Source organism: Mustela lutreola, chromosome 3, assembly GCF_030435805.1.
Source record: "Mustela lutreola isolate mMusLut2 chromosome 3, mMusLut2.pri, whole genome shotgun sequence".
Taxonomy (NCBI): Eukaryota; Metazoa; Chordata; class Mammalia; order Carnivora; family Mustelidae; genus Mustela; species Mustela lutreola.
Window position 1 is genome coordinate 163,342,209 of NC_081292.1, and position 288,358 is coordinate 163,630,566.

General features: G+C 39.3%; 1 protein-coding gene, 1 long non-coding RNA gene and 2 pseudogenes across 5 annotated transcripts; 1 reads left to right on the top strand and 3 right to left on the bottom strand.

Moving 5' to 3' along the window:
- Window positions 1-1,496: 1,496 nt before the first annotated feature.
- LOC131827229 (uncharacterized) lies at window positions 1,497-158,390 on the bottom strand. Of its 2 annotated transcripts, none has more exons than XR_009351951.1 (4): window positions 158,331-158,389; window positions 155,815-156,028; window positions 86,148-86,249; window positions 1,497-8,787 (listed from the first exon to the last, which is right to left on the bottom strand). It is a non-coding gene; the product is annotated as an uncharacterized LOC131827229 (long non-coding RNA). The 2 variants fall into 2 exon arrangements; XR_009351952.1 differs by lacking the exon at window positions 1,497-8,787 and adding an exon at window positions 24,555-27,271 and having other exon boundaries at window positions 158,331-158,390.
- Window positions 158,391-158,476: 86 nt separating this feature from the next.
- MMADHC (metabolism of cobalamin associated D) lies at window positions 158,477-188,045 on the top strand. 3 transcript variants are annotated; one of them, XM_059167382.1, is made up of 8 exons: window positions 158,477-158,565; window positions 159,096-159,156; window positions 163,842-163,986; window positions 178,551-178,768; window positions 182,174-182,279; window positions 182,830-182,960; window positions 186,685-186,771; window positions 187,527-188,045. In XM_059167382.1, exons 2-8 carry the CDS (start codon window positions 159,148-159,150, stop codon window positions 187,719-187,721), a joined length of 891 nt encoding a protein of 296 aa, XP_059023365.1. In that variant the 5' UTR covers window positions 158,477-158,565; window positions 159,096-159,147; the 3' UTR covers window positions 187,722-188,045. The 3 variants fall into 3 exon arrangements, with proteins under 3 accessions (XP_059023365.1, XP_059023363.1, XP_059023364.1); XM_059167380.1 differs by having other exon boundaries at window positions 158,491-158,632; window positions 159,097-159,156; XM_059167381.1 differs by having other exon boundaries at window positions 158,493-158,632; window positions 158,976-159,156.
- A 76,274-nt stretch (window positions 188,046-264,319) lies between these two features.
- Window positions 264,320-266,162, bottom strand: LOC131827952 (small ribosomal subunit protein eS12-like; annotated as a pseudogene).
- A 17,935-nt stretch (window positions 266,163-284,097) lies between these two features.
- Window positions 284,098-284,996, bottom strand: LOC131827953 (histo-blood group ABO system transferase-like; annotated as a pseudogene).
- Window positions 284,997-288,358: the final 3,362 nt, after the last annotated feature.

Below are 288,358 nucleotides of genomic sequence, written 5' to 3' on the forward strand. Positions count from 1 at the left end.
CTTCAGCAAAACTAAAAAATTTGCTGTGGAAAGACCCTGTTAAGAGTGTGAAATAGCAAACTAAACACTAGGAAAAAACACATGCAAACCACGTATCTCATAACAAACTATATCAAGAACATTTAAAGAACTATTAAAAACTTGGTGACAAACTACAACAAAAGAGCAAATAATCAAATTAGAAAATGGGCAAAAGATGATGAAGCATTTCACCAAAGAAGATGTACAGATGGCAAATAAGCATATGAAAAGATGTTCAGTATCACTAGCTGTCAGGGAAATAGAAATAAGACCACAGTGAACTTTCACCACACATCTATGAGAACAGCTGAAGGTTTTCTTTAAGTGAGAATACTATATTTTGTGGAGATACTGGATCTCTCACACATTGCTGCTGGGAATGTAAAATGTAAACTACTCTGGAAAACAGTTTAATTATTTCTTTAAAACTATACATTCGGGACGCCTGGGTGGCTCAGTTGGTTAAGCAGCTGCCTTCGGCTCAGGTCATGATCCCAGCGTCCTGGGATCGAGTCCCGCATCGGGCTCCTTGCTCAGCAGGGAGCCTGCTTCTCCCTCTGCCTACCATTCTGTCCGCCTGTACTCGCTCTCTCTCCCTCTCTCTCTCTCTCTGACAAATAAATAAATAAAATCTTTAAAAAAAAAAAAAAAAAAAACTATACATTCATTGATTTACCAGCTGACCTAGCATTTGCACTATTGGACATTTATCCCAGAGAAATAAAAACTTACATCCACACAAAAACCTGTACGCAAATATTGGTAGCCCAAACCGGGAACATCCAAAATATCCTTTGATAGGTGAATGGGTAAACAAACTGTGGTATATCTATACCATGGAGTGCTACTCAGCAATAAAAAGAAGACTACTTACAACATGGAGAGACCTTGAGGACATCATGTGGAGATAAGCCAGTCACAAAAAGGCAAATAGTGCACAATTCCACTTATATGAGGTTCTCAGAGTAATGAGATTCATGGAAACAGAAAGTAGAAGGGTAGTTACCAGGGGCTGCGGGGAGAAGAAAAGGGAACTGCTGCTTAACTGGTATAGAGTTTCAAATTTGCAAGTTGAAAAGTTTAATAGATCTATTTCACAAGAATGAGAATACATTTAACACTATTGAACTCTATACTTAAAAATAGTTATGATAATTACAGTTGGGTCTATGTTGTGTGTTTTATACCACAGGAAAAAGAGGAAAAAGAAAAGGGAAAGGGAAAGGGAAAAAAAAGAGTAAAAATTTGACACATGCAGCAACTTAGATGGATCTCAAGATGATGGTGAGTGAAAACAAAAACAAAACAAAACAAAAACCCAACTCATCCCCAGTCACATACCCTGTGATTTTATTTAACATTTTAAAAATTTTAACAATTATAGAGCAGAAGAGGAAATTAGTAGTTCCCAGGGATTAGGAATGGATGGGGGAAAGAAAGTGTGACTGACTATAAAAAGGTAACATGAGTTTTTTGTAATGATATCTTTATTGCATTGGTGGTTCCGTAAACTTACATATGCTAAATGTCATAGAACATACACATACACTGTGCCAATATCAGGTTCCTAGATTTGATATTGTAAAGTCGATATTGTATTCATTTTTTACTGTTTCAGTAACAAATTCCCTAAATTATGTGGCCTTGAACAATGCAAATTTATTATCTCACAGTTCTGTAGGTCAGAAGTCTGGGCACCATACGATTCAGCTAATTTCTCTGTTCCTGGCTTCATGGAGCCAAAATCAAGGTGTTGGCAGGGCTGAACTCTTTTCTAGAAGTTCTGGGTTAAATCCACTTTCAAGCTCCTTCAGGTTATTGGCAGAATTCAGTTCTATGTTGTTGTAGGATGCAGATCTATCTCTGCTTCCATGCTGGCTATTGGCTACAGTCATTGTTAGATTCCAGAGGTTGCCTGTATTTCCTGGCTAATGGGCTCCTTTGTCATCTTCAGAGAAGCAGTGGCAGGTAAAGTCCTTCTCATTCTGAATCTTCTGACCTCTCCTTTTGCTTCATTCCTCTTTTGCTTCCTTGATTTCAGTTGGAGAAATTTCTCTGCTTTCACAGGCTCAAATGATTAGATTATATCCACCTAGACAATCCAGGATACTGTCCCTATTTTAAGATCCATAAATTTTATGACATCTGCATAGGTCTTTCACAGCAGTATCTAATTGATAATTAAGTTATGGGAATATGGGGGAGACAACTTTAAAATTCTATCTATCATAATTATGCAAAACACAACCATTACAGGAAACTGGTTAAAGGTTACATGGGAACTCTCTATACCAGTTTTGCAACTCCTTGTAAATTTATAATTATGGCAAAATAAAAAAAAACTTTAAATGCAAAGAAAAAATAAAGGCAATATAAATATATTTCCCATTGAAAAACTACTACCAGAAGACCCAGACTAAAAGAAATACTAAGAAGTTTCAAGTAGAAGAAAAATTATTTCAGTTGGAGATACGGAATTGCAGGAAACAAAAAATGCAGAAAGAGGTAAATACGCAAGAAAAATCTAAGTTGTTATTGACTTTATAATACAATTAAAATGGCATGTTAGATTTAAAATATAGATAGAATTGAAATGCACAACAAGAATAGCATAAAAAGATGGAAAAACTTAAATGGAGTTCAAGTGTTTTAACATTCTTGCACTGTCAGGAAGTTTAAAAGTACTAAATTACAGATGACACTAACAAAGTTAAGGACACACATTATTATCTCTAGTGTAACCACTAAATGAATAGAATATTCATGAAATTAGTGAATATGAAATGAAAGAATATGTGTTAACAAGCCAATAGAAAGAAGTGGAAAAATAAAATACAAGGACCCAAAAGATGACTAGAAAAGAGAAACTAGGAATGAATATCAGGCGGGACAAAGAGAAAACTCAAACATATCAACAAATGTATTAAAGGTAAGCAAACCAAATATTCTAATTAAAAGACAAAGACTATAAGAATAAGTAGAGGGGGTGCATGGGTGGCTCAGTGGGTTAAGCGTCTGCCTTTGGCTCAGGTCAGAATCCTGAGATCATGGTCCTGGGATCCAGCCCTGCACTGGGCTCTCTGCTCACAAGGAGCCTGCTTCCCTCCCTTCCCCCCTCTGCCTCTCTGCCTACTCGTGACCTCGGTCAAATAAATAAATAAAATCTTTTTTAAAAGTACAGATTAAAAAAAAAAACCCATATGCTGTTTGGAACTCACACTTTAATGTAAAGAGACAAGCTGAAAATAAAAGAATAGAATTATAAAATCCATGTAAAATGCCCTTCCCACCAAATAAGAAACCTTAATATAGCTATGTTGAAATCACAAGAAAGAGCTTAAAGAAAAATGGTAAGAAGAGACATTCTGTGATGAAAGTGCCAACCTTCTCAGAAGATACAATAATTCTTAACCTGCATGCACTAATAGCATAACATCAAAATAGAGTTAAGTAAAAACTGGCAGAATAAATCGGAGAAGTTGACAAATGCAAAAGTATAGTTGGAGATTTTAGTAAGCACTTCTCAGTAATTGATAACACAGACTAAAATAAACGGGAAGGGTATAAAAGATTCGAATAACACAACAAACTTGATCTAGTTGACATATGTGTAATACTACACACATTGAAGAATATGTATTTAAATGCCTACAAAACATTTACAAAAATTATAAATTTTTGCATATAGACCATGTAGCTAGTCTTAAATTGCAAAGAACTGAAATCACATAGAGAATGTTCTCTTACCACAGTGGAATTAAAGCTGAAATTAATAGTAAATTTTTAAAAAATATAACTAGAAAGTGGTCACATGCTTGAAAACGAAACAATACATTTGTTAAGAACACATGGTCAAATAAAGAAATTCTAAGAGAAATCAGAAAATGTGTTTAAGTGAAAATTACTAAAATATGGCAAAACAAAATCCACAGGGGACAAAAAAAAATTGTGCTTGATGGAAAGTAGATAGTTTTAGATGTATACATTAGGAAAAAATGTAAAGCTGAAGATTCAATTATATTTCTCAAGAAGTCAGCAACAGAGTAATGTTATCCGACCCTTTTCTCTTTGCAAATATTTCAAATCCTTTAGTTTTCCAAACTAGAGCTTCCTAAATCCACATATTATTTGAACAGATATCGTTGTTGTTGGATTTAGAGTGACAGATGCCTCTTGGAGGAATTCACCATTAGTCAATTTAGTGGATTTAATGAAAACCTCCATCTGTATTTGAAACTGTTCCTACTGTATTGGGAATCCATTAATAGCATCTATATCTAAAAGGAGCTTAATGTGGATATATTTTGGTAGTTTGGAATGCTAGTGTAAGTATCAATACATGTTTTTAAAGCTCTTAGAAATCTGTCAATGAAAACAGCAATATAAATGCAAAAGTTTGGCTTTTCAAACCATTTAGATGCTCAGAATAAGAGAGAAAATGAAATGTGAACTGAACCACAAAATTGGAGTATTTACTTTCCTCACCTCATTTTTTAAAACAAGCAAGACTCAAAGGAAAGAAAGATAAGGGTGGGTGTAGAATTGGCTTCACAACTCATAAACAGCAGTTCTAAAATAACTAACTGGATGAAGATAGACATAGGAAGCTTAAATAAAACAAGCAACTAATATTCTTCAAATAAACTTGATAGTAGTGAGGAAGTAGATATCAAATCCGATCTAAACTCCTGTGTGTCCATTTATTAATCATTCACTAATCCATGCATTCAACCATCCATTAATCTAGGAGATCTTTGTTAACTCTTTGCCAGGCAATGTGCTACATGCGAGAAAAACAATGGAGAGCAAACTGCTGTGTTTTCTTTCTTCTTGGTGTTTACAGTCCAGTAGGGTGGCATTAAAACAAGAAAATAAATAAACTGGTAAGTACAAATTGAGATGGTCTTATGAGACAGAGGTTCAGGGTGTTTTAGGAGCATACAATATGGGATATAGTCTGAGGAGTTAAGGAAAGCATCCCCCAGAAATTTTTATGTGAGCTTCGGTATGTAAGATAGAGATTGGCTAATAGGTCAAAGAGATAGTGGGGGGAAAGAGCCTTCTGGGCAGAAGCAGCAGCACAGGCAAAGCTTCTAGTGGGGTGGAAGGGTGCACTGGGGAACTGAATCAGGGCCAGGGTGACTGAAAAAGAGCCTGAGGGAAGAGTGTGAAAGGGGGAGAGCTGAAGACAGTGTGAAGGAGGTGGGATGACGCTGGGAGGTCAGCAGAAACAAGAGCCATGCAGGCCAGATTAAAGGTCTTGTCTTTCTCCCAATAGCAAAGGGAAGCTGAGAAAGGGTTATCAGCAGGAAGATGACAAGATTAGTTCAGTATTTTTTTTTTTAAAGATTTTATTTATTTATTTGTCAGAGAGAGAGAGAGAGAGAGAGGGAGAGCACAGGCAGACAGAGTGGCAGGCAGAGGCAGAGGGAGAAGCAGGCTCCCTGCGGAGCAAGGAGCCCGACGTGGGACTCGATCCCAGGACGCTGGGATCATGACCTGAGCCGAAGGCAGCTGCTTAACCAACTGAGCCACCCAGGCGTCCCAAGATTAGTTCAGTATTTTAAATATTACTTCACTAGATGTAAGCAGTACAGGTTGGATTCCAGGACACCAGCTAGGATCCTGTGGCATCAATAGAGGGGAAAAGATGGTAGCTTGGAACAATGTTTGGAGGGTACTACTGCCTTCCCTGGGCAAAAAAAAGCCCCACCCAGTAAGAGTCCACTTCCCTTTCCCAAATCTACCTTCCATGATTCCCACCCCTGCCAGGCCAATAGGCTCACTGTCTTCTACACAAATCTTTCCTATTCTTTCTCCCACCTTTGTCCATGTTACTCCTTGCTTCATGAATTTCACCTGAGGCTTTCACCCAAGTCACAACCATCTTAAACACCCAAGTTCACATTGCATTCCCTTTTCCTTAGAACATTCCCACTCCACCATTTCCTTCCTTCTCTGCATTAAACATGTGCTAGTTCCTCCTCTTCCTTCCCCTGCTGAAATTATAGGCTTCTTAGGGAAGGAAATGTGGCTTGCATTTCTCTGGAATCTTCCATAAGATCAAGCATAAGGCTGGTATTAAGTGCAAAACACCCTTCATACCTAATCAACTTGCACTGCAATGAAAAATATCCCCAAGTATATGGATGATAATTTGTGGAAATACATGTTCCAAATTCCACTTAAGATTTTTTAAAAAGTGGTATTTTATTAATATAAAGGGTATTATCGAAGAACGTTTTATAATAGGTTAAAATCCAAGCCATCTGGAGTCAGCACCAAACTTGTGGATTATTCTACCAGTTTGCCTTTTAGTAGCTAAGCATGTGTCTTCTGATTTCTGTGTATTCCCATACATGCCAAACGCAGTGGCATGAACTTGAACTTGGCCTTCAGAAGGATTCCCACTAGAGCTTCTTCTAGGGCAATAGAAAAGTGGGTCTTATCACACACATGCCAGGGTACATTCCCAGCAGGACCTACTGCCTCTGTGCTCCCCACCTGGAAGTCTTACAAGACTCTAACAGCTAAGTAAGAAAGGATCAGAGAAACGGGTCTTATGAGGACAACTTGCCAAGAATTCATTTCTTTATTCATTCTGTATATTAGTTCCACAAATCTTCAATAAAACAATGTCATGCTTTGTGCACCTGAATTTTGTGAAGAGGCTAAATTTTGTGAAATGTGAAAAGGGTCAGCCCATGTGCATAAGACATGGTTTGCATAAATAACAGCTAATATATGTTGAATGTGCCAAGCAAAAGGCAAAGTTCTTTAAATGAATTAGTCACACAACAGCTTCATGAAATAACTCGTATTGTTCAAATAATAAGCCCGAGATTCCAAGATGGAGGTAACTCACCTCACTCAAAATCTCAGGAACAGTAATGATGGGGCCAAGACTCTGATTGAGGTTTGTCTCTCTATGGAATCAGAACATAAACTTCCAATTTTACTTCCCGAACAGTGGCCACACATGGACTACAGATGCACTGGGGGTGTCTGGGTAGGGTTCTGGATGGCTGGAGTTCCTCTGATGTTTCCAGACCACAGCTTTGCTCACACTGTTAACATTCCTTTCTTGTTAGAATACCAAGCAACCTGAGGGATCCCCTCTGATGTTCCTCAGTTGTCTCATGAACTTCTAAGGCGACTCAGGACCTAGTGCCTCCGTGCTCCCCACCTGGGGAGCTCTGCAAATTGGGATTCAATAACCATACAACATCAGGGAGGCAGAAGAGTACTGGATTTTGAAATAGTTTCTGCATCTCAAAGAAATACAATTGAATTCTCCTTTCCCCAACTGGACATATGTGTGATCTTAAGCATCTTAACCTCTCTGTACCTCTGAGTTATAAGAGTACCTACCTTTTTTTATTTTTTAGATATTATTTATTTGTCTGACAGAGACACAGAGAGAGAGAGGAAACACAAGCAGGGGCAGTGGGAGAGGGAGAAGCAGGCTCCCCACTGAGCAGGGAGGCTGATGCGGGGCTCGATCCCAGGACCCTGGGATCATGACCTGAGCCGAAGGCAGAGGCTTAACCACTGAGCCATCCAGGCACCCTAGGGGTTTTCTAATTATTAAATGCAGTAGAATGTGTAAAAGTGCTTTGCATAATTTCTAGCACAGAGTAAAGTAAGAGTAAAGCCCAAAACTTTACTGCTTCTACTATTATTTCTCTTATACACTCTGTTCTTACTTTAAACAGCTAGATGGTTTGCTGGTTATTTCACTTGCCTTGTGCTTGTCTGCTCTCTTGGGGTGAATTCCTCAGAAGCACAATCTGTTACAAGGATTTGGGTGCAGGTAGTTAATTTGGAAAGTGATCCCAGGAAGCACCCATCAGGAGAGTGGAGGAGTGAGGCAGGCAAGGGAAGAAAGCCAGTGTAGGGTAAGTTAATCAGCATCAAGCACTCTGGGTTACTGAGAGAGTTCTACTGGGTATCTCTAAGAGATGGTGCAGCATACACCCAAGAATTGTCCCACCTGAGGGCCAAGAAAGCCCCTATTTGTCACTGGCTGGGGCTGCTCCCAGGGCATCAACCCCCTGATTCTTCCAGCCTGCTTTGCATGCTCACTGAGCAAGTCCCACGGCCAAAGAAAGTTCTCAGAAGAGTTGCAGACCTGGCATCGAGAAGCCACCAGTGTGCACTGGAAGGTACGTGCCCACAAGACATCTTTTTATTCACAGGGCCCAGCATAGTCTTTTACCCAGAGTCAATGCTTACATAAATGTTTTTTGGTTTAAATTGTGTTTCATATTGAAAATGATGAAGCACAAAATGTACTTATCTACTCTACTATGCAAGTGTTACACTTTAACCTCTTGGGAAATGTTTGCTGGAACATCTCTTGGCCTTCTTTAATGAATTTTGATCTTACATCACATTTAAACGCCTTGGAGTTCTGAAAGACAAATATATCCTCATGTAATTTAAATGACAATCAGCAGGCTATTTTTTTCCTTATTAATATACAGAAAACTGGTGGTCACAGCAGGTAACTGATGAGGCTAATCTGTCAATGTCCTGATAATTCGCTGCCTGATTGCTCTCAGTCCGGGAGGATGCATAATCACAGTAACACCAAGCAATTTGATCAGGTCCAGAATAGATCATCGATTGTCCTCAAGTGAGCTGGGTGTCGTCACTGAATGAGGTTGGCACGATATCTCAAGGGAGCTCCTCCGAAAGAAATCAATATTGAGATTTCAAAATATTGTAGAAGAGATCAACAGGAAGCTTCTGTGAGATGCAAACCTAGGGGTAATGTTGTGGCGGAAAGAGAATTGACGTGATTAGTCATCATACTCTGTTAATTCGGACTCAGCCAAAGGTATTCAAAAAGAGGATCCTAATGGATGACTCAGGCATTTGACTGTTTTAGTTTCCACACTTCTCTACAGTTTTCCAAACAGTCTGAGGTATTTCTTAACCAGATGTTAACAAAAATATTCTCCAAACAAAAGGCAAATCATTGTTTCCACTGTGATACGGAGAAATGAATAAGTGGCAAGGCCTTACCAGTGATTAAAGAACACCCAATATTTTTAACCATGACCTGTAATAAATAAAAATGCAACCTACATATTGAAACTTTATCCTTCATTTTGATGGCACTTTTAGATAAATAATTAACAAGATTAGGTAATTTTACTTTGTGGCTGGAATATTTCCGAAGTCAGGTATACATGCCTTTCTTCCTCTAAGCTGTTCCCTTCCTTGTTTGGTTATTTGGAACCATTACTGCTTTTAATTTAAAGCTTCGGAGAAGCCAGTTTCAACAGCCATGTTTTCCTTCCTTACACGTTTTGTTAACCAATTTATGACTTCTAGGAAGGAGAAGGGGAGTACAAGGAAAGCAAAGAGGCACAGGAAGGTTCATGTGTGTGACTGGTACCACTGTGTTGACCTAGCAACAGAGCTTTTCAAGCCTGGTAAGAAATGCAAACTCATTCATTCTCTGATGAAGTTCATTTATGAGTTCTTTGTATACCTGAATCTCAGAATCTCTTACCTGCTCTTCCTTTGCTAAAGAGAAACAGATCTTTATCCTTCTCACTCAGCCTCTGATAACCTAGTAGCACCATCAGCTTCTCTGCCAAAGTCCATTCATTCTTTCAGATGGTCCTGTTAGCTAAGATCTCTTTCATAAGAAGGCCAGATAAACATTCTCTACCTTAACTAACTCTAAGTGCAATTATTTTCTTTAAATAGTAGCTCCCTTCTTTTATTTTATTTTAATTTAATTTATTTTTATATTTTATTTTATTTGCTACCATAGGCCACTTTAAGCTAGCCTCTCAGTTTACGTACATCCCACACAGAAAGCAGATCCTGGTCCACTATGTCTCTTCTAAAAGACAGTAAGCTCTTCTGGTAATTCCCTTTGACCAAGGACTTAAAACTGTTCATTACCCAGTAAACCGGTTTGACCACACTTTAGTCAGGCTTCTCTACTCCCTACACATCCCTAAACTTGGGCTTGTCCCCAAGTCTGAGCAAGCACTAGAGCAGTCAGGTGCAAAACATCCCCTTTCTTGGTTCATTCCAAGAATCAGCTAACCCCCTAGAGAAACATTCCCTGTTAAATTTCCCTGATCATGCTGTCTGCTTACATACACCCCCCACTTGCCCTGCTTCCCACAGAGTTCTTGCTAGTCCTATTCACTCCTCCCTATAAAAGAAAATCTTTTTTCTATTTAATTTTCAGACCCAAAGCTCACAAACACCTTTACCTCTCTGAAAACCCCAGTAGTTATACCCTCAATGTGGGTGAAAGGTTAAGTTTTTGTGACACCACTTTGTTAATTCTAACTATAGTCTAGCACTTCCTTTCAAGTGCTACGGTATTTAATATCTTCTGGTTCCATTTAAAAACCATTTAAAAACCCTACTACAAGTAGGGGCACCTGGGTGGCTCATGGGTTAAAAACCCTACTACAAGTATAAATGTATTTGTCAGGGAAGAAAAACTTTTCCTCTACCCTCAAAGTTTAAGGTTGGTGGCCTACAAATTACATGACAATAGACAGTTTAACAGGAAAAAGGTATATATATTTTATTAATATTCACATGCAGAGAAATTTACAGAAAAAAGTGAAACTCAAAGAAGCAGTTAGATTCAGAGGTTTATATACCCTTTTAACAAAGAAATGAAGGTCTGGCCTTCAAGGGATGATACATTTGGGGGCAGTTACTAGGAAATAATAATAAATAATATAATAATAATAGAGGGCCTATTTTAGTAAGGTCTGTTTATACAAACTCATCTTGGTGTGGACTCCCCATTTTTGAAGATAAGCATTGTTCTTCTCTCTTGATATGTGGGTGGGAAAATGGAGGGGAGTTCCTTTCTCAAAGGGAAATTTAGGCCTTGCTTTCAGGCAGATAAGAGGAAGGCAAGAACTCTTTCTGCATCTGTTGATTCTCAATTGCCTTCAGCTCAGACTCTTCTATAGAAGTGGCATATTCTGAGCTCCTGCCCAGTCGACATATAATTTGTTCAGAAGCTACTCTAAAAGATATTTCCAATGCAATGTGTGCATTACTGCTTTTCAAGAAAGGATTTGCTATGTACTTTTGGCTTAGTATCCTGAAACCAAGCTGTGATTTTACAACCATGAACTTTACAGCTGTGGGGCACTGCACAGGGGCAAACATTAGAATTAAATAATTATCTGAGGGGAAAAAAAAAAAAAACAAACCTGAGTGATTTTTCAATTAAATTTCCAAAAACTATTGAGCAGGTAAATGTAAATTTCCCCACCACGTGTGGTAGTGAAGAATATTATATTACAGAAGATATTTTCAGCTAAGTAATGTATATCCATGGGGTAATATCCTTCTCAAGACTAAACTGTTCCACCTAGTTGGGCAAAGGGCAGGTCACTCAGGGCTCTGAACAGCAGGGTGGGAAGTCTGCATTTTATTCTAAGGAAGATGAAAGGCTTTGGATGATTCCCAACAGGGGAGCCTCATAATCTGATTTATATTTTTTTTTATTTTATTTTATTTTTTTTTTAATTTTTTATTTTTTATAAACATATATTTTTATCCCCAGGGGTACAGGTCTGTGAATCACCAGGTTTACACACTTCACAGCACTCACCAAATCACATACCCTCCCCAATGTCCATAATCCCACCCCCTTCTCCCAAACCCCCTCCCCCCGGCAACCCTCAGTTTGTTTCGTGAGATTAAGAGTCACTTATGGTTTGTCTCCCTCCCAATCCCATCTTGTTTCATTTATTCTTCTTCTACCCACTTAAGCCTCCATGTTGCATCACCACTTCCTCATATCAGGGAGATCATATGATAGTTGTCTTTCTCTGCTTGACTTATTTCGCTAAGCATGATACGCTCTAGTTCCATCCATGTTGTTGCAAATGGCAAGATTTCATTTCTTTTGATGGCTGCATAGTATTCCATTGTGTATATATACCACATCTTCTTGATCCATTCATCTGTTGATGGACATCTAGGTTCTTTCCATAGTTTGGCTATTGTGGACATTGCTCCTATAAACATTCGGGTGCATGTGTCCCTTTGGATCACTACATTTGTATCTTTAGGGTAAATACCCAATAGTGCAATTGCTGGGTCATAGGGCAGTTCTATTTTCAACATTTGGAGGAACCTCCATGCTGTTTTCCAGAGTGGCTGCACCAGCTTGCATTCCCACCAACAGTGTAGGAGGGTTCCCCTTTCTCCGCATCCTCGCCAGCATCTGTCATTTCCTGACTTGTTGATTTTAGCCATTCTGACTGGTGTGAGGTGATATCTCATTGTGGTTTTGATTTGTATTTCCCTGATGCCGAGTGATATGGAGCACTTTTTTATGTGTCTGTTCGCCATCTGGATGTCTTCTTTGCAGAAATGTCTGTTCATGTCTTCTGCCCATTTCTTGATTGGATTATTTGTTCTTTGGGTGTTGAGTTTGCTAAGTTCTTTATAGATTCTGGACACTAGTCCTTTATCTGATATGTCGTTCGCAAATATCTTCTCCCATTCTGTCAGTTGTCTTTTGATTTTGTTAACTGTTTCCTTTGCTGTGCAAAAGCTTTTGATCTTGATGAAATCCCAGTAGTTCATTTTTTCCCTTGCTTCCCTTGCCTTTTGCGTTGTTCCTAGGAAGATGTTGCTGCGGCAGAGGTCGAAGAGGTTGCTGCCCGTGTTCTCCTCAAGGATTTTGATGGATTCCTTTCGTACATTGAGGTCCTTCATCCATTTTGAGTCTATTTTTGTGTGTGGTGTAAGGAAATGGTCCAATTTCATTTTTCTGCATGTGGCTGTCCAATTTTCCCAGCACCATTTATTGAAAAGGCTGTCTTTTTTCCATTGGACATTCTTTCCTGCTTTGTCGAAGATTAGTTGACCATAGAGTTGAGGGTCTATTTCTGGGCTCTCTATTCTGTTCCATTGATCTATGTGTCTGTTTTTGTGCCAGTACCATGCTGTCTTGATGATGACAGCTTTGTAATAGAGCTTGAAGTCCGGAATTGTGATGCCACCAACGTTGGCTTTCTTTTTCAATATCCCTTTGGCTATTCGAGGTCTTTTCTGGTTCCATATAAATTTTAGAATTATTTGTTCCATTTCTTTGAAAAAGATGGATGGTACTTTGATAGGAATTGCATTAAATGTGTAGATTGCTTTAGGTAGCATAGACATTTTCACAATATTTATTCTTCCAATCCAGGAGCATGGAACATTTTTCCATTTCTTTGTGTCTTCCTCAATTTCTTTCATGAGTACTTTATAGTTTTCTGAGTATAGATTCTGTGTCTCTTTGGTTAGGTTTATTCCTAGGTATCTTATGGTTTTGGATGCAATTGTAAATGGGATTGACTCCTTAATATCTCTTTCTTCTGTCTTGCTGTTGGTGTAGAGAAATGCAACTGATTTCTGTGCATTGATTTTATATCCTGACACTTTACTGAATTCCTGTATAAGTTCTAGCAGTTTTGGAGTGGAGTCTTTTGGGTTTTCCACATATAGTATCATATCATCTGCGAAGAGTGATAATTTGACTTCTTCTTTGCCGATTTGGATGCCTTTAATTTCCTTTTGTTGTCTGATTGCTGAGGCTAGGACCTCTAGTACGATGTTGAATAGCAGTGGTGATAATGGACATCCCTGCCGTGTTCCTGACCTTAGCGGAAAAGCTTTCAGTTTTTCTCCATTGAGAATGATATTTGCGGTGGGTTTTTCATAGATGGCTTTGATGATATTGAGGTATGTGCCCTCTATCCCTACACTTTGAAGAGTTTTGATCAGGAAGGGATGTTGTACTTTGTCAAATGCTTTTTCAGCATCTATTGAGAGTATCATATGGTTCTTGTTCTTACTTTTATTGATGTGTTGTATCACATTGACTGATTTGCGGATGTTGAACCAACCTTGCAGCCCTGGAATAAATCCCACTTGGTCGTGGTGAATAATCTTTTTAATGTACTGTTGAATCCGATTGGCTAGTATTTTGTTGAGTATTTTCGCATCTGTGTTCATCAAGGATATCGGTCTATAGCTCTCTTTTTTGGTGGGATCCTTGTCTGGTTTTGGGATCAAGGTGATGCTGGCCTCATAAAATGAGTTTGGAAGTTTTCCTTCCATTTCTATTTTTTGGAACAGTTTCAGGAGAATAGGAATTAGTTCTTCTTTAAATGTTTGGTAGAATTCCCCCGGGAAGCCGTCTGGCCCTGGGCTTTTGTTTGTTTGGAGATTTTTAATGACTGTTTCAATCTCCTTACTGGTTATGGGTCTGTTCAGGCTTTCTATTTCTTCATGGTTCAGTTGTGGTAGTTTATATGTTTCTAGGAATGCATCCATTTCTTCCAGATTGTCAAATTTGTTGGAGTAGAGTTGCTCATAGTATGTTCTTATAATAGTTTGTATTTCCTTGGTGTTAGTTGTGATCTCTCCTCTTTCATTCATGATTTTATTTATTTGGGTCCTTTCTCTTTTCTTTTTGATAAGTCGGGCCAGGGGTTTATCAATTTTATTAATTCTTTCAAAGAACCAGCTCCTAGTTTCGTTGATTTGTTCTATTGTTTTTTTGGTTTCTATTTCATTGATTTCTGCTCTGATCTTTATGATTTCTCTTCTCCTGCTGGGCTTAGGGTTTCTTTCTTGTTCTTTCTCCAGCTCCTTTAGGTGTAGGGTTAGGTTGTGTACCTGAGACCTTTCTTGTTTCTTGAGAAAGGCTTGTACCGCTATATATTTTCCTCTCAGGACTGCCTTTGTTGTGTCCCACAGATTTTGAACCGTTGTATTTTCATTATCATTTGTTTCCATGATTTTTTTCAATTCTTCTTTAATTTCCCGGTTGACCCATTCATTCTTTAGAAGGATACTGTTTAGTCTCCATGTATTTGGGTTCTTTCCAAACTTCCTTTTGTGGTTGAGTTCTAGCTTTAGAGCATTGTGGTCTGAAAATATGCAGGGAATGATCCCAATCTTTTGATACCGGTTGAGTCCTGATTTAGGACCGAGGACGTGATCTATTCTGGAGAATGTTCCATGTGCACTAGAGAAGAATGTGTATTCTGTTGCTTTGGGATGAAATATTCTGAATATATCTGTGATGTCCATCTGGTCCAGTGTGTCATTTAAGGCCTTTATTTCCTTGCTGATCTTTTGCTTGGATGACCTGTCCATTTCAGTGAGGGGAATGTTAAAGTCCCCTACTATTATTGTATTGTTGTTTATGTGTTTCTTTGATTTTGTTATTAATTGGTTTATATAGTTGGCTGCTCCCACGTTGGGGGCATAGATATTTAAAATTGTTAAATCTTCTTGTTGGACAGACCCTTTGAGTATGATATAGTGTCCTTCCTCATCTCTTATTACAGTCTTTGGCTTAAAATCTAATTGATCTGATATAAGGATTGCCACTCCTGCTTTCTTCTGATGTCCATTAGCATGGTAAATTCTTTTCCACCCCCTCACTTTAAATCTGGAGGTGTCTTCGGGCTTAAAATGTGTTTCTTGGAGGCAACATATAGATGGGTTTTGTTTTTTTATCCATTCTGATACCCTGTGTCTTTTGACAGGGGCATTTAGCCCATTCACATTCAGGGTAACTATTGAGAGATATGAATTTAGTGCCATTGTATTGCCTGTAAGGTGACTGTTACTGTATAGGTCTCTGTTCCTTTCTGATCTACCACTTGTAGGCTCTCTCTTTGCTTAGAGGACCCCTTTCAATATTTCCTGTAGAGCTGGTTTGGTATTTGCAAATTCTTTCAGTTGTTGTTTGTCCTGGAAGCTTTTAATCTCTCCTTCTATTTTCAATGATAGCCTAGCTGGATATAGTATTCTTGGCTGCATGTTTTTCTCGTTTAGTGCTCTGAAAATATCATGCCAGCTCTTTCTGGCCTGCCAGGTCTCTGTGGATAAGTCAGCTGCCAATCTAATATTTTTACCATTGTATGTTACAGACTTCTTTTCCCGGGCTGCTTTCAGGATTTTCTCTTTGTCATTGAGACTTGTAAATTTTACTATTAGGTGACGGGGTGTGGGCCTATTCTTATTGATTTTGAGGGGCATTCTCTGAACCTCCTGAATTTTGATGCTCGTTCCCTTTGCCATATTGGGGAAATTCTCCCCAATAATTCTCTCCAGTATACCTTCTGCTCCCCTCTCACTTTCTTCTTCTTCTGGAATCCCAATTATTCTAATGTTGTTTCGTCTTATGGTGTCACTTATCTCTCGAATTCTCCCCTCGTGGTCCAGTAGCTGTTTGTCCCTCTTTTGCTCAGCTTCTTTATTCTCTGTCATTTGGTCTTCTATATCACTAATTCTTTCTTCTGCCTCATTTATCCTAGCAGTTAGAGCCTCCATTTTTGATTGCACCTCATTAATAGCTTTTTTGATTTCACCTTGGTTAGATTTTAGTTCTTTTATTTCTCCAGAAAGGGCTTTTATATCTCTCGAGAGGGTTTCTCTCATATCTTCCATGCCTTTTTCGAGCCCGGCTAGAACCTTGAGAATTGTCATTCTGAACTCTAGATCTGACATATTACCGATGTCTGTATTGATTAGGTCCCTAGCCTTCGGTACTGCCTCTTGTTCTTTTTTTTGTGGTGAATTTTTCCGTCTTGTCATTTTGTCCATATAAGAGTAAATGAAGGGGCAAGTAAAATACTAAAAGGGTGGCAACAACCCCAGGAAAATATGCTTTAACCAAATTAGAAGAGATCCAAAATCGTGAGTGGGGAGAAAGGGGATAAAAAGAGGTTCAAAAAGGAAGAAAGAAAAAAGAAAAAGGAAAAAAAAAAAGAAAAGAAAAGAATATTTTTAAAGAAAGAAAACACCTAAGAAAAATGTAAAAAAAAATATATATATATATATTAGATAAACTAGTAAAAAATCGTTAAAAAAGAAAAAGGTAACAGTTAAAAAATAAATTTTACCCGAAGGCGAGAAAAAAAAAAAAATGAAAAAGAAAAAATTAAATTAACTGCAAGACTAAAAAAAATCACAGGAAAAAAGCCATGAGTTCCGTGCTTGGCTTTCTCCTCCTCTGGAATTCTGCTGCTCTCCTTGGTATTGAAACCGCACTCCTTGGTAGGTGAACTTGGTCTCGGCTGGATTTCTTGTTGATCTTCTGGGGGAGGGGCCTGTTGTAGTGATTCTCAAGTGTCTTTGCCCCAGGCGGAATTACACCGCCCTTACCCGGGGCCGGGGTGAGTAATCCGCTCGGGTTTGCTTTCAGGAGCTTTTGTTCCCTGAGCGCTTTCCGTAGAGTTCCGGAGGATGGGAATACAAATGGCGGCCTCCTGGTCTCCGGCCCGGAGGAGCCGAGAGCCCAGGGCCCCACTCCTCAGTGCGCCCTCAGAGAACAGCGCCCAGTTACTCCCGTCTGCCTGACCTCCGGCCGCGCTCCGAGCTCACCGAGCCTGCGACCGGTTCAAGGTAACACGGAGCTGCGAGCTTACTGTCGGCTCTGTCTCTGTAGCCGGCTTTCCCGTTCCAATACCCGCAAGCTCTGCGACACTCAGACACCCCCGATCCTTCTGTGACCCTGCGGGACCTGAGGCCACGCTGACCCCGCGTGGGCTTCGCCCCGGTTTAGCCTCTGGAGCGATGTCCCTCAGCGGAACAGACTTTTAAAAGTCCTGATTTTGTGCGCGGTTGCTCCGCCGCTTGCCGGGAGCCGGCCCCTCCCCCCGGGGTCTATCTTCCCGTCGCTTTGGATTCACTTCTCCGCCGGTCCTACCTTTCAGAAAGTGGTTGTTTTTCTGTTTCCAGAATTGCTGTTCTTCTTCTCTTCGATCTGCCGATGGATTTTCAGGTGTTTGCAATCTTTAGATAAGCTATCTAGCTGATCTACGGCTAGCTGAAGCAGTCTCAGCTTGCTACTTCTCCGCCATCTTGACTGCTCCCTCCTGATTTATATTTTTTTTTCTTTGTCATTGAAATAATGTTTATTTTTACATGGTTATAAAAATAACAAATGCTTATTGTATTAGAGACTTGAAAATACAGCATAAAGAAGGAAATAATCACCCATATTCCCACTGTCTAGAAGTCACCCGTTATTTTTAGGTATTCTTTTCCAGTGTCTTTCTATATACAAATATTTTATATAATTTATTATTATTATTAGATTAATATATTACTTTATTATATTATTTTTTTTTAATTTTTTATTTTTTATAAACATATATTTTTTATATACATATATTTTTATCCCCAGGTCTGTGAATCACCAGGTTTACACACTTCACAGCACTCACCAAATCACATACCCTCCCCAGTGTCCATAATCCCACCCCCTTCTCCCCAACCCCCTCCCCCCAGCAACCCTCAGTTTGTTTTGTGAGATTAAGAGTCACTTATGGTTTGTCTCCCTCCCAATCCCATCTTGTTTCATTTATTCTTCTACCCACTTAAGCCTCCATGTTGCATCACCACTTCCTCATATCAGGGAGATCATATGATAGTTGTCTTTCTCTGCTTGACTTATTTCGCTAAGCATGATACGCTCTAGTTCCATCCATGTTGTTGCAAATGGCAAGATTTCATTTCTTTTGATGGCTGCATAGTATTCCATTGTGTATATATACCACATCTTCTTGATCCATTCATCTGTTGATGGACATCTAGGTTCTTTCCATAGTTTGGCTATTGTGGACATTGCTGCTATAAACATTCGGGTGCATGTGTCCCTTTGGATCACTACATTTGTATCTTTAGGGTAAATACCCAATAGTGCAATTGCTGGGTCATAGGGCAGTTCTATTTTCAACATTTGGAGGAACCTCCATGCTGTTTTCCAGAGTGGCTGCACCAGCTTGCATTCCCACCAACAGTGTAGGAGGGTTCCCCTTTCTCCGCATCCTCGCCAGCATCTGTCATTTCCTGACTTGTTGATTTTAGCCATTCTGACTGGTGTGAGGTGATATCTCATTGTGGTTTTGATTTGTATTTCCCTGATGCCGAGTGATATGGAGCACTTTTTTATGTGTCTGTTCGCCATCTGGATGTCTTCTTTGCAGAAATGTCTGTTCATGTCTTCTGCCCATTTCTTGATTGGATTATTTGTTCTTTGGGTGTTGAGTTTGCTAAGTTCTTTATAGATTCTGGACACTAGTCCTTTATCTGATATGTCGTTCGCAAATATCTTCTCCCATTCTGTCAGTTGTCTTTTGATTTTGTTAACTGTTTCCTTTGCTGTGCAAAAGCTTTTGATCTTGATGAAATCCCAGTAGTTCATTTTTTCCCTTGCTTCCCTTGCCTTTTGCGTTGTTCCTAGGAAGATGTTGCTGCGGCAGAGGTCGAAGAGGTTGCTGCCCGTGTTCTCCTCAAGGATTTTGATGGATTCCTTTCGTACATTGAGGTCCTTCATCCATTTTGAGTCTATTTTTGTGTGTGGTGTAAGGAAATGGTCCAATTTCATTTTTCTGCATGTGGCTGTCCAATTTTCCCAGCACCATTTATTGAAAAGGCTGTCTTTTTTCCATTGGACATTCTTTCCTGCTTTGTCGAAGATTAGTTGACCATAGAGTTGAGGGTCTATTTCTGGGCTCTCTATTCTGTTCCATTGATCTATGTGTCTGTTTTTGTGCCAGTACCATGCTGTCTTGATGATGACAGCTTTGTAATAGAGCTTGAAGTCCGGAATTGTGATGCCACCAACGTTGGCTTTCTTTTTCAATATCCCTTTGGCTATTCGAGGTCTTTTCTGGTTCCATATAAATTTTAGAATTATTTGTTCCATTTCTTTGAAAAAGATGGATGGTACTTTGATAGGAATTGCATTAAATGTGTAGATTGCTTTAGGTAGCATAGACATTTTCACAATATTTATTCTTCCAATCCAGGAGCATGGAACATTTTTCCATTTCTTTGTGTCTTCCTCAATTTCTTTCATGAGTACTTTATAGTTTTCTGAGTATAGATTCTGTGTCTCTTTGGTTAGGTTTATTCCTAGGTATCTTATGGTTTTGGATGCAATTGTAAATGGGATTGACTCCTTAATATCTCTTTCTTCTGTCTTGCTGTTGGTGTAGAGAAATGCAACTGATTTCTGTGCATTGATTTTATATCCTGACACTTTACTGAATTCCTGTATAAGTTCTAGCAGTTTTGGAGTGGAGTCTTTTGGGTTTTCCACATATAGTATCATATCATCTGCGAAGAGTGATAATTTGACTTCTTCTTTGCCGATTTGGATGCCTTTAATTTCCTTTTGTTGTCTGATTGCTGAGGCTAGGACCTCTAGTACGATGTTGAATAGCAGTGGTGATAATGGACATCCCTGCCGTGTTCCTGACCTTAGCGGAAAAGCTTTCAGTTTTTCTCCATTGAGAATGATATTTGCGGTGGGTTTTTCATAGATGGCTTTGATGATATTGAGGTATGTGCCCTCTATCCCTACACTTTGAAGAGTTTTGATCAGGAAGGGATGTTGTACTTTGTCAAATGCTTTTTCAGCATCTATTGAGAGTATCATATGGTTCTTGTTCTTACTTTTATTGATGTGTTGTATCACATTGACTGATTTGCGGATGTTGAACCAACCTTGCAGCCCTGGAATAAATCCCACTTGGTCGTGGTGAATAATCTTTTTAATGTACTGTTGAATCCGATTGGCTAGTATTTTGTTGAGTATTTTCGCATCTGTGTTCATCAAGGATATCGGTCTATAGCTCTCTTTTTTGGTGGGATCCTTGTCTGGTTTTGGGATCAAGGTGATGCTGGCCTCATAAAATGAGTTTGGAAGTTTTCCTTCCATTTCTATTTTTTGGAACAGTTTCAGGAGAATAGGAATTAGTTCTTCTTTAAATGTTTGGTAGAATTCCCCCGGGAAGCCGTCTGGCCCTGGGCTTTTGTTTGTTTGGAGATTTTTAATGACTGTTTCAATCTCCTTACTGGTTATGGGTCTGTTCAGGCTTTCTATTTCTTCATGGTTCAGTTGTGGTAGTTTATATGTTTCTAGGAATGCATCCATTTCTTCCAGATTGTCAAATTTGTTGGAGTAGAGTTGCTCATAGTATGTTCTTATAATAGTTTGTATTTCCTTGGTGTTAGTTGTGATCTCTCCTCTTTCATTCATGATTTTATTTATTTGGGTCCTTTCTCTTTTCTTTTTGATAAGTCGGGCCAGGGGTTTATCAATTTTATTAATTCTTTCAAAGAACCAGCTCCTAGTTTCGTTGATTTGTTCTATTGTTTTTTTGGTTTCTATTTCATTGATTTCTGCTCTGATCTTTATGATTTCTCTTCTCCTGCTGGGCTTAGGGTTTCTTTCTTGTTCTTTCTCCAGCTCCTTTAGGTGTAGGGTTAGGTTGTGTACCTGAGACCTTTCTTGTTTCTTGAGAAAGGCTTGTACCGCTATATATTTTCCTCTCAGGACTGCCTTTGTTGTGTCCCACAGATTTTGAACCGTTGTATTTTCATTATCATTTGTTTCCATGATTTTTTTCAATTCTTCTTTAATTTCCCGGTTGACCCATTCATTCTTTAGAAGGATACTGTTTAGTCTCCATGTATTTGGGTTCTTTCCAAACTTCCTTTTGTGGTTGAGTTCTAGCTTTAGAGCATTGTGGTCTGAAAATATGCAGGGAATGATCCCAATCTTTTGATACCGGTTGAGTCCTGATTTAGGACCGAGGATGTGATCTATTCTGGAGAATGTTCCATGTGCACTAGAGAAGAATGTGTATTCTGTTGCTTTGGGATGAAATATTCTGAATATATCTGTGATGTCCATCTGGTCCAGTGTGTCATTTAAGGCCTTTATTTCCTTGCTGATCTTTTGCTTGGATGACCTGTCCATTTCAGTGAGGGGAATGTTAAAGTCCCCTACTATTATTGTATTGTTGTTTATGTGTTTCTTTGATTTTGTTATTAATTGGTTTATATAGTTGGCTGCTCCCACGTTGGGGGCATAGATATTTAAAATTGTTAAATCTTCTTGTTGGACAGACCCTTTGAGTATGATATAGTGTCCTTCCTCATCTCTTATTACAGTCTTTGGCTTAAAATCTAATTGATCTGATATAAGGATTGCCACTCCTGCTTTCTTCTGATGTCCATTAGCATGGTAAATTCTTTTCCACCCCCTCACTTTAAATCTGGAGGTGTCTTCGGGCTTAAAATGTGTTTCTTGGAGGCAACATATAGATGGGTTTTGTTTTTTTATCCATTCTGATACCCTGTGTCTTTTGACAGGGGCATTTAGCCCATTCACATTCAGGGTAACTATTGAGAGATATGAATTTAGTGCCATTGTATTGCCTGTAAGGTGACTGTTACTGTATATGGTCTCTGTTCCTTTCTGATCTACCACTTGTAGGCTCTCTCTTTGCTTAGAGGACCCCTTTCAATATTTCCTGTAGAGCTGGTTTGGTATTTGCAAATTCTTTCAGTTGTTGTTTGTCCTGGAAGCTTTTAATCTCTCCTTCTATTTTCAATGATAGCCTAGCTGGATATAGTATTCTTGGCTGCATGTTTTTCTCGTTTAGTGCTCTGAAAATATCATGCCAGCTCTTTCTGGCCTGCCAGGTCTCTGTGGATAAGTCAGCTGCCAATCTAATATTTTTACCATTGTATGTTACAGACTTCTTTTCCCGGGCTGCTTTCAGGATTTTCTCTTTGTCATTGAGACTTGTAAATTTTACTATTAGGTGACGGGGTGTGGGCCTATTCTTATTGATTTTGAGGGGCATTCTCTGAACCTCCTGAATTTTGATGCTTGTTCCCTTTGCCATATTGGGGAAATTCTCCCCAATAATTCTCTCCAGTATACCTTCTGCTCCCCTCTCACTTTCTTCTTCTTCTGGAATCCCAATTATTCTAATGTTGTTTCGTCTTATGGTGTCACTTATTTCTCGAATTCTCCCCTCGTGGTCCAGTAGCTGTTTGTCCCTCTTTTGATCAGCTTCTTTATTCTCTGTCATTTGGTCTTCTATATCACTAATTCTTTCTTCTGCCTCATTTATCCTAGCAGTGAGAGCCTCCATTTTTGATTGCACCTCATTAATAGCTTTTTTGATTTCAACTTGGTTAGATTTTAGTTCTTTTATTTCTCCAGAAAGGGCTTTTATATCTCTCGAGAGGGTTTCTCTCATATCTTCCATGCCTTTTTCGAGCCCGGCTAGAACCTTGAGAATTGTCATTCTGAACTCTAGATCTGACATATTACCGATGTCTGTATTGATTAGGTCCCTAGCCTTCGGTACTGCCTCTTGTTCTTTTTTTTGTGGTGAATTTTTACGTCTTGTCATTTTGTCCAGAGAAGAGTAAATGAAGGGGCAAGTAAAATACTAAAAGGGTGGCAACAACCCCAGGAAAATATGCTTTAGCCAAATTAGAAGAGATCCAAAATCGTGAGTGGGGAGAAAGGGGATAAAAAGAGGTTCAAAAAGGAAGAAAGAAAAAAGAAAAAAAAAAAAAAAAAAAAAGAAAAGTATTTTTTTTAAAAAAGAAAACACCTAAGAAAAATGTAAAAAAATATATATATATATATTAGATAAACTAGTAAAAAATCGTTAAAAAAGAAAAAGGTAACAGTTAAAAAAAAAAAAAATTTTACCCGAAGGCGAGAAAAAAAAAAAAAATGAAAAAGAAAAAATTAAATTAACTGCAAGACTAAAAAAAATCACAGGAAAAAAGCCATGAGTTCCGTGCTTGGCTTTCTCCTCCTCTGGAATTCTGCTGCTCTCCTTGGTATTGAAACCGCACTCCTTGGTAGGTGAACTTGGTCCTGGCTGGATTTCTTGTTGATCTTCTGGGGGAGGGGCCTGTTGTAGTGATTCTCAAGTGTCTTTGCCCCAGGCGGAATTACACCGCCCTTACCCGGGGCCGGGGTGAGTAATCCGCTCGGGTTTGCTTTCAGGAGCTTTTGTTCCCTGAGCGCTTTCCGTAGAGTTCCAGAGGACGGGAATACAAATGGCGGCCTCCTGGTCTCCGGCCCGGAGGAGCCGAGAGCCCAGAGCCCCACTCCTCAGTGCGCCCTCAGAGAACAGCGCCCAGTTACTCCCGTCTGCCTGACCTCCGGCCGCGCTCCGAGCTCACCGAGCCTGCGACCGGTTCAAGGTAACACGGAGCTGCGAGCTTACTGTCGGCTCTGTCTCTGTAGCCGGCTTTCCCGTTCCAATACCCGCAAGCTCTGCGACACTCAGACACCCCCGATCCTTCTGTGACCCTGCGGGACCTGAGGCCACGCTGACCCCGCATGGGCTTCGCCCCGGTTTAGCCTCTGGAGCGATGTCCCTCAGCGGAACAGACTTTTAAAAGTCCTGATTTTGTGCGCGGTTGCTCCGCCGCTTGCCGGGAGCCGGCCCCTCCCCCCGGGGTCTATCTTCCCGTCGCTTTGGATTCACTTCTCCGCCGGTCCTACCTTTCAGAAAGTGGTTGTTTTTCTGTTTCCAGAATTGCTGTTCTTCTTCTCTTCGATCTGCCGATGGATTTTCAGGTGTTTGCAATCTTTAGATAAGCTATCTAGCTGATCTCCGGCTAGCTGAAGCAGTCTCAGCTTGCTACTTCTCCGCCATCTTGACTCCTCCCTCCTGATTTATATTTTTAAATGCTCCCACTCTTGGCTGTTAGGTGAGGGAAAGAATGATAGAAGAACATGAACGGCAGTTAGGAATCCAGTCTAGATAAAAGACGGCTGTTCGCACACAGTTGCTGCCAGTAAGCAACTCGGGAATTCATCCCTCAGGAATCAAGGCTGAAGACACTGTAAAGGCATGGAGTGTTTTCCCACCTAAAATACACCACGTGCACTTCCAGTTAGGTGCCTGTTCACTGGTTTCCCCTCACCTTCCTTTTTTTTTTTGCCTCTGTGTGTGTGTGCACACGCACGTGCCCTTCAAAAGGGCACATCCTTATCCATCTTCTCCATATATCACTCTTCATTCCCTCCCTAACTGGGGTCACTCTAGTCTCTCTTCTCAGCAATATTAATCTTGGCAATCTAGAAGACATTGGGTATAAATTAACCCAGGAGAAATTTAGGCTAATAACACTATTGCTTGGTGGTTACTGCACTATTTGGTACCAACTCTCTCTGGGTTCACATTCTAGGTCCACTATTTCCTATGATCTTTGCCGAATTGCTGAAATTCCCTGTGCCTCAATTTCCTTATATGTAAAACAGGAATGCTAGTAGTATTTGTTCCACATGATTGTTACTAAGACTGAATGAGCTGATATTTACAAAGTACCGATATCTTTCCCTAACACATAATACATGCTACTTGGATGTTTGCTATTATCATCACTGCATACCTACCTTTTAGAGCTGTATGAGGAACAGATAAATAACACCTGTAAAGCACTCAGCACTGGGACTCAACACAGATATAGTAAGTATCCAGTTCATGCTCAGCTATGATTATTTTGCTCAAATATGATACAAATCTCAGCAATGATCCAGTGTTTATTTTCGCCTCTTTTGCTGTTTCTAATTCCTTTTTCAGTCCCTAAGAGGTCACCCATGTCTGTGCCTGTGTCTGTGATGAGTATATTTAACCTCGGGGCCAGGAGAGAAAATATTGCAAGAGAGGCAGAAGCCATTGGCTCATTTCCCAGTTTTCTCTGCTTCTATTAAAAAAAAATAAAAGTGCTTCTCCTAAGAACTAGGTACCACATTTTTGAGACTCCAGCTGAGGTAAATTAATTAAATAGTTCATTAATTTTGGCACTCTTACATGAAATGAAAGCAGTTTTGGAAAGTGCACCTTTGTCTGGGTTAATTAGTAAGTGAGAACATTGGGACTTTGCTACATTTTTTGCTTCAGCGATTCTTGTAATTATTTTTTTAGGTTCATGTTCTATGTAAACTTATAAAGACATGTTTTAATATCCATTCTGTGATACGGGGAATATTAGTAGTGATCTAAGGGACATCGAGTGAGGAGAGTACAGGGGCTGTGTTGCGACAAGATGAGGAAGAAACTAGAACTGGGGGTTAGGGGAAAGAGGTGGAACTTTCTGAATAATAAAGGCTGTGTGCAAGAAAAAGCACCTTTAACAGCCTGTTCCATTTTTATGTCTGATTACATGGATCCCAAATTCATTTTTATCATCTTAATGTTTATATGGTTACCGGTATTTCTGACTTGCGTAACTTTTGCATGCCTCTTAAGAAATCTCTCTAATTGTTTGCGTTTCTCACAGATAATTCAGAAGTCTTTGGCAACAATGTTACCTTATATGAGAGCAAACACGTTCTCAGTCACGCAGTGAGGATATAAATGCTGGAGCTGCTTGAAGCACAAATCAGTTTAGTGGAATTTTTTCCCCTTCCTCTTTGTTTCCACCCACTGGTTGGAACAAAATTGGCATCTGACGCCCAGATTGAAATGCATACTGTGACCTTCCTTTGGCTCTATAAATATTATGGGACCTGCTTACACACCCCCATATGTGTGATGTTTCAGCTTAAATTGTAGTGTGATGTGATGTGTAATCAACCAGATGAGGGTAAGATTCATTATTCTAACTTGTCTAATGCTGGCTGTGCAAAATCATGAGTAGGTCAAGAGGAAGGCTGGAAAGTACCTGAAGAACACAGACTTATAAAACTCTATAATGTCTTTAGCCCAAAGGAATTTCCTTACGCCAGGTAATTATCTTGACTATCTGGCCAATTACGGAATTAATGTTTATTGAGTCACAAAATGTGTATCAGATACTTTACATAATAATTTTATCCCTTCTTTGCTACAACACTGCAGAGTAAGTGTCAATGGCCCTGTTTAACAGATAGGAAAACAGATAGGTTCAGAGAAGTAAAATGACCAGCCCAAAGGGATGCTACATGATGGTGTATTTATAAGATTAAATACTCTAAGGAGATTTGAGTCTAAGCTGTCTAAGATTCTCCTCTACATATCTTTCTATATAAGTGTCATCAGCAAAGTGATTCCTGGCCCCAAGCACAGGCTGTAGGAAGCTAGAGCATATGTTTTTAGGCAGTATTACTCAGGCCAGTGGAATGTTACCACAACGAAAATGACATCACAGATGTTCATATGTATCACACACTCTAGTTATTTAAGGGTTTTTAAGAGAATCCTACTCAAACAGCATTTTAGATACATATGGCAAAATAAATCTAATCTTGGCTGGGCCTCAGAAATTGCTGTCAGCTGAGGTTGAAGGCATTCTCCCATAGGACCCTGGCAATGGACACTCTGCCCTGTGTTAGAAATCCTTGAGGATCCTGAAGTAGGCGTTGCTCTTGATCCAATAAGTCTCCACATCTTCCTCCGTCTGACCACCCCTGATGGTAAAAGAGCATTTTCTTAGCCACCAATCTCTCTCTCACACAAGCACATACACACATACATCATTGCTTCAAATCTCTCTTAAGTGTTCTCTCCTTCCTAATAGATTCCAAGAACCCCAAGGAAGTTGGGGCTGCTTCATATTCATAGAATTGTAGACACTTTTTATTTATCCCAATGACTGATAGGCACTTTGGCATTTACTAGCATTTACTTCTGGCATTCAGGGTCAGACACGCTAAATATCTTCCAGTGTGCAATGAAGTCTGCACCAAGACAAACCATCCTTCCCAAAGGTCAACAGCCCCATGGAGAAGCTCTGAACCAGAGTATCCTTACCTTCCTTTCCTTCCACTCCTTTTCCATTTCCCTCCCCCAACTCCCTTCCAACAGCTCACTCCAGCAAGTGCCTTATGGAAGAAGAAGGGAAATGGATTAACATATCACCCCAAAAGATAACCTACTGTTCTCAGTTCTGATCCTCTGACCCAAGTTCCCCTAATTTCTTGGGTTGATGGGACGTCTGATTTTTGTCCAACCTGGTGAACATTCTTCATTGGCAGCTACTCAAAAGACCACTGCTTGAACATTTCAGCACTTGGGGTTCATTTTTGCTGCCAAAACAGCAATTATTGAAGTCTGCTACATATTGCTGGGACATCCATAAGGGTTTTTCCTTTTTTCCAATATGGAAAACATTTGTTCTGCCAAAGCCATGCCTACCCCCAGCACAGGAGTTGACAGGACCATTTGCTTCTAGCATAGGGAGAACTGACCCCTATAAATTATAATTATATATATATATATATATTATAAATTTATAAATTATAGAAATTCTTTAATAATGACTTGGCCCAGGCAAATCTGCATTACCCCAAATCTTTCTCCCTCCAGACTCACAGATGCTAGATGAGGGAAAGAGAGGAAGGAAAAAGAGCAACCAAGAACAACTTCTCAGGTTTTGATTTGAGCATCTGGATGGATGTGATGCTCCACATTAAGAGTAAAAAAGTCTGAAGAAAGGAACATCAGGGGTTCACTTCGGTTTTCAACTTGAGAGGTCTCTTGGACATCTAAATTGAGATATTAAAATGGTAGTTAAGATTCCAGGGAGTGGCCAGGGTTAGAGATACACCTTTGGGAGAGATGTAGTTCGAAGTCTGGGGACTGGTAAAAATATCCTAAAGAGAGTATCAGTATGGTGAGGGGCAGGAAAGGAAGAAAGGCGTCTCAGAACAGAAGAGCTCCAACCTTAAAAACCTCTGAATGTGAAGTTAGTAACAGGTTCTGTGTATGATAAATATTACCAATAGGCAAACTGTCTAATTATAATGCTGACATTAGTGTCAATTATACTTATCCCATTGTTTTTTCCATCAACCCCATGAAATAGAAAGTAAGATACACATGGTGGTGAGATAATAGATCATTTTAAATTTCTTTCTCATCCTTTTCCATATTGTTCAAATTCTTTACAATGAACACGTGATGATTCCATAATGATAAAAATGCAATAAATACCTTAAATAGTAATATCTTATATGTTGTTCACAGTACACTTTAACCAGTGATCCTATACCTATGCACATTCCACCACATTAAGATGCAAACATACAGCGTAAGGTTGGACACTTGTCCTATAATATTCGAAGAATCATACCTATACATATTTAAATTTTTTTAAAACTTAGAATAATGATGCTTTGGTTAAAGTGATAAGACCAAGATATCTTCATGATACTTTGGATATAACAGAAGCATATTTATTGAATAAACAGAAGATCACAGCTAAAAGTCACTGTACAAAAGCTTATTAGTAAGCTTGAGATGCAGTTTACAAGCATGTTCCTTATGTCTCTGTACATTTTCCAACTCTCCAAATGTAGAGGGATAGCAAAAATGTAATCAGGGAAATAATTCTTGGCCACAACTCACATTCCAGGGGAAGAAAAATAACAACAACAAAATACCCAAGCAAAACCATCAAACCACATCCTGGTAAAAACCTTTAATGTGCTGCTGGGCCATCATCTGGTCCCCATCATTACCAGCTGTGCCTTGCATACGCGGGAAAGGCCAGACTTCAGTAATAGGAACTAAAATACAAGGCCCATGACAAGGCTTTGAAGTTGAATTTGTTTAGCAGCATTTGTGACTAAGGTGGTGACTAGAGAATTTTAAAAAGCGACAGACAAGGTCATAGAGGACAGACTTGCTAGGTCCTGTTTATAAAAATAGGAGGAATCTTTCAAATCTAGATAGGAATGACAACTTCTAGGTCTGCCACAGTAACTTTCCATTTTTCATTTGGGAGATGTGAATAAAAGCCTGCTTTGAGCAGAGTACATGTGGATGTTTGGCCAGATAGGACAACAAAACTGAAGAACTTTGCATCAAATGGGGAAAGAATGATTAAAAACCCTGAAAATGATGCCTGCTTTGAGCAGAGTACATGTGGATATTTGGCCAGATGGGACAACAAAACTGAAGAACTTTGTATCAAATGGGGAAAGAATGATTAAAAACCCTGAAAATGATAGCTGCAAACTTATCCAAATATCACAGCTATAGTAGTTGGTTCCTAGAGACATTCCACAAAACCATTCCTAGGGTTGTAAATGTGCGAGCAAATAAGTTAATCAAGATAAGCTTCTTAACAGCAAAACTTTTAAGTCATGTTGTTAGTCTCTCAGAGGGATATCATAAAAGCAACATTCCCCTCCATTCTTTATTTATGAAACTTTTTTTTAAGATTTTTATTTATTTATTTGACAGACAGAGATCACAAGTAGGCAAAGAGGCAGGCAGAGAGACGGGAGGAAGCAGGCTCCCCGCTGAGCAGAGAGCCCAATGCCAGGCTCCATCCCAGGACCCTGAGATCATGACCTGAGCCGAAGGCAGAGGCTTTACCCACTGAGCCACCCTGCTGCCCCGAAACTCTTTTACCCAAAGTATCACAGAAGAGTTGCGCTCCAAAAAACACTTGCTAAGTCCTTCCTAGTAGAGATAAGGGTCACATAGGACAAATCGGAAGAATGTTATGAAAGTTGGGTTTCTAAAGAGAGAGGTAAATAACTTGGTGGAGAAGGAAGAGGAAGAACTATGCAATGGCTCAGAGGCTGAACTTGTTTGCCAAGGGAAAGAACAATCTGCACTCATGGAAGAAACATGGATTCTGAACTCGGTTTGGTTGAGTGACCTTTCCCCAAGAATACTATAGAAGTCCTTGCAAATCAGGTAACTGGAAAAATTGACCAACACTTTGAATTACAACTACTATGAGGTCAATGAGAGGACAGCTGGTAAATCTTGAAGAATCTGCTAATCTTATAGATAACATACACAGATGAAAATCCCTACATTGGTTTTTAAAATTATTATTCTGAATAATTTGAGGGTTGTCACAAAATTTCAATGACCTGAATATTTAAAAGCTAGTACATATTTAATTAGTTTTTATTAATTTGTCTCCTCTATAAGTTTTACTCATCCCTTGTAAGGATATATGCTTTATAAAACAAATTAACAGTAATATTTCATGCATTTGTTCCTTCTAGAATCCAGAATTATCAACCTTAAGGCAGAAATCCTGCCAATTATAATCCTACCCTTGCAAAACATCATCAAAATGCTGATTCATACTGACTAAACAGGCTGCATATTAATTACTCATTTCAGTGTCAGTGTGTTCATTATACATGGCTCTTTCTAAAGGAGGAAAAGATAAGGAGATGCTGATGCTTCCAGGGCATTTCATTAAAATGCACAATGTGGAAAAAATAAGTTACTTTTGCCCTTTAAATGAATTACATAGAACAAACTTGTGAAAATTACATCATTTGGAGCCAGAAGAACATTTTCAGTCTTCTTTCTTAAATGCTTTTGGTAGCTCAGATCTACACAAGTTATGATACGATTTCTCCAGTGTGTATCTCTAAGGTCTTTGCCTCCAGTTCCTGACTGCACACCTCCTCTCATTAGTATGTCAGGTTTTAGTAATGTTTGGGGTGACAAAAAAGACCCTGACATAGTAGAAATTCACCTTGGACTTGAGCTATGTTCTCCTGGTACAGCTATGCTCTCCTGGTACAGCTATCTTCAGTCATGCCTGAGCAAGTCTTATGTAAAAAGTTACATCATGTACTATTTAATGAAATGCATCCAGTTGATAAGAAGCACCTTAATGGTAGCTGTTATGATGATGATGATTATTATTATAATTATTACACGGATGAAGATCAGAACGAAGATGAAGTTGATGCTGTTGCTTTCTAGTGAACTAGAGAGAAGGTAATCACCAGAGTTTCTCAGATTGATCCCAAGTCCCTTGGAACCAGAACTCAAGCCACACTTCCTTCTGGGGGTTAGGCATATCTGGGTATATAGCTAGATAACTTGCCCAAAGGTCTTTTGGACAGAGGCTGGAAGTCTATGCTAAGGGAATAAAGATGATGAGCTGAGCCCGTGACAAATGTTTAGTTAGCAGAATGGAATAGGGATCCTGGGTACATCTTTCCAGAACTGCCCCTGTCCAGGTCTCCTGGACACATGTAGAAGCCCAGGAGAGGGAGAGGGAGCTGCAACTGTTAATTAAAATAATTATTTCTATTACGTCATATACTATATCTATTGTGACCCTATCCTTCCAGAAGATTAGGCATGGGGAAGAGAATCTACTTCCTTCCTCACCTCCTATTCCTTCTCACTCCCCTGACACAGACCCCAGGTGGATTTGGCAGAAGGGAGCTCAGGTCTTCTTTGGAGAGTCAGTCCAGGTGCTAACTACGCTGAGTAGAGCCACAGGAGGGACTGAAATGTCCAGTGAAGGAGCAAGAGAGTATATAGAGCTGTGTCAGGGAAACACTGTCACGGGGGCATGGCAAACTACCCAGTGTTGCTGGATGTGTATAGGCTGAAAATGCTTGTGAGCACATTTAAGGCCCCCCTAAGAGAGTTCCAGAAATACCAGTGGGTGGGCTGGCAGGGTGATTCAAAGTTCTTTGCCAGCAAGTGGGGAGAGCCAGCAACACTAGTGGACTTTGAGCTACTATTATTAATGTGACCTCATGTGTTATTCTGGATGATGAGTCATAGGAGAAATGTACGGCATATATGAATATAGGGAGAGGTGCCCTTGCCCATTTTCTGTTAGAGATGTGTGGAAACTGCCATTCTAGAAAAATAAATCTGAGGTCTCAGAGTAGCTGGTGAAATATACCAAGTTTCTCTTTCTCCTTCACTTTTCAAACACAGGAACAAAGCATGAAAGGTGGAGTGATCATGTTAGGCCAGAAAGAAGATAGGAGAAGAAAAGCAGAGAAGGGGAGAGGAAGACTATGGGTGAATAAGCTCCTGCCATGCATTATGCATTAGGTGCATAATGGCTATTGTTCATGGCTATTGTTGTACCTGACTCTCAATTAAAAAGAGAAAGAGAGAACCCGAGTCAAGTATTATTATCACCATTTTAAGGCAAATAGACAGCTAAATTTCAGAGAAACAAAGTAACTTGTCCAATATCACAAAAATTCTAACCATCAGAACAAATTTTGAATCAAAATCTATATTACATCAAAATCCATGCCTGCACCCCCCAAGTCAACCTGCCAGAGTACAGGAAGAAGACTTTAAGATTCTTACTACTATTTCTCTATGCTTGGCAGTAAGATTGGTTTAGTCCAGATCAGGTAATGACATACCACACATGGTTCACAGAGTATCATGAAGGAAGAGGGGTTAACACAGGGGATGACAGTGGCCTCTCCACTTACTTATTCGTATTTTTTTAGTATATTATGGTGCTGTAGAGTATGGGACCTATATAAGTCACTTATATTACCCGCTTTTTAACTAATAAGTCCCAGAGATAGATGAAAGCCTTCAAAATGTTCCTCTAAAGAAGTGGGAGATCGATGAGAATGCCAGTGATACAAACGCATGTGAATGGCACAGGCATGAGCTCTTCGTCAACCATCAACCAGAGAGATACAGAGATGACACATGAGGTTCTGACTCAAAATCAAACCAAAAAATAAATTAATAAATAAATAAATATGAAACCTATTTAAGGTATGAGTTGATATCCAACATTGTAAATATTGTCTTAGTATATTTTACATAGTTGCATTTACTGTGCTTTGGGGAGTGTTTTTTCCAGTTACTCATAAGTATATCCACTTAGAAGCCAATCCTGAATCACTGTGTTTCAAATTTTAAATAAATAATTTCAGATATAATAAAATATTTGTGATAGGTTTAGTACTAGTAAAATTCAGTACTAATAAGTTTAGTGCTTCATGTAGAATTAAAGGATTTTGTAGTCAATGAATACATAGTTATTAAATATTATACATTGCAACTTCATCTCATCTTTAAGCTTTCCTCTTTTACAATAAAATGGACATGGCACATTAATTCTGTGGTAGATATATGTAATTTATGAATAAATGAATTTATTTTTATTGAGGGCTCATGTTCAAAAAAGTGTAATAGGGTACATTATCAAAACCATTTTGCTGGCTGATGCACCATATATCAGAGTATAGTGAATACTGTGTGGTACATAAAAAGTTCTTGAAAAAAAATTTTAATGAATAAATACCACATGGGTATGAATTACACTTCATAGAGTAAGGAATGTTTGGGCGAACAAAAAGAGAGAGGGGATGGCTTTAATTTTAGAAAGAAGATGGAAGGCATCACCTTTAGCTAGAGCTTGTGTTTATAATCTCAGCATCTCTTCCAGAAGGAGCCCCTTTCAATCTCAAAGTGATGTAGTTTAGATGATAAATTTTATGATCACATTAATTATACAGAAGATTATCAACTTCTCTATCTTCCTCTATTTCTCTCATTTTTTCTCCTTTTACCCCTGACTCAAAATGTGTTTATTTATTTTCATGAGCAGCCCTGTTGTCTGTCTTGATATGTTCTAGGTTATGAAACAGTTATGTCATGGTCTTCCTTCCTTGCAAAATTAATCTCTGTCCCTCTCCTTACATGCCTTCTTTCCCTGCTTATAAACGTATCTAGGTCTTGAGAAACCTAAAATTTAAAAAAAAAAAAAAAAGCTGAGATCAACTTCTCTTTGAACTTGTTTCCCCATTTATTTTACTATGGACAGTCTTTAAAAAGATGCTGCTTCTGTTTCCTTCTCCACCCATCACACTATTGAAATTGCTCTTAAAAATTCCTAGTGACAGCACCATGTTATATATGCTCTTCTCTACATTCCCCTACAAAACGTTAGTGAGAGCTTAGAGACTTGCACAGGGATCAAAGCCCTTTGACCAAAAATGGTCCTCCTCTACCTACGAAAATAAGAGAAGGTGAAGGCAAGAAGTTGCACCTCCCTGCTCAGCCAGGTGGAATGAACTGGTGACCTTCATATGGTCCTCCCACCCAAAGGCATTTTCCTAGCCCCCCTCACTCCACATCTTTTCCTGAATATCTGAAATTACTGACCACATTTCACTAACTTAAAAGTTTCTACTATTTTGGTATATTCCAGGATACTACAAGGTATTGTATAAACACTACAGAATTTGGAGTCAGAAAGATATGAATGTGAATTCTGGTTTTGTCCCACTATATTGCTTGGTGACCTCACCCAAATCATTAGCCTTGTTGAACCTGATTTCATTGTCTGTCAAGTGGAATTGATGACACCTCACTCACAGGCTGATTCTCACTAAGAGTTAAGAAAGACTATGTTCATGTGAACACTGGTTTATGTCTTCTTTTTATTATAAAGTTTTCAACTGCCTTTAAAGGCACAACTCATTAAGCTGACTGTGCCTTAATCTACATTCACTTGCAATAGAATCGAAAGTGCTGAAGAGTCACTTTTGACGCATTGTTTACTCTCCACATACTTGAGTCTAGAGTCTTCAGGACAATGACACCATCTCTTTCTATGAAACACATAGTACATTCATTTCTAATAGTACATTTATTACTAGCACATTTATTTCTGAAGTACATTTATTTATTTCTAGAAATAAATGCACTAACAAATAATGTCATAATGTACTATGGGTTTCTAAAGCACTAAGGACTATGCTCAAGATTTGACTTATTTTCCTATAGTTCATGGTGAGTATTTTTCTTTCTAATTCCATTTTATAATAAGAGGATTAAAGGATGTAATGGAAAAGTATATAGAAAATATCTGGAGCTACCCCTAAATGCCTAGGAAGGAACAAGAGTCCAGCCTAAGGAGAGGTACATTCACTCTTACCCTTCTTCAGAGAATTACAAACAAAAGATGTTCAGTGGCTGGCAGAGGTGGGAGGCAGGGCACTCTAAAGCACCTTCAGGGGACACTTACCAACCAGAGTTCACTTTAAACACCTTCCAAGTCCATGGCACATGGACAACCTTCATGGAAGTATGCTCTACTAAAAACAATGCTCCCTCCTCCTTCTCACCTTCCCCACATTCCAGGCCCCAAAGGAATATGGAGGGGGGACATCAGAACCACTAGTTTAGAAAAGCAACGAACACACCATCCTTCCTCAGTCAGGGACTTCCCACCTGCAATGTGTAACAATCCCAAACTGGAGAGAGAAGAGATGCTTCAACTTAAAATCAAGTCGGGAAGGGACGCCTGGGTGGCTCAGTCAGTTAAGTGTCTGCCTTCGGTTCAGGTCATGATCCCAGGGTCCTGGGATGGAGTCTTGCAATGGACTCCCTGCTCAGCTGGGAGCCTGCTTCTCCCTCTACCTGCTGCTCCCCCTGCTTGTGCTTACTCACTTTCTCACTCTTGCTCTCTGACAAATAAATATATAAAATATTTTTTTAAAAAATCAAGTTTGGAGCTTTGTTAATTATAAGAGACTAGACATTACACTTATTTGTCTGAGTATGCGTTTATATCTAGTCACTAAAAGTGACCAGAAAAGTCAAAGGACTGCCTTAGTTTTCACCCAGGGGCAGGGCTAGTTCAGGAAGAAAAAATTCAAGTCAACAGGTGGCAGAAATACAATTGTATAACTGGTTCAGTAACCTCAGTTACATCCCAGCCCAGCCCTTTGCTCTGCTGCCCCAAGTCCTTGCAGGTTACTGAGACACTAGTTCTGGACTATTCCCCAAGCTGCAGGTGCATATTAAAATCCAAAGATGACACAACATAGTTTTAGGTTTAAGAAGTCCACTATGAGAGACACATGAAATAGGTAAGATGCATTGTGTGGGGACTCCAAGAACAGGATGCTGAATTTTCATTTTGATGTCAACACTGTAGGCCTAGGCATTAAAAAGGAAGTACTATGTCCACTATGTTGACTGCAATTTAAGGTGTAACAGAAGGAAGAATTGTGAGAAGTGGGGTTAGGACAGGGATCCCAGGAGAAGAACCAAAAACAAGGGATGTTACAGCTGGTTTAAAGACTTCTACTACCATGGTCCCCACTCTTCTATTGCCTTCCAACACCTTTCAGTGCATAAACCACACCTCTGCCCTGCCATTGTCATGCACACATTTATTGATAAGCAGCACTGAAATTAGCCAGAGAGAGAAAAGAACACTTTCTTTAGTTACCCGCTGAGAAGTTAAAATTTTATCTCAGCTTGGTTCTTCGGAGAGCAGAGGAAATGTTACTGGAAAATTGCCATCCTCCAGTAAAAGGGCAGGCAACTACAGACATAAAGTTAGCCTTCATCTCAAAAAGTAACCAGACACAGTGATTTATGGGCAGAATTCCTCAGGTTGGGGGAAGGTAAGAGCCCCAGCGCTGCAGACCAAAGGAAACAATGCTTTATAATCTGCTGAACAAATGATAAGTCAAATTACAGAAAACACAGAACTGCAGAGATAAAAGCACATTCCCTGGGGCCAGGAAATTGTAGAGCGTTTACCCAGGAAGTTTAAAATGAGAGAATTTCCCTGAGCCCACTCCCTATATTTATCTTTCTCATTCTCATTTTTCAGTCTTCATTTTTCATTTCCTGTATCATACTGACATTTTCTAACAAATAATTTATATGTATGAAGGTAAGATATATATACATACATATACATATATGTATATATACATATATGACTATATATTCACATTTATGTTTATTTACATTAGTTTAAATATTTAAAAATTGTATTTGTCTCTAAATGATGATACAGATTCAACACTTTCCATCTGAAACAAAATGAAAAAATCCCTTAATCCATAAAGCTGTAATTAACCAAAATACAGACAGCCTATCACGACAAGAATTCTAATGTTGTACCTAAGAATAAATCATTCTGATTTTAACATTTCTTTCTGAGAAGTTTTCACTTTCCACACTTTTTTTTCACACTTTTTTTAATAAAATGGGAAGCACTATTTTCCTCCTCATTAAATTTATTGTAGTTAATGAAATGAATAATGGTCACTTTCAGTTTTAAAATTCAATGTATATCAATCAATACCTGCTTTCTTAAATCACCGACCTACATTCATTTTGAAAGTTTTCATGCTTACAACACAATGATTTCTAATTTTTAAAAGATTAGAATCTACTTGGGATATGAGACCACGTAACCTACCCTAGTTATCCTTAAACACCAAAAAAACAATTTTTTTACTAAAAAAAAAATCCTTTGATTTTTAAAATTTAGTTTAGTTTAGTTATTTTCATTGCTGATTATATTTTAAAACTCACCCAAATTATTTTTGAGCCTATCTGCTAGATGGTGTACTAATGACTTTACAGGCAATATCAGTACGATTGGTCCACCTGCATACAAAATGATCCTGAGAACCACCCCCAGAACAACCTTAGCATCCACCGTCCACACATGGAAAGGACTAAAATGTGAAATAGTGGGTGGTCCTGGAGTAGAGTCTGGGAAAGACTGGCTGACCCCACAGAGATGCCCAGCAGCTCCTCCCAGTCTGATTCTAAAGGGCAGGCTGTGTGGTCAGAGCAGCTGTGACAGCCCCCAGATGGTCCCCTTGTTCAGGCAGTGAAGCCCCAAGAAAGGCTAACTTACTTTCTACAAATACCCTTCTTATGCTCCCTGCTGTTAAGGCAAACACTGGTTGTTTCTATGCTGAGGACTTCTTTCCTTCATATCGTAGTAGCCTAGAGTTCCAGCTGACTTCTTTTACAGGTGGTCATTCTACAACACTTAATGAGAGAGAAAAATTCCTCAGCTTAAATAAAATATGCTTAATGCAGTAAGCATGCCCCTTAGAAATATGTAAAGACTTAGCTTTGTTTTATTAACAAAGCTGTTGTGGACTAAACTATGTCCCCCAAAAAAAGCAATATGTTGAAGTCCTAAACCCCAGTACTTCAGAATGTGACTTTATTTAGAAAGAGGCTCTTTATGGAGGTAACAAAGTTAATACTAGGTGATTAGGATGGGTCTTGATCCAATATGGCTGGGGTCCTCTTAAAAAGAATCAATTTGGTCCCAGAGACAAACACAGAGGAAAGATGGTGTGAAGACATGCAGAGAGGGCCACATAAAGTTGGAGGACTGAAGTGGTGCATGCATAAGCCAACAAATGCCAAAGACTGCAGGCAAACCACCAGAGGCTAAGAAGAAGCAAGGAATGATTCTGCTATAGGTTTCAGAGGGAGCATGGCCCTGGGACACCCCGATTTCAGGCTTCTAGCCTCCAGAACCACAAGACAGTTACGTTTCCGTAGTTTTAAGTCCACCAGTCTGTGTTACTTTGTTACAGCAGCCTTAAAAACTAATACACTAACCGAACTCTTTTCAGTTTCTCTTTTTGTCCCCCATTATTATTTTGTGAGTTTGACTAGCAGAAGCTGAATGGCTGTTCAGATTTTCTGATTTTTCTGATTTTAGTAAATTATCTTTTCTTGGCTTCAGAGATGAAATTTAATCTTAATTCCATTGCTCCTGCAAATTAAGCTGTAAAATGAGTTCCACTATTAAGAGATCCTCACTTCATGTTGTAGAACCTAAGGAAGTTTAGTGATAAGATCCACAGACTCTCGCTCCTACAAGGCCTTGGTATTACAGCCTTAGCACAAAAGGCAAGTCTTCCCCCACCCTCCAAATGAACCAGAGTTTAAATGATAAAAGACGTATGGTTATTTGCTTGACAGATCAGCCTCTGCCAGTACCATCTTGGATCTGCAAATCTGCTTGTCACTATATCCAGAGGAGAGCTGGGGATAACTCTAGGCTTCAGGGATGCTTCCAGCAGCAGTAAGATTCATCTCCACATTATAAGCCATATGCCTGTAGGCATGTCAGCGTTCCCAGTTACACACAAATCTAAGTGAATTCAAGACACAGAGCTCTGTTTCCATCCTTTTTAGTAATACTAGTGAAAATGGAATAGAAAATGAAGCCAATCTTATAGCCTCTAATTATAGTGAGGTTCTTTTTTAAATTTCTGATTATTTTAATATCTTTGTCAAGGTCAAAATATTTATTGTAAGACTTCTCTCTCATAAAATGCTATCAACCACTCATTTATTTATCTATTTCTCCTAGAAGCAGATATTAATACATAAATAAACAGCAAACATTTATTAGGAGCTTACCATGTACCAGGCACTCTGCTGAATGCTTCACCTTATCACTTTGACTCTTCAGAACAACCACATAGGGTATATACCATTATTACCCCTTAGAAGAAGAATCAGTGACATCACCTGCCCAAGGGTCCATACCCAAGTTTACACTGTCCATACGTGACGCCAATCTCTGACTTCAGAGCCCACATTCTTAACTATTCAGCTATTCTGCCTCTATTTAGTGGTCATTAGGTGTCAGCTATTGTGCTAAGAACAAGGGAAAACATTTCTTTTTTCCCCAACAGCTATATGCCTTGTGGTCAAGGAACTGACAATTTAGGGGAGGGAAAATGATAAATAAGCATTGTATTAATATAGTTTGATAAGCCCAGAAATGAAGTTGTTTAGGCTGCTATAGCTCGTATCAAAATCTCTTAATACACAAAGCCAAAGACTCTCCCTTCTATAGTATTCATTTGAAACAAGACTCTTCAAAAAAAATTCTGAATGAATGACAGGTAATAAGAAAAGTAAAATATGTACACATGCTGACTTGGAACTCAAACTGAAATAATCCAGAAGGCCAGCATACTTAACCTGTCTTGGCAAAATTAGGAAGCAGTTAGGAAGTCATAAAGATAGTGTGGTAAGAACAGCCATCCCCTTTCGCTCCTGGCCAAAGGCTCCTGGAAGAGGACATAGGGTCTTTCCTCTCTTGCCTCCCTCTCTTTCAGGCAGATTCCAAATCCCCATCAGGAGTCCCCTTGCTGCTGTCAGAGAATAAAGCATCTGTTGTAACCCAGAATAGCATGCAATCCCAATGTTCAAGCTTTGTTCAAATCTTTGCTTGTCTTTGGCCTGATTTGTTCAAGCTCCCTAAGGCTGAGGGTTCCTGCTAAATGCTGCCTTATCCAATTATCAACCATATGCAATTCTCTGGCACTTTGCAGCTGAAACAGACCTTAGAGAGCATTCCCCTGAACCCGCTCATTACTCTGTCACCCCTTGGCATTTATGCAATTAGTTTGCTCTGTTTAATTTGTATTTATACAGTGGGTGCTTTGGTAGTATACTTAAGAATTTTTCCTCAATGCATTTTCTCTCTCAACTAAATTACAAGATCGTCAAGTATAGGGAGTGTATGAGAATGAAGTACCTTTGTATTTATAGCTCTCTCCAGTGGTTTTCATACAGTGGGTGCTCAATAAAAGATGTAGACTAATAGACAATCCAAAATATAAAAAGTAGAGTAGTCAGAAGGTACATTTAGAAGACCCCTTCTTCATTTAGTTGAGCATCCCACCTATTCCCTAATGTTTTTCTAAACTAATTAGACAGAATTCAAAACTGAGATTGGCCTTGGGTTACTTTATCTTACAGTCCTATGAGATCAGTTCACATTAAACATTTATCTCTGTTACTCTGGACTTTTTGGTTGCCAGTAACAAAAACCCACTCATGGTTATGTAAGAAAAATAAAATAAAATAAAAGAAAGGAGGCTACAAGGACAGGAAATAAACTGAGTTTTATGACGGCCTCCGACACCATCAGAAAGACCTGCCAACTTTCAACTCTGCTCCTCTTTACATATACCCTTTATCCATCTCCCGCTTCATATTTCTATCTTTCTTTCAGGTCAACTATAAGAGGGATAGCAAGGTGGCCAGCAAATGCAGAGTCGACAGCTACAGGTGCACCCAGTGAATTTTTTTGGCCCACTTCCAAATTTCCTAAGGAAAGCTTTCTGGTAGACCCAATTTGTCTTTTGTCAGCCCCTGGACTATGACCACAAACACAGGATCGTGCAAAATCTTGATTATTTCCATTCTAATGAGGAGAGAAGTTGATAAGAGAGATTTCCCAGAAAAAAAGAAAAAAAAAGTCAGACCTAAAAAAAAAAAATCAGTGGAAATCTATGTTAATTATTATCTCTATATAACCAGTTACTCAGGTCCTCTAAATTCTCAGTCATAGAATAAAATCCCAACAACTTATCTCTTGCACATAGATGTGCTCAAATGTTATATGATTATTTAGAAGAAGTAATTACTTAGTAAATGTGTGCAGGTGATGACAGCCATATGAATGATCATAAGTTTTCTTTGATTCATGTCTCAATATTTTATTCATTTATTTTATATCTCAACATTTTATTTAATTAATTAAGTGTCTCTAAATCCCATTTCTAATTCTATTTCCTTCTTTTCCTTCTAAAATTAGTTGGCTACTTAAGGGATAATTTGATTCTCTTGTAGAATCATAAAGTCTAATCCTAGAAGAATTACTAAATTCTCTAAGAGAATTAGAGAATTTAAGTGATGTAAATGCAGCTAGAGAGCAAGATTCATAGATTGCTATCATGGTGTAACATATAGGAACCATCACTGTGTTATTTTTAAGGCTCCATGAGCTGAGAGTTATATAAGAGCCCCATGAAAATACCCCAGCAACTTAATGACTAAGTCCAGGCAAATTCTAGGAATTTTTCTTCAACCACATATTTAACAAAATAAATTCCACAAAGTAGCCTAGAGAGAAAACAAGTACCCAAGACCAAATGTTCTTTGAATGTAGAAAATTCTAGCATGAGGAACCATTTTTTTTCCTTGTGAGACCAGATTTCATATATATATATATATATGAACCAGTTACATGTAACTGAATGAGTGTTGAAGCAAGACACACACTGAATAGTGTGACCAAAACCTCAGGGTTCCAAATCCTCCTTCCCTACAGAGACTCGTATTTGCCCATTCATTATTTGGAGCAGAGATGACTGGCTGTGGGACCCTCAAATCATGCATAATATAAAGAGACTTCTTTCCCTCAGGCTTCCAGATTGTCAGGTGAGGCCATCCAGGGCATGATGGCATTAAAATCCTAATAGTCACTGAACAACAAAATGCATTACAATTTGTTCCAGTCCAGGCCAGTCAAGGTCTCATTATACAGGCCCTCAGGGCTGAGAAGAGGCAGGAGAACAATGATGGAAATGTACGGTGCCATGGTGTCCTTGCTGCATCCCCTGGTTTCACAGGGATAGAACTGAGTCCCTTTGAACTAATTTGGTGACAAGCATCTTCCACTTACCTTTCACAGAACTCAGATCAACAATGAATGATTCTGCATCCCACACTGTTCATCATAAATTCTTCACCCCAAAGTGATCTTTTCCCAATCCCAAAATGGACTTACGTATTGTAGCTGAGAGAGAAAAGCAATTTTACCATGAAGTATAAGCAGTTTTTGACATGTGGGACTCTTTAGAGGGAGAAGAGAACATAATCAGGAGCAGAATGACACATTGGGAATAAGATCAGGGTTCTTAACCTAGCTCTGTTACCAAATTCTAGGGTCACTTTCAGAAAAAGCCTAAATTCGCTGAACCCTCCCTTTCTTCATCTTATCTAAGATGAATTTAAAGAAGTAGAACTACTGGGGCACCTGGGTGGCTCAGTCAGTTGAGCATCTGACTCAGTTTCAGCTCAGATCATAATCTCAGGGTTCTGAGATCAAGCCCCTCATAGAGCTCTGAGCTCAGTAGGGAGTCTGCTTGAGATTCTTCCTCTCTCTTTGCACCTCCCCTCCCCACTCTCTCTCTCTCTCAAATAAATAAATAAAATATTTTTAAAAAGAAAGTACAACTATTTACTTATGACCAAGAAAGAAAAAAAAAACACAACCATTTATAACTGCAATATGCCATGGATTAAAAAATGCATCCTGACTGCAGAGATGTTAAAATATGAGAAGCATTTTAGAATCAGTGACAAATGTATAATTGAATGGTGGAGGTTTAGCAAAATAGTTACTTCTTAAAGTGGTCTTCTCTGGTGGCTTACTCTTTTCAAGAAATGACTATGTGAACTGTTGATTTCCCTTCTCTCTGCAGCTGCACTTAAGCAATCGAAAATAGCTGCAGAAAAGAGAGGAGCAGGGCTTTTAGGGAAAATGCACTTCTGTCTGGTAGTTGTAGAGTGTCTCTGAATCAATTAGGCACTGGAAAGTTAAATTCCTTGCCTGTCTTAAACAAAGCCAAGGTCAGGGATTTGCCAAAGGTCAACTCTTGCTCCCTGCTGACCACCCAGCTTTCAAAGCACCTGTCTTCCTCACACCGGAATCACCTCCCTTCCAACTTCTGCACTAGTTACCTCTTCCTTCCCCCTCACCCTCTCTCTCTTCCCTTTTCCTTTCTTTTTCCTTCCTTTTCCCCAGCCATCAATATTTATTAAGCACATACTCTGCGTCTAATAAATCACATTTAAATAAATAATAGGCACCGCCTGAACTGTCTTCAAGCAACACACTCATGTTGAGTGAAAGGCAGCACACTTGAAATGCAATGTAACAGGAGCACACACATGACCCAGGCTTGGAAGATCAGGTAAGGCTTTCCCAGGAGGTGACATGAAAACTGAGACCAGAAGCATTATTGAGAGAGCATCAATTCATACAGTAAATCCCTTCAGAGCAGAGAACTGAATTCTGGTTCAGTTCTGAATTCTGGTTAACTGAATCCTGGTTAGCTAAAACAACTCAAGAACATTTGAGCTGCATGTTTTCTATTTTCTCCCATAATCTAAGCTGATTTTATCCGCTGTCCAGATCACCTTTTGCACTAGCCAATCAGTACACTCTCTGCCACCCTATTAATCCTGCTCCCTTGTGGTCTACACCTTTGCTTAGCTCTTCCAGATGCCCAAAGTGTCTTCTCTCCACACTCTTCCACCCAATTCAACCTATGACTTGAAAAGCAACTATTATGTATCTCAGCACAGTTTTCTCAGAAGAAAACTGAGATGCAGAGTGGTTTAGCAACTAGCCTGAGGTCACACCGCCTTTAAGTAGCCATGCAGAATTCAGACCAGGAAAAATTCTTCCCAAAGTCCCTTCTTCTCCCACTGCACCACACTGGCCAATGTAGCCAGAGCCCTTCATATTTCAAGGCCAACCTGAGGGTCATACCATCTCCCTGAGTTTCCCTCTAATAGTGGTAGCCTGTACAGATCTTACTTTCCCTAGTCTTTCTGTATGTATTCCCTTAAGCTTCTTACAGACTGACATTGTTTTTAAATGAGCACACATATTTTTCAACAAAACTGTAGACCACTTGGGGCAGGAATCATACTTTTATATCTCTCTGGGATTTGGGATTATCAATGCAGGACAGATAACAGGCTTTTCTTTTTGTATATGCAGGTTAGAAGATAGGGATATTAACAATTTGAAGGAAGTCTCAGCTGGGTTCCAGGTAAGGGGCACTTTTGGTAATGCTGAGCTATAGAAGCTCTCAGGCATCAGCCAGACCAGTATTGCTCTTAATTCAGTTCCCCTTTCAGGCAGTGCCATGAACTTATTGTAAGCATTCACTGGCAATGGGAAATGAACAAAAATTAAGGATATAAAATGTTTCCTGAGTTTTGAACTTCCTCCTAGAGCAACCGGACCAGAAAAATATCACTCTTTGAATGCAAATAAAATGCCATTTGGGATGAGAAATTACATTTTTCCATTGAAATTCTTCAGGACATGAATTCTCAAGTAGATCAGAGCTGACACGTATTATTGGTTTTTATTCTTTCCCATACCTAAGTCACTCCCAGGGTGTTCACAAGGCACTTAGAGAAGTGCATTCACCCCACCGGGCTACCAATTGATCATTTAGTACATTATTACATAACTTATTACCAGTAAGTGGCAAAAGCACAGAGTAGAATTTAATTCCTTATCATTATTTGCATGACATATATAGCACTTTTCTCCAGGCTCTGTGCAGAGAATATTTAACAAGCCACATTAACTTCCAAGCATCTAGAATTATACAGCTGAAAACAAAGGAAGCAGAAGAAAGAGCAGAAAAGCTAAAGTGTGAGATAAGGGAATTTCTGACAGAGAAAGAAAAAAGGCAGATAAAAACAAAATCAAATCCTAAAGGGGATGAAACAGTGCATTCTAGCTATGCTGGAGTGATATTATCCAAAAGACCACAAAACAAAACTACCTAAAGAGTTCCACTTACCCCATATTCTTTAGGGCTGAGGTCAATTTGTTAATTTGGATAAGGGACTATCTGGCCTAAGAAATCAGAGCAAAAAGTATTGCCACTTTGTCATGAGTGTGTTAAAAGTTGAAGAGCATAAGGAAAATTGTTATGTGGACCCCAAGTACAGAGTCTGTGATGTAGTTGTGTGGATAGAAACCACCCAGAGTACTGCATAAATCCCTGAAACTCTCTCCTTTCTTATTCTAAGAGTAAGAATCATCCAGAGTGATTGTCTAGATCCTCAGTCATCCTGGATTTTTACTTTAAATCTATCAGCCTTCATCAGTTTTTACCAGGATAGGCTTTTCTCTAGAATGTTTCCTTATTTTCAGCATCTTAATTGCCCTTTCTCACATGCATACGCGCACGTGCACACACCACACACACACACACACACACACACACTACCCAGTGATCGAGTGAATGAAAAGCAGAGGATTAGGATATCATACAGTGATATCATACAGAGTTATCATTTCCAGGTGACTGGCTACACACACATACACACATATACACACCACATGACTTTGCATGGGATGTGTAGACCTACTTGAGAGGTTGGACATTTTTCACTGATCACATTTAATATATATTCTGGATGTGTCTCAAAGATTATGTCAATTTTCAGTATCCCGCAAACCCCTAACTGAGGCCGCACAGGGCCTGCATCAGTTCATAAAGGTCTCTTTAATCACATGTGATTCTCATTACCAGGACATAATCTTTCCAAGAAAATGCCAAGAGAGAAGAGCTGACTTGAAGAGATTTGGCAAAACTTCTCGGATCATTTGCAAGAGATAAACATTTCCTCTACCTCATTAATTCACATTTTTTGGCATACAGAATGTGCATTATCCTTGTAGTTATCACCATCCTCAAAAACCCTGGAAATTTTGTGAAAAAGCTTAATGGCTCATGCTATAAATGGCAAAATTCCCCCAGCTGGTATCTGTTGCTTGCTAGAGCCATTTGTGGGATACTGCTTTCTAGATGAAAATTAAGCTGGAAGATAAAATGGGAAAAGCATCGCAAAGTGCCTTGTAATCACCAGATATATTTGGGACCAGCTTAATTTCCATTTGTCTGGGCTTTCCAACATTCACCACAGAGTTTTCATTTGGGAATGGGAAACCAGGTTTGCATGATAAAGATAGATATGTTTGTGCAAAGGATGGTATGTATGTACAGTATCCATTCTTTAACCACCCACATATCCTTTCAACAGATACTTGTGGACTATATATTGTATGTTCTTCATATTTTGGAAGACATAAAGAAGAGTAAGTCATATACTGTCCCCAAGGAGCTTACAGTCTTCATTGGGGGAAAAGACATACAGAAAAAAATCTGATTATGATCAAAGGCAAAAAAACTTACAAATCAGAGATATACCTCCCCACTCCACCTTTTCTCATAACTATGTTGAGATACAGTTCAGAGATAGATAGCTCCAAATTCATGATTTCAAATAATAAGGGTGAATCTACTGGTATCCATTTTAAAAATAAATGATTATTTATCATTTTTGTATGTCAGTTTGTTGAAATGGAGACAAGAATGCACAAAGCATATTCATGGAAACTTGTGTTGTCAGTTTTATGTGCAGCATAGGGAATCTGTTTAGAAGAATATGCTTGAAAAGATATGGTATACCCACATTGTAGAATTAAAGCGAAGTTCTGGCTGGCTTTACTTCAGTGAGCAATAGCTGCTACTGAAAGTTTTTAAACAGGGCCAAAGTTCAAAAAATAATCTCATTAAAAATGTATTCACATATGCATGAATTACGAGCAGGGGTCTTGGAGTTAGGCCACCAGTTAGGAAGGTATTATATTCTTGATAACTAGTGATAAAAGAATGAACTCAAGTAGTAATGGGTGGAGTTTAGTTTTCATCACACTGAGTCTGAGTCAATGGGTCGTGCTGTAGGAGAAAATATACAGCAAACAACTGGAAATGCAGACCTGAGAAAGGTCATTGCTGTGATAGAAAGTTTGGAGGCATGTTTTAAGTATGTTTTCATTCTTAGAGAGGAAAAGACTGCAGATAGCTACAGAGAGAAACAAGAAGGATCAAGAAGGAGCACCTCATTTAGGAAGAAGGAAGAGCACCAAAGGGTGGGTCTTAGTAGCAATAATGGGAAGTCAAAGGAGCACAGAAACATGCAGTATCACAAAATCCAACTGAAATTTTAAGATGTGTGTCTTAGTCTGTTTGGGCCGCTGTAACTGAATGCCATAGAAACAAGGATTTATGCTCATAGATCCAGAGTCCTGAAGTCTAAGATCGAGGTGTAGTATGGCTGGGTTCTTGGTGAGAACTCTTCCTGGTTTGCAGATGGCTGCCTTCTTGCTATATTCTCCCATGGGACAAGGAGCCACCACCTCTCTGCTATCCCTTCTCTTACAGGCACTAACCCCATTCATGAGGGTTCCATCGTCATATTCTAAGTACCTCTCAAAGACCCCTCTTCCAAATACCATCACACTGGGGATTAGAAGGACTTCAACATCTGAATTTGTGAGGGGACACAGACATTTAGTTTACATCAATGTGGACGGCCAAGGCATCTCACAGTGCAAAGAGAGTACAGAAGTTAAGAAGTCAGAGGAAGTAATTTGAGTTACAGACTATAATATATCAGTGATCACAAAGAGACCAGTCTGATTGGAATATGGAGGTTGGAACCTAGATCCCAAGCAGTTTGTGAATGTCAAAGTGGTGAAGATGGCAGGTGCAAACTGAGATATTTGTTGGCAAAAGCAAAATGAAGAGATGATATCAGAGTCAAGGGATCCAGAGGAGTTTGCTTTTTCACTACTTGTTTCTTCAGTTTGTGTGTTTGCTTTTAGTTGATGGCAACTTGAACATGTTTGTCAAATGGAGGGAAATGTTCATTAACTCTAGAGAACATACAGGGCTAAACTTTAAAGGGAATAACCAGCAGACCCAGATCCCAGCAGAATCAGAAAGCAATAAGATTGAGACCAGTGATGAAGCAGATGGATGCCTCTTTCCCTGGGATTGGAGGACAAGAGTGGAAAATGATTGAAAATACTGAGAATGCTGGAAGAGAAGCTTCTCTCATTCACAACAGCAAAGTCAGCCCCAGATAACTCTAGAACCAGAGGAGGATGAAGATGATCACTCAGATGACCAGGCTCAGAGTGCATGCAGCAGGCAAGACAGTTTAGGATTCAGGATTCCAGGATTCAGCTGAATGTGAGAGGGAACCAGAAAGAGAACGCAAAAGCACTACCAAGCAGCATGGAAGGTCCCACTGCAGTAGCCAAATACATCTCATTTAAAGCTCTGGGATTCGTTTTGTCACTTACTCTGTGGATTGCCAGCAGCCCTTGGGCAAAAGAAAAAAAAAAAAAAAAAAACCCCACAAAGTGACAAAGTAGAACAATTAGCTGTGTGTGTCACTGTTTCCCAGTGCCCTTTGTAGCTGGTGAGAATAGCAGAAGGTCTGGAGGTCAGGGAAATCAATTGTGAAGGCAAGAGTGTTACTGAGATGTTTAGCATTGAGGTAGGTCTATTCTGGATAGGAAGATCACCAAGGCCAGATAATGTTCTGAATGGTAATGGGAGAGGTGGGTGTATATAAGGTCAAGTCTGCACTTCATCCTTCTTAAAAATATGGATTACAGGTAATGGGAAAATTTCTCATTCCTTTTGTGGTAGATCAGCCCTCAGTATCCAAATTAATCCAAGGAATCCTCCCTCATCCTCCTATACAGCCAGGAGGCTATACCTCGATGGATGCTAAGTTGTCCTGTCAGAAACTTCCACACTAAACACTGATCTTTGCCTCACTGAGACAGCTCAGGCATAAATGATAATTCTGGTTACTTAAGAGGCAAAGCTCCCTAGTCACTGGGAACAGTAGAAAACAGTAGTCAGTAAGTCTTTGCGAAACAAAGTGAACAGGAGTTCTGACTCTTCAAGAAACTTGCCATGCTCTCTCTCATGTGCTTGACAGCATTTTCTACAATATTCCTTTAAGTATGAGGGTCAGAGCACATACTCTAATTAGATAAAATTTCCACCAATAAAGACGTATCTCATTTTGGGGCACCTGGGTGGCTCAATGGGTTAAGCCTCTACCTTCGGCTCATGGTCCCAGGGTCCTGAGTCCGAGGGTCCAGTGATCAAGCCCCAAGTCAGACTCTCTGCATGGTTGGGAGCCTGCTTCCCCCTCTCTCTCTGCCTGCCTCTCTGTCTACTTGTGATATCTGTCAAATAAATAAATAAAATCTTTAAAGAAAAAAAAAAGAAGTATCTTATTTCACTATGTTTGAGTTCATTCAGTTGCCAATAACATTTTGATTTTCAGCTGAATAAACAATAAATCCAGGAGGCTATTTGAATGTATAGTACTCTTGAAAGAAGCTTTTAGGACACAAAACCCAAAGCTGTTAACTCTAACATTAAGAAGACAATGTAGCTGAGCTGAAGTAACCCATTTCGGGATGCATTTCTTTCCAAGGGAAACTAAAAAGTTATTCTTCACAAGGAGACATTGCTGTCCCCACACAATTAGACATTGGGGATCAGATAAAGTGTTACTATACTTATCACTCTGAACTACAAAGCCTGCAAATAAATCCAATTACCCACTTAGATAATCAAGGAAATGTGCTTTTTAGGGCAAATAACCTATTTCATAGAAAAAGTTATTTCACATAAAGAATGCCCTGGGTATGGTGCATAAATAATGAATCTTGGAACACTAAAAAAAATAATTTAAATTAAATTAAATTAATAATTAAATTAAATTAAAATTTAAAAAAATTTAAAAAATTAAATTAAAAAAAGAATGCTATATGAAAAAAGAGAATGCTATATATATACGTGTGTGTGTGTGTGTGTGTGTGTGTATTAAAAGGATGCTATATATATATGAAAGAATGAAATTAGAACAAGTCTCTCTCCCTGCCTCACTCCATCCCTTCTCTCCTTCTTCCCTTCTTACCATATGGAATATGGGACTAGTTGCTGGTGGGGCGTTCTCTCAGGAAGCAAAGGGATGGCTGCCTTCCAAAGGTAGCCCTAAGGCCATGGCATGGTTCAGAGGCTAGAGCAGAATTTGCGTAAATAACACAAGAGTCAGAGGGTTCCATTCTTCTGCTTTGCAGGCATGATTGTTGACTGATTCTGGGGTCTGAGGAGATAGTTATGAGTCAGAACCTGCTGATGGCACTTTCCTAGTTATAAAACTTTTGGAAAAGGAAAACTGTTTGAAAATACTTCAAAAAAATAAACCAACTGTATCTCACTGTGTCTGAAGGGGAACTGACTATATCACAGAGTTCTAATGAAAAAAAAAATTTTTTTTTCTACGAGAAAAAAAGAAAAAAAAAGACTTCTGTGGTCTTCGTGGTTAGTCATGGTCCCCAGTAATCACTGTTCAGTTCAACCTCCCAACTTGGTCCATGCTATTTTGTCCAGCGGCTCCTTCCTTCTCTTATCCTCTCCTCCTACCTCCCTTCCCTCCCCACACTGCCCTCACTGCAATCCTCAGCTCAGACCTCAGCAGTTCCAAAGTGCCTCCCTCAACAACTCCACTTCTCGGCCCTCTCTTCCCCTCTGACACCTTCATAACATGTATTGTATGGCACTCACATGTCCCATATTTATTCCACAAGGCACCATAATGTCAGTTTTTATATGTATATCTTGACTGCTCAACTGCACTGCGGTTGTTCAGTATCACAGACTTTGGCTCCACCCCCAGAGGTTCTACATTTAAAGTCACTGAGAACTGAAACACTTTTAGGTTCAAAGACACACTTAGATAAATGTCCACAGTCCACTAAGTGCCCTTTTTGGTTCTTGGGTGAATCAATCCAATCTCCAATTCAGTGTGATACAAAAAAGGACAGAAGAAGAACACTGCTATTTTGTCAATGTTTGAATTCGTTTGCCCTAGATAAACAATCACACTCAGCTCTGAACACAGTAGGACTTAGAAGACAGGTGTTTGCTGGAGGCCTCCACGAAGTCAGATATAGAGACCTGAGGACACTTGGGGTTATCTCTGAATAAAATTCACACTTTCCAAAGGTCCACTTTGTTTGTCTCACCTTTACCACTATGTCACTACCATGACAAAAAAGAAGAGGTGTCGTGACCAGACCTGTTGCTGGACTGATGACTCTGTGATAAACAGAATACAGAAGTGTAGCCCAGCAACTTTCCTTACTAGAAACTGGGTAGACTCTTGAGAGCCAATGTATAAACTTTAGCTAACCCCCAGTTCTGAGCTTTTCCCCCATGCACTGACCACTGAATCCTGAGTAACTCTTCATGAGTAAACTAAAAGGACTGTCTACTTATATCCTTACTCACACACATACTGCTCATGTGCTCATTCCACAGTAAACAGATCCAAAAGTAACCTCAGTCATGGTCATCATCTACTACAATCTATGAAACAACTCATGGTTTTCATTCACCTAAAGGGGATGTGCCCACTCTTTAGACCAGGAAAGTTCATTTGTTCTGACCCTCTGAGACCTTCAGCCTTGATCCTGGAAATTTATTGGTCTTACTTTCAATTGCTAAGTGCTGCCCAATAACCAAAAACTCAAGCCTAGAGAAGATGGGACATCAGTCTGGATAGCACCATACTTTATCTTAAGTCTTAAGTCTTTCACATGTGACCCTCCTGTAAGCCACCTGACCTAGTATTTGAAGAGTACCTAAAAATTCCCAACATAGTGAAACCACCAGAACCCTTATAAAACAGAAATCTCTTTAAAACTGGGTGAAACATTTCTTTTATCTCAGTTTGCTAATATATATATATATATATATATATATATATATATATATATATATTTGAGATATATATGTATCTCAAACACAAGTAAGCACCATTCTCTTAGATATTCTTTCTTAGATTTTATTTTTAATGAGACATTTGGTATCAAAACATACTTAAGAAGTGTTATACCAATATCAGTAATTTTAAGAGGCAATGTTTTTCCCCTCAAAGAACTAAAAGCTTCAGATTCACATGGCATTACCCAGCTCTTCAAAGTTTACTAAAATAAATCTCAAGAGCTTTGTATGTACTATTTAGAACTTTTGGTTGACTTGGAAACAGCAGAGCATTTTTGCCCTTCTCATATCTCCTGAGGACTGCTTCTCAAGGCCAGGGAACTCTATCAACAAAGATGGAAAACTGGGAAACAGCTCTCATGCCTCAAATGCTTTACTAGTGAATCTATTTCTTATACCCAGTGGGACTTCTTAGGTTGTCTTCCTCATTCAGCCCCTAAAATGTAGCCTTGCCTACTGTCATACAATGATACCTTTGACCTATGCTCCAGAAGGCCCCATTCTGGCCCTCCTCCAGCCCCACCCCTCCTCGTAGAGCAAGAGAAGTGTCATGATTCCACTCACACCAACTCCATACTTTTAGAAGATGTCCCAGGCATTTAGGATTCCACAATCCCCTGCCCAAATAGCCCAAACCTGTTTTTTTGGCCATAAGACAAAGCCCTGTCTTGAGAGTCTCCCCATGAAACAGGCACAATCAGAAGAATCAAAGTATATTAGTAATTTTGAGATTTTAAGATTTATTTAAAAATCATCTCTGCTCATTGTCATAAAGTCAGTGAGATTTTAAGCATGTATGGACCTTTGCAAATTCTCATTCTCTTATTTTATGGTCCAGAACTCTGGGCAAGAGTAGGGAGGGACCTAGCCTTGACTGAAATCTTACCTCCAACTATTAGAGGTCTACAACCTTTTTTCTGAAACGCTTGTGTCAAGATGTGTTTTGAGGTTCAGAATTCAGGGCGTGTTAGAGAGGTGACATAAAACTTCACACCCCCAGTGGAGTCTTAAGGTAGCAGCTCACAACCAAACACAGTAATACTTTGCAAGAAACACACTGATATTCACAAGGTAGTGGATTGAATTGTGTCTCCATACCCCCATTCAAATGTTGAAGTCCTAATACCCAGTAACTCAGAATATAATTATAGTTTGAGACAGAGTTTTTAAAGAGGTAACTGAGTTAAAATGAGATCACTAGTGTGGGCCTAATCCAATATGATGGTGTCCTTATAAGAAGAGGACATTAGGACACAGGCACAAAGGGAAGACCATCTACAAACCAAGAAGAGAGGCCTCTGAAGAAACCAACCTTTCTGACACCTTGATCTCAGACTTCCAGCCTCCAGAATTGTAAGGCAAACAATTTCTGTTGTTAAAGCCTGTGGTATTTTGTTATGGCAGCCCTATCAAACTAATACACACACCAAGTAAAGAATGAATAACCTTATGTGAGAACAATCAGGTTCTACTCCCAAATGAGTTACAGAAAAATCTCCTGTTTTCAGAATTTTCTTTGCTTTCAGAAGAACAGAGTGTGGGCCTGTCCTATCCACAGGTCCATGGACAAGTTGCCTAACCCAGCCCAGAGCCTGGAGTCCCAAACCTTTCCAAGAGCACACAGAGCAATCTGTGAGTCTCTTCCATGCTATGGAAATACCCTTACAGCCTGGCTGTGCATGCTTCCAGGCTTGCCTAAAAACTGGTTTCAGATGAACATGAACCCAGCCAATGAAACAAGTTCTACTACACAAGGACCCTTTGCAAGGAAATTCTGTATTAGTCTCTCACCAGGTCCTCCTAAATTGGCTAAATGCTTCAGATTCTTTTAATTCTGTAGCCTTATTACTCCTTCCATTTTGGCATCATTTGGGAAACTTACATTCTTTCTCTCTCTCTCTCTGCTATCCGTACATTTTGGATTGGTTTCTACATTGAATTAAAAGAAGAGGGACCACCTCAGAGCTTCTGCAAGGTAATAAGCACATATATGTGTATGTAAAAGAAAAAGTATTTCCCAATAGTTTTATTTAACAACCAACCAGCTGTCCTTTCCCTACTTTTCCAAATCCTTGATTAGGGAAAGGAGCCAGTTAAAAATTTTGAGAATTTATTATTTAGCAGTGGAAAACAAGCTCAGTTACTAAACTCTTTAAAGAAACAGTGAGTATCATTTTTATTCTGAGTTCTATGTATAGCGCCTGCTGGCTTTGATTCTGAGTTTCTTGTTTTTTCCTAAACTGAATCATTATCCATTAAAAATCTTCCCTGCATGTTCCTCACCAAGTCACAGATACCCTTACTTTCAAAGACTAGCCTACTGCCTATTACATATTTACACAGCAATGTGAACACTTGCAGTAATGATAATGATAATGCTTCCCAGTGACAGACATTACTCTAAGCACTTTTGCATATAACTCATTGAATGATCATAAGTCTGTTACTGTTATTATTAAGTGTATTTTATTTATGAGGAAATGGAGACATGGAGAGGGAAAATAATTTAGGTTATTTATTTCCAGGTCACATCCTAATAATAAGTGAGAGAACAGAGACTTGAACTCAAGCCACCTGTCTATGAAGTTGAGGCTTTTAGCCAATAACCCTGCACACATCCAGCTGCAAACCATTTCCACAGGCAAACATGTAGAGCCACACAATCCCAATGAGAAATATTCCTCTCAGCGTATACATGCAGACCTTAGAAATATCCCTTTTTTTAAGAGACTTTTTTTGAGAGCAGTTTAGGTTCACAACAAAATTGAGAGTAAAATACAGGGATTTCCCACAGACCCCTTGTCTCCATACACACATGGCCTCCCTCATTATCAACATCACTTATGACAAGGGTATGTTTGTTACAAAGGATGAACCTATACTGACACCTCATAATCATCCAGAGTCCATAGTTTGTCTTAGAGTTCATGCTTGGTGTTATATATTCTATGACTTTGGACAAACATATAATGACATATATTGATCACTGCAATATCATACAAAGTATTGTCACTGCCCTAAAGATGACCTGTTCTCTGACTTTTCATCTCCCCTCCCATCCCCCCCTGGCAACCACTGATATTTTATTGTCTCCATAGTTTTGCTTTTCCAGAATGTCATACAGTTGGAATCATACAGAATGTAGCCTTTCAGATTGGCTTCTAATTTACAACATGCACTAAGTTTCTTCAATCTCTTTCTGTGGCCTGGTGGCTCATTCCATGGTCTGGATATACCACAGTGCATTTATCCATTCACTTGCTGTAGGACATCCTGGTTACTTCTGAGTTTAAGAAATTATGAATATATTGGGGCACCTGGGTGGCTCAGTGGGTTAAGCCTCTGCCTTTGGCTCAGGTCATGATCTCAGGATCCTGGGATCGAGTACCGCATCTGGCTCTCTTCTCAGCAGGGAGTCTACTTCCCCTTCTCTCTGCCTACTTGTGATCTCTCTCTCTCTCTGTCAAATAAATAAAATCTTTAAAACAAAAAAATTATGAATATAAATGTTATAAACATCTCAGGGTGTGGCAAATGATGGGTGATTTCCTCTTCCGCTATTTCCTTTACTAATGGGAACACTTCCACTTGCACATTGGTAAGAATGTTTCTATGGTGATTTAGATCTCCTTCAATATTCTCACTCGAATCAAGACTGACACAATGAAATGAATCTATAGTCTTCTCTTTGCACATATTCTTTACAATATTCATTTAAGTTGTCTTTCCTTCCTTATGCTGACATTTGAACAACAAAAAAAGTAAGCATGTAAATAAAATATTTCAATGGACTTGTTCAGGAAAGCTTTCCAGTGAAATTTCAAGAGAAGAGGGAAGAAAAAGTTCAGATAAAAATGGTAAAACTATTTGTCAAAACTCATCAAATTGTGTACCTGAGAGGGGTCAATTTTATGTTATGTAAATTACATGTCAATAAACCTGACAAAAACGAAGAAAAACAAAAAAAATAAAACCTCTGTTCACCTTTAAAAGAAAAAATGATAAAACTAAACACTATAAGAGAAGGTTGGTCACAAAAAGAAAAACTGATCATGGAGAAGGAAGCTAATGATTCTCTGGAGGAAACAACCAGAAAAAGAACGAGGAATAATGCATGTGACATTCAATACTCAGAAATCTATCACACAGTCTGAGGTATAAAAAAAAGAGAATGAATATGTTAACACAAATACTGTGTTTTTTTTTTTTAAATAGGGGTAGAGCATGATGTCGAGAATCAAATGGAAATTCCTTCCCCGTAGATTCAGAGAAATGAAGTTTCCATGTTAGTTGAAATAGAAGGGTACAGCTTATTTAAGAAAACACACAAGCTGAGAAGGATAAAGATCACTGTGGTGTTACAGCATTCACTATAAGAATTATTTACTAAATGGAAAATTAAATAGGCATTAATATATTATCCTTACTTATGAGAAAGTCTTATTCTGACAAAGTCTCAAAGCCTTCTTACGAGTCCTTGAAAGCACCAACACACTATCTTTGCAGGATCTTCACACAAAAGATGCTTCCAGGAGGAGTTCAGATGGCTGGCTCCTTATCTCATTCACATCTTTACTTAAAAGAAGTTTTCCCTGGGGTGCCTGGGTGGCTCAAGAGGCTAAGTGTCAGCCTTTGGTTCAGGTCATGATCTCAGGGTGCTGTGATTGAGTCCAGCATCAGGATCCCTGCTCAGTGGGGAGTCTCCTTCTCCCTCTGCCTCTCCCCACTTCCCCCATTCATTTTCTTTCTCTCAAATAAATTCTTAAAAACAAAAAGTTTTCCCTGATTGCCCTATATAAAAGAGCACTCACTCACCTCTCCTTACTTAATTTTTCTCATTTAATAAAACACATTAATTTTTTTTTGCTCCTAGAATATAAACCACAAAAGCAATGACTTGATTTTGTTCCTTGCGATTGCAGTAAGGCCTAGAATAGTGCCTGGTACATTAGTTGTAGATGCTTAATAAATGGTTATTGAATGAATAAATAAAATAATGAATGAAATCCTTACAAATAAAACTGTAAATGTGAATGAGGAGATAGTACAGTAAGGTGGACTCAAAGAGTATTTGTTCATCAATGTATCCACCCCAATATAAGGAAAGGTCATCAATAGCAAATAACTGGCCTCTATCCATTCCTGACACTGTACTTATTGTTACTTCTATAAAAACAGCTTATAGAAAGTCAAGGTATTCTTTTTCAATTTGCTAATATCATAACTGGAAGAATAATGACAGAATATATTTTTTAAAAGCCTGAATGATTTTTAAAAAGTAGAGTAAATATAAATTTTTTACATTTAGAGTCCATAAATGTATGAGAGCCAACTCAATAGTAGTATGTGAAAAAGGTATGAAAACTTCCAAAGCCGAATATTTTCATTGCTTATTAGATCCAACCTGGCTGCAAAATACCATACTAGACAGACACAGATAAATAAGATATGATCTGTACTTTCAAGAAACTTGCAGTCTATCTATAAATAGATTAGTAGATCAATTTTACATAATATAGAAATTTCTGGACTTTTAGTGCAATAAAACTAATACAGGAGATGAAGAAAGAACAGTTATTTCAATTTAAGAGTTAGAGGTAGAGTTCCTGGGATGCCTGAGTGGTTCAGTCACTTAAGTGTCTTCAGCTCAGGTCATGATCCCAGGGTCCTGGGAGGAAGTCCCACATTGGGTTCCCTGCTCAGAGGGGAGCCTGCTTCTTCTTCTACCTGCCACTCCCCCTGCTTGTGTTCTATCTCTCTGAAAAATAAATTAAATCTTTAAAATAAATTTTAAAAATTAAAAAAAAAGGGGGAGGGGGGAGAGTTCCTGATGAAGAGGGCACCTGGATTTGGTCTTAAAGGACATGCCCATATTGGGCAAATAAAGAAAGATTAGGAGTGCATTCCAGGCAGAGGGAGTAGAACGGGCAAGGACAGGGCATGACACAACTCAGACATATTACCAGTCACACAGTATTTCCAGAGCATGGAATTTCTGAGGTAGAGATAATGGGAGGCAGCAAATATAGTTGGGAACTCATGAAAGAATCTGAACTCTTCTTGATAAGCACTGGGAGGTTAATGATGGACTCTGAGCAAAGCAACGGCCCATGGAGGATATATTTAAAGGGGGCAAACTGGACACAGCATTTAGGAGACTATGGCAACGGTCTAGAAAGGCTAAGATGGAGGCCTAAATTAACGCCATGGGAATAAAGACTGAGAAGAGAGCACATAAAGGACTATCAAAAGAACTTCTATGCACAGAGAATGTTGATCATGGGTAAGAAAGAATCACGTAATTCCAGGTTTTCAATAAATAATGAGTTGCTAATATGTCCAATACCACCCTTGATAGTGCACTGTTTATAAAAAAAATAGAAGTTAGATAAGTAGTATTTAACATTTTTCTAATCATTCATGCCATAGAATATTCTCAAATACATCCCTAAATATGTACATTTCTTCACTTAGAAATGTATGTATGAACTAAGCTGATATATTTAGATCATAGTAAGAATATAAAAATTAGAAATTAGAAATGTGAGATAAAAATATAAAGAATAAAATAAATAGAAATAGAAATTTTAATAATTCTCTTTCCACTAGTTCTAGAATAAGGTATGGATTAGTTTCATTTCATGTGCACAGGTTTTTTTATTCTCACATCAATCTGGGAACACTGACAAAGAAAGCACATTGCAGAAAGAATGGCCAGGATGAGGAAAGATGTGGAGATCACATCAGGTAACTGCAGGTATTTAGGCCAGGAAAGCAAAACATAAGCAAAGAAAATAATGGCCACCTTCCAAATGAAGGCAGAGGTTATTCTCAATTCCTCTACCATGTCTCTCTGCCCTCATAAAAGGTAATTCCCCCGGAGTGGATGCAAAAAAAAAAAAAAACAACCAGCCTGCACCCCCTTCTTTGCACTCTATGATGGTCTTTCAGTGGCAAGAGTGGTAAAAACAACCAGGGCCATCCTGACGCCCCAAAATTCCCCACTCAAATTCTTCCTTGCTCATGCTCTGGCACTTTCATCTCTTTTAACTCTTGTTCACTAGTTAAGATTTGGATTTGGGGCACGGGAGACAGTAGGTGCTCCTTATGCCTTTGGACCAAACTATTTGGGCTTTTCAATTGTGTTTTGGGAAGAAGCCAAGCTTAGAACAAAGTTGTTCTGTGTTCTCATTTCCTGTATTTCTCCTCAGAAATTCCACAGGCAGGAGAGCTGACTGGTCCAGGGATGGATTTGAGTATTCCTGAGTCCTCAAGCCAAAGTCTAACTAGTGATACTTCGACTGTGACATTACTTTCCACACAAACGAATGAGTGCCAATTGTGTAAAAGAGGGAGAAAATAGACTATAATGATTTAACAGGCAGAAAGAGAATTTTGAGTTCTTACAGGCAGGAGAAATTTACTAGCAACAAGGCAGAACCAAAGATCACTGTTCTGAAATGGCTCCCTTTAGAGAGGCTAAAATGGATGCTGGAGAGCAAGGACCAACAGAACACTGGGTTAGTAGTAAGAATGGATAAATATTAGACTCAGCTTTGCCAATAATGAGCTTTTATATTGTATCTTTGGACTTTGGTACTTGTAGTTGATGACCACTAAGAACCCTTTGGCTCTGTACTATATTGTTATGCATCTAAAATATGCCTGACACACAGTTCAGAGACTTTTAACTGACTGGAGCATGTTTCTATTTGTGTTTTTTTAATTAGCCTCTTAAATAATTCTACCCATAAGCCACTGTCCCCTCCTTCACTTATTCTTTTTAATTTCTTTTTTCAATTTTTGTTTGCTTGTCTATTTCTGGGAGTTAAGGCCCTAGATCTGCCCTCAGCCCTCCCATATCTGCATCCTAACAAGTATAAAAATAAACAGTTTTTAAAAAGTATTTCCTCTAGTTTCTTCTGATTATGAGTAGCAGACCTGGTTTCAGTGGTTTTAATTTTGCCTTTAACATTCAAATATGTTCTAATCTAGGAAGAAATATCAACTAGTAAACATTTTATTTTCCCTTTGTAGAGACCAAACTACATGCTTTTTATATGTTGCTAATGTTATGCATAGGATATATTTACAATATCCTTTTCGCTGAATGCTAGACTCTCATTTCCAGAATTTTTTTAATGCCATGTGTTTCTTCAGAAGACAAGTATAAACAATCTTGTAATACATGATGGTTCAACAGAGTTAAAAGAACTGTAGGCTATTTATAGCAATTAGACCGTAAAGAGAGAAACAAGCCATATGTACATTTATTATGTCCATAAAATATAACATATGGAAATAAATTCTGACAGTGATGTTGGGACTATTTGCATGTCACATGTCAGCATGTACCACTGGAATTAATGAATAGGATTTGTCACAGTGCTTTCTTTTTGGATCTGGAAGGGTCAAATTATCTTAATAAATATTAGCCATGGCTAATATTGGATGACATCTTAGGGACAGAGATGAATATGTCATCTCACTTCCCTTAGTTTCCAGTTCTTCCCTAATAATTCCAAGAGATGCAAAGTGTCACTTCCCACTCAAACCTTGTTCCACACTCTGATGCCAGAAGAAGCTTCTGCTTCCAACACTCTAAGTCCAAAGCAAACCCCATTCCGGGGAAACTCAGCCCCAGTTACTAAGTCAATGGCAGAAATACCACTTAGTCGCAGCTGCTCCTACACCTGCCAGAGTGGTGCTGAGCATCATGGCCCTGCATGGTGAAGTCAGAAGCTTCGCTTCTCCTTCCACACAGCCTACTCTGTGGAGTGCACCATGACAGGTGCCAGGAAAGAAGAAAATGGGGCAACCAAAGAATCAGAATATGTGGTTCACTCCCTGAGGGAGTCAAAATGCAAATAAGAGATAAAACATTCACACATAAAATAATTATGATAACCAAAAATTCCGTTGTTTACAAATCCTTCATTGAATTAGAAGGAGGATGGATGCCAGTAATAGATGAGTGCAGTAAAACCAACTCTCATAATAATGGCCTTTGGCAAATTTAGCATTAAGTAGTGGGTGGGATCAGTGGTGCTTCATGAGAAGAGAGATGGGGAAAAGCAGCAGGGAAAAGCACCCACCAGATACAAGGGTGGGAAGCTAACTACTACTAGGTGTTTGTAATTTCTCCTAAGCTGTGCATTTCTTGAGGATATGATGTGTCTGAGGCATCTTTGCAACTTCACATTACCTAGCAGAGGATTTTTAATGCAGTAAATATTTGTTGAATGAATAAATAGATTTATTACTGTTGAAATAATATAGTATACATGATATACATAAATCCCGAAGGAGCTTTGTGTACGTGGGTAATCAGACTGAATTGGAATTGGTCAGGCAAGGCAATTAGGCAGAAGTAACTGTTGAGCTGTTTCATAAATAAAATGGTGGACTTGGATCAAGGTGGATCATGAATAGCATTCTAACAGAAAAGAAGAGCATCACTGGAAAAAGCACTGACTACCATGATGCATGGATATAGCTTTTTGTATTTATAACAATCTCCACCCTTTTCCAATGGAGAGGCAAAACTAGGCTCTAGTCCTCTCAGGTTGAAGAAGAATACTGTGGAATGAGATAAGGAATAATAAAAGTTACTAATCTTCCCTGGGCATTTAAAAAAAGCCATCCACAAACACACATATATAATCCTTTTAGAAAAGGAGTGAAATATACACTGAAAATATAAGGCACAGCTATTAGTAAGCAATTCCAAGAATACTATATGATATTCTCTCAAACGCACAGCAACCTATTTCCCATATCAATTTAGTCCATTAATAGCTGGCATAATCCTAGGACATTTACAGTAGCAAAACCAGAAGCTGCTCAGGTGTAAACAAATGATCTGCTAGACTAAACCAGTTTGTTAGAAGCCTGTCCATTTTATTCAGTGTTCAATTACTCAAATATTCATTGAATCCCAGATGCATATAAAGCACTGTACTGAGCAATTTGGGAAACACATAAAAGTTTAAGACAAATCCTTGTCCTCAGAGAAATTACAGTCTGAAAGATAAGAATTGTGTGAGGTAGGAGTAAAAGATTTACATAGTATCTGTTACATGTGAATGTAAACAAACCATTTAGGAAGAACTTTCAAAGAAGGGGCCAATCATTGAGGTAAAATGATGCTTGGAAAAGGTGACCTCTGATCTAGGACTTGAAGGTGGGTATGGCTACATGGAGTTTTAGAAAGAGCATTCCAAATCTACAGTAAGGTATTAATAAAAATACATGGGAGTATAGTTTATTCCTGGAGCACTAACCATATGAAATTCTAGACTCACTGAAATGGAAGGTAAATACTGAGAACAGAAAACAAAACAAAACAAAACAAAAAAATGGATTGGGCCCAGATTATATATGGGATTTTTCTGCTAGTCCCAAGGCTTGTTCCATGCACAAGACTTTTCCAACATCTTGGGCAGTCACAGAGATTTTCCCATGACTGGAATCTACCTGCATTATTGAAAACAGCTGTTTGGTTTCTCTTGGGTAACTTTCTAATTTATTACTTTGAAATAGGGATGGTTTTCATTTTCAAGAAAAATTAAAAACCATACAATATTATATATCATGATATATTTCTTGAAGATTCCTATGTTATCTTCTAGATACTTAAAAGCAAGGAAATTCCATTTGACCACACCAAATTAATTTATTCCATAAACAGCATAATCCTATAGCATTTACAGCAGCAAAAAATAAATAAATAAATAAATAAAAAATAAATGAAGGCTATTGTATCAGCCATAATTTACATTTCCAGATTATAGCCAGAGTAATGAAACCCTTTAGGATTATTAAAATGTATTTTGTACAGTGTATTTATTACCTGGCACTTCTTATTTATGACTTACACAAAGATGAAGCTAAATGAAATAAAATGTGAACTTTCACTAGAATAATGAGATCCCATTCACTCTCTTAGCCAAATACACTTTTATTGGGTTTTAAATGGTTGTGTTAACTTGATTCTTAGCAGCAATGCTTTTCGCTTTACCTGTCTTGGAGATCTTTCTTAAGCAAACTAATTTAGCATAAAGTAAACATTGTATGTAGGTCCTGGAGCTAAACTGTATTATTTAAAACACCTGGTGGGTAAAGGTTTATTTGATGTGAAATCACAAAGAGCAAATGATTTCAAGTTTTTCTGATAGAATTATTAATGGCCATACTAGGGCTGGCTGACTTATTGGTCTGACATTATCTTAATAATTAAGTAGTGCCCTCACTCAGTCAGAATGAAGTCCTGAGAAAAGAACATGCTCTTCCAGCCCATGATGGAATTATTACCATTTTCCACTTACAAAGGATAGCAGAAATTCTGTTATGGCTTTTCTACCCTCAGAAAATTGTACTCACTCAAATTAGAACAAATTACAGAAAATGCATTCCCCAGAGTGCTTCATTTACTGATGCCATGGCCTCCTCAGCCACTCAGAGAAACAAGTGTGTGACCCATCCACTCAGAGATTCTGACTCCATCATTTCTTCTTTGGGACAGAAGAGGAATAATGAAATTACTGTATCTATCCAGTTTCTCCTCTCACCAATAAAACCTCAGAGTGTGCAAAACTTCCCCACTTCCAGGTCAAGTCCTGGCTCTTCAGAAAATTCCCTGGGCTGCTGCTTAAAAAAGCAGCATCCCTTCGACATGTGGCTGCTGCAGGGCCAGCTGCCATGGTCTGTGTAGCTTCACTGGACCGAGATCACATCCAGAGAAGTGGAGTCAGCCCTAGAGTGAATGTGGTGAGGTTTACACCTTCACTTCATTATTACTAGCTCTGCGATGGTAACAAGCACATATTTTCTCTGTGCTTCAGACTTCTCATCATAAACATAATACCTACTTAAACATAATACCTACTTAAAATAACTGTCATAAATAATTAATATGGAACCATAATAAATGATAATTATTGTTTTTTATGGCTCCTACTTCCCAATTAGGCATTAGCTCTGAAACTAGGTCAGAGAGTACTCTGGTTACCTGACCCTTGTACAACTGTATTCAAAATTGTCCTTCCCTGATGGTCATCAACTTTGGAGCAAACCATGTTTGCTCCATGAATTTTCCATGAATTCCCCAACATTCCTTTCAAGAGGAGGATGAATTCTTTCTGTTTGATGAGAAGACCCTGGCACACCCTCCCCACCAGCTTTGCTTATTTGGCTTAGATTCTCACACTGGAACCTTCACTATACTGGATTGAAGCCAAAAATACTTAGGAGAAGCTTCCAAAAAATAAAGAGTCAGAACACAGAATGGGAAGAACTTTCAGAGAAGGGGTACACAGTAAGTGATAGCACTTCATAGAGACTAAGAACCCACAGACAGTGGGTTCACTATTATCACCAGGCATCTTAACCTCTCTGGCCCTCAGTTTCTCTATCTTCAAATATGGAAGATGGTAATAATAGCACGGGTAGGATTGACACGACTATAAGAGAAGTTAATATGGGACACTCAGGGCTCCAAGATGGCATCATCCTTACCAGGCAAAAGAAGCAGCTCCTGGATGTCAAAGTAGGAGAATTGCCAAGATGGATACCGATGCAGGATTTCACCCCTAAAGGCACTGCTGAACTGTTTCAGAGAGGTTACTACCTGTGTTACAACAATTATGTCAATGTGAAGAAAGGGGACATTGCTGGGACTTCTATGGTGCTAGCAGCTACAGCTAGTTATAGGGAACTCAGACATGAGGGGCTACACAAGTACCACTGAAGTGGGTCCACTTTGGAGGCACATTCTGTGTTTCTGACCATGGCCTTTTCCTGGCGCCCTTGAATCCTTTCATATCCTAATTGAGAATTAACACCCAATAAAGGATGACTTCTACACGGGGCAGCGGGGGGAGAGGAGAGAGGCAGTTAATATGTAAGTGCTTAGAACAGTACCCAACAAATATTTTTAGAACTCAATATAAATGTGAGCCCTAATTATCTGTTATCTTTGTTTTAAAACATAATTATTCATAAACTTTAAAATTAAGTCTAGTTTTGAATCCCAGGTGCTCTGCTTTCAAATTCTATAATCTTGGATGATGAGAAGGATAACTAATATTTATTAAATTACTCACCAGACATTCATATATATATTCTCTCATCTGTATTTCACAACCATCCTCTAAGTATTGCTATTGTACTCATTTTGCAAGTGAGGCAACTAAGATCTAGAAGGGGTTTGTAATTACCAAAAAGTACAGAGTTGGCTAGTGGCCAAATCATTTATCTCCCTATACCCTTACCACTAGACAATACAACCTCTCCATGTTATGTACTATCCACCTTGCAGGATTAAGAGGATCAAAAATAACCTAAGTGGTCAAAAAAGGTAGTGATCATAATTAAAATGCAAACTGTAATGCACTGTATGAGAAGTCCTGAAAACTTACCGAGAACAGTGTGCATGTGAAGCATGAAAGCTGAAGTGTTAAAGCATACCACAGGAGTCACAGAGGGAGCATTTCAAGCTCTCGGTCAGCTCTTTATAGACCAGCACTAGGGCAGGCCTAACGTGGCATGGCCTCTGTGTGCTAATCAAAAGATTTTAACAATAGTTAAGCTCAGACCTCTAAAACAGTAAGTGCATCCAAGGGCCCTGTAAAGATGACCCAAAATGTCTTTTTCACACTTGGTATTGTTTGCTGACATCACTCTAAAGGAAATGAAATGCAGACTCAAATATGCTCTGGGAAACACTTCCTCTCCCTGGAACTCACCCCTGCGGTACAGAAGTAAAAGGTCTTAGTCTATTTCAACACTGCTAAAAGGCTTTAGTTGCTCAGAGATGTGTAGAGGCAGCATAAGTGAGCATTGTGGTGGGCCAAGCAGCCACAAAGCAGAATTCTAGGGAAAACACACCCTGGGTAAAGAATGCACCAAAAAACAAACAAACAAACAAACAAAAAAAACCCCCACCATCTTGAGTTTATAAAAGAAACGGATCCAACTTCTCCCTTTATAACAAGAAAAGTTCTATAGTGGGAAGGGACATATATGAGTAACAATTTTGTTGTGCTGCAAGGGTGTGGACTATAAATAAATGGGACTTTAAAAGCCTTATAAAAGTGGGAAAATTGAAAGAAAAGAAAGAGTAAATGGAAAATCCGAGGGGGGTTAGGATGAGACTGAGGAGAGAGAGAACAAAGAGGCGTAAAGTTCTATAATCTTTGATAAACACTTTTAACTTACATAGAAAAGTTAATAATTCAGAAGATTTAGTTATCTACCTGGCACATATTAAACATTAATAAATAAAAGTTAAATTTTCCACTTCTAGGTTTTAACCCCTGAAAATTACCCACACATGAAATACACACACATATACATACACTACATAGAATACATAGGAATACACATAGAATACATAGAATACACAGAATATATCAGAATTCTTTCTCTATGAATTATCTTCTAAAGAGGCACAGAAAATACTCATCTAATAAGAATAATTAAAACAAAAAACCTCCTAAAAGTTATCTAAGTAAAAAAAATTTGTAAATAAGCTTAAAATAATATGAGTGCCTCCAAAAATGAGAAACCATTCAAGAAGCCAAAGAGGAGTCAATTTTCCTAAAGAAAACATTAAGAACACAAAAAATAACAAGCCCTTCTTTATTTTTTTCTCTTTTATTGGCCAGTTGATGATGATGATGGTCTATACTGTCTAGGTAAAACTCACAATTTCAGGAGTCCAGAATTATTGGGCAAATATACGTTTTAATATTTAATGTTTGAATAAGAGTTCAAACAAGTTTTAACAACTATATTTATCCCAAATAGCATTTAGTCTGTTCACTCTCAGAAGGGCTTTACTCTGAATTTATCTTTAGATTTCAAAAAGAGCTCTCTTCACAAATAGAAAATGGGAAATCCCTTGTGGCAACAGAAAAATTCCAATGGAAAAGTTTTATCATTTAATTTCTGACAGAAGTAGTTTCAAGTTGACAACCATTATACTATTACAGGATGAAACACTTTATCACGTGATTGATTTTCCCTAAAATACCTAAGAAATATCTAAGGCATTTAAATTTTTCACTAGAAACATCTTTCAAATACCCCAGGTACTGAGTTTTCAATTTCCACCACTTAAATAAATATAGTGTGTGTGTATGTGTATGTATCCATAAGTATTATAAAAGTGAGCTGCAGCTCTAGAAGCAACAGAAAGAAATTATTTCTCTTGCGATGAGATGTATCTCAAAAAGATACATCATCTCAAAAAGATACATTAATATCAGACATAGTCTTACCACCTTTAATATTTCGCAGTCTATTCATTTCTTAGAGACTGGTATCTTTTCATAAATGATATTTCCCATGTCAGGGAAGACAAAGATCATGATGAAATGTTAATAGTTTGACAATAGTTTCAATCACTTCTGGTTTCTCTTCTGGAAAAAAGGGAAATCAGCAACCATTCTGAGGTCATTTGTGCAGAGGCCTTTATTCCCCTTAAGGTTTGGTTATTTTGCTTAAACTCGGTGTTAGCTATGAACATCAGCTAAATTTGGGGTTACTGAATTCTCAATATTCAAGAAATAATCAAGATTTTTAAATTTCAAGGTGGTTACAATTGTACAGGGAGGAAGGGAGAGAGAGAGAGAGAGAGAGAGAGAAGACACCAAAGTCCCTTGGAATTATTTTCTACCTTAAAGGATTCTATAGATTTTCACCAGTCTTGGGGAGAATATCCTCTAGCAATCTCCATAGATTTCAGTTTTGCCCCCAAGGCTGCTAAGACCTCTAGGGAGATCAAGTAGCATCAAATGAGACCTGTAGGTCTTGGATTAATTTTGAACTCAAGATGACAGTTGCCTCCACCCTCACCTTCCATTCCCAGCTCCATGGAGCCAGAGTCTATGAGAAATGGCGATCTTTTCCTTATGACATAATTCCATAGAGATGTCTTCTCATAGCTGTGTGTCTCCAAAAACCAAAGTAACCAGATAACTTGAATCACTAGGATACTCCCAAACTTGTGTATGTAACTGGCCTGATATATAGTCTTTCATGTGCTGACAGTAAAATCATATACCACAGTTACAGGCTGTGGGGAAAAAAATGCCCTTGAATCCCTTCTCATGCTGGGGCATTCCCTGAGAAGAACTAACCTAAAGAGTTTGTGGCTAGGTGTATCCAGGGAAGATCCGGCCACATGAGGTTTATGAGAGCTGTCTGTGTGAGAGGCCAACCTGTCCATTCCCAGATGGCTTTATTCTCACCATGTCTCTGCCAGAAGATCTATTAGGCTTCCCCAGTGGTGTAAGTTATTCACCATGAAGGTACTTTTGTAAGAGGAGAGACCCAAATTGCTAGCTAGGAACATTTTTTTACATCTTCCTGGTAGGAGTATAAAAGGAATGGAATAAAAGAACTTTCATTTAAAAACATGTAAAAGGTGGGTGCCTGGGTGGCTCAGTGGGTTAAAGCCTCTGCCTTCAGCTCGGGTCATGATCCCAGGGTCATGGGGTCAAGCCCCACATCGGGCTCTCTGCTCAGCAGGGAGTATGTTTCCCCTTCTCTCTCTCTGCCTGCCTCTCTGCCTACTTGCAATCTCTGTCAAATAAATAAATAAAATCTTAAAAAAAAAAAAAAAACAGGTACAAGAGTATAAACACATAAAAAGAGTATAAAATGATGAAATTTGCTAAAACCCAACTCTGAAAAAAACAATACCCCATGCCCTTAGGGAATGGCAATCATCCACTAATACATCATGATTAATTAGTATGTCTTTACCACTGAACTGTTAACTTGATGAATGCAGGAACTATGGTTATCTGGCTCACCACTGTAAACCAATAACTAGCAAAATGGCACACAGTGGGCATTCCATAAATATCTGTTGAATAAATAAATGAAAGAATCTATGGTATAAACAGACTTGGTGCTCATAACAATAAGAACTCTAAGAATCCAAATATTAAATATATTTTATATTGTTTTCAGCATTAAATCCATTTTATTTCTTCACATTCATTTGAAAATTATTGCACATTGTGGCACAGAGATCTCTTATTTTGACCCCACTGCCAGACTAAATTTTCCAGCCACCTTTGTGGTTAGACAGAATCAATGAACTGAGATCTAGCCAATGAAATAGAAGTAAAAGTGATACTCATCACCTCTGGGGCAATGTAGTTAGAGATAGAGATGTGCCTCCTCCATGTTCTCTCACTTTGCCATATGTACAACTGAAAGAAGAAAAGAACAAGATAGTAGAACCATATAAGGGAATGAGCCTGGGTCCCCAAGTGATGATGTGGAGCAAAGCCTTATGTTGACCTACACTGACTATGAAACAAAAGAAATATGAGCCTCTACTATATTAAATCATTTAAACACTGGGGCTATTTGTTACAGCCATTAGCCTATATTAACTAACACACATGGATATAAGAAGGGAAAGCTCTTATTTATTTGGATGCTGTATTTACTCTAAAACCTTTCTTAAAATTTCCTTAAAGCTGTTCATGAAATAAAATCTCCATGGGTTAAGTGAGCTAAGAAATAAAAATTATACAGTTATATAATTTTGGAAACAAAATAAAGATTACTCTAACACTGAACAAATTATTCCTTACCTCGTTTCCCATTGTTATAAGTCATTGATGAAAGAAAATTAATATAAACCTAGGTTTTGAAAACCTTTAGACCAGAAAAAGATGGAGTTTGGCTCAGGCACAGACAAATTCATGTTCCCTTAACTTCTTGGCACTGTTCTCCTCTTGAGGCAATCACCCTTCTCCCTTTCCTTACAGAAAACTATATATATGTGTATATTTTTATATTTATATTTGTTTACATTTTTATTTTAAATGCCTGCATTTAATAAATTATCTCCTACATACAATACCCTGAAGAAATAAAAAAGAGAAATAAAATTATCACCTTCCGTTTTATTTTGAACCTATAGCTTGATATAATTAAATATAATCACCTAATTTCATTTTATTCTGGTCATGTAGCCAAGTATATATCATCACAGGAGATACATACTACTATTTAGAAGAGATTCTTAAATATATTAAACAAAATATTGACCAGTAACGGGCCTGTTCTATTCAGGAAGTGATTATTATGGTCTAAAGCTATACTCAGAATAAGGAAAATCTAAAAGATAAAATAAACTTAAAGCTGGAAAGGATGTAGAGTCAGCATAAATGTCTAAATAATTGAAGAGTAAACTTAAGAATGTAACTCACATTGAGAATATTCTTAGATATACTCCTATTTTGCTGATAATTCAATAGAACCAAATTCCTACCATTTTGGGGCAAAACAAAACATTACCTGATAGACTAGCAAAATAACCATACTGTTTCCTCCCTAAATAAACCTTCCTATTTCAATCTTCACACACAGTGTACTGTGCTTTGCACCAGTGACCTTAAAAGGAAGCAGTATCTGCCTAGTTTTCCATTGCTGCTTCGTTCCACGGATAAATCACTCCAAGAATGGCGTGAATATGTAGAGAATTCCTGGCATGTAACTTGTTGTATGAACCCTTAAAAGTTCTGGGAGGCTGGACCTAGAATGCATATAAATGCACAGTATATAGTGTTCTACATACTGTGGCTTAGATTTCATTCAAAATTTGATCATTATTTAGACACCATGGAAATTATGGTTAGTAGAAACTATACACAGATATTACCACTGCCCCTGGGAGTACACCATAGCCCCCATCTCTAATCCCTGCACACTCACATCTACCCTGAAAATATTCATAAGTATAAATGCCTCAGCCACTTGGATCAGGTTTTAGTACCCCCAAGTCACAAATCTCTCTGCTGAAGAGACTGTTTATTGCACCTTCTCCTTCTGGCCATTGCATTCTCACCATCATGGGCTGGGTTTACTTGAAGTAGTCAAAAGTCAGGGGAATTCCTAGAATATCAAAGCTACTAAAGTCTTCACATGTGTTTAGTTATTTGTTTGATTTTGTTTTTCCTTAAAAATATAATAGGGACCTACCAGCTCAGCCAGTGCTTATGTTCTGTTATAACACATACACATGCTGTGTAAAGGTTTTTGTTTTGTTTTTCCTCATTAAGTGATAAATTCTGTTCTGTGCTCGTGCATGAAGAGACTGCATGCACAAAACTCTAAGGGGCTACTCTGAGTTCCTGCCGGCCATGCCAGCAGCCACGTTGGTCCATTCCTTATAACTGGGGCTATTATGTGACTTCTACCATTTCCCAGACCCAGTCCTGACTGGAAGAAAGGGGCCTTGAGCAGCTCCAGTTTTACACTCCACATGCTGTCCACAGCATGAAAATACTCTTGTCTAAAATACACTACCTAGAGAGATGTTCTTGACATGTTAAGCAGAAAATGCATGTCATAAGATAATCTGTACAATATGATCCTACATTTGTGAAGCAGATGTTTTAGTCCACTAGGGTTCTTGTAACAAAATATCACAAACTGAGTGACTTAAACAACAGAAATTTATTGTCTCCTAGTTCTAGAGACTGGAAGTCTAGGACCAAGGTAGTGGCAGGTTTGATGCCTTCTGAGAGCTGTGAGAGAATCTGTTCCATGACTCTTGCCTAGCTTCTGGGTATTTGCTGCCATCTTTGGTATTTCTTGGCTTATTAAAACATCATCCTAATCTCTGCCTTCCTCTTCATACAGCATTCTCCCTGTGTACATGTCTCTGTGCCCCAATTTCTGCTTTTTATAAAGACGCCAGCCTATTAGACACCACCCTACTGATCTCCTCTTAACTAATTACATCTGCAATGACTCTATTTCCAAATAGGTCACATTCTGAGTTATTGAGGTTAGGACTTCAACATAAGAATTTTGGAGGTAACCATTCAACCCTCGATAGCAAATGAAAATGAAAAGGCTCGGTGTATTTGCATAGAGAAAGGAATAAAAAGTTACACAGGATACATAAATTGTGAACTTTCCTTAACTAGGTATGCAATTAGCTGGGGAAGTAGCCATTATTTTTCACTTAATATTACATCAATTGTTAGAATGAGTATGCACTAATTTTGTAATTTAAAATCTAATAAAAATTATAATGAAAATAAAATAAGAAAATATACTGCTAGAAAGCATAAAGTTTCTCAAATTATTGCATTCTCTTCTTTCTCTTAATCCAGTTCTCTAAAGTCTTAAAATAACAATTCTAAGAACCCAGGATGCAGAAGCTGTACACTGATAAAAAGAGAAAATTCACAGAAAAGTAGGGACAAAAGCTAAATATAACAGATTGGAGAATGATAGCTGTAGTAACAGACTGGGTACATGCAAAAATCATTGGTTTGAAGGGAGAAGAGAGGAAAAATTGAAATAGAGAAGGAAAGGTATTCATACATGAAGACAGAGGATGTTTTGAAGATTGTCGCATGGTAACAAACTTCCATGGAAATATTGGGTGTGTTGGGGATAGAAAATCAAGAAGAGAATGGGAACTCCAAGATAAAAAATTAAAAGATGTGTTCATAACATGCTTTCCTGAATGTGAAAAGATGAGTGCGAAAGGCAGAATAATGTCTCCCCCCCAAATATCTACTCCCTAATCACACAGAACCCATGAATATGTGGCAAAGAGGCATTGTGCATGTCATTAAGGGCACAGACCTTGAAGTAGGGGGATTACCAAGGATTACCTTGTGGTCCCCGTCCAGTCCTATCAGCCCTCCAATGGAAGCAATAGCAAACTAGTAGAATAAAAATTACAGGAGCTGTGATTATAAATGTTTAAATGATGCTTTTGAGTGTCCCCTCTGTTCAAAGCACTGTGCTGAGTATGTATGTCCTATAGCCCATCTAGCCCTTGCCATATGATCTCCCCCATTTATTGCATAACCCAACGTCTCTTTTTAAATATCAGTGAATTAACATCTGGGAAACAAAAATGTCTGTTCAATGTCACAAGCCTCTTCTAAATTACAGGATTTTTGATCTCCTATCAGCACAGCAATCTATGTGAAGAATATGTGACATTTTTCTAGCAGTAGGGATAGACTGCCCTATCTCATTCTCATCTCTGCTCAGTGATCGAGCCTGCTTTCAAGGAGTTGACTGCTTGGATCAGTGGTGCTTTCAGGGGATAAAGGAAAGCTACCAGCCCTCATCAAGATGGAGTCTACCTCTGAAAAGAGAGTACTGGCGCTAACTGATGGTTAACTAAAACAGAAAAAGAAGCCAAGTTTCAAGTCAAAGCTGAGAAAACTCGGGTCAAATGGCACCTCCCCTTTAAGTGGCTCCCAATCATCTTCCCAGAGATTCCTTCCTCTAAATTCATGCAGCTTTCTTCCTCTAGCTCTTCTGGGCTTACTGCTCTCTAGCTTGTGTCATAGCTGCTAATGCACATGCCTGATCTCTGAGGGTGGTTTACCATTTACTGAGCAATACCATGTGCCAGACACTTAGCTTTACCTGCATTATCTCATTTAATCCCCATAAATGCTTATGTCACAAGTACTATAATTATTGACTATTTTGTTTACAGAGTCTGAAGTCAAACACATCTCTCAACTTCCTCAAGGCCTCACAATTAATAAGTGACATAGCCAAAATTCAAGACCTGCTGTCTGCCTCCCAAAGCCTGGATTCTTCACTCATAATAGATCTCTTCAAGAATTAAATGGAGGCCCTTGTGTTTGCACCCTGGTTTATTCATTGTTTCCCTGGGGCATAGCAAGGACTCAAAAATATTTGCAGAGTGAAAGAAAAGAGGCCATGAGTGGGAAAATTTCAGAAAGAAAACTTGACTAATGAAAGATCCTACCTCCTCAAAATCTGGCTCAGTCTATCCTAAATGCACTAAGAATAACTAGAGGTAAATATCCTTGTATTTATATATTGCTTGCTAGAAACTGCATTTATGTGTTTTTATTAATAAATTCTAATTTTAATTTTCCTACTACCAATGAACAAATCCAAAAGGCAAAAGCAGAACATGAGGGGAAGTACAGTAACTCATTAAAATGGCCAGGAGAAAATGTAGAGACCTGAGTGCCTGTGGGCCAGTCTCTTCTTATTACCCTTTGTTCAAAGTCCAGCAACCACAGCAATCTGATCACAGTGAGACCAGACTGTCATGGCCTCCAGCTGTGCTGTTAGCACCTTGACTAAGCACATTCTGAAAAGATAGATGCTGATGCTGCAGGTAAAATCATCATCAAATCCAAGGGTATTTTACTCCAACTACATATGTTCAGCATATCTGCTTCCTGCTAGATTATAAATTACATGAAAGGAGGAACAATACTGATTTGGTTCATGGTGCCATCTTCAGTGTTTGGCTCATAGTAAAGGCCCAACAGCCATTTACTGAAGGAATCCACAACTAGATTCTAGACCACTGGACATCTAGACCACTGTCCAATGGGTTAAACAGCAAGAAAACGGACGAGTAATTCCATATGTAGGTTTCTGATTTGATTCTAGGAATGGAATAAATACTTTATCTACAATAATGCGGTATTATTTTTACCTAAAAGATAAAAAGACCCCAGCTAAAAGCCGTTTTGAAAATCAGGGAATTTATAATCTGATATTTCAAGAAGCTGGGAAGAAGAACAGCTAAGGACCTGTTTAATTTGGCTCTTCAGTGATACCTCAAGGTATCAGCTTCTTTCTCTTTGTCTACTCCGTTATCTTCAACATGCTGTCTAGTCCTTTAACTAGCCTCTCTTGTAATTATAGGACAGATGCAGAAGATCCAGCATCATCTCCTCACCCAGATTTAAAGAGAAAGAAAAGCAACTGAACTTTTTCCTGTATCTTTTCTAAAGATCAAAACATCTTTCTCTCCAGCCCCTTCCAATGGAGGTATACCAATCGGCCACAATTATATCACATATTCCCCTCCTAAACTAATCACTGTCAGACTCATCATGGCAGAAACAGACTTAACAAGATTCACTCCCTGGGATTTGGATGGGGCTCAGACTTTCCTGGTAGCCAAGACTATCAGACTGCTAAACCAAATGAACTTAATGTGGCAAGGAAGAAGTAAAGAAAAGAGCTATTGAACAAACTGCTGCCAAGAGTTCCAGGTTAAGGCAAGGACAAGTCTATACAGTACCTTTCTGTATAGACAGCTAATTGCCAGGCTGATGCCACACCTCCCCTCACCATTCTGAAGGTCAGCAGCTGTGTTTGTGATACCCAATAGCATACCCAACAGAACTCTAATTTCATCAGCCAAGTTGAATTTCAAGGTGTGTTTTCTACTTTGATGAGCCATGATCAGTTATAACATAAGAGAAGAAAAATGACTTCCATGCCACTCTTCAGATCACTAATCCAGAGTGGCTTATAGCAAAAATAAAATAATAATAATGAAAGTTTGAGAAATCAACTGGGAGAAAGCAGAAAGTGTCATGCCCGGGTTCTCTCAGGATATATTGAATTTGGTTGCCTATTGCAGAGAAGTCTGTGGGATAAGCAAACATTCTTTCAGTCTTAATTACCTCACTGAGCCTTGTATTAGTTACTTTGGGCCTCTGCTGTCTAGTATTGGCACCCTGCAACAACCAAGAACCTAGCCAGCCAAAGAAGACTGAGAGGTAAGCCTTGCCCTGGAGCTTGGGAACTGCTACTCTGTGCCTCTTTAGACTTATGACAGTGTATGTCTTTCCAATGGGCTGTCAGTTTGATTTCTGACTTGCCAAAGAAGCTGTATGCACAAAGAACTTTAAAAAAATTAAAGTTAAAAAAAATCAAAGTGAAGGACCTGATCTAGTCCAGCAACTGATGACAAAAATCAGACATTGCTTTAGGAAGAAAAGAGAGAGAGCGAGAAGTATAGTAACAATTAAGTGACAAAATTTATTAACTCACTTTGTGACCAGTAACTGCGATGCAAAAGAAACAAAACAAAAACAAACAAACAAAAAAAAACAGTCACCATGCAAACACAAAAATTTACACTGTAAATGATCCATGCAGAAATGAACTTGAAATTAAGTCTACTGGATAACTGAATGTGTTGAAATAGCATATTGAGTTGGTAAGTTTCTGGCTTTCGCTACATTGAATGCTATTGGGGGGGGGGAGCCATAATTGGTACCAACTCACTTGTGATCTACAAAGCCAAGAATGTTTTGTTACCCATGACATGTTCCCCAGGATTAATATCCTTCTTACTTCAATTAGAGAGACATTTAAAAGATCAACCCCAGGATTAGCACCTGAGTATATTTTTACTATTTTAATGTCAGGGATATGGAGCGAAGAGTTTACTTCTCTGTGACTATAAAGCTTTCTCAGACTCTGAGAGCAAAGGGGGAAAATCTGTAGACAGAACAGCAGTGAAGGTGGGGGCACAAACTCAACATCATTCAATGTTACTACAGCTTTGGTTTTGTTTTGTTTGTTTGTTTGTTTTTGGTTTTTTTTTTTTTTTTTTTTTTTTTTTTTTTTTTTTGACTCACACATCAAAGGAGCTATTACTTCGGTCTTCTCTCCCAAAATGGCTATAAGGACTCCCACTCCTCAGCCCAAAGTCTTTCCCCACCCACAACACAGGGCAGCCTGAAAATGAACACAGAAACATGCCCTCCCACAGAACAAGATTCTGTGCTGTGTGCCTGGGATGTCAACTCCAAATTATCAGGAAAAGAAGAGAGTAAAGTCTGCAGACCATGACTGCCAACCAAATTTGTTGTCTGTTTTTCGTTTCTTGTAATGGCTACCATTGTAACTATTTGTATCCTTGTTCTGTGACTTTGGGCTAGTTACATTTAACCTTTGTCTGATTCAGTTTCCTCATCTATTAAACAGGATAAGTAATAATACCTACATCAAAGGATCACTGTGAAGATTAAACCACTTACAGCAGAACCAGGTAAGCACTACACGAGTATTAGCTTTTAATTTTAATCTAATAACATATAACTAACTTAATATAGTTCTCTAATAATAGATGCTTACTACTACAAATGATGAAGAAATCCCTATCATTCTACTAATTGGTAACTGTCCCCTCTTCTCTTTGATCTTGGTTATATTATTATATTCTTTATACCTTCAAGTAATACATTTTTATAGCATTATATACTTACATCTATTATTTGGCTTACAAACTTTAAATAATACATCATTGACCTCTATACAAAAGAAACTCAAGAAAATATCTATGGAGTAATTTCAGACTCACTGGGCCCACTGTTAAGCGGACTTGAGCCAGCCCCCCATTTATCACCCAATGTCCACGTGACCCCACTTTGAGTGGGCTACACAGTGGCATTCTGGGTATTTTAGAAAATAGTGTCATTTCAGAGCTGGCATCCAATAATCTCTTAATGATTTGGGCATCTCTGTTTAACTTATGTATATTTATCCTGTTAAAGACAATTTTCATTGTAAGAAGGCTGAGGGGGAGGATTTTTCATAACAGTTACTTGTTCTAGGTATCTATGGCTACAAACCAAACAACTCTAAATTTAGGAGCTTAAAAGAACAAATAATTATTATGGCTCAAATTTCTGTAGTTTTTTTTATTATTATTACTATGCTCAATTAGCCAGCATATAGTACATCATTAGTTTTTGATGGAGTGTTCAATGATTCATTAGTTGTGTATAACACTCAGTGCTCATCACAATATGTGCCCTCCTTAATACCCATCACCCAGTTACCCCATCCCTCCACCCCCATCCCTTCTGTAACCCTCAGTTTGTTTCCCAGAGTCTAGAGTCTCTCATGGTTTGACTTCCTCTCTGATTTCTTCGCACTCAGTTTTCCCTCCCCTCCCTATGGTTCTCTGCACTATTCCTTATATTCCACATATGAGTGAAAACATATGATAACTGTCTTTATCTGCTTGATTTATTTCACTTAGCATAATCCTCTCCAGTTCCATCCATGTCCATGCAAATTGTAGGTGTTTCTGTAGTTTGAATGGGCTCCAGTGAGTAGCTTTTACTTAGAGCTACTCCCATCCACTACAGTTAGATAGGACCAGAGTTGGAAGACATCTAAAAGCTTGACTTGGTTGGCCATCCACAGTGGCTTTCCCATTCACAGGCCTGGCACCTGGGTGCCTGTTGACAACTTTTTTCTCTCTCTCTTTGTGTTGTTTGCTTTTTGTATCATAGCAGCCTCAGGGTTGTCACATTTAGTCACATTTCTTACATGGTGGCTAGCTTCCATGAGGCAAAAAACAATCTTGTAGGCCAGTTAAGAGTTATACCTGGAACTGGCACTGGGACACTGCTACCATATGCTATTGGTCAAAGCAGTCACAGAGCTCACCCAGATTCAAGGGAATCATGAAATAAATTCCGTTTCCTTATGAAGGAGCATTCCCTTGATGGGGGAGGTCATACTGCAAGAGAACGTGGGTTAGGAGATCTGCCACACTCCTTGTGACTTTACACTATCTAGCTTCTCCTTCATCCCAGGCCTCTGGGTTTGTGAACTTCCTAAAAACTGAATGGGCAAAAAGTTTATGATTCTTTTAGAATCACCATATCTAAGAAGGTTCTTAATCATATGAATAGGTTCTATGGGGGTTGCCATATCCAAGAATAATAAAATAGATAAATCTTTTGGCAAGATTAATTAAGAATAAAAGATAAAAGTTACAGTGTTAAAAATAAAAGAGGAAGGATAATAACAAAGATTTTTCAAATCACAAAGGGAAGGCTATGAAAAATTTTCTGCTAAAAAATTTGAAAATTCAGACAAACTAGAAAATTACCTGGAAAACTAAAATTTAATATTGCTAACTCAGTAATAAATAAATAAATAAAACTAACAGACTTATAACCATTTAACAAATAGAATCAGTAATTAAAAAAATCTTCACCACTATCTCCCCCCAAACGGTGCCCTAATAGTTTTTTTTAAATTTTATTTGTTTTTATTTAAATGCAATTAATTAATATATAACGTATTATTGGTTTTCAGAGGTAGAGTTCAGTGATTCATCATTCTTATATAATATCCAGTGTTCATTACATCACATGCCCTCCTTAATGTCTAGCACCCAATTACCCCATTCCCCCATCCCTCCCCTCCAGCAACCCTGTTTGTTTCCTATGATTATGAGTTTCTTATGGTTTGTCTCCCTCTCTGATTTTGTCTTGTTTTATTTTTCCCTCTATTTCCCTATGATCCTCTGTTTTGTTTCTTAAATTCCACATACAAGTGAGAACATATGATAATTGTCTTTCTATGATTGACTTATTTTGTTAGCATAATACCCACTGGTTCCATCCACGTTGTTGCAAATGGCAAGATTTCACTTTTTGATGGGTAGGTAGTATTCCATTGTATATACATACCACATCTTCTTTATCCATTCATCTGTCAATGGACATCTGGACTCTTTCCATAGTTTGGTTCTTGTGGACATTGCTGCTATGAATATTGGGGTGCAGATGCCCCTTCGGATCACCACATTTATATCTTTGGGATAAATACCCAGTAGTGCAATTGCTGGGTCGTATGTTAGCTCTATTTTTAACTTTTTGAGGAATTGTCATACTATTTTCTAGAGTGGCTGTACCAGCTTCCATTCCCCACCACAGTATAAGAGGGTTCCTCTTTCTCTGCATCCTCACCAACATCTGTCATTTTCTAACTTGTTAGTTTTAGCCATTCTGATTAGTGTGAGGTGGTATTTCATTATGGTTTTGATTTGTATTTTACTGATGCCAAGTGATGTTGAACATTTTTTTCATGCATCTGTTGGCCATTTGGATGTCTTCCTTGGAGAAATGTCTGTTCATGTCTTCTGCCCATCTCTTTGGGTGCTGAGCCCGCTAAGTTCTTTACAGATTTTGGATACTGATCCTTTATCTGATAAGACATTGGCAAATATCTTCTCCCATTCTGTCGGTTGTTTTTTGGTTTTGTCAAATGTTTCCTTTGCTGTGCAAAAGCTCTGTATCCTGATTAAGTCCCAGTAGTTCATTTTTGGCTTTGTTTCCCTTGCCTTTGGAGATATGCTTAACAAGAAGTTGCTGTGGCCAAGGTCACAGAGGTTGCTGGCTGTGTTATCCTCTAGGATTTTGATGGATCCCTGACTCACATTTAGGTCTTTTATCCATTTTGAGTTTATTTTTGTGTATTGTGTAAGAAAATCATCCAGTTTCATTCTTCTGCATGTGGCTGTCCAGTTTTCTCAATGCCATTTGTTGAAGAGACTGTCTTTTTTCCATTGAATATTTTTTCCTGCTTTGCTCAAGATTAGTTGACCACAGAGTTGAGGGTCCATTTCTGGGTTAAATATTCTATTTTTTTTTTTTGAAAGTGCTTGAAACTATTTACCCATGACATTTAATTAATTAATTATTTAATTATTTAAAAACCCCACAGCAATCTCAGCACCAGTTTTATTAACCCTCCTTTTTTTAAAATTTTTTTATTTTTTATAAACATATATTTTTATCCCCAGGGGTACAGGTCTGTGAATCACCAGGTTTACACACTTCACAGCACTCACCAAACCACATGCCCTCCCCAATGTCCATAATCCCACCCCCCTTCTCTTAACCCCCCTCCCCGCCAGCAACCCTCAGTACAGCATCCCTTCCTGATCAAAACTCTTCAAAGTGTAGGGATAGAGGGCACATACCTCAATATCATCAAAGCCATCTATGAAAAACCCACTGCAAATATCATTCTCAATGGAGAAAAACTGAAAGCTTTTCCACTAAGGTCAGGAACATGGCAGGGATGTCCATTATCACCACTGCTATTCAACATAGTACTAGAAGTCCTAGCCTCAGCAGACAACAAAAGGAAATTAAAGGCATCCAAATCGACAAAGAAGAAGTCAAATTATCACTCTTCGCAGATGATATGATACTATATGTGGGAAAACCAAAAGACTCCACTCCAAAACTGCTAGAACTTGTACAGGAATTCAGTAAAGTGCCAGGATATAAAATCAATGCACAGAAATCAGTTGCATTTCTCTACATCAACAACAAGACAGAAGAAAGAGAAATTAAGGAGTCAATCCCATTTACAATTGCACCCAAAACCATAAGATACCTAGGAATAAACCTAACCAAAGAGGCACAGAATCTATACTCAGAAAACTATAAAGTACTCATGAAAGAAATTGAGGAAGACACAGAGAAATGGAAAAATGTTCCATGCTCCTGGATTGGAAGAATAAATATTGTGAAAATGTCTATGCTACCTAAAGCAATCTACACATTTAATGCAATTCCTATCAAAGTACCATCCATCTTTTTCAAAGAAATGGAACGAATAATTCTAAAATTTATATGGAACCAGAAAAGACATCGAATAGCCAAAGGGATATTGAAAAAGAAAGCCAAAGTTGGTGGCATCACAATTCCGGACTTCAAGCTCTATTACAAAGCTGTCATCATCAAGACAGTATGGTACTGGCACAAAAACAAACACATAGATCAACGGAACAGAATAGAGAGCCCAGAAATAGATCCTCAACTCTATGGTCAACTAATCTTCGACAAAGCAGGAAAGAATGTCCAATGGAAAAAAGACAGCCTCTTCAATAAATGGTGTTGGGAAAATTGGACAGCCACATGCAGAAAAATGAAATTGGACCATTTCCTTACACCACACACGAAAATAGACTCAAAATGAATGAAGGACCTCAATGTGTGAATTAATCCATCAAAATCCTTGAGGAGAACACAGGCAGCAGCCTCTTCGACCTCAGCCCCAGCAACATCTTCCTAGGAACATAGCCAAAGGCAAGAGAAGCAAGGGCAAAAATGAACTATTGGGATTTCATCAAGATCAAAAGCTTTTGCACAGCAAAGGAAACAGTTAAATTTTCTAATTTTTTTTAAATGAGAATGTATTTCTTTTATAGACCCAAAGAAAAGAATTTTGTTTTTTAAGAGAGAGAGAAAGAGAGAGTACACATGTGCAAGAGCAGTTGGGGAGGGGCAGAGGGCTAGGGATACAGAGAATCCCAAGCAGGCTCCACACTCATCACAAAGCCCAACACGGGGCTTGATTTCATGATCTGAGCCTAAATTGAGAGTTGGACTCTTAATGAACTGAGCCATCCAGGTGCCCTGAAAAAGAGCTTTTTTAAGGCAAAGATAAAAATCCTTTTAATATTGAAGTCACCATAGGTTTGTTTCATCCAAATTAATCTTCACTGAGATGTCCTCTAGTACAGACAAAATTGCTATATATTAAAAACTTTATAACTTTAATAGTAGAGTATTTGATTTACTACAGCAAAATGTGTATTTACAAAATAAACATTTTTTTGGCCTTTAGTCCTTAGACTTGTAATTCACAAATAATTTATGGATGTTTGTCACTATCTTTACTGTAATAATATGTCGTTCCCTATAAATTTCACATTCACGATGCAATGGTAGTAAGGGTACAGAAGATCTCTGGATGTGTTTCTTAGAAAACTCACATTAATAACAATACTACAGATCTTCCCTAACCTCCCCTATTTGGTGTTTCCTGTATAAGAGCACATCTAATCTGAAAACAAAACTGATCTGCAGAGACCTTGTAATTTATCTTTTTCCATGATTACAATTTCTGATTTAACCAGCAGCAGTTCAAATTGCACTGTGATCCAAATGATCAATAGCCGTGCATGACCCATTAGATGCGCGAATATTAAATTGTTTTTGGATAAGGGCTGTCCAAATGAAAAGCATATAATTACCATCTATTAACATATATTGAAGCCAATAAAACAAAAATGCAAAATGTGTAACATACGACCTATCAGAATTCCAGTGACTATGATGTTAAGGTTAGATCTTATATTTTAGATACGGATTAGTGTCAAATTATGATTTATGTCTTCACGTATTCATTATTAATAAGATTGACCTTAGGCTACACAATGGATAAATTTGTAAATAAAATATATTTAATTTCAGATTCCATCCTTTTTTGTATGTGTGTGCTTAACATAAAAGTTTTACTACCTATTATAGGAAGTAGCCATAGTTAGTGAGTAAAAGGATAATTAAATTAATTTGATAAGAAAATAATGCCAAAGACCTAGTTTACTTTTCATGTTTTCCCTGCAAATAAAAAGCGTATACAGTTGTAGAAGCATAAAATTACATAAAGAGTAGATCTTATAGAAAAATGAGTCCAATCTTCTATCCTGTGTCAGAGAGAATAGCAATAAAGTTCTCCAAATATTCCATTGTAACTCCTTCCAATATTTAACAATGCAGTCTTTGGAAATTTTTCTTCATGAAGACCTTAAATACCTAATGTTCTAAGTTAAACCTAGAGAAGTAATATTTTAAGTCATATTTCTCAGTTCTCTCTTGTGGCTTTGTGATTGCATCCAGGATAGTGGTATATAAGATAATGTAATCTACTTCCAGATCTGTCCTTCAAAACATCTAATGGATCCTCGAGGATCCTCGAGGCATTCCATTGCTGTGGTGAGAGCACATGGTCCAAAGGCTGTAGCTGTAGGATGCAAGACCCAGCTACACGGACTTTACATGAGCCAAAAATAAATTTTTATTACAGTAACCTCTGAAGTTTCTGGGTGTGCCTATGACTGTATCAGAGCCTGGCCTATTCAGGTTCATTTCAGGTATGAGCATAATGAGAAAATTTTTCCAACAGTCACTCCCATGTCCATCCTCTCCTGACCCAGGCTCTTCTTTTCACTCAACAGTGCTGTAATCAGGGTCAGCATCCTGTCCTCCTGTTCCTTAGATTTCTTTTTCACTCTCCACACTTACAGATTTAGCCCCTAGTCCTTCCTCATTTGTATTTGTATCATTCTGTTTTCTCAGTTTTTTTCTAAATTTTAATTCTCAAACCCATTATCTCTCTTGCTCCAAAAGTTGGTTCGAGCAAGCTGCTCTTTACATGTCTGTGCATCTTTGCATGGAGGGGATAATTCCCTCTTCCCACCATGCTCTGGAGATATGGAAGCCATCTTGTGGGAGATATATGTGTCCGTTTTACCCTGGGTGGGACCAGAGGGGCACAGAAGTCAAGCTTCCTGCTTCAATAGATCTGTCTTGTTGGAAAAAAGAGTATGAAGCTCTCTTTTCTAGTCTTCTTGGGACAGGGCTAAGGCTCTTATCTAAAATCACTGCCTTTGCTTCTTCTATGACTGTTTTATTTGTGAAGGTGTTTCCAACAAAGCTTAGTAACAATACAGGGCAACTGGGGCACCTCATGGCTCAGTAGGTTAGTGTCTGCCTTTGGTTCAGGTCATGATCTCAGGTCCTGGGATCTGAGACCCACATCACATCAGGGATCCCTGCTCAGTGGGGAGTCTGCTTCTCCCTCTGCTCCTTCCTCTGCTCCTCACCCCCACTCCTGCTTCCTCTCTCATTACTTTCTCTCTCTCAAATAAATAAATAAAATCTTTAAAAGAAATATAGGAAAATCTAAATAACTTCTACCTTCTAGTCCCAGTTTTAGTGCTTTAACCTTCTGAGCGAGTGCTTGAAGAGATTTCCCCATTTTCTTTGCATCAGGGCTCCTCTCACTAACCTTTCTCTAAGTGATCATTTGATGAGATTTCCTCTACTTTCTCTGAATTAAGAATACACTTTTTTTTCCCCTATCTTTTTACACAGGAACCATTTCAACGAATTCCTATCTTCAACAAACCTGCCATGTAGAACTAGTCTTTCAAGCAATATGAAGATTAGCCTGACCTTTCTTACATCAATTAATCAATATGGTTACACCACAGATTTACCTTTTAACCTTGGTGTTTCCACAGTGCAATATTAAAGCATGATTTGTGAGACTGCTCCATTTTATATATGGTTAAGAACAACACTCTGTCTGTGGGCTCTGATAAAGTATCAGAGCATAACACAACACAGGAGGGAAAGGAGGCTTTTATTGTCTTCATCAAAAACAACTCTGTAAATCTAAGATTGGAGCAGCAATACTGGCCGGCTGACTGAAATTAACTGCTGGGCTCTGTTTGCAGATTCACGCTGCTGGAACAGCCATTGTTTGGGAATGCTCTGAAGGATTGAATCATTTGATCTAAATTTCAGATAGGAATATGTCATCTGTTGCCACTGTCAACACCCTCTTCCTCAGTGTTGAAGCTTATCCCCAAGACAAACAAGAAAGGTTTGCTCTACTTATCCTGAACCCCCAATTGCCACTTTCCTTTCTGCCTTAATCTGTTTCATAGATGAAAAATTTAGAGGAGGCAAAAATGTTGACAGATCTCCAAATATTGGTCAAGTTCCTTCACTGAATAAATACTGCCATTATGTTCTTTGCAGGGTCTTTATAGAAAGATTTCTCCACCAAACCACGATGTGTTTAGCTGTCTGAATTATAGAATCTATTTTTGAACATGTCACCCAGCTCTAATGCTTTACAAATGAGGAAACTGAGCCCCAGAAAATGACAGGTTCAGACCCACGATTCACAGAGACTTAGTGGTAGACTTACCTTAGATACTAGTGCAGTTTCTTTCCCAAATGCCTAGCTAACACATTAGTTCTTAAGGATACATTTAGTTATGTGATGATATCTACAAACTTACCACTTTCTCAGAAGCCAACAAAACTTCACGTTGAGTCTGTACATTTTCTTGGGGTTTACTTGGCAGTGCTCCATTGTCACTGGGTCATCTGGAAGTACCACCCTGAGTCAAAAGAAAATTCAAATTACAGCTCTGCCACTTACTAGTTGTATGACTTCTGTTTTACCACTATCTTAAAAAAATAAAATAGCCACCTCCTGGGACTGTTTGGGAGACTGAAAAATTAATTCATACAAAGCACTTAAAACAGTATTTGGCACGTAATAAGTACAATACAAATGTTAGCTCTTATTATTTTTCCCCTTTCTTAGATTCTTCAGTGAATCTGGTGCATCACTGCAAATTTATGTTATTTTTTTTCCTTCATAACTCCTAAGTGTTTTATAATTCTTGATTCTTTTACAGTGAACATATTGTACGGTTCCTCAAGTTCATTTTGAACATTCACATTGGCATTTGGTAGAGGTGTCTTTTTTATGAATTAAAAACAAGGACAAATCACCAACATCTGTCATTGCACTCATATTCTGCTTCTTTTTGGGTAATTCACAAACACTTTAGCAACCTTGTTCCCAGGACATGATGCCAGAGGTTGTTGAATGAATTTCACTTTACAGTCAACCTTTACAAGATTCAAAGCACCACAGAATGTAAGATCAAGTTCCCTATGATCAGTACATGAAATGAACTTTATTATGGATTCTGTGATGTTCCAATGGCAATTTAATCATTCAGCTTCCTTTTAATAACAGAGAAGTACCCTTCTCTCTAACCTGGTTTGACCGATCATTAAAATGTGTCTGGTTTAGTCAAGGAACACTCTTAGATAATGTGAAATCCCAAGCTCTAATCACAGATTTGAGTTGACTATTTTGCTTTTCTTGCATTTAGCTAAATGAAACTTCTTACTTTAAGGAAGTCTTTTTCAACAGTATGTGCCACTACTTAATAAATAAAGGGCTGTTGATTCAAATATAAATTCATTTTTGATATGGAATTTGAAATTACATGACAGTTTAAATAATACAGAATAAGGGTAAAATTAAATGGAAAATCATGTGGAGCCAAACATAGTTTAGACTTGCTCAGTTTCCAAACTGAGGATGATTGTTTAAGGAATTAGCAGAACCTAAAGACATTATCTTCTTAGTGATGCCTGGATGCCATTATTTTTCAGCAACTAGTGAGATGTGTATGAGTGTTTGTGTATGTGCATGTGTGTGTATAAATGGTGCATCACAGACACTGAGGTATAATCATTTTGCAAACTGGTCTAGAGTATATGAAAGACAATACTAAACCAGTCCTTTTCTTTATAGGAAAATATGATATGAATTTTGAATGACATAAAGCAATAGCTGTATATTGTTTAGGGATTTTGTTTTTGTTTTGGCTACTCTGGCACTAACCACAGAGGGAGAAAGACTGAATGAGGCTGAAGTCTAAGCCAGACACAAAAGTTAGTTGCTGCCAAGACTTCACTGCCATAATCTTTCTCTTTCCTCTGTTTTAAGAATCTACCTAGAGGACTGTTTTTCATTCCCAGTTAGGACTAGGTTGACTTAGCAGATGAGTTCTGAAAACAATGAACATGAAGTTTGAAAATAAAATTCAAGGATTTTCTTAATAAGGTTATATACTGTTAATCCATGATTTTCTGCCAAGTAGTGTCTCAAATGCCTCTTTGGAGATTTACTTTATTTCAGAAGAATGGAGAATATAAATATTTAAGTATGTGGAGACATTGTCATTGACCTAAGGGGAAGTTTACATTCTGTTTAGATAGTAGTCTTAGAAATGTTATTATTTTATAGAATGGGTAGACACAGGAATGCAAAGAAAAGCAATAAAGTCACTTTTTTTGGTCTAATGGAGCTCTCAAAGATTAAAAGGCATGATAACCATTAGTGTAGGAGTATGGAAACAGACATTTTCATACACTTCTGAAGGGAGTGAAAATTGCTCCTTTCCTTAAGGGAGGGAATTTGGTATTATATATTAAGAAACACAGAAGTGTATAAACACCAGCTCAAATGTTTTACTCCTAAGGAATTATCCTAAGGATGTAATTGGCCAAGCACACAAAGGTATATATGCAAGAGTCTATAGTTCATAAAAGTAAAAAATCAGAAACAATATCTAATAAGGGTTATTTTAATCAGCTACCTATGTAGCTGATAGAAATGATTATGTAGACATACATTAACCAATTTGGAAAGATATTTTTGAGTGATAATTAATTAAAAATAGCATATTATACCCAGGGGTACAGGTCTGTGAATTGCCAGGTTTACACACTTCACACCCCTGGGGATAAAAATATATGTTTATAAAAAATAAAAAATTAAAAAAAATAGCATATTATAAACCAAACTGTGATATAATACTGCTATCAGAGGAAAAAGTAATATACAGAGAGCAATGAATTGAAGATACGAACCAAAATGTTATTTGTGATTGTGTTTGAATATTAAGCATTCAGGAAATTTACATTTATTTCTACTTCCTGTATTTTATAATTATTATCTATTACTTAAGTATACTTTTTTTAAAAAAAAATTAAAAACAGGATATATTTTTGAAGGGAATTGATGGTATTTGGAGATAGAATGACGTCATCACATTTACTTCAATTTACTGAAATGAAAATATTATTTCATTCCATTTGTATGCTCTTATTATGAACTTTTTAAAACAAAGGCTTTACCTTGAAGAGAGTGGAACTGCGAGGAGGAGAAAAGGGGGGTGGAGAGAAGAGAGAGGGAGGGAATGATTCCATTTAATGTAAGAGGGCTTTGCAGGCTTGGAACTGTCACATCTACATTGAACTCCTGGCTATTACTTTCAGGTTTGTTTAAACTTGTTAAGAACCACTTTTATTCCCTTACGTTTCAAGATTTTTATCTGTAAATTGAAAGTCTTAGTATTGGTCACAGGATTGTTAGGAAGATGAAGTAAGAGGCGTAAGTTAAAGTTGCCCTGCTTATAGAAGATATGCAATAAATGCCTGCAGTGGGCTGGTAACATGCAGTAGACGTAGAACTACACACGTTACATGATCACATTTGATTGTCACAATGCATTTCTCATGATCACAATTATCACACAGCATTTTATCTCCATTTTTCAGATGAGGAAATAGATTTGTAGAGAATTTAAGTAACTTGCTCAAAGCCAGAGGACTGGAAAGAGATGGTGGGGACTGCCATGAAACTGCCCAAAATGGATGCTCCATATTAAATAGTGACCACCTAACTCTCTGTTCCTCCAACTCTCCCTCTTTCCCTTCCCTCCAGAAAAGAGAAGAGCAGGTCACTTAAACTCAAATTGTTTCCTGAAAAATGTTGAGCAGTTTAAACTCTTCATAAAACTCATTCCACTCTATAAACTAGCCTTGAAAACATTCAGGTTCAGAGGAAAGATGGCTGAAAGACAACATATGCTACATCCTATAAATTCTTACAGAAACTTTCCTTTCTGAAATAAGTATTTTCCTGTATTATTTTTCATTGCAAATTTAATCTTATCCTTATACCTGCATACCTACTCTATTTCTCTGCAAATATTTTCTACCACCACCCAAAAGGATAGCTTTCTGGTTTTTCTTGTGTTGTTTTCTTTTTCAACTCAACCTCTACTATATTACAATAGAATACTTTTTATCTCAAATCCACTTAGAAATAATGATGCTTTGAGGATACAGAAATCTCAACTCCAAAATAACGTGATTTAAAGTAATAGACTTGAGGGGAACCTAAGTGGCTCAGTCAGTTAAGCGTCTGCCTTCAGCTCAGGTCATGATTTCAGGGTCTCCCTCTCCCTCTGCCACTTCCTCTGCCCACCCCAATAAATAAATAAGATCTTTAAAAAATAAAATAACAGACTTGATTCAGGCTGAAAATATTCTGTATGTAGTGCATCAATTTTTTGTTTCATTATAAATGGTATGTAAATATATATAAGCACAGTTACAATTCAGTGCTTCAAAGGGGTTTTTATACATCAGACAAATGACCAAGAATAATCACAACCAGGATATACCATGAAATATGATGTGATACTACTGTTGTTAGTATATTCAGATGAAAGCCACTGTATGGAATTTTTAAGAATTCGTTACATCTACACAGTACCATCAAACAGTTCTCCCCAGCTACAAAAGTCACCATCACATGAACCACAGAAGTGCGTGTGGTTAGAAAGAAGGTCGATTAAAAACCTTTTAAGACACTATGCATTAGATGTTTCTGATATTTAAGCTTCTGGACAAACACATTCTCTTCTCTTTGTTACTCTACTTACACTCTTCATGCCATCTATAAATCCCATACTATAATCCCTTACAATTTCTGCATGTCAACATTATACTCATCCTCTTTACACATGGCATTTCTTTTTTTTATTATTATTATTTTATTTATTTGACATAGAGAGAGAAATCACAAGTAGGCAGAGAGGCAAGCAGAGTGAGGGGAGAAAGCAGGTTCCCCGCAGAGCAGAGAGCCCGACGCGGGGCTCGATCCCAGGACCCTGGGATCATGACCTGAGCAGAAGGCAGAGGCTTTAACCCACTGAGCCACCCAGGCGCCCCTACACATGGCATTTCTTTCACGGAATACTACTGGTGTCTTATTGCCTCGTGAACCAGATTTCTTCCTCCTCCTCTGCCCTACAGCATAGTAGCCTTTATCTCTCATGTCATTTGTCATATTCTATTTTCCCTACAGGTCTACCACCCCTAGCTACAAATTTGGGGACTTTAGAAAAGTAGTACCATAGCATCAACTACACAACACATCCAACGGTGAGCAGTGAGGTGCTCAGTAGTTGAAAATGACCACATTAATAACACGATCTTCGTAATTGTACCCTTAGAAGGCTATGTTTTCACCTGATAAAAGGAAGGAATCTATACACAAATAATCAAAGAGAAAAGCTGTCTTTATCCCCAAAATCTCCTGTGTGAAGAAAGAAGGTTTCTTCAGAGAAATTTCAAAGTGCTCAGAGGGCTGGTATCTGGAGTCAGTCATTTCTTCCAAACTAATCACTTGAGAAGAGACTGTCTAAGTGGAGAATCAGGGGGCTATGAAATCCCTTAGATCATACAATTTCATACAACAAAATAAACATGAAGCAAAGAGCTCTGTAAGTACCTAGACTAAGTCTTGCAACAACTGACAAATCACTAATAACAGATCTTTTGTTCCTTTTGCAAGCGGTCAAAAATAATGAATAATAGAATGCTATGCCAAGTCATTTAAAAGGAGAAAATGATGCTTGAAAAGGTCCCTGATGAGATTTGGCTTTTTCCTAAGAGACTCTAGATGGCATTCTGCTGCAGCATTTTAAAAACCACTTTCCAAAATTGGGCACCTTCATTACCATGCATTACATTTGCACTCTCCACTTAGGCTGCTTTGAAAAAGAACAGCACCCCAGTTGTGTTTTTTACATTAAATGTGCCTTCTCTCACATTTGATCTCTCCTTTTGTGACAGTCATTTCATTTCATAGCAACTTCATTTCTTTGTCTCTATTTTACTGAATGTGTAGTTTTCAGATTATGCAGAGACCGCCAATTTGGGTGTTGTGGATAGAGAGAACTGAGAGCTGACTACAGGGCCCAGCTTCACTCACCCCTTCGAGCACTCCAAAGTAAATAAATAAGTGCAGGGGCTCTGAATTGGGTCATTTCCACCCAGGGCAAAAGAGACACTGGAAAGGAAAAAGCCTACTGTTTTTTTCTTTACATTCTGGTTCTTCTCTTTTCTTTCTTTCTTTCTTTCTTTCTTTTTCTTTTTTTCAATTGAGTTAGATTATGTTGCAGACAGTAGATTAATTTTGCCAGGACTAAAGAGGTCATTCTATTAGCCCTTGGATATAATGTGACCACTACACAGGATATCACAGTGCCTAAGAGTCAACTTCAGAGGTCTGGAACAAGACAGGAATTGCTACATAAACACTGTACTCCAAAAAGACATAATTATGACTGAAACATCCAATTTGTTGTAATGTGGGGCTACCTTAGGTTTTCAAACTCCTCTATAACAAGTTTTATCTTGGACCACAAAACATCCTAGGACTATTTCATAGGCTCATCTCAAGGTTTCTTCAGAGAAATTTGAAGAATTTGCTTGAAATCTCAAGCAAGATTTCATAGAAGAAAGGGGAAAATACATCCGGAAGTATTGTGTATATTTAAATCCATTCAAATATGTTATATTAACGTATTAAATATAAACATCCGATGTACTACATAATGTACTATAATACTTTATAATCATAATAAATAAATGATATAAATATATTTAGTAACTAATATGGATACAAACAATTGGGGTTGTGCTAGTATGTAAATACCAGAAGTTATTATTTATACCATAACTCATTCTTGAATATGAACTATGGTGGCATTACTCACCTACCTATGTCACCTAGTAACAAAACTCCAACAACATAAAAAAAAATCACAAAAAAACCAAACTGGGATTATTAATATATGTGGACAATTCATCTATTTATGTTAGCTGCTCTGAGGGAGTTGCTATGTCCTATAACATAACACAGCAGTTGATTCATGATTAATCAAGGAAAGTGTAAATTACCCACTTTATATAAACACAACTAAGAAGTCAAAAGAATGTCTAATACAACTTATAACCATTTCTATGAAATTATTAAAGCAAAACACAGCAAGGGGCCAATTTCACCTGGAAAATCCATTAATGTAGAACAGCTCATTCTTCAATGATGTGTCACCATACTTATGTTATTTCACATATTTAAGATAAGTCAGGGGAATTCTGAGAGGCTAAGGGAAATGGTTAGTCTAAGAGATTCCTGAGAAGAAATGAGGTTTCAGGTTTTCAAATTAGGAAAGTAAAATCCTAAGAGTCCCCTTGAGGTAGATGTGAAGAGGGCACTTGGGTGTCATTCACAGAGCCTCTGAACTGCTGGAGTCAACCAGATCTTCTCTCAGGGAGACAGGCACCTGGGAGAGCTGTGATGCATGAGCCCTTCTCCTCTAGTCAGGAACTGGAGGCAGGTGATTCCCCTCATAACCCAAACACAGCTGACTGTTCCTCATCAGTGCCCACAGAGCTCCAGGCATCCATCATCACTACCGTAGAGAACCAAACCAGAGGAATGAGTGGGAAGAAAACGAGAGGCCCTGAGACGATGTCCTACTTTCTCCACTAGTTACTGCAGGAAAGGCAATTCCATAGTGAATTCACTAATTCATCAAGGTGTTAGAAAATGGATCTCATACTAATCCCAAGTTGGAAGGGGAAAAAGATAGGAATTAACAAATATCTATCAAGTGTAAAGTATATACTATAATAACATTTACAATAATGATTTTGACTGTTCCCAGATACTTTACATGGTTCTTTAAACCTATCATCTAATTTAAACTTTAAAATAACCCTACAAGGTGGGTATTATTGCATTTACTTTACATATAAGAAAACCGAAACTTCAAAGGTTAAGAATTCTTGCTCAAGATCACAAAGTTAGAAATCTGGAAAACTGGGATTCAAACTAGTTCTATCTGATGGCAGTAAACAGTAATGGTGAGATTACTCATAAATGTATAAAGGGTAAGGAGATGTGAGTCTCTGGTTTTGGGGTTTCTGTGTTGCTCTCTTTCTTCAACACTTCAGCCAGTATACTACCTCTGCTTTCTACATCACATGCCCAGGAGTCTGAGAATTTTAGAATGAGAAGGACTCCTTTGAGTTTTGACCCTTTGAGGGGATCACAGGCCCCACTGAGAATCAAATGAGTACTATGGTCCTTTGCCCCAGAAAAAATAAGTACATCAAACCTTGTTACTCACTGTAGTTGTGTTCTATAAAGTCCCCAATGAAACTGAACTAGTGAATACTGAACCATTATGCCTAGGGGGAATACAAGGTAGGTTCCCTTGAATCTCCCTAGACACAACATTTTCAACAACCAATCAATACATAGCTTCGTTTTATGTATGTCTGCATTTAAGGAAACCACATTTAAATACATGTAGTTGGTTCGTTAACATTGAACCTACAACCAAAATGACACTTGTCTAACTAACACATATATTTTCTCTGTAAGGTGCATCACAGCCTTCTTATGCTTAGGACTAGACAACACTTTAGCACTATGCTTGGTGGGCATTTCAAACAGCACAATCACCAATAAAAAACACACACACAAAATGTGAAAAATGTGGCACCATACTGACTGTGCCCCTGTTTACAGTATGAGAGTTCAAACAAGACAGCAGAGCATCACCTAGATGGACCTCAGATGGGCGTCTGTGTTGGGCAACTGAGAATTTTTCATTGCTTTCCGCATGTCTGTGACTGACTACAGAAGCACTGCAAATACTGATTTGGGGCTTACAAAAACTTTTACTAAGTAGGCAAATTCGCCCATACAGAACCCATGGAACGTAAGCACTGAACGTGTGCATGTAAGGTTTCCATTAAGTCCATAAGCTATACAGACTGTACCAGATCCACCCATCATCCCTTACAGTACCTGTTACAGATCAACTCACTTTGCACATAGGTTCCTGAATATTGGGAGAACACTGGAGCATAAAAATGAACTATAGTTTTAAATAATAAAGAAAGTGCTAACAAGATTCCTAAAACAAATGACCCATACATATTAGTAAAACTAATTCCTTTTAATTAAACAAATACATTAAACTTCACCATCATTTGAAAGTTCAGGGAATATATGAGGTTTGCTAGCTACTACATTAACTCTTTAAAATCACCAGTGTTACCTTCAGTTAATTTCTGTTCTATGCTTTAAAAGATACTTGTGTGCTTAAAATAATCTTACTTAGAGACACTGAGCTAGATTCTGATTAATTGTTAATTTTGGTTATAGGAGAAAGCAGAAATAACTGAATGGCTTTAATTGTGGTCTCCCAAACAATGCATTATTATACCAGTCAGCTGCACTCTCAACTAGAACAAGTTTGCCATTGTAAGTTCTAGAAACCTGCTCATGAACACATACTGACAAAAGACAATGTAGAATGCGAAGATGAAATCACTCACCTAAGGGGTCTTTAATCTCAGCAGATATAGGCAAAAAGTAAAAGTAAGTGCAGACCTGGGCAAAAAGGAAAAATGAAAACAAAAACAAAAACAAAACAGAAAACAAACCCCAAAACAATAATTTCTCAAGGGCCACATTTTTTTCCCTTTATTTTTTTTTTCTTTCTGGCCCATTCCTCAGGCCAAGTCGTCAAGCGTTCAAATTCAAATGCATGCATGTCCATATGCGCACACACACACGTGCACACACACACACACACACACACACACACAATCATACAGCACTGGGGAGCTCTCTGTCACAAATTTTACCTTCTGAAATCTCACCTATCATTGAGTCTTAGCTGCCTCTACAAAGTCTCTTTTATGACTTAGCAATGCATAATTTCTCCCTACTCTGTCCATTTTAATCTCTACATAATTGACCTTACTGTAAATATTTTTGGCTTGCCTCAAACTCAATGCAAAGTGGCAAAACCAAGGAGGACAAGGAAAAAGCCTCATATATCCTGATATGTCAGAGGCCCAATATATCTCACTGCTGTATCTTAACTCTTAGCATAATGCCAATCATGAACAAAGTAGTCAATAAAGATCTTTTAGATGAATGGATGAGCAAATGAACAAGAATGTATCAACTGCATAGTTCAATTATGCAGAAGACATCAACATGGCCAATTATACAGACCAAAAGTTCCAGCCTGGTATAATATGGCTGCAGAACATTTACAGCATCCTACACCTTATGTTTATAATCAAATTTCAATTGATATGAACCTGAATTCACTCACTCAACAAATATTGAATCAATATTTACTGAATACCTGATCTGGGCAAGGCTCTGTGCTAAGAATCAGAATATAGCAGTAAACAGAACAGGTATCAGGGCCCTTCTTAAAATGTAGAGATGAACATGAAAATAGGCTTCATTCAATGAATGGCAATGAATTCAAAGCCATGTTCTTTGGACTCTTCAATAAACATTTTGATAAAAGAACTAGAAAATAAGTATCATGAAATAGAGTTATTTCACACTGGCTTTCTCACAATTCTTATCTGTAAGACACTGTGTAATATAGTACATGCCGGAAGGGAAGTGAGAACACTCCACCTGAGAAGTCTTCTGTGCCATTCTTTCAGCCTGAGCACTGTTTATCTTGAAAACTTACTGCACCTGGCCTTGCTCCAAGGCAAGCAATCCAATGATTCATTGAGATTTCACTCTTTGGGGATCAGTTTTAAGCAGCAATGGCAAACAGGCTATCCCAATAAAAACATGTCTTAAGGAAAGAAAATTCCATATATTTCTCTTAATAGACAGAAGTCTCATAAATTTTGGAGTTAAGAAATTCCTCTATTCAAGTGGCACTGTCCACATTTCTTATAAACATGGTGTCTGAGATGGAAAATGCAGACCTGCTCTTTAAAACTAAGAAATTATCCACATCTACACTTAGATTTATGTTTAAAATATAATTTTGGAGTGAACACAGAAAAAGAACATTAATATTCCCATATTGAAGGAGACTGAGATAAATCAGAACAAATGATGATTCTAGTTTTACTAGTCTTCACTGAGAATTTTCACAGTCCTTCTCTGTCCTTATATCCTTCCCATGCAAACTGAATTAATTTCGTAAAGTATTTGGTAAGACCCAAATGAGGGGGCTGCCATAATCCAGTCTTCAAAATATTAACAAACTAAATAGATTTAAATCTCTCTATAGCAAGATAAAACATATAAAATATAAGACATAGACCTTCTTATAGTAAAGAAAAATTATTCTGTATTATAAATCACTCTAAATAAAAATACCAGTCTAAACAATTCTGTTTTATAGCAAAATGTTACCCCAACTTCTCTTATAAAAAAAAATAAAATAAAATAAACAAAGTCCTCTTAGATAAGGGACAGTATATAGCAACATTTTTTTAAAGTTTGATTCCCTTATGTGAATAAAAATATACTTTTCCTCAACTGATAGAATTATATTTTAAGATTAAATTCTGTGGCATCCTTTATATTCTAAAACTGAGTAAAAACATATATAAAATACAAATGTGTTGATTACTTATGTATTGTATATAAAATATAATCTATTTATATATTAAAGATTGATACTTTCATTTAATCACTTGAGTCTGTGAATTACAAATGTATTTAGTTCAGAGAGTTATTTAGGGATAAATGTCAGTCTATTTTCATTCATTTTGATAATGCATATTCTGCTTATACTGATAGTATGTATAATGTCATAACTACATATATGTTACATACTTAAAGAAAATATTAGGAAAGATCATGTTATTTGACTAAGAGAAGAGAAAGGTATAAGTATCACTGATCAACTTTCAAGAACTCAAAGTATTACTACAAAATATTACTACAAAACCATGATTCCCATGCTTAAGTATAAAACATCCAACTTATCTCAAACACTGTTCTAATACTCCCAGATCTTACTAAGATTAATGCATTTAACTTAAAGAAAAATTAAAAACCATATGACACTTAATGCTTTTGACAGAAAGTAAGAAAAAAGGAATAGAACAATATCTACTAAATGAATATAGGGGCACCTGGGTGTCTCAGTCATTAAGTATCTGCCTTTGGCTCAGATCATGATCCTAGGGTTCTGGGATCAAGCACCACATCAGGCTCCCTCCTCAGTAGGAAGCCTGTTCTCCCTCTCTCACTCTCCCAGCTTCTGTTCCCTCTCCTGCTGTGTCTCTCTCTGTCAAAAAAATAAATAAAATCTTAAAAAAAAAAAAAAAACTTAAAAAGTATCTACTAAATGAATGTAGAAGTTAAAATGGTAAAAGGCAGCAGAGTGCCTTAGTGGATCAGTCAGTTAAACATCTGCCTTCGGCTCAGATCATGAGCCCCAGGTCCTGGGATCAAGTCCTGAATCAGGCTCCCCACTCAGCAGGAACCTGCTTCTCACCTCCCTCTGCCTCCTGCTCCCTTTGCTTGTTCATTCTCTCTCTCTCTCTCTCTCTCTCTGTCAAATAAATAAATAAAATCTGTATTAAAAAAAAAAAAAAGTGGTCAAAAGAAAGTCAACAATCTCAAACAAACTTGGGCCAGCTATCATCCATTTCTATAGAGGACAGAACCAGAAATAGGCCAAATGAAATGGAAGTTATTTATGAAGATTTTCCTGTTTGTGAGATTTACTAAACTCCCTAGCACTGGAGTGAGAAAAGAAGGGCTTTCTAGAGGAAATTCAAAATTAGGTAACATCTCACTGGTATGAAATAAGATATGTGACTCTGCTTGAAGGACAAGAAATTGATAAGATATTTATTCAGGTTTCCTTTTAATTCTGAAAGTGTATAACAACACAGTCTTTAAGATTGCACAGAATGGCTGGTCATTCAGCTCTTTCAAGAATGGATATACATAGAAAGGTGGAAACAAATGCATTCAATTCCAGCTCTAAGATCTCCTTAATATTACTGTGCAAATTGTTTGCTTAGGTTTTTCAGGTACTATCTTTTCTACCATTTCATTTATATGAAAAAAAGAGAAACCTGCTATCCAGATCTGAGGATTTACTTTCAATACTACATGGCCCAGTTGTGGAACATTTAAGATAATTTATTACTTTGTATAGGTAATGTATGTATGCTCAAAGATTATAAGTCCTTTTGAAAAGTCACGTTTAATACGGTGGGATTTTCTCTTTTATTTTTGCCCCCATCTCTACTGTTATGGCAGCTGATCCGCTAATGATGCTCACTGTTACCACTTTTTATTGAACTGATCATACTTTAAAGATGGAGCATATGAAAGGTTACTGCTCACTATCTAATGTTTGTTCATTGTGATTATTATTGTTTTTAAATTTTAATTCCAGTGTAGTTAACCTATGGTGTTATACTAGTTTCAGGTGTACAATATAGTAATTACCAATTCTATACATTACTCAGTGCTTATCATGAAAAGTGTACTCTTTAAGCCCCATCCCCTATATCACCCATCCCCCCATCCACCTCCCCTCTAATGTTTGTTTTTAATAACATTCAATGTTTCATGCCTCTTCTATAAAACTTGCTCCATTTTTCATCAAACAATTATTTTGATAAAATATAGAAAACTGTCCCAATGATTCATGTTACTCATTACATTTATAAATTATTCAACAGAGAAATAACAAAAACTCTATGAAGTATAATCTAAATTGAACTAAACACATCAAATTTAATGAATAGTTCATCCTTGATTTTTATTGTATTTATTCAATTGCTGCTTAATTAGAAAAATGCCATTATTCAGACTACAGATCCTTATCACCATAAAATCCATGATACCCACTATATTATTAACTTTTATATATTATTAACTTTAGACCCAATGATTACTTTCCTCAGGCCAACAATAATGAAGACTAAATTAATAATTCAATAGATTGAAAGTTGAGTTGCCCAAGATACAAACTTCAATGGGGGTACCAATGGGGGTACCAATAAATATGCAAAATTTTCAACATTCATTTAAATTTTTTCAAAACCACTTATTTTACCTCAGTGGTTATTTGAAGGTAGATGATAGAAATTCAATTTAGTCAGATATAAGTTCCAAAGAGAAGAAAATGCATTAGCTCTGATTTCCACCTCTGCCTGGGACTATAGAGAGAACCCATAAGAACTTCAGGGAATAGAGCCACGGAAATGAAGAGCATCAAAGTAAATTAAGTTCACTTTTATACCATTTGATTCATTAGCTCAGTCATATCGACATAACTTCTGCCCATTAAAATTAATTTTGTCCAGTTTGCCCCATAACTTTTTTTTTTAAAATAAGACTTTATTATGTATTTGACAGACAGAGATCACAAGCAGGCAGAGAGGCAGGCAGAGAGAGAGGAGGAAGCAGGCTCCCTGCTGAGCAGAGAGCCCGATGCGGGGCTCGATCCCAGGACCCTGAGATCATGACCTGGGCCGAAGGCAGAGGCTCAACCCACTGAGCCACCCAGGTGCCCCTGCCCCATAACTTTTTGATGCTAGCAAGACTGTAAAGTGTATCACAATGATATGTTATTTCTCTAAGAGTAGGCCACAATCCTTACATTTATACACTTACTCATATGATTATAATTTAAGCCTAACAGAATTATTAAGCTTTTCTTTCTTGAATTTCAGCAAATATGATACAGAACCACAAGAAACTGGGAAACTGGCATGGAATATACCAAGTGAATTACAAGTCCTCTATGGAGAAGTCAAGTATATTCAGATCCATGTTTGGGGGGATCTTTATAATGAATACAGCAGGGCAGGTTCCTATGATTCTTAAGTATATTGTTCAACTATAACACAGTTTGCAGCACACCAGATAGAACCTAAAATTTTTAGCCTCATACAATTTAACTAAGGTCAACTAAAAGCACTTTTAAGCTATTATTACCTCCAAGTCCAAAATAGAGGTAAAAAATCAAACCAAGATTTATCCAACCACAGTCCAGCTAAAATAATGTTAACAACACACAAACAACCTATAATGCTATATGTAAGAATCTACCGAAGGAAAGCTCTCCTCCTCTAAAAGGCTTGAGTGTCACTGACTGGAGGGGAAAAAAAAGCATAATTTCATTATTTCCATTGTTTAGCTTTTGTTTGTTTTTCTTCTGTCATGGAGGCAGCAAAAACAAATTATTTGGGGGAGCCAGTTTGGCTTCCATAGCAGCTGCACCAGTCAGACACATCAAAGCACAAGATGAGATTGCCAAATGCTCATTGTTTAAATATGGCCCAATTTACTGGGGTCCAAGTTATAATTAGGTTTCTTCTTTGAATTTTAAAAGGAAAAAAGTGAAGACACAAACTCCTAATACATATAATTAAGACTAGCAGCCTTAACCTAACAGGTTTTTAGAGACACTCTTACTGTCACTTAAATACAGGTTTCCTGCTGAGAGCATAATTACAGTTTTTGTTGCACTTCATACTGTCTACCTCCTAGAGAGCTAACACTGTTTGTTATTAAAAGAAGACCTTGTCATATCGTGCTCACCTTTGCATATAATGTCTCTCATTGTTACTGCTTACCTTTTATCTCCTCTTCTGGTGTGTAGGGGGGGCGGGAGGGCTAATGAACTACAGAGACTACAGAGACTTGGTAAATTTTAACAAGTTGGAGTTAATGGGGTATTTTCCCCCTCTTCTTCCACCAAAAGGCAGCCTGTCTTCTCAATTTGACACACTTGCATTCTGAATCCATAGCTGCTTTTCTTTATTATGCCTATAAACCAGGCTAGAATGAAAAGCAAACCCACAGAGTCCTAACTACCTAAGCTAGAAGGGTAGGAAATTCCATTTTGAATTAAATAGCACAGTTTTCATCCATTAAACCTTTAGACTACATTTATATTTAACACCAAGGTGGTAGCCAAATCTTTTCTACTGTTCGACAGCAAGCGCTTTGAGCAAGTCTTGGATAGCAAAGTACATTCGGTTTCCAAAGAGATTCTCTAAAAACATTGTGCTTTTTTTTAAAACATGACCTATAGGAGACGTTTACTGGTGCTTTGATAATTACATATTTCCAGACATTCAAATAGAATGGCAGCAAAAGGTTTCTTTTTCCACATATTTACCATTCTTAGTATTAAATTCACTACGCAGTTTTTGCAGTTTTTAAAGCTGCTTTGCATGTCTCAGCAGGCTGTGACATCTCATTATGTGTTGTAACCTGCTCTGACAAGTCTGCATCAAAAAAGACTCCTTTGTAAGGTGGGATATTTTTCACTATCATTTTTTAATCCATTAAAGCTATAATCTATCAGAGAATGGAACATAGAGTCGTTCACAAAACTCTAAGACTTAAGAAAAAAATCACAAGAATTTTAGATCAGACAGAATTTGTTGATATCACTTTTTCTAAGGCACATTCAGCTATAATTATTTTCTTGAAAAAAAAATGATGATCTAATGCTGATGATATGTCATTAAATTTGAGGGCTTTTTTTTTTTTTTAAATATTCAGAAGCAGGAACTTGGCCTTGCTGCTTTTCAGCCAGCTATGTTTCCTCTCTATATGCCAGAAAAGTAAATGACAACATTTCAATGCATAAAATAATTTAGTGGAATGGTAATATAAATTAGGAAAGATCTATAGAATGGAAAATTCAAACAGTAGTTGAAGGGAAGTACATTATGTATACTGATTAAAAAGAGTTCCAAGATATACTAATAAGTAAAAAAGCAAATTGCATAATAGCATATGTTGTACAATTTTTAAAATACTCAAAGCCATACTATTTAAACAAGCCCAGTTATACATATTGATACTTATGTAAAAGCAGTTCTGGAAGGATATACAGCATGTTAATAACACTGGTTATCTCTGGTAGGGGGAGTGAGAAGGAGGCTGTATTAGTTTCCTATTGCCACTGTAATAAATTACCACAAACTTAATGGCTTTAAAAGAAAACCATGAATTTATACCCTACAGTTCTAGAGGTCAGAAGTCTGAAACCAATCTCATTGGACTTAAAGTCAAGGTTTTATCAGGGTTAGTTCCTTCTGGAGTCTCTGAGGGGAGAATCTATTTCCTTGCCTTTAGCTTGTAGAGGCTACCTGCATTCCTTGGCTCACAGCCCCTTCCTTGAATCAGTTCAACCTCTTGCTTCTTCCATCACATCTACTCCTGACTTTGATCCTCCTGCCTCCCTTCCGTAAGGACCCTTATCATTACCTTGGGCCTACCTGAGTAATCCAAGATTATTGCTCCATCTCAAGAACTTCAATCAAGTTCCTTTTCCTGTGAAAGTGACTATCCACAGGACCCAGGAATTAGGAAGGGACATCTCTGGGGAGGCCATTAATCAGCCTACTGTAAAGGCCACAAGGACCAGGGAGGAGTTCAGCTTTTTTGTATAAGGTTCAGATTATACAATTAGAATGTATTTATATATTAATCACATAATTTACATAATTTAAAATAAAAGCAAGAAAGATCATTTCATTTCTCACTTTTAAGAATGTTTGAGGTAGTTAGAAGAAAAAAGTCAAACCTCCTCTAGATATTTAGTTGTTCTTTTTCTATTTTTTCTTGCCCCTCCACATTCTCTACTCTTTCCCCTTCTACATTCTTTCCCTGGTTCTGTGCCTACATTTCAAGAGTCCATACCCATATTATAAGCTTTATGATCATAGTTTATAATCTCCCCTAAAAATATTACCCAACCTGAATCATGGCACAATTAGGCCAAGTATAACTACACACAAGATAAATATTGTGTGTTAACACATTAAATAAATGTTAATCGATCCCTAGTATATGGAAGGAAATAGGCAAAGAACTAGGGATCTTAATATTAAAACCCCCACCTCTTGGAAAGTTCACTATCTAGTGAAGAAGAGAGATATGAAAACAAATAATCGCAATATCACATAAGATGGCATGATAGAAATATGCACAATTGGCTATGGGGACTTAACAGAAAAATTAGTTCTACTTGAAATGCCAGGTGATGATTAGGGAGGAGGTGGTTAGAAAAAAAATCACAGAGGAAGGCCTACCTGACCTGGGCCCCTCTGAATGTTACCACATTTTCTATCCTGTCTCATGGCCTGGGCCATTAGACCTGAGCTCTGTGAAAGAGTCATTCATCCTCATAATCCTAGTTAACATGGCATGTCTGCTGATATTCAATTCACCTGCCTTCCATAGCCTCTCTACTCAAGGTCACATAGGAATTTCTGGTTCTCACACAAACAATACACAGAAACTTGGTGTCTTAATGCTTAACCTCACCAGTCCTTCTGTTTATCCATGCTGTCCCCCTGGGTTTCCTGTATGATAAAGGAACCTGGCAGGGAACTGAATCCTACATTCCTAATCAAGAAGGAGGCAAAGGCCCCTTCTGTCCTTAGGTTTCCTCCTAGTTATTGTATGGTTCTAATTGTGGAGAAAAAAAATAAGAATTATGACAATCTGCCTTTTTCTGTTCTTTCTGTCTCACTCTTTCTCCCTCTCTGTCTTCTTTATTAAGCAATGAGCATTTTGGCCAAGCTTTAACAGGATTTAATCTTCTTGGCTTTGAGAGAAACCATATTATGAGTCTTCCTGACCTGGTTCTTAATATGCTAAAATTTTAAAGAACTTCTAAGGCTGGCTTTAAGCCTACTGCTTTCCTAAACACATCAAGTGCCCTGTTTGTGGTGTTAAACTTCCTGTATCTTTCTCAGGCAGAAGGCTGTAAGGCAACATGATTTACTGAAGGATGGATAGACTCATGCAGCCCTCATTCCAACTACCTTGTAACAACATTAGGTGTTGAAAAACTAAAATCTACATTTCCCAGACTTCCTTTGTAGCTGGAGCTCTGGGTAAGATCTAGATTCTGTCCAGCTAATGCGCTGATACACAACTTCATTTTATACTGAGCAATCTGGGGAGAGAGGTAAAGGAATCATGGCAAAGAAAGCATGTTCTGGAGATGGCAGTCATTGAAGTAGCTCTCTTATTTGGTAACTTCTTGATGGTAAATTATCAGAAGTGGTAAGGCTCTGGGGCAGGCAGGTGGGCTGTACGGTTCCCGCATCAAGCAGGAGCAACAGTTCCCTGAACAGCCAAAGGCTTTAAGAAATCATTCCTGGAAGCTGAGTCACCCTTCCCAAGAATTCCCTAAACTATAGTCACACTTAAATCACTTATGCTTAAATTTGGCAGACTAGATTCCATTTTCTGCAACTAAGAATCCTGACCAGTACATGTGTATGAATAAAGGGGTGGGGTCAAATGCTTCAATTTAATATGGAAAAATATTGGCTCCAATCATGTCTATTGGAGAGACTAATCTGAGTCCAACGGGTACTGGGTAATGCTGCTCCAATTCTGGGTAAGGTTAACAGTATCTTCGATCACTCTTGAAACACAGCAGAAAGTCTTTTCTCTGGCTTTTTCTTCTACCTGCCTCTATGCAAGTTTTTTAGACTTTGCACTTACAGTTTCCATGCATAGCCTCTTATCACCATTAGCCTGTTTTCCAATTTTTTGCTTTTTGTTTTTATTTTTTTCTGGAGGAGGGAGAGAAGGGAAAGAGTAAGTCTAAAGGAACGGTTCTTGAGATCTTTATTAGGAGAGAGAGGTAGAAAGCCCTTCAGTGCTCTCCAACCTAGCCATTATCAGAGTTCTGAATAAAACTGACATTTTGTTTTCATTTGGTTCCTTGTGACTCTTCTCTATGACTTAGAACTTTATGGGATGGAGGGCTGAAGTAACTGGTATTCACAAATTTCTACCATTCAAAGCTGGAACTCACTTGAGAGAGCATTGATTTCAATGCTGCATTTTGTGGAAGATACTGATGTCTATGATTATAGAACCAATATGTAGAGAAGCCCACACCAAAACTCAAATTTGCAGACTCTGAGCCCACTGTTATTCACCATACCAGCTAAAGAATTGTGTGAGTGAATTTAAGAGACTAGCTCTAGCCAGTGGATTGAACTCTCTGGTTTTCCATCCAGCCCACTTTACTCTCCTATATATTCCGCCTAACTCCTGTAAGTACTTGGGTTTCTGAGTCTTGATTTAAAAGATTTCTATGTAAATTATTCAATGAAAAAACCTTTGACAAGGCAAATAATTCATTCTATATATTTAAATTCTGTAGTGATATTCCTAAAAGCAAGAACCCACCTAGGAAGTCTTAGAACAATACAGGAAGGGTCTAAAGATATTTTTTTATATATCTTGGATCTTTAGCTATCCCAGATTATAGTTAAAAAATGTACTATTGGTTCTTAAGGATAGACCATAACAAGAACTCTCTAGAGCTGAGAAGTATTTCCTATTGAACAAGGAAGGTAATGCCCCCAACTGGCAGAACTTGCCTTGTCGTCCATCTGGAATAGCAACACCAGCTTTGTCATCCCCAAAGGTACCATTCTGACACATCTCATTAATTTTTACAGGGTCTTGACCCATAAGAATAAATGGTCTATGCTTCAATGTCTAAGTATTTACATAAAGAGAATAGAGTTTAACTTAAGTGCTATATATGTAATCTTGGAACCAAGAAAAAATATATATGCTGAAAAGATATAAATTACTTGAGGTGGTTATTTATTAAGCTTCTAAGCAAATATTTTGTCACAAAAGACACTCCAAATCTATTTGGAAGAAAAGTATACAAGACTACCAAGCATTGCTGTTAGTTTCTTACGCAGCGTCATGATTCCAGCCCCTTTGTGCCAGTGTATTCCTGGTTTAGTTTAACTATACCCATCTATGGATGGGAAACTCAAAAAGAAAGTGGTTAAGTAATTCAAATCCTCTCCCCTTTGAGAACATTAAATCCTAAAAAATTCCAAAAGTCAGAATACTATAAAGTTGGTTCTGTGGCCATAATTGAATAACTGCTCATGAGGGAAATATATAGCCAAACCACAACGTGACTCATACTAAAAAGACACCAAAATCAAATAATAAAATGCAGATATATCCATAAACCAGATAGTAGCTGCAAAGTATTAACCATGATTTCCAAATAATCTCTTTTAAAGAACTGTAACAATTAAGCAAATCAATTTCCACCTCAGTACCTTATGCCTTCCAAAATTTCACTTTTGGAAGTGAGTCAAGTGAAAAATGAAATAATAAAAGCTAACATTTATTGAGTTTTTGCTAAATGCTAAGTGCTTTACCTGAGTTATCTCACTTTATCCTCATAAGAGCTATTATCATACATATTGCTGATGAGAGCAAAAAAGGTTTGGGATATTTAAGTGAGCTACCTATGTTCACTCTAACAGTAAGCTGTGGACCCCATCTATGTTCTCCAGAGCCCACACTCAGAATCACTATCCTTGACTGCCACCCTTGCGAGCAGCTTCATTCTATAGTATTCTTCCAGATCAATAGCTGTTGTAAGGAACATTCTAGTTTGGGGATTTTAAGATTTATCAAAAGAGACTAAATGAAGCCTGAATGTTTTTGTACTAATAAATTCCCACTGGGCATGCAAAATTTTTGCTGTTTGTCTTCACTAAAAAAGGAACATTAAAAAAAAGGCCTACAGGAGTGGACAGTCTTGGAAAAGAGCTTACAGGAAGCCTGAGCCACTCCTCATATACCCAATATATTATTTAGGACCCTCCAGGAAAACAGAGTGAGAAGAAGAAAGCAGGAATTTTTTTTTCTCCTAAATTTTTACTTAAGGTATCCATTTCTACATTTTATTTGAAAATAATGGGCTAATACACATCAGAAAACATTAGTGAGACATTTCGTCTTATGAGTGAAGTGACCTAAGACAAGCTGCACAGTGTAGGAAACTGGTCTGACTGGAAAATAACTGGAAGATTGACTATAATTAGCTCAGAATCCTTTCCTGACATCTTGTTGATTCTTCATACACAGAGTCCCACCATAAAAAGTATAAATCAAAGTAAAAATAAGGTTTTCATTCAATTCTGTCTCAAACAAATAACTGGCTCACATAATTAGTCTGTTAAGAGTATTATGTGTCCACTGTAACAAGGAGCATAGTGATATATCAGAAAGAAAGAAAGATTGACTACAGAGTTAAATCGGAGTTCAAATTCCAACACTACTCCTGGATAAATTAAGTAATAAACTCTCTGGGTCTTGGCTTATGTACCTATAAAATGGTAAGAACACAGATTTGTGAAAGATTAAGTGGAAAAATGTATATAAAGGATTCTAGTCCTAAATACATACTAGATTCCTCTGTAAATAGAAGCTCATATTATTCAGTGGTATTAGGTATATAGCAGTATACCCACAGTGTGCGGGTTAATAAATGAGTAAGACATGGTGCCTGCCCTTAGAGAGCTTACAATCTAGATTAGGAAACAAAGCTAGTAGATATAATAATATAACTATTGATAAGCACAGTTTGGAGGAAGAAGTTGATTGTTGTGGGGTAGAATAGTTGAGAAGTTTTATGGTGGACACAGTTGTTGACTGGACCTAAAAGGCTGAGGAAGATCAAAGCTGTGACAACTCAATTATCCACTCCCATTTTTTAAAAGATTTTATTTAGTCATTTGGTGGTGGGGGCAGACAGGGTGGGAGAGCACAGAGGGAGAGGCAGACTCCCTGCTGAGTAGGGAGCCTGACATGGGGCTCTATCCCAGCACCACGGTTATCATGACCTGAGCTGCTTAATTGACTGAACCACCCAGGCACCCCTACCAATTAACAGGCAGCTGCTTAACTGACTGAACCACCCAGGCACCCCTACCAATTTCATTTTTAAACAAACTTTAAGAGGCAATGGTGACTTCCATCTTCAAAACAAAAGACTCAGTAAATAAAGGAATAATGATTGATACAATGGAATTCTACATATGAGGTGCTTTAAGCTTCCGCTATTCAAAGTGTGATTCACAGACCAATTGCATTTAGAGTTTGTTGGATTCGCAGATTCTTGGTTCAGACCCTAGACCTACTAATCTGTATTTTTATCAAGATCCTGGGGTGATTTGTGTGTACATTAAAGTTTAAGCAACACAGCTATAAATCACCAAAAAAGCTCCAAAGCAATGTTTTTTATGTTTTATATTTAAAAAAACACCAGGGTTTTAATTTACTTTAGAGATGATAAGTCCGATCCTGGGCTATTCTCCTTTATAAGATAGAGAGGATGATACCTGCTCCTCAAGACTATTAGGTGCGGGAGGGGTGCCTGGGTGGCCCAACTGGTTAAGTGTCTGACTCTTGGTTTCAGCTCAGGTCAGGATCTCAGGGTCCTGAGAGTGAGCCCGGCACCTGCCTTTGCAGTAGATGTGGTACCTACTTAAGATTCTCTCTCCCCAGCTGCCCCTTCCCCACTTCATGTGCACACAGCTCTCCTTCTAAAAAAAAAAGAAAGAAAGAAAGAAAAAGAAAAAGACTGCTAATGAGACTTAACCACAATAAACATACATAAAACCTACATTTTTTAATCCCACAAGGAAAAAACCATGTTTTTAAAATCTTTATATCCTATACCCTTAGCTTAGTGCCCCATACATACTCCATATTCAAAAAATATGTGTTAAATAAATGAATAATAAATGAGTCAAAGGTTTTAGGATATGATCAAGGTCACTTTGAAATGGATGAGCACAGGATCATGGGTTAGGCCTGTAGACAAAGAACGCTGAAACTGGGAAGCACTTTTCAGATTAAAATGTGCACGCTCATTTAGTTACAAGATCTTTTTATTGTTAAAGAAATAAAAATGTCATATAATAGTAAAACTTAAGTAATAAAATGTATTTGTCATAGAAAATTAGATTTATCACTTATAATGTGCTCACTAACCTTGCGTTAATTTAATTCAGTACTAAATGTACTATGGAGATTCTGTTTTAATTAAAACACTAGTTGTCTCCTGACAGACTCAAATTATGTAATGAGCTCATCTAAAGAATGAAATCTAAACACAGTTTAAAGCCTAACTCTTCAATACCCTCAAGAAGCATTTACTCTAGTGGAGTCAGCCACAAACGTAACTAGCAATTAGAATGAAGAAACTGTCTTAAGGGAAGGATGTTCTAAAGAACAGTGGCATCAGGAACCAAAAAGCTGCTTCAGCCTGCCTGCACAAGGTGGGGAAGAGAGAAGAGGCTGAGCTGAGACTTGAAAAATGAGTGATGTGGCAGGTAGGCTAATGGGGGAAGATACCACATGAGCAAAACATGGACAAGAAGAGAAACAGCTTGCTTGGGAAACCCCAAGTAGTTCAGTATTTCTTGAGTGGAAAGAGGGACAGTAGCAGGAATAAAACAGGAGAGATAGACAAGGATGACATAAAGATGACTTTGCATACCACAGAAAAATTTTACTTTTGAGGCTATGGGGGCCCATTAAAAGAATTTGAGTATAGAATTAATAGGATCACATTTCCATACAGGATAGGTCAATTTGGCAGCAATGAATTTAACTGCAGGGAGTGGAAAGAATAAATGGAATGAGACTAGAGACTGGCAAACAAGTGTTAGAATTAATCAGTAACTGACACAGTGCCTTGGATTGTGTCAGTGATGGTCAGAAAGCACAAAAGACCATGAATCAAATATTAACTAATTTTTCACGCTTTTCATATTTCTAACCTTGATGACTTAGCACAATGATTCTCAGAGTTGGCTACCACTTGGAGAGCTTTCTAAAAATATGGGCCCTGTCTCCATACTGCAAATCTTCAATTTAACTGGTCTAGAGTGGGGAAATGCCATCCTAGTATGACTTCACCCTGGCCTACTCTTAAAACTAGCAGGCTGCACATAAGAAACTTCTATTGAGGGCGCCTGGGTGGCTCAGTTGGTTAAGCAACTGTCTTTGGCTCAGGTCACGGTCCCAGAGTCCCGGGATCGAGTCCCGCATCAGGCTCCCAGGTCCATGGGGTCTGCTTCTCCCTCTGACCTTCTCACCTCTCATGCTCTCTCTCACTGTCTCCCTCTCAAATAAATAAATAAAATCTTAAAAAAAAAAAAAAAAAAGAAAAAAGAAAAAAAGAAACTTCTATTGAAAAATACCTTGCATCACTCCCACTTCTCAGAGATTCTGATTAATTCATCTGACGTAAGGTCTTTTACATCAGGTGTTCTTAAAAGCTCCCAGCTGATTCTAACATGAAGGTGCAGTTCAAAACTACTACCAATCCTCCAAAGCAGAGAGGTTCTATACTTTCTCCACTTTTTTCAAAACTACTTCCCCTAAGCCCACTTTTTTTTTTCTAAGTAAATACACTTTAATTAGTGAAATAATTAAATGAGAAGGCACAGTTGAATAGTAATAAACAGAACTAGGACTACATTGGCCTGAGTTGTCATCTGCATAACTGATCTGTTGACATATGTAAATTCTCCTTGTATTTTCCATTTGTACAGAGTTAGCAACAGTTACAGCTAAAGATGCTAAATGGATCTTGGAAAAGGGAGTTAGGGAGCAAATTATTTCCTAAAAGGCAGGTATTTGTGGGTTTGCCTCCTCTTTTTAGAGAAGTTTATGTAAATTTTTATCTGGATGAGCACACCTTTGGAAACTCCATGAAGCACCCCACCCCCATGCAGGTGCAAATGACCAGTATTCTCTGATGTGCTCAAGAAAGGCTTCACAATAATTTTTGTGAGAATTTATTTATAATTTTGGCTCTAGGGAGGTTGTGAAAATGGCACAGCCCTTCTTATTATTTGTCAGGACATAGACTTCTCACAAATCAAGCCCTGAGAAGTGTCTCCACTTAGGAGTGAAAAAATTATTCCTAAGCCCACTCTTAACAATATCCTTATCTTTTACCTGACTGAGACTATGGGAGTTTGATATAAGCAATATCATCCTTTCTTTCTCTCTTCCATCACTTTGATTTTTGATCAAGAAATGTCTCTCTCTTAATTTCACCACCATCCTCATCTGGATTACAGAAGATAAAGATAATAAACCAAACTCCCTTCTCCAGTGGATCTTTTCTTTCTGATCACAACCATGTGAAGTCTTTCTCACATTAAAAATAAAAACAAAACAAATAAAACAACCTTCCAAAAACTTTGCTAACTCTTGAGGCATCTCTCCATTGCTTTCCTTCACTTCAAAGCAAAACTTCTTTGATAAGAAGGTCACCTTATGACCAGGATTGGTGTAGTGATTCCTGATGATCTCTAATAACTTCAAAAAGTGGAAAAATCAAGAGAAATATTCTGTCCCAGAAACTCTAATCAGGCCGTGGATGAAAGGCCCTCTATTTCACCAAGCAAAGTCAGACAGGGAAATGCAGCATTCTTGTACAAAAGGAGGGACTTCTGTGTATTATATAAGAACAAAGAATTGATCTAAAAAGAAGATAAATTCTTATATACTAAGCCATGAAAGGTGGGAGAGCAAATCCCAGGTATTTTTATACCATTAATATTGTATTATGTTTGTTAAATTTGTTGTGATAACTCTGGGGCAAAATATATAGTCCAAGCTTGTAAATTTGGTTTAATAACAGCTAGGTACAATTGAGACAATAAATAAGATAAGGGCTGAATTATTGGCTGTTGTTTAATATGACTTTAGAATAAACTCACTGGTAATAAAAGTAATTACATGACACACTTCAGTAGTTTCTGGGGCAAGAAAACAACACACTTAAAAATAGCCATATAGGAAAAATGCCCATCATATAGGCTTAGAGTAAGTAGGAATAATGCCAAGGACTGGAAAAAGGACCTCACAGCATATACCTCAATATCATTAAAGCCATCTATGAAAAACCCACCGCAAATATCATTCTCAATGGAGAAAAACTAAAAGCTTTTCTGCTAAGGTCAGGAACACGGCAGGGATGCCCATTATCACCACTGCTATTCAACATAGTACTAGAAGTCCTAGCCTCAGCAATCAGACAACAAAAGGAAATTAAAGGCATCCAAATCGGCAAAGAAGAAGTCAAATTATCACTCTTCGCAGATGATATGATACTATATGTGGAAAACCCAAAAGACTGCACTCTAAAACTGTTAGAACTTGTACAGGAATTCAGTAAAGTGTCAGGATATAAAATCAATGCACAGAAATCAGTTGCATTTCTCTACACCAACAACAAGACAGAAGAAAGAGAAATTAAAGAGTCAATCCCATTTATAATTGCACCCCAAACCATAAGATACCTAGGAATAAACCTAACCAAAGAGGCAAAGAATCTATACTCAGAAAACTATAAAGTACTCATGAAAGAAATTGAGGAAGACACAAAGAAATGGAAAAATGTTCCATGCTCCTGGATTGGAAGAATAAATATTGTGAAAATGTCTATGCTACCTAAAGCAATCTACACATTTAATGCAATTCCTATCAAAGTACCATCCATCTTTTTCAAAGAAATGGAACGAAGAATTCTAAAATTTATATGGAACCAGAAAAGACCTCGAATAGCCAAAGGGATATTGAAAAAGAAAGCCAAAGTTGGTGGCATCACAATTCCGGACTTCAAGCTCTATTACAAAGCTGTCATCATCAAGACAGTATGGTACTGGCACAAAAACAGACACATAGATCAATGGAACAGAATAGAGAGCCCAGAAATAGACCCTCAACTCTATGGTCAACTAATCTTCAACAAAGCAGGAAAGAATGTCCAATGGAAAAAAGACAGCCTCTTCAATAAATGGTTTTGGGAAAATTGGACAGCCACATGCAGAAAAATGAAATTGGACCATTTCCTTACACCACACACAAAAATAGACTCAAACTGGATGAAGGACCTCAATGTGAGAAAGGAATCCATCAAAATCCTTGAGGAGAACACAACCTCTTCGACCTCAGCCGCAGCAACATCTTCCTAGGAACATCGCCAAAGGCAAGGGAAGCAAGGGCAAAAATGAACTATTGGGATTTCATCAAGATCAAAAGCTTTTGCACAGCAAAGGAAACAGTTAACAAAATCAAAAGACAACTGACAGAATGGGAGAAGATATTTGCAAACGACATATCAGATAAAGGAATAGTGTCCAAAATCTATAAAGAACTTAGCAAACTCAAAACCCGAAGAACAAATAATCCAATCAAGAAATGGGCAGAGGACATGAACAGACATTTCTGCAAAGAAAACATCCAGATGGCCAACAGACACATGAAAAAGTGCTCCATATCATTCAGCGTCAGGGAAATACAAATCAAAACCACAATGAGACATCACCTCACACCAGTCAGAATGGCTAAAATCAACAAGTCAGGAAATGACAGATGCTGGCAAGGATGCGGAAAAAGGGGAACACTCCTCCACTGTTGGTGGGAATGCAAGCTGGTGCAGCCACTCTGGAAAACAGCATGGAGGTTCCTCAAAATGTTGAAAATAGAACTGCCCTATGACCCAGCAATTGCACTATTGGGTATTTACCCTAAAGATACAAACATAGTGATCCAAAGGGGCACGTGCACCCGAATGTTTATAGCAGCAATGTCCACAATAGCCAAACTATGGAAAGAACCTAGATGTCCATCAACAGATGAATGGATCAAGAAGATGTGGTATATATACACAATGGAATACTATGCAGCCATCAAAAGAAATGAAATCTTGCCATTTGTGACGACATGGATGGAACTAGAGCGTATCATGCCTAGCGAAATAAGTCAAGCAGAGAAAGACAACTATCATATGATCTCCCTGATATGAGGAAGTGGCGATGCAACATGGGGGCTTAAGTGGGTACGAGAAGAATCAATGAAACAAGATGGGATTGGGAAGGAGACAAGCCATAAGTGACTCTTAATCTCACAAAACAAACTGAGGGTTGCTGGAGGGGGAGGGGGGTTCGGGGGAGGGGGATGGGGTTATGGACATTGGGGAGGGTATGTGCTTTGGTGAGTGCTGTGAAGTGTGTAAACCTGGCGATTCACAGACCTGTACCCCTGGGGATAAAAATATATGTTTATAAAAAATTAAAAATTAAAAAAAAAAGAAGATATACAGATGGCCAGCAGGTACATGAAAAAAAAAAAAAAAAAGGACCTCACAAAAAAAGTCCACTTATCTCTCTTGAAAGAGGTAGCAATATCTCTAGTTCAATGTTAAATCAATTAACTTAAGAGAAGAAAGATAAAAGATAAGGAGTGCTTCAGTGATATTACTGTGTCCTATTTCATGTTGGCATCTAGGAAGAATTTAAGGTATTACCCCTTCCACCATCACTGTCAGTATCAAATTGAACACACACTTGGACAATTTCACTTCCAGCAAGTAGAGATCTGACATGGGTACAGGAGTATGGAGGATCAATTAAACTTTTTGCTGCAGAATTAAGAAAGTAGAAGTAATTCTTCCTCAATTATTTTTTCTCTCACCCTTGGAAAGCTGAATTAGAAAACTGAACGGAACCCATAAGAAGAAGAATAAAGAAGAAAAAAGCTCTACTTCAGTCTCAGGGAAGGATTCCTTAAGGGTCCCTGTAAGGTCAATCCTGTTTACCATGATAAAGAAACATACACTTGGCTTAGCAGCAAGACTTAAAGGTTTGCCTGGAGCAGATCTGAATATATTACCCTGAAATCAAATGATTCCAATTGTTATTTTCAAGATTTAGATATGTGAGATCTTACATATATCTAAGTTCTCAAGTAATTATTATCATCGTCTATTGAAGGCCAATGTAATTCCTAATTTATTGATTTCTCAACATTCGTTTGTTGAAATAAAATTTTTTGATCTTAGTTTGGTTGGTATGCCATAATTAATAAAACCTGCTTAAAAAATATGTGGAAGAAAAAATGAAAACGCCCTTCAAAAAACTGAATATTTGCATAAATGCACTGTATTCCTACTATTAGGTAGAATAGAGTACCGTTAACAGTACATCCCACCAAGTAGTCTTCCTGTCAGTTCACCAAGCTTCATTAAGAAACCAACAGATGGACAACATAAAAACTGACGTTTAGAAGATCTTGGTCTTTGCCCTTTGGCTCTCTGCCCGCAGGCAAGAGTGTGGCCCTTAAATCTGTCTTCCCAAGAGACTGCTGAAAATGTCTGTGTGGTCAAACTGGTTCTACCATTGGTCTCCTTCCAACCAAAGCTCATTAGTTTTACTTTTCCCTTTAGATTTGTGGGTTAGAGTTTTATTTGTTGCATAATAGAAGGCACTAACAGCTTGTATTTTTCTTTACCCCTTGGCATTGAATCAGGAATGTATCCATTGCATTTTCTTTATTAAGTGGTGATTCACTGTATGTCCTTAGACCTGGTTGTCATTCTAAACATTTATTAACTATTCTAATTATAATAACATACTAGTCATTCTCTCTCTCTTATCTAGATAAAGTAAAAAGGAACTAGTGCTCTAGCTTCAACTTCAAAAATCTAGACCTGCACTGTCTAATATGGTAACTTCCAGATACAGTTAACTACTGAGCACTTGAAATATGACTAGTCCAAATTTGAAATGTTCTATAAGCAAAAAACACACACCAGATTTCAAAGATTTAGTACAAAAAAAAGAATTTAGACTATCTCAAATTTTAAATTATTTCTTTGAAATGATAATACCTTGATTATATTGGGTAAAATAAAATATATTCTTAAAATTAATGCCAACTGCTTTTTAATTTTTTAATGTTGTGACTACAAATTTTAAATTACATATGTGGTTTATATTCTATTTCTAGTGGATAGTATTGATCTAGATCCTCAATGTCATTCTAGAAATTTTCATTCTTTTTTTTTAAACTAGAGATTTTCATTCTTAATGACTGAACAGTTCTATTAATTTGAACTCACTCTTTTCTTATAGGCTTGTTTAAAATTTGTTAATTATCTTCTAGAGTTGATAAGAATATAAAAGGTAAATTAATTAAAACTAATTAATGACCATTAATCATGTTTTTGGGCACTGACCTCAATCTTCCAAGAGCTTGGGAAGTCCTTTAAACACCTACATTAATGGCTTTGTGTCATGGCAAGTGATACTGAGTACCGAACCAGAAATATTCTAATGCTGTTCTTGCCTTAGGTGAATGCCTCTGCCTGGTGCTACACCAAGCATAATAAATAGTGAGTGACACATAATAGCTCAAACACTGATACGTGTGTTGGAAAAGTATCCTAGCATTTTTTTTCAAAACAGTGTCATGAAATAGAATATAAGAAATTAGAAAAGTCAATCTGTTTCTACTACTTGTGATTTATTTTCAAACTCAGCTTTCAATCTGTACTCAGTACAATGTATGCATGAATTTATGGTCACCTTCATACATGAGGGGTATTTTTTCTTAATGAGTGACCACTGTATTTGTGACCTATAAAAAGAAAAGAAAATTTTTTTTACAGGAACTGAAAGAAATAATGAGATGGAAAGTCCTAGCATTAAAAAAAAAAAAAAAAAAAAAAAAAAAAAAAAAAAAAAAAGCCACCAACCACCCCTCTGTCACTTGTTTTATCCACTGAATTGAAAAGCAAGAATCACAAGAAAACAGCTCAACCATGAGAAAATAGCAACATCCTTCTGATCTGGAATATACAGCAAGGGCTTTCACTGAATCCAAAGGAAATACAGGCCTACGATGAGACATTTGTGCAAAGGAAATAGAAGCCTGCAAAATCACATAGAGCATTCAAGCTGATAAAGACTCAAAAAAAGAATAGCTGTATTAGGAGAATTGTTCTGTATAATTTTCCTACTCTTCACTAAGGAAGTGTACTCTATATCTGTAACAAAATATTCAAAAAGGGAGAAAATTATTTTTCTACAACACATGCTTCCAATAACAAGAAACTTTATAATAGGAAAATAGGAAATCATTCAAAGGATTTAATAATGTAAAGATAATATACTTAGAATAATGTAATCTTAAAGATACCCATATTAAAAAAAAAACTCACAAAGGCAATGAAGTGATAACTAAAGACTGCTCAACAGAAGTACAAAAGTACTTAGTATGATTCTATTTTTGTTCATCTTTAAGCTTCCAACTTTCCATATAGATTGACCAAAGCACTGAATTTAGTAAACTTGCTAAAATTAGAAACAGCCTGTAAAAGACCAGAACTAGAAGTAATTTAATTTAAAATTGATTTTTTTTATTAATTTTCCAGGCAGTTCTTTCTCTTCACCTTCTCACTATAAAACCACTATTGCTAGGGCAGTATGAACAAAACGTTTTTTACCAAATCTAACATGAAAGAAATAATTTTTTTTTTTTACTTTTTTTTAATTGAAGTATACTAACACAAAGTGTTGTATTAGTTTCAGGTGTGAATGTAATAATTCAACAGTTCTATAAATTATTCAGTGCTCATCAAGATAAATGTACTATTGATCCCCTCTATCTGTTTCACCCCTCCTTCCACCCACCTCCCCTCTGGCAAGGACCAGTTTGTTCTCTGTATTTAAGAGTCTGGTTTTTTGTTTGCCTCTCTTTTCTTTGTTCATTTGTTTTGTTTCTTAAATTCTACCTATGAGTGAGATCACATGGTATTTGTCTTTCACTGACTTACTGTATTTAGCATTAAATCCTCTAGGTATACCAAAGTTGTTGCACATGGCAAGATTCCATAATATGAAAGAAATAATCTTCTTAATAGAGAGTTCACTATAGAAAAGGCCCTTGAAGCAAGGTCAGGTTTTAAGACATTGTTCCACATAATCATGCTAAAATTTTTCCCAAACTACAACTACTATTAGTTAATGATAAAACATTATATAAAATGTATACAATCATATACTTTTAAATAATCAAAATGGGATGGGGTGATTCATAATTTCCTAAAGTTTTCTTTTTTCATATATCATAGATATCTCCTTTTTAGTACTTTATTTTTTGAATATACATAGTTTGTCATTCTATAAATGTCCCTAGGTTTCTCAACTACCACTGTATATATCTATTTACTATTTAGGTTATACGTATTTTTTCACTATTACAAACAATATTACAATATTATTATACTTTGCAACCTATATAAGAATTTCAGAAGAATAAATTCCTAGAGGTGGAACCTCTGAGTCAAAGTTTATCATTTTTTGGGTTTGGGGCAGATATAGCAAAATTACACTCCAAATTACTTGGGCCAATCAATATTCCCACCTGAAAAATACAGGAAGGCCTCTTCTCCCATACCCTCATCAACACTGAGTGAAGAAAAACATATCTCAATTTTTACTCCACTTGGGTTTTCCTGACAAATCAAAATTGAGAGTTTTTTCTTGTTCCTTTTTTAGCTTACCTTTTATTCCCTACTCTCTTGTTCACCTGGTCTTTCCTGATGCTCTCTGTGAAAAAGAATAACAATAATAAAAGTTCTCTGTCTTGAGACAGAGTATACAGGATATATTTGAAAACATTCGTCTGATTCCAGGGACTGGCAAATATAATCCAATGCTGGATATACTATGAACTCCTGAATTTTTTCTAACATCTTTGGTTTGGCTTTTCAGTAAACAAAGCAAAAATCAATCTTATTCTATATAGTGTTCCCTAGGAATAGGGAACATTTCAATTTAGCCTGCATCCAGCAAAAATTCAAAACTTTCAATATTGTCCAATTTTTAATTTCAACTCACTGTTTACATGATTTTCTCTTCAAACAATTTCTGTCTCTCATGAACACAGATTCAGACGCAAAGAGAGAGCCCTTTTGAAAACTTATACTTCAAAAGGAAACAAACAAAAAACAGGAAAAGTGCTTCAGTATTGCCATGGCATCTTAGGACAACATGTAAGAGCTTTAGTGAAGCCTTTGAAGATTTAAAATGCACCATATTAAAAACCATGTCCATTTAAATAAAGAGCTCTTCTGGCATCAATTCTGTCCACATTTCTGGTGGGGAAGTAAATGGTTTTTTTTTAAGATATGAACACAGCTGGAGATAAAGACATTTTCTTTATAGGGACTATCTAGATATTTCCCTGTTGGATATTAATGTTAAGATAAAAGCAAAGCCGATTTGTGCAATGGACATGACAGAGAAGTGAGCTACAAAGTGAAAACAGTTTTCAGATTGCAAGAAATTGGAATGCTATAGAACATCACCAAGTCTTAAGGATTTGAAGACAACTTTAAGAGAGATCTATTTCAACACTTGTCCATCTAGTGCTTAAATCTTCTCCATGGGAGACTGGTCAAATGTTCATTCACTTAATGTTTAAATACATGCAATGATAGGGAACATGTTACCTCTTGAGGCTGTCCATTTAAACTCTGAAGCAGTCCATTTAGCCATGACAATTAGTAAGTCCTTCTTGGCATGTCCTGCTGAAATGTTATTTCCTTATACTTAATGTTTATGGATACTTACCTATATGCTGGAATTATAAAAGAACTCTTTGCTAGCTAATTCTACATCGATTCCCAACTGCTTCTTCCTTTCACCTTCCATCAGCTAAGGGATGCCAATGGAACCCAGTTATGACCCACAAGACATAAGAAAAATTTAAATGGGGGTTCTGGAAAAGCTTTTTTCATCCATTCCCCCTTCTTTCTGCCTTGACATAAACTTGATAAAGGTATAATTGCTCTTTGAAACTAGGAATCACAGACACTGGCCCTTACATTCCTGAACCACTGAACACTAGCAGCAGCCACCTACTTTTATACTTTCTATTACTTAAGAAAAGTAAACCCCATCAATTCTGAGGGATTTTAACTGAGGGTTTCTGATGCTTGCACCTTAAAAAGACACACCTACTTAACACATGCCACACTGTCACACTGGAAGCTCAGAAATTTATTCTATTTGATAATACCTTAACAGAGAAAAAAAATATTTCAATAAACTGGTACAGGTGGCCAGATTAAATATATTCTCACTTTCAAATGTCAACAATCTAGAATACATTATCATAGTGCAACAGCTTAAAACTATTAGGTAGACTACACCCAAAAGTAAACTTAGTAAAACTTAGTATAGGGAAGTTAGAGACCTCTGAATTCTGATGGAAGGCCACTGAAGCAATTTATTTATTGTCCCTGATCAATTCTTTCTCTTCCCTGTCTTCTCTTCCTATTCCTATCTTACCTCACCTCCAAATTCACATTAAATTAAGATTTTTAAACCCTGGGAAGCCTGATAGAATGATCCAATTTGTTTTCTCTTTCCTTTTTTTCTTTTTTTCCAAGTCTATCAGGATGTCAGTTTTCTGCAAATTACTTGCCACCATAGCTTAATCTCAAAAAGGAGTACTGAATTTCAGCTTTCCCAGGATCAACAAAAGTGAGTCTCAAGTTGCAATGTGATTTACAGATACTGATCTGCTATAATCTTTTAAACTAATAGCAAAATGTCCCCCCCAGAAACATGTCCAAAACTTGGGCCTATTTTTCTAGCTTTATTTAATGCATATTACCAATAATGCTACAAAATAATTAGGGCACCTGGACAGCTCAGTCAGTTAAGTGTCTACCCTCATCTCAGGTCATCCGAGGGTCCTGGGATGGAGCCCTATGTTGGGCTTCATGCTCAGCATGGAGCCTACTCCTCCCTCTCCCTATGCCCACCCCCCAGTCATGCTTGCTCTCTCTCAAAAAAATAAATAAAATCTTTAAAAAATAAAATAATTAATATAAGTATTATACATATACATAAAATAAATCTAAATTTCTCCCCATAATTTATACCTAAGTCAATTCTTTTAAAGAAAAATTATAAATCTATTGTTACCGAATTTGTATTTATCAATTGCATTTTTCTTTCCCTTTTTTTTTTTTAAATTAGAGAGAGAGGGAAGAGGGGGCAGATGGAGAGAGAGAGAGAGAGAGAGAGAGAATCTTAAACCCCATGCAGGGCTCAATCTCACAATCCTGAGATCACGACTTGAGTCAAAATCAAAAGTTGGAGATTTAACCAACTGAGCTACCCAGGTGCTCCTATAAGTGGCATTTCTAAATCAGTCAGCAGGATTGATCATATATCTTCCATCTACTTCAAAGAAAACTTCTAAGAAGATAGTAAAATAGTTGACAGAATGAACTCTGGCAAAAGTAAGGTCTGAGTTTGAATCTGGATTTTGCCCCATATGCACTGACTGATATGGGGCAAATTACTTAACCTCATGTGTCTTCATCATTAAAGAGAGAATAATCATATTTACACCTCATAGGTTTACTATAGGGATAACTTAAGATGTGTGTGTGTGTATGTATGTATGTAAGCCACACACACAATACATATATATAGCTTAGGATCATCACTAGCACATATGTGTTCAATAAATGATTAGCTGTTTACATTCCTAGAAAAGTGCTGGTACCCTTTGATAGGCCTTAGACCTCAACCATACTCGTTTATACTTTTTTATACTGCCCCAGTTTTCTCAAATTCTTTCTTTTGATTTGGTCGAATGATTCAAAATCATGGAATGGCTAGCATGTATAATTTGTTTTCATATTTACATAACTTTATATGTTTTAATCTCCGAACCATTGCCTATCCTTTTGTAGAAATAGAATCTATGTGGTTTGGCAAGAGGTTCTAAAATAACAGCAATGGTAAGGAGGTAGAGATCGAATGCCCTAACATTAGAGGTTTTATGCCTTAATTTGTAGTCTACCAGGAGGGTACCCTGAGACAAAAATTCAAGTGCAAATTGCTTTTTTGGGAAATGCTGGGAACAATGATAGGGATGTAAGAAAGAGATACAAAGAAGGGTTCCTTCTCAATCCAGCTACCACTGTAGGTAAACTGAGCTTAATCTCACTGAAGCAACTCTAGGAACCAGTGCAAAACATACACCTTCAAATTAGAGCACCCAAAGGGCAAGGAAGCCCAATTCCTTAGATTATCAGTTGAGGGGTACTCCCAGGGGTTAATTCCCTGGTCGTTCTCACCTACTGATTATGGATAAAAGGCATATATGTTTTCTGTGGTGGGAGAGGGGGGAGAAATTAGAGATGCTAATGCTGAGGCATGAAATCCAGGAGAAGCCCAGTGAATGATCAGGGTAGGAGGAAGGGGAACCAACGGTGTGTGCCCCAGGACACCAAGCACCAAATCAAATTAGAAGAACAAAAGCTAAATCCAAGTAATGTCCTTTGGCAGGATAAGTCCCTGGAGTAAAAATACCACAGGAAAGGAATCTGAGGAGAGGAAGTAAAAGGCTTAAATTTTTGTGGAATGGAAATGCTGGCAACTCAAAAGAAAGCTGGAATTTTGGTTTTGGGAGCATGGTACACATCTCAACCCAAACAATTTCATTTGTATGTATCATAGCAGGAAATTCATGGTGCTATTAAGTCCTTCCCCTAGCTATGTGGGCACACCTAGGACTTTGGGCCCATCTTTTGGTGGGACTTTGGGTGACTATTGTATAGAGCATATAGTACTTCCCAAAACATGTCAAGTCACACTTTTCAGAGCCTTTGAAGGAGGAGTCCATTTTGGAACTCCTCCTCAGACCTGAACTATCCTCTCTGGGGAAAATTCAGACACATTTTGACTCCAGAACTCCTTTGGTGACTGACATTTACTTGCTGGATGACATTTGCTGAATTTTCCTGGCCTGCTGCACAGAACTTGTTGGTGCTGTCCTCCACAGTGGATATCTAGAGAGAATCTGGGAACTGTAAGCTAAAGCCCAGAATACAGGTGGAAGTAAACCTAAAATTGTGAGAAAACCTGAGACACCTGCAATTAATGACCTCTGCTTCCCTTACTTTCAGCAAACATTTATTAAGCACTTACTTTCCTCTCACTTATATATGTGGCAGAGTTCAGAAGGAAGCAAGCCTGGAGCTCACATCCCCTCTTATAAGTTCTGTCCATTAGTCCATTTGTGCTAAGGAGACCAAAATTGTACATTAGATTGTTTTGATTAGACTGTCACTTATTTTCTAATATCTGAATGCTGCAATCAATTTCCACCTCATCCCTGCCCCATTCCTGACAAGTTTATCAGAGGGGCCCTCAGTCAAATTCATCTCTGACACAATTGACAATGTGTCAGTGAGGTCCTTCTCAGACACAAGGGATGTCATTATCATTAAAAGGGCTTGTGAAACATTCACAGTGAGCTATTCAATAATTTTTGTTGGGCTTCCTTGAAATAGGATTACACTTAGGAAATTTTAATAACTTATTAGGACATCTTCATATGGGATTTTCCTTATACAGAGAAAATTTCTGTGGGAGTCATGACTGTTTATTGCATTGATTTTTCAATTTTATAAACCCCTGTGGACTTGATATGTTGGAATAAAGATATCTCACTTCAAAAAAAAAATGGCTGTTGATGTGGAGTTGTTCTTACAGATTGATGTAAAAAATAGAAATGTTAAAAGGCTACTTAAAATTAATTTGGGGCAATTATAAAGGGAAAAATAATTAAATAATGTGCTTTTAGATCATTCCCTAAAACACACAAATCTTCCATTTTGTATAGCGGGATCTTTTTTTTTTTTTCAGAAAACTACATATATAAATGAAAATCTTTGGAAATATAATGAAAACTTTATGTCTTTGGAGGCAACATTACCCTTGAAATGTGATTATAAAGCTGAGAATGGTTTTTTTTTTTTTTTTTTTTTTTTTTTTTATTTTAAAAAAACTCTAAGTTATTTACACTAACAAAAATACTGACTGAACAATTGTTTAAATATCCAAACAAAAAATAATTTACTGATATGTCCAAGTGAGACAATGGAAACAAGGTAAGAAGGAAAAGGGAAATAAATTAGGATACCCAGCTTGACCTTCATTAGTTAAGAAAACCAGTGCTGTTTTAAGAAGGCAAATGATAGTCCCTTCTCGGTACCCTATTTGATTCTAACTGCTTTCTAAGTTTATTCCTGTTAGTTTCTTATGGAAAATTCAAAGTGGCTAGAATACAGCAAGCTTTTTTTTCTTAAATACTACTTTTAGACAGACTTTTACTTTGCACTTTACCACAGACTCCATCATCCCCCTATTACTCATAACCCCATTCTGATTTAAACCTTTATTTATTCAGCCTGGTCTTTGCAGACTGTGTGATTTGGGACTCCTCTTCAACATTTTCCCCACCCAGCCAAACTGTCCTATTAAATATCCCAGAACACTGTTCACTCCATAATTCTACCGTCAGATGATGGTAGAATTCTACCCCTCATATGACCCCCTCATTTCCTCTTTGCCTGCCTAAATTTCATTTTTTCATAAAATCCATTCATATGACAACCCCTTCATAAAGGGGTTATCGTAATTATTATTTATGATCAGTAGCTTAACAGTATATGTTTAATAACTGGCTCTCCCTGGGAAAGAGGGAAATCATTGATCTGCAGTGTTTGCCAATTTCTGTGGTATAAATTTTCCTACCATGTATTGTCAATTTCAAAATGTATAGTTGGAAAGGTGCCCACAATCTGCTCTTGAGAGCTGATGAAAGCCAGCTCCAGCACACAATTGTTTTATCAGACTAAGTTGTTCAGTACTTTGTAATGCCATATCAAGGAACTGTATTTTTAAGAGAAGTGAGATCTTATAGTAAAAGCAAGCAGCATGGAGCAGAAGTAAAAAGAATTGGGTTCTAGCTCTAGCTCTACCATTACCCAACTAGGTGACTCTAAAAGCCACTTAACCACTCTGGGTCTCAGTTCTCTCACCTGTAAAATAACAAGAGCACAAACTTTCTAATAACTTTCTAACAGTAACAATTCTATGATTGTATGTAACCCCTCATATAACCATGTCTTTTATCACCCATCTCAACTGAAATCTCCTTTAGAGTAGGCTGTGCCATAACATATTATGTCTTCAATACATCAAGCACAATGCCTTGTACTTAGCTGGTGCTCCACAAATGGTTTTTTGAGTTTTTACCTGGGTGACACCGGAGAGCCTGGGTTAATGGAAGACAATGGGGTGTGGGACTGTATCAGCACAAGGAGACAAGATCACAAGATTAATCTGAAGAATAATTTTCTCTGTGAATATAGATATTTTCTAGGTTGGTTACAGATGGCTAGGAAGCACTGTATTTAGTTGCACATCATGACTGTTCCTTCCCTCCTTTTCAGAAGCCACTCTGAACAGGCACCAAGTTGTCCTCATTTGACAGTGTCTCCCAGTAGAAACTTCCCTTCCCACCATCACTTTTCTATTCTCAAGATCACACTAAACTGTGTTTTTAGCATTTTTTTTTTGTCATTTGTATTTCTCCCACCATATATCCCTGCCAGATTTATCTCAGAGAATATCTTTTCTAGCAGTTTCTTTCTTTCCATTTTTCTCATAACGGTACTTGTGATCTTAAAGAATGTGAATTGGGACACTACTGTTTATGCTCATATGCCAAAGCACAAGAAGACTATACGTATTGAAGTAAAATTGGACATTCAACAGAATGATAAATGTGACTCTTTCTACCTCAGTTTTAGTCAAGGTGCCAAAGGCCTAGTTATTATATAACAGGGAGGTAGGAAGAGCCCCATGCAGAATAGCAAAGATTGTAAAACCACTCCTGCCAGCAATAGTAACCTCTGGGCAATAAAAACTCTTGAGTTGGAAGAACTGGAGAAGAATCCTTTGGAGAGAGTTGTTACAGTTATTTTTGCCCCAAGGAAGAAAGACTACACCTTTGCTTTAAATCAGTTGAGAGCAAATTCAAAGGGATACTTGGAGAGTTTGACAAATATCTCCCAGAGTTTAAGTGCTGAGATAAAAAGCTGTGACTAGACTGGAGCAATGCAGAAAGACAAGACTCGAGTTTTCTGAAGACAGGATGTGGGCTATGTAGGAGGGAACAAACATAGAGCCACCTTGAAAGAACTGTCTAGAAAGACAAAGGGACTCAAGAGATGGATAGCTACAAGAAGTCCAGGAACTGAAGATAATGTCTTAAAGTATCACCTATTTTGCTTAACATATCACCTATTTCACAGGAACTAGAATTATCGTTGAAGGTCCCAGAAGGGGAATCACCCCAAAAACACTGGATGAAAGAGTCTTTTTTGAACATCTATGAAGTCAAAACCAAATCACATCAGTAAGATCTCTACTGCCTCCTTATCTATCTTTCCTCATCCCACTCCCATGCTGGAGGGGCCAGAAACCATAGCTAGAGGATGGAAGAGGGAATGCTACTTCCCATATGGATGCACACACATGTGTGCATGCACACACATTCCCACACACATATACACCAGACTTCTGATCCTTGGTAAGGCCCTGGCTTAGGATGGAAGAAAATTTAAAGAGGACAATAAGTTTAGGTTATTATATTGAACTGTATTCTTTGAACCTGGAGAACTGCTAATTATCAGAGAGTAACTTAAAACGTTATGAGTTCTTCAATTCTGTTATTCCTCTATTTTGCCTAATTACCAATATTAAGCCCATGTTTTTTTCTTTTGCCTTTCATTGAAAAAATACAATGTTGTTCTACTATCTTTAGATTTTTAAGTGAGCTTGTCCTAGGACCTGAAACACTTATTCTTTATAAAGGAAAATGTGTGCATCATTACAAAAATCAATGGTTGGGACTCAGTCCATTTGGAGATTGAGTTTCCTACAATGTGCTTATTCCAATGGGGATTGCCCAGATAAGGTTAAAATAAAAATCTTTATGCAAAATGATAATCTTTGTATAGAACTTGTATATGGATCTCAACTCACTCAAAAGATATAGATGTTTTCCCTAGCAGGTCTGGCACAGGGATAAGACAAACTTGTTATTCTACCTGTATTAATTTGTCATGGTGTGTACAGTAATGTACCCAGGATAGATATGGCACAAGCAAAGACTTCCAGACTTTCTCTTGGGGGCTCAAAACACCATATTGACAGAGTTAATAAAGATATATTCTAAGAATTATGAACCTCCCCATTATTTTTCTGGAACAGCAGCCAAAACCAATAGCAAAACAAATGACCCAATGCTGCCACGATGGCAGACATTCTTTACTACATTTCATGCCAATTATTTCCTTTCACATGACAAGCAGGCATTAATTTTCAACTTCTGACCTATATTTCACAAATCTGGGTTTCAGACCAAAAGAAACACTAGCTATCATAAAAATGCTACAACAGCCTGCTACATGATGAGGAATCCCTTTAGGCTCCCAGCCAACAAGTTTGGTTTGAGTCTGCAAAACTTTTATAGAGTAGAAAGGTGAGGTAGGAAAAAAAAGAGGATAATTGCCCTCCCTTCCTTAAGAAGTCTTATTTATCACAATATCTACCACATTCAGAGTGGTAGAAAGAAATGAAGGAAATAATAATCCAGTGTTTACTGGTTTCCATGGTATCTCAGGGGCAGCAGACCATGTCCGTGGCTGTTTCCCCTCTCTCAAACACATTCTTTTTTTTTTTTTTCCATTTTATTTCTTTTTAGTGTTCCAGCATTCATTGTTTATGCACCACACCCAGTGCTCCATGCAATACGTGCCCTCCATAACACCCACCGCCAGGCTCACCCAACCCCCAACCCCTCTCCCTTCCAAAACCCTGTTTGTTTCTCAGTGTCCACAGTCTCTCATGGTTTGTCTCCCCCTCCAATCTCCCCCAATTCACTTCTAATAATTCAAGTAAAACCTCCAAAACAAAGTATCCTGACTGCCTGAAATATTCCAAAGACGTGGAATTGGAATAGAGAACACTCCAGATAAAAACCTTATGATAGAGAGTGGCTTTTGCAGGATGTCATTGTTGAAGGCATTTATAGTGGCTGAGCGGGGATTTAAGTGTGATGGTGCACAGCCACTGAACGGTTCCCTAGGGGCCCTGAAAAAGAAAAAGCAATATCCAAAAGTGCCCAACATCTTTCCAGGGGTAACTTTTTCAGAGTAAAAATCTAACTCTGTAAAGATTCACAATGTGTTTAACTGAAAAAAATGTAGTGAGGATACATACATCCCGGCCCCATAAAGCAAACCCTGAGTGCAAAAAAGAACCAGATCACAAAACATTCTCAGATTATAGCTAAGTTCTAGATGGATATCAAGACCCAGAGAGATTTAATTTGATTTTCCAGTATAACAGAGTAAGTCAAGAAATTGGGGTTTGAATGAAAATTCTTTTTGCCTCACAATTGTACCGAGTGCTTAAATAAGTCACTGTCAAACTCCATTGTTTCAAATTATATTGCTGTTTCTAGGCATAATAAGAGGAACATGGGGAAAAGGGACAGGAGGCATATTACACTGCTATTCAAAGTGGCCTCCAGCATCTTTCTGTACTTCATTCATTCACTTCATTCATTCATTCATTCATTCACAAATATGTATTAACTCCTACATTCACAAATATATATTAACATATATTCACAAGTATGTATTAACTCCTACATTCCAGGCAAGTTGCTGAGGTTGAAATTGTGAACAAGATCCACAAGCCTCCTATCTTCACAGAGAGTCAGAAGAGAGGCCAATCATACTCTGGGCAACAGACTAGTTGTAGCTGAGCCAAGGCCCCAGAACTACCTACTGACATACTTTAGATGAGGCAGCCAACCTTTGTAGAAAGCAAGAATTATTTGCTTTACGACTAGCATAATATGTGATCTCAAACAACTCATGAATACTTTCTGGTCCCCAATTTGCCATCATTGCCATGAGGCATGACACCTATTTTATACCCACTGTATATGGAGCTAAATCCTAAGAAAATAAAGCTTTATAAAGTACTGTATAAATATCTAAATTACAAATATTAGAAAATATTTGCAGCAAAAATACTTGTTAAGAGATGGCATTCTACTTGTTACCTAACTCAAGTCTAACAAAAAAAAAAAAAAAAAAAAAAAAAAACATGCTGTCAGAGATGAGAGCCAAAAGAGGGAACTAAGTGGTGGTTATAAGTAAACATTTATACAATGCATCCTGAAGAATACAACACTGAGTTCTGTATAAGGTCACAAGGTAGGACAAAGCAATGGTTTTCACAGAGTTTTATTTGAATTACTCACAAAATATGTAAGAAAAAGAACATGCATATTTTCCATTAATACCTTCCCGAATTTTTTTAAAAAGGGGGAAATAAGACAAAGAGAATTTTTATGGATAAAAATGGTTTTCTTTAAAATACAAATAGATTTATTTCAGTTAATATTCAATGACTCTAGGGAAAGAGGGTAGAGGAATAATCCATGAGCTTTATTTTTTGGTTTTGATGGAATTTTCTCCCTTTCTCTTTCCCCACACTCTACCAAAGGAAAGGAGCCAAGAATTATGAGTTGGGGGTGTTTTTTCATTCCTCCATAATTCAAACACATGTTTTCCAACTGAAAAGGAGGCAAGTTCTTCTTTAGCTGTGATCCAGAATGATCACTTTTAGTTTCAAAGAGGATGATTAAAAGCAAATAAATACAGTTATAGTCACAAGTTATAGTCACAAGGAGGGTTTTTTCCCTTCAACTAAAACGTAAATGAATCAAAATAGTTTGAGTGGCTTTACCTCCAGGTAAAAAAATACATATTTTTTAAAGAAGTGTGCAAAAAAGGTAATTCATAGCTGGGTTTACTGGATTCCTTATGGCAACAAGTGCCTTGGAGTTTTTGTTTTTAGAAAATGAGGACAGTGGATTTAAATCCAAAGCCATTAAGGAATCAAAACCTGCCACTGTAAGAGTACTCAAAGAGACTGTCCTTGAGGGGAACGTGGGTGGCTCAGTGGGTTAAAGCCTCTGCCTTTGGTTCAGGTCATGATCTCAGGGTTCTGGGATGGAGCCCCACATGGGGTTCTCTGCTCAGCAGGGAGCCTGCTTCCCTTCCTCTCTCTCTGCCTGCCTCTCTGCCTACTTGTGATCTCTGTCTGTCAAATGAATAAATAAAATCTTTAAAAAAAGAGAGAGAGAGAGATTGTCCGTGGATGCTTTAGCACAAGAGGCATGGGGAATACACTGCAGTTCATCAAGACTGGTTTCCTTGTTGTCAAGCCCTGGCACACATATATGGGAAAGCTCTGACCCTTTTGTAAACAGACAGCTTGACTCTCCCACCTTTGGTGTGGCGGGGCCCACCCAGCCCAGTAGCATACTTCTCATCTAGCAGAATATTAACTTGGCATGAGATGATTTATCACCTAGTTATTGGAGGCATGGCAGGGTAGCTACAAGGAGTAAATATTCTAATGCACTCTGACTCCAGGAAAGCATAGATAAGGTAGAGAAGGTAAGTCCATTATAAGCTTAAATGCTTAATAAGACTTAATACCAGTCCTTTCCCAACAGAAGCAAGAGGAGGGCAGAAAGAGCTTCAAAGAAGCAATGGGAAAACCACACACCAAAACACAGCAAGAGTTCTACACAGTTGCAGGAGGGCTGCAATGGTGCAAGTTTTTAGTAAAGGTTGTCAAAACTCAGAAGTATCACTATAAAGATACTATAAAAACACAAGAAAGAGGATGACAATATGCAGTGGGGTAATTGCCAACTCAGAAAATGTCTTATAGAAACAACAGCATGAAAAGAAACAAAGTCTTAACCAAAGTCATCTGATGGCTAAACTCTAGACATCTTGTAACCAAGATCTTTGCCTTTATTTTCCTCCCAGCAGTTGACTGCAATTTTACTGCTTTAAATAAAAGCCTACAAATAAAACATATATATTTGCTGTTTGCATTTCTGAAATCTTTCTTTAGCCCTATAAGGCTCTGATGGCCATGGATGCCGCTGCTGCTGCTGCTTTTCCTCTTGCATACGCGAACACTGAACACTGATGTACACTCATACACCCAGATCTGGGGAGAAGGAACATAATCTCTGATAAAAGAAAGTATAATTTCTTTCTTTTGGCAGTCTTGTCAGATGTCTTTTATTTTTCAGTTGGTATCTCAGCTAGGCAACGAGGGACGTTAAGCCTGATTTACCTGTACAACATTTTAAATCTGCTGAAATCACGCAAGTTTACCCTAGCCCAGCAGAGCACTGAGTATATTTTTCTTAAATGCATTATTATCGTGAGCCCAACCAGCAAACCTATTATTTAATTGAAGTTTTACCTTAATAATTTCTATAAATTAAAATATTTCCATTTTAATATTATGAGTTATGAGCAAATAAAAAAAATACCTGCTTAGACTTCATAAATGTGTTAGGATTTCACACTATTATCTTCCCCAGAGGCAGCCAAGCCTCAATCAATAATTGTATAGTGACATTTCAAATCCTCATATCTCAAGCTAACAAATAAAGCCAGCAGGGTAAGAAGCAAGTTTATTAAATATTATTTGAGGAATGCTTAAAAGATTGAAAGTATTTTTTTCCTTCCCCAATTCATCATAGGCATGATATGAAAATGCCACTGCAAATCTACTGAGTAGACTCAAAATATTCAAAGGCTCTGTTAATAGTCAAATGTTAGTTTTGGAAGGGAAGGGAATGGGGGGATGGGTGAGCCTGGTGGCAGGTACTAAGGAGGGCACATATTGCATGGAGCACTGGGTGTGGTGCATAAACAATGAATCTTGGAACACTGAAAAACTAAAATTAAATTTTAAAAATCTTACAGGTATAACCTGAATTTTCTTACACCTTTAACACAGGTGTGCTAATAATTTAAATGTTCCTGGCTTATACGTCCACTTATGTTAGGACCTCAGGCCTTCAGCAATCCCCACATACTGCCCCACTCCCCACCTCCTGCAAACTCCTTTCTAGTGTTTCTTGGATTTTTCAGAGGGGATCTCAGACCTACCCCTGAATAACCATATTCCAGCTAGCTCCTGAAGTGATTTCAAATGGGTTCTTTCACCATTCCTAAAGTACCCCAGTCCTTAACAGAGCCCTCCAGAAATAAAATCTACACAAGGAACTATGTCATAGCAAAGAACACCTCACTTCCATTTTGATCCCAGGACTTATAGAGTGTTCTCTTTCTCTCTCTCTCTCTCTCTCACCTCCCTCTCTAAATTCCCTTTAAATTTCAGCAAGAGTCCCTCTGCTCTCTATGGAGCTCAGCTATGTTTCCAGCAGGGCTTGGGGACAGCTCTAGGTGTCTGCAATCACGATGCACACTGACCCAGCCCACCCCTCCCCAACCTTCCAGCAGCCAAAACTCTCTTCTGAGAGTTCATTCAACCTGGCTGCTACTTCTCCCAAGGCATTCTTCAGGGTTTGTGCAAATGTGCTTCTGGCAAATACCAGATAAAAATTTGCCAAATATGCCTGGATTTTGGTCTTATTTGAGACCATATTCACATATGAAAAGATGAGGAAAGAAATATTAACACAATATCATCCATAACCACTTTCATGAGAATTAGATTCCTTTTTTCAGCTTTCCTGAGATACAATTAACCAATAAAAATTGTACATATTTAAGGTGTGCAACATCATTTAATATATGTGTACATCATGAAATGATTATCACAGTCAAGCTAATTAACACTAATATCACCTTATTTTGTGTGTGGGGGGGTGAGAACAACTTAATAGCTACTCTTAACAACTTTCAATTATACAATACGGTATTATTTACCATAGTCCCCAGGCTGTACATTAGATCCCCTGAACTTACCCATCTTTCAACTGAAAGTTTGTAGCCTTGCCCTTGGACCAACATCTGCCCATTTCCTTCATTTCCTAGCCCCTGGAAGCCACCATTTTTTTTTTTTTTTTTTTTTTTTTTTTTGCACTATTGGGTATTTACCCTAAAGATACAAATGTAGTGATCCAAAGGGACACATGCACCCGAATGTTTATAGCAGCAATGTCCACAATAGCCAAACTATGGAAAGAACCTAGATGTCCATCAACAGATGAATGGATCAAGAAGATGTGGTATATATACACAATGGAATACTATGCAGCCATCAAAAGAAATGAAATCTTGCCATTTGCAACAACATGGATGGAACTAGAGCGTATCATGCTTAGCGAAATAAGTCAAGCAGAGAAAGACAACTATCATATGATCTCCCTGATATGGAAGCCACCATTTTATTCTCTGCTTTTATTCTAATAGTTCTCCAATTCTCTGATCCTATCCTCTATTCTGCATTTGGCATTTTTAGATTCCAAACATAAGTGAGATTATACAGTATTTGTCTGTATCTGGCTTACTTCACTTAGCATAGCGTTCTCCAGATTCTTAGACCAGTTGACCATATGGTCTCTGAACCATATGACAAATGAGACTTGATGAGCCTAACAAAAGGGGAGAGGGACATAAAGGCTAAAAAATGAAGAAGCTTAGAGGTCCTTCCCCAGAAGAAAAGTCCCTGGAGCCAGTGCTATACCTGGTGCCACTGCCCCCTGAAAGGCCACAGGGAGCCTGAAGATATTGGGCAGGGCAAGGGACACCTGGATGCAAGAAGCTAAAATGGGAATGGAGTGTTTCTGAGAATCAGTCTTAGAAATAAATGACCAGGGTGTCTGGCTAGCTCAGTCAGTGGAGGATGTGACTCTTGATCTCGGGGTCACAAGCTCTATCTCCCAATTTGGGGATAGAGATTACATAAAAAATAAATAAAATTTTAAAAAGAAATAATTATCTTTTCCAATGAAATTCCACATTAAATTTTATGTTTGTTATTGGTCTTCACTGTAAATGGCTCTGTTCCATCTTTAGCCAGTCATAACATCAGTCGACATGACACCAAACATCCAGCCAATTCAGCCATAATCAAAACTCTACTTAACCAGCCAGCTGTTTTCTGTACATAACACCAAGCAATCAACTGGACTAATGATATGCCTGGAATGATGGAAAAGACCAGATGTTTTGGCATTATGTAGATACCAAGTGCCAGTTGAAAACAAGAGTGTTAGCTGTCACTTTACATGTAATCTTAAAATGATCCACCCTGTACTCTCTCATGACCAGGACATAGACTCAACAAAGATCTAAGAGGTGCACGCAGAAACACGTGTACAAACAAGCGCTAAAAACGCTAGCTAGTAAGCATGCGTGTTATGAAACATGTCAGAGGGATAGGGGAAATAAATTATTTCACACAATCTCAATTTTATAAACTTTACTAAAAAATGTGCCCCTTCCCTGCCAGTTTGTGCTCTTCTCTGCCCTGTCCTGCCCTGCTCCCCATCTCAGGGAATGACTTTTCTAGGCTCTTCTGCCCTCTAGCTTTGGCGTATAGGAGACAATACTGGAAGATGAAGATCAGGAGGAAGAGAATAACGAGGTAATTTTCTTCTTCTGTCTCTGGTGATGTCTCCACAAGCCATAGGTCTTGCCAGTAGACCCTTCTTCTACAGCTCTAGTTCACTCCTGAAAACCCCAACTACAGTCCCTCAAGTTCCCATGTCACCTGTGTAATCTGTTTCCTGGACTAAATATCACCAACTCAGAGACATAGAGTGACTTTTATTTCTCTGGCTGGACTCTGATACATAGGATAATCTGAAAAACTATCTTCTTATCCTGGGATTTCAAGAACAATCTGAGGCCCATGACATAGCAGCCCAGGTGCTAAGTTCTCCTTTCACTCTCCTCTCCTTGTTAAGTGTTCCAACTGAGAGGAAAAAGAAGTCAGTAAAAGTGACTTATCAAAGCTCAGTCCCACCCCAAATTTCCCCTGGTGGTTCTTATGAGACAGAACCTCCAAGTCAAATGTTTACAACACTTTCCAAAATCAGCAAACAATCCTTTCTGCCGGCCTCCACTCTCTTTAAATCTGTAAATGGACATTTTTATTATGATTGTGGTAAGAACACTTTACATGGGATTCACCTTCTTCAAGTTTTAGGTGTATAAGACGTTGTTAACTATAGGCACAATGTATGGCAGTTCTCCAGAACTTACGCATCCTGCATAATGGAAACTTTATACCTGTTAGTTCATAATTTCCCCCTCCATTCAGCCCCTAGTAACCAACATTTCACTCTCTGATCCTACGATTTTGACCATTAGATGCCTCTCATAGGCAGAATTATGTAGTATTTGTCCTTCAGTGACTGGTTTATTTCACTTAGCATAACATCCAAGGTCTGTCCATGTTCTCACATATTACAGAATTTCCCTTTTTTAACCTAATATTTCACAGTACGTATACACCACATTTTCTGGATCCATTCATGCATCAGGGGATATTTAGGTAGCTCATCTTGGTTATCATGAATACTGCTTCAATGAACATAGGTGTGCTAACATCTCCTCAAGATCATGATTTCAATTCTGTTGCATAAATAGAAGAAAATTGCTAGATTATATAATATTTCTAATTCCAATCTTTTTAAGGAGCTTCCATATTGTTTTCCATAGCAAATGCACCATTCTGCATCCCCACCAACAATGTAAAAGGTTCTAATTTCTCTACAGCCTCACCAATACTGTTTTTATTTTGTTTTTGTTGTGGGTTTTTTTTTTTTTTAATAACAGCCATCCTAACATGTGTGAGGTGATGTCTCATGGTTTTGATCTGCATTTTCCTGAGGATTAGTAATATTGAGCATATTTTCATATACTTGCTAGCCATTTGTATTTCTTCTTTGGAGAAATGTCTATTCGAGTCTTTCATACATTTTTAAAACAGGATATTAGGGGGTTTTGCTATTCAGTTCTGGGAGTTCCTATACATTTTAGAAATTAACTCCTTACTTGGTATATGGTTTGCAAATATTGTCTCCTATTCTATAAGTTGCACTTTCATTCTGTTGACTGTTTCCTTTGCTGCGTAGAAACTTTTGTTTTTTGTAGTTCAAATCATCTATTTTGCTTTCACTGCCTGTTTTTGGTGTCATAGCCAATAAATCATCATCATAACCAATGTCATAACTCTTGCCCCTATATATTCTTCTAGGAGTTTAACAGTTTCAGGCCCTTATTTTAAGTCTCTAATTCATTTTGAGTTGATATTTGTGTATGGTGTAAAAGTTCAATTTCATTCTTTCACATGGGGATATTGAGTTTTCTCAACACCATTTGTTGAAGAGACTATCCTTTCATCATTGTGTATTCTTGGCACCTTTGTTAAAAATTAATTGATGATATATGCATGGACTTATTTGTAGGCTCTCTATTCTGCTCCAATGATCTACATGTCTTTATGCCAGTACTTAATTTAACTTGAGAAAAAGTGAGAAAGTAAGAGGAGGGGCAAAGGGAGAGGAAAAAAGAGAACCTCAAACAGACTCCCCATGGAGGGGAGGAGACTGACTCAAGGCTAGATATCATGACGCTGAGATCACAACCTGAGCCAAAACAGAGTCAGACACTTAACGGACTGAGCTGCCCTGGCACCCCCTATACTATTTTAATTAGTGTAACCTTGTATTATACTACAAAACCAAGAAGCATAATGTCTACAGCTTTGTTCTTCTTTCTCAAGTTTGATTTGGCTATTCAGAGTGCTATGTGATTCCACAAGAACTTTTAATATTTTTTATATATCTGTAAAAAATACCATTAGAGATTTTATAGGGATTGCAATAACTCTGAAGATCACTTTGGACAGTATGGAAATGTTAATATTAAGTCTTCCAGTTCATGAACATAGGATGTTTTCCATATGTTTGTGACTGTTTTAATTTCATCCATCAATGTTTTTTTAGTTCTCAGCATACAAGTCTCTCACACTTCCTGATTTGGTTTATTCCTATGTAATTTACTCTTTTTATTACTATTGTAAAGGAATTATTTTCCTAATTTCCTCTTCAAATAGTTTGTTGGTAGTGTATGGAAATGCAGCTGATTTTTGTACGTTGATTTTGTATCCTGAAACTTTACTGAATTCCTTTATTAGATCTAGCAATTTTTTTCTAATGAAGTTCTTAGAGTTTTCTCTATATAATCATGCCATTTGCAAACAAGGACATTTTAACTTGCATGACTTTTATTTTTCTTGTCTAATTTCTCTGGCTAGGACTTCCAGTACTACATTGGTTACAAGTAGTAAGAGTGGGCACCCTTGCCTTGCTCCTGGTCTTAGAGAAAAAACTTAAGTTTTTCATATTGAGTATGATGTTAGCTGTGAACTTTTTATATAGAGCCTTTATTACATTCAGGTAATTTCCTTTTATTCCTAGTTTGCTGAGACTTTTTATCATGAAGGTGCACTGAATTTGGTCAAACCCATTTTCTGCATCTACTGAGATGATCATGTAATTTTTATCCTTTATTCTCTTAACATGGTACATCACATTAATTAATTTTGGTATGTTGAAACATCCTTGCTACCCAGGAATAAATTCCACCTGATCATGGTGTATAATCATTGTAATTTGTTGTTGAATTCATTTTGGTAGTATTTTATTGATGATTTTTGCATCTATACTCATTAGGAATATTGGCCTATAGTTTCCTTGTGATATTTTTATCTGATTTTTATGTTAGAGTAATCCTGATCTCATAAAATGAATTTAGAAATATTTCAACCTCTTTTATTTTTTATGAGTTCCAGAAGAATAGGTGTTAATTCTTCCTTAACTGTTTTGTAGAATTCACCAGTGTAGCCTCCAGGTCCTGGGCTTTTCTTTGCTGGAAGGTTGACTACTGATTCAATCCTGGTAGGTTGTATGTTTCTAGAAATATACCCATTTTTTTCCCTAGGAATGTATCCATTTCTTCTAGATCTAATCTTTTGGTGTATAATTGTTCATAACAATCTCTTAAGATCCTTTTGATTTCTGTGGCAATAGTTGCAATGCTGCTCTTTCATGTCTGATTTTATTTATTTGAGTCTTCTCTCCTTTTTCTTAGTCTAGCCAAGCTCTGTCCATTTTGTCTATCTTTTCAAAAAATAATTCCCATTTTCATTTACTTTTTCTATTTCTATTTTCTATTCTCTATTTATTTATGCTTGAATCTTTATTATTTCCTTCCTTCTTCTAAGTGTGGGATTAATTTGTTCTTCTTTTCTACTTCCTTGAGTTATAAGGATAAGTAATTTATTTGAGATCTTTCTTTTGCTTAATGTAGTCTTATCATTAATAGATTCTCCTAGTACTGCTTTTGGTACGCCCCTTGGCTTTAGTATGTTGTGCTGTCATTTGTCTCCACACATTTTTTTAAATTTTTCTTTTGATTTATTCTTTGACTTGTTGGTGGTTCAGGAGTCTGTTGTTTAATTTTCACATATTTGTAAATTTTCCAAATTATATTATTATATTTGAAGCATCCAGAATAGGGAAATCCATAAAGATAAAAAGTAGATTGGTGGTTGCTATGGGCTGGAGGGAAAAGAATAATGGGGAATGACTGCTAACAGGTATGTAGTTTGTTTTGAAGTTGATTAAAATGTTCTAAAATTAGATAGGGATATTGTACAACTTTGTGTATACAATAAATACTGAATTATATAGTTTATAAGGATGAACTTCATGGTATATGGATTATAACTCAATAAAGCTGCTATAAAAAAATCAAATGCCCTAGTGATTCAACTGCAAAAGATACTGAGTAGGACCAACCTATGACATAGAAGAAAAGCCAGAACAGCATGGTGTCACTGAGGCTGAGAGAAGAAAATAAGTATTTCAAGAATTAAAGAATGTTCAACAAAGTCAAATGCTGCTAAGCAACTGAGTAAGAAGATAATAAAATTACTGCTGGGGGTGCCTGGGTAGCTCAGTCAGTTAAGCATCTGACTCTGGCTCAGGTCATGGTCTCAGGGTCCTGGGATGGAGCTCTGTATTGTTCGTCTCTGAGCTCAACAGGGAGTCACCTTGTCCCTCTCCCTCTCCATCTGTCCCTCTTCCTGCTCATGCTCTGTCCCTCTCCCAATAAATAAAATCTTTAAAATTAATTAATTAATTAACTCACTGCTGAATTTGATAACCAGTGCCAATAAAAAATAATATATTTGACTTCTCTTTGTGATCTTTACCAATGCAATCTATTAACAAATATTACTACAAAATATGGCAAAAGTACTACCTTTATAGTATTTGTCAGCTTTCTAAATTTTATTTTCTTAGTCTAAATAAATATTCATTGCCACACCTATAAAAAAACTTAAGGGTTGGAAGAAAAACTAAGGATATATTTCAAAAATAGGATAAAAAGTTTAATAATGGAAATACAAAAGAAAAATAATGAAATTAGAAGAACACAAGAAGTCAAACATTTGAATGTTATGTATTCAATGAGAAAAAAGGGAAATGGGGAGAAGAAGATTATCAAAGAAAGAATTCAAGAAAATTTTCCAAAGTTAATGGACATGAGTTTCCACAATAGAAGAGCCCAGTGAATACAAAGGAAATTAAGCCACACACCAAATACCATCACTGTGATATTTAGAGCACAGTTGCAAAAAAACAAACAATCCAATAGGGTCCAGAAAAAAAGGAGAAAGGAATTTCACACAAAGTTTTAAAAATCATAATGATGGAGATCTTTTCAACACTGAAATGAGAACAATGGAAGTACGTCTTCAGAATTTTGAGGGGGCATTATCTGTAATCTCCAACTCAATATTCAGTAAAAGTAACAAAATGTTACTTTTTTGGTAGAATAAAGACATTTTCAAAGGTACAGACATGAAAAACTGTACTTGCCATGCAAAAGCTCAAAAGCAACGGGAGAACTTGTTCCTCTGATACAAGAGAATAAACTAATAAGGAGGAGATAAATAATTCAGGAAGCAAAGGATATAATACAGGAAAACAAGGCTTGTGAGGGAAAATCCCAGGATGACAACTGTGCAACAGAGCTAGTGGGCAACTGCTCTAAGATCAGAGCAAGTGAAAGGTAGCAGGAGAGATTCCTTCAAGAAGCTGAATCTGATAGAAACCTAATGTGCCTGGAAGTGGAGAAATGGTATTTGTACAATTAGGGAAGGGTTTGGTCTAGGATAGTGATAAAATCATTGAACAATAAAAGAACAAAAACAACAATAAAACCAGACTCATCAACTTTAGGGAGAACAAAATATTGTTCAGAAAAAGAAAACAGATTGTGGTACACTACTTAGCTTATCCAAGATTAACAATTACATAGTCACAAAAATAGAAGCCCTGACTACTTAATCTGATCAAATAGCCATCCTGAGAGGGAGGTAAGACCAGAAGTAGACTGAGCATAGTCAAGGCAAGTGGCATTAAATCAACATCTTCCAGAGTAGTAAGACAAATATAGTGCTAAAAATATTTACCATTTGAATGTCTCTTTTCATTGACCTTGTATATGCTAACAGTCTATATTCCTAGACTTATAGCATAATATTGAACATACAAGAGATGCTAAGAAAACAGTTTATGGTAAATCAGTTATCTAAGTGCTTATTTATAAAGGGATTATATATCGATAGTCAGGAAATATTAAAATGTTTGATCTTAATTTTATGTAAAAGTGTCCTCAAATATAGTTCTAGAGAGAAGAAAGTATCTTGAAAGTATATGTTAAGATTTTGAACTACTTTTTGCAATTCAGCTTATGACATTTTCCTCACAGAAAAACTATTCTCAATATAACATTCAAAAAAACATAATATTTTAACACATTTAAAACTTTATATCATCTGTCCATGTTTGCTGGTGGATGGTCAAGTAAAATACAGAGAAACAAGTCAGCATGAAAGCTACTGAAAATCTCACTATTCTTTCTATTTATGAATATATCTTTTGATTAAGCACACTAACAGCTTCATCCTTATTTACATGCAAACCTGTCCTCTAACACTTAATCATCAGGACCAGCTCATGGTAAGACTATAGAAGCATAGCCCACACACTGAAATTCTGAATGCAAGGACTATCTGAGTCATTCCTATTTCTTTATCACCAAATCCTTCAGAAATCTTTAGCTGTTATCTCTCACTGCCCCCAGAGCTTTCTAATTTTTCCCCTAGCAAGTGAAAAGTCTCCAGAAATTTGAAGGAAAGAGAAGGCATAAGCCTAATCAAAGGAAGACTGATTACCTTCTTGACATTCTGTAAAAAGAGCAATAGCTTCTTAAGGGGCTAAAAAGCTTTCCTTAGTCATTCATTTTTAAAATAAACCTGTAATTGGACCATTTTGGTTTTAATGGCTCCTTTGATTTAGAAAAAGCAGATTCATTATAATTAGTATTTATAAATTCATGTCCAAGAGAAATTTATTAAGAATCATGGTTAAAGTTTGCAATGGACCAACAGAAGAAAATTTTTCTATTAATCCTGAGATGATTTTGCAGAACATTTTAAAAAATTATTTAACACTAAGATATTGTAACTGGGGATTTAAACTATTTTTTAAAGATTGTTAAAACTGCCACAAAACAGAAAAATCCTCCCAACGTATTATTCCACATAACACTGGAAAACCAAAGCAAACTCTGAAGAAGCAAAGAATTTACATATCATTGCCTCGAAAAATATCGCTAAGTACACAATAATAGAGCGTAATTTTATTTGAAAATTCAAGACACTTTAAAAGACTAATAAAAAGAAAATGTTAAAATTATAATCCTTTTATAGAGTCTGAAGCTTTATACATATATTCATGTGTGTACATTTATATCATTTCTGAATTGTATTACTGTGTTCATAAAAATGTTGTTCTCTTTTTAAGGGAGATTTAGATACTAAATTTTGCATTGAATCTTTAGGGATTTATGCCAAAGCTAAAGCAATATACCAAAGCAAAATTCAAGGAAGAATAGTTTTTAAACAAAATGAATTGAAATGTAATAAAGTGCTTATCCAGTAGGAAGTTACACATACAATCTTCTAGTTTGAAGTCAAAAGATTAAAGCTGCTTTTCACTAACCTATACAAATACACAAACTATTAAAGTAGTTGGCATATATATTAGTTCCACTTTCACTCTTCCCAAGAATTATCTGCCAGATAGAAAGGTTATGACCTCTTTGAACTTTAACTGCTCCACATGAAATAAAGCAAGCAATACTCTAAGCTTCTAAGACCCTGGAGAGATTGTAGGAGAAAAGGATACCACATTTCATGATATCTTTCCACTATAGTCGATGCACAGTTCAAAGAACTTTCTAATTCAGAGAAGCTCTATGACCCTTTTATTTATCACAGCTTAGATGAACTACTGGACTACATAGACATAAGTGCGTCTTATCAATAATTTTCTGGCTATTCTCTATCATAAACTCTGTGGGGTTTATTTGGTCTTTAATAGCAATAACTCTAAAAGTAAAAATGACCTTCAAGATCCATCAGTATATCCAGAAACCTTTCCCAAAATGGAGTAAGAAGGATGGATTTAGCACCATCACCACTCCCTGTGTTATAAACTGGAAAATCATTAAAAAACAAAGGAAGGGGCGACTGGGTGGCTCAGTGGGTTAAAGCCTCTGCCTTCAGCTCGGGTCATGATTCCAGGGCCCTGGGATCTAGTACTGCACTGGGCTTTCTGCTCAGCAGGGAGCCTGCTTCCTCCTCTCTCTCTGCCTGCCTCTCTGCCTACTGGTGATCTCTGTCTGTCAAATAAATAAATAAATAAATACAATATTAAAAAAAAAATACAGGAAACAATGGCTTACCAATACTAGAGTAGAGACATTATAAGATTATGACCTCTGTGAGAAGAAAAAAACAGACAATGGGACCTCTACATTCACCAATTTACTTCCTAGAGACAATTTCAAGGCAATAAGCAGAGTGTCAAGCAGTTTCACTGAGCTAAAAGAGCAGAAATCAGAATTCAGGTAAACTAAGAAAGATAGAACTCATGGAGTGTAGCACCACAGAGGAAAAAGCTGCATAAAAAAAGAACTCCGAAGATCTATAGTGGGGTCCACTTAAGACTTTGGATACTTATCTGTGCATGCATACAAGAAACAGCCCAAGGCTGGGGAAAGAACCACAAGAAAGTGGTCAGAAAAACCCTGTGGCTCACATGAGGCTAAGAATTTGTTTTACCATAAGCCAGAAAGGGGGGGGGGGGAATATATATATATATAACAGTAAGTAGAATCCTCAGAAGAATACTACATGCCAAGGCACAACATAATCAAATTGCTAAAAACCAGGGATGAAAAGAAAAATCTTAAAATCATCCAGAAAAATAAGATACACTGTGACTCATTACATACAGAGCAATAAAGAGAAGAATGACCACAGACTCTTCATCAGAACCTGTGCAAGCAAATGTATTGAAAGAAAAATAATAAAAATGCCTATCAACAGCTCTTTCCAAAGGGAAAATATCATTCAAGAATGATAAATAAATATGCATTTCCAGATGAATAAAACTAAGAAAATTCATCATCAATAGAACTACACTCCAACAGTGTTAAAGGAAGTTTCTTAGGCAGAACTAAAATAATACCAGATAGAAAGTTAAACTTTCACAGAGCATGGAAGAAAGCCAGAAATTATATACATGTGAAGGTATAAAAAACAATTTTCTGATTTTTTTAAACTACCTTCAATATATAATTGAGTGTTTAATGCAATAGTGTAGCTTGCAATTTATAACACATGTAGAAGTAAAATATATGACAATAATACCACAAGGGTAAAGAGATGGAAGTATACTACTGTAAAATTCTTATACCACACATGAAAAGGTATAATACTGGGGTTCCCTGGTGGCTCAGGTTTTGGCTTAGATCATGATCTTGGGATCCTCAGATCAAGCCTGAAGTCAGGCTCCCCACTCAGCAGGGAGTCTGCTTGAGATTTTCCTCCTCCCATTTTGCCCCTCCCCCCAACCTGGGCACAGAGGCCTGCATGCGCTCTCTTTCTCTCAAATAAATAAATAAATATAAAAAAGAAAGAAAGAAAGAAAGAAAAGGTACAATATTATTTGAAGTTAGACTAAGTTGAAGTTACATATTGTCAACCCAAGAGAAAATAATAAAAAGCAAAATAAGGAGGTAAAAATACAATGGAAATAAAATGTAAATATAAAAAAAGTCAATTAATGTCCATAAAAGAAAGAGGAACAGGAAAAAGAAACATAAACAGGTGAGGCATAGAAAAGATTGAGATAGCTAGATTTAAATCTAACCATATGAATAATGACATTAAATATAAATAGTCTAAACATTTCAAATAAAAGACAGATTCCTATATTGAACCAAAAGAAAAAAAATGACAAGAAAATCTCTTTAAAGAGACATAAGTAGCTCAAAAGGATGGAAAAATATATGCCCTATTAATACTAGTCAAAAGAAAATTTGAGTGGCAATATTAATATTAGACAAAGTATACATACTTCTGAGCAAGAAATACCATCATATGAAATCATATTACCATATGACTAAAGGAGAACTTATCACAAGAAGAAATTTGTCAGCAAGACATAATATCCGGGGTGCATGGGAGGCTCAATGGGTTAAGCCTCTGTCTTTGGCTCAGGTAATGGTATCAGGGTCCTGGGATCGAGCCCTGCATTGGGCTCTCTGCTCAGCAGGGAGCCTGCTTTCCCCTCTCTCTCTGCCTGCCTCTCTGCCTACTTGTGTTCTCTCTGTCAAATAAATAAATAATCTTTAAGACATAATAATCCTAAACATGTATGTATCTTCTAATAGAACTTTCAAAAGCAAAGTGTAAAACTGACAGAACTGAAAGGAGACACAGACAAATCTTAATGAAAGTTGGAGATTGACACCTCTCATTCAGTAACTAATAGAATATGTAGAAAATCTGAAGGACACAGAAATTTGAAAAAGGCTGTCAACTATCTTCACCTAGAAGACATTTAAAAATACTATACAGAGCAGAACACACAAATTCTCCAAACTGAACATTTGGATTGGCAAACTGAACATTTACCAAAATGATCATATTCAGTTCCATAAAATGTCTCAATAAATTTAGGAGAATTGAAATCTTATAAAGTATGCTTCAGGTTTACAAAATAGTTAAAATAAAAATCAATAAGGGATATATGGGAAACTCCCAAATACTTGAAAATTAAACAATGTATTTCTAAGTACCTCCTGAATAAAAAAGAAATTATAAGGAAAAATTGAAAATATTTTGAATTGAATAAAAATAAAAACACAAAAAATCAAAATTTATGGAATGTAAATAAGGCAGAGGTTAGAAGGAAAATTACAGCAAATGCTTGTATTAGAAAAAAAGAAAGGTCTCAATGTAAATAAGAAGCTTCTACCTTGAGAAATTTAAAAAAAAAACAAAAACAAAAAAAAAAAAAAACAGAAAATTAAGCCAAAAGCAAGCAGGGAGAAGAAAATAATAAAGAGCAAAAATCAATGGCATTCAATTACATAAGAAAACTATTAATCAAGATAGTCATATTGATATGAATTTATTAATAGTAGGAGATCTTAACATGCCTCTCTCAGTAATAGACAGATCATCAAAACAGAAAACCAATAAAGAAACAAGAGCATTGGGGTGCCTGGGTGGCTAAGTGGGTTAAAGCCTCTGTCTTTGGCTCAGGTCATGATCCTAGGGTCCTGGGATCGAGCCCCACATCCAGCTCTCTGCTCAGTAGGAAGCCTGCTTCCTCGTCTCTCTCTGTCTGCCTCTCTGCTGACTTGTGCTCTCTGTCTGTCAAATAAATAAATAAAATCTTAAAAAAAAAAAAGAGCATTGAATGACACATTGGACCAGATGGACCTCATAGATATATACAGAACATGCCACCCTAAAACAACAGAATACTCATTCTTCTCAAGTGCACATGGAACCTTCTCCAGAATAGACCACATACTGGGTCACAAATCAGGACTCAACTGACACCAAAAGACTGACATTATTCCCTGCATATTCTCAGATCACAATGCTTTGAAACTGGAGCTCAATCACAAGGAAAAGTTCGGAAGGAACTCAAACACCTGGTAGCTAAAGACCACCTTGCTTAAGAATGCTTGGATCAACCAGGAGATAAAAGAACTTAAACAATTCATGGAAACCAATGAGAATGAAGACACTTCGGTCCAAAACCAATGGGATACAGCAAAGGCAGTCCTAAGGGGGACATACAGGCCATCCAAGCCTCCCTCAAAAAAATTGAAAAATCCAGAATACACCAGCTGTCTCTACACCTTAAAGAACTGGAGAATCAACAACAAATCAAACCAACTCCACACATAAGAAGGGAAAAAAAAATCAAGATTAGAGCAGAGATCAATGAGGTAGAAACCAGAGATACAGAGATACAGTAGAACGTATCAATGAAACTAGAAGGTGATTATTTCAAAGAATCAATAAGATCAATAAACCATTGGCCACACTAATCTAAAAGAAAAGAGAGAAAGCCCAAATTCATAAAATTATGAAGATAAAGGGAGAGATGACAACTAACACCAAGGAAGAGGAAACAATCATTAGAAGTTATTACCAACAGTTATATGCCAATAAGCTAAGCAACTTAGATGAAATGGATGCATTCCTAGAAAACTATAAACTCCCAAAATTGAACCAGGAAGAAATTGACAACCTGAATAGACTGATATCTAGTAATGAGATTGAAGCAATGATCAAAAACCTCCCAAAAAACAAGAGCCCAGGACCTGACAGATTGCCTGGGGATTTCTACCAAACTTCCAAAGAAGAAATAACACCTATTCTCCTGAAGCTGTTTCAAAAAATTGAAACAGAAGGAAAAATTCCAGACTCCTTTTATGAAGCCAGCATTACCCTGATCCCCAAACCAGGCAAAGACCACACCAAAAAGGAGAATTTCAGACCAAGATCACTGATGAATATGGATGCAAAGATTCTCAACAAGATCCTAGCAAACAGGATCCAACAGCACATTAGAAAGATTATCCACCATGACGAAGTGGGATTCATCCCTGGGTTACAAGGATGGCTCAACATTCGCCAATCAATCAATGGGATAGAACAAATCAATAAGAGAACAGAGAAGAACCACATGGTCCTCTCAATTGATGTAGAAAAAGCATTTGACAAAATCCAGCATCTGTTCCTGATTAAAACACTTCATAGTATAGGGATAGAGGGAACATTCCTGAACTTCATAAAATCTATGAAAGACCCACAGCAAATATCATCCTCAATGGGGAAAAGCTTGCAGCCTTCCTGTTGAGATCAGGAACACAACAAGTATGCCCACTCTCATCACTCTTGTTCAACAGAGTATTAGAAGTACTAGCAACAGCAATTAGACAACAAAGAGAAATAAAATGTATACAAATTGGCAATGAAGAAGTCAAACACTCTCTATTCACAGATGACATGATTCTTTATATGGAAAACCCAAAAGACTCCACCACCAAACTACTAAAACTCATACAGCAATTCAGTAATGTGGCAGGATACAAAGTCAATGTGCAGAAATCAGTGGCTTTCTTATACACTAACAATGAAAATACAGAAAGGGAAATTAGAGAATCGATTCCATTTACTATAGCACCAAGAACCATAAGATACCTGGGAATAAACTTAACCAAAGAGGTAAAGGATCTGTACTCAAGGAACTACAGAACACTCATGAAAGAAATTGAAAAAGACACAAAAAGATGGAAGACATTCCATGCTCTTGGATCGGAAGAATAAACATTGTTAAAATGTCTATACTGCTGGGCACCTGGGTGGCTCAGTGGGTTAGGGCCTCTGCCTTCAGCTCAGGTCATGATCCCGGGGTCCTGGGATCAAGTCCTGCGTCGGCCTCTCTGCTCAGCGGGAAGCCTGCTTCCTCCTCTCTCTCTGCCTACCTGTGATCTCTGTCAAATAAAAAAAAAAAATTTTTTTTTTAAATTAAAAATAAATAAATAATTTAAAAATAAAATGTCTATACTGCCTAGAGCATTCTATACTTTTAATGCCATTCCGATCAAAAGTCTACCAGTATTTTTCAAAGAGCTGGAGCAAATAATCCTAAAATTTGTATGGAATCAGAAGAGACCCCAAATTGCTAAGGAAATGTTGAAAAAGAGAAACAAAAATGGGGGCATCACGTTGCCTCATTTCAAGCTTTACTACAAAGCTGTGATCACCAAGACAGCATGGTACTGGCATAAAAACAGACACATAGACCAGTGGAACAGAGTAGAGAGCCTAGATATGGACCCTCAACTCTATGGTCAAATAATCTTTGACAATACAGGAAAAAATATCCAGTGGAAAAAAGACAGTCTCTTCAATAAATGGTGCTTGGAAAATTGGACAGCTATATGTAGAAGAATGAAACTTGACCATTCTCTTACACCGTACACACAGATAAACTCAAAATGGATAAAAGACTTCAACATGAGACAGGAATCCATCAGAATCCTAGAGGAGAACATAGGCAGTAACCTCTTTGACATCAGCCACAGCAACTTCTTTCAAGGTATGTCTCCAAAGGCTAAAGAAACAAAAGTGAAAATGAACTCTTGGGACTTCATCAAGATCAAAAGCTTCTGCACAGGAAAGGAAACAGTCAACAAAACAAAGAGGCAACCCATGGAATGGGAGAAGATATTTGCAGATGACAGTACAGACAAAAGGTTGATATCCAGGATCTATAAAGAACTCCTCAAACTTAACACACACAAAACAGATAATCATATAAAAAAAATGGGCAGAAGATATGAACAGACACTTCTCCAATGAAGACATACAAATGGCTATCAGACACATGAAAAAATGTTCATCACTAGCCATCAGGGAGATTCAAATTAAAACCACATTGAGATACCACCTTATACCAGTTAGAATGGCCAAAATTAGCAAGACAGGAAACAATGTGTGTTGGAGAGGATGTGGAGAAAGGGGAACCCTCTTACATTGTTGGTGGGAATGCAAGTTGGTGCAGCCCCTTTGCAGAACAGTGTGGAGATTCCTCAAGAAATTAAAAAAAGAGCTTCACTATGACCCTGCAATTGCACTACTGGGTATTTATCCCAAAGATACAGATGTAGTGAAAAGAAGGGCCAACTGTACCCCAATGTTTATAGCAGCAATGGCCATGGTCACCAAACTGTGGAAAGAACCAGATGCCCTTCAATGGACGAATGGATAAGGAAGATGTGGTCCATATACACTATGGAGTATTATGCCTCCATCAGAAAGGATGAATACCCAACTTTTGTAGCAACATGGACGGGACTGGAAGAAATTATGCTGAGTGAAATAAGTCAAGCAGAGAGAGTCAATTATCATATGGTTTCACTTATTTGTGGAGCATAACAAATAACTTGGAGGACATGGGGAGATGGAGAGGAGAAGGAAGCTTAGGGAAATTGGAAGGGGAGGTGAACCATGAGAGACTATGGACTCTGAAAAAACAAGCTGAGGGTTTTGAAGGGATGCGGGGGGTGGGGGGTGGGAGGTTGGGGGAACCAGGTGGTGGGTATTGGGGAGGACACACATTGCATGGAGCACTGGGTGTGGTGCAAAAACAATGAATACTGTTACGCTGAAAAGAAATTTAAAAAAAAAAGAAAAAAATCAATGGCATTAAAAACACAAAAACAATATAAAAACAATGAAACCAAAAACTATTACTAGGAGAAAATCAATAAAATCAATAAATGACTAGACAGACTGAAAAAAAAAGGAGACACGAATTACCAATATTTGGAATGAAAAAGAAACATGACAGATCCTAAAATATTAAATGAAGATGACTGCCCCTGAAGAGTTTATAAATCTAGTTGGTAGGACAGGCTCTATGCACAGAAAACAATGAACAATCATACTCATATCAATAATGATAGTAGTAATAATAACAACAACAACAACAACAATAATCCATTACCTATTATATGCCAGAAGTTCTAAGTACTTATATATATCAAACTGTTAAACTGTCACAACCATAATAGGTAGATACCATTATTAATTACATTCTACAGATGGGTATCTTAGGAACTCACCTAATGTAGATATGACAACAATAGATAAAAGATAATTTAGTAATTCAGACTCAGAAAGAAAAATCAGGACAAGGAGGAGAAAAGAGGATTGCACTGACCTTGCAAATTTGTCATGGAAGAGATAAATCTTAAACTAGCTCTAGAAGGTCTATTGTGATGTCTACCAAGTTTTTAACACTAGGTGTCACAATCTTGTGTTAGCAGAGATCTAGTACTTCAACAGAGTAGTTTAAATCAATGTTTCAGCCATTTCAACGAACATTTATTGAATACCTACTATGCTTTTGGCTCTGGGATCATAGACACAAACAAAAGATGGAGATCTCTTGAATATGTATACACAATATGCAGCATACTGGTAGATGTCATTGAGGTACAGTCTTTACTCTCAAAAAGCTCATAATCTGGTTAGTCTATGTATGTGTGTGTATGGGTGTGTGCATGTGTGCAAACAAAAAGCAACTGAGACTAGGTAATTATGAGCTAAGCTGAGCAACATTATATATGAGTTAGGAAAATAGAAGATTAGTGTGTTATCCAGACATAGTTTCATGAAGGAGATGCTTTGTAGCTAAATACTGAAAAACTAGTCTCATATATAGAGAGAGGGAGGGAAAATAGAGGGGCAATACCAGCTGTTGATAAGATGAGGAAAATTCAAATGGGAATAAGCAGTCTGCTTAGCTAAAGGTAGGTAATGCCAGGAAATAGCTGAAGATAAAGGTAAAGGTGAAAAGGGGGCAGGAGCATTATAAAATGGAGTGTTGAAAATATAGGCTTGATAAGTTTCTCCCCCAAATTCTAACAAAACCATTCTATTTTAGTCAGGCAATGAGAAAGGGCATAAATACAAGAGGGAGTGCAGAGAATCCCCAAAACAATAGAGAAAAATGTTTCAGTGATCATTTGCTATGCGCACAATTTCCTAGGAACTCAGAAATATCAATAAAAATTAAAATAGAGAAAAAAATACATCTAATCCAATATTTTATTGATTTTTAAAAGACAAAAGCTTCTTTAAGCAATTAATTAACAAGCATCACTAATGCGACCAAATATCATCAAAACCATATAAAAGAAAATAGGAAGCTAGAGTAATATAGTCATTGATATTCCTGTGGGCTGATAAGTGTCTGCTCCGCTCAAATGACAGGGCACTGGGTCTTCAGTGTGTCCAAGGGATATTCCCATTGCAATTTGTCAGCAGACTGGCAAATGTTCTTAGTGACAGGAACACACAGCCCAGGAATACAGTCTTATCCACATTCATAGCTCAAAGCACCTCCATGCAGTGTTGTTCTTCCAGCTCCCTCTAATGACCCCAAATACCAGTTAAACAGCTTCACCACCTCAGGATCTAAATTTGGATATAGGTATCAAGTTTGAATGCCTGATGAGACTAACTAAATAATTTGCAGAAGTGTGAAGTAATTAGTCCTAGAAAAAAAGAAAAAAGAAAGGAAATCCCCAGAAGTGGATCTGAAATGGTTCCTGTTCCTGTGTAATTTTCATAAGATCACAGCTGAGAGAACATTCTACCATAAATTGAAAGGCTCTGCATTAACAGCAGGAAACAAAAACCCATTTCACAACTCATCCCCCACTAATTCAGAATATCCGCCACAAATTCTCAAGTCGTCACATTGTCATATATCGCCACCTAGTGTCCACAGGCAGGTGTATTTAACACCAGCTGAGCCCAAAGGTGGCATTTTTCCACGGGCACCTTCAAGGGCTTCCTGCTAGACTTATCTGTTCACCACCTCAGGATTCCTAGTGTGATCCCTCATTCTACTTCAGGGCATACCAATGAAAGTGTAATAAAGAATTTATTTTATTGTAGTTAAACTCCTATTTTGTGGATTGTCCCCAAATACTTTGAAACTGCGAAGTTCTCAGTTCCAGACAACTTTCTCTCCCCACTCCACTCCTCTTTTTTAAGAGACAGAGGTGGGCAGGGGGACAAGGATCCCAAGAAGGCCCCACGTCCAGCACAAAGCCCCAGCCAGGGCTTGATTTCACAACCTAGAGACCATGACCTGAGCCAAAATCAAGAGTCAGAAGCTCAACCGACTAAGCCACCCAGGCGCCCCAGGATGACTCTTCCTTGACACTTAGCATACATCTGACTCCTCACAATTCCTTCTTACTGTTCTCTATTATTGGGCTGTACACTCTATAATGGATGTCTCTAGAGTACATACATTTTGATAGCATTATCTGCTGGATGAGATATAAGTGGAAAGAGAGGGCTGTATCAGAAATGCATCCCATTGTTCATAATACCAACATTTCAATGGCTTTAGAATTGTTTCATTTTGTAGATTTACCTTTTCCCTCCCTCTACTCCAAAAACCACACAGTGCGAAAGAGAAAGAGATGTTAATGAATAATCAAAACCAAACATGATAACAGAATATAACAAAATTAAAATAATTACAAAGATTATTTTACTTCAGAGACCCCACTTCTTTCCAACCAATCTTTAGAGTATAAGCCCAAGCAAGCCATTTCTAGACAGGAAGTATGACACATTTTTAAAGATACGAGCTATTAGATGGCAATAAATTCTCTCAAAGCATTTTAGACCTACATTACGGTCTGAATCAGACTTTTCTTGTACTAGGAAAAATAGAAGATGCAAGCAATTAGATGGCTGTAGACACATGAATACAGGACAGCTTTCTTAGTTTGTCTTGGAGTTAGATGTGCTAGATTGTCATATAAAATTTAGGGCACACTTACACTAGAAAATTACTCTTTGTTTATCTGAAACTCAAATTCAACTGAGTGTCCTGTATTTAATCAGGCAACTCTCCTTGGAATGAAACAAAAGACCTTGGTGGAGAAAATAACTAGGCTCCTAGCAGAACCAGAGTCATTTTTATGAAAATGGCTGCTTTGGTGGGGTTCCAGAGACCAGTATCAAAGCAAAGGCCCAACACTGTATGCCTTCAAATAATATTCTGTATTAGTTTAATGCTTCAAAATTTATGAAACATTTCACATTTATTACATTATCTGGATTCTCCTAATGACAATCTTTATGCGGTTATTTTTTTTGCCTGTCTCAAAGGTTATAGATATTAAGGAATTGTCGTGGTGATCCAAAGGAAACTGTACAAAAAAGCAGAACTTGAATCCAAATCTCCCAGTATGGTACAATGTCTACAAATAAAGAAAATGTTTGTATGGACACTACACAAGACCTTCCATTGTGACATAAGGCCAGGAAAATGAAGATATTCTCAGTTACTGAGCAGTCTTACATACTTTCATACTAGAGTCCCATTTGATTTTTTAAAGATTATTTATTTATTTGTTTGTCAGTGAGAGATGACAAGCAGGCAGAGAGAGGAGGAAGCAGGCTCCCTGCTGAGCATGACGCAGGGCTCCATCCCAGGACCCTGGGATCACGACCTGAGCCGAAGGCAGCGGCTTAACCCACTGGGCCACCTAGGTGCCCCCCATTTGATTTTTTAAAGCACAGAACATTCACTTCATTTCCCCAAGTACGATAAGGTATCATTCTCCTGATGTAGGTTTATTCACACAGACACAACCACTACACTTTGCGAGCCATTTATATGTCCTAGAGACCCTTAATAAAATCCAAATTTGTTTAACTCACAGTTCACTTTCCCTGGATCTTTACATTTGAAATTTAGAGAATGTTCTTGTAATAGTCCCATTGGCTATTAAGGATCAAGTTTGTTTTTAAATTGTAGAGTAGTGACAGCTGGTGTTCATAGTGTGTATTACACTTCTTCCTAGCACAGTTTTTTTTTTTTTTTTAATCTTTTACTTATGGTCCTCAAATTCTAGTTCTCATAAAAATTCCCTGGAGAATTTCTTAAAATGCAGCTTCCTAAACCCTCATAGATTCTGATTATACATATCTGGGGTAATGTACACTATTCAAGCCCCAATGCCACCATTCCTTTCCTCCTCCTGGTCAATCTCATGTAAGAGAACATTATTGTATCACCCCCACAAACACTGTGCACATACATGGAAACCAAAGCTGTTTAAGTATAAAGTTCAGAGGAGTTCACTGATGATAATGCTGATAATAACGATAAAGATGATCTCAGTGCTCACTTCGGCAGCACATACTAAAGATGATCTCAGGGGCGCCTGGGTGGCTCAGTGGTTAAGCCGCTGCCTTCGGCTCAGGTTGTGATCTTGGTGTCCTGGGATCGAGCCCCACATCGGGCTCTCTGCTCAGCAGGGAGCCTGCTTCCTCCTCTCTCTCTGCCTGCCTCTCCGCCTACTTGTGATCTCTGTCTGTCAAATAAATAAATAAAATCTTTAAAAAAAAAAGATGATCTCAGCTAACATTTATTGCACACTAAGTGCTGTGCACTGTGCTAAATCCTTTACATAGATTATCTCATATAATCTTCTAAATGTATCTATAAAGTAGATAATATTAAGGGCACCTGGGTGGCTGAGTCAGTTAAGTGTCTGACTCATGATTTCAGCTCAGGTCATGATCTCTGGGTCCTGAGACTGAGCCCCATGTCTCCAGGCTCAGCACAGTGTCTGCTTGTTCCTATCCCTCCGCTCCTTCTCCAGCTCATGTGCACTCTCTCTTTTCCCCTCAAGTAAACAAATAAAGTCCTTTAAAAAAAGTAGATAATATTATGGTCTCCATTTTAATGACAAGGAGGCAGAAAGATGACCAGATAGATAATTGTTATATCTAATATTACAATTAAAGTCCAATGATTGTATGTATCACATTCAAACTAAAAACCAAAATATTAAATAGAAGGCTTCTCTTCCATTACGTCCTAGAGATACAGGTCATTCACTCTCTGTAATATTCATGTGTTGCCACCTAGCAATAGGTGGCTAGAACATACAAGGTGCTTCCAGGAAAAGCTTTAGTTTTCTAGAAATGACTAAAATATATGTCTATCTTAACATATCAAATACTAAAGAGATAGTCCATCACTGATGTAGGCAACTTAAAAAGATGTATTCTTAATAGTAATATGATTGAGTTAAATAATAAAAACCAAGTGTTCACAGATTTTTACATTTATTCACACTCTTTTTAAATTTCTATTATTATCATTTTACATGTTGTTTTCTTGCAACCAGATAATAGCTCCATGTAGTATTTTTTTAAATAACATGAGATATTGTCTTCAAACTTCTAATGTGCTTTAGATATGCATGGCTGAGCAGAAAATAGTCCATTTTGTCTTTTGCTTTTATAATCCTACTGTTTTTACAGAAAGAACCAGCTGCAACAGAACAGTCTTGCCAAGTTGAGAACTTAGTGATTACTATATGTTTCTTAGTTTGCATAAGTATACATCTTTTGTTATTGAGAATTGGTGTTTCTAGAATAAAAGGGAAGCCAGATGTTTACCAAAAAACATCAAAGCAGGCAGCTATAAAAGTCAGATGAGAAAGAAAACACCCAAGAATTATATATTGGCCTCTGAATAATCTCATAATGTGGTGAATGGATCAATTTTTACAGTTCTTCGATGGTCCTCCTTCATCTCTGTAGAATAAGAACAATCCAAGAGAAAGGGGAAGGGAGAAGGAAAATAGATAAGAGTAAACTGAAATAATCTGAGAGACAGCTACTTACCTCTCTGTCTTCTGAGTTTTACTGTTGTGGAAGGCATGGAGATGTCAGAGCCAGACAAATCCAAGGTTTAATCTCACATTCACCACTACACGTAATTGTACATCATCGAGCAGTGTACCGAGCCTGAGTCTCATTTTCTTCACTTATACAGTATAGACACCACTACTCTCGCAGCCCAGTTGTCAGATAGATGGATGTCATGAAGGTATGGAGGCTGGAAACAGAAAAACAAAAAGCAGCTGTTGTTAACGGTAGCTTGTTATTAGTGACCCACGCTTCTTCATCTATTCAACTTCACATATTCAGCAAACATTTATTGATCACCTCTCTGTAGCAGGAATACAGTAAAGTCCCAGAATACAGTGAACAAACAGATAAAGTCTCTGTCCTCAAGAAGTTTCTGTTTCATCCTCTGAATACCAAGTTATCAGAATTCCACCTCCCCACACCCCACTCCACTGAAATTCCTCTGGAAAAGTCACTGTTGCTGGATTTATCAAATAAGATGAACCTCAATAAGAACTTTTTGTAACATCTAATAATATGGAGCAATAATAACAGTAATTCTTGATGTCTAGAATCCTGTCTCCTGATTTCCTTCTACTTTCTGACTGAAACTTGCCAGTTTCCATTGCCAGGTTTTCTTCTGTTACCCCTTTAATTAATATCTCTTAGTATTCTGACTTTGCCCTTTTTCTTTTGTACTCTACACTAGAAGTTCTTGAACATTCAGAGTCATGAACTCCTTCAAGAATCTGAAAAAGGTATGTACCCTCTCCCTATGGAAAAAAAAATGAATCTATTTACAAATATACAAAAATGTGCATACATTTCAGAAGTGTCACAGACACTTCCTTCTCATAAAGCCTATTGTCGAACTTCAGGATAAGAGGTTCCCAAGGCTTGAATAATTACCCATATGTCAAGGACCCTCAAATTTCTGTCTCCTATATAAACCACTTTCCTGAGCAATAGGCCTATTTTCAAATGACTTATTGGCAACTCCATATGAATGTCCCTTAAGCATCTTACAACTGAAGTTATCCCAAACCAAACTCTTCATCATTCTCCAAACATCTGTTCTTCTGGAAGACAATACATGTGGGAGAGAGAACACTATTTTGAACCTAACAGACCTTGATTTAAGTCCAACCCTGGAAGCCTCAGAAATATACTTAGCCCCTTTCTTCTTTCATTTCTTCTTCATATTTAACATGAGGATAAAGCTCTATTTTCCATATCGTTATGAGAATTAAAACAAATAATGTGAAAAATCTTATCCAAGTGCAACCACATAGTATACATTCCACAAATACTAATATTACTGAATTCCCAATAAAACAAAAGCAACTCTATTCACCAAATATCCTAAGTCAAAAATTTAGAAGTTATCCTCACACACCCTTCCAATCCATCCTCTAAATGGCAGCCAGAGGACCTTCCCAAGATACAAATCTGGTAACGCCATGACTCTGCTTCAGTCTTCCCAGTTGCTTCTCATTGCTTCCAAGATTACATCTATCTTAGTACTGCACTGAAGAATGACTATGATCATGGCCCCTGTCCATGCCAAACCCATTCCCTTGACTACCTGTAGATCTCCCCAAATGTGCACAGTGTTTCAGATTCCACAACTCTGTTCACACTGCTCCCTTTGCCTGAAGTATCCTCACCCCTCCACATCTTTTCTTGGCATTCTGGTAAACACCCATCCATCTTTCAAAACACATACAAGCATATGTGCTATGATGTTACTCCTGACAGCTTCCTGCCATACTGTTGATTACTGACTCCTTTTATCTCCCACCTGAACCTGACAAATGATTTCTATCGTGGCAAAGATGAATAGCATATGCTTCCTGATATCAAAAAGCTTACAATCATCATTCAACCAGAAATCCTATTATATAACGGGGACAAGTAAACCGAAGAGAAATTTCCAAGGCATGAAAAAATGGGTTCTATGTAACTTCAACACTCAGCTCAGTGGTCCTTTCTTAGAAGCCTTTCTGTGACTCCCAAGCTCCGAGCTCTGTGTGCATGTGTATGCTTTAAGTGTTAGCTATATATAAATTCGTTTGATCTTTACAGTGTGTGGAGCAAGCACTATTATTCTCCTTTTACAGGTGAGGAAACAGAAACAGAGACCAACTTACCTAACCTTACCTACCCAGAAATATTGGTATGAAGAAAGTATGGACTTCAGTTAATTAAAAAACAATTGATAAATGAAAATGATATATGTTTCTAAATAAATCGTTTGATAAATACCTATTGAGCCTATTAAGGGCCTGGGACATAAACAGAAAAACCTAAGTGTCCTATGCTCGAACACAGTGATTCGTGAAAAACCAGTAACTATGATATAAAGAAGTTAAGATTGTATCTCTTGGTGGCAGTTAGAAAGCCTTGGGGTGGAGGAATCTAGCAAATGAACCCATGAGTTAATGAAGGAAACAGAAAGAGCCCTCAACCCAGATCAGGAACCCTCCTCCTTCCACGTCACCCCACCTCACCTTTTCTCCTCCTACATGTTTGCCCGCGGCTATCCAATAGGAGGTAGGCTCTATGGTCCTTTTGTGCGCGTGCGCATCATTAATTCGACGATCCTTCCCATCGATGCTTTCAGGAGCAACTTCTTCAGCCTGGTCACTGCCAGCGTCTACGCTACCCCTGCGGCCGTCGCCGCCGCCATTTTGACGGCGCAAAGAGTGAGGGTCTGGGACGGCTGGAGGCGGCGGCGGCGGGACTGATACGGATGGTTTCCGCCCGCTATAGCCCCTCCAGATTCGCCGCCTTCTTGGTGCCACGGCATTCGGTATTGCCCCTATTCCGACAGGGTCCCTGTCGGTGTCCCTAGTTCTGTCACTCCGTCTGCAGGCTGTTTTCGCTTCCTCACCGTCAGCTCCGTTCGAACCCTTTTTTTGGAGCTGTGGTCAGACCCCCCCCTAATCTGTGTTAAAATGCTCGGTTCGACCCTGGAACTCTGTTTAAGCCTTCGGCTCCTCGTTCCCCGCCCTCATCTGGTCCGAGTTGCTTGCTGGAGCGGGGACTGAGGGGTGGGGGCACACCGGGAGGGCTGGGTACGGCACGGCCTCCTCTGGGCAGGGATCTGTGCCCTGTAGGGACTGGAGGCCAATTCTGGCCTTCTTGGATTTTAGGGGGAGCTTGGACTTTGGTCGTGGTGGAGCAACACATGGTAGAAGATAGTGGACGTTCCCCGAGTTGTGTGTTAGTACAGCTTAATCGCACACTGGCCTGTTTTGTTTTGTACGTTCTCAGGAATAACTTTACGAAAGGGAAGATAATTTGCGTCTGCCGTCCCCGCTGGAAATGGCCACTGTGAGTAAAGAGTCTCTTAAGCAGTGTAGTGGTTTGGGTACTTGTTAGAAAATGGAGGGACGGGTTTAATTATGGTAACATCGGTGGCAGGTTTCTTGTGCTTAGACGTAGGTGTATGAAGAATGTCAGGGGAAGCAAGGGGTGTGAAATTATGTTGGTACGCTTCGAAGGTAGTTTGGAACACACAGGTTTCCTACAACACGCGTGTACTTGTTTCTACAAATTCGTTTTTGGAAACGAACTCAGTGCCAACATCCTTTCAATATTTTTAAAAGACCTTTTGAGTAACTATTTAGAATCTATTTTTCAACTATTTTTTCTTTCGTTAGCGAAACTGAAGGTTTTGTAACAGCTTCAGTCAAGTGAGTAACCTTCCAAATCGTACAAAATGAGAGCAAGAGATATGATTCTCATAGACCAGAAATATTGATTGTAAGTTTCCAGTTTAGACTCATGCTACTGTAAGGACTTCGTATAGTAGGGGACAGTAGTAGTACATGAAATAGCTACCATAAAGGTGTAAAGTAATTATTTCTTAAAAGCTACACAAAAGTACATCCAGATTCAAAGCTTTGTGAAGAGGAGAAACAAGGGGTTTGGGATCACTTAATCAAAGAACATTTAATCTTGAGTTTTGAAAGATGGTAGGATTTAGATAATGGAAGACTTGAAGGGAAGAATCTGATGTATTCAGAGACATCTTCCCTTTCAAAACTCAAAGTCATTTCTGCATTCTGCAGTGTCAGATATATGAAAGAGATTAGAGGGAAATAAGGTTGTATTGTGGAGTTGGAATTGAGTAATAGCTTGAATGTCACACTTGGTATTTAGATCTGATTCTTTACATTGTGATCTTTTAATCAAAGCTGCTATTAATGGCAACAATTAGGGTAATATTCGTGTAATTGAACATGATAGGTTAAGAATCTAATGATGTGACTGTAGGGTCAGTTCATAAAAGTAGACCACTAGTTTTGGACCCCATTTTAACTTGAATTTTTACTTAGCCAGAACCCCAGAAAGGGAATGTTGTAATAGAAGCATGGGTACTCTCAGAGTAACTAGAATAGAATACTAATGTTCAACCTGGCTTTATTTTTATTTAAATGAATTAGATCAGCAGGGTGAATATTTTGAAAGATGCTTTCATAAATCTTTTATTGTTAGAAAGAAGTTCATACAAAATAAATCTTAATATTCAAATATACTTTAAAAATTTGTGTTTATATGCATTGGAAATACTGAATGTCAGTTAGGAAATAGGCAAGTATGTGTGTCTTCACCTATTTAATTAGCATACATAGCAAGAGTCATGAATGTCCACGCTTCAGAAGCTGGACAGGTAAATCAGGATGCCTCAGTGGGAACTTTGACAAACTGAAATTCTCATTTCTGATATAACAGGAGCAGCCTTTCCTTAGCTACGGTGATTTATTGCTAACTAATGCCATTTGGGAATATGAATACTGCTGCCAGCACTTCTGAGATTTCAAGAATAGCCAAAAATCTGGACTTTTTGTGTAAAATCTGTAATTTCTCAGTGTTTAGACCCAATTCAGATTTTTTTTTTATAGTAGTGTGGACTACACAAAAATGTCTGTAGCTGGGTATGAATGAATTTCCTTGATGGATATAGATGAATTTCCTAGATAACTAGTTCTAAGTCTTTGGTATAGATCCTATATTCTACTCACATGACCAAAAGCAGGACTTAATCCTAAAGTAGTGTCTAAAAGACAGTTTCTGTATTTATACTAATAAAGATTTTAAAATTATATTTGATAACCTGTCATCTTCCCAAGTCTAGAAACCTAGGTTTGAAGTAGTCATATATAAAATCGTACTTATCCTCATACTAAAATAAACTGGCTATACTAATTTTTGAATTATTTATTGGCTGTCATATTTAGTTATATTTACCAGCTGACCCAATGTCATAAAATCTGCCAAGTAACAAATTTGAGGATCCTATAGGTTAAAAGGGAAACTTGAAACACATTAACACTGTCATCAGCTATTCCTTTCAGTGGACAAATTAGATACTGGCTTCTTTTGCCATTAAAATGAAATAAAAATAAAGTAACGATTCGGTTTTCTTAGGTTGGCAACAAAACTCACATTTTATTATAACTTTCATTAAACCATCAAGGAAAAAAAATCTAAAAGTGGCCTTGGCATTCACGGACTGAAATAATTCTTAATAATATTGGGAAGTTTTTAAAATAACTTGGATAATACTTCTTTTCCTTTTTGCTTGTGAAGCAATTTATTATCAAAAATAATATTTTGATAATCATACTTTAATTTTAATGGTATATGGAAGTATTTTGTGCAGATTAGTAAAACAGTGCATGTAAAGCACTTAGCACAGAACCTAGCCCACAGTAACTAACATCTGTTGAGTATTTGTTATTTAATATTGCCCCTTTCAGATAATCTCCTATTGAGCCTGTTACTATTTTGAGGACTTGCCCAAAATACTTCTGGAGTTTAAAATTTTATATTGCCTTTAGATCCTGAGCCATATTCTATTAAATGTAAATGTCTTCATTTGTAAATGTAAATTTAAATTATAGAAACACCCAAAAGTCTAAGTTTGTCTAGGTTAAAGTGTAATAATTATCACATTTATCTCTTTGAGCATGTTGGGTCCTGACCCAAGGAAAGATGCTTAAATTTTCGGGTGGCCATTTTCTGGAGACAGACCTTGTACTTCAGAGATACATAAAGAGGGTTCTGTTTATCCAGGTCTTGAAGATAGAGTTGAAATTTGCTAGACTTAGAAGGAGAGGGAAAAGGACATTTTAGTGGAAGAAATCTTAGGGCAGTATAAAAGAAGGCAGAGAAATGTGGGAAGTGTTGCAGGTATTTTTATGTGACTAAAAAATTGAAAAGGAAAAGGTGGTAAAGTTAGTAAGAAATGCCAGAGAGGTAGAAAAACAAGTTAGAATGTTCTCTCTTACTTACTATAAAAGTCGGAGAACATGGGTTGGAATTCAGATTACTTTGTGAAAGGGAAAAGGAATGATGCTAAAGTATCAAATGGCTGGACTAAGTCAACATCGTGGTACCTCATTTTCATACCACACCAATCCCCATTCTCTAATCCCACTCCAGTCCATCCTGCCCTAAGTGGTACATTTCTGAAACATTCTGCCCCTCTATTCTTCCCTGCCTCCAGATTAAAATTCTGATTTGTTGTCTTGTAACAAGACTTTTACTATGTCAGATGTAAAGCTTTTTCTAATTGCCCACAATTTAACTTTTAAGTCTGTTTTTTACTGCACTCCCTTAAATATCTAACCTCACTGAATTTATCACCTTTTGAATATACCTTTTATGACTGTACGTTTGTTCCAGAAAGTCACTCACTGAAATGCCCCATTCCTCTTCAAATTTCTGCTGTTTCTTCAAAACCTACTATATTCTCTATGAAACTTTTTCCTCCTCTCTCAAGGATCTCTTAATTTTTTAAATCCTTTAATAGCATTTCACAGATAATACAGTATTTGTTCTTACATATTTTCTACTGAATTAAGAGTTGGCATTTTTGTTTTTTAACGTGAAGGAGCAGATAAGTAAATATTTTAGGCTTTCTGTACCATATAGTCTCTGCAATTACTTAACTGCCATTATGGCATGAAAGCAGCCACAGTACATAAATAAATAGGTATGGCAATGTTAGAATAAAACTTTATTTACTAAAATAGCAGGATGTATTCAACTGTACTTTGCCAACTCCTGCATTCTGTTGTGGGGCAGTCAGTTAAGCATCAGACTCTTGGTTACCACTCAGGTTATGATCTCAGGGTCTTGAGATCAAGCCCTGCATCCAGCTATGTGTGGGGAGTCTGCTGGAGAGTCATTCTTTCCCTCTGCACCTTCCCCCTGTGTGTTCCTGTGTGTGTGTGTGTGCGCGCGCGCGCGTGCGTGCGTGCCCCCACGTTCTCTCTCAAAAAAAATCTTTAAAAAATAATAAAAGAATGAATTATATCTGACCCAAGTACTTTGCTAGATGTTTATGCATGAAGGACATTTACACAGTCAGCTGTTGTAACTGACCTCAGAGTCCAGGAAATGAACAAAGGTGCAAAAAATTCAGCACAAAGCCGTGTACTAAAGGTGTTGAAGTTTCCTTAATAATAGAAAAATTTGGGGTGCCTGGGTGGCTCAGTGGGTTAAAGCCTCTGCCTTCAGCTCAGGTCATGATCTCAGGGTCCTGGAATCAAGCCCTACATCAGGATCTCTGCTCAGTGGGGAACCTGCTTTCTCTCTCTCTCTCTCTCTCTGCCTGCCTCTCTGCTTACTTGTGATCTCTCTCTGTCAAATAAATAAATAAAACCTTTAAAAAAATAAAAAATAATAGAAAAATTTATTTATACTACCTTTTTAGTGTTGTTCCAAATAGGGCAAGTTTTAGAGGTTCCTATTCTCTCTTGTGTGGCACTCTTGATTCTAGCCTTTATTGGAAAGGCCGTATACTTTTACACAAAGTAAATTATTGTTTGTTTTGTTTTGTTTTTAAAATTAAATACAGAATGCTTGTTGTATGGTAGTTGCTCAATAATAGAGTTAAGACTTGTTTTGAAAGATAGATTGCAGAGTGAGGATTTGCGAAAGATTGTCTGTGTAAGTATAACACTTAAATCCAGAACAAATAATGTTAATTTTTGTGTTATTCTTAGGTGCTCTGTAATAGAGCCAGACTGGTTTCCTATCTCCCAGGATTTTGCTCTTTAGTTAAAAGGGTTGTCAGTCCCAAAGCCTTTTCAACTGCAGGATCTTCAGGTTCTGATGAGTCTCACGTGGCCCCTGCACCTCCAGATATATGTAAGTAAACATAATTATGTTACTTGCCGCAAAACACCCACCTTGCTTCTGGCAACTACCAGTTTATTCTCTGTATTAAAGACTGTTTTTGTTTGTCCTCTTTTTCTTTTTTTCCTAAACTCTATATGAATTTATTCTTTTGGTATTTGTCTTTCTCTGACTAAATCATTTCACTTACTATTATACCCTATACATTCATCCATGTTACTACACATAGCAAAATTTCAGTATTTTTTATGGCTGAGTAATACTCCATTGTGTACATATACCACATCTTTATCCATTCATCTGTGGATGGATATTTGGATTATTTCCATATCTTGACTATTCTAAATTATGCTGTGTTAAATACAGGGGTGCGTATATCTTTTTGTGTGTGTTTTCATTTTCTTTAGGGAAATACCCAGTGTTGTAATTATTGGATCATTTGCTAACTTTGTCTTTTAATTTTTTAAGAAATCCCATACTGTTTTGCACAGTGTTTGCACAGTTTGCATTCCCACGAACAGTACACAAGAGTTTCTTTTTCACCATGTCTTTGCCAGCACTTCTTATTTCTTGTATTTGTTTTAGCTATTCTGACAGGTATAAGGTGATAAGCTCATTGTGGTTTTGATTTGCCTTTCCTTGATTATTAGTGATATGGAACATTTTTTCATGTGCCCACCAACTATATGTCTTCCTTAGAGATATGTTTGCTGATGCCCTCTGCCCATCTTTTCAATAGGTTACTGGTTTGGTTTGGTATTGAGTTGTTTAAGTTCTTTATCTATTTTGGATATTAACCCCTTATCAAATATAGCATTTGCAAATATATTTTCCCATTCAGTAGGTTGCCTTTTTGTTGTTGCTGATTGTTTCCTTGACTGTCCAAAGACGTTTTTTTTTTAGTATAGTCTCAGGAGTTTAATTTTGCTTTTCTTTCTCTTGCAGAGAACAAATATTATCTGGAAAAATGTTTCCATAGCCTGTGTCCAGGACATTACTGGCTGTGTTAACTGAAGCATATATACTTGACTGTGTTACATTAGTTTCAAGTGTACAGCATAGTAATTCATTAATTTTATACATTACACAGTGATCACCATGTTAAGTGTAGTTACATGTGTCACTATACAACTTTACTGCAGTGTCACTGACTATATTCCCTGTGCTGTACTTTTAATCCCCATTACATACTTATTTTAAAACTGGGTAAGACAAAATCTGGTGTGTTTCAGAAAAATCTCAGTCCAGGTTAGACTATCCGTCCCCATCCCAAGGTGGCCGTGTTCCAAGTATGTTGTATAGGAATGCTTATTGTCAACTGGTTTTGACCACATGTCATCTCTCCTAAGGCTGGGAAGATTTCCCTTTCATTGCCTTTCCAGTAGTTATGCATTAGCTCTGTGATGAGAGGAGCTTGTGGAGATTTAGCAGGCCCAGGTGAAACGCAGGCCATTATACTCAGAAGGTTGTGGGAGTCATGGGGACAGTTCTTTATAAGTGTTTACGGGAGCCCTGTGTGGGAGCGCCCATTTCCCATGCCTTGTCGTGGTCAGACCCATTGCTCCTCAGACTCCTGTAAACCCCAGGTTTTATGCTTCTAGTTGAGACAGTGACTGTTTCTCCGTCGCTCTGACTACCCCTTTGCAGACAGACCTTCATTTCCCAGCTTCTACCTCATCCAGGTGAGCGGTAATTCTTCTGTGAACTCCTCAGTCCTGTAATATTGTAGTGTCTTAAGAGACCCGACAGAACCCAGACTGAAACAGGTGTGTATCAAGTAATCCACTGGGTGGAGAAGATCATGTTAAAACTCCCTATTTCTAGATACGCAATCTGAGGGGTTTGAATCTAGACATACTTTAATCTCTCCATTTTAAAATCATAGCATTTTAGGACAAATGTCATGGTGAAAGAGTAAGCATGACTTAAGGAAGGCAAAGTGCATGTGTTGAGATGTGTTTTCAGTTTGTTTATTGAGAGAGGTATGAAGTTTTCAGAATTTGAGAACCTTGTTAGAGAGGATGGCCCTGGAAGAAGGACAAAGCTGTAGACCGAGTGTTCAGTCAGAAGGCTATTGTAGACGTTATCCAGGAAAGAACTGATGAGACTCTGAAGTGAGGCTGTGGCAGGGGCAGTTGGATTTAAGTAGTACTCAGGAGGTAAAAGAGGGAGCAGCAGATAGATGACCTTTGTGGAGGAAAGAGAAGGACAGCTCAAGATGACTCCTAGGTTTGCAGCTAAGGTGCTTCCATTTGCAGAGCAAGACCTGCCAGTTGCTTTTGTTTGTTTTTCGTCTCCTCTAGCTTGGCAATTTAGAAAAACCACCACCCACCAAAACCAAGTAGGGTTCATCTAGGAATGTGAAGGGTGGTACAGTGTTAGGAAAACTTCCCCCAGCTCTACCATGCAAAGGCTCTAAGAGAAAACTTGTGGGAGCTACAGCTAGCCGTCCACCCAAATTTTGTGCTCTCCACTCCACTGTATAGAGTTGTTAGCAGAAGTGATGCCCAGATGGGACCATGTGACTCATTCTTGCCAAGGGAAATATTGGGGGGGGGGGGGCAAAGCTCTTTAAGAAGCCAGAGTGCTGGTTTCACATCCTCTTTCCCTTCTATCTGCAGAATTTAGACAACAGCAAGGCCCTAGATGCGAAAGCAGACACAGCTGGAAGAAATCTGGGTCCTTGAATTACATTACAGAGGAGAGCCACCTGCCTTAGTGTTCTGTGCCTGAGAAATAAGCCTTCCACCACATTAGACACCAAAACATGTGTCTGCTTGTTCTTTAAAAATGTTTAGTCTACTTTAAATGTTCTGAAGATACTATAGTAGAGGCCCCTTAGCATACAATAACAGCAAATAATCATTGTTGATACAAACTTTTAGAAAACCGATTACTTAACAGGCTTTCTGGATGTGGGGTCCATGCATAGGATGAATTTGGGTGGAAAAAATTACATTTACCTTTTCACTAACATTCCACTGAAGTTTAGCATGTCTTTATTGTGCATATACGCAACATGTTCAGTGTGATTAGCAGTTGCTGGGACTTGTCGCCAACAGAAAACAGATCTTGTCCTATCACATTAAAGATGTTCCTTGGCTTACAGTGGCATTATGTCCAGATAAGTCCATTGAGCACAGTTGAATGAGTTGAACATAGTATAAACTGAGAGTGCACTTAATACACCTTAACTGCTGATCTTCACAGCTTAGCCTCACCTACCTTAACTTTCTCTGAACACTTACATTTTCCCACAGTTGGGCAAAATCATCCTCCCACAAAGCCTGTTGTATAACGAAGTTTTGTGTACGTCATGTGATGGCTTGAATGCTCTGCTGAAAGTGAAACACAGAATAGCTGTATGGGTACAGAGTAGCTGTAAGTGGATCGGTTGTTTGTCCTCATGATCAAGTCCTCATATGGGAGCTGGGGGTCACTGCTACTGGCCAGCATCATGAGAGAGGATTTTACTGCCTATCCCTAGCGCAGGGAAAGCTCCAAATTCAGAATTCGCTGACGTGTGGTCTCTACTGAATGCGTGTCACTCTTGAGCCATAGTAAAGTCCAAAATCCTAGGGTGAATCATCATTAGTTGGGGACACTTTAAGTATTGCCAACATATCAATACCGTTTATACTGTCAATATTTCAGAACTATAGATCTTGTAATACTAAACCATCATAACAAGCACATATATTCTATCACAACTTCCAAAAATGTTTTGATATATGTATTAAAAATGACTAATCAGTTTTTTAAAATATATACTTTATTCCTTTAAAAACTTTTTTGAAAGGAGGCCCATGGCATGAATAAATAAACACCTTGAAATATATTTTTTCAATGTAGAGATGATTATTTAACTTATAACAACAGGGTTTCTGCTTTCAAACTTTAAAAGTCTAGTTTGAATACCAGGTAAAATACGATAAAGACACATAGAATTACAACAGATTAAAAGAATCTCATGGTAACTCTAACCATCCAAATATTTTTAAATAATAAAATAATATCAGTAAGAAATCAAACTTTGTGCATATGTCTTTGGACACATGCACATAAATGTCGTTTTTTTTTTTTTTTTTTTTTTAGAGCAACCAGAGCCTTCCACCAGGCCTGTCAAGACTACCATCAATACATTTCTTTCTGATTCATTCATATGATCAATTTCTAAATCGCCAAATTCTGGTTAAGGTATTTATAATATTATGGATCTTCACTAAACCATGAAAGTATTTGCCTATGTCAAGCAGGATATGAATTATAAATGATAAAGATCTTTCACTATTTAGGAATCATTCTGGGGGTTGCAATATTAAGAATTTTACTTTTATCTACATTTTATTAGTGGGTCTGAAAATAGTGATCTTCTAAAACCAGAACTCAATGGCATCTGGAAATTGCAGTTTCCAAAGGCAACAGAACATACTCTGAACAGCCTGCCATATATGCTTGTACCATCATGTCTTCCCATTTATGACCTAAAAAAAATCTAAAAATAATCTCCCCTGAAATCACTTTAAGGGACATTTAAATCACTTCCCATCATCAACAGCCTTTCCTTCCTGTATATTTTAATACAAAAGCTATTTCCAAAAGTGAGACACTTGGCCAGTAATTTTCATAAGGCAATGCAATATGAAAGAAGGGAACTTCCATATTTAAAAAAAAAAACAACCTGGGTCCTAGCCCATTATTTAAAACTTTGTGTCCTTAATTTTTATTTTTTTTCCTGAGTTTGATTTCCTCCTCATGAATTGGAGATAGGATCACTTACCCCATACTGGTTTTGTGAATGTTAAATGAGATACTTAGGTAAATTTCAATAGAAAACGTCTGTGCAGAAAACTGTTAATTCTATCCTTTACTGACTTATAAATAGTCATCACAATAGGCCTGAACAAAGTGTCCAGCCTTCACAATGACCTGGCAAAATCTCCCCAAAGGGAACTATTTTGCCTCAGGTAGGACTTTTTAAGACATGGCTACACAAACACAGCATCTGTCCCTATAAATATACTTTTCAAATCTCTGTTTTTCTTAAAGCCAGTGTATGTGTAGATCTTTTTAAATATTTGACGTAGAATTCTGTTGGATCCAGTGTTTGTGTTTTGGGTTTAAAAATACTGCCCACCTAACTAAAGGAAAACTATTTAAAAGGGCAGTCAACAATTTCTGACGAATGTCTCTGGGCATGTAATGGCCGAATAAATCTAAAGCAGTGAATTCCATGATTACCTCCGTTAACATGCTATCTGTGTATTAACAGCTGGTCGGAGTATTTCGCTTGTTTTTTTTGGATGTCCTGAATTGTGTGTGATGGTATGATATTTCCCTCTCCAGAGTTGCAGTTAGATTAAGTACTAAAATATCCTGTCAGGCATCCCTTGAAGTGGTTGTATTACATTTTTAGGGAAATCCATTTGGGGGATAATTTTTACTGCTTCTATGTCCACAAAAGTGGACATCTTTAGAGATCAGATAACGATTGCAGCTCAAATTTACAGACCTTCTTCATAGGAAGTTTAACAAATGACTTGTGTATGTCATTTCCTCTAAACCTAACAGTGCTCCCATTAGATGGGTGTTATTACAGACAGAAAGTAGTTTGTCCAAAAATGGAAAACTTATAAGCGGCAGAACTAAGATCCACACTCAGGTGTTATGCAAAGCATTTTTTTTTAAGCCATGATGCTACACAGTTCTTTGATTTCCCAATGATGTCTAGATACCTGAACTCAATATTTCATGGCATGATGTTTGAGATTTTCAGAAGCCTAAAGCAGGTTGGAATTTTAAAAATGAGCATGAAAATATCATGAACCACCTGATTTCCTAGAACCAAATGGAAATGAATATAGTACTTGATCCAACAGCAGATTACCAGAACTGCAGTGTGAGAGAACAAAAGATAAGCAGACCCTTACTCCTGCAACCTCTGATGAGGAAGTCTGTGGGCACTATTTCCAATGGGGCTGAAAATCTTTATTGTCTCACTACCAGCTCCATCAGGTCCCCTCCCCTGGAGTACAGAAAATCAGTGCATTACATTCATTCATTCATTCTTTATTTCTGTATTTTTTTTATTATGTTATGTTAGTCACCATATAGTAACATCATTAGTTTTTGTTGTAGTGTTCCAGGATTCATTGTTTATGTATAACACCCAGTGCTCCATGCAATATGTGCTGTCCTTAATACTCATCACAGGGCCAACCCCCCCCACCAAAACCCTCAGTTTGTTTCTTGGAGTCCACAGTCTCTCATGGTTTGTCTCCCCTTTGATATCTCCCCCTTCATTTACCCTTCCTTCTCCTAATGTCCTCCATGCTTTTGCTTATATTCCACAAATAGTGAAACAATATGTAATTGACTTTCTGTGCTTGACTTATTTCACTCAGCATAATCTCCTCCAGTCTCATCCATGTTGATGCAAAAATTGGGTATTCATCCTTTCTGGTGGTGGCATAATACTCCATTGTGTAAATGGACTGTATCTTCTTTATCCATTTGTCTGTTGAAGATACACATGTAGTGAAAAGAAGGACCATATACGTCCCACTGTTCATAGCAGCATTGTCCACAATAGCCAAATAGTGGGTTAAATTCTAATGTCACATTCAGTAATGGTGACTTTCAGGGATTCAGGTTAGTTGAGTGAGGTACACCTAGCATTCAATTCTGTTTCCTCAGTACTGACCTCTGAGTTCTAGGTTCCCATCTCCCCTCCCAGCTAGATGTTCCATTTGAATATTTCCTTTTCAACACATAAAAAGTTAAAAGGGCTAAAACCCACAAGGGAGTTCTTGCTAATGGGACCATCAGGAGAGGCATTAGATTCTGGGGCCAGATCACTGGTATTCCAGTCCTGTCTGTCCCTCATGATTCTGTGACTGAACACATCCCCTAACCTCTATGAGCTTCAGGTTTTCTATCTGTGCAATGGAAATAACTACTACTGATGTCATGGGGTTATTATGAAGGCTAAAGAAATTATTACACATAAAGCCCTTAGACAGGTGCTGGGCATCCAGAAAGCACCATGGAAATGTGGTTGCTATTATTTATTATTGTTAATATTATATCATGGATCATCCAGGCTAAAAACTGATGTCATCTGTTTGGATTGCTAGATGTTGGGAGGATGTGGGAGCAAAGCAAGGGAGCAGTCAGCCACCACCTTCTTTTAATTCTCCTTTTGGAAGATTCTTCTCATTTTTAACAGCTCTTGCCCTAATTCAGGTCTCTCTTACCTTTGATCTTCTCTGTTACAGTAGCAGTCTGCTCATTCTTCTCTCTTACAATTATGCCCTATGCCAGCAGATCTATCTTTTCAAACTTGAGTTTATGGAAGTATTCTACCCAACAACTTTCAAAGTCTAATGCTATCACAGGCAATGCAAAGTTGTTACTCTAGGACAGAAAATCCTTTCAGTCCAGCCCCAGCTTATTTTGCTAGCCTCCTCTTCCTCCCTTGTGTGTTGAGGATGCTCTAGGCAAAGCAGTGCACTCACAGCCATATGTTCTTCACAGAACATTCCTAGGGCCTGGAGTATTCTTTTCTCACTATTCAAATCCACCCTGCCTCGTGGGCCAGCACGAATTTTGTCTCCTCCAAAGACTAGTCATGTAGTAAGCTCAATGAATTAGAGCAGACTTAAGGGCATCAGTATAAAAATTTGAACTTTATTCAGTCAGAGTGCACATATAGTGGGGCTGATTATTTAAAAAGCATGGGGATTACTACATTCCAGGGATAATAAATCCCACCTGGTCCTGGTGGATAATCTTTTTAATGTACTGTTGGATCCTATTAACTAGGATCTTGTTGAGAATCTTGGCATCCATACTCATCAAGGATATTGGTCTGAAATTCTCCTTTTTGGTAGGGTCTTTGCCTGGTTTGCGGATCAAGGTAATGCTGGTTTTCCTAGAAAGAATCCTGAAGTTTTCCTTCTGTTTCTATTTTTTGAAACCGCTTCAGGGGAATAGGTATTATTTCTTCTTTCAAAGTTTCTTTGAAGGATTCCCAGGGAATCCATCAGGTTCTGGCCTTGTTTTTTGGGAGGTTTTTGATGACTGCTTTAATCTTGTTACTAGACACTGGTCTGTTCAGGTTGTCAATTTCTTCCTGTTGCAGTCTTGGAAGTTTATAGGTTCCCAGGAATGCATACATTTCTTCTAGGTTGCTTAACTTACTGGCATATAACTGTTGATAATTTCTGATGATTGTTTCTATTTCCTTGATGTTAGTCATGATCTCTCCCTTTTCATTCATAATTTTATTAATTTGGATACTCTGTCTTTTCCTTCGGATTAGTTTGGCCAGTGTTTTATTGATCTTCTTGATCCTTTCAAAGAATCAGCTTTTTTTTATTAATTTGGGTACTCTGTCTTTTCCTTCAGATTAGTTTGCCCAGTGTTTTATTGATCTTATTGATCCTTTTCCTTTGCTGTATCCCATAGGTTTTGGACTGATGTGTCTTCATTCTCATTGGTTTCCATGAATAGTTCAAGTTCTTCTTTGATTTCCTGGTTGATCCAAACATTCTTAAGCAGTTTGGTCTTTAGCTTCCAAGTGTTTCAATTCCCTCCAGACTTTTTTTGTGGTTGAGTTCCAGTTTCAAAGCATTGTATTCTGAGAATATGTAGGGAATAACCTCAATCTTTGGTATCAGTTGAGCCCTTATTTGGACCCAGTATGTGGTCTGTTCTGGAGAAAGTTCCATGTGTGCTCGAGAAGAATGAGTATTCTGTTGTTTTAGGTTGTAATGTTCTGTATATATCTGTGAGATCCATCTGGTCCAGTGTGTCATGTAAAGTTCTTGTTTCTTTGAGTTTCTGCTTAATCTGTTGCTGAGAGTGGCATGTTAAGATCCTTTACTATTAATGAATTCATATCAATATGATTCTTTATTTTGTTTAACAGTTGGCTTATGTAGTTGGCTGCTCCCATGTTGGGGGCATTAATATTTATAATTGTTAGCTCTTCTTCATGGATTGACCCTTTAAGAATGATGTAGTATCCTTCTGTACTCTGACTACAGTCTTTAGCTTAAAATCTAATTTATCTGATATGAGAATTGCTACCCCAGCTTTATTCTGAGGCCCATGGGTATGAACAATGTTTCTCCACCCTTTCCTTTCAGTCTAGATGTATCTTAAGGTTCAAAATGTGTCTCTTGAAGACAGCATATGAATGGTCCTGTTGTTTTAGCCAGTCTGCATCCCTGTGCCATTTTATGAGAGTATTTAGGCTGTTTATGGTGAGAGTGATTATTGAAAGAAGTTTTTATTGACATCATGTTGTCTGGGATGTCTGTGTTTCTATTGATTGTCTCCTTAAATTTCTGTTCTGTGTTACTCTTGGGCTCTTTCTTCTTTTATAGAACGCCCCTCAATATGTCTTGTAGTGCCAGCTTAGTGGTCACATAATCTTTTAAACATTGCTGGTCTTGGAAGCCTTGCTGGATAAAGTATTCTTGGCTGCATGTTCTTCTCATTTAGTGCCCTGAATATGTCTTCACAGCCCTTTCTGGCTTGCCAGGTTTCTGTGGACAAACTGACATTATTCTGATGGTCGTTCCTCTGTATGTAAGGAATCTCTTCCCCCAGCTGCCTTTAAGACCTCCTCTTTGAATTTGATTGGGGAATTTCACAATTACTTGTCCAGAGGTCTTTCTAGACTTGTTGATCTTGGGAGGTGTCCTCTCTGCCTCTAGGACATGAACACTTTTCCATTTTCCAGATTAGGGAAATTTTCATCCAGTATCTCTTCAACTCTATCTTCTAGTCTTCTCTCTTTTTCCACCCCCTCAGGGATCCCAATAATTCTGACATTGGAATGTTTCATGGTGTCATTTATTTCCCTGATTCTGTTTTCAAGGCTTCTAAGCTGTTTGTTCCAGGCCTCCTCCTGATCCTTCTTTTCTATCAGTTTGTCTTCTAGATGACTAATTGGATCTTGTGCCTTGGTTACCATAGCTGTTAGAGTATTTAGATTAGATTGGATCTCATTGATACCATTTTTAAGTACTGCCAAATCAGCCCTCACTTCCACCCTTAGAGATTCTGTGTTGCCACTAAGGGTCTTCTCCAGCCTAGCCATTGCCTGGATAATTGTTACCTTGAATTCCATTTCTGACATATCATTTATGTCCATATTTAGTAGTTCTGTGGCAGAGGACACATTCTCTGAACTTTGCCTCTGTTGGGTGTTCCTCATCATCATCATTTTGGTGAGGGGTGGTTGAGGGAATGGATAGCTGAATATATCACAGTTTTTGAGAGAGGCTGGACCACAGTCCAGTCAAGGTGCACCTTGGAAAAGTTTTGGAGCAATCGGAAGTCACCACCAAAGAGAAAGAAAAAGAAAAGAAAAAAGCCAGGCAAAATGAGCCCCAAAAGTAAGATTTATAAGGTACATAAACAAAAAAGAACAAACAAAAAGACTCAAAAGTTAAAGACCGGGGGTGGGGGGGCGGGGGATAAAACCCAGCCAAAATGAACTCCAAGAATAAGATTTATAAAGTACAAAAGCAAATACACAGAAACACTCACAGAAGAATAGGTGCTTATAAACCCTCGATGTGAGTGAGGAAGATTAGTTTGGTTCTTCCTGGGTGAATGTTGTTATCTTTGTTAAAGGACTTAACTTTCCAGAGATATAGGGAAATTAAAACTGGTTTTATACATAGGGATAGTATTGAATAGGGAAAAAGGATTACCTTGAAGCTTATATCTATATATATTAATTTTTAAAAAGGAAAGAAAAACACAGGTGTATGTATGAGAAGAGTTCAAGTTAAAAAGTTATTAAGTAATGTGTCATATTAAACATCTAGTTGTAGTGGTAAGTAGGTTAAAAAAAGTCACGAGAACAAATTTAAAACAAAAAAGTTGTATCTATAAAATATACAGGTTTTGGGGCAATACATGGGGCTTAATATATTGTTTTCCCCTGATGTTTGGTTGTAACAGTTTTATGGGGACCCTGTGGTTATTGTCCTCTTGTTCTTTTGGCTTGTCTTCTGGGGGAGGGGCATTGTTTTTCAGTCATTCTTGCTCGGACTGAGTCACCCTGCCTCCTAACAAGGGACTGGGTTCTGTGGAAACCGTTTTTTCAGGCTTTTGTTCTCTGGCGGCTTTTTGGAGGGTTAATGCAAGTATACCCAGACCTCCACCTCAGAAGCCTTAGTCTGCTCCCCTCTGGGTGGTGCCTCCCCCTCTGCAAACACCACAACCTCCCACAGGTGGTGCGCACTTCCAGCCACCGTCTCAGTGGTCGCCCAAGGCATCTGCTTGTCTCTGCACTCCAGTGCCACTAAAACAGCAAATAATACTGGTCCAGGCGAGCTGGATCCCAGTGGCTGCCGTTGCCGCGACTGCTCTCTGGAGTCCACGCCCACACTGGATGCACTCCGACCCGGCTGCAGCTCAGGTCTCAGAATGCTGGGGGTCCAGGGACCTTCAGCAGGAGTCTCCTCCGGGTTCTCTCAGGTACTGGTGGGTGCCAGCTGTAACCACCCTGGGACCGTGGGTTTAGTCTGTGCCTGTGGCCACCTGATTCCGGCAATTGCCCCTTAAGACCCTTGGTTCTTTTTCTGTGCTTTTAACCAGACTCCAAGTTAATGCTGGTCTCCAAACATAGGGCACTTTCATATTGGGGTATTACTTTTCCAGTGAGTCCTTTCTTGTGGCTCTCTTCCCCTTCTGTGTATCCTCTGGTAGGAGTCCCGAGTGCTCCCACTCTGCTTTACCTCTCCATTGACGTCTTCTGCCTTCATAGAAATCCAGAAGTGTATTACATTTTAGGCTGATTTCATGTGTGTTCAGAGTGTTCTGGTAGATATTTAGCTCAATTCAGGGGACCGGTTGAAAGAGGGTCTTCTACTTCTCCACCATCCTGCTGAGTCCACCAAAACCACTCATATATAATATTTTATGTGTATAGCAATGGATATGAAATTTATGGTTGCTTATGTTTGACTCCATTCTAAAAGCACTAAGTTTATACCTGTCCCCACATTTTATGTATATGATGTCACACTTTACATCCTTTTATTTTCTGATTCTATTGATTATAGACAAAATTGATATTACTGCTTTTGTGTATTAAACTCCATACTGATTTTGTAAATAATTAATATATTATTTTTTTTGTTTGTATTTATCTATAAAATTTTTTCCTAATTTCTTTGTTATGGCCTTTTCTTTCCACTCAAAGATTCCCTTCAGTGTTATTTGTAAGGCTGGTTTAATGATGATGAACTCTTCACTTGTTTGGGAAGTTTTTATGGTTCCTTCTGTTTGAATGAAAGCCATGCTGGATAGAGTATTCTTGGTTGCAGGTTTTTTTCTTTTCAGCACTTTGAATATATGATGCCACCCCCTTCTGGCCTGCAGTTTCTGCTTAGAAATCAAGTGATAACCTTATGGGATTTCCCTTCTGTGTGACCGCTCTCTTTTCTCTTACTGCTTTAAAAATTTTCTATCCTTTTTCCGTTTTAAATATTATGTGTCTTAGTGTGGACCTCTTTGGGTTGAATTTGTTGGTGGCTCTCTGTCTCCTGGATCTAGATAATGTATTTACTGCCTCAGGTTTGGAAAGTTTTCAGCTGTTATTTCTTCAAATAAATTTTCTGTCCTGTTTTCTCTTCTCCTTCTGGGATCCCTATGACTTATTACACTTGTCATGTTGCTGAGTTCTGTTTGTCTCCTATTCAGTTTGGTTGCTTTCCATTACCCTGTCTTCCCAGGCGCTGATCCATTCATCTACCTCCTCAAATGTGTTATTCATTCCCTGTAGTATATTTTTTATTTTAATCATGGAGTACATTTCTGACTAGTTTTTTTTTATATTATCTCTTTGTTGAAGTTTTCGCAAAGGTCCCCCACTCTTTTTTCATCACACATATTGCTTATCTATATTTCATTTAACTCTTTTGGTTAGTATTAACCTGTTCTTTCATTTGGGACATTGCTCTTTCTCATTTTGTTTTTCTTTTTTTTCCTATTTAGAAAGTAATATGTATCTCTTGAAAGTCATGGCTTTATGAATAAGAAGTCCTGTGGTGCCCTGTAGCACACTGTCCCCTCTTCTCCAGAACCAGGTGCCTGTGGGTTTTTATATGAGTTTTGTGCACCATACTGTTGTGGCTCAGCCACATTTACCTTTAGTCAGCTCCAAATGTCTATTTTCTTATTGTGGGCAGGGGCTGGTCCCTTGCTATTAAGGGCCTGTTTGGGGCAGAGAAGAGCTTATAGTTGGACAGTATCCGTAATCAGTCCAGATGCCTGCCTTTAGCCCATTAACAGGGGCTGCAGTTGTACAGAAGTGCAGTGCCCTATCTGTGTCTTTCACTAGAGAGGCTTTGTTGATTAGTGGGGCCAAGAGATCAGATGTCTGTCCAAGTCAGTCTGCTGGTGCTGCAGTCAGGCAGGTGTACATGGTTATCTTCCCCACTCCCCAGGGCAAGAGTTATTTTGGAATGATAGTGTTCACTATCAGGGCCGCTTGTAGGATGAGACCTGTCTGGAGTTGCTTTGCAGGGACTCCTGCCCAGTGTGGCTTCTTGAATGGAGTGATTCAACAGGAGAATGTGGGAGTGCATACACAGTGTTAGCAAGTTATGTGGATAGTGTTCACATTGGTTCCACAAATGTCTGGGTACATAGGCTGAGGTGGGAGGGAGATAAATTGCACCTGCCAGCCCTTTTGTTCTTGGAGAAATTTCCTACAGATCCTTGCTTCTTCAACACAGATTCTTCTCAGTACAGACTGAAATAACTTACCAAAAAAAACAAAAAAAAACAACCTTCTTGATGTTTTACCCCAGGCACTATTCAGACTTCTGCCTCTACGCTATATCTGGGTGGGATTGTTCATTTTGCTCTCTCTTTAAGGGTGGGAATTCGGTTTCCTATTACCCTCAGGCTCTCCGAGAGCTAAACCCACTAACTGTAAAAATCTTTGAAATTAAACCCCACTGATTTTCAAAGCCAGATATTATGGGGACTTGTCTTCTCAGTGGAGCTCCCTCAGGTCTGGGGTACCTGGTATGGGGTCTTTTCCTTTCCCTTCTCTGTACTCGTCCCTTCTGTTTGTGGTTAGTCTTGCAGGGAACTTTGGTTTCAAACTATATCTGCCCCTTCTATCTTTTCTGATTGGCCTCTTCTCTTTGATTAACCCAAAGATTTCCTGTGTTAGTTCACCTTTGTGGTTACCGAGGGGTTTCTGTGTTAACGAGGTGCATTTAGGGTTCTCCTACTCTGCTATCTTCCCAGGCTCCTTCCAAAATTTACTGTATTCTTTTTAATGACTATCAGGCATTACATAGTTTGGATTACTGTACTTTATTATATCCTTCTCCTTATAACAGACTTGCCTTTGAGCTAAAAACTGGTTACTTTGTTTTTTTTTAATAACAAAACTAATTTACATTCATACAAAAAAGTAAATTTCAAAGATCTCTTAGTTTTATAAAAAATACCTAATTAGAAGAATATTCTTTCAGTCCACCAATGCACTTGACTATTGGAGAAAATGGATTCATTTTGGTGTTCCTCTTCAGGCTCTCGAACAGTTTGGCCTGATGAAACTATGGGACCATTTGGACCTCAGGATCAGAGATTCCAGCTTCCTGGGAACATAGGTTTTGATTGTCATCTCAATGGGACCATGTCACAGAAGAAAAGCCAGGTTCATAAAACTCTACCTGATATTCTAGCAGAGCCATTATCAAGTGAAAGACACGAGTTTGTGATGGCACAGTATGTGAATGAATTTCAGGTAAATCATTAATATCATTTATTTTGTTTTTCTGATCATTAATACTGTATTAATTTCTGATAATTGTGGGCAAATTATTTGAATCAAAAAAGTTTAAAAACTTCTTAATTCCAGCATATTCAGAAACAACATGTATAACTTTTAAAAACTTGGCATTGTTCTATACATGTTTGCTATATAATTTTTTTTTAAAGATTTTGTTCATTTATTAAGAGAACCCAGGAAGAGGAGCTGGGGGGGTGGCAAAGGAGAGGGAGACATAGGCTCCCCCCTGAGCAAGGAACCCTGATGTGGGTTTCAAACCCAGGAACCCAGGAATATGACCTGAGCGGAGGGCAGATGTTTAACCAACTGAGCCACCCAGGTGCCTCTTTTTTTTTTTTTTTTTTTTTTTTTTTTTTTTTTTTTTTTTTTATTAGAAAGAGAGTAAGCACACAGAGGAAGAGGGAGAAGCAGACTTCCCACCAGCTGGAGAGCCTGACTTCGGTCCATCTGAGTACCCTGAGATCATGACCTGAGCCAAAGATACTTAACCAACCAAGCCACCCAGATTACCCCCCCCCTTTTTTTTTTACTTTACATTATAATCTCTTGTAGGTAAATAATTCTTCATAAATACATTGTTTAATAACTGCTTATTTCAAATATAATTTAATACCTGTATTACTAAAAATTTAGATTGTTTGCTTTTATAGTTTTACACTCCTCTAGGCATTTAAAACTTTAGAAAATTTTGATATCTCTGAAATTCTTCAGACACAGTAAACTAAAAAAGATTTTAAAAGTTTTTTTTGTTTTTTTGTTTTTTAAGAAAAACTGTGTCTTGGGACGCCTGGGTGGCTCAGTGGGTTAAAGCCTCTGCCTTTGCCTCAGGTCATGATGTCAGGGTTCTGGGATCGAGCCCCGCATCGGGCTCTCTGCTTGTCGGGGAGCCCGCTTCCCCCTCTCTCTCTCTCTGCTTCTCTGCCTACTTGTGATCTCTCTCTGTCAAATAAATAAATAAAATCTTAAAAAAAAAAAAAAGTGTCTGAGTATTTGTTTTTGCTTTTGTTCTGTTTTTTTCATGAGTTCTTAAGCTGGTATTGTAGGGATGCCTAGCTGGCTCAGTCAGTAAAGCATGCTGCTCTTGATCTAGGGTCTGTGAACTCAGGTCCCCTGTTGGACATAGAGCTTACTTTAAAGAGGGGGGTGGGGAATGTACCTGGGTGGCTTAGTAGGTTAAAGTCTGCCTTTGGCTCAGGTCCTGGGATTGAGCCCTGCAGCTGGCTCCCTTCTCAGCAGGGAGTCTGCTTCACCCTCTCCTTAGCACACTCTCTCAAATGAATGAGTAAAAGAATTAATTAATTAAAAAGGGGGGGGGTAAAAATAAATAAACCAGTGTTACTCACCAAAATGAAAAGTTACATGCAATTCAGAGTTTATATTAAACCCCTAATCTGTATCATTTTCTCAATTTCTGCTTTTTTTTTTTATCAAAACCATAATATTTATAGCAACAGCTCCTCATAGTTCTAATGATTTATATCCAATAACCTAACATTTGGAGACAGCTGTCCTCCCCTGACATTTTTTTTTTTTAATTTTTTTTTTTTTTTTAAGATTTTATTTATTTGTCAGAGAGAGCGAGCGAGAGCGAGCACAGGCAGACAGAGTGGAAGGCAGAGTCAGATGGAGAAGCAGGCTCCCTGCGGAGCAAGGAGCCCGATATGGGACTCGATCCCAGGACGCTGGGATCATGACCTGAGCCGAAGGCAGCTGCTTAACCAACTGAGCCACCCAGGCGTCCCATCCTCCCCTGACATTTTATCTCCGATAATTTCTTCTCTGTCTTCTTGGCTTCTCTGTCTGCCATTTATGTGATTTCCTATGTGTTTCTGTCCATCTTATTTTTAATTACTCATTGGTCACTTAATTCCTTGGCTTCCTAACTTTTTCTGACATTTCTGATTCTATATTTCTGTCTGCTCACCAGACATCATTATCTGAATGTCTTAAAAGTCCCTTGATTTTATATGTCTCATACTTAGGTTCCCTAGCCTCCCATGCCTCAAAATCTGCCCTTACTCCCATGTTATCAGTAGCATAAGTGACTTAGTCATTCTCCCACTGCCCCAAGACAAAAATTATACGGCCAAACTTGGCTTCTCTCTCCATCATATCACCATACAGAGTGACAAAATTGCATGACTTCCCCCTTTGAAGTAAATTTTAAATTATTTGTGTCCTTTCATTTCCCACTAATAAAGCCAGAGTTCAAGACCTCTGTAGCTCTCCTCAGTTCTTAGAGCCATTATAGTAAGCTGGACTATGAGGCTAGGATAAATCTTGCTTCAAAGTTTACTTCTTTCTGCCTTTTACTTAATTTTGTGACCTTGAGAAAGCTACTTAATATCTCTGAGCCTCTGTTTCTTTATATGTAAAATGGGATAATAATACCTAACACACAACATTGCTATGAGTATTAAATGTAACCACCTAAATACAGTGTGATCAGTAAATATTGGCTGTTAATTGGTCTATTGCCTGCACAATAATACTGGCATTTTTTTATGTCTGATCTTGCTATTCGTTGTTTGTAGACTAAAGTCAAAATTCTTTCATGTGGCATAAATGACCTTCCGCAATTTTGATCCCTTATCTTTACCACTTCGCCTCCTGTAATTCTCTGCTCCCTCTGTACTCAAATTACAGTATACCTTTTGGTTCATTTTTTATTTGTTTATTCTAATTGTACCATATTGTACCACATTGTACCACATTGCATGTGCTTGCACTGTTTCTGTCTCTTGCTGGACTGTTTATCCTCCTAAGTTTCTAACCTCCTTTCTACCTATTCATTATACACCAAATATACACATTAATTCACATATAGTTTAAATATGATGTTTCCCCATCTATACTACCAGAAGACTTTCTTTGTAATGTTGAAGCATTTTTCATGTTGGATTACATTTATTTGTTCATGCTTTTTATGTTTTCTTCTACTCACTCTTTTAAACCTAAGGGTAAAGGCCAGATTTTTTACCATTGAGGGGCTGCTCTTGTCATAGTGTCTAATATATAGTATAACTTTCAGTTGAATAGAAGCCTCTAAACTTGTCCTGTAGGAAAGGGTATATATTTAATATATATTATATATAATATATATTTTAGTTTAGGCATTTTAGTTGCTTAGCCAATTTCTCATATCAAGTCTTAGAATATTAGTATATTTATATGTATGTTTATATATATCTATACACATATGTATATGTATATAGTATATTTATATGTTCATTCTGAAATTTTTAAATATTACCCCACCTCCAGTTAATTATTTTTTAAACTTTTCAGGGAATATAGGTTTGTAACAGATCAGATATTTTATTTGAACTCCAGCATTTATTTATGTTCTGTTCCTCTTAGGGTAGTAATGCACCTGTTGAACAAGAAATCAGCAGTGCAGAAACTTACTTTGAAAACGCCAAAGTAGAGTGTGCAATCCAGACATGTCCAGAATTGCTGCGAAGAGGTACAGTGTGCTTCATACATTTACACTAATCTTTATTATATAATGTCACTAATTTTCTTAAATGTTAAATAATGGACTCCATAGGCATTGCATTACTTTGTAACTTAATACTGTAATATGTCTGGCCTGAAAAGATTACATGGCCAAGGTAGGGTCTTTCAGATATCCCCTCATAGCTGTATAGACTTGTCAGTACTTTTTCCCTGAAATCCTTCTACTTCTCGGTGATTACTGTAGCTATAATTTCATGAACTAATACATAATACTGAGAAAATTTTAATACTTCATCTGAAGATTACAAGACCAATAACAAGTAACCTTATTTGCTCTTCAGAATTGTTGACAGCAGTATTTCAGTTCAACAAGAGCAGAAGTTAACCAAAAGTTCTCTTCAAATTTTTTCAAAAATAGTATGCGTTTATCAACCTAACATGTACCACAATAATTAAACTTACCCATCACTTTTGTAAGAATTACTTTTATGTACTGCTTCTTTAAAAGAAAAAAAAAAAAACTTATTTGCTCTCTGGAATTTTATTCTTTTATATAGATTTTGAGTCACTGTTTCCAGAAGGAGCTACCAACAAACTAATGATTCTGACTATAACACAGAAAACAAAGAATGATATGACTGTTTGGAGCGAAGAGGTAGAAAATGAAAGAGAAATGCTTTTAGAAAAGGTAATTTTTTCCATTGCTGACAATTTAAATTTTGTGATGTTTAAATACCAGTGAACCAGCATTTTTAAATGATGGGTATCTTTTTAGCATTTATTAATTCTCTGCTAATGTAAAAGTCCTTTAGTATGGACATACATCTTAAAATAAAAATGCCATCATTTTCTGTTTTTAATATCTTCAAAAAACTTAGATTCTTTCTAGTACTTTCCTCAGATTTTTTTTGAATTTTGGAAAATACAATAAAAATGGCAAAAATAAAATTAACTCTTCCTACCTGTCACTCTCTCTTCTTAAAGCAAGTCAGGTAAAAAGTGAAAACTACTCCAGTCTTCAAGGAATAAACTCCTAACAGTTTACAGTACAGTAACAATGTATTGTATACCCACTTTTTTCCTGTCCTTTGCTTTTTACTAAAAAATGTTTTGACACCTTTCCATAGCATTACAGATTTTATACTATGTAAAATCTGTATAGTATTATATTTCATGAGCAAACCATAAATTTTTTATGTTAAAAATTCCCTGAGTAATTTGTAAGTTGAAAAACTTTTGCTGTTATAGGCAGTGAATATATTTGTGCATATATTTTTATGCACACACTTACATCTGTAGATTTCTAAATAGGGAATTGGTGAATCCAGGGTGTATATTCACTTTATGTTTTGATGGATGCTGCCTAGATGGCCCTAGTATATATGTTGTCACCATAACTTACTTACCCTGGATATTATTAGCATTTCTTTCTATTTCACCAACCTGAGTAATGTGAAGTGGTAAATTAAAGTCTTCAATTTAAAAAAATACAAAAACATATAATTGTCTTAAGAGTTTGATATTGGGTTATGAGTTTCTGTAAGATATGAAAATATCCCTTTGCCTGTGTGTCAGGTAAAGATTAGCTCACTTGGGTATTTTAGTTAAGGGAATTTTTTTCAAATATAGTTAGCTAATTTCCATGTAAAGTAATATTAGGAATTTTTAAATATTTTCTTTAGGATTAGATATATGGTTCTCTGCATTTGTAAATTATCATTTATATACTGAACAGAATCTCTTAGGATGATGACTTTTGACTTCATATTAAAATATCCCACATAGGGGCACCTGAATGCTCAGTGGGTTGAGCCACTACCTTCGGTTCAGGTCATGATCCCAGGGTCCTGGGATTGAGCCCTGCATCGGGCTCTCTGCTCTGCAGGGAGCCTGCTTCCCCCTCTCTCTCTGCCTGCCTCTCTGCTTACTTGTGAGCTCTGTCTGTCAAATGAATAAATCTTAAAAAAAAAATCCCATGTTATCATGATCATGAGCAGGGTGCATGCTAGTTAATAAGGAAGTTACAGAGAGGCGTAAGAACTGTCTGATTTTAAAGAGATCTGAATTTAGAGAGTTGAAATTCAGGCAGTAACTCAAACCTTTTCTCTTTACCAACTAAGGCAGTATTTACTAATACATATATACTTACCATTGCTATCATTTTGTCACTAGAGCACTCCCAAATGTGCATCGCATTATTGGTCCTAATTTCCAATGAGTTAAACATTCTGAACCTCATTTGATACTGACCCCGGTATAAATGTCAGTTTTTTATAACCAATTTCAGGGTTTTGAAATGTCCTATTGTTTTTAATTTTATAATGACTAAAGGGATGAAGATCTATTTTAGTATGTTAGTGATTATTTTAGAACCACCTGTAGTTTACTGTCAGTAGATGTTTTATGTTCTGTAGTTTAAATCTATTGTTGTTTTTTCCACCACATATCAGTGTTTGCTGTTGAGCAGAAATCTTAAAAGAAATACTTTTACCTATATTTGTATTGTTTTGTTCTTGTAGTTTAGTTTTGTTTCTGTTTATTAAATTGATGTATTTTCTAATGACTTTTCTAGACCATATTTAGTTGGTTTCTTATTTAAGAATTAAGATTAATGAGATTCAACAATAAGTATAAATATTAAGTATGAAGATAAACTAAAGAATACAATATTAATGTTTTTCATTATTTTACAAGGAAGTGCTGGGAGAAAGTAAGTTAGCTTAAATTGTTTCCTCTATATAGAAAAAGTTTGCTGATCCCTGCTAAAGAGCCACATAGTAAATTTTTAGGCTTTATAGGTTATAGGGTCTTAACTACTCAACTCAACCCTCATTTTGTTAAAGCAGCCATAGACAATATATAAATGAACAGACATGGATATATTCCATTGAAACCATATTGCACTTACTGGCACCCAGCTGGATTTGACCTTCAGGCTGCAAGCTGCTAACCTCTTAATTTAGGATAGGGCCCATCTTCCTCAGGCATAAACTTTGGGGGATCTCAGCTAAATGCCCATCATGCTCAGTGAAGTCTTAGCGCTTTGTGTGAACCAGAAATTCATGTTACCTAGCTGTGCACCACCTCTGGTGACACTACTGACCTCTCAGATGCCAGTTAGCACTCTTCTGTGAGGGCAATTCCTCAAGGAATCTTGGCTTGGGGGAGTGCACAGCTCTACCCTTGGTTACTGTACCAGCGTGAATTACTTTGCATTCTACTGGGGAATCCGATTTATGCCTCTTTCTTCTAGTACCCTAACCCACAAATTTCAGATGCTTTAGTAGAACTCTTCCCTTTCTACCTCCTTAGCTTAGTGACACCATCACTTTGCTTGGAATCTTCTCCTTTGCCCTATGACAGTGTTCCAGACAGCTGGAACAAATATGGGCATCACCTAATTTGTTGCCCTTCTCTCCAAAATTACAGTTTTGGCTCACTATTGTTCAGGATTTAAAACCATTGTCTCATATATTTTAGTCAGTTTTACAGCTTTCAGCAGATGGCAAGCTTGATAGCTGTTATTCTATATGACCAGAAATGGATCTGTACCCTTGTTTTTAAACATTTATGGGTTGTTGTCTTTTTTTTTTTTTTTTTAAACACAATAATCTGGTCCTAATATTTGTTACTGTCTTTTTCACTGCTTAGACTTCTGAGAAAGGTAGTAAAAACATCATAGGAATTACAAAGTAGAATGGTGAGACCAAGATTTTGAATAGGTGATACAGATGCATGGTTTGTAATAAATACTGTACAAAAAATAGGGTGTATAATGAAAATTATGTATCATGAATAGATGTGTTTTTGTAACACGAGTAACATTTTTTTAAAGATTTTATTTATTTATTTGAGAGAGAGAGAGCATGAGAGGGGAGAAGGTCAGAGGGAGAAGCAGACTCCCTGTGGAGCTGGGAGACCGATGCAGGACTTGATTCCGGGATCCCGGGATCATGACCTGTGCTGAAGGCAGTTGTTTAACCAACTGAGCTGCCCAGGCACCCCACAAATAACATTTTTAAACAACATTCAAATGAATGGTTCATATCTTTTCATTGTATTTTGTTTTCTTACCTTATTTTTATAATACAAAAATAGTAACTGTGTTTTCCAATTTGTGGCAAATTTGGGAGTTAATAGCAGAGAATTTATTAGAAATTGTTCCTAAAATAAGGAATAATTTAGTAGAAAAAATACACAAGTTAGACTTTCTGAAGGAAATGAAAGTGTTAAATGAACTATATTTTGGACTGGCATAAATAATTTATGACTTTATATCTAATTTATCATTAGTTGTATTTCCTTATTAATCTTACTGAGTTCTCTGAAGCAAAAGATATTTAAAAATGTTTTATATTTCAACAGTATGTAAGGATGCTATCTTCAGAACATTTTTTCCTTTTTCTCTGCAGTTCATTAATGGTGCTAAGGAAATTTGCTATGCTCTTCGAGCAGAAGGCTATTGGGCTGACTTTATTGACCCATCATCTGGTTTGGCAGTGAGTAATTACATTTTGAAAACCAGATTAATTTGAAGTAGGAATTTTTTTTATTATAAAATTGTTAAATGATCTGTTTCTAACAAAGTTATTATTTAACAGTTTTTAAACTTTACAACTTTATCCAAAGAAGTACCAGTTTGAGTCAGTTCCATTCACAACCTTTGAGGGACCAGTCACTGACAATTAAGTTTTTCTGTCTTTATTAGTTTTCATTCTCACTAGTAAATACTTTTACATTAATGAATTTCGTAGTTACAAATTAGCAGTCATAGTTTAAGAAAGAAGACTTTTTAGAATTAAGAAAATATGGGTGTTAAATATTTATAAACGTTAACTTCCAGGAAGTATGTCTCTGACACTATACTTTGAAGAAAACAAGAACCACTGTTGTGGTCGCATTTTAAATTCTGGGCATAGCTTTCAGTTACAAATAATAATGAAATTTTTAGTATCTTAAAATAGGACTATATACTGTTTCTTTTCGAAGTCAAAATCTAGAAAGATTGTATAATGTTAGGTGTTTGGTTCAGGATAGCATGTAATCTGCTAGATTATTGGTTTCACATTTCCAGAAGCACAGGTATTGGATTAAGAGGAAGTGGTTGGTCACATGCAGTACCTAAAAACTGCCCTTTTTAGGTTCTGATTTTTTAAATATTTGAAATATCAAAATAGGTGTGTATTCATGTTAATATAAAAACTATTACATCATTGTCTTTCTTGCTAATGAATATCACTTTTATCTCCTCCAGTTTTTTGGACCATATACAAACAACACTCTTTTTGAAACAGATGAACGCTATCGACATTTAGGATTCTCTGTGGATGATCTTGGCTGCTGCAAAGTGATTCGTCATAGGCTCTGGGGTACCCATGTGGTTGTAGGAAGCATCTTCACTAATGCAACACCAGACAGCCATATTATAAAAAAATTAGGTGGAAACTAACAGTAATGTCAATTTATCAGCTGTACTATTTGTATGTACCATTTGGGTTGATCTATAAACACTGTCAAAAGCTTCAGTTTTTAAAATTTACTTATTTCTGGGTATTTATTTCGACACTTACTGATTTACAGCATTGGCAAGTGGTATGTAATTTTTAAATCTCAACAGTTTATTCATACTATCATTGAATACATGTTGATCACATCCACATTGTATGAAATGTGGTAATTGACATGTAATCAGGACATGATCTCATATTGTTATTCTTCCCTTTATTGGAAAAACCTGTTTTATTTTTCTCTAAAAATAAATCACCTATTTGGATCTGTGTTTTTTCATTACAATATTTTTAAAATAGAGTTCTTTAAAAAGATTAATGTAGTTTCTTATTTTTAAGCATTTTTTTAAAATGCAGTCGAATTCTAGATTCAGTAGCTTTCAATTTTATTACTTGCTAAGTGTTGGAGCATGTATTACTTTGAAGTAATGTTTGTGCAGAAAAATAAGGACTAATACTATATATGTAAAAGAATATGGATCTCAAAAAAGGATCCTTAACTCCTGGATTGAGGCATATAAATATAGGTTATTTTGACAAAACAGTGCCTCAGCTGCTAAGTCATATTTCTCCATTTTAGTAAGAGATAAAAACTATGGTACTTTACAGAAATGCCTCATTTGTGACAGACCTTGTTTTTATAGCTTTTATCTATAGTTTTTAAGCTTAAAAAGAATCATCTTAGATTTGTGAGGCTTTTGCCAGTAGGAATCTCAGAAGAGCAAGTAACTGCTTAGAAATGAATTAAAGAAATTGATTTTTCCTGTATTTTTCAGTTAAGTGACTTTTTAAAAGGAACACATGGAGATAATTAGCTCACAGCTTGATTTAAAACTTTGCTTAGTTAACATGTAGCTAAGTGTTGCTCAATAATTCAGAGAGTAATGGGTGCAGAGTTTTCATTCACTATGAAAACTACAAAGTTAATAAGTGCACTTTTCCAAATATATACCCCGTATCATAAGTGCTCAATAAATTTTCTTCTATGTAAGCAGCACCCATCTCAAGACAACATTACTGGCACTTCTCCCCTCACTGTCCCTCCCGAGGGTAACCATTATCCTGATTTCCTGCTGCGATGAATATGGTTGGTTTGTTTTGATGCTTTATGCTATATGAAACCGTATATGGTATGTTCATTTTTATGTCTCACTCCTGTTCACTCAGCAGTGTGAGAGAGATCAGTCCTACTGTGTATAATTATAAATCTGTTTGCCTATTTCTTTTTTCCTTCTCAGTCGTTCTGAAAGAGGACAGTTTTGCCCCACAACAAATTTAGCAATATCTGGCCATACTTTCCGCACAGCATGGGGCTGAGGAGAAAAGGGTGGTGCTTTAGGCATCCAGAAGGTAGAGACCAGGGGTGCTGTTAAACATTCTACAATGCAAAGGACAGCTCCACCAAAAAATTATTTGGTCCATGGTCTTGCAGTACTCTCGTTTCTACCATGCGTGTTGCTTATTCAGGCATTTGCTACCTTGCCCTACTGTTTGAGCCTTATTCCCTTGAAATTTCAATGTTGGCTTTAACAATTCTGAAGTGCCACCTACAGGTTGAAAAGGATACTTAGTCCCAAAAATGGCTATGGCTATGTGTTATTGTATGGGAGCTAGGGTACATGGTGGCAGGGCTCTCTTTTACCATTAACAGAATCAGAAGCAACATGAGAAGCCGTAATTGCCAATTAAAATATTTTCTATGAAATGTTACGGCAAGATTCAGGTTCAGAAAACATGATCCAAGGGACTGTTAATGATAATAGTGGAAAGTAGTTGATTATGTACTATAGTAAGAAAACATAGGTATCACTTTTCTCATACTTACTCAGGACTCCATAAAGAAATCCTACATAAAATTATCCATCTTAAACATAAATTTTCTACCTTTTAAAATAAGGTTGAGCCATTGAAATTAATTTTGACCTATCACTAAGAAATAGGTTTTGTTGTGGAATTTGTATTTTGACAAGAGCTTAGGAATTACTGTATGGACATTAACTGTGAAAGAGACCATTCAGATCATCTGACCTACATCCCTCATTTTGTAGTAGACAAAATGGGAAACAGAGGTGCATGCTTTGGTTACAAAGCTAGTGTTAAGACCCAGCACTGGAATTTAGTTTGATTCCAGTGTGTGTAGAATCAAATCTATATCTTCATATGTATATATGTATGTATACATAGATATATAAAAATACATATATGTATACATATGTGTGTGTGTATATATATATATATACACATATGTTTCTGTTTGACTCCTTGTGATCATTGTCAAAAAGTTTGTGATTAAAAATATCAAAACGGGTTGCAGAATTTAAACTGAAAGAACTTTCAAGTTACTATTCCTGCCACATTTCATAGATTAAAGAAATTTCGACGTTCATTCTACTGAACTCTGCATGTTTTGAATTTCATTGAAAATGTACTGAAGCCTATCTTAAAAATTCAGTTATAGATACTACACTTCAAACTGCAGTTCTCTGGCTTCAAGTATAAAACTTTTTTTAGACTTCTGTCAGTTGTAACATCAGTATAATCCTTACATGTAAACAGAATTGTGCTTAGTTCTAATTCTATTTCTTTTTTTTTTTTTTTTTTTTTTTAAGATTTTATCTATTTATTTGTCAGAGAGAAAGAGAGCACAAGCAGCCAAAGTGGCAGGCAGAGGCAGAGAGAGAAGCAGGCTCCCCACTGAGCAAGGAGCCCAATGCAGGACTCAACCCCAGGGCCCCGGGATCATAACCTGAGCCGAAGGCAGCGTCTTAACCAACTGAGCCACCCAGGCGTCCCTCTGTTTCCTCTTCTTAAACTCGTTAATGTTGCTCCAAAGCAGGATCTATCTACTTCTACATTGTGGACATTTTGAGGCTGGTAATTGTTGGGGAAGCTCTCCTGTGCATTGTATGCTGTTTAGCAGCATTCTTGGCCTCTACTCTCTAGATGCCAATAGATGCAACCCGTGGTCATGGCAAAAATATCTAAAGACATTGCTAGAGTGGGGGGTGGGCACTGAATGTTTATCTGGAAAAAAAAATTAACAAAGTGTCCTAAATTTATTGCAATAAGCCTGTCCCCAATTGAGTACTACTGAATGCACATTCTACTTCAGTGTTCCTCAGTTCTGTTTGTACATTTGAATTACCTGGGAAGATATTTAAACATGCTGTGGATTTGGCACCCACACCCACAGATTGATTTTATTAGTCCGATGAGCCCTGGGCATCAGTATTTTTTAAAGTCTCCCAGGTGCTTCAGGTGTGCAGTCAGCCTTAAACTATTAGTTTTATTAGTATTTGAAACTAATAAAGAGGCATCTAAGGAAATAAGAGCGGGATATAATAGCGGATTTAATGTATTAAGGAGGTGCAGGAAACAAAGATGAAGGCTACATTGAGAGTGACCTAATCACTTAGTAGAGATGGCAGAGAGGAAGACATCTCCCACATTTACAACTAGGTATCATTCACATCTGAGTAAATAAACGAGAGCAGTCTGAAGACTGACAACAAATTCCACAATAAAATGTAGAGAAGCCACATCTGAGAGGTTAGGGAAAGCAAAAACGGAGGTCAGAAACTGCGGAGACAGAGCTGCAGGCACAGACAAGAGAAAGCATCAGGGAGCCCACATGGGGAAGAGGAATCCCCATAATGACTGGTTTTGAAAACCCGAGGGGCTTAATTCCATGAGTGTGTATAACCAACAGGAGTTGGAGCTTTAAAAATCAGTTCACTTAGAGCTGGACCAGCAAAGGCATGTAGATAGCTGGGTCCCCATACTTAAGCATCTTGCAGAGGGGCACCACAGAAGTGACAGTTTGCACAATGCCTGGGACAAACAAGATCTTTTTTTACAGAATTTGGAACGCGTTGGGGAACTTATCCAGGAACAAAGAGGCTGGCAGGTGCCATTTTCCTCCTCTGCCTCCCGGGCATAAGTATAAAGCCACTCCGGCTCTGGTAGCCCTGCACAAATACTTGCTACCTAATATGCTGGCCATGTGCCCCACCCATGAGTTCTGAAGACCCCCCCACACACACACACATCAAGCCTACTGGGCTCAGCACAAATTTTGTTAACCCCACACACACCCTGCCCAGCCAGTACATGCACAAACACTGGGTACACACAGCCACCACCCACCATGTCCCTGGTGGCCACCATGCTTTGTGGAATTCTGCCCAGGACTAGCAGCTCAGCACAAATTTAGATAACAGTGCTACCCTGCCCTCAAGCCCTCTTGTGGCTATTTCCCTCAGAGCCAGCCTGCCTGGGTCTCCTACCACAAAGAGCAAGGACAGCCCACGACAGGCAGAGAGGGCAGACATCTGGACTGAAAGAAAAATGATCCAGACACAATAGCAGGATGCAAGTAGCACAGAGGACACTTCCCTGGATTGCCAGGTTATGGTGAACAGGGAACATGCACTGCAGGGCACTATAAGAACTATCCTCCATAAAGCCCCCTTTTTTTTTTTTTAAGATTTTATTTGATTATTTGACAGATCACAAGTAGGCAGAGAGAGAGAGAGGGAAGCAGGCTCCCTGCCAAGCAGAGAGCCCAATGTGGGGGCTCAATCCCAGAACCCTGAGATCGTGACCTGAGTGAAAGGCAGCTTAACCCACTGAGCCACCCAGGTGCCCCATAAAGCACCTACTTTCAAGAGCATAAAATGTAACTGACCTTCCTAACAGAGAAACAAGTAGAGAAAATGAGACAGAATATGTCCCAAATGAAAGAATAGGACAAAATCATAGCAGTTCTAAGCAAAATTGAAATAAGTGATATGCCTGATAAGAGAATTTAAAGTAATGATCATAAAGATACTAGACTTCAGAAAGGGGTGAAGGAAATGCATGAGACCCTTGACAAGTTAAAAAACATCATAGAGAACTCAATACATGAATAAATAGCTACAAGAAGCCAAGGAAAATATATGTGACCTGGAGGATACAGTAATGGAAAACATTAAAGCTGAACAGGTGAGAGATGAATACCACATGAGAACAGACTTAGGAGAACTCAGTGACACCATCAAATCTAAGGATATATGCATTATAGGACTATCACAGAAAAAGGGGAGCAGAAAATGTCTTTGAAGAAATTAAAGCTGTGGGGCGCCTGGGTGGCTCAGTGGGTTGGGCCGCTGCCTTCAGCTCAGGTCATGATCTCGGGGTCCTGGGATCGAGTCCCGCATCGGGCTCTCTGCTCGGCGGGGAGCCTGCTTCCCTCCCTCTCTCTCTCTGCCTGCCTCTCCATCTACTTGTGATTTCTCTCTGTCAAATAAATAAATAAAATCTTTAAAAAAAAAAAAAAAAAAGAAATTAAAGCTGAAAACTTTCCAAACCTGGGGAGGGAAACAGAAATCCAGATTCATGAGGCAGAGAGATTTCCCTAACAAATTCAACCCAAGGAACTGCATACCAAGACACGTAATTAAAATGGCAAAAAAGAGAGCTTCCAAGTGTTTGTATTCTTTCCAAAGTTTTTCTTGTGTTTCAGTTCCAGATTCAAAGCACTGTGGTCTGAGAATATGCAGGGAATAATCTCAGTCTTTTGGTATTGGTTGAGCCCTGATTTGTGACCCAGTATGTTGTCCATTCTGGAGAAAGTTCCATGTCTGCTCAAGAAGAATGAGTATTCTGTTGTTTTAGGGTGGAATGTTCTGTATCTGTAGACCATCCTGCTCAAGAATGTTAGATCAACCAGAAAATCACTGAAGAACTTAAAAGAATTCATAGAAACCAATGAGCATGAAGACACATCAGTCCAAAACCTATGGGACACAGCAAAGGCAGTCCTAAGGGAGAAATAAATACACAGCCATCCAAGCCTCGCTCAAAAAAATTGAAAAATCCCAAATACACCAACTCTCCTTACACAAAGAACTGGAAAATCAACAATAAATTAGGCTAACCCCAAGCACAAGAAGGGAAATAATCAAGATTAGAGCAGAGATCAATGAAATAGAAACTAGAACGCATCAACAAAACCAGAAGCTGATTCTTTGAAAGGATCAATAAGATCGATAAGATCAATAAAATACTGGCCAAACTAATCTGAAGGAAAAGACAGAGGACCCAAATTAATAAAATTATGAATGAAAAGGGAGAGATCACGACTAACATCGAGGAAATAGAAACAATCATCAGAAATTATTATCAACGGTTATATGCCAATAAGTTAAGCAACCTAGAAGAAATGGATGCATTCCTGGGAACCTATAAATTTCCAAGACTGAAACAGGAAGAAAATGACAACCTGAAAAGACCAGTATCTAGTAATGAGATTGAAGCAGTCATCAAAAACCTCCCAAAAAACAAGAGGCCAGAACCTGACGGATTCCCTGGGGAATTCTATCAAACATTCAAAGAAGAAATAACACCTATTCTCCTGAAGCGGTTTCAAAAAATAGAAGCAGAAGGAAAACTAACAGACTCTTTCTAGGAAGCCAGCATTACCTTGATCCGCAAACCAGGCAAAGACCCTATCAAAAAGGAGAATTTCAGACCAATATCCTTCATGAGTAAGGATGCCAAGATTCTCAACAAGATCCTAGTTAATAGGATCCAACAGTACATTAAAAAGATTATCCACCAGGACCAGGTGGGATTTATCCCTGGAATGTAGGGGAGGTTCAACATTTACTAATCAACCAATGTAAAAGAACAAATCAATAAGAGAAGAGAGAAGAACCACATGGTCCTCTCAACTGATGCAGAAAAAGCATATGACAAGATAAAGCATCCTTTCCTGATTAAAACTCTTCAAAGTATAGGGATAGAGGGAACATTCCTCAACTTCATAAAATCTACCTATGAAGAACCCACAGCAAATATCATTCTCCATGGGGAAAAGCTGACAGCCTTCCCATTGAGATCAGGAACGTGACAAGGAGGCCTACTCTCAGCACTTCTGTTCAACACGGTACTGGAAGTCCTGGCAACAGTGATCAAACAACAAAAAGAAATAAAAGTTATTCAAATTGGCAAAGAAGAAGTCAAACTCTCTCTCGTTGCAGATGACATGATACTTTATATGAAAAACCCAAAAGACTCCACCCCCAAACAACCAGAACTCATACAGCAATTCAGTAATGTGGCAGGATACAAAATGAATGTACATAAATCAGTTGCTTTCTTATATACTAACAATGAAAATATAGGAAGGGAAATTAGAAAATCAATTCCATTTACTATAGCACCAAAAACCATAAGATACCTGGGAATAAACCTAACCAAAGAGATAAAGGATGTATCTGTACTCGAGGAACTAGAGAACACTCATGAAAGAAATGGAAGAAGACACAAAAACATGGAAAAGCATTCCATGTTCATGGGTCAGAAGAACAAACATTGTCAAAATGTCTATACTGCCTAGAGCAATCAATACTTTCAATGCCATCGCAATCAAAATTCCACCAGCATTTTTCAAAGATCTGGAACAAACAATCCTAAAATTTGTACAGAACCAGAAGAGATCCCGAATTGCTAAGGCAATGCTGAAAAAGAGAAACAAAGCTGGGGGCATCACATTGCCTGATTTCAAGTTATATTACAAAGTTGTGATCACTAAGACAGCATGGTACTGGCAGAAAAACAGACACATAGTTCAGTGGAACAGAACAGAGAGCCCAGGTATGGATCTTCAACTCTATGGTCAAATAATCTTTGACAAAGCAGGAAAAAATATCCAGTGGAAAAAAGATTATCTCTTCAATAAATGGCGCTGGGAAAATTGGACCACTATGTATAGAAGAATGAAGCTCGACCATTCTCTTACACCATATAAACAAAGATAAACTCAAAATGGATAAAAGACCTCAATGTGAGGCAGAAATCTATTAAAATCCTAGAGGAGAACATAGGCAGTAACTTCTTCAACATCGGCGACAGCAACTTCTTTCAAGACATGTCTCCAAAGGCAAAGCGAAAATGAACTTTTGGGACTTCATCAAGATCAAAAGTTTCTGCACAGCAAAGGAAACAGTCAACAAAACAATGAGGCAACCCACGGAATGGGAGACGATATTCGCAAATGACACTATAGACAAAGGGCTGATATCCAAGATCTATTAAAAACTCCTCAAACTCAACACCCAAAAAAAAGTCATGTCAAAAAATGGGTAGATGACATGAACAGACACTTCTCCAAAGAAGACATACAAATGGCTAACAGACACGTGAAAAAATGTTCATCATCATTACCCATCAAAGAAATTGAAATCAGAGCCACATTGAGTTACCACCTTATACCAGTTAGAATGGCCAAAATTAACAAGATAGGAAACAGCAAGAGTTGGAGAGGACATGGAGAAAGGGGTACCCTCTTACACTGTTGGTGGGAATGCAAGTTGGTGCAGCTAATTTGGAAAACAGGGTGGAGATTCCTTAAGAAATTAAAAATAGAGCTACCCTGTGACCCTGCAATTGCCCTACTGGGTATTTACCCCAAAGATACAGATGTAGTGAGAAGAAGGGCCATCTGTACCCCAATGTTCATAGCAGCAATAGCCACAGTCGCTAATGTCTGGAAAGAGGCAACATACCCTTCAAGAGATGAATGGAGAAAGAAGATGTGGTCTATATATACAATGGAGTATATATATTCCATCAGAAAGGGTGAATACCCAACTTTTGTTATCAGCATGGATGGGTCTGGAGGAGATTATGCTTAGAGAAATAAGTCAAGCAGTTAATTATCAAATGGTTTCACTTCCTTATGGAGCATAAGGAATAACATGTAGGGCATTAGGAGAAGGAAAGGAAAAGTGAATTGGGGGAAATCAGAAAGGGAGATGAACCATGAGAGACTGTGGACTCTGAGAAACAAACTGAGGGTTTTGGAAGGGAGGGAGGTAGGGGGATGGGTGAGCCTGGTGGCGCTTAACAGGAAGTCTGCTTCTGCTTCTTCCTCTGCTCCTCCTTCCCCACCTATGTGTGCACATTCTTGCTCTTTCAAATAAATAAAAATCTTTTTTTAAAAAGATACAAAATATAATACCAAATATCTGAAACACAGAGAGGAGAGGAGTAAACAATGAGTTCAAAATTAAGCAAGCATCAGCTTAATATAGACTGCTATATGCAGAAGATTTTATATATAAACTAAATGGAAACCACAAATCAAAAACAGTAATAGATATTTTCTAAAAACAAGGAATTCAAGTATTTCACTAAAGCCAGCTAATCATGAGAGAAAAGAGCAAGAGAACAAAGGAACAGAAAAACTACAAAACAACCATAAAAGAAGTAACAGAATGACCGTAAAAGCACACATAATAATCACTTTGAATGAAAATGGACTAAATGCTCCAATTAAAAGGCAGGGTGATGGAATCAATAAAAAAGCAAGACTCATCTGTCTATATGCTGCCTACCAGAAACTCATTTCAGACCTAAAGAAACATGCAGATTGAAAGTGAAGGGATGAGGACACATTTATCATTGCAAATGAAAAGGAACAAAGCATTGTTAATGTTTCTATAAAACAAAACAGACTTAAAAACTGTAACAAGAGACAAAGGACTCTATATAATCATAAATAGTACAATCCAACAAGATAAAACAAATGTAAATTTTTTTTAAAACTATGCACACAAAATGGGTGCTCCCAAATACAGCAGCTAATAACAAACATGAAGTAATCAACAGTAATACAATGATAGTAGGGGACTTTTAACACCCTACTGACATCAATGGATAGATAATCCAAAAAGAAAATCAATAAGGAAACTGGCTATGAAGGACACATGGAACCAGATATATTCAAAACATTCTGTTCTAAAAGAGCACAATACACATTTTTTTCAAGTGCATATAGACATGGAACACTGTCTAGAACATATCACATATTAGGCCACAAAACAAGTCTCAATAAATTTTAAAAAGATTGAGGTCATACCATGTATCTTTTCAGTCCACATGCTATGAAACTACAAATCCACCACATGAGAAAGCCTGGAATGAACACAAATACATGGAGGTTAAATAACATGCTGCTAAACAATGAATGGGTCAACTAAGAAATCAAGGAGGAAATCACAAAATACATGGAGACAAATGAAAACACAATGTTCCAAAATCTGTGGAATTCATCAAAAGCTATTCTAAAAGGGAAGTTTATAGCACTTCGGGCCTACCTAAAGAAACTAGAAAAATCCCAAATAAACAACCTACCTTTACTTCTAAAGGAACCAGAAAAGAAACAAAACCCAAAACTAGTAGAAGGAAGGAAATTACAAAAATTACAGCAGAAATAAAATAGAAACTAATAAAAACGATAGAACAGATTAATGAAACCAGGAGCTGGTTCTTTGAAAGATCAACAAAGTTGATATACTTTTAGCCAGACTCTTAAATAAATGGGTGTTGGGGATAGGGAAAAACTCAAAATCAGAAATGGAAGAGATATATCAAATGACAGGACAGAAATACAGAAGACTGTAAAAATATTCTGAAAAATTATATGCCCACAAGTTGGACAACCTAGAAGAAATAAATACATTCCTAGAAATATATAACCCCCAAAATTGAACCAAGGAGAAATAGAAAATTTAAACCAATTACCTGCAGTGAAATTGAATCAGTCAAAAAACTCCCAGGAAACATAAGTCCAAGGCAAAATGGCTTCATAGGGGAATTCTACCAAACATCTTTAAAGAAGAATTAATACCTATTCTCAAACTATCCCAAAAGGAGAAGAGGAAGGAAAGCCTAATTCATTCTATGAACCCAGCATTACTCAGATACCAAAACCAGATAAAGACACATGCACACACACACACACACACCCATTATACAGGCCAGTATTTCTGATGAGCATAGATGCAAATTCCTCAACAAAACTATCGATCCCAATCTAATGATACATGTAAAGAAAAATAATTTACCTCAATCAAGTGGGATTTATCCCTGGGATAGAGGGCTGATTCAATAGAATAGTCACAAGTCAATCAATTATGATATATCACATCAACAAAAGGGATAAAGTTGTGTCATTTCAATAGATGCAAAAAAAAATATTGACAAAGTACATCTATTCATTATAAAAATCCTCAATGAAATAGGACTACAGGGAACATACCTCAACATAATAAAGGTCGTATGTGAAAAACCCTAACCAACATCATACCAATTGATAGAAAACAGTGTTTCCCCAAGGGTCAGGAACAAGACAGAGGTGTCCACTCCCACAACTATTATTTAATTAGTACTGGAATTCCTAGTAGATACAGCAATCAGACAAGAAGAAGGAATAAAAGATATTCATATTGGTAAGGAGGAAGTAAAACTATTTGCAGACAACATGATGCTGTATATAGAAAACCCTAAAGACTCCACCGAGAAACTACTAGAACTGATAAGTTCAGTAAGGTTGCAGGATAAAAAATTAACATACAGAAATCTGTGGCATTGTATTGCTACTAATAAAGAAATAAAGAGAAATTAAAGCAATCCCATTTACAATTGTACCAAAGATAATACTTAGGAATAAACCTCACCAGGGAGGTGAAAGACTTATATTCTGAAAAGTATAAAACATTGATGACAGATACTGAAGAGGACACAAACAAGTAGAAAGATATTCCATTTTGATGGATTGGAAAAACAAATGTTAAGATGTCCACTGGGTGTGGTGCATAAACAATGAATTTTGGATCACTGAAAAAAAATTAAATAAAAAATAAAATCTCCATACTATCCAGGGGCACCTAGGTGCTCAGTCGGTTAAGCATCTGACTGATTTTAGCTCAGGTCATAATCTCAGGGTCATGAGATCAAGCCCTGCATCAGACTCCATTCTGGGCATCAAACTTACTTAATATTCTCTCCCTCTCCCTTTGTCCCTCCCCATCATTTGCTTTCTCTCTCTCAGGAAAAAAAGACAAGAGACAAAAAAACAAACAAACAAAAAAAAAAACATGCTATCCAAAGCAGTCTACAGATTTAATGTGATCTATCAAAATACCAACAACACTTTCACAGAACTGGAAAAAAACTCTAAAATCTGTATGGAAACACAGAAGACCCCAAAGAACCAAAACAATCTTGAAAAAGAAATCACAATTATAGATTTCAAGATATACTACACATAGTAATCAAAACAGCATGGTACTGGCATGAGCACAGGCACATAGACCAGTGAAATAAAATAAGAAGCCCAGAAAACCCATAATTATGTAGTCAATTAATCTTGGGCAAAGGGGGAAAGAATACACAGTAGGAGAAAAAGACAGCCTTTTCAACAAATGGTATTGGGAGAACTAGATGGTGACATCCAAAGAATGAGACTGGCCCTGGAACAATGGCTTACACTATACACAAAGATAAATTCAAAATGGACTAAGGCCCTAAATGTAAGACTTGAAACTATAAATATCCTAGAAGAGAGCACAGGCAGTTATTTCTCTAACATCAGACATAAAGCCTTTTTTTCTAGATAGGTCTCCTGAGGCCAGAGAAACAAAAGCAAAAATAAACTATGGGACTACATCAAAATAAAAAGCTTCTGCCCAATGAAAAACAAAAATCAACAGAACTAGAAAGCAACCAGGGTGCCTGGATGGCTCACTGGGTTAAGAATTTGCCTTCAGCTCGAGTCATGATCTCAGGGTCCTGGGATCAAGCCCCACATCGGGCTCTCAGATCAGCAGGGAGCCTACTTCCCCCTCTCTCTCTGCCTGCCTCTCTGCCTATTGTGATATCTCTCTCTCTCTCTCTCTGTCAAATAAATAAAATCTTTAAAAGAAAACTAGAAGGCAACGTACAGAATAGGAGAAAATATTTGCAAATGACATATCCAAAAAAGAGTATCCAATATATATATAAAGAAATTATAAAACAATACCACCAAACCAAATAACCCAATTTTTAAAATGGGCAGAAGACATAAACAGACATTTCTCCAAAGAAAACATACAGATAACCAACAGACTAAAGAAAAGATGCTCATTACTTATCAGGGAAATGCAAATGAAAATTACAATGAGATATCAACTCATACCTGTCAGACTGGCTAGAATAAAAATCACAAAAAACAAGTGTTGGAGAGGATGTGGAGACAAAGGAACCCTCATGAACTATTGGCAGGAGTGCAAACTGGTACAGCCACTGTGGAAAACAGTATGGAATTTCCTCAAAAAGTAAAAAATGGAACTATGTGATCCAGTAATTACACTATGGATATTTACTCAAAAAAATACAAAACACTAATTGAAAGGGATACATGTAATGATATATTTATTGCAGCATTATTTACAATAGCCGAATTGTGGAAGCAGCCCTAAGTGTTTACTAATAGATGAACAAAGAACACATACACACACAGTAATGTTATTCAGCTATAAAAAATGAAATCTTGCCACTTGCAACAACATGGATGCAGTTGGAGAGTATAATGCTAAGTGAAATAAGCCAGTTAGAGAAAGACAAATGCCATATGATCTCATTCATTTGTGGAATTTAAGAAACAAATGAGCAAAAGTAGGAGGGTGAGGTAGAAGAGAGACAAACCAAGAAACAGACTGTTAACTATAGAGAACAAACTGATGGTTACCAGAGGGGAGGTGGTGGTGGAGATGGGTGAAATAGATGATAAAGTATACACTTATTATGATGAGCACTGAGTAATGTATAGTATACTTGAGTCACTATATTGTACCCTGAAACTAATATAACACTGTATGTTAACTATACTGGAATTAAAATAAAAAACTTAAAGTGTGACCTAATCAGGTCCAAATCAACTCAAGCATTTATTCAAGCCACACTTCCTCTATGAAGCCTTTCCTAACTACTCCATCCCTCACTGGTCCTTTCTTTTCCTTCATCTGTGTATCACTTTGTTTACACTACATCATCTTGTGCTTGATTATATGATTGTACACAATTTTTTTTTTGGTTATTTTTTGTTGTCTTAAATTGTTCCTCTCATACCTGATAAGTAGGGATACAACTCCCTACTACATTTAGACACAGCACTAAACATGCAGTAATAATCTTCATTCTCATCTTCTTGTTACTAGTCAGGGTATTTTAAATGTTTTCATAAGTTTTCTTTACCCTCCCCACTTTGTGTCAATACAATATATGTAAGCCATAACTTAATTATCCAGAAGATTAAAATTCAGGCTTTGAACATATGACTTCCAATCATGTTACTGGAAGTTAAAACCACTTAAAACTATGTTGCTACTATAAAATGTAGTAATTAAGACAGAGTAGTAACAGCCCAAGAATAGACAAACTGACTGATGAACAGGAAAAATCTAAGAAACAGACCTATACATAAGTGGTCATTCAATTTATGATCAATACTACATTGCAGTGCAGTGGAAAAGGATGATCTTTTCAATATGTGTGGCTGAGTCAACTGGATATTCATATAGGGAGATAATATACTTTTGCTTTTACCTCATACCATATGCAAAAAAATCACTGCCAAATGGGTTGTAAATCTAAATGCACAGTACAGAGAATATAGTCAATGGTATTGTAATAGCAGTGCATGGGGATATATGATAGCTACACTTGCAGTGAGCATAACATATAGAGTTGTTCAATCACTATGTTGTATACCTAAAACTGATGAAACATTATGTGTCAACTATACTCAAACTTTAAAAAAAATTCATTAATGTGAAAAATTAAAGCTTTTAAAAAGGAGAGGAAAATAATGGTCCTTGTGACCTTGTAAGTAGGCAGGATTTTTTTTTTTAACAAGACACAAAACTATACAGGGTGAAAGTTGATTTTGTTATATTAAAATTAAGAATTTTTAATTAATCGAAAGACATAATGAAAAAGAAGGCAAACAATGGTTGAAGATATGCATATACAACAATCCAGCCATATAGATTATATACAGACATACCTATCCAACAAAGGACTCATATCCAAAATATATAAAGAAGTTCTAAAATCTGTGAGGAAAAAATAAAGAAATATACACTTACAAAGAAAGATATCCAAATGGCCAGTAAGCATGAAAAGCTGCTCTTACTATATTAATCATCCGAAATGCAAACTAGGGGCACCTGGGTGGCTCAGTGGATTAAACCCTCTGCTTTTGGTTCAGGTCATGATTTCAGGGTCCTGGGATGGAGCCCCACATGGGCTCTCTGCTCAGCGGGGAGCATGCTTTCCCCTCCCTCTCTGTCTGCCTCTCTGCCTACTTGTGATCTCCTGTCAAATAAATAAATAAAGCTTAAAAAAAAAATAAATGCAAACTAAACTCCCAGTACCACATCAGTGCATAACCCCAGAATGGCTAAGATGAAGATACCGAGTGTTGACAGATGTACAGCAAGCACAGATTGTTGGAAAATGAAACAAACACTTCAATTTTAGTGTATGTGCTGCTGAAGCGAGCATGATACAAACATTTCAGAAAACAGTTTGGCCATTCTAAAGCTTACCATATACCTAAGACCTAGTAATTCCACCCTAAGGTATAGATCAACAGAAATGCACATATCTGTTCAACAAAAGACAAATACTCCTATAAAAGTCTATACCACCACAATATATAATAACGAAAAAAGGGACATTGCATTATGGACATTGGGGAGGGTATGTGCTTTGTTGAGTGCTGTGAAGTGTGTAAACCTGGCGATTCACAGACCTGTACCCCTGGGGATAAAAATATATGTTTATAAAAAATAAAAAAATTTTTAAAAAAGGGACATTGCTCAAATACCCATCAATACTATAATGGATATATCAATTGGGGAATAGTCATGCAACAGCATACATTATGGTAATGAAAATGAATGCTTTATGACTATTCACATCAAAATGATGACACTAACAAACAATGTTGTGTGAAAGAAGCCAGATACTAAAGACTACATGCTATATATTTACATGCATATAAAGTACAAAAATAAAACAGCTTCTTGAAATCAGGATGATGCTTACCCTTGAGAGTGGATGGTAGTGACTGGAAAGAAAGACTGGAGTGACACCCAGGTGTTGGTAATACTCTTTTCTGAATTTGGGTATTGACTGCCTAGGTAATTTAGCTGTGCAAATAAGTGGTACATTTATGTACCCTTTTTTGTATGCATATTACAACTTTAATAGAAAGTTTTTAAATATACAACCTAATCTACTCTTAAAAATAGTGTGAGCCTACCCAAAGATAACTGGTACCATAAAAATACCCTTAGGCAATATAGTTTTTTAAAAAGGAATTAAAATTTAAAGTTAACTCTGAAAAAATGGTGAAACCAAAATTGTTTTTTCTTTTTAAATATTTAGGTATAAGTTCAACTATCCATCAATTCTTTGATTAAATAAAGCAACAAGTTGGCAAACCAATTCATTTTTATTACCATTATATTAGACATATTTTACATTTTTTATAACATGATCAATTTTGCTAAGGGCTTTAAGGGTTTTCCAAAAACTGTTAACCCTTGGATACTTAAATCATTCTCTTTTAGAGTTTCTAACATTCAGTCATCCTCATAGATTTTTACTCTTTAATTATTAATCCACTTAACAGTTGTTTCATCATATCCAATTATTTCACAAAATGTTTCATTTTGGTTACACTTGCAATTTTACATCAGTGTATTTACTTGTCATGCCATGGTTATTAGATTTGCTTCCTTAAAAGGAAAACAGGCAAAACAGATAAAACTGCAATTTTATAGTCTGTTTGGACCTTACTATCCTATAAAAAAGAGGCTCTAACTGCTTTAATTTTGTTTTGTGTAATATTATATTTAAATTATAACTTCTTACATATTCTAGTATAAAGAGCAACATTCCTGTTATTAAAGATGAGTGGCAATTTAATGATACAAAAATAGGCCTTAAACTTTTTAAATACTGGTTTGTACTGATAGCCCAGACTGTTTTCCTAGTTGAATTTTCAGTAGTTTTGAAGAGTAAAAAGCCATTCTTGTCACAAACCCCATGAACAAGTGCCTGCCAGAGGTCCAGTTCTTTTGCTGGAAGAATGCTTCAGCACAGTGCCTGTCACATAAATGTTCACTAACAGATGTTGTAAAATTGATGCTAATCTAATGATGATTCAGAAAAGTAATTCAGATTTGATGGGGTCAAACTGAAACTTTGTCTTTGTGTCCATTTTAATCAGAAAACCTTGTGTAGAAAGAGCCCCAATTAGTTTCAGATTGGTTCAACAAGTTTTACAATTGCAACACATTTGGAACATTTAATGAAATACACTGTCTAAATCCCAAATATTACATGGTATATACTTACAATAAGAAAAGTCACTTTTTATCTGAAATTCAAATTTATCTGAGTGTACTCTGTTTTTATTTCCAAAATCTGATTACCCTAAGTGAAGGACAACATTGCTATCAAACAGTGATTTTTCCTTTCTCCAGTTTTAATAAAATATAATTGACATATATCATATAAATTTAAGGCATACACCATAATGATTTAATATATTAATATACTGCAATATGATTATCACAATAACTTTAGTTAACACCTATGACCTCACAGTTATTTTTTCTTGCGACAAGGACTTCTAAGTTCAACTCTCTGAGAAACTTTCATATAAATAATACATTATTGTTAGCTATAATAATCATGCTGTATAATGTATCAATTCAATCTCATGTCTTATAACTGGAATTCATACATTTTCATTACCCTCACCCATTTCTCTCACTGGCAACTACCAGTCTGTTCTGTTTCTGTAAGTTCAGTATTTCTGATTCTGCATATAAGTGACATCATGCAAAAATCATCTCTCTGTGTCTGACAATGCACTTAGCATCACATCCTCAATATTCATCCATGTTATCACAAATGGCAAGATTTCCTTCTTTTCTGACTGAATAATATTATATACACACCACCTTGTCTTTATCCATACATCTGCCAATAAACACTTAGGTTTTCATGTCTTGACTATTGTATGTTGTATGAAAGTGTTGACTCACTATAATGTACACCTGAAACTAATGTCACACTGTATGTTAACTGGAATTTAAATTAAAACTTTAAAAAGTGACCAAGAAAAAAAAAATCAATGGAGTAAAAAAGGCAACCTATAGAATGGGAGAAAACACTTGCAAACTACATATCTGATAACGGGTTAATATCCAAAATACATAATAAATTCATACAACTCAATGAAAAAAAACAAATAAAAAACAAAAAACTCAGATACTCTAATTTAGAAATAGACATAGGCCTTGATAGTCATTTTTCTAAATAAGGTATTCAAATAGCCATCAAGTGTGAAAAGGTTCTCACTATCACTAATCATCAGGGAAATGCAAATCAAAATCAGAATAAGATAACACCTCACACCAATTAGGATAGCTATTATCAAAAAGACAAAAAATAACAAGTGCTGGCAAGGATCTAAAGAAAAGGGAATCCCTGTACACTTTTATTGGAAATGTAAATTTGTCCAGCCATGATAGAAAAGAGTATAGAGTGTCTTGAAATATTAAAATCGAGCTATCATATGATCTAGTAATTCTATTTCTGGCTATATATCCAAAGGAAATTAAATCACTATATCCAAGAGATATGTGCACCTCCATTCTCATTGCAGCATTATTTACAATATCCAAACAACAGTGACTTGTAATGTGAGATTACAGAGGAAATTTAATAGAATAGCAAACTGAAGGTTTTTCTTTTTAATGTACAAATACTTACTAGAGTTGAAAAGGGTACAAGATTTGATGACCTTGAATGACCAGCACTTTCAGAATTGACTAATGCTTCCATGACTTACCATTTTTTTTCCAGGTTTTTGCCTTGAAAGATCATGGTTCCTATAGTTTATTAATTGTTCTTTTTTTCCTTCTCCTATTTTTCTTCAAAAACTAAGTTACATCCTTAACATTAGACACAATAACATTTTGAAAAAGAATTTGATTCTCCAGATTTCTGTTTGATTGCAGAAGGACAAGAAATCCATTTGTCATTTGCTTACACAGCATGTGACTTTATTTGCCATTATTTAAATTTATTTTAGCACTTCTGGGAAGATGGTGAGTAGGGAGATCCTAAGCCTACATCATCCCATGGACACACCTAGATAATAGCCGCATCAGTGCAACGAACCCAAAAATTACCCTAACCCTGGCAGAAGAGACAATCCACTGTTAATATTAGGGGGCCACACTGAAAGAGAAGGAGGGGCCGAGACACAGTCCAGAACTAAACTCCAGGTGAGGCTAACCAAAACAGGAGGGATACCATGAGTATGGAGAAGGGAGAAGAGCAGAAAGCACACCAGTCATCCCAGAGAGAGGGGACCCACATCAGGAAGATGAGTTTTTATACCATTTGGCTTTGAAAACTTAATTTCTTGAGTTTTTACACTCAGTGCAGTTGATCTAGGGTACTTTAAAAATTGACAGGCTCATGCCTGGAGGAGCCTGAGGACAATAGACAACGGAGTCCCTGCTATTAAAGAACATAGCAAACAACACCTCAGAGATACAGAACAGAAGCAAATTTGAAAAGCTCATGGGGTATATATGAAGGAGATTTATTAATCTCAGAATGTGTATTGGAGGGGAAAGAATCATTAGACCTTACCAAGAACACAAAAGTGGTCAGACACCATTTCTCTCCACACTCCCCATTTCCCACACTAGATAGCTTGACACTTGCGGGAACCAGTGGAACATGGTTAGCAATCTACCACATTGCTAACAACATGTGCCCCATCCTGACATTACCTTGTGGCTCCTCCTATCCCAACCCACCCTATTCAATAGGAGTCACTCTTAAGAAGCCCTTGTGGTATCACATCCTGCAAGCAGCCCTTTCAGGGGCTGGTATCACACCAAAGTGACTCGTGCCCTGGAGAGAGTTGAATATAGCCATATACACAAGTTTGACCTCAGCCACAGTACACATTTGATCTGAATACCCATCCCCAATGCCAAAAAACTTCTCAGATGGCAACACAAGAAAGATTAAAGGGAATTCTTTGAATGGAAAGAAAAGGTCATAATCAAGAATAAGGAAATTATGAAAGGGAAAAAAATCTCAAAGATAAACACAACATAATAAAATTAGTAAATTAATCTATTAGGAGCCAGTATGTAGTTTAAAACACAAAAGCAGTAAAATCAATTATAGATATAGAAACCAATCAACACAATCACAAAATATGTCAAATATGACATCATATACATAAAATGTAGGGGCAGGCAAAAATGCAATCCTTTTAGAATGGCTCAAACTTAAGTGACCAACCACTTAATATAGATTGCGATATGCATAAGATGTTAATGCTATATGCATAAGATGCTAATAGTAACTACAAATCAGAAACCTGTAACAGATATCCAAAAATGAAGAAAAAATAATCCAAGCAAATCACTAAAAATAGCCATCAAACTGAGAGAAGAACATGAGCAGAAAGGAACAGAGAATTACAAAAACAATGTAAAATAAGTAACAAAATGACAATAACACTTCTCATTACTTTGAATGTAAATGGACTAAATGCTTCAATCAGAAGACATAGGGTGACTGAATGGATTTAAAAAAAACAAGACATCTCTATATGCTCTCTACAAGAGACTGACTTCAGACCTAAAGACATGAAGACTCAAAGTGAAGGGATGGAAAAGCATGCTAATGGAAGTAAAAAGAAGGCTGGGGTAGCAATACTTATATATTTATAAAGCATACTTTATAATATTATAATATATAATATATAATATACTTTATTATACTTTATATATATACTTTATATATATATACTATACTTTATATATACTTTTATTATAAGATATAATAATATAATATACTTTTTAAGTATACCATAATATACTTATAAAGTATATTGTATACTTTAAAACAAAAACTGTAATGAGACAAGGATACTACATAAAGGGGTGTGTCCAAAAAGGATACTAAAACTGTAAATATGCACCCAACATGAAACCACCTAAAGACATAGAGCAACTAACTATTAAGAGACATAAACAAAGAAATTGAGAGCAGTCCAGTACTAGTAAGAGGACTTTAATACCCCACTTACATCTGTGGGTAGATCATCCAAACAGAAAATCAACAATATACTGGACCAGATGAACCTAAGAGAACAGATGATGTTAGTTGACAAAACAAGTCTGAACAAATTCAAAAAAATTGAAAAGAGAACACGCATCTTTTCTACCACAATGGTGTGAAACTAGAAATCAATCACAAGAGAAAATCTGGAAAGAACACAAATATATGGAAGCTCAATAACATGCTACTAAAAAATGAATGCATCAACCAAGAAATCAAAGAGAAAACCAAAAAATACTTGGAGACAAAAGAAAATGAGAAAACTGTCCAAAATCTTTGGAATGCACCAAAAGCTATTCTAAGGGAGGAGATTATAGAAATACAAGTCTACCCAAGAAGGAAGAAAAATCTCAAATGACCCATAGGAGCTAGAAGAAGAATGAAGAAAGCACAAACTGGTAGAAGAAATAATAAAGATTAGAAGAGAAATAAATGAAATAAGACTAACAAAAACAAGAAGACAGAAAACAGGAGCAGTTTCTTTGAACAGATGAAAAAAAAATGATAAACATTTACCCAGATAAATGGGGGAAGGGAAGACTCAATTAAAAAAAAAAAAAAAAAGAGTAGGAGAAATAGCTGACACCCCAAAATACAAAGAATGTGAGAGATTATGAAAGATTATATGCCAATGAATTGGACAACCTAGTAGAAATGTATAAATTTCTATGAACATATAACTTTCATATAACTGAATCAGGAAAAAATAGAAAATTTTAATAAATTACTAGCAGTCACATTAAATCAGTAAAAAAATAAAAATCCCAATAAATAAAAAATCTATGACAAAATGACTTCACAGGTAATTCCTACCAAACAGTTAAAGGGCTAATACCTATTCTTCCATGAGGCCAGCAAAATCCTGACATCAACTAGATAGAGACACTACAAAAACAACAGCAACATTTTTTCATGTGTCTGATAGCCATTTGTATGTCTTCATTGGAGAAGTGTCTGTTCATATCTTCTGCCCATTTTTTGATATGATTGTCTGTTTTGTGCGTGTTGAGTTTGAGGAGTTCTTTATAGATCCTGGATATCAAACTTTTGTCTGTACTGTCATCTGCAAATATCTTCTCCTATTCCATGGGTTGTCTCTTTGTTTTGTTGACTTTCCTTTGCTGTGCAGAAGCTTTTGATTTTGATGAAGTCCCAGAAGTTCACTTTCGCTTTTGTTTCCTTTAGCTTTGGAGACATATCTTGAAAGAAGTTGCTGTGGCTGATGTCGAAGAGGTTACTGCCTATGTTCTCCTCTAGGATTCTGATGGATTCCTGTCTCATGTTGAGGTCTTTTATCCATTTTGAGTTTATCTTTGTGTATGGTGTAAAAGAATGGTTGAGTTTCATTCTTCTACATATAGCTGTCCAATTTTCCCAGCACCATTTATTGAAGAGACTGTCTTTTTTCCACTGTATATTTTTTCCTGCTTTGTTGAAGATTATTTGACCAAATAGTTGAGGGTCCATATCTGGATTCTTTCATCTGTTCCACTGGTCTATGTGTCTGTTTTTATGCCAGTACCATGCTGTCTTGGTGATCACAGCTTTGTAGTAAAGCTTGAAATCAGGTAATGTGATGTCGCCAATTTTATTTTTGTTTTTCAACATTTCCTTAGCGATTCGGGGTCTCTTCTGATTCCATACAAATTTGAAAAAATGTTCATCATCAAGAGCCATTAGGGAGATTCAAATTAAAGCCACATTGAGATACCACCTTACACCAGTTAGAATGGCCAAAATTAGCAAGACAGGAAACAATGTGTGTGGGAGAGGATGTGGAGAGAGGGGGAAACCTCTTACACTGTTGGTGAGAATGCAAGTTGGTGCAGCCACTTTGGAAAACAGTGTGGAGATTCCTCAGGAAATTAAAAATAGAGCTTCCCTGTGACCCTGCCATTGCACTACTGGGTATTTACCCCAAACATACAGATATTGTGAAAAGAAGGGCCATCTGTACCCCAATGTTTATAGCAGCAATGACCGCAGTCGCCAAACTGTGGAAAGAACCAAGATGCCCTTCAACGGAGGAATGGATAAGGAAGATGTGGTCCGTATACACTATGGAGTATTATGCCTCCATCAGAAAGGATGAATACCCAACTTTTGTAGCAACATGGACGGGACTGGAAGAGATTATGCTGAGTGAAATAAGTCAAGCAGAGAGAGTCAATTATTATATGGTTTCCCTTATTTGTGGAGTGTAACAAATAACATGGAGGACATGGGGAAATGGAAAGGAGAAGCAAGTTGAGGGCAATTGGAAGGGGAGGTGAACCATGACTATGGACTCTGAAAAACAACCTGAGGGTTTTGAAGGGGTGGGGGGTGGGAGGTTGGGGGAGCCAGGTGGTGGTATTAAGGAGGGCACGTATTGCATGGAGCACTGGGTATGGAGCAAAAACAATGAATACTGTTACGCTGAAAAGAAATTAAAAAAAAATCATTCATAATGATCAAGAGGGATTTATTCCAGGACACAAGGGTGGTTCACTACTCACAAGTTAGTCAAAGTTATATATCACATTAACAGAGAAAGGGCAAAAATCACATTATTACCTCAATAGATGCAAAAAAAAAAAATTCATGATAAAAACCCTCAATAAAATAGTTTTAGAGGGAACATATCTCAACATAATAAAGGCCATATAAGAAGAATGCACAGCTAACTTCATACTCACTGGTGAAAAACAGAGCTTTCCCTCTAAAATCAAAAACAACAGAAGGATATCCCTCTCACCAGTTTCATTCAATATAATAGCGGAAGTCTTAACCACAGCAATCAAACAACTAAAGAAATAAAAGACATCCAGATTGAAAAGGAAGAAGTAAAACTCACTATTTGCAGATGACAAGATATTATAGGGAAAACCCTAAAGACTCCACTGTAACTGTCCCTCAGAACAATGTATTGCTTAAAATACAACCCATGGGAAGTTTTACTAGTTACCAAGCACGTTTAGATAGAGCCTCAAAAAAAACACAGACTGGCAACAGGCCTCTGGGGGAGAAGACGATATATGGCCTTGAAGCCGAGCAGCTGGGGATGCCTGGCTAGCCCAGGGCAGAACACCGCCTGCTTCATTAATCCATTATCTCCCCTTTCCCCCTGAGAGAGCCTGTGTCCTCTGAAGTCCTCTGAATGTGCTTGCTCAACTATTAACTTTATACTGCTTGACCAGACATATTTTGCCTTCCTTCTTATCTACAAGGCATATGATTAATGTTTGGCCTTCTTCGGCTCTTCTGTTGATTACTGTCTATATTTAATAAAAGTGGGACTGAGGAGTTGTTTGGGGCAACAGTCTTTTCTACTGTTGTTCCCCTGCTCTCCTACTCTTGGAGCTGACTTGTTTGTGCCTCATTCTTCTCCCGTGCGCCATCAGGAAGTGGCACCCCACCAAGAAAAATACAACTAATAAATTCAGTGAAGTTGCAGGATAGAAAATTAATAGACAAAATATGTCACATTGCTGTAAACTAATAATGAAGCACAGAAAGAGGAAAAAAAGAAAACTTTCTCATTTAGAATTGGACCATAAAGAATTACACTTAACCAATGAGTTGAAAGACGTGTACTCTGAAAACTATGAAACACTGATGAAAGAATTAGAAGGTGCCACAGCAACTGCAATGATTTCCATGTTCAGGAATTGGAAGAACAAATATTGCTAAAATGTCTATACTATCCAAAGCAATTTACAGTTCATTGCAATCCTTCTCAAGACACCAACAATTTCTTTTTTTACAGAACTAGAACAGTCCAAAAAAAGATTTTTTTTAAGGTTTTATTTATCTATTGACAGAGACAGCAAGAGAGGGAACATAAGCAGGAGGAGTGGGAGAGGGAGAAACAGGCTTTCCGCTGAGTAGGGAGCCCAATGCAGGGCTCAATCCCAGGAATCTGGGATCTTGCCCTGAGCTGAAGACAGATGCTTAACCAGTGAGCCACTCAGGCACTCCACAAATAGTCCAAATTTTGTATGTAACCACAAAAAAACTCCAAATAATCAAAGTAATTGGGAGGAAGAACAGAGCTAGAGATAACACAATCCTACAATTTAAGACATACTACAAGCTGTAGTATTCAAGACAGTATGGCAGTGAAAAACAAACAAACAAACAACAATTAGACAGTGCTACAGAGCAGATAGCCCATGGTCAATTAACCTGTAACTAAACAGGCAAGAATATACAATGGGAAAGACAGTATCTTCAACAAAAAGTGCTGGAAAACTGGACACCTACATGCAAAGAAATGAAACTGGACCACTTTCTTACACCATACACAGAAACAAACTCTAAATGAATTAAAGACATAAACATGAGACCTGAAACCATAAAGTCCCAGAAGAAAACATACGCAGTAATGTCTTTAACACCCATTGTAGAAACATGTTTCTAGATACGTGTCCTAGGCAAGGGAAACAAAAGCAAGTGGAACTACTGCTACTATACCAAAATAAAAAGGTTTTGCACAGAGAAACAAACCATCAACAAAGCCAAAGGACAACCTACTGAATGGAAGAAGATATTTGCAAGTGATATATCCAACACAAGTTAATATCCAAAATATATAAAGAACTTACACAACTCAACACCAAAAAAATTTCAAATGAATCCAATTAAAACTGGGTAGAGGACCTAAACAGACATTTTTCCACTGACACATACAGATGGACAATAGACTCATGAAAAGATGTGTCACATCACTAGTCATCAGGGAAAGTAAAATGAAAATCACGGTGAGATATTACAATGTACCTATTAGAATGGCTACAATCAGAAACACAAGAAATAACATGTTGGCAAGAATGTGGAGGAAAAGGAACTTTCATGCACTGTTGGTAGGAAAGCAAACTGGTGTGGCCACCGTGGAAAACACTATAGATGTTCCTCAAAAAATAAAAAACAGAATTACCAAATGACCCAATAATTCTACTACTAGGGAGTTAACCCCTGCCTGCCCCCCACCAAAAAACCACCCCAAAGCCCAATTTGAAAAGATACAGATACCCTTCTATTTACTGTAGCATTATTTATAATAGCCAAGATATAGAAGCAACCAAGAGTCCATCCACAGATGAATGGATAAAAGGAGGTGTGGTGGGGCGCCTGGGTGGCTCAGTGGGTTAAAGCCTCTGCCTTTGGCTCAGGTCATGAACCCAGGGTCCTGGGATCGAGCCCCGCATCTTGCTCTCTGCTCATTAGGGAGCCTGTTTCCCTTCCTCTCTCTCTGCCTGCCTCTCTGCCTACTTGTGATCTCTGCCTGTCAAATAAATAAATCTTAAAAAAAAAAAAAAAAAAAAAAAGGAGGTGTGGTATATACATACAATGGAGTATTTCTCAACCCTAAAATAGGATGAGATCTTCCCATCTGCAACAGCATGGATTGACCTAGAAGTTATAATCCTAAGTGAAGTAAGTCAGTCAGAGAAAGACAACTACCATATGACTTCATCCAGTCATTGAACAACATGTCATGTTGAACAACAACAACAAAAACCAAACCTATGAATACAAAGATCCCCTTTGGTTGCCAGAGGGGAAGCTGTTGGGCCATTAGGTGAAAGAGACAAAGGGTTCATGGGTACACATATCTGGAGGAGCACTGAGAAATACAGAGAACTGATGAATCATCATAGTGTACACTGACACTATAGAACACTGTATGCTAATTATACTTGAGTGAAAAAAATAACAGTTATTTTAAATAATATGAATTCCATATCTAAATGTCACACAATCTTAACATAAATGACCAGAGACTGAAGCTGTTCAAATAGAGTCAAATCACTGGTATGGTCAAAATGAAGAATCTATTTTGGCAAAGAGGAAACAAGCTGGGAGAGAAACAGGAAACTTTTTTTTTTCTTGCAATAACTAAGTTATAGTAATAAGATTTGTCCTATATTAAGCCCCAGTGAGTTAAAATACCTTTGCAGAGTCAAGTGGTCACTGATGGGAAATAAATTAACTCTCCTGGGAAACTGGGATATGAATTAGTGACCTGGAAGAGGCAGTTAATCTCAAATGGACATGCAAGGGAGGAAGATGAGGCTAACAACTAGGCTGGGATGGACTGAAAGGATTTTCTGTCCCAGAATGACAAGTTTGCACTCCCTGCAATTGCATTAGACTTTGAACGTTGTTGGGTAGAGAATAATACCATAAACTCTAGTTTGAAAAGATCAATCTGCGGGCATAGTGCATAAATTGTAGGAGAGAAAAATGAGCAGACTGCTACTGTAACAGAGAAGATCAAAGGTAAGAGAGGCCTGAATTAGGGCAGTAGCTGTTAAAAATGAGAGGAGTCTTCCAAAAGGAGAATTAAAAGAAGGTGGTGGCTGACTGCTTCCTTGCTATGCTCCCACATCCTCCCAACATCTAGCAATCCAAACAGATGACATCAGTTTTTAGCCTGGATGATCCATGATATAATATTAACAAATAATAATAGCAACCACATTTCCATGGTGCTTACTGAATGCCCAGCACTTGTCTAAGAGCTTTACATGTAATAATTCCTTTAGCCTTCATAATAACCCCATGACGTCGGCAGTAGTATTTCCATTGCAGTTAGGAAACCTGAAGCTAAAAGAGGTTGGCAGATGTGTTCAGTCACAGAATCATGAGGGACAGACAGGACTGGAATACCAGTGATCTGGCCCCAGAATCTAATGCCTCTCCTGATGGTCCCATTAGCAAGTACTCCCTTGTGGGTTTTAGCCCTTTTATCTTTACATGTGTTGAAGGGTAAATGGTGGTGAATATTCAAATGGGAACATCTAGCTGGGAGGGGAGATGGGAATCTAGAATTCAGAGAACAGTCAGTACTGAGGAGACAGAATTGAATGGTAGGTGTACCTCACTCAACTAACCTGAATCCTTGAAACTCTCCATTGTTGAATTTGACATTACCATTTAACCCACTGATTTTCTGTACTCCAGGGCGGGGGAACTGTTGGAATTGGTAATGAAACAATAAAGATTTTCAGCCCCTTTGGAAATAGTGCCCACAGACTTCCTCAACAGAGCTTACGGGAGTAAGGGTCTACTTATCTTTTGTTCTCTCTATTGATATTCATTTCCATTTGGTTCTAGGAAGTCAGGTGGCTCATGATATTTTCATGCTCATTTTTGAAGTTCCAATCTGCTTTAGGCTTCTGAAAATCTCAAACATCATGCCACGAAATATTGAGTTCAGGTATCTAGACATCATTGGGAAATCAAAGAACTGTGTAGCATCATGGCTTTAAAAAAAAAAAAAGCTTTGCACAACACCTGAGTTTGAATCTTAGTTCTGCCGCTTGTAAGTTTTCCATTCTTGGACAAGCTACTTTCTGTCTGTAATAACACCCATCTAATGGGAGCACTGTTAGGTTTAGAGGAAATGACATACACAAGTCATTTGTTAAACTTCCTATGAAGAAGGTCTGTAAATTTGAGCTGCAATCGTTATCTTGATCTCTAAAGATGTCCACTTTTGTGGACATAGAAGCAATAAAAATTATCCCCCAAATGGATTTCCCTAAAAATGTAATACAATCACATCAAGGGATGCAATCTAATTGCAACTTTGGAGAGGGAAATATACCATCACACACAATTCAGGACATCCACAAAAAACAAGCGAAATACTCCCACCAGCCGTTAATAAACAGCGTGTTAACGGAGGTAATCATGGAATTCACTGCTTTAGATTTATTTGGCCATTACATGCTCAGAGACATTCGTCAGAAATTGTTGACTGCCTTTTTAAATAGTTTTCCTTTAGTTAGGTGGGCAGTATTTCTAAACCCAACACACAAACACTGGATCCAACAGAATTCTACGTCAAATATTTAAGATTTACACATACACTGGTTTTAAGGAAAATGGAGATTTGAAAAGTATATTTATAGGGACAGATGCTGTGTGTTTGTGTAGCCAAGTCTTAAAAAGTCCTACCTGAGGCTAAATAGTTCCCTTTGGGGAGATTTTGCTAGGTTATTGTGAAGGTTGACCCTTTGTTCAAGTCTATTGTGATGACTCTATTTATAAGTCAGTAAAGGATAGAATTAACAGTTTTCTGCACAGACGTTTTTTCTGTTGAAATTTACATAAGCATCTCATTTAATATTCACAAAAACGGCATGGGGTAAGTGATCCTATCTCCAATTCATGAGGAGGAAATCAAACTCAGGAAAAAAAATAAAAATTAAGGACACAAAGTTTTTAAGTAATGGGCTAGGATCCCAAACCCAGGTTTGTTTGTTTAATATGAAAGTTCCTTTCTTTCATATTGCATTGCCTTATGAAAATTACTGGCCAAGTGTCTCACTTTTGGAAATAGCTTTTGTATTAAAATATACAGGAAGGAAGGGCTGTTGATGGGAAGTGATTTAAATGTCCCTTAAAGTGATTTCAGGGATGATTACTTTTAGATATTTTTTTAGGTCATAAATGGGAAGACATGATGGTACAAGCACATATGGCAGGCTGTTCAGAGTATGTTCTGTTGCCTTTGGAAACTGCAATTTCCAGATGCCATTGAGTTCTGGTTTTAGAAGATCACTATTTTCAGACCCACTAATAAAATGTAGATGAAAGTAAAATTCTTAATATTGCAACCCCTAGAATGATTCCTAAATAGTGAAAGATCTTTATCATTTATAATTCATATCCTGCTCAACATAGGCAAATACTTTCATGGTTTAGTGAAGATCCAGAATATTATAAATACCTTAACCAGAATTTGTGATTTAGAAATTGATCATATGAATGAATCAGAAAGAAATGTATTGATGGTAGTCTTGACAGGTCTGGAAGGCTCTGGTTGCGCTAAAAAACAAAATAACGACATTTATGTGCATGTGTCCAAAGACATATGCACAAAGTTTGATTTCTTACTGATATTATTTTATTATTTAAAAATATTTGGATGGTTAGAGTTACCATGAGATTTTTTTAATCTGTTGTAATTCTTTTTTTTTTAAATTTATTTTTAATTTATTTTCAGCATAACAGTATTCATTGTTTTTGTACCACACCCAGTGCTCCATGCAATCTGTGCCCTCTCTAATACCCACCACCTGGTTCCCCCAACCTCCCACCCCCCCACCACTTAAAACCCCTCAGATTGTTTTTTTTTTTAATTTTTTATTTTTTATAAACATATATTTTTATCCCCGAGGGTACAGGTCTGTGAATCACCAGGTTTACACACTTCACAGCACTCACCATAGCACATACACCCTCCCCAATGTCCATAACCCCACCCCCCTTCTCCCAACCTAAGAGTCACTTATGGTTTGTCTCCCTCCCAATCCCATCTTGTTTCATTTATCCTTCTTCTACCCCCTTAATCCCCTATGTTGCATCATCACTTCCTCATATCAGGGAGATCATATGATAGTTGTCTTTCTCCGCTTGACTTATTTCGCTAAGCATGATACCCTCTAGTTCCATCCACATTGTCGCAAATGGCAAGATTTTATTTCTTTTGATGGCTGCATAGTATTCTATTGTGTATATATACCACATCTTCTTTATCCATTCATCTGTTGATGGACATCTAGGTTCTTTCCATAGTTTGGCTATTGTGGACATTGCTGCTATAAACATTTGGATCACTACATTTGTATCTTTAGGGTAAATACCCAGTAGTGCAATTGCTGGGTCATAGGGCAGTTCTATTTTCAACATTTTGAGGAACCTCCATGCTGTTTTCCAGAGTGGTTGCACCAGCTTGCATTCCCACCAACAGTGTAGGAGGGTTCCCCTTTCTCCGCATCCTTGCCAGCATCTGTCATTTCCTGACTTGTTAATTTTAGCCATTCTGACTGGTGTGAGGTGATATCTCACTGTGGTTTTGATTTGTATTTCCCTGATGCTGAGTGATATGGAGCACTTTTTCATGTGTCTGTTGGCCATCTGGATGTCTTCTTTGCAGAAATGTCTGTTCATGTCCTCTGCCCATTTCTTGATTGGATTATTTGTTCTTTGGGTGTTGAGTTTGCTAAGTTCTTTATAGATTTTGGACACTAGTCCTTTATCTGATATGTCGTTTGCAAATATCTTCTCCCATTCTGTCAGTTGTCTTTTGGTTTTGTTAACTGTTTCCTTTCCTCAGATTGTTTTTCAGAGTCCATAGTCTCTCATGGTTCACCTCCCCTTCCAATTTCCCCCAACTCCCTTTTCCTAACTCCCCATGTCCACCATGCTATTTGTTATGCTCCACAAATAAGTGAAACCATATGATAATTGACTCTCTCTGCTTGACTTATTTCACTCAGCATAATCTCCTCCAGTCCCGTCTATGTTGCTACAAAAGTTGGGTATTCATTAATCTGTTCTAATTCTATGTGTCTTTATCATATTTTAGCTAGTGTTCAAACTAGACTTTTAAAGTTTGGAAGCAGAAACCCTGTTGTTATAAGTTAGATAATCATCTCTACATTGAAAAAATATATTATAAGGTGGGGTTTTTTTTTTTCATGCCATGGGCCTCCTTTCAGAAAAATGTTTTAAAATGAATAAAGTACATATATTAAAAAATTGATTAATCATTTTTAATACATATATCAAAACATTTTTGGAAGTTGTGATAGAATATATGTGCTTATGAAGGTTTAGTATTACACAATCTGTAATTCTGAAATATTGACAGTATAAACAATATTGATATATTGGCAACACTTAAAGTGTCCCCAACTTATGATGATTCACCTTAGGATTTTGGACTTTACTATGGTTAAAGAGCAAGACGCACTCAGTAAAGCCCACACTTCAGCAAATTCTGAATTTGGAGCTTTCCCTGTGCTAGGGATAGGCAGTAAAATCCTCTCTCATGATGCTGGCCAGTAGCAGTGAGCCCCAGCTCCCATATGGCGACTTGATCATGAGGACAAACAACTGATTCACTTACAGCTACTCTGTACCCCTACAGCCATTCTGTGTTTCACTTTCAGCAGAGCATTCAAGCCATCACATGACATACACAACACTTCGTTATACAACAGGCTTTGTGGGAGGATGATTTTGCCCAGCTGTGGGAAAATGTAAGTGTTCAGAGAAAGTTAAGGTAAGTGAGGCTAAGCTGTGAAGTTCAGCAGGTAAGGTGTATTAAGTGCACTCTCAGTTTATGCTATGTTCAACTAGTTCAACTATGTTCAATGGATTTATCTGGACATAATGCCACTGTAAGCCAAGGAACATCTTTAATGTGATAGGACAAGATCTGTTCTCTGTTGGCGACAAGTCCCAGCAACTGCTAATCACACTGGACGTGTTGCATATATCCACAATGAAAAGACATGCTAAACTTCAGCGGAATGTTAGTGAAAAGGTAAATGTAATTTTTTCCACCCAAATTCATCCTATGCATGGATCCACATCCAGAAAGGCTGTTAAGTAATAGGTTTTCTAAAAGTTTGTATCAACAATGATTATTTGCTGTTTTTGTATGCTAAGGGGCCTCTACTATAGTATCTTCAGAACATTTAAAGTAGACTAAACATTTTTAAAGAACAAGCAGACGCATGTTTTGGTGTCTAATGTGGTGGAAGGCTTATTTCTCAGGCACAGAACACTAAAGCAAGTGGCTCTCCTCCATAATGTAATTCAAGGGCCCAGATTTCTTCCAGCTGTGTCTGCTTTCGCATCTAGGGCCTTGCTGTTGTCTAAATTCTGCAGATAGAAGGGAAAGAGGATGTGAAACCAGCACTCTGGCTTCTTAAAGAGCTTTGCCCCCCCCCAATATTTCCCTTGGCAAGAATGAGTCACATGGTCCCATCTGGGCATCACTTCTGCTAACAACTCTATACAGTGGAGTGGAGAGCACAAAATATGGGTGGATGGTTAGCTGTAGCTCCCACAAGTTTTCTCTTAGAGCCTTTGCACGGTAGAGCTGGGGGAAGTTTTCCTAACACTGTACCATCCTTCACATTCCTAGATGAACCCTACTTGGTTTTGGTGGGTGGTGGTTTTTCTAAATTGCCAAGCTAGAGGAGACGAAAAACAAACAAAAGCAACTGGCAGGTCTTGCTCTGCAAATGGAAGCACCTTAGCTGCAAACCTAGGAGTCATCTTGAGCTGTCCTTCTCTTTCCTCCACAAAGGTCATCTATCTGCTGCTCCCTCTTTTACCTCCTGAGTACTACTTAAATCCGACTGCCCCTGCCACAGCCTCACTTCAGAACCTTATCAGTTCTTTCCTGGATGATGTCTACAATAGCCTTCTGACTGAACACTCGGTCTACAGCTTTGTCCTTCTTCCAGGGCCATCCTCTCTAACAAGGTTCTCAAATTCTGAAAACTTCATACCTCTCTCAATAAACAAACTGAAAACACATCTCAACACATGCACTTTGCCTTCCTTAAGTCATGCTTACTCTTTCATCATGACATTTGTCCTAAAATGCTATGATTTTAAAATGGAGAGATTAAAGTATGTCTAGATTCAAACCCCTCAGATTGCGTATCTCGAAATAGGAGTTTTAACATGATCTTCTCCACCCAGTGGATTACTAGATACACACCTGTATCAGTCTGGGTTCTGTCAGGTCTCTTAAGACGCTACAATATTACAGGACTGAAGGGTTCACAGAAGATTTACCGCTCACCTTTATGAGGTAGAAGCTGGGAAATGAAGGTCTGTCTGCAAAGAGGTAGTCAGAGCGATGGAGAAACAGTCACTGTCTCAAATGGAAGCATAAAACCTGGGGTTTACAGGAGTCTGAGAAGCAACGGGTCTGACCATGACGAGGCATGGGAAATGGGCGCTCCCACACAGGGCTCCTGTAAACACTTACACAGAACTGTCCCTGTGACTCCCACAACTTTCTGAGTATAATGGCCTGCGTTTCACCTGGGCCTGCTAAATCTCCACAAGCTCCTCTCATCACAAAGCTAATGCATAACTACTGGGAAGGCAATGAAAGGGAAATCTTCCCAGCCTTAGGAGAGATGACATGTGGTCGAAACCAGTTGACAATAAGCATTCCTATACAACATACTTAGAACACGGCCACCTTGGGATGGGGACGGATAGTCTAACCTGGACTGAGATTTTTCTGAAACACACCAGATTTTGTCTTACCCAAAATCTTTGTGTAGCTTTCTTTTGCCTCTAGTTTTTTGTTTCTTTTTTGGTTCTGGTAGTTTTTTAATTATTTTAGCCTTGCAAACTTTTATTTGCATACTTACATGAGTGCATAAACAAATAAAACATAAATTCTTACTGCAAGCATTGGTTGAACAGTGGGAGGACGTTGAAAACCTCTTCTATACCCTTATTGTCCTTCACAGTTTCCCCTTCTAGCAAAATATCCAGAGCCCCACAGAATTTCTTTAGAAGTCACCACCCTAAATGGTGACATCCAAAGTCATCAGCATGGTGCATAAGGCCCTCTGTCATCATCAGCCTCCTGCCTACCTTTCAGTTCATCTTCTAATAGCCTTCAGGCCACCCTGCATGGCAGCAGTCCCAATATAATTAGTCTTATCTTAAAGCTTTCCCTTGGCATTTCTGCTGTCCTTTACCTGGAATGCTTCTCTACCTTGTCTGTCAGGTAGATTTGTATTCACAATCATCACTACCTCCAGATCATTTTTCCTGACCCAAACACTCTTCTCCCTCTGAGTACAACATGTAACACAAAGGAGGGCTCCAGAGTGCTTTATGTCATGAGTGGAGCTACTTCTGATAATTCTCCCTAAAATATATAATAATATCTCCTATCTCACTCTTCATTTCTCAATTGGTGAGTAATTAGAATCACACTTATATAGTGTACAACTTCATTTTTGGTGTTGTTTTAATGCTATATAGTTTTACCTCTGCTTGTGTGTGTGTGTGTGTGTGTGTGTGTGTGTGTGTGATTTTGTCAAAACCAGGACATTTTATGAATTTTCTCATTGAGAAAATCTTGCTTTTGCTGGAGAAAAATTGAAGACCTTTACAAAAATGACAAAACAAGCACCATGATTCTGATATTCATAAATTCATACTTCAGCATTCTTATATCAGTCAGAATGGCTAGAATCAAAGCAAAAAGAAACAAGTGTTGGAGAGATGTTAAGAAAAGGGAATCCTTGTGCTGCATTGGTTGGAATGTAAAGTGGTAAAACCACCATGGAAAACAGTATGGAGGTTGCTCAAAAAATTAAAAAGAGAAAACCCAGACAATCCAGAAATTCTGCTGTTGGATATTTACCCAATGAAATAAAAGTGGTAATTTAAGAAAATACATGTGTTCCTATGTTTACTGCAGCCTTATTTACAATTGCCAAATTATGGAAGCAACATAAGTGTCTATTTATTGAAGAATGAATAAAGAACATGTGTGTGCACTGTATAGACACACACAATGGAATATTACTCAGCCATAAAGAAAGAATGAAATCTTGCCCTTTGCAATACCATAGATGGACTCAGACAATATATGCTCAGTGAAATATGTCAAAGAAGGACAAACACCAAGTGATTTCACTGATATGTGGAACATAACAAATGAACAAAGAAGCAAGCAAAAAGCAAAAAAAAAAGAAGAAGAAGAAGAAGAAGAAGAAGATTCATAGATAAAGAGAACAAACATAGTTGTCAGAGGGAAGAGGAGTGGGATTATGGCTAAAGTAGTGAAGTGGTTTAAAAGATATAAACTTCCAGTTTTAAAATAAGTAATGAGGATTAAATGTACAGCATAGGGAATATAGTCAATGGACTTGTAATAATGTATGGTGACAGATATAACTACAGTTTTCATGGTGACCATGTAATGTGTAGAATTGTTGAATCACTATGTCATATAGCTGAAACTAATATAACATTGTTTTTCAACTATACTTCAATAATAAACATTAAAAAAATAAAAGTGGCATTTTCCTAATATAGAACAATGACCAACATGCATATGAAATGATCCTCAACATTACTAATCCTTAGGGAAATTGCAAATTACCCATACAATGAGAAACCACCTCCCACCTGTTAGAATGGCTATCATCAAGAAGACAAGAGGCAACAGGTGCCAGCGAGAATATGGTGGAAAGGGAACACTTACACATTGTTGGTGGGAATGTAAATGGCCCAACCTCTATGGAACACAATAGAGATGTTCCTCAAAAAATTAAAAATTGATTTACCATATGATCCAGCAATTCCAGTTCTAGATATTTTCTCAAAGGAAATTTAAACAGGATTTCCACAAGATATCTGTACTTCCGTGTTATTTTAACTTTATTCATAATTGGCAAACTATGAAAAGAACCCAAGTGTTCATCAATGGGTAGATGGATAAAAAGGATGTGGTACATTTACACAGTGCAATATTAAACAACAAGAGAAAGGAAGATATCCTCCAGTTTGGTGGACCTAATATATTATGCTAAACAAGATGAATCAAACAGAGAAAAACGAGTACTGTATGATGTCATTTATACATGGAATCTAAAAAAGTTAAACATGTAGTAAAAAGTACAATAGTGGTTATGAGGGAATGTGGGTGTGGATATGTATATGTGTGGTAAGACCAGTTGTGTTTAAGGGTACAGACTTGTAACAGGTAGTAATAAGCCATGAAGCTCTAATTCACATTATAATTAATATAGATAATAATGTCATTATGTAATGTGACAAATATCACTACATTGACAATTACATTACAATATTATATGAATCAAAGTAATATGCTATAAACCTTAAATTTAAAGAATGTTATGCATCACACTCATTCAACAAAAAAAATTTTTTTTAAATGATTCCTACTAATAATCCATAGGATGAGTGACTTAGGAACTCTGAAGATAATTAAAGAGATTATTCATGACCAGTTTGTTTACTCCCCTCATGCTAGAAATAAGTGATTGAGTCCCATAGGTAGAGACTTGTTCTAAATTATACTTTTTAACAGGATGGAAAGTAAAATACAATTTCCCCCTGGTCCTCCAGGCCAGTATCACTAGCAGATGGTGAGCAAGGGTGAGACTGTAAGGACATGAAAACATCGAGAGGATGGAGCCCAGCCACTCATTGAAGTTTATATTTAATCTAAGTTTCCTAACAGAAAGCCATTAAATCTGATGTATACTTTTAAATATTAAATTTAATATACATTTAATGATATGCAAATAATATACAAATTTAGTCTTACAGGGATACAAGAGTGAAAGAAAAGAGACCAGTTGAAGGTTATTGCAGTAGATAAGAGATGGTGGTGTCTTGGATGAAGATGGTAGCCAAGGTGATAAAGATAAATGAAAGGGTTCAGTATCTACTCTAGAGTCATAAGCAATAGAACTTGCCCATAGGTTGGATATGTGGAAAAGGAGTGGAGAGGAATCAGAAGGTATTCTTAGAATTTGTTTAATGAGATCAAATACTGAAATGGGAAAGCTCAAGGTGGAAAAAATCAAGAATTCTACTGTATCTCCTTAAGTTCAACGAATCCGTTAACTCTATTTCCTAATTCCATCCTTAAGTATCTACTTCTGTATAAAGCAGTCTCCTAGAATAATACATATTCCTTCCTCTTACATAGCTTTTAACTAAAGGAAGTGCTAACTGGGGGAGGTGTTGCATATGAGGAGGTCAAAGATTTCTGGGAGGGAAGGCAGGATAGGATTTTTCATGAAAGTGTTACTAACAAAGTGAGTGTTGTGAGATTACGTGAGTGTTGTGAGATTATTTCTTATTGAACTAAGGGAAGAAAAGACATAATAGAGGAGGTGTTATTTGACATGGGCCTTTTAGGAGAGAGAGATATGGCATCTCAGACAGAAGGGAAGTTGTTCTCAAAGACAAGTAAAAGAACAGATTCAAGCCATGTCCAAAAACTAGGGAATAGTTCAAGGTTTGATTGATAGATTGATTCAGCTGTTTCAAAAGTATTTATTAAAAACTTAGTGTATGCCAGTTACTGTTACCAGCTGGGGACTCAAGGATGGCTGAGATACAGCCTTTTCCCTCAGAAGGGTTACTCCCCAGTAAGTGAGGTTGAATGAATTTGATGAACACATGGGAAAGTGGTATGATAACAAATACTTTACATTTATACATATTTTTTATTCATTCAATATATATTTATTGAGTACCTATCATGTACATTGTCCTTGAACTTGCACATTGTCCTAGGACTTATATCCTGGTACAAACAGATGTGTTTATGGAAGTTCTAGAAAAGGATTAGTAACGTTTTAACTTGGGGCGTGGTTGAGATTATTCAGAAAAGACTTTACAAATAATTCAGATTTTATACTATAGTGGTTGGAGTTGAGACCAAAATATTTGGCAAGGACCACATTAGGCAAGGCTACTAATGTCCATCCAATGAGTCTGGCTTAATTCAGTTTTCAGTGAGAAGTCATTGAGGGATTTTTGACAACTTGAGTGACAGAATTAGAGCTTTAATTTGGCTCTTTTAAAAAATTTTGTCTTTTATTAATTTGATACAGGTAGAGCTAAATTTAGGAGAAGCGGGGAAAGGAGAAGTTTTGGAAGACTCAGCAATTCCACTCCTAGGAATACACTTAAGAGAGCTGAAAAAAATATATCTACACAAAAACCTATCCAGAACTGTTTACAACATCATCATTCATGACAGCCCAAAGTGGAAACAACTCAAATATCCATCAGTGGATGAATGGATAAAGAAATGTGGTATATCCATATCATTGAATATTAATCATCTGTAAAAAGGAATGAAGTACTAAATCATGGTATGACATGGATGAGCCTTGAAAACATTATGCTAAATGAAAGAAGACAGACACAAAAAGTTACAAATCATATGATTCTACTTATTTAAACTGTCTATAATAGGCAGATCCATGGAGACAGAAAGTAGACTAATGGTTTCTAGGGGTTGGGGGGAGGGCAAGGTGGGGAAAGTGATTGTAAATGGGTTTGGGGTTTCTTTTGGGGATAATGAAATTATTCTAAAATTAGAGAGTAGCGATAATTATATAACTGTGAATATACAAAAAAACAATGAATTGCACACTTCAAAAAGATGAATTTTATGGTATGTGAATTATATCTCAATAAAGTTATTACTTTAAAGAGTAAATAGTTTTAAGACCAATGATGTTATTACTGGGACATGAGGAGAGGACATGAGGAGGAACAGCTATGAAAGAAAGATGAATTTGGGAGATATTGATGTTAAGACACTTAAAAAACATCTGGATATAAATATCTATTATTGTACATGCCATTTTCAGCCGCCTTAAAAGATGTATATTTGGGTATTGTCTGCACAGAAATGATTACTGGAACCCTTCAGGAGTGGTTAAGTGCTGAGCGACAAAGTGAAAAGAGAAGAGACCAAGTTCAAGGAAAAATTTTAAGTATTTTAGGAAGGTACCAAGAGGGAGAACTGAATTCCAGGAAGAAAAACTGTTTGGAAAAAGATCTGAGAAAGGGAAGAGCCTGGAACAGGTGAAGAACTGAGGCTTCTGTGGCTGAACTTAGGGGTAAATCTGAAAAGGATAAGACTGGCTGAATCCTAGGAAGTGAGTTTGAATAAACCTTGTAGGTACAGATATGATGCTTGGTCCTTAACCTACGAACAGGATGGAGCTATTGAACAAGACAGTCATGATCAGATTTGCATTTCTAAAAGATCACTCTAGCTGTAGTATGAAAAATGATTTGTTCAATCAAAATATTCTGGTGGAAGAGAAAAACTTGGACTAGAGTGGTAATAGCATAATTAGAGATATTTGAGAGAGATTTTAGTGATAAAGTGATAACTTGGTGGTGATTGAACATAGGTGGTGAGAATGCGGCAGGTCTCAAGTGATATGCTTCATTTTCTGGTCACTTTTATTGAATTGTGGTACCTTTAAATGGGATAGAAGAGAACTCTATTGTGAGGGGATGAATCGTGTTTGTCAAAATCCAAGCAGAGTAATTGAGAGGAAAGTTGTATGTACACACAAGACTGTGTGCCCCAGTAAATAGTTCTGAGCTGGAGATAATAACTTGGGGATCATTATCAACAGACAATCATTGAAGTCATGCAGTAAAAAAGTCTGATTAGGGAGAAAGAATAGAGTAAGAAGTGAGTAGAACCAACTCAGGACTGAGAATGATGACCTCTGTGAATTTGTAGAACACCAATGTTTAACAGTCAAACTGAGCCACTAAAAGAGAAGCAGAGTGAGAGGGTTAGTCAGAGAAACAGAAGGAACATCACCGTAATTCCACATAGTGAAAACCAGACAAAGAGTGTTTCAAAGAGAAAGGGGTGATCAGCAAGAATAGATGATTTGCATGATTTTAAGAGGTCAGTGAGAATAAAAACTGAAAACTCTTGGTTGTGAGAATTTAATAACATTCCATGGTGAAAATGTACAATAAATTGAATAGATTTCCAAAAACCCAAATCTAGATGCGACTTTTGAATGAGGAGGTATGGCCAATGCTTATTTTTGTTGAACATGGTTCATAAATGTTCAAAGGAGTTCCTGATGATAATTAGGGAACTGAGACTTGGTGGCCTTCCAAATGACTTCAGTAATGAAGTATGACTCAGCCAGCTGGAAAGTGTTCCAGTTGTAGAGTTCCCAAACCCATAGTCCCCTGGGTCCTCCCTCTCTAGAACTTCCATTCAAAGAAGGCCAGGGATGTGGAAACAGGATGGGAATTCCATATAATTTCTGGTAGTCACTAAAATCAGAGAGGGAAAACACCCACATCTAACTCACCAAATATTTTGGTGATATAATATGTATTTCTTAAATGATAAATTTATCTTTCCCTCTCTCATTCACCCTACTCCCACCTCCAGCAGCCTAACTGCACATGCTCTAATTCCTATTTGTTGAAGACACAACTAGTCTACTTTGGGGGGATTTATCCAAAGGGATGTATAACAATGATGGCAATGTAAATTATGGCACTGTTCAAACTTTCTTGCAAAATTTTCATAATCCATTGATGACTTCAGTGTTGATGGTTACCAAGTGAGGTAGGATAGTGATTTTCTGTTATTTAAGGTAATTTAATCCAAGAAGAACATAAACATTATAAATATTTATACTTCCAGCTAGATATATTTTATATGTATTTGAAAGCTAGCTGTATTTAATCATTTTTTATTACATAAGCTAATGATGTGCATAATGTTGTTGTTGTTTTATTCATCTCTCAATGGGTAGTTTCAAAGCTAAACCACCTAAGTGCTCTCTGACAGTACTGCTAAATGATATGATCAAAATCATATAGGGAGATGACAAATCACTGATCATGAACCACAACCCTAAGTCACAGGCAAGATAAATGGAGCTGAAAGGTGTTTATAGGATCTCTTGCACATGCCCAAGAAATCTGAAAGTATCTTCCTATTTGATAGCATGAAGCTTAAAAATATACTGTGGGTAAAACCAGGCTGCCTTACTAAACTTTTTTCAAGTGTAATTAATAAAGCTTGACTTTGGGAGAGGTGTGTGCTTTCAAATTAATGTGTAGTCAGATCTTCCTTTTTCAGAGACCATAAATTGGTTATCAAGATTTTGGATTTTACAGGGCGTCTGCTTATTTTTTCTCTTTTTGTCTTTTTTGTTTTGTTTTGTTTTGTTTTCTCTTGCCTAGTTTCTAGATATGTCATCACTTGTTAGTAATTCCACCTGGCAAAGGAGCCAAAACTTAATTCTGTTCAGTTTTACCTCTTGCTAGCAGCAATGGTAGAAGATTTATTACAGGAACAGGTTGAAAGTACTGTCTGGAATGAAGTTCAGGAAATATGGTATATTTCAATTACTTGTGCCCTCACTCTGTCTTTAACCAAATAATCCAATCCTGAGCATGCCATCATTTGGTCAAGGCTAATAATCTCAAGTGTGGGCTATGCACACACCCTGCTTCCCCCCTTTTTTGCCTGTTCTATCTACCCAACTTTGGCATCAGTCTGATGCATTAACAACTCTACCTGAAGAAAGACAGCCCAAGCCACGTCTAGCTGCCCACTGCATTCATAGCACTCTAGGGAGAGGGAGGAAATACAGAACCAAAAACACAGCCCTTTGTGGTGGATTTGAATCACCTGGGGGTCTTGTTAAAATGCAGATTTTCACTCAGTACGGCTGGGATGGGCCTGAGATTCTGCATTTCTAATAATCTCCCATGCAATGATATTGTTGCTGGTCTATAGGCTCATTATGCAAAAAAATGTATATTTTGCTATAAATCAGTGGGTTTCAAAGATGTTTCCTTTAAAAAATATTATCTCATTGTGGTAGGAACACTTAATATAACAGCTACCCTCTTAACAAAAATTTAAGTGTATAATAACTTCTCTCAAATTTACTCATCTTACTTAACTGAAACTTTATGCCTCTTGATTATTAGGTCCCCATTTCTACCTCTCCAAGCCCCTGGCAACCACCATTCCACTCTTGATTCTGTGAATTTGGCTATATTAGTTCACCTCATATAAATGAAATCATGCAATATTTGTTCTTCTGTGTCTGGCTTACTTCACTTCACACAGTATCCCCAACTTACATCCACTTTGTCAAATATGGCAGAATTTCCTTCTTTGAAAGACTGAAGGGTATTCCATTCTATGCATATATCACTCTCACTTCACCTACGGGAAGGAAGGCGTCCATACATATGTCTAACACCTCAACTTTTCTGAGGGGCTCCCCAGAGGACTGGCCTATGTCTCGCCTGAGCTCTGATGGGTTTTGCATAGTCTATCTGCCTGAAGGAAGACAGGGATGGTGCTTTGGGTTAGGAGATGTCATGGATCCTCCCCTGCTCAGTACAGAGCAAGTGCACAAAAACTCTCAGCTCTTAGCTCTCCTTCTGAGGGGGCAAAGAGTTGAGTGAAGCATGTTTTCTTAAAAGCAGTAGATCTTTGGGATGCCTGGGTGGCTCAGTTGGTTAAGCAGCTGCCTTCGGCTCAGGTCATGATCACAGCGTCCTGGGATCGAGTCCCACATCGGGCTCCTTGCTCAGCAGGGAGCCTGCTTCTCCCTCTGCCTCTGCCTGCCATTCTCTCTGCCTGTGCTCGCTCTCTCCTCCTCTCTCTCTCTCTGATAAATAAATAAAATCTTTAAAAAATAAAAGCAGTAGATCTTCTTTCTCAAAAGAAATATTTTATAAAAGTTCAATGTATAAAACAGAGAAGAGTAGTTGTGTCAAGGGAGGGTCCCCTAAACCCTGCCCATTTATCTTCTTCCAGTTTCTCTCAGCCACAGATATCTCAGTGGAAATCTATTTTTCCAAAGGGCGCAGACAAAAAAATCCACTGCCGTAGGCTCCAGTTTGTATCTCTTAGCCAGTACTACAAGGTAGTTTTCATTCATTTAACACACATTTATGTTTGTGCCTACTATGTGTCAAGCACATAGTGGGACTTACATTCTAGTATAATATAATTACAGTAATACAAATACAATAATTTTGTATATTTATTTAAAATACAACACTGTAACATAGAGTGATACAATAGCAAATAACAAACAGAATGAATAAATAAATTACTCAGTACTTTAGAAGGAGATAAGAACCACAGAAGAAGATGGGGACCAGGGTAGGAGGAATGAGGAGTCTGATTGGCTGGGGCAGAAACAACTGTAAATAGGGTGACAGAGGGGCCTTGTGGTGAAGGTGATACTCAAGCAGACATGAAGTTAACCCAGTGCTGTAATGACAGTGCATGAGCTCATGGTAAAAGTTTGCTGATGACCCCAGCTATGTGAAGGTGGCCTGGAGGCCATCAAAAGGCAATCCATGATAGGTAACTGATTTTGCAGACCACTTGTCCTGGCCTGCATCTCTGCTCAGGAGACATGAAACCACACATTGGATTTTGCAACCTGCCATCTCAGAGATCAGTCCAGGTTTGGGGATCACTATCAATTATTCATCTTTCCATCCATCCATCCATCCATCCAGTCATCAAACATGTATTAAATGTCTATCATATTGAGGACTTTGTGCCAAGTGACCAGGAAGCAGTGCTCAAATCATCCGAAGCCCTACCTCCTCCTCAAGATGTTTGCAATCTGGTCAGACTGAGTGCACATGCATGAAATGGCAATCCCAAAACAACGTGCTAAATGCAAGATAAAGTTATTCACCTTAATGAGAATTAAGGGTGCATCAACCCAGGCCTGCCGTCATAGAACGCTACCTGATATAAAGGATGAGCAGCCCTTTAGTGGTGGCAGCCTATCTCCCTCCTAACAAGACTACCTGCTGAATAATTGCCCTGTAAGTCTGAAACTCTTAGTAAATATCAGGTCTTGGCTCAAGAGGTTTTTTTTCCCCCCTTCCAAATCATTGTTAATTGAAGTAAATTATTACATTCAGATATTCCTAGACTCGGTACTAGTGAAATATTTTTCTTCATTTATAATTTACTTTGCTATACACTCATGACACTCACGGCACTTCCATCATGCTGAAAAGCATTTTCTTGACTGTTTATGCAGTTACCCAGGGGTAATAAATGTGTTGTTACATTTTGTAGACTGAAAAATGTCCTGTGTGGGCAACCAATAGAGAGAGGGCAGGCAGAAGGGGAGGGAAGGAAAAGGAGACACAGGTGTACAGAGTGAAAGGCAGAGAACAAACAGAAATAAGCCCAGAGAAGGAAGAGGAAAAGCACATCTGTCCACATGATCTAGCATCCAAGGGATGCTCGTGTTCAAGTGACACAACATCACTCATGCCAGGATGGCCTGGTGTCGGTTGGTTGGCAGGCACTGCTGCCACCTTTGTCCTGAGAAAAGGTGCCCAGCAGAGGTACTGGATGAATGTCACACTATCCCAGCATAGGAGCTTTGTGCATTACGGGGACAAGACTTTTCAACTGAGAGATCAAAGAGGAGATCTCGGAATGGAAATCGGATTTCAAAGGATGTCAGCAGAGCTGTGCAGATAGACCAGGTTCATTCCCTTGTTCTCACATTTGTAACCCAGCTCCTCCAGGACACCACACACACTTTCTCCTGTTGTGTGTGCTCCATGGGCAGGGGTGGGAGGGTTGGGGGGCTGGGGACTCACGTGCATTTTTCTGCTTGTAGGAGATGGCAACAATACTCTGAGGGGCTAGTTCTCTGGCACAAAAGCTGGGTATACTGGGCTGGGGTGTGGGGTCTTTGGCCCTCTTTTCTCTCCACCTTCTGCTTCCTTCCCCACTCAGCCTTCTACTCCTGGAACACATGGCAGACAAAAATAACTAGGGCCTTTACTGTCAATGTTCTGAACATTAATTAATCTCTACCCTACATCCCCCAGGCTGGAGAATCTCTATCATGATTATTCCTGGGATAGTTTTGAGACACAGATGGGCACATGGACAATTCTTGAGTGGCCCCACCCCTCCATTATCATAGATATCTTCTTAGACTGGTGGTCATCAATCCTAGAGCATTGTTCCTCAGTCAGTCTCAGGCTTGACCCAGGAATGCTGAAGAGAGACAACTGCCTGTTTCTGTCAGGCAATGGGCCATCCCATCATCCTCTTTCTGACAGTGACATTGAGGGACAATTTGTAGAAAATCATGGTTTGTGAGGAGGGTAGGTATGTGGTGATGAGCATTGGGGGTTAGATGCAACTAATGAATCATTGAACACTACATCAAAAACTAATGATGCACCATAAGTTGGCTAATTGAACATAATAAAAAAAAATAAAGTAAGACAACAACAACAAAAGAAAAGCATAATTTGGAGATCCTTCCCCAGGTTAGATTACAGTTTAGTGGCAGGCTCAAAAGATAACCCTCAAGCATTCCTCACTTCCTAAAGTAGCCATTAGTGATATATTATCCATAAATTTATTTATATATTCTCAGCCCTACTGATTTCTTCATATTCTGTCTCTTAAGGAAACAAGTTCCTTAGGTTTACTATTATATAAAGTACGTTTTCCTTTTCTGTGAGTGTGCTAAATATATTTCTTTTATATACTTTTTGGTAGTCACTAAATAAACCTATCCCCCATATCCTATAGGATTTGGTTAATCTATATATTTATTTAATAAACACTTATTGAGCATTTTCTTTTTTAAAAAAAACATTTTATTTATTATTTATTTGACAGACAGAGATCACAAGTAGGCAGGGAGATAGGCAGAGAGAAAGGAGGAAGCAGGCTGTCTGTGGAGCAGAGAGCCTGATGTGGGGCTCGATCCCAGGATCCTGGGATCTTGACCTGAGCCAAAGGCAGTGGCTTTAATCCACTTAGCCACCCAGGTGCCCCTATTGAGCACTTTTTTGTGATGACTAAAGACTTGTACTTTCTTTTTTCGTGGCTTACATACACAGAGCTATATTTTTCTTTCCTTGCTCACCTACTTGTCCTTAGCTGTGCCTTCCCAGGCAGCACTATGTCTTTCTTGCACTCCCTACAGGACCCTGGCTGTGGACTTCCACATTGTGGTGCAAAGACAGGGTAATATTCTATATTTTGTTCCCACTGCTCCTGTTCACAACGGCCTACATTTGTTGTTCTTTGGCCACAACAATACCTGTTCACTATATATTGTCACTGATTGTTATTAGAATTGTTCCAAATCAATGTCTGAGTATTTTAGCCTCATTCACTCCTTTGGAGTACTTTTCCCCAGTGCCATTACCTTCCCCTTGCTCATATCAAAATGCATTTGACATTTTAAAAAGCCACGTGCAAAGCCTAGAAAGTTCACACTGATTAGTATCTTAATGTTCAGAATATTTCATTCTATTATGCCATCTAAGTACAGGTCAACTCAAAAGAAGCTACACCTAATAGTTATTTGCATGTTAAATACTGTATAAAATAAAAATGTAGCCTTACAAATAATTTTTCAACCCTTATCCCTTATTTACAATCAAGAGAAGAAAGAGACCTATGTTATCATAAACCACAAATAATTCATCAGCTTCTTTCAAGCCCATAATTGTACGATCCTTCATCATTGAACCTTCTCTGACAGTTTTTCACTTTCTTCGCCCCTAATCTTTATCCTCTGATCAAAAACATTGGTAAAAACAGAGTAGTGAAAAAAAAAATGAGAGAGAAGTGAACAGCTGCCAAATTTAAACCAAATATCCAATAAGCAAAGTAGCCAAAGGCTAACATTTTCCATTTTGGATGGTGGCAGAATATGAAAGAGACTACCAACTGTCTACCAAAATCCATTTTCCCTTTTTCCTGACACACACCTAGACATCACTTAATGGAATCCCTATTTGTTCAAAATTGTCATCGGCTGAACACCAGCTAACTTCTACTGTATTGAGCCACTGAGTGTTACCTCAATTTAGTCTAACCTAATCGAAGAAATTACTTCCCTTAGAGTCAGTTGTCTCTCAGCCAAAGGTTTATTTCCATAACCTAATAAGTAGATGTCCAGGTTACTGAGTCATGAGGTAAAATTTTTGAGAGAAAAGGACACTTACTTAGTATTGTCAACCTTGAGAATCTGATTTTAAGAGATAGGAAGGAGTGCCCTGTGGATGCGCATGCTAAGTCTCCCGATGGATATTTCCCTGTATCTAATTCATTGATCCCTCTCCACCCTTCATTGTTTCTCTCCTGGTTCGACAACATTTACAGCTTCTGCTGAAGGAGAAATATCCAGAAAATCAAGGCCATAATTCTGAGAGTTTTTGATAAAGGAACAGAGTTATATAACCACCACCATAATCAAAATAAAGAACATTTCCCTCTCCTCCCCAAATTTACCCCATAGAAATTGCTCCCTTGTAGCTGATGGGTCTGTAATCAAAGGAACGAGACTGATACATAGCAAAGGTCAAGCAAAGCTTTATTTTGCGCCGAGCCTCGAGAATCAAATCCACGGGTCGGGGTCGGAATCGCCTCTTACAGAGAGGGCGACCCCTCCCTGTCTTACCGACTAACTTTTAAAGGGCAAGAGCCATGTGGTTGCGCCTGGCCACACGCAGGTGGCCACTGAGATTGCAACACACAGAGCAAGCTGCATAGTCATGCTAGGTCACACACAACTGACCAATTGAATCGCAATTTACCCTATAGTAGATATTTAAACTAGCCTATCACCTTGGTCAGAATTGGTGCCCAAAATGTGCCCAAAAGGCAGGCTCACACTCCTTGGTAGCTAGGGAGACAGTATGCGTGCTCCACTGATTGGATGTCTCCACCTGGCCTGCCCTGCCCTTGTATTTGGACTTTGTTACCTGGGGCTGGTTTCCCGGACTTGCTTTTAAGTAAGTCCTGGTTGGGGGAGGGGGACAGGGTCAGTTTAAGTTTTACTGCATAAACAACAAAATCACCATTTAACTGGATGGAATCACTCTGACTAAATAGGCCCTTACGGTAGCCAGCCCTTCTCTGTACCCCCAGCCTCTTGCAGCCAGTGATCTGTTTTTTCTATAGTGTAACATAAATGGAACCATAGAGGCTGTATGCGGTCTTTTGGATGTGGTTCCTTTCATGAACACAGAGCATGTCAACTTGCCCCATACTGTGGCATTCGGCAGTAATTCTCTCCCTTCTCTTTGCTGGATTGTATTCCATTACATGGGCATGTCACTGTTCGATAATCCATTCCCCAGCTGAAGGACATGTGGATTGTTTTCAGTTTGGAGCTATTATGAATAAAACCACACTAAACATTTATCCATGTACATGGTTTTATGTGGACAGAGTTTTCATTTCACTTGGGTAATAACAAGGAGTGGGATCACTGAGTTGTGTGGGAAGGTTGTGTTTAACTTTCTACAAACCTGTCAAACTGTTTTCCAAAGTGCCTGTTCCGTTTCATACTCTCACCAGAGTTCAAAAATTTCAAAAATTTATCATTCCAATGCCATAGATTAACTTTGCCCATTTTAGAACACTATATAAATGAAATCATTTGTCTATGTTCTTTTGCTTGTATAATGTACATGAAATTCATCCATGTTATGACATATACCAGCAGTTCATTCTTTTTTACTGCTGAGAAGTATTCTGCTTTTTTTGTTTATGTATTAGCCTGTTGGTGCACATGGTTGTTTCCAGTTTGGGGTTATTATGAATAAAGCTTCTGTGAATATTCTTGTGCTTATCTTTTTATGGACATATGATCCTCCCAGTTGTCCCTCCAAGTGCTTGCAGATTGGGCATGCCATGAACCTAGGCCCTAACCCTAAATCTAGATTGGGTTCTCAGGCTTCTGACTCCAGAGGCCTGGACCCCAAGCCCTCTAGATTGAGGACCCCTGAGCTACACCCCAGGATTCTGCCTGCCACCCAAGGGGAAACCAAGCCATTTGGAACTGCACATAATCCTCAGAGTGGGAGAAACCTGCATGCCCCCTCAGGCTACCCCCACATTTGTCCCCCCACTGGGCCACAAACACGGAGCATGATGCTCAGCCTGACCCTCTCCCTCAAGTCTGCCCCTGGAAAGCTCACTTCAGCAGTGACCCTCAGGAGAGCTGCATGGGCCTGGTCCTTGTTCCCAAATGGTCCCAATACCCACTTAGCGAGAAAGGGCTCTAAACAGCAGAGGCAAGCACGGCTTGAATCACTGTAAAACGCTGGCCAATTCTCACAAAAAAATCTACCCCAATTGATGTTGATCTGGGCAGAAAGTTATGCGAATTGGCTAGAAACCCCCCACATACTTGCTTTTGGTGCTGGGGGCTTTCAGGGGAGCCACCTGGGCCTGGCCCATGGTCCCCCATGGTCGAGGCCCCAAGCTTTCAAGAAAGCACTCTAAATGTTTCATGCTTGCGCAGCCTGGATTGCCTCCAAAGGTGGGCCAAGCATGCCCTCTACTAAGCCCCCCAGGGAGCCTGACTCAGTGCTGGCAGATGGGTCCGGCCATGCCCCTAGGCCCTAGCTTTACCCTAGGTGGGTTCCAGGCTTCCATCCCCAGAGGCCAGGCCCCCAATTCCTAAGGATTGGAGAACCCTGAGCCACAAACCAGGACTCTGCCTGCCACCCAGGAGGAAACTGTGCTATTTGGAGCTGTGTAGAACCCTCAGAGCGGGAGATACCTACATGTCTCCCTGAGGATATTCCCAACTTCAGTGGCATCCCTGGCCACAAACCCGGACTCTGAACCCATCCAAACCGTCCTCCACTCAGCCCCCAGAGATCACTGCCTCAGCACCATCAGAGCCGGCCTGCCTTGCCCGTAGGCCCTAAATCTAGCCCTAGTTTGTGTATTCAGACATCCATCCCCAGAGGCCTGACCCTCCTCGCCCTCCAGACTGGGGACACCTGAGCCATACCACAGGGCTCTGCCAGCCACCCAGGAGGACCTGTGCCATTTGGAGCTGCACAGAACCCTCAGAGCCAGAGAAAACTGCATGCACCCTGGGGCCACCCCAAATTTTGGTGAACCCCTTGACCACAAACCCAGAGCCTGACACCCTTTCTGACCCAAGCCCTCTGCTCAACCCCCAGCAATCCTGACTCAGCACTTGTGTATCGGGCCTCATGCCCCTAGGCCCTAACACTAAGTCTCTGTTGGGTGTTCAGGCTTCCATCCCCAGAGGCCTGGCCCCCAAAGTACTCCAGATTGGGGATCCCTGAGTCACACCCCAGGACTCCACCTGCACCCAGGATGAAACCATGCTGTTTGGAGCTTCACACAGCCCTCAAAGCAGGAGAAACCCGCATGCCCCCCTCAGGCCACCCCCACCAGCAGCACCCCCCTTCAACCCCCTCCCCAACGCCCCGGCCACAATCCCAGGGCCTGACACTCAGCCTCATCCCCTCCCTCAACTCTGCTTCCAGGGAGCTCACCTCAACAGGGGCCATCAGGAGAGCTGCATGGGCCAGTCCCGCAATCATGCACTCCCACAACACACACATAGTTAAGAAAACACTCTGAGCACCAGGCCAGCACCAGGACTGAATCGCCCCCACAACAACAGCCAATTCTCACGAGCTTTCTGCCCCAATCAAGGGGTTGATTGGGGCAGAAAGCTCATGAGAATTTGCTGTAAACCCCTGCATACTCACTTCCAGAGGGGAGGGCCTTCAGGAGATCTGCCTGGGCCCAGTCCAATTTCCCACATGGTCGTGACCTGAGGCCTGGGAGAGAGCGCTTCAAACTCTGGGCACACGTGCAGTCCAGATTGCCTCCGAACACTGGCCAAGCACGCCCTCTACTAAGCCCGCCCACCCCCAGCCCACTTCAGCGGGGGCACTCCGGGGAGCTCTGTTCCTGGAGACCAGGGTCCAGCAGGGCTGCAGCATGCACCTAGCAAGAAAGCACTCCCAACCCTGGGCAGATGTGTGGTCCGAATAACTGCACAACTCTGGCCAATTCTCATGAACTCTCTGTCCAATTGATGTTGATTTGGGCAGAAAGCTTGTGAGAATTTCCTGGATATCCCCAGCGAACTTGCCCCAGAAATCCCCAGAGACCTGGCCCCAAACCCTCCTCCAGATTGGGGAGGGTTTGGGGGATTCCACCTGCTATCCAGGAGGAAACCACACTGTTTGGAGCTGTTTGGAGCTGGGCACTACCCTCAGAGCAGGAGAAACCTGTATGCCCCCTCACGCCACCACCACCTCTGGTGCTCCCCCAGGCCACAAACTCAGAGCCTGATGCTCAGGCTCACTCCCTCACTGAGCACTATCCCAGGGAGTTTGCCTCATCGAGGACCATCAGAAGAGTCCTGTGAGCCATGCCCGCGGTCCCACACCTCTGCAACACACAGCTAGTTAGAAAGAGCTCCCAGCATCAGGTGAGTGCACAACCTGAATCACCACACAACACCTGCCAATTTTCATGAGCTTTCTGCCCAAATCAGTATTAATTTGGGCAGAAAGCTCATGAGAAATGGCAATAAACCACCAGAAAACTCGCTACCGGTGGCAGCGGCCTTTGGGGGAGCCGCCTGGGCCCAGAACATAGTCCCATGTGGTTGGGGACTAAAGCTTCCAAGAAAGCGCTCTAAACGCTGGGCACACAAGCAGCCCAAATTGCCTCCAAATGCTGGCTAAGCTCGTACTCTACTCAGCTCCCCAGTGAGCCCATCTCAGCGCTGGCAGATGGGGCCAGACATGCCCCTAGGCCCTAGCCCTAACCTTATGTTGGGTTCCAGGCTTTCAACTCCAGAGGATAACCCCCAAGCCCTCCAGATTGGGGACCTCTGAGACACACTCCAGGACTCCACCTGCCACCCAGGAGGAAACTGTGCCCTTTGGAGCTGCACAGAACCCTCAGAGCAGGAGAAACCAGGCTGACCCATTGAGGCCACCCCACCTTTGGCCAACCAGGCAGCCGCCCTGGCCACAAACCCAGAGCCTAATGCCCCGTCTGATCCATGCTGTCCACTCAGCCCCCCAGTGGTCCTGTTTCAGCACTGGGGAATAGGGCATGCCATACCGCAAGGCCTTAAACATAACCCTAGGTTAGGTTTTCAGGCTTCCATCCCCACAGGCCGGGCTCACCATGCCCTCCAGATTGGGGATACCAGAGCCATATCCCAGGACTCCGCCATTCACCCAGGAGGAAACCGTGCTGTTTGGAGCTGCGCACAACCCTCAGAGTGGAAGAAAACTGCATGTCCCTCCCTCAAGCCACACCCAAATTCGGATTCCATCCCCCCAGGCCTCAAACCCAGAGCCTCACCCCCTCCCTCAATTCTGCCCCTGGGGAGCTTGCCTCAGCAGGGACCCTCAGGGGATCCCAGTGGTCCAGGCCCTTGGTCCCATACTGCTTCAACATGCACCTAGTGAGAAAGTGTTCCCAGTACTGGTTGGGTGTGTGACCTGAATTGCCCCACAATGCTGGCCAATTATGAAGAGCTTTCTGCCCTAATCGATGTCAATTTGGGCAGAAAGCTCAGGAGGACTGGCCAGAAACCCACAGTGAACACTGTTCCGGCAGCAGGGGCCTTTAGGGAAGTCACCTGGATCCAGCCCGTGGTCCTGTGTGGTTGCGGCCCCAAGACTCCGAGAAAGCGCTCTAAACGCCAGCCACATGAGGGGCCCCGGATCACCTCCGAATGCTGGCCAAGCCTGCCTTTTTTTAATCAGCAGCCCGATGGTGCTGCTTCAGTGCCAGCAGATAGGGCCTACCATGCCACTATGCCCTAACCCTAACCCTAGGTTGGGTTTTTAGACCCTGCCAGTGTGGCCCAAATCACCACCCAGCACTGGCCAATTCTCACAAGCTTTCTGCCCAAATTGATATCGATTTGGACAGAAAGTTCATGAGAATTATCTGGAAAACCCTAGCAAACTCGCTTCTGGTGTCATGTGTCCACAGAGCCGCCGCCAGGGCCTAACCTGGGGTCCCGAGTGGTTGCAACCCGAACCTTGTGAGAAAACCCTCTACAAGCCAGGCACTTGAAATGATACTGCATGCCACCCTGAGGCCACTCCCAGCTTCTGTGGCCCCCCTGGACTCAAAATCGAATTCTGATGTGCTGTCTGACGCCCACCCTGACATCAGCCCACTGAGGAGCCTGCCTCAGATTGGGCCTGCCATTCCTCTAGGCCCTTGTTATAACTCTAGTTTCTGTTTTCAGGCTTCCATCCCAAGAGGCCTGGCCCCCAAACTCCCCAGATGAAGAATCCCTCTGTGACAACCCAGGAATCTGACTTCCATAGGGGTGAAACCATGCTCTCTGGAGCTCTGCAGTTCCGTCAGAGAGGAAGAAAACTGCGTGCAACTCTAAAGCCCCCCCACCATCAGCGGTCCCCCTGGCCAGAAACCCCGAATATGCCACACTGCCAGACACATTCCCTCAAGTCATCCCCAAGAGGAGCCTGTCTCAGCGCCCACAGATTGGGCCTGCCATGCCCCAAGGCCAAAACCCTAACCCAAAGTTGCATTTTCAGGCTTCTTTCCCCAAAAGCCTATCCCCCAAGCCCTCTAGATTGGGAGATCTGGAGCCACACTGTAGGAGTCCGCCTGCCACCCAGCAAGAAACCAGCCCATTTGGAGCTGCGCAGAACCCTCAGAGATGGAGAAACCTGCATGCCCCCATGAGGACTCCCCCATGTTCTGCAGCCTCCTAGCTACAAAACCAGAGCCTGATACACCACCTGACCCCCATCCTCAACTCAGCTCCTCAGGGAACCCACCTCCAGACCGGCAATTTGGGCCTGCCATGCCTCTAGCTCAGCTCTCCTCAGGGAACCCTGTCAGCTCTAGGCAGATCTGGAACTCCCCTGCCTGCCACAAAGCTCTGGGATTCCCCCTCCTTCTTCTCAATTTATACTGGCCCAAGGCTTTCACGAGAAAGGGGGAAGGCTACCTCCTGAATGCTTAACACTTCCTTTCCACTTCTGCCATATTTCTCTCCACATACCTTTGTACCTGGGCAAACTGGAAGGAACGTGTCAATGGAACATGTACGTGCTCTGAGATCTGAATCTTCCATGGCAGCTTTCTGAGGGCTCCTTATGCATTCAAAAACTAGTGTATCCTACTACAGTGTGTTTGAAAATCATCATCGACAGAAAAGGAGAGTGAAAATCACTCCATTTTACCTCACTCTTCATGGAGTAGAAGATGGTCTTCTTTTCTTCACTGACTTCAATTCCAATTTGTTTCCATGCAGTGTTAATTCCTTTGATTTATCGGTAGGATGTTGTGATTCCTCACCTGCATAGAATGCTCAGAGCTCATCACAAGTGCCCTCCTTAATAGTGATTGCCCATTTAACCCTTCCCCTGCCTTCTAGCAAACCTCGGTTTGTGCTCTAAGGTTGAGTCTGTCTCCTCATTGGCCTTTCTCCCCTCACTATGTTCATCTGTTTTCCTTCTGAAGTTCCATAGAAGTCAAGTCATAGGCTATTGGTCTTTTCTTACCGATTTTGCTTAGCTAAATCCACTCTAGATCCATCCACATCCTTGCAGATCTCCACTCATCAGTGAATGGACATTGGGACTCTGTCCATAGTTTCGCTATGGTTGATAATTCTGCCATAAATATCAAGGTGCTTGTACCCACCCCGAATGTGCATTTTTGTGCCCATTGGGGAAACACCTAGGAGGGCAATTGCTGGATCCTAGGGTTGTTCAGTTCTTAGCTTTTGGAGAAGCCACCATACTCTTTTCCAGAAGGGCTACAACAGCCCGCATGCCCACCAACAGTGCAGGAGGGTTCCACTTAAAGCAGAACATTCTCTGCCAGCAATGTCCTAAGGAGGAAATGAAAACCTGTATGATAACCTGACTCATCCAGCATCAGGCAAGCAGCCGCAGGAATTCACCCCAGGGTTCCTGACACCAAGCCCCTTGAAGCCACCAGAATTCCTCTATCCAGGGGAATTCCCAAAGACTCTCCTTCTGGCTTCACCACTATGAAACTGCAGAGAAAATACAGCATGCCCATCTCTCTAGATGATCCATTGAGTGAAACTAGAAAGTCAAGTTTCCTTTTCAAATCATCCAAGCTTCCTTGGAATCCTTTTGAATTTTCCCTTTGCCCCCATTGGACCTCTTTGGATGAAAAGACTAATCCATTAGGATACATCACCTTTGACAAAGGAGAAGACATCATCCAAGTCTCTATCTGACCACAGACAGCCACCTAACTCTAGACGTTGGCCATTCTACCACAGCCTAGGCCCAAAGGAATAAACAGTTAGATGAAGGAACACATTCTATGTTCAAAACACATACCAAGTCAATCTCATCTTCCCTTTCGAAGCCAAGGGATTACCTAGGAAAGAGATGTTCCGAATACCTTTGAAGCCAGAAATAAAGAGAGAAAATGGGATCTCCTGCCATGTGCTCTCTGCAGGGAAACTCGGGAACTCTGGCATTCTAGATTGGCGACAGCTGCTTCAGTGCAATTTTGTAGCTCCACTGGAGACAAGAGAAGAGCCCAGAAGGTTTGGGGTGCAAAACAAGTTTTACCTCCCATCCTGACATGGATATGACATTGCACCCAATGGGCCTGCTGTTTTTTCTTTTCGCTGACGTCCTGTGACAAGCTGCATGACTGACTCAGATGCTGATTTCCAAACTTCAGGTCTTATGCAGCCAGAGTGAAGAAGGATGTCAGGTGGGGATAAGCAGCCACCTAAAACCTGCACACCGGCTCCAATTTCTGGGAGAAGGAGTAACACATGCTTGTTTCTTAAGTGGTAACTTACTTCTAAAACTGACCAATGCCCTTGTCCTTTTTGGAGAAGCAAATATACTCTTCCAAACAAACACTCATCTCCTCGGTTCCAAATGCACTATGAGTCAGGTTTGGTTTCCCCTGGCTCCAGACCCCCACCGGGAGGACCCTCCTGAACCATCCTGACAGCACATTACCAGCAAATCTGGGGCAATGGGGCACAATGCTGAGTGGGGGCCTGGCTCCAGGGGTTGTTACCACCACTCTTGAGCATGCAGAAACAGAGACTATACAGCTCATCACTCCTGCCTGTATAAATAAGCTGCAGTGCCTCACCTTTCAGGATCTCTCACCCAGCACCTCACCACTGCCCTCAGAGCCAGCAGGTTGCACTGTCTCCTCTTTTGGTGTGTTTCACACTGTAGCTTGTCACTGCCTCCAGTGGTCCGTGGTCTTTCACACCACAGCTCACCACTCCCTCCAGTGGCGTGAACAGGCACTGCCAGGCCTTCCAAAGACTAACGCAGCTCACAAGCCCTTCATAGCTCTAAAGTCACATGGGCATTGTCCCTCCAGATTGGGACCTCTGAGCCACACTCCAGGACTCTGCCTGCCACTATGCCATTCAGAGCTGCGAAGAACCCTCAGAATGGAACAAACCGGCATGTCTTCCCCAGGCCACCCCAACTTTCGACGGTACTCTCTGGCCACAAACACAACATGGCACGCTTCCTGATCTCAACTCAGCCCCATGGGGAACCCGCCTCAGTGCCAGCAGATTGGCTTGCCATGCCCCTAAGCCTAACTCGAAACCCAGGTTGGGTTTTCAGGTTTCCGTCCCCAGACATCTGGCCTCCAAGCCCTCCAGATTGGGGACCCATGAACCACACCCCAGGACTCTGCCGGCCACCCAGGAGGAAGCTGTGTAGTTTGGAGCTGTGCAGATTCCTCAGACTGGAAGATACTCACATGCTTCCCTGAGGACACCCCCAACTCTGGTGGTCCCTCACAGCCACAAAACCTGGAGCTGGATGTGCTGCTTGACCCCAGTCCCACCTCAGCCCTCTGGGGAATCCTGCCTCATCGCCAGCAGATCAGGCCTGCCATGACCCTAGGCCCTAATCCTAACCCTAAGTTGGCTTTTCAGGCTTCCATCTGCAGTGATCTGGCCCCCAAACTCTCCATATTGGGGGCCCCTGAGCCACAAGATACTGTCTGCTACCCAGAAGGAAACAGTTCTGTTCGGAGTTGTGCAAAACCCTCAGAGTGGGAGATACCTGCATGACTCCCTCCCCTAAGGCCACCTGTACCTTTGGTACCCCACCAGACCACAAACATGGAGGTTGATGCTCAGCCAGTCCCCCTCACTCAACTCTGCCCCCAGAAAGCTTCCTCAAGCCAGGACCCTCAGGGGAGCTGCGTGGACCTGGCCCATGCTCCCAGATGGCCGTGACACGAAGCTAGTAAGAAAGTGCTCTAGATGGCAGGCACCAGTGCGGCCCAAATCGCCGCCCAATGCGGGCCAATTCTCAAGAGCTTTCTGCCCAATACCAATATCGATTTGGGCAGAAAGCTCTTGAGAATTGGCTGGAAAACCCTGGTGAACTTGCTTCCAGTAGCTCTGGTGCATAGGGCTGCCACCTGGGTCTGGCCTGGGAACCCGAGTGGTCATGGTCCATATCCTACAAGAAAGCCAGGTGAGCCAGGTGCACATGAGGCCAAAGCCTTCTGCTACTCAGTCCCCTGGGGTACCCATCCCAGCGCTGGCAGATTGGGCCTGCAATGTCCCTAGGTCCTGCCCCTAGCCCTCGGCTAGGTTTCCAGACTTCCATTCCCAGGGGCCTGTCCCCAGAGCCCTCCAGATTGGGGACCCCAGAGCCACACCTCAGGAGTCCGCCTACTGCTCAGGAGGACACCATGTCATTTGGAGCTGCAGAGAACTCTCAGCCCGGGAGAAACCTACATGCTTCCCTGAGGCCATCCCCGTGTCCAGCGGGCCCCCAGCCATAAAATCCATAGCCTGATGCACCACCCAAACCCCATCCTCAACTCAGCACTCTGGGGATCCTGCCTCAGTGCTGGCAGATCGGGTCTGCCATGCCCCAAGGCCCTAACACTAACCCTAAATTGGCTTTTCAGGCTTATATCCCCAGAGACCTGGCCCCAAAGCCCTTCGTATTGGGCCCTGAGCCACACTTCAGGACTCTGCCTGTCACCCAGGAGAAAAGTGTGCCATTCAGAGATGCACAAAACTCTCAGAGTGGGAAGAACCTTCATGCCCCGCCCTCCCCCAGAGGCAACCCCTACTTTTGGCACCTGACCAGGCTGCAAACACAGAGGCTGATGTTCAGCCAAAACCCCTAACTCAACTCTGTCCCCAGAAAACTCCCCTATGGGGCACCCTCAGAGGAGCCTCATGGGCCCAGCCTGTGTTCCTGGATGGCTATGACACGCAGTTAGTGAGAAAGCACTCTAGACCACATGCGCCAGTGCGGCCGAATTGCCACCCAACGCTGGTGAATTTTCACGAGCTTTCTGCCCAAATCGATATGGATTTGGGCAGGACACTCCTAAGAATCGACTGGAAAATCCCCGGTGAACTCACTTCCAGCGGTGTGGGCCTGTAAGGCATCCTTTTGGCCCTGGCCCGGGATCCCAAGTGGTCACGGCCTGAACCCTGCAAGAAAGCCTTCTACAAGCCAGGTCACACAAGGCTAACTCCTCTGATCCTCAGCCCCCTGGGGTGCCTGCCCCAGTACTGGTGGATCAGGCCTACCATGCCCCTATGCTCTGGCCCTAACCCTCGGTTGGATTGTCAGACTTCCTTCCCTAGAGGCCTGTCCCCTGAGCCCTCTAGATTGGGGAACCCAGAGCCACACCCCAGGAGTCCACCTGCGCAAAATCCTCAGACCAGAAGAAACCCGCATGCATCCCTGAGGCCACCCCCATCTTGGATGGCACCCCTGGCCAAAAAACAGAGCCTGATGTGCTGCCTGATGCACGTCCTTGACTCAGTCCTCCCAGGATCCCATCTTAGCACTGGCACATTGGGCCTGCCATGACCCTAGGTCCTCACACTTACCCTAGGTGGAGTGTATAGGTTCCATGCCCAGAGGCCTAGCCCCTAGGCCTGTCAGATTGGGGATGACTGAGACTCACGCTGGCACTCTGTCAGCCACCTAGGGTGAAATGGTGCCATTTGGAGTTGTGCAGAAACCTCAGAGCGGGAGAAACCTGCATGCTCCCCGAGGCCATCCCCAGCAACTGCGCTCCTCCTGGACACAAACCAGACTCCAATGCTCCACCTGACACCCACCCTCAACTTGGCTGACCGGGAAATATGCCTCAGCACCAACAGATCGGGCCTGCCATGCCCCTAGGCCCTAACCCTAACCTTAGTTTGGGTTTTCAGGCTTCCATCCCAAGAGGCCTGGCCTCCAACCCTCTTGGACCCCTGAATGATACCCCAGGACTCTGCCCACCACGTGGGAGGAAACCATGCTGTTTGAAGCTGTACCAAAGCCTCAGAGGGGGAAAAACCTGCATGCCCCCCTAAAGCCACTCCCACCATCAGTGGCCCCCTTGGCCAAACGCCAGGCTCCGCCATGCAGCATGATGCCCGCCCTCAACTCAGCCCCCAAGGATCCTGCCTCAGCACTGGCAGATCCAGCCTGCCATGCCCCTAGGCCATAACCCTAACTCTAGTCTGGGTTTTCAGGCTTCCACCTCCAGAGACCTGACCCTCAAGCCCTCCAGACTGGGGACCCCTCAGCCACACCCCAGGACTCTGCCTGCCACCCTGGAGCACACCATGCCTTTTGGAACTGTGCAGAACCCTCATGCCAGGAGAAACCTTCATGCCTCCCTGAGACCACTCTCACTTTCGGCAGCCCCCCTGGCCACAAACCTGGAGTCTGATGCACTGCCTGACCCCTCCCTCAACTCAGAACCCCAGGGATCTCACCTCAGTGTCGGCAGATTGGGACTGCCATCCACCAAGGCCCTAAACCTAACCGTAGTTTGGGTTTTCAGGCTTCTATCCCCAGAGGCCTGGCTCCCAAGGCCTCCAAATGGGGGACTCCCGAGCCACACCCCATGACTCTGTCTGCCACCAGGAGAAAAACATGCTGTTGGAGCTACACAGAATCCTCAGAGTTGGAGAAACCTGCATGTCCCACTGAGGCCAACCCACCTTCAGCGGCCTCCCCGGCTACAAACCTCCAGCCTGACACTCAGCCTGTCCCCTGCCCTCAACTCACCCTTGAATATCTCACTTCAATGCCAGCAAATCTGTCCTACCAGGCCCCTAGACCCTAACCCTAACCCTAGGTTTATTTTTCAGGCTTCCATCCACAGAGGCCTGGCCTCCAAGCCCTCCAGATTGGGGACCCCTCAGCCACACCACAGGACTCCACCTGCCTCCAGAAGGAAACTGTGCCATTTGGATTTGCATAAAATTCTCAGATCAGGAAAATCTGAATGTCCCACAGAGGCCATCCCACATTCTGCAGCCCTCCTGGACACAAACTCAAAGCCTGACACAGCCTGAACCCTGCTCTCAATTCAGCCCCTGGGGATCTCCCCTTAGTGCCTGCAGATGGGGCTTACCAAGTCTCTAGGCCCTAACCCTAGCCCTAGGTCAGGTTTTCAGGCTTCCATCCCTGACACCTGGTACCCAAGCCCTCCTGATTGGGGACCCCAGAGCCATAACAAGCGTCTCTACCTGCCACCCAGAAGGAAACCATGCCATTTGGAGCTCCGAAAAACAGTCAGAGCAGGAGATATCTGCATGTCTCCCTGGTGCCAACCCCTACCTTCAACGGCCCCTTGGACACAAACCCAGAGCCCTACCTTCAGTGTGAACCACATTCTCAACTCAGCACCCCGGGGAGCTTGCCTCATTACTGGTTAATCGGGCCTGCCATGCCCCTTAGCCCTACCCCCACCCCTAGATCGGGTTTTTAGTCTTCTGCATCTTGAAGACTGGCACCAAATCCACACTGATGTGGTACACTCGAGCTATACCAGAGGCCTTCACCTTCCACCCAACAGGAAACATTAGTATTTGGACCTGCACTAAGGACTCAGAGCAAGAGAAATCTGCCATGCTTCCCTGAGGCCATCCCCATGTTCAGGAACCCTCTGCACACTGCCTGGAAACTTACACTCACACTGACCCACACCCTCAACTCAGCTCCCCAGGCTGCTCCACTCGGCACAGCAGATTGGCCTGACATGCCCCTCAGTACTATCCTAAACTTGGATGCTTTTTCAGTCTTCTGTCCCCAGAATATGGGCACCCAAACTTCACAGACGTGGGACCCCCAAGAAATACCAAAGGACTCTGCCTTCTACCCAGAAGAAAATAGTAGAATTGGAACTCGGCCAAGGACTCTGAGCAGAAGAAATCTGCCATACCCCCCTGAGGTCACCCCCACCTTCTGCCTGTCTCAGCCTGAACCTTGCTCTGCACTCAGCCTTGTGCAGAGCTCACCTCAGTGCCAGCAGATCATGTTATGCCCCCAGGACCTAACCCTAACCCTAGGTTGATTTTCAGGCTTCTGTCCCCAGAGGCCTGGTACCCAAGCCCTATAAATGGGGGGACATCTGAGCAATATTTGAGATCTCCACCTGCCATCCAGAAGGAAACCACACCATTTGAAACTCTGCAAAGGATTCTGAGTAGGAGAAATCTGCCATGCCCCTCTCAGTTCACCCCCACAATCAGCGGCCCCCTGGACACAAACCTGAACCTAACACTCACTGTATCCTTTGCTCTCTTTTCAGCCCTCTAGAGAGCTTGCCACACCACTGTCAAATTGGGTCTGCCATGCTCCTAGGCCCTAACTGAAGCTTAGTTTGTGTTCCAAGAATTCCATCCCCAGGGGCTGCCTCCCTGCCCCAGGGACTGGAGCCACCTTAGCCATACTGTGGACTCAGCCTGACACATGGGAGGAAAGTGTGCCATGTAGACCTCTAGAGAATTCAAAGCAGAAGAAAATGCCTGCCCATCTGAGCCTATCCCAGCAAACCCCCACTCTCAGTGGCCTCTTGGCACAAACCCTGAGCTTGACATGAACTGGAACCCTAGTCCTCAATTCCAGTCTCTAGGAACCACACACACTGTCAGTTGATTGGGCCTGCAATGCCCCTTGACCCTAGCCCTATCCCTAGGCTGAGTTCTTAGGTATCCATCTGTCCCTCAAGTGTGAGCTCCAAAGCTCTAGGATTGTTGGATGCCTGAGCAATACCAGAGGACTCAGCCTGCCACCCAGAAGGAAACCTTTCCATAATGGACTCCAGTAAGTATATAGGTCAATAGAAATCTGAAGTCCCATCTGTTTCCATCCCAGTGAAACCCCACTTTCAAGGGCTCATGGATTGAACCTCTGAGCCTGACACTCACCCTAACCCATGCCCTCAACTCAGCCCTCTGGGATGCTCACAACATGGTTGGCAATTCAGATCTTCTATGTTCCTAGATCCTAACCATAACCCTATTTGGGCTTCTGAGAAGTCCATCTGCAGAGGACTGGCTCCCAAGCCCCAGGGATTGGGTACACCTGCACAATACCAGAGGATCAGCCTGCCACACAGAAGGAAACTGCCTTTCTGACTCCAGGCTGGATTCAGAGCATGAGAAGTCTTGGTGCAAACCTGAGCCAATGTCAGTGAAACTACACTTTCATCTACCTTCTGAACACAAATCCTGAGCTTGCTACATACCCTAAAACTCCATTTTAACTCAGACCTTATGAAGTTCTCCATGGTTCTGGTGGATCACATCTTCCAGTCTTCAGGACCTTAACCCAATGTAAGGTCTAGAAATGGGTAAAAATATAAACAGACTTTTCTCCGATGATGCTATGCATGTGACCAACTGACACGTGCATAAGTGTTCCATATCACACGGCTTCTGGGAAATACAAATCTAAACCACAGTGCATATAGGGCACAGTGAGGTGCCCTATCACACAAAGCAGAATGTCTAAAATTAATAAAACATGAAACCACAAATGTTGGCGAGGATGCACAGAAAGGAGAATCCTCCTACATTCCTGGTGGGAATGCATACACATTACAGCCACTCTGGAAAACAGTATAGAGTTTCCTCAAGAAGTTAAAAGTAAAATTACCCTAAAACACTGCAATTGCACTACTGGGTTTTTACCACAAAAATAGACATGCAGTGAAAAGAATTGGCACCTGACCCCAATGTTCATTGCAACAATATCCACTATAGCCAAACTATGGGAAGAGCCAAGATATCTATGGACAGATGAATGGATAAAGAAGATGTGGTTCATATATTCAATGGAATATTACTCACACATCAGAAAGGATGAATACTTATGATCACATCAACCTGGATGGATCTGGAAGGTATTATGCTGAGTAAAATATGTCAAAGAGAGAAAGACAATTATCATATGGTTTCACTCATATGTGAAATATTAGAAACAGGGTAGAAGACTATAGGGGAAGGGAGGGAAAACAGAACAGGAAGTCATCAAAGAGAGAGAAAAACCATGATAGACTCTCTTTTTAAAAAGATTTTATTTATTTATTTATTTGACAGAGAGAAGTATCACAAGCAGGCAGAGCAGCGGGCAGAACATACAGAGAGGGGAAAGCAGGCTCCCGGTTGAGCAGAGAGCCCAATGCGGGGCTCGATCCCAGAACCTTAAAATCATGGCCTGAACCAAAGGCAGAGGCTTAACCCACTGAGCCACCCAGACAGCCTGACAGACTCTTAACTATAGCAACAAACTGAGGGTTGCTGGAGGTAAGGTGTGTGGGGGGATAGGTAATGGGTGATGGGCATTAATGAGGACACATGATACAATGAGCACTGGGTGTTAAACACACCTGATATATTATTGAACATAACATCTGAAACTAATGATGTACTATAAGTTGGATAATTGAATTTAAATTAAAAAAATAAAAACTCAAAGAAACTATCCTAAAAATTTGTATGGAACCACAAAAGATATTGAATGACCAACACAATGTTAAGAAGAAAAACAAAACAGAGGAGTCACAATTCCACATTTCAAGTTATAATACAAAGCTGCAGTCATCTTAATAGTATGGGACTGGCACAAAAATACTCATAGTGACCAAGGGAACAGGATAGAAGCTCAAACATAAATCCACAGTTATGTGCCCAATTAATCTTTCACAAAGCAAACAAAAATATTAGAAGAGAAAAGGACAGTCTCTACAGCAAATGATGTTGGGAAAACTAGACAGCTATGCACAAAAGAATGAAATTAGACTGCTTTCTTACACCATACAGACAAATAAACTCAAAACACTTTCAAGACCTCAATGTGAGACCTGAAACCATAAAAATCCCCCAAGAGGGCATAGACAGTAACTTCTATGACAGGAACCATGCCAACATTTTTCTGGACATGTCTCCTAAGGCAAAGGTAACAAAAGCAAAAACTACTGGGACTACATCAATATAAAAACTTATTGCACAGCAGAAAAACAATGAAAATGTAATACATAGAAGAAAACCTACTTAATAGGAGAAGATGTTTTCAAATATCATGTGTAATAAAGGGGTAATGTCCAAAATATGTGGACCTGATACAACTCAACACCCCAAAAAAACAAATAATCCAGTTAAAAAATAGGCAGAAGTCATGAACAGACACTTCTCCAAAGAAGAAATACAGATGGCCAACAGTCACATGAAAAGATGTTTACAATCACCCATCAATAGGAAAATGCAAATCAAAAGTTCCATGAGATATTACCTTATACTGTCAGAATGGCTAACAGCAGCAGCATAAGAAACAACAGATGTTGGGAGGATGTGGATAAAAGATGTGGATGTTGGTCGGAATGCAAGCTGGTGCAGCCACTGTGGAAAACAGTATGAAGGTTCCTCAAAACATTAAATATAGAACTACCTTATGAGCCAACAATCACACTACTTGATGTTTACCCAAAGAATATGAGAACAATAACTCAAAAGGATACAAGCATCCCTATGTTTCTTACAACATTATTTAAAATATTACAATATGGAAGCAACCTAAGTGTTTGTTGATAATTTGATAAATGAGATGATAGATGTGTACACACACACACACACACACACACACACACCCCGTGGAATATTACTTAGCCATAAAAGCATAAAATCTTGCCATTTGCAGACACATGGATGGAGCTAGAAAGTATTATCCTAAGTGAAATCAGTCAGTCAGAGAAAGATAAATGCTACATGATGTCACTCTTACATGGAATTTAAGAAACAAACATACATAAATAAAGGAGAAAAAAGAGACAAAACAAAATACAGACTCTATGGTTACCAGAGGGGAGGTGGATGGAGGGATGAGTGAAATAGATGAAGGGAACTAAGAGTACACTTTTCTTGATGAGCACTGAGTAATATATAGAATCACTGAATCACTCTATTGTACACCTGAAACTAATATACCACTGTATGTTAACTCTACCTGAATTGAAATAAACAATAAAAAAGATTTTTCTTTCAGTAACCTATTTGAAAAAGCTTTTGCTATGCAATGTTCATAAGACTTACTTGTGAGTATTTACTCTACAATAATTATTCACTCTATGCCTGGAATTCAAATTTCACTGACTTCTTATACTTTACCTGTTAATCCTAGCCCACAAGAGCCAAGCTTCCTTTCCATCCAGGATCAGCACCTATGCTTTCAAGAGTGTAAGTAAAGACAGATGCCACTTCACAGTCCAGAAAGCTATTATTGTTTCTGTTTTAGTGTGAGATCATCACAGAGTGTGGGACAGGTTTCAGAGCAGGTTTGTTATACACCCTGGATCTCTAATTAAGTGGTCATTACCTGAATCTATTTGGCTGATAGGTTCCTGTGGATGGGCTTTCTTCTAAGCACATACATGGAAGACATGAAGGTGGGTAGGCTAGGTGTGGGACAGGAAGAGGACCAAGTACGGAACAGGGTACGATCCCTCTCCTGATCTAAGAACAGCCATGGGAGTGGGTAAGAGAGGTAGAAACAACAGGAAAGCCCTAAGGTCACCAGTTGAAGGCAGGAGGCCCAGGTCACAGGGTCTGGAGCTGCAGGGCTTGAAGTTTGCTCTGAGCTACCTCTGGGAGGGAGGGGAGAAAGGAATGAGAAGGAGAAACTGTCTACACCTGGCTCATGCCAGCTACCCACTGCTCCTGGTACACATCAGTCTATACAGCTGACACAGTCTGGTCTTAGGTTGGGCTGGCTTGGGTCCTTCAACCTTCAGTGGGACAGATCACTCCAGTGCTCAGGGACATGCTGAGGGAGGTGGGAGGGAAGGCTGCCCCTCCCAGGTCATCCCCTCCTTGAGCAGACAGCCCTCCAGGACTGCTGAAAACCCACTGACAGTTTTGAAAGACATGCCATGGATGAACTAAGGCATTGAGAAATATAAAACAATATTCATTTTTAAGTTCAGAGCTGTCAGCTCAGGAAGTAAGAAGATCTTCCCTGAGGAAAACTGAGGGGAAGGCAGGCCAGGCTGAAAAGAGAAATGTGGCTCTCCTGATTGGGGACCTGTAGCCCCCTTCTAGGGCAAGGCATTGTCCTCACATCACAGGAAATCCATGGAAGTATTCCATCTGGAGACTGACTGAGCTGCCTCTTGAGAAGGCTACCCTAGCATTGGGTTGCACAGGGCAGAGGAGAAGGGCCAGATGGAGGGAGGGCAATATCCTGGAGGCCATGGGGCAAGAGCAGAGGCTCATGACCATGAAGATGATGAAAAGTAGGAGGCAGCAGCATGGGAGCCACCAGGCAAGAAAGTGCCATGGACACTATGTCCACAGCTACAGTGACTGGGTACCTTCTGTGCCAGGTGCGGTTGACTTCAGTGGGCTCCAGACTAGTCCTGACCATAACCCCAGGACTTGTGCACCACCACTGTCCTCCTCTCCCCATGCTGCTGCTAGGAATCACTGTTGTAGATCCTGGTCTGGTTTTATGGAAATGAAGGAATGGCTCCACTGCACACTGCCCCTCTGGTGGTGATCCAGTGCAAACCTTGTGCGTGGCCAGAGACTGCTGTCTACCTGTCTCCACACAACTCAACAGATAGAAGGGTGCCCCTGAATTCCACAGGATCTTGTGAGACAGTTCCACAGACCCTACTACCCCACCCACCACCAACACCCAGTGGGTCACTCGGGACTTCAACTATTGTCATGAAGCTCACCATGAAATTTTCTGTCACTTTCAAAGAAAGTTCTGATGGCCCACAATACTACATCCTAGTTTCTGACCTGGGGCCATGCCATGAACCCAATGGTACCTTTCTGTTAGAGAGGGCCACCTCTGCACCTCACAGAAAATATTTCTAATGAAGTACAAATCTATCAGGACTACAGTGTGAATGATGGTACACAGCCTGCATGGTAGTCAGTAATTCTAATAAGAGTTGACCCCCCCAATCTCACAAAAACTTCCACTGGTATGGAACTCGTGCTCTGCCCTCAGGAAAACAGACAAACAAACAAACAAAAACAAAAACAAAACAGGAAACAAACCTTTAATCTGAATGCTTCCTTCATTTCTGGTTCAAATCTTGTCCAACCACAATGGTATGAAACTAGAAATCAGACACAAGAAGAAAATGGGACAGTCAAAAATATGTGGAGACTTAACAACATGCTACTAAGGAACTAATAGTCAAAGAACAAATCATAAGAAATTTTAGAAGTAACTTGAGACAAAAAAGAGAACCTACAAAAACTTAAGGGATACAGCAGAAGTAGTTCTAAGGGGAAAGTTCATAGAAATTCAGGTCCTCATTAATCCATAAGAAAGCTCTCCAATAAATGTCCTAATTTTACATAAGAAAGAAGTAGAAAAAAAAAATCAAAGCCCCAGATCAGTGGGAATAAGGAAATAACAGAAAGGAATGTGAAAATAAATCCAATGGTGACTAAAAAGACAAAAGATCAATGAAAATAAGAGCTGCCTTTTTTTGAAAGATAAACAAAACTGACAAACTTTTAGCCAGACTCACCAAGAAAGAGAGAGCTCAAAAGAATTCAAGAAAGAAAGATGATTAATTCTTGTCTCACACCAAAATCACAGAGAACACAGGAAGCAATCTCTTTGACCTCAGACACAGCAACTTCTTTCAAGACACTTCTCTAAAGGCAAGGGTAACAAAAGCAAAAATGAACTTTTGGGACTTCATCAAGATAAAAAGCTTCTGCACAGCACAAGAAACAGTCAACAAAACTAAGAGGCAACCAAGGGAATGGCAGAAGATATTTGTAAATAGCATTACAGATGAAGAGCTGGTATCCAAGATCCATAAAGAGCTTCTCAAACTCAACACCCAAAACAAATAATCCAGTCAAGAAATGGGCAGAAGACATGAACAGACTATTCTCCTAAGAAGACATACAAACAGTTAACAGACACATGAAAAAATTCTCAACATCACTAGCATTTGGTTTGGAGATTCAAACCAAAACCACATTGAGATACCACCTTATACCAGTTAGAATGGCCAAAATTAACAAGGCAGGAAACAACACATGTTGGCAAGGATGTAGAGAAAGGGGGACCCTCTTACACTGTTGGTTGGAAAGCAAGCTGGTATAGCCACTCTGAAAAACAGTATGGAGCTTCCTCAAGATATTAAAAAATAAAGCTACTCTACCACCCAGCAATTGCACTACTGGATATTTACCACAAACATAGATTTAGTGAAAAGGGCCATATGCACCCCAATGTTCATAGTAGCAGTGTCCACAAAAGCCAAACTGGAAAGAGTTGAGATGTCCCTCAAAAGATGAATGGATAAAGAAGATGTGGTTTGTTATTAATAAATCAGCTATAAAATGCAAATTATAATTATTTTGAATTATCTACTTACTGTTTATTTATATTTAAGTTTAGGCTCCCCTAAGATGTTTTAAAAACTTTTTGAAATCCTAAGTGACTGCTTCATCTGCTTACTCTGCATATTTGCTAAAAATAATTAGTTATATTAATTGAGGGATATTTTTCCCTTAAAAAAAACTTGTCTTGGTGAGGGTGAACATAAATAAAATATGCTAAAAATATGCATTATTTTTGCCAGTGTGGTGGATAAAACGTACTTTGCACTAAAATCAACAAAATAAAACTTTGTACTGAAAAAAAGATGATGCAGTTCATATATACAATGGAATATTACTCAGCCATCAGAAAGGATGAATATCTACCATTTGCATTGGCATAGATGGAAATAGAGGAGATTACACTAAGTGAAATAAGTCAGAGGAAGACAATTATCATATGATTCCACTCATATGTGGAAAAGGAATAGCACAGAGGACCATAGGGACAGGGAGGGAAACCTGACTGGGAAGAAATCAGAGATGGAGAAAAACCATATGAGACTCTTGACTCTGGGAAAAAAACTGAGGGTTGCAGAAAGAGAGGTGGGTGGGGGATGGGATAACTGGGCGATGAGCATTAAAGCAGGCACTGTGGTGATGTGACCTGGCTGTTACACTCAACTAATGAATCATTGAACATTACATCAATAACTAACGATGTACTATACTTTGACTAACTGAATTTAAATTTTAAAAAATGTGAAAACTTTAAAAAAAGAAAAGAAAGATGAGCCATGACAATTAATACCACACAAAAAAACACACAAAGGATCGTAAGAGAGTACTATGAGCAAGTAGAGACCAACACAATGGACAACCTAGAAGAAATGGGTAAGTTCCTACCAACAACCTAGAAAGACTGAACTGTGAAGGAAAAAAAAATCTGAACAGACTGATCACTGGTAAAAAGATTAATTTGATAATAAAAAACCTCCCAAGAAACAAATGTCCAAGACCAGACCCTTTCACTGAGGAGTTCAACTGGACAGTAGAAGAATTAATACAAACCCTTTTAAAACTCTAAAAAATAGGAGAGGAGGGCATCCATTCAAACTCACTTTATGAAGCCAGCAGTAACCTGTTACCAAAAGAGACAACAATGCTACAAGCAAAGGAAAGGCTAATATCACTCATGAACAGAGTTGCAAAAATCCTCAACAAATTACCAGCAAACCAAATTCAACAATACTTCAGGAGACTCACACAACACGATCCAGTGGGACTTATTCCAGGGATGCAGCAATGACTCCACATCTCCACATCCACCAACGGGATATACCACCTTAACAAAATAGAAGACGAAATTGTAAGATTGTTAAAATAGATGCAGAAAGAACATTTGACAAGATTCAATAAGCATTTATGATAAAAACTCTAAACCATCTGGGTATTGAGGAAACATACCTCAACACAGTAAAGGCCTTATAGGAAAAGTTCACAACTGACATCATACTCAAGGGTAAAAATCTGGAAACTTTTCCACTAAGATCAAGAAAGAGACGAAGATGTCCACTCTCACCACTTTCATTCAACATAGCATTGAAAGTCCTAGGCAAAGCATTTAGACGAGACAGAGAAAGAAAGAAAGAAAGAAAGAAAGAAAGAAAGAAAGAAAGAAAGAAAGAAAGAAAGATGGGTGGATGAAATCCAAACAGGAAAAGAATATGGTCACTCTTTACAGATGATGTGATACTGTATATAGAAATCCCTAAAGATTTCACCAAAAAACTATTAGAATAAACAAATTCAGTAAAGCCGCAGGATAAAAAGTTGATATACAGAGACCTGTTGCATTTCTTCTTTTAAAAGATTTTATTTATTTATTTGACAGAGGGATCCTGAGCATAAGCAGGGGCAGCAGCAGAGAGAGAGAGAGAGAGAGAGGCTTTCCATTGAGCAGGGAGCCCAATGTGGGGCTCCATCCCAGGACCCCAGAATCATGACCTGAGCTGAAGGCAGATGCTTCATTGATGGAGCCACTCAGGTGCCTCAACTTGTGGTGTTTCTATGTACTGAAGACAAACTTTCACAAACAGAAACTAAGAAAGCAATGTCATTTACAATTGTAAGAAGAAAAGAAATTTAGTAATAAAAGTAACCAAGGATAAAAAAGACCTGGTTCACTGAACACATGGTGGAAAAGAAAGGAAGCACATGTGTGTGTTGGGGTGGGGAGGAATGTATGGGTCAAAAAAATGGAAGATGACACAAATAAATGGAAGCATATGCCATGCTCAGTAACTGGAAGAGTTAATAATGTTAACATGTCCATTGTACCCAAAGCAATCTACAGATGTGATTAAATCCTTATCTGAATTCCAATGGCATTATTCAAGGAAATAGAAGACAATTCTAAAATTCATATGGAATCACGAAAGACCCCAAATACCCAAAACAATCTGGAGAAAGAAAACTGCAGTCACCACACTCCCAGATTTCAAGTTAGATTACAAAGTTGTAATCATCAACAGTATAGTACTGGCATAAACACACACACACACACACACACACACACGTCAATAGGACAGAATAGAAAATTCAGGAACTAACCCATACATATATGGATATATGGTCTTAACTTACAACACAGGAGCAGAAAATATACAATATGGAGAGGACTGTCTCTTCAGTGAATGGTCCTGAGAAAACTGGATACCAAATGCAGAAGAATGTAACTGGATCACTACACCACACACAAAGATTTTAAACCAATGAATGACTGGAACTTAAGACCTGAATCCATAAACCTCCAAGAAGGAAACACAGGTAGTAAGTTTCTCAATGTTGGTTTTGGCAAAGTATCTTTAGGTCAGACACCAAAAGCAAAGGAAGCAAAAGCAAAAATAAACAAGTGGAACATCCTCAAACTGAAACCTTCTGCATGGCAAAAGAAACCATCAAAAACTTAGAAGGTGACCAACCTAATGAAAAAAAAATCTGCAAATCATATGTGTGAGAAGAGGCTAATATCCAAAATACACAAAACACATATATAAATCAAAACAAAAAATGATATTAAAAATGGGGGGAACATGTGAATAGATACTTTCCAAAAATGGCATAGAGATGGCTTGTTAAAATACACAAAAATGTTGTTCAACATCATTAATCATCCTTAGGGAAACATAAGTCAAAACTGCAATCAGAGATGCCTGTGTGGTTCAGTCGGTTTGGCGTCTGTCTTCAGCTCAGATCATGGTCCCGGGTCCTGGAATCGAGTCCCACGCTGGGCTCCTTGCTCAGCAGGGAGTCTGCTCATGCTCTCTCTCGTTATCTTTCTCTCTCAAGTAAATACATAAAATCTTTTTTATTTTTTTAACCACAATTAGCTATCACCTCATAAATGTTGGAATGGCAATCATCCCAGAGACAGACACGAGTTTGTTGTCAAGGGTGTGTAGACAAGCCAACCCTGTGAACAGTTGGTAGGAATGCAAATTGGTGCAGCCACTGTTACAAACACTATGGAGGGTCCTCCAAAAAGACAAAACAAACAAGCAAACAAACAAACAAACAAAAGCCAATACAACTATCACATGACCCAGTAATTGCTCTACTGAGTAATTTTTGGAGAACACAAAAACACTCCCTCAAAAAAGAGAGATGCATTCCCATGTTCACAGAAGCATTATTCACAATAACCAGACATGGAAACATAGATTTTGGGAGGATCATGCTAAGTAACTCAGACACAGAAAGACAAACACCAGAGGCTCTCATGGACATTCCACATGAAAAAAAAAATACTGAATGCATAGATGCTGAGAAGAGATTGGTGGTTGCCAGATTCAGGGATGGGGGGAAACAGGTGAAGGTGGTCAAAGGAACAATGTTTGAGTGATAAAATCCATAAGTCATGGAATGTTCTGTGCAACATTGAGACTAAAGCTAACCCTGTAGGATGGGGTATGGTTTCCCCCACTATCTGAAAGTACAGTGTTCCTAGGAAACCTTTCACAGCAGAAATGGTGTAAAGAAGGAACTACCATTAATTTTTATGGAAAAATTAGCGAGCACTCTCAGACTCCAAAAATTACTTCTCTTTGGTTTTTCTGGAGCCTCAGGACACAATTTGCTAATGGATGCCCTAAATAAATGGAGATAAATCACAGCAGATGCTCATAGACACGATTCAATGTGCTGGTGGCTGGACGTGGAGAGCACTGCCCAGAAAGGGGCTGGATGGAGTGCATGCCACCTCTGTAGTGGTTCCCCACAAAACAGATGCTGAACGTGATGCTCACTCTTTGACTTTTTCATAAGAGGGAAATCCTCTTCGGGTTTCTTTCTCTTACTGAAGCTGGATAATAACACAGATCTTTCAAAAGAGCCAAGTGTCTTACCATGAACTTTCAAAAAGCGGGGGGGATACTTGTACTTGAAAGTTGCTGAGGGAGTTAGATGTTAAATGTTCTCCCCAACACAAGCATCAGCAGATCCACTGAAATGCACCTTCCTCAGCATGTGGAACATGGACTACCTCCTACCCCTAGAAACCTCCTGTTTCCCCTCGCTCAGGACAACCAACAACAACTGGGAGTTATTCTAATTCTTTCTGTCTCCCATTCCCAATATCTAACCCATCAGCAAATCCTGTGAATTCCATCTTCAAAATGCATCCAGGATAGAACTAACCACTCCTTCCAAGGCCACCTGTCTGGTCCCCATGGAGCCCATCTCTTGCTGAGGAGCAAGGAAAGGAGCTGAGATTTCAGTTCCAAATGAAAACTGGCCTTCTCCACATAGCACAGGGATGTGGAGAGAGCATTTCTCAGGGGTGTGGTTCTAGAAGAATTGCGCTGAGCACCATGTCAGCATGAACACTGCTCTTTCAATTCACTTGTCTCTCATTCCTTAAAATCAGAAACCAAGCTCCAGTCATTACTCTATTTTCCCTTCAGAGAATCAAGGAAAAGAATAGAATAAGATACTATGTGCGCACAGCACACTTCTATCCAAATAAAATTCCTTGGTCATTCTCATAAGGACAGCCTTACGTTACCCATACTAATGAGAGATACCACAATTTCAGTCTCTCTCTCTCTCTCTCTCTCTATATATATATATATATATATATATATATTTGACCTTGTGTTTTTCCTTTTGATATTTGTATCTTGAAGTTAATGTCTATATGACATTCTTAAAATAACTATAATAATAACAACATTGTCATGTAAGGCTCTGGATCTCCATAACCAGACAACATGGCTCTGGTTCAGATAAGGATGAAGACACAACCTCAGCTGATGAAGCAAAGCTCACACCCTCAGAGATCCTGACACACTTCACGGATGATGAGTTCTTTTGTTCCATGGAGTTGTCTGAGTGCAAAGGATACAGACACCCTCCAGGGTTCATTCTGTTTTCTTCATAAATTCTCCACTTCAAGTTCCAAGTGATTCACTGGGTCAGGTTTCAGAGACCAGGATGGGACACCAGGTGAACAGCATACCCTCCTCCCCCAGGAAGGCTGACAAGGGGCCCAATTTCCTTTGGGAACATGATGCACCACTCCCCAAGCTCCTAAACAATTACACTCCCTTCTCCATTTCTCCTCCTCACAAAGGGCACTGCACCCTGTTACAGCTCTCAGGCTGTGTTTACTTTTAAAAATTTTCTAATATTGGAATGTGGTTCACGAAAGAGAATAACATGAATACCCACAAAGCATTCTTTCAAAATTTCAAAATATTATTTTCCCATTGTTTAATTAAAACAGGAAATAAAAATGCACAGAAAGCCCCTTCCACTAGCAAGTACAATTCACTAGGGTGACTTAAAGAAGAGCAGGAAATAAAACACATTCTGATGATCTGTTATTTCCATAATCAAAGTCTTGAAACTTCACACACATGCAAAGAAAGAAACACAAACAAATGTCTCAGTCTGGCATCTCAGAAAAGTCTGAAGTGGAGTGACATGGACAGATGATGAGGTTGTGGTTGTTGGGTGAGGCTGGTGGCACAGAAGAAGGGGCTCTGCCAGCTCTCCACCCGGGCCTCACCTGTCCCCAGCCAGGAACCTGCTCACAGCCCTGAGCTATCACAACTGTCACATGCGAGGCCCACAGCCAACCCTGGAACCTGCTCTGCCCACATCCTCCTGCAGAACACACTCCACTTTCCTCCGGGACCTCTGTCAGCTCTCCCCAGACCTGGAACTGCCCTGTCTGCTGCAAAGCTCCAGGATTCCCACCCCCACCTTCTTCCAAAATTACACTGGCCCAAGGCTTTCATGAGAAAAGTAGAAGGCTACTTAATGAATGGTTAACACCTACTTTCCTTTTCTGTCATATTTCTCTGCACTTACCTTCCTACCTGTGCACACTATAAGTAACATATCAATGGAATATGAATGTGCTCTGAGATCTGAATCTTTCACTCCAGCCTTCTGAGGACTCCTTGTGCAATAAAATACCATACCCCATGATGGGGAGGGGGGTGGTTAAAACTATTATTACAGAATAATACAGCTCAAATCACCTCATTTTTATTTGCTCTTCATTAGGCAGAAAGTTTCTGTGTAAAAGGCCTTTCCATAGATATTGCCTGCCAGAAATTTCATAAGGAGGAAACAGAAATTCTGTGGGATAACCTCACTCACCCCAGGGCTCCTGACACCAAGCCCCCTTGAGACAACTCTGCCTCTATCCAGGAAAATTCCCAAAGACTCTCCCTTGACTCCACCACCAAAGAATCTACAGAGAAAATACAGCATATCAAAATATCTAGATGATACACTTAGTAAAACTAGAAAGTTAAGTTCAACTTTTAAACAGTAAAAGCTTATTTTGAATAATTTTGAATTTGCCCTCAACCCTAATTGCAACTCTTTTGATGAAAAGACTAATCAATTACGAAACATCACTTTTGACAAATGACATTATTAAGGTCAGTATTTGACAACAAAAAACCACGTAACTCTAGATTTTGGTCACTCAACCATATCCTAGGCCCAACTGAATAAACACTGTTAGATAAAGAAAAGTATTATATGTTAAAAACACACAAAAAGTAAATCTCACCTTCCCTTTTAAATAAAAGTGATTTCCTAGGAAACATACTCAGATTACATTTTGTAAGCAATAAATGAACATAAAAAAGGGTATTCCCTGCAATGCTCTACCTGCAGGGAAACTAAGTCTTGCACCAAATCAGAATGCTGACAACAACGTAAGTCTTACTTCATTGCTCAACTAGAGGAAAGAGAAAAGCCTCAAGGCTTTGGGTTAATGAAAAATTTTACCTCTATTCCTGACATGGATGTGACATTGCGCCCAATGTATCTGCTGCTTTCTCTGAACGCTGATGTCCTGTGACAAGCTACATCACTGGCTTAGATGCTGGTGTTTAAAACTTCGGGTTTTGTGGAGCCAGAGAAGAGAAGTGTTGTTAGCTGGGCATAGGTAGGTACCTGCAACCTATGTCCTGCACACCTGCTTCAGTTTTTGGAATAAGGGGAAACACATACTTGTCTCTTAAGTAGTAATTATCTTCATTCAAAATGTACACCAATGACATTGTCTTTCTTGGAAAGGTGAAATTACTCTCCCAAAGGAACACCTCACCTCACCTGTTCATGCAACTTATTTGGGGTCTGGTTTACTCCAACTTCCAGGCCCCCACCTTGAGGATGCTCCTGCATGATCCTGACAGCACATTGCCATCATCCCTGGGGACATTGAGCACAATGCTGAAGTTGGGGGACTGCTCTAGGGCTTGTTGCCACCACACCTGTGCCTAGAGTGGGGCAGGAACCTGGAGGACCATCATGCATTATCTTGACAGCCCATTCCCACCATCCCTGGGCGACAGGGTGCACAATGCTGAAGCTGGAGGACTGCTCTGGGGCTTGTTAACACCACACCTCTGCCTGGGGGAGCAGGGACCTGGAGGGCCCTCCTGCCCAATGCTGACAACCTATTACCACCATCTATGGGGGACACGGGGCACAATGGTAAAATTGGGGGATGGCTCTGGGGCTGTTACCATCACACTTTTCCCAGGGTGGGTGGGGTGGGCAGGAACCTGGAGGACCCTCCTGCATGATCCTGACAGGCCATTACCACTATCTCTGGGGGACATGGGGCACAATGCTAAAGTTGGGGGACAGCTCTGAGGCTTGTTGCCACCATACCTGTGCTGGAGAGAACAGTGGACACCCTGATGAACTTGGGGTGCTACTGAAGGTCCATAATCTGTACTATGCCAGGGGACAGGGGGGCACCCCACTGAAGTTTGCGACTGTGTACCATCCTTAGGTGCTCTCTTCCCAGGGAACATGGGAAACCCTGACATGTCCACAACCCATTCTACAAAACCTGGGGTGAACAAGCATCCTGGAATTCATGGATCTGGGGGATACAGCCAGTCAATGGACATCAGGCAGAAGAGACTTTCAAGGGGGAAAAAAATATCTCATCTGAGTTCCCAGCATTAGCTCATTCCACGCACCCTTCCAGTATCCCTGCCTCCCACCTGGGGCTGACCCTACCCTGGGACCCCCCCCCCCCCCAGCCCACAGCATGTACTTAGCCAGCAGGGAATTCTGCAGGTCAATCTCACCTTCTTCTGCCCCACCTTTGCATCCCAGGGCAGATCGGGGGCCACCCACAAAGAGGTAGCTCCACCCTCACCCAGTGATTGGTCAGGGAGGGTTATGCCCTGAGCCTCCTGGATGCAACTTCTACCTGCACAAACCACCCACCCTTAAACTCATGCCTCCCTGCTACTGCAGGTGGTCCTGGAGGTGCCTCCTGCCCCAACACCTGGCTGGGCCATGCAGGAACAGGCAGAGTTTTCGGCACCCCCTCCCCTGCTGCCACAGGGCCCCTTCTATGGATCCCTCTAGCTGCACACCACTCTCAGAGACCTGCCCCTTCCTTTCCTGAACCAGCTCTGCCTGTGGATCTGTGCCTGGCTCCCAACAAGGTCAGCTGTTCTCAGACCTGAGGCTTGGGCTTTAGGAAATGCAATGGTTTCCCACATTTCCAAGGCAATTTTTTTTTTGGAACGAGAACTAAGTTTATTTGTTCATTTCTTGCAGTCTTTGCCTGAGACTCTTTGCCATAGTCCTTAACCACCATACAACTGCAACCAACCACTTTACGGGGTTTTCCCTCTCTGTCAATTTTACAGAGACCTACCCATTCCCCTACTTTCTTGTTGTCATCAACCTTGATTAGGTTGATTTGGTGTTCAGCATAAAGGGCCTCCATCAACTTGAGATATATAGGTTCATCACAGTTGGATGCAAGCACACAAAGATGGGCTTGGTCCTTGTCTAAGGATTTGACAGCTTCTCGAATTCCACGTGCTAGGCCATCGTGGATGAGGGCGGTCTTCAGCAACTCTTATAAAGCAGTATTAACGACCATTACACCTCCAGCAGCAATGCCTTCCTCAGCCATGGTGGTAGATTATGAATGTAGCCGGATCTTGACTGCACCCTAGCCTCTGCCTCTGCACGACTCAGTGGTGGCAGGGAAAAAGCTCCAAGGCATTTTTAAGACCCAAAAAGTAATGCTCTAAGTGGGAAGAGCTTCACGTTTTGGTCTCACCCATGGACTGCATAGTGCTTCTTAGACCTTCAAAGCATCCTTCTAGGATGAGCCCATATGTGCTAGAATATATATTCTAGGGAAGGTCCAGGATGACCAAGAACAGCCAAGACTCTGTGCTGTTGGAGTTGTGAACCAGGAACATTTTTCAGTTAAAAGGAAAACACATTGTGGGGCACCTGGGTAGTTCAGTGAGTTAAGCCTCTACCTTTGGCTCAGGTCATGATCTCAGGGTCCTGGGATGGAGCCCCTCATCAGGCTCTCTGCTCAGTGGGGAGCCTGCTTCCCATTCTCTTTCTGCCTACTTATGATCTCTCCCTCTCTGTCAAATAAATAAATAAAATCTTAAAAAAAAAAAGAAAAGAAAACACATTGTTATTGTTGACACTAAATGAACAAACCTTTTTAAACATTTTAGAGAGAAAGGAAGAAGGTTTTATTCAAACTCAAGTCAAGACAGCTGCCTGAGAGACACAATCTTCACAAGGAAGGGAGTGCTCCAGGGAGAGAATATTTGGGGCAGGTTTACATATTTATTCTGTTTTGTTTTACATACAGAGTTACAAATCATCATAAGGAAGAACATTCCAGAAAGTTACAGGCTTTTTCTTATGTTTTCAGTATGTGCAAGTCAGTATGACTTTAATCTTATGGGAGTAGGAGAGGTTTTTTTTTTGTTGTTGTTGTTTTGTTTTGTTTTTTATCTTTATGTTTGCAATGGCATTTCTTGGTTATCTTTTTCTTCTTGAAGTGGATGTACATCATGTGCTTGGGACAGAAATAGGGCTCATGCTCTAAGGTTTTGCCCAGTCATTTTGATCTTGGTAAAATGTTAAAGGATAGCTTCCCTGGGAGCACAGGATCTGGGCCCATGGATGATAAAGGATAAAAATTTCCATTATCATTATAATTACTACTAAAGGGAGGAACTTGAGACAAAAGCAAATTTAACAATAGTACCAAGAAATCAAAATGATGCCTACAGAAGGTTACTTGTGCCATGGTCAACACATTTAACAGAGATGTTCAGGGACACTGGGCTCCTCCTTTTCTCCTGCACAAATCTCTGAAGCACACAGATAATTTAAAGTCTGAATTTTAGAACCTCCTGGCATCTTAGAGATGTCTGGCACCATTTCCTTGGACTACAGAATAAAACAGAGTAGCTCATTGTCACAATACTAATTTAAACATGAAGTCCCCCTAAAGCTTGGATACACTGCCTAAGTTCTTTCCCTGCAGACTGGACTAATATAATTCATAGTCATACCACATAAACTCTACTATGGTTGGGAAGTAAATAATTGTAGGTAAGGGAATATTTTAGCCAAGTTTATAAGCACTGTCTCACTTTGTAGAAGAGGCTGAGCTGAGTGTTTTTATTTTATTTATTTTATTTTTTATACCAAATAAAAATATATTTATTCCATAAAAGGATATAAAAAGAAACCTTTGTAATCCATCACTATTAACATTTTGGTATATATCTTTCCTGATTTGTATGTATATATTTGGTTAAACCAAAATGGCAGCTTTTATTTGCTACTCCTTTTCTTGAAATATACTGTGGGGGCACCTGGTTGACTACCTTCAGCTCATTTCATGATCCCAGGATCCTGGGATCAATTCCTGCTTCCAGCCTCTTGCTCAGTGGGGAGCCTCCTGCTCCCCCCTGCTTGTGCTCACTCACGCTCTTTTGCTCTCTCTCTCTCTCTCTCTGACAAATAAATAAAATCTTGAAAAAAAAACCTGTTATATTGTCCTCACAGTTCTGTCAATTTCTATTCCAGTTAATACTTTCTCTGTAACTTCACCCTTAGCTTTTCTAGGGAACCCTAACCTTAAAATAGTCTTCTTGCTTAAATTTCACCAACCATGAAATGAATGTTTAATCATTATGGAGCTGTCATGACTTCTTCAATTTCTTAGCAATGATCTGTGGTAAATATTTGATAATCCCAAATCACTGATTTTCTAAAGGTCTAGTAATAATTATAGTAACAATTATAGTAATAACAGCTACATTTCACTGAGAGCTCACTACTTTACTGGTACTGTCTTAAGCATTTTAAGTCTTAATCTTTTTTGATAACAATTATTGTCAACTTCATCTTAGGGATGAGGATACTGGGCCTCAGAGAATTAAGTAGCTAAGATTTGTACCCAGGTCTAACTCCAGAGTTACATTATTTTTTTTTTTAAGGTTTTATTTATTTACTTGAGAGAAAGAGAGCATGCACACACAAGCTGAGGGCAGAGGGAGAGGGAAAGTGAGACTCAGACTCCCCACCAAGCCCAATGCAAGGCTGATCTCAGGACCCCAAGATCAAGATCATGACCTGAGCCAAAGGCAGGCACTTAACCAGTTGAGCCCCTAAAGTTACATTCTTTTTTAAAAAATTTTATTTTATATGTGATTTCAGTCCTGGCTTACAGCACACTCTGAACATACCAGATCTTGAATCAATTTTAGAAAGATACTTCTTTTTTAATATTTTATTTTTATTTATTTATTTGATAGAGAGAGATCACAAATAGGCAGAGAGACAGGCAGAAAGAGAGAGGAGGAAGCAGGCTCCCCGTCGAGCAGAGAACCCCATGCAGGACTTGATCCCAGGATCCTGAGATCATGACCTGAGCCAAAGGCAGAGACTTAACCCACTGAGCCACCCAGGTGCCCAAGATACTTCTTTCAGTAACTTTAATAACAGAATAAATATTATAATGTCTCCATTCCTAGGGATCTTCGAATATCTTACTCAGAGGTCTTCTACTGAGATAATTGTCTTAATGATCATGATGGGCAGAGGTGAAAAAAAGCAGCTGAATCTGTTCCAGTTACCCACACAAGAAAATCCCAAGACTTGAGATGTCTTCAGATTGAGAAGATCAGAGATAAGGGGAAATAGTACCATGTATGGAATAACAAGGGATTTGGGGTCAGTTTGGGGCTGCCACTTAGGTTTCTGACACTAAAATCCTCTGTGACTCAAGTCGTCTCTGAGCCCCTATCTAACCATCAAGTAAATGTGACTAATAATATCTATATCATAGCAGTTTCTGAGGGAAAATTCCACAAAGAGCTGGTGTGATGGCTCTCAAGAGCATATGCTCAGGAAGCCATGATTACTATTTGGGTCTATTTCTTTTCCAGAGAAAAGAAAACGTGTTGAAACCATATTTCTAATAGATGACTCACAAGATGATTTTCAAACCTTAAGGAAGGTCAAGAAGCTGCTGTTGTGTCATATTTCACGCAGAAATCATGTTGCTGGACTGGTAAGAACAATACAATAGCACCATCATCATTAAGCCTGTGGAACTTTTCATTTCCATATGGCCATGTTGTCCCTCTTAGCTCAGGGCCATCAGAAAGGGAAGCTGGGGGGTGGGTGGTGGATGGAGGACCACAGGCCAAGGCTGCCAGGTGTGACTAGAGCAGACAGAACTCTGACTTAAAGCTCAAGTCCTGTCTATCTTATTTATAGTGCTCTTCACAGACATAGTATCATTGTCTGCAAGCTCTGTTGTAGGAAAGGTTGAGAATTTCCATTGTGATTCCCTCTCTGACCCTTAGGATATGTAGCAAAGTTACATTTAATTGTTAAACATTGAGGGACTTCCTGGTTTTCTTTTCATTATGACTATAGCTCAATTACCCTGTGGGTCTAAGGATATAATCTAGTTAATTTTAGGCTTTAAAATGTGTAGACTTGATTCATGGCCCAACATATCGTCTATTTGGGTAAATCCTCTAGAACCACTTGAAAATAATGTATTCTGCACTTATTATGTAATACTCCATATATGTCAATTAGGTCACATTTGTTACCAATGTTTTGTCTGCTTTTTCTATCAGATATTGATAAAGGTATATTAAAATCTTCAAACAAAGCTATTCTATCAACATTGCATTGGAGAATCTACCAAGTCTTATAAAGCAAAAGAAACAAAAAGAATAAGAATTGAGAGAATAATAGTGACTATTCACAGATATATGAGAAGTTCATAGAAAATCCAAAATAGTCTATAAGTACACTATTAGAATTAAAAATGGAAAACTTGCAAATCTTAGAACCAAGGAAGCAATCCAGAAAACAGCCAGGGGAAAGTGATTTGTATGTACGGAGGGAGGAATATAAGAATAATATCAGACCCGTCCACAGAGACCTGTGGTGTCAGAAAAGACTTGCAAGATATATCCAGGGTACTAAATGAACATGCAGCCAAGGAAATTTTATGCAGCAAGGCTGTCATTCAGAATGGATGAAGAAACAAGGACCTTTCAGGATGAGCAGGAAAAAAATATGTGACCACCAAGCTGGCCTTACAAGAAATATTAAGGGGGATTCTAGAAAAGAAGACCCCAAGCACAATACAGACCAGAAATTTACAGAGACAAACTATAGAAACAACTTCACAGGCAATATGAGGCCACTAAAATCATATATTTCAATACTCACTCTCAACATGAATGGCCTAAATGCTCCCATAAAATGGCACAGAGTTGAAGATTGGATAAAAAGATATGACCCATCTGTATGCTGTCTACAAAGACTCATTTTGAACCTAAAGATATATCCAGACTGAAAGTGAGGGGATGGAGAACAATTTTTCATGCCAACAGACTTCAAAAGAAAGCTGGGGTAGCAATTCTTACATCAGAGAAATTAAAGACTAAAGACTATAGTAAGAGATACAGAGGGACACTCTATCATACTTAAAGGGTCTATCCAACAAGATCTAACAATGGTAAATATCTGTGCCCCCAACATGGAAGCAGCTAACTACATAAGCCAACTGTTAACCAAAATAATCATACCGATGATAATAATATGTTAACAGTAGGAGACCTCCCACTCCACTCTCAGCAATACACAGATCATCTAAGCAGCAGCAGCAGCAGAAGAAGAAGAACACACACACACACACACACACACACACACACAAGAGCAAAACCAAAACCAAAAATGACACATTGGACCAGATGGACTTCATAGATATATAGAGACCATTCCAGCCCAAAACAATAGAATACTCGTTCTTCTTAAATGCACACAGAACTATCTCCAAAATAGACCACATGCTGGGTCACAAATCAAGTCCCAACCAATACTAAAAGAGTGAGATTATTCCTTGCATATTTTCAGACCACAATGCTTTGAAATTGGAACTCAATCACAAGAAAAAAATTGGAAGGAGTTCAAACACTTGGAAGCTAAAGACCATCCTGCTGAATAATGCGTGGGTCAACCAGGAAATCAAAGAAGAATTTTAACACTTCATGGAAACCAGTGAGAATGAAAACACATCAGTCCAAAACCTATGGGATACTGCAAAGGCAGTCCTAAGAGGGAAATACAGAGCCATCCAAGCCTCATTAAAAAAAAAAAAAAAACCAGAAAAATTACAAATGCAGAAGCTAACCTTACACCTAAAGGAACTGGAGAAAAAACAGCAAATAAAACCTAAACCAAGCAGGAGAGGAGAAATAATAAAGATTAAAACATAGATCAATGAAATGGACACCAGAAAAATAGTAGAGCTGATCAATGAAACTAGAAGCTGGTTCTTTGAAAGAATTAATAATATCAATAAACCTCTGGCCAGACTTATCCAAAAGAAAAGGACACAAATTAATAAAATCACGAATGAAAGGGGAGAGATCATGACTAACACTGAGGAAACAGAAACAATTATTAAAAATTATTATCAGCAACTGTATGCCAAATAAATTAAGCAAAGTGGAAGAAACGGATGCCTTCCTGGAAACTTACAAACTCTCAGGACTCAAACAGAAAGAAATACACAATCTGAATAGACCAAAAACCACTGACACAATTGAAGCAGTAATCAAAAATCCCCCCAAAAACAAGCACCCAGGGCTAGATGGATTCCCAGGGGAATTCTACCAAACATTTACAGAAGAAATAATACCGATGCTTCTGAAGCTGTTTCAAAAAATATAAATAGAAAGAAAACTTCCAAATTCATTCTATGAGGCCAGGAATATGTTGATACCAAAACCAGACAAAGACCCATCAAAAAGGAGAATTACAGATGAATATCCCTGATGAACATGGATGCTAAAATACTCAACAAGATCTTAGCCAATAGGATCTAATAGTACATTAAAAGAATTATCCATCATGACCGGGTGGGATTTATTCCTGGGATGCAAGTTTGGTTCAACATATGCAAATCAATCAATGTGATATAGCACATTAATTTAAAAAAAAAGACAAGAACCATATGATCCTTTCAATTGATGCAGAAAAAACTTTTGACAAAATACAACACACTTTGCTCATTAAAACTCTTCAGAATGTAGGAATAGAGAGAACCTTCCTCAATTTCATAAAAACCATCTGTGAAAAGCCCACAGCAAATATCATTCTCGGTGCGGGAAAGTTGAGAGCTTTTCCCTTATGTCAGGAAAAGGACAGGGATGCCCTTTCTCACCACTACTGTTTAACATAGTACTTGAAGTCCTAGCATCAGTAATCAGACAACAAAAAGAAATAAAAAAACATTCAAACTGGCAAAGAATTCAAACTCTCTCTATTCACAGATGACATGATACTTTATGTGGAAAACCCAAAGACTCCATGACCAAATTGCTAGAACTCATACAGAAATTCAGTAATGTGGCAGATACAAAATCAATGCATGAAATCAGTTACATTTCTATTAACAATGTAACTGTAGAAAGAGAAATTAGGGAATCGATTCCATTTACAATAGCACCAAAAACCATAAGATACCTAGAAATAATCCTGACAAAAAGGTAAAGTAGCTATACTGTAGAAACTACAGAACACTCATGAAAGAAAAGAAAAAAGATGGAAAAACATTCCATGCTTATGGACTGGAAGAATAAACACTGTTAAAATGTCTACACTGCCCAGAGCAATCTACACTTTCAATGTCATCCCTATTAAAATACCATTGGCATTTTTCACAGAGCTGGAATAAATAATCCTAAAATTTGCATGGAACCAGAAAAGACCCCACACAGCCAGGGCAATACTGAAAAAGAAAACCAAAGCTGGGGGCATCAAATGCCTGACTTCAAGCTATATTACAAAACTGTGACAGCATGGTATTGTCACAAAAACAGACACAAAGATCAATGAAACAGAATTGAGACCCCAGAAATGGATGCTCAACTCTATGGTCAACCAATCTTTGGAAAATCAGGAATGAACATCCAATGGAAAAAGAGACAATCTCTCCAATAAATGGTGCTGGGAAAATTGGATATGCACATGAAGAAGATTGAAACTCAACCATTCTCTTACACCATACACAAAGATAAACTCAAAATGGATGAAAGACCTCAGTATGAGACAGGAATCCATCACAATCCTAGAGGAGAACATAGGCAGTAACCTCTTCAACCTCAGCCACAGCAACTTCTTTCAAGACACTTCTCTAAGGGCAAGGGTAACAAAGCAAAAATGAACTTTGGGATTTCATCAAAATAGAAAGCTTCTGCACAACAAAAGAAACAGTCAACAAAACTAAGAGATAACCCAGGGAATGGGAGAAGATATTTGTAAATGGCATTACAGATGAAGGGCTGGTATCCAAGATTCATAAAGAATTTCTCAAACTCAACACCCAAAACCAAATAATCCAATCAAAAAATGGGCAGAAGACGTGAACAGACACTTCTCCAAAGAAGACATACAAATGGCTTACAGACACATGAAAAAATGCACAACATCACTAGGCATCAGGGAAATTCAAATCAAAACCACAATGAGGTATCACCTCACACCAGTTAGAATGGCCAAAATTAACAAGGCAGGAAACAACACATCTTGGCGAGGATGCAGAGAAAGGGACCCCTCTTACACTGTTGGTGGGAATGCAAGCTAGTATACCCACTCTGAAAAACAGTATGGAGGTTCCTCAAGACGTTAAAAATAAAATTACCCAGCAATTGCACTACTAGGTATTTACCCCAAAGATATAGACATCCTGAAAAGATACAGAGATATGTGAAAAGAAGGTCCACATCACCCCAATATTCATAGCAGCAATGTCTACAATTGCCAAACTGTGGAAGGAGCTGAGATGCCCTTCAATAAATGAATGGATAAAAAAGATGTGTTCCATATATATAATGGAATATTCCTCAGCCATCAGAAAGGATGAATACCCACCATTTGCATTGACATGGATGGAACTGGAGGGGATTATGCTAGGGAAATAAGTCAGGCAGAGAAAGACAATTATCATATGGTTTCACTCATATGTGAAACATAAGGAATAGCATGTAGGATCATTGGGGAAAGGAGGGAAAACTGAATGGGAAGAAATCAGAAAGGGAGACAAACTATGAAAGACTCTGGACTCCAGGCATCAAACTGAGGGTTACAGAAGTGTGGGAGTTGGGGTGATGGGGTAGCCAGGTGATGGGTACTAAGGAGGGCATGTGTTGTGATGAGCACTGGGTTTTATATGCAACTGATGAATCATTGAACACTACATCAAAAACCAATTACGTACTATATGTTGGCTAACTAAACATACATACATACATACATACATACATATGCTTTCTACATAAAAAAAAATAATAATGGATACAGAATTTCAGATTCATAACCTGAAGTGTTCTCAAGATATGCTTCACAGCAGTGTAAATATACTTAACACTACTGGACTTTATACTGAAAATGTTTATAATGGTGAAACCAATGTTGTGATTTTGGATTCTGTATGATTCCATTTTTATAAATATTTTTAAAAATTTATTTTGGAGAGAGAGCGCATGGCATGAGAGTGGTGGAAGAAGCAAGAGGTGGGAGAGAAAATAGTGAGCCCACACTGTACTGAACACAGACCCTATGTGGGGCTTGATCCCACATCATGAGCTCACATCCTGAGCCAGAATCAAGAGTCAACAGCTTATCTGACTGAGCCACCATCCATCTCCATAGGCATTAGCATTGTTCCATTCCCTGCTGTCTCCACTACCACTGTGCTGAACTCTCCTGAAAATACGTCTATGAAAAACTGCCAGAGTTTCTGAGGGTGAGTCTGAGTATGAGCACTGCTAGGTGATGGGAGCACCTGTGGCCTGGGATGGGTGCTGCTCACTGTTCTCCCAGACAGGGTGCCCATCACTCTTCTTTCCAGGGGACCTTGAGGGGACCCCCATGTTCTCAGGCACCTGAGGGCCACACGGCCCAGGAATTCACCTCTAGCAGAGGACATATGGGACTTCTTTCTCTGGCCAGGAATATGAACCCTGATTCTGGGAAAGGAGAGCTGTCTTGGGACTTCTGGCCCAGCCAGGCAGCTGTGGGCACCATGTATGTGACAGAGCCAGAGTGGCTGGGCCTTGTAGGGAATGAGTGCCTTAAACCATCCTTGCACAGGCAGTGTGGGAGCAGTAGCCCGTGCTTCTTGGAGACCAGTGATGTGTGCAAAAGGAGGGAGGCTGGGGTGGAGCCTTCTAAGCCACTGAAATAAGCAGGAAGGGAACTCTGAGGACAGAGATTCCAAGAGGATTCCCATCCAGGGAAAGGGGGCCCACTAGAGAGCACTGAAGCTGCCAACCCTGCTGGCTGCAGGCCATTTGCACAGGATCACCTCTGGCGCTTCCTTAACACATTGTCTGTGTTTGTATGTGGACAGTGATTGACCTACTCAGTGCTGATGCACTCCAGAAGTAGACTAGAAATCCTCCAGGGCCTGCTCAGGGGTCAGAGGATCCCCACCCAGAGAAGCAGAGGATGCCCCTCTTCCTCTGGAGCTGGGAAAGCAGCCGCCATCCTGGGGCAGGACACGGTCCAGGCATGTGTGCTTTCTGAAGGCCCTATGTTCAGTGGGCATCACTGTGCCTGAGAAAGTCTCTCTCAGCCCCAGAGTCAGGAGCAGTGAGGAGCTGTCTCCACTCCTGGCCCAGGATCATGACCTGAAATGATCCTGTTTTGGGGAGGATGGGTCTCCTTCAGGAGCAAGGGCGAGGGCTGGCCCCTCTATCTTCCCCAGGTCCAGGATGCCTGGGACCCTGAAAGCTCTTTATTTCAGGAGTAATGAAGAGCACGTGTGTTTCATCAGCTCAGCGGTGATAGAATCAATCCCCAACACTCAGGTTCTAACAGGAAAATTTCAATGTATTATTTGGGGGCAGCCACCTCCAATCTTATGTGGCTTTGGAGGACCCCAGGGAAAGTCTTCCTTGCTCTCCTGCCCTCAGAGGGAGGAGCTGGCCCTGTGTCCTGGGTTCCCACTGTGTCCCATTGCTGAGGAAGACACACACACAGGGACCTGGTGTCAGGAGTGTGGTCTCCCAGGGGGCTGGCAGCTGCCAGGATTGCTTTTGGGGGAAGGGGTGCTCACTGTTGACACCTCTCATCATCCTCCACTGCACTCTGCAGTCCAGGCTCTGTGTCCAGCATAGGTCAATCACCAGCATCCCACACGTTCCTGACGTGAGAGTGATCATTCAGGATCATCACATTGCACAGAGGCAGAGTGAGGCCCAGACAGAGGCGGCAAATGGCTCCAGTCACAGGGCTGGTCAGCAGAGTAGCTGGGAGGCCAGCCCTCCCGAGCCCCCATTAGCCCAGCCAGAGACTCCCTGAGCCCAGAGTGAGTCCTACCCTGCTTGCCCAGCCACAAATGGGCCCCTGAGTTTGATGGTGGCCTGTTCTTCTTGGCCCTGAGGGTGTTGCTGGTCAACTAGGAGAGAGTGTCCAGCTGGTGGGACAGTCTATAGCTACAGGTCAGAGTGACACATCTGAACTAGCAGAAGCCAGGCTCCCGGAGCCTGCCTGGGAGTCTGGGTGCCCTAGGGCCCAGCACACAACAGGGTCTGTGCTGAACAGGGAGCCATGGCCCCCAGGGAGAGTCCACTCTGCCTTCTCCCTGCTCCTGCTCTGCATCACCTCTCCTCACTGTGGGGCTCCAGGACCTGAAACCAGGCACCATAGGGTTGGTTCGGCTCCAGCTTGTAATGAGTTTGCACCCTCTGGAGCAGCTGGATTTCCTGAGGCTGGAGGGGGGACTGGCTACAGAAAAGGACTGGATTGGGGGAGATGCAGGGCTTCATGGAGAGTGAAGGATGGGGCAAGGGCTGAGTCCTTGAGCCATAGCTCCCATCTAAAGAGCTGAAATCCCTGAATGCCCACGGGATCCCTCATTATGGTAACAATACCCTAACATTTGGGCATCCTGGTGGTGGGCCCCTCCTCCTCCACCCTCCTTCCCATACCCCTGACTCCAGCCAGAGCTGCATCTAGGGACAGGCTGGATCTGTCCCAGGGTCCTACCAGGAAGAAAAAGCAGAAGGAGAGGAGAGGTGAAGGGGAAGGGGCAGACTGATCTCCTTGCCCTGAGTCAGCCTCCACTGATGTCTCCAGATCCTCTGGCCCAGCCCTACACTTAGCTGGACCCTGGGAGGGCGTACCCCCCATCTCGTTGGGGCTGACCTTCACATCCACAGATGTCTAACCCACCTGGCCTTGTACCCTGAGCCTTGCTGCCTGGGATGGGCATGGTTTTGGGGCTCAGTAGACTTTGGGGCCACAGAGCACTTGACAGTGGTGAGGGAACCTGGGTGACCGGTCAGGTACAGAGCCATGGGACTTGTACACAACCCCCACAAGGCTGGGTCATGGTACAGGTGCTGTGTGCATGTCTCCTGTGCGTCCTCTCAGAAGGGAAGCCTGTGTGCCTGATGCACCTGTCCTCCACCTACCCCTGGAGGAGTGGCCAATTTCAAGCATTTCCATGTCCAACCCTCAGGTACAGTTGGGAACCTTGGATCAAGAGAGTCAGGGACTGGTCCAGGACAAATGAGGAGTATAGAGTCCCAGGAGCAGGGCTGCTCTCCAGTCCTAGGCCAAACCCAACCCTCCCATGAGGTTCACTTTGGGAATGAGAGCTTCTCAGATCTTTGGGGATACCCACACCATACCATGTGGGGACATGACCTTGGGCATCCCCAGACAGGTAGAGGTATGTGTACATGCGCACGTGAGTACACACACACACACACACACACACACACATCCAGCTCAGGGTCAGAAGGGGTGGACACCCTGGGAGCGAGGTGGGTGACAAGGGGGAAAGAAGAAAGAGGTCAGAGACAGCTGGGCCATGGGCAGGGGCATCAGCACTCCTGGCAAGAACCCAGATCCATAGCACGGGGAGGAGAGACAACCAGGCTAATGGTCAGGGTTTCCCCAAGGGGCCCAAGGGTGTTGCCAGGGCACTGGAGAGGACAGGGTCTGGGGTCCAGTGTATATCACCACCCTTCTTCCTAGAAGTAGGAAGAGATACCCCCTCTAAGAACAGACAGAGTTAAAGCACAAAAAGCTTCAGCTTACTCTTCTGTCAATTAGGCTGTAGAGACAGAGTGTCCCTAGGGTCCCATGGGCTTGTAGAAGAGACTGTTGGCCTTGTATTTCCATCCCTGCCCCATTGTGCTCCCAGTCCTAGGAAAATGTTTTGTACTCCCTTGAGGTCCTTCTTCACAGAGGACAGTTTGAGAACTTGGGGGGCTCAGGACCTAGGTATGCAGAATATGGCAGAGCACTGGACCACTGGTCTGGGGACCATGGTCAGGACCCTCCTTGTTGCAGCCTCAGGGTCCCCATTTGGAAGAGGTTCCTGAGTCAGTGCTCTGGCCAGAGTGGGAGGCCTTAGAAGAGAACAAAGCACCAAGGACAGGAGAGGGAAATGGGAACAAGGGAGACTTCTGAGGTTTCTCACATCACCCCCAGAGCCCACAGATCCTGCTCCTGGGAGACACACAGACAGAGACAGAGACAGAAATAGAGACAGAGATTGAAAACAGGAGAAAACCCCCTACACTGCTTTCTCTCTGTGTTCTTTTACCTGTTCTGGATGTTTCTGTATGTGGAATCACACAATAGGTGCCTTTGTGTCTGCACACCTATTTTCAAAGGGCACTCATTTTTTTCTGTGTTTATTTGACATAGAATTTCCCTTATTTGATATTGAAATGTCTGATGAATTAAAGGTGAGATGTATCATAGAGGCCCCTTTAGGAATTATGGGTACAATCTCGGGGCTAGACCCCTGGTCCTCTGGGACAAAGGACCTGTCCCCAGAGCCTGACCCCATACAGGACACAGTTGGTTCCTCCTGTGGCCCTCAAAGAAACCAGGGAAATGCAGAAAGCTGGAAGACACACCACAACGGGCAAAAACATTGCTCACAACCCAAGGCCTGAGAAAGGTTTCCCATGGTTCTGCTCCAAACCATGCTCCAAGTCACCAGGTTCCACAGGGACAGAGCCCAAATTCATGCAAGTCCAAGGAGAAGGATAGGCACGCAGAGAGTATGTGTCAGAGATGCAGGAACTCCTGGAGAAGGAATCTGGAAACCCTATGGAGGCACCCTCACACTGGCAGGTATCTGGTCTGGGGACCAGCAGCCCTGGGAAGAACGTACAGAAGCAGAAGTTCCCTGCAGGTCCCTGGAGAGAAGGGAGAACAGTGAGCAGCACCCAACCCAGACTGCAGGAACACCCGTCACCTAGCAGTGCATGTCCTCGGACACACCCCCGGAAACTCTGGCTCAGTTTTTCACAGATGTATTTTCGGGAGTGTTCAGCATAGCGGTGGTGGTGGAGAGAGCAGAAAATGGAACATTAATGCCCAAGGAGATGGGTGGGATCCATAGTCCCAGTCCTCATGATAGAATGTCCTGTGGCTATCACAATGTCGTCTGGCGCACAGGATCTGGGATGCCCTTCCTGAGACCCACTTTGCCACCCTGCTCCTAGGAACACTCAGAATTGTTTGAGGGGGAGGTCAAAAGGATCCAGGGTGACAGAGGGCCAAGGAGAAGGAAGGTCAGCACTGGGAGGACAGCTGGACATGCCCTGAGCCACCATCCAGGGCCTGGGCTGTGATGTCCTTGGACCTCACCCCAAATAATGGCTCCTGATGTATGGACCAGCTTCTGTGGCTTCACTCCCTTCCTCCCCACCGCTTCCCCTCGACCCCTCCCTCCCCTCCCCAGCTCCATCCTCCTCCCTCCCTCCCATCCCCCTCTTTCCTTCCCCTCACTAGCTCCCTCCTATCCTCCCCTCTCATCCTCCCTCCCACCCTCCCTCCCCTCCTTCTGCCTTTCCTCCCTCCCCCTCCCTCACTCTCATCCTTCCTCCTTACTCTCATCCTCCCTTCCTCCCCATACCCCTCCCAGCATCCTTCTCTCCCATCCTCCCTTCCCTCCCCCCTCTCTCCTCTCCCTCTCTCCCATCCTCCTTCCCTCCCATCCTCCCTCATGCCCTCCCTCATCCAGCAGAGTATCTGGGGTCCCTGCTCTGTACTGAGCACTGGGGCTTCATCCGTGAACACCCTCCAACCTGTGCGGTCATGTCCACTGTGGGAGGTAACAGTGGGGTAGTCCTCAGGGCTAGCAGTGATGATGAGCTCTGGGATCTGCTCCTGAAAACACAGGCCAGTTGCACAAAGAAAAGAATGGAGAGACCCATGCTTAGCACTTTCTCTACAAACACCTAGTCCTGAAAAGTCAGAAAGAGTAAGTATATCCTAGACTTCATGCAATATGTGTTCTTTTTTTTTTTTTTAAGATTTTATTTATTTACTTGATAGACAGAAATCATAAGCAGGCAGAGAGGCAGGCGGGGGGGGCAGGAGGGGGGTGGCGTGGAAGAAGACTTCCTGCTGAACGGACAGCCTGATGCAGGGCTCAATCCCAGGACCCTGAGATCATGACCTGAGCTGAAGGCAGAGGCTTAACGCACTGAGCCACCCAGGTGCACTCATGCAATGTGTGTTCTAATGGCCCATACGCACTGGTTCCTAGTACCAACAAAGAGTAAATCATCCAGTGTTGACTGGAGCTTTGTGACACAACTTTTCTGACTAAATGATAGCATTTCAGCCAACATCAAGGGCCTCTGAGTTTTCCCAAGGGTCTCTGTGATCCTCTAACTCTTTCATCCACCTTCTCAGGAAGTTCTGTCCTGTCATCTTTCTTGTCTCCTGCCTCTTCTGGGATCCTTCTGTGGCCTCCCTCACACCCGCCATGGCCTCCCTCTTCCCCCACCCCGGACACTCCATGTCCCTTGGCCTGGTGCCTGCATCCTGTGCTGGGTGCTGTAAGCCCAGTGCTTTGTGCAAGGTCTGTGTGCTCCCTCTGGGGTCACAAGGCATCTCCCTTGCAGTGGCCTGCATCTTCCTGCACTGGGTCTCCTCAGACAAGTCTGTGCCCATGTCATAGGCATGGAAGCGCAAGTCCAGAAGGTCCAGATGACCTGCTCCCAGTCCCGGCATGTGGAACCTGGGCCAAGGATGGTCCTTGAGCAGAGGAGGACTTGGGCCCAGAAAGACTGAGGGAGGACATGGCACAGCAAGCCCACAGGAGGAGAGTGAGCACCGGGTCTTATGCTCAAGCCTGCTGGGAGACCACATTCCAGCTGCACCAGCTTTGTCCCCAGGGCTGGAGACTGTCAGCGTATCCACCCTTCCAGGGCTGGTAGTGACTGGCAGGGGAGAGGCACAGCTAGTGCAGGAGAGGCCCTCCACAGAGAGGAGAGGGCAGGCACTCCCCCAGCAGCAGGTGCACTGGAGCAAGCTGAGGGGGCATCAGGGGACAGTAGTGTCTGCAGCTGGGGTCTCCACATAGGCCCCCTCCTCAGGCTCAGCACTAGCTTGTATAGATGGCCTTTGTCTCCCAAATACAAAGTCTGGCCAAGAACCTCCCCTCAAGCCCCTACTCCCAATCTTTTGTGCTTAGCTCAAGTGACAAGAAAGGACCAATAGCTTAGGTGGTTGTTGGGTGCACAGAGACATGTGTTTTTCTTGCAAATGCTGTAACATTGCTGGCATTTTAGGGATCTCAGGGTTCTGATCCAAAAATGGTAGGATGCCAGGGACCGCAGACAGCTTTCTGGAAACCTGTCTCTGTGCCTTGCAGCCCTTCCATCCCACCAGCTCTGCTCAGAATCCCTACAGGTCACAGATCCACAGTCTTGGGTCCTCAGACGGCCCATACGATGTGCCTTCAAAAAGCAAACCAGGTGGGGCAGCAGGACACACCAAGGATTCAAGCAATTCCCCCTCCCAGAATGTGAGGGTACCACTGGATGAGCTGTCTGAAAACAGCCAGGTTAAGATTCCAGGAAGACACCAGAAGCACAGGAGTAATTGAGGAGCATCTGAAGGTCAGGTAGGGACAGTCAGATCTTCCAGGCCCTTCTTCCCTAAAGTTCCTCATCACTCAGCCTTTCTTCCAGTGATTCTGCTTGGTTTCTATTTGCCTTAACTGGTATCCATTGCCCTAGGCAGCAGAGACTCACATATGCCTTTAAATGCTTTGGTCATTGAATGCTCTGCAGTAGCCACCTCACTACTGGTAACAAGTACTGATTTGGTAACAAGCAAGAAGTCACAAGGACTCCAAGGATAGGGACTTGGCATTTTCCTCACCTGAGATGGGGACACTTGTGGGAGGAGTGGGTGGCTAGCTGGTGGGGGGTCCAGGCACTTGACACGGACAGATGGGGTAGGTGAGGCCCAACACCCCCGGGGTATGTTCCTGGCATCTGGAACTGAACAAGTCTTCAAAGCTGCAGAGTGGTTGGGATCATCTTCAGGCTGAGGAGGAAGATGAGAGGGGCAGAGGGGACCGAGGAGGCTCAGCTTAGACAGGAGAACAGTGAGCCAATCCTTTGGGGGGAAAAGTGGGTCAGTTACAGGCTCATGGGGACATACCTTAAGGCCACTGTGCTATGTGAAATAAGCCAGTTCCTAAAGAACTGATACTGGAGGACCCTACTTGTGAGGGACAGAGAACACTCTGATTCACAGAGGTGGAAGGAGCTGCTGGGTGCCAGGACTGGGGAGAATGAGGGGTTAGGGTCTCATGGGTAGAAGTTCAGTTTGGGATGATGAAGAGGTTGTGGTGATGGATGGAGGTAACAGGTGCAGAAAAGTGAATTTACTGCCACTGAATTTACACTTCAACTTGCTTCAAAGTACCAGTTGTATGTCTAGTATACCACAATCGGAAAGTAGAGTCAAGAGGTCAGGGACATTGTGAGGCCGGAGAGGGCCCTGGAGCAGGGATCCTGTATCTTAGTTCTCTATCTCATATTCTGCCTCTTGATGGGTGACTGAGCTCACAGCAGGCATTCAGTGAATGCTTGCTAAGACACAGTGCAGGCAGATGAGGTCACAAGTGCAAACCCACCAGTGGTCACTGAGGAATCCCAGCAGGATGCGCATCCAGACGGAGCCAGTGCTCACATCTCACAAACACCAGCACAGAAATAGCCATATTAAAACCAAAGCAGGAACTGTATATGACCCAGAGGGCTCCATGCTCCTGGAAGCCGAGCTAGCGGCCACAGCCAAGGCCTCTGGCAGTCAGGGGACTGGGGGTCTGACAGGTGGCTCAGCACACTCCTGACCCTAAAGGCCCATGGCTGCAGTGAGGTGCAGGGATTGGGAGGGAAGACCGAGTCAGGGCCCATCCCAGCCTCACCAAGCTTTGTCTATTTAGAAACAGGGAGATAAACTTTTTCCTCAACTGTTCTTTTTAAAGATGATTGCTCAGCATTGACACAGAAAAACAGCTGACATAAAACTGGAGCCTTTCACAGCTGCAAATGACCCAGAAGTTATCAAAATGTAGGGACCACAGAAAGAGTACCTTGTGCCCCCAGGCAGGCCTCCTGTGTGTGGGTGTGGCTGGGGGCCCTGGACATCAGGGCTTTACAGTCTCCTCAAGAGGACAGAAGAAGGAACCTGCTCTGATGGCTCCACTGGTAGCACACCCTCATGGAAACAGGGCAGTCCCTCACATGTTCCTGGTGTCCTGGTGATTCTTGGGCATAGCCACAAATCTCAGCTTCTTCATGACAGGGGTGGGGTGGGGGTTGTGGGTAGCCCAGCCCCTGCAGGTCCCACAGGTCCTCTAGTAATAACATCTTGGCAAGGTTGTGGTCCAGCACGTACCTGTTCAGATGGCTCTCATTGTGCCACACGGCCTCCATCCCATTGGCCAGGTCAACCCCCATTGCATGGTGACAGGCCAGGGTCAGTCAGTGAACCTTCAGCACTAATACCCAAAAAAAGGCCCCCATGTAGTAAATGTTGCCCTGATTCCTGGGGGTGAGGGCCTGGGACTGTGGTTGGCACTTGTAGCTGAAGTCCTCACAGGCCACCTGGTAGAAACTGGGGTACAGGGTGCCAAAGAGGGGTACAGGATTTCCATACCCATGTGGTCATGGAACTTCAGGTCTACCTCTGCATACCAAGTTTTCCACCTTGCAGAGGAAGTATTGCTTGCAAAAGCAGCTGACCATTGCCATGTGTTGCATGGATACATCCTGCCAGTGTGGGGCACTGAGGATCTCAAGGGCAACAACTTCTGGCCCTTCCAGAGGTACATGGGAGGGTACATGGAGCCCAGCAGGTGGCTGGTCTGTGAAGACATAGTAGGAGACCTTGTGTCCCACCAGAAGGACAACCACCCTCCGGCCCTCCCAGAGGGGTACATGGGGCCTGGCAGCCAGCTGGTCAGTGAAGGTGTAGTAGGTAGTCCTGTGTCCACCATGAGGATCACCACCCTCCAGCCCTCCCAGAGGGGCACACGGGCCTGGCAGCCAGTTGGTCAGTGAAGATGCAGCAGGTGACTCTGTGTCCCATCATGAACGGCTTCTCTGCCGTCTGCAGGAACAGCTCCAGGAAGACCATGTAGCTACAGGGACAGGGGTCAGGGTGTGAGGAGGGTCACTGCCAGAGGCTGGCAGCAGGACCCCAGAGCTGGGGGCTGTGAACGTGTGCACCTTCTTCAGTGGGGCAGGCTCTAGGCTGCTTTAAGCAACAGCCACTCTCCCAGCCTGTCCTGAGCAAGTCTGCCCATGGGTCCTCCCTACCTTCGACTCCCAGAGATGGGGGCAATCAGCATCCCATCTTACAAAGGGGAGCCTAAGGCTTAGAAGGTTGCAAGCCCATGCAGCCCCATATAGGCTCCAGCATGCTTGAGCCAGAAACACTCCCCCTGTGCTGAGTTCCAGAGCAAACCCACAGGTCCTGTTCCTACCTGCCAGGAGTTGAACACCTTGGGGGCACAGCCCTTGTTTCTGTGCCTGACAGACTGGGTAGAACCAGTAGGGCCAACTACCTGCCCCACTTTGCTTTGAATGGGCTGTTGCTGACCCCACAGAGCCTTCTCTACCTCCCGTAGGGTCTTCCCTTAAAGGTTACAGGGCATCCTGCTAACAAGGTCCTCAGTGAACCACCGGTATTCCTAGGAGGGGTCACCCTCAGACTTCCCCAGATCATGTCCGGCCCGGGGGCAGGGAAGGGGAAAGAGGACCCCTGGAAGAAGAGGGGGCTTGCTTAGGCCCCAGCCTTGAATCCAAGGGGATAAGCCTCTGGGTTCAGGCCTACATCTCCCCAGTCTCAAGAAGTTAGGGGTCTTGTCCAATTACCTCACATGGCTGGTCTCCCTCTGAGGTGACTACCTGCTCCCTACCATAGGGAAAGAAGCTCCCCCATCATCAGGTAAGTGTGCTGAGTCCCTCTGAAAGTGGCTTTTTGTGCAGACACTAAATCTATGCCTGCTTTGTCACTGACAGGTTAGTAAATCACTCACACAGAGAAGGTGGGCACTACATTTAAGTAGGGTACAAGCACATGCACAACCAGCAGGCATAAGTCAGGTCATTAGGGGGCAAATGGAGGCCCAGCCAGTGGGGAAACAAGCCAGACATAAAGAAGGGGGAGTGAAGAGTGATCCTGGCAGAGGGCACAGTAAATATAAAGACTTGGCATCAAGCTTGAGGCACACATGGGACAACCACACTGCTGGGTGGACTACATAGGGGCAGGCCACAGTGGGAAAGGTAAGGCTGGAGAGGATGGGCAGGAGGGAGCAGACCACAGGGAGACCAAAGTTTATGTTCTGAAAATATCACTCTGGTTACTGGTGGAGAATGGGCTCTGTGCAGCAGAGGTCAGGGAGACCCTAACCCTAACCTCTAACCTAATCCTAACCTCCTCCTAACCACGAATACCAACCCCAATGAAATCGTCACAAAATCAGCAAAATACATTCCTATACCTTCCTTAAAATATGTGTAAGAAGACTGATCAGAAAAATTGCAAAACGAAGAGCTCTTAAATACATTGTGCACCATAAGCACGTTTCTCTTCACAAACACCTCAAACACTGTTCAATAGAGTGAAACTAAGGAATGTTATCATCCACCACAATAAATTTTCAAGTAAAAACAAATAGTCATATTATGCAGAAGAGGTTCTAACCAAAACCCAATGTCCGTTGCTAATATAAACACTCATGAAAGCAGGAATAAGGGGTAATTTTTTTAATCTCTGGCAAACACCATGCTCAAGTCTGAAGATTGCCAGCTCTACTCTGAAATCAGGAAAAGGACAGGATGCTGATTTTCACAGAAGGACAGACACTGTATGATTTCACTTGTATGAGGTGTCCAAAGACACAAGCTTGGATGTGGCTACAGGGGCCAAGAGGAAGGGGAAAGGGGGAGCTAGTGTTTCATGCATATACCGTCTCCCTCGGAAAGAACGAAAAAGGTCTGAGAATGATGTACAGTCATGGGAACTTAGCTAAGGCTGGAGAATTGTGTACCTGAAATATTTGGAATGGTCAATGTTATTGTGTTTAGTCACCATGAAAAAATGAAAGGCTGTTACCTGTCACAGCATGGTCACTGAAAACAGCCCAAGTGACAAATCATATGGAAATACGACGGGAGCCCTCTGTGCTCCTTAAATCCATAAGCATTGTGCAAATAAGGGAAAGTCTTGGGAGCAGTTCCAGAAAAAGAAAACTGGACCAGAATGGAGAAGACATCTCAGACAGTGTGGCAGGGGGCGACAGCTGAAGTGGGCCTGTGGTCTGGCTTCAAATGTGGAAGCCATCATAATTTCCTCACTTGGGGTTATGTGGTGGTTCCGCCAGACAGTGTCCCTGTTTGGGGTGAAACACACTGAAGTAGCCTGTGTGAAGTGGCAAACGTGGTAAGGAAGTGACAGCTGGGGGGTCTGCGTGTGGAGATAAAGCGCATTTCTGCTTCTGTGACAAGTTACTGCAGATCTGAAATCACCGCAGAGGCAATGGCTCTTCAAACGAACATGCGGGCAGCACGTCCAGAAGCAGAGAAGATGTCAGACTTTGGAATGGAGGTGGAGCCCTCCCGGATCCAGGTCACCCACCGTGGACAGGCCACTCGCCCTTGCAGGAGGTCCCACGTTAGCAGGAGACTCATGGGAGGATTAATCGGCCTCGCCTCGGGCGCAGCAGAAGCAGTGGGATTCGGAATCCCAGGTTCCCACAGTGCCCCCGAAAACCTGGTTAGAACTGTGAGGAAGCAGGACAGGAAGCCTCAGTAAAGCCGACTGGGGACACCGGAGGGGCGGGGGAAGGGGGCGCCTGGTGCTCAGGGCGCATTACAGACCCCACATTAGAGACTCACTCACTCCAGGCCCCGCAGAGGAAGCTGGGGTTCGTCTCCTACAGGACATCACCATCCCGGCAGCTGGACCAGTGAGAATCCTCTGTCACCCCAACCCCTGCCTTTTTCCATGAACTTTCCTTCCAAGCAGCCCTCCCAGCTTCCCCCACCTTGTCCATGACCTGCTGAGCAGAGGACAGGCCTGTCCTCCAACAGCCATGTGACACTGATGACAGACACGGAGGGAGACGCATGGAGATGGGGAGACACTCTGGGCTCAGGGAAGGACTGGCACCGGGAAAACACCTACTGTCCCCGCAGCTGCCAGCAGAGCCCGTGCTGTCACTCCCGAACTTCCAGACTCCGGACCAGCCCTGCAGTGGGTGTGGAGGTGGGAAGGACCCCGCAGGGCTGAGGCGGGGGGAGCACGAGCATGGAGGCCGGCGGCTGCTCCCCGACTGCAGACCCCCTCTGAGGAGCCCCAAGAACTGAGTCCGCTGGCGCAGGGACACAGCTGGGGATCGGGGAGCATCTGAGCCCAGAAAGGGGGGACCACAGCCCCACGCACAGCCCTGCACACAGCCCCGTGGGAGGCCACAGGTACCGCACACAAAG

Bases quoted from the DNA above. Each gene is read 5' to 3' on its own strand.
- MMADHC (XM_059167382.1), top strand. The intron at 178,769-182,173 runs GTAAATCATTAA...TGTTCCTCTTAG, and splicing joins AGTATGTGAATGAATTTCAG to GGTAGTAATGCACCTGTTGA. The intron at 182,961-186,684 runs GTAATTTTTTCC...TTTTCTCTGCAG, and splicing joins GAGAAATGCTTTTAGAAAAG to TTCATTAATGGTGCTAAGGA.